This window comes from Drosophila serrata, unplaced genomic scaffold (genome assembly GCF_035046125.1).
Source record: "Drosophila serrata isolate PLE 108 unplaced genomic scaffold, ASM3504612v1 contig_334, whole genome shotgun sequence".
In the NCBI taxonomy this organism is placed as follows: Eukaryota; Metazoa; Arthropoda; class Insecta; order Diptera; family Drosophilidae; genus Drosophila; species Drosophila serrata.
The window spans coordinates 2,133,684-2,417,015 of NW_028257232.1; the positions used below are offsets into that span (position 1 = coordinate 2,133,684).

At 40.5% G+C, this 283,332-nt stretch overlaps 25 protein-coding genes and 1 long non-coding RNA gene across 82 annotated transcripts; 15 read left to right on the forward strand and 11 right to left on the reverse strand.

Moving 5' to 3' along the window:
* Positions 1-1,259: 1,259 nt before the first annotated feature.
* Positions 1,260-4,520, forward strand: LOC110180067 (ras-GEF domain-containing family member 1B-B). Of its 2 annotated transcripts, none has more exons than XM_020947689.2 (6): positions 1,260-1,583; positions 1,648-2,589; positions 2,655-3,377; positions 3,437-3,580; positions 3,631-3,836; positions 3,898-4,520. In XM_020947689.2, the coding sequence occupies exons 2-6, from the start codon at positions 1,786-1,788 to the stop codon at positions 4,148-4,150; spliced, it is 2,130 nt and encodes a 709-aa protein (XP_020803348.2). In that variant the 5' UTR covers positions 1,260-1,583; positions 1,648-1,785; the 3' UTR covers positions 4,151-4,520. The 2 variants fall into 2 exon arrangements, with proteins under 2 accessions (XP_020803348.2, XP_020803347.2); XM_020947688.2 differs by having other exon boundaries at positions 1,260-1,498.
* On the reverse strand, positions 4,427-5,295 carry APC10 (anaphase-promoting complex subunit 10). Its single transcript, XM_020947690.2, has 2 exons — positions 5,061-5,295; positions 4,427-5,007 (listed from the first exon to the last, which is right to left on the reverse strand). Exons 1-2 carry the CDS (start codon positions 5,206-5,208, stop codon positions 4,559-4,561), a joined length of 597 nt encoding a protein of 198 aa, XP_020803349.1. The 5' UTR covers positions 5,209-5,295; the 3' UTR covers positions 4,427-4,558.
* Positions 5,230-6,099, forward strand: LOC110180069 (U3 small nucleolar ribonucleoprotein IMP3). Its single transcript, XM_020947691.2, has 3 exons — positions 5,230-5,510; positions 5,571-5,782; positions 5,843-6,099. Exons 1-3 carry the CDS (start codon positions 5,374-5,376, stop codon positions 6,037-6,039), a joined length of 546 nt encoding a protein of 181 aa, XP_020803350.1. The 5' UTR covers positions 5,230-5,373; the 3' UTR covers positions 6,040-6,099.
* Patronin (calmodulin-regulated spectrin-associated protein patronin) lies at positions 6,085-24,641 on the reverse strand. 50 transcript variants are annotated; one of them, XM_086837635.1, is made up of 25 exons: positions 24,435-24,641; positions 23,514-23,786; positions 19,533-19,844; positions 19,371-19,459; positions 19,183-19,318; positions 18,873-19,123; positions 18,709-18,809; positions 17,689-17,841; positions 16,878-16,976; positions 16,367-16,594; positions 16,082-16,144; positions 15,717-15,863; positions 15,510-15,642; positions 15,073-15,448; positions 14,906-15,007; positions 14,519-14,665; positions 12,330-14,015; positions 11,813-12,049; positions 11,550-11,748; positions 11,206-11,280; positions 10,893-10,964; positions 10,115-10,222; positions 8,978-9,178; positions 7,780-8,062; positions 6,085-7,714 (listed from the first exon to the last, which is right to left on the reverse strand). In XM_086837635.1, the coding sequence occupies exons 2-25, from the start codon at positions 23,541-23,543 to the stop codon at positions 7,570-7,572; spliced, it is 5,373 nt and encodes a 1,790-aa protein (XP_086693761.1). In that variant the 5' UTR covers positions 23,544-23,786; positions 24,435-24,641; the 3' UTR covers positions 6,085-7,569. The 50 variants fall into 50 exon arrangements, with proteins under 50 accessions (XP_086693761.1, XP_086693755.1, XP_086693765.1 ...); XM_086837629.1 differs by having other exon boundaries at positions 12,330-14,114; XM_086837639.1 differs by having other exon boundaries at positions 9,104-9,172; positions 12,330-14,117.
* On the forward strand, positions 24,626-33,741 carry stau (double-stranded RNA-binding protein Staufen). The gene is made up of 6 exons (XM_020947677.2): positions 24,626-25,934; positions 26,495-26,745; positions 28,866-30,979; positions 31,043-31,240; positions 31,300-31,655; positions 31,715-33,741. Exons 2-6 carry the CDS (start codon positions 26,552-26,554, stop codon positions 31,895-31,897), a joined length of 3,045 nt encoding a protein of 1,014 aa, XP_020803336.2. The 5' UTR covers positions 24,626-25,934; positions 26,495-26,551; the 3' UTR covers positions 31,898-33,741.
* Positions 33,742-34,342: 601 nt separating this feature from the next.
* On the reverse strand, positions 34,343-35,184 carry LOC147642911 (uncharacterized). Its single transcript, XR_015272782.1, has 2 exons — positions 34,901-35,184; positions 34,343-34,752 (listed from the first exon to the last, which is right to left on the reverse strand). It is a non-coding gene; the product is annotated as an uncharacterized LOC147642911 (long non-coding RNA).
* A 436-nt stretch (positions 35,185-35,620) lies between these two features.
* On the reverse strand, positions 35,621-39,014 carry LOC110180072 (uncharacterized). Its single transcript, XM_086837679.1, has one exon. The coding sequence runs from the start codon at positions 37,789-37,791 to the stop codon at positions 37,564-37,566; it is 228 nt and encodes a 75-aa protein (XP_086693805.1). The 5' UTR covers positions 37,792-39,014; the 3' UTR covers positions 35,621-37,563.
* Positions 39,015-44,454: 5,440 nt separating this feature from the next.
* On the forward strand, positions 44,455-51,959 carry LOC110180071 (uncharacterized). 2 transcript variants are annotated; one of them, XM_020947694.2, is made up of 4 exons: positions 44,455-44,680; positions 44,739-45,691; positions 45,870-47,520; positions 49,399-51,959. In XM_020947694.2, the coding sequence occupies exons 1-4, from the start codon at positions 44,455-44,457 to the stop codon at positions 50,385-50,387; spliced, it is 3,819 nt and encodes a 1,272-aa protein (XP_020803353.2). In that variant the 3' UTR covers positions 50,388-51,959. The 2 variants fall into 2 exon arrangements, with proteins under 2 accessions (XP_020803353.2, XP_020803354.2); XM_020947695.2 differs by having other exon boundaries at positions 47,367-47,520.
* LOC110180052 (uncharacterized protein CG5098) lies at positions 50,732-56,762 on the reverse strand. 3 transcript variants are annotated; one of them, XM_020947673.2, is made up of 5 exons: positions 55,839-56,753; positions 55,579-55,749; positions 55,170-55,351; positions 54,653-55,107; positions 50,732-54,588 (listed from the first exon to the last, which is right to left on the reverse strand). In XM_020947673.2, exons 1-5 carry the CDS (start codon positions 55,911-55,913, stop codon positions 51,452-51,454), a joined length of 4,020 nt encoding a protein of 1,339 aa, XP_020803332.2. In that variant the 5' UTR covers positions 55,914-56,753; the 3' UTR covers positions 50,732-51,451. The 3 variants fall into 3 exon arrangements, with proteins under 3 accessions (XP_020803332.2, XP_086693806.1, XP_020803333.2); XM_086837680.1 differs by having other exon boundaries at positions 55,558-55,749; positions 55,839-56,016; XM_020947674.2 differs by lacking the exon at positions 55,579-55,749 and having other exon boundaries at positions 56,477-56,762.
* On the forward strand, positions 56,519-58,176 carry LOC110180054 (thymidylate kinase). 2 transcript variants are annotated; one of them, XR_015272783.1, is made up of 4 exons: positions 56,732-57,003; positions 57,060-57,426; positions 57,487-57,925; positions 58,012-58,176. XR_015272783.1 is itself a non-coding variant. In XM_020947676.2 (3 exons), exons 1-3 carry the CDS (start codon positions 56,922-56,924, stop codon positions 57,671-57,673), a joined length of 636 nt encoding a protein of 211 aa, XP_020803335.1. In that variant the 5' UTR covers positions 56,519-56,921; the 3' UTR covers positions 57,674-58,176. The 2 variants fall into 2 exon arrangements, 1 of the variants encoding a protein (XP_020803335.1); XM_020947676.2 differs by having other exon boundaries at positions 56,519-57,003; positions 57,487-58,176.
* LOC110180053 (uncharacterized) lies at positions 57,972-88,600 on the reverse strand. Of its 2 annotated transcripts, none has more exons than XM_020947675.2 (5): positions 88,315-88,600; positions 60,998-61,662; positions 58,833-59,091; positions 58,573-58,776; positions 57,972-58,503 (listed from the first exon to the last, which is right to left on the reverse strand). In XM_020947675.2, exons 1-5 carry the CDS (start codon positions 88,330-88,332, stop codon positions 58,162-58,164), a joined length of 1,488 nt encoding a protein of 495 aa, XP_020803334.2. In that variant the 5' UTR covers positions 88,333-88,600; the 3' UTR covers positions 57,972-58,161. The 2 variants fall into 2 exon arrangements, with proteins under 2 accessions (XP_020803334.2, XP_086693807.1); XM_086837681.1 differs by lacking the exon at positions 88,315-88,600 and adding an exon at positions 61,799-61,928.
* A 5,865-nt stretch (positions 88,601-94,465) lies between these two features.
* Positions 94,466-95,334, reverse strand: LOC110180064 (uncharacterized). Its single transcript, XM_020947686.2, has 2 exons — positions 94,918-95,334; positions 94,466-94,860 (listed from the first exon to the last, which is right to left on the reverse strand). The coding sequence occupies exons 1-2, from the start codon at positions 95,293-95,295 to the stop codon at positions 94,528-94,530; spliced, it is 711 nt and encodes a 236-aa protein (XP_020803345.2). The 5' UTR covers positions 95,296-95,334; the 3' UTR covers positions 94,466-94,527.
* Positions 95,335-97,258: 1,924 nt separating this feature from the next.
* Positions 97,259-97,984, forward strand: LOC147642912 (uncharacterized). The gene is made up of 2 exons (XM_086837682.1): positions 97,259-97,700; positions 97,757-97,984. Exons 1-2 carry the CDS (start codon positions 97,323-97,325, stop codon positions 97,967-97,969), a joined length of 591 nt encoding a protein of 196 aa, XP_086693808.1. The 5' UTR covers positions 97,259-97,322; the 3' UTR covers positions 97,970-97,984.
* Positions 97,985-98,662: 678 nt separating this feature from the next.
* On the forward strand, positions 98,663-99,628 carry LOC110180063 (uncharacterized). The gene is made up of 2 exons (XM_020947685.2): positions 98,663-99,080; positions 99,141-99,628. Exons 1-2 carry the CDS (start codon positions 98,703-98,705, stop codon positions 99,573-99,575), a joined length of 813 nt encoding a protein of 270 aa, XP_020803344.2. The 5' UTR covers positions 98,663-98,702; the 3' UTR covers positions 99,576-99,628.
* A 1,934-nt stretch (positions 99,629-101,562) lies between these two features.
* Positions 101,563-103,129, forward strand: LOC110180057 (uncharacterized). The gene is made up of 2 exons (XM_020947678.2): positions 101,563-102,045; positions 102,389-103,129. Exons 1-2 carry the CDS (start codon positions 101,662-101,664, stop codon positions 103,031-103,033), a joined length of 1,029 nt encoding a protein of 342 aa, XP_020803337.2. The 5' UTR covers positions 101,563-101,661; the 3' UTR covers positions 103,034-103,129.
* Positions 103,130-103,406: 277 nt separating this feature from the next.
* On the forward strand, positions 103,407-105,025 carry Muc55B (Mucin 55B). The gene is made up of 2 exons (XM_086837683.1): positions 103,407-104,120; positions 104,183-105,025. Exons 1-2 carry the CDS (start codon positions 103,734-103,736, stop codon positions 105,005-105,007), a joined length of 1,212 nt encoding a protein of 403 aa, XP_086693809.1. The 5' UTR covers positions 103,407-103,733; the 3' UTR covers positions 105,008-105,025.
* A 324-nt stretch (positions 105,026-105,349) lies between these two features.
* On the forward strand, positions 105,350-106,567 carry LOC110180070 (uncharacterized). The gene is made up of 2 exons (XM_020947693.2): positions 105,350-106,149; positions 106,213-106,567. The coding sequence occupies exons 1-2, from the start codon at positions 105,772-105,774 to the stop codon at positions 106,414-106,416; spliced, it is 582 nt and encodes a 193-aa protein (XP_020803352.2). The 5' UTR covers positions 105,350-105,771; the 3' UTR covers positions 106,417-106,567.
* Positions 106,568-107,043: 476 nt separating this feature from the next.
* On the reverse strand, positions 107,044-108,307 carry LOC110180060 (protein TsetseEP). The gene is made up of 3 exons (XM_020947682.2): positions 107,809-108,307; positions 107,436-107,753; positions 107,044-107,378 (listed from the first exon to the last, which is right to left on the reverse strand). Exons 1-3 carry the CDS (start codon positions 107,932-107,934, stop codon positions 107,181-107,183), a joined length of 642 nt encoding a protein of 213 aa, XP_020803341.2. The 5' UTR covers positions 107,935-108,307; the 3' UTR covers positions 107,044-107,180.
* A 164-nt stretch (positions 108,308-108,471) lies between these two features.
* Positions 108,472-109,503, forward strand: LOC110180059 (uncharacterized). The gene is made up of 3 exons (XM_020947681.2): positions 108,472-108,630; positions 108,695-109,021; positions 109,087-109,503. The coding sequence occupies exons 1-3, from the start codon at positions 108,577-108,579 to the stop codon at positions 109,447-109,449; spliced, it is 744 nt and encodes a 247-aa protein (XP_020803340.2). The 5' UTR covers positions 108,472-108,576; the 3' UTR covers positions 109,450-109,503.
* A 273-nt stretch (positions 109,504-109,776) lies between these two features.
* LOC110180061 (uncharacterized) lies at positions 109,777-110,778 on the forward strand. 2 transcript variants are annotated; one of them, XM_086837684.1, is made up of 2 exons: positions 109,777-109,862; positions 110,309-110,778. In XM_086837684.1, the coding sequence occupies exons 1-2, from the start codon at positions 109,791-109,793 to the stop codon at positions 110,696-110,698; spliced, it is 462 nt and encodes a 153-aa protein (XP_086693810.1). In that variant the 5' UTR covers positions 109,777-109,790; the 3' UTR covers positions 110,699-110,778. The 2 variants fall into 2 exon arrangements, with proteins under 2 accessions (XP_086693810.1, XP_020803342.2); XM_020947683.2 differs by lacking the exon at positions 109,777-109,862 and adding an exon at positions 109,924-110,179.
* Positions 110,779-110,805: 27 nt separating this feature from the next.
* On the forward strand, positions 110,806-112,209 carry LOC110180058 (actin, cytoplasmic type 5-like). The gene has a single exon (XM_020947679.2). It carries the CDS (start codon positions 110,916-110,918, stop codon positions 112,092-112,094), a length of 1,179 nt encoding a protein of 392 aa, XP_020803338.1. The 5' UTR covers positions 110,806-110,915; the 3' UTR covers positions 112,095-112,209.
* A 61,922-nt stretch (positions 112,210-174,131) lies between these two features.
* LOC110177902 (uncharacterized) lies at positions 174,132-176,574 on the reverse strand. The gene is made up of 3 exons (XM_020944870.2): positions 176,268-176,574; positions 175,894-176,199; positions 174,132-175,832 (listed from the first exon to the last, which is right to left on the reverse strand). Exons 1-3 carry the CDS (start codon positions 176,385-176,387, stop codon positions 174,237-174,239), a joined length of 2,022 nt encoding a protein of 673 aa, XP_020800529.2. The 5' UTR covers positions 176,388-176,574; the 3' UTR covers positions 174,132-174,236.
* A 366-nt stretch (positions 176,575-176,940) lies between these two features.
* On the reverse strand, positions 176,941-178,051 carry LOC110177920 (uncharacterized). Its single transcript, XM_086837939.1, has 3 exons — positions 178,006-178,051; positions 177,343-177,710; positions 176,941-177,280 (listed from the first exon to the last, which is right to left on the reverse strand). The coding sequence occupies exons 1-3, from the start codon at positions 178,049-178,051 to the stop codon at positions 176,969-176,971; spliced, it is 726 nt and encodes a 241-aa protein (XP_086694065.1). The 3' UTR covers positions 176,941-176,968.
* An 11,848-nt stretch (positions 178,052-189,899) lies between these two features.
* dpr13 (defective proboscis extension response 13) lies at positions 189,900-230,599 on the forward strand. The gene is made up of 7 exons (XM_020944882.2): positions 189,900-190,785; positions 210,835-211,406; positions 224,410-224,511; positions 225,197-225,305; positions 227,755-227,931; positions 228,001-228,114; positions 229,176-230,599. The coding sequence occupies exons 1-7, from the start codon at positions 190,575-190,577 to the stop codon at positions 229,313-229,315; spliced, it is 1,425 nt and encodes a 474-aa protein (XP_020800541.2). The 5' UTR covers positions 189,900-190,574; the 3' UTR covers positions 229,316-230,599.
* Positions 218,175-220,347, reverse strand: LOC110177909 (uncharacterized). The gene is made up of 2 exons (XM_020944880.2): positions 220,137-220,347; positions 218,175-220,075 (listed from the first exon to the last, which is right to left on the reverse strand). The coding sequence occupies exon 2, from the start codon at positions 220,008-220,010 to the stop codon at positions 218,274-218,276; it is 1,737 nt and encodes a 578-aa protein (XP_020800539.2). The 5' UTR covers positions 220,011-220,075; positions 220,137-220,347; the 3' UTR covers positions 218,175-218,273.
* A 23,626-nt stretch (positions 230,600-254,225) lies between the features above and the next one.
* PpY-55A (Protein phosphatase Y at 55A) lies at positions 254,226-255,401 on the forward strand. The gene has a single exon (XM_020944877.2). The coding sequence runs from the start codon at positions 254,394-254,396 to the stop codon at positions 255,294-255,296; it is 903 nt and encodes a 300-aa protein (XP_020800536.2). The 5' UTR covers positions 254,226-254,393; the 3' UTR covers positions 255,297-255,401.
* Positions 255,402-283,332: the final 27,931 nt, after the last annotated feature.

The window sequence follows — 283,332 nt, forward strand, 5'->3', positions numbered from 1 at the left end:
TTCCTATTCAAAATTAATGCAATTTTGGCTTAATTATGATGTTAGGAAAACTCAGATTATTTAAGAAAATTGTCTGTTTTTATACCTTTTCGCAGATTATAGCGTCAGTCCGAAGATTAAAACGCAGTGAAGGAGTCATTTCCGACCCTATAAACCATATATATTCTTGATCAGCATCAACAGCCCAATCGTTCTAGCCAGGTCCGGTCGAAAAATAAATTTTTGACATTTTTCCGAAAATTGAAAATTTCATAAGGGGTTACATCATTAAAATTACCAAAATTTGACAATAAATTGATTTTTTTAAATTTACAAACTGAGTATGCAGCTTTGTTAATCTGCTAAAAACTAGTATAGAACAGCTTTCCGAATTAAAATGAATGATTTTTTGGCTTAGTTATGAGTTTTTTAAACTATGATTTTTGGGAAAAATTGTCTGTTTTTATACCTTTTTTCGGGTTTTTATAATTTTAGTCAGAAACTTATAACAGCATCAACAAACTCAGTATGCAGATTTGTTAGTGCTATAAAAACTTGCGCAGAAAGGCCATTTATAATGTGAATTTTTGGACGATTTTTGCAAATTTTCATGATGTAACCCCTTTCCTTTTTTCCGAAAAATGGGAAATTTCTGGAAAATTTTTTTTTCGCCCGGATAAAGCTAGAAAGAAAGGCCTGTAGATGCTGATCAAGAATATATATGATTAATGGGGTCGGAAATGGCTCCTTCACTTTCTTTTAAGCTTCCGACTGAAGGTGCAATACCATTTTTTAATCTTTATTAACTATATTTTTACATGAAAATTTTTTCGAAAAATCTAAATTTAAAAAACTCATAACTAAGTCAAAACAGCATTAAATTCAATTCGGAAAGCGCTCGTATGTTAAATTTTAGCAGGTTAATAAAACTGCATACTCCATTTAAAATGTAAACTTTTGACCAATTTTTGGAAAATTAAAAAAAAAAATTGTTTCCCCGCAGATAGCTATAACGATTCGCCTGTTGTTGCTGATCAAGAATATATGTATATGATTTATGCGGTTGGAAATGCCCCTTAAATACATTGGAAACTTCCGACTTACATTATAAGATCCAGCAAGAGCTTAGTAATAGATTTACAGACAGTGAGGTATGTCTTTATAAATTTTCAATCTAAATGAATTAACGTATTTTCAGAGAGATTAAAAAACGAATTTAAATAATTTTAAAAAGCAGACTCCTCTCTTTGGTGTGACCAGCATCAACTATAGCCGAAGCTTATAGCTGCCATTCACAAATGATATTTCATGTGGAATTTTTCGCTCCAATCCACCTGGCCACACTCTGCGTACAACAAAAAATAGTCAATAAAAATAAATTAGATCAAATTGGCGAATTAAACTATATTAGGAGCGTCGCGACAGAGAAATCATCGTGGGGCGTTAAATAGTGATGCCGTGAGGAATGGCGGCAATGCGTCCCGTGGAAAAAGGCCGCTGCGCAACATTGTTCCTGCAGGTGTGTCTGCTATCACCAGCCACTTTTTGAGGGCGTTGTTGTTCACCTGCCCCCTGTCCCTGTCCCCTTGCCAGTCACTGTCCAAGTATGTGTGCTAATCGTGAGGCGGTCTCCACCTCTACCCGTTCCCTCCTTATGTTCCATTTCAGAAATGTGCGCCCTAGTGCATGTGCATTGCGACTAATCCAAAGAGTCCCACGGGTCTTAACGCATTTAACCACTAAATCAGCAGACAGATAGTTATCCGCGATCCCGTCCCATTCCCCCCTTCCCCCCACCCCCCAATCATGGACGAGGACATCCTGAACGCCGTGGAGTCAATGTTCGGCAAGGACGTCAAGATCGTGGACTGTGAGACGTCCACGTCACTGCAGCAAGAGGAGGTGCTACTGGTCAACGGTGTGCCTGTCAAGCTGGACGGCCTGCCGGCGGACGACGCCAGTGCAATTAAGGCGGCCCTGCTGGAGGGACAAATGCCCTCCGTGGAGCATCTGAACCAGCTTCTTTTCCGCGCCGGCCTTGCCCAACAGCCCATCGAGGTGGAGACCTCGCTGACCGTAAAGTCCTCGCTTACCACCACAGAGGAGGTGCTTGTGTCGCGCAATGGCCAGATCCTGGACGAGCGCACGGTGGAGACAAAAGAGAACTTCAACCATCAGTCGCACCAAAGGGAGATCTGGCATCCCGTCAGGCAGCCGCAGCAGTCTGCCCTGGCGCGGGCTACACCGGAGAATGCCTTGAAATACCGAACCACTTCGAATTCCACGTTCGCCTCGCAGGCCACACAGGACTCCGACGATCCTCGTCCGGCCGATCCGCTGGGACGCCAGTTGAACCAAACCTTCTCGAATGCTTCCCTCATGTCCAGCAGCTCGGCTATCACGGGGTCCGATCAGGTGATCGGCTCCGCCTCATCCACCACGATCGGGGACAAGAGCTCGAATATTAGTAGCTGCGACTCCGGCCACGATGGCCTCTTCCACAGCGTTTCAATGAGTGCCCCGTGGTCACATCCGCGAGACACCCTTACCGACTCGATGTGCTGCGACATTCCCAGCTCCGCAGACGAGGCGGATGCGGTTTCTATACTGGTGAGTGTTTGGCTCCAATTACTCTAGGGTCTCCAGCTTTCCTAACTGAAGTTTTCCTGTTTCAGAACACACATTTGCAGATCACAGAGCCAGCTGATTGCCTTCAGTCATCGCCAGTTTACGCCAAAGACATGCCCAAAAGCGGTAGCCTGGACTCACTAGTCAGCCTGCTAGTCGCTGGCAAGGACGAGGACGTGGCGTTTGCCCTATTCACCTGCTTCCGATTGTTTTTGCCATCGCAGGATTTGCTCGCCAGACTCGTTGACAAGTGCCAAGACAAGGAGGATGTCCTGATCCGCCTACTCAAGCACTGGCTCATCATCTGCCCCGCTGACTTTAGCCAGGAGTTAGTGCTGCAGGAGCTGCAGAAGAAGAGCGGGCTAAAAGCTTTTCTGGACAGTATTCCTCAATCTCAGACCCAAAGGGAGGCCAAGTCGCGTAATCAACTGCAGTATCTACTGGCCAAACAGTCGTCGGCCAGCTCCCTGGGCCGTCAGAGCAGTATTAAGTCACTAAAGCGATTCGCCGCCAACGTCTACAAGACAGACAATGTGGCCAACAGCTGTGGCAGTGCTTTCGAGTTGGCCCATCAACTGTATGCCATAGAGTACGCCTATCTTTCGCAGATATGCCTGGAGGAGTTTGTGGATATGCTGGGAAAGAACGAACTTAAGACATACCTCAGTCAGACCAAGGCAGGCACCTTGGGAACGAGTCAGGTAACCATCGACAGCTATGTGCAGTGGTTCAATCAACTCAGCAGCTTGACTGCCACGGAAATACTGAAGGTGAGTTGAAGAAATACAAAGTAATCCCACTCTAAATGTATAATGTCCTTATCTTCTAGCTTGGAAAGAAGTCGCAGCGGGCACAAATGATTGATTTCTGGGTGGAGACAGCCCTAGAGTGCTTCAACACGGGCAACTTCAACAGCTTGATGGCCATTCTGACGGCTCTAAACCTGACTGCCATAGCTAGACTCAAGAAGACAGTGAGTTAACTTGGTTTCAACTGGAAATTTCTTACATGACGTATTTTTAGTGGGGCAAGGTGCAGACGACCAAGTTTGAGGGGCTGGAACATCAAATGGACCCCAGCTCGAACTTTCTCAACTATCGCTCCACCATGAAGGCGGCTGTTTGGCGTTCGGAACGCGAGATGGCCAACAAAATTGAGCGTGCCATTATACCATTCTTCTCTTTGTTCCTCAAGGACTTGCATGCCATTAACGAGAGTCATGAGACAATGTGGGTGGTCACTCACTAATTATCCTTGAGATCATTCACTTATCAGCTTTGTATTTCGCAGACTCTCTAACGGCAAGCTAAACTTTGAGAAATGCAGTCTATTGGGCTCTCATTTGCGTAACTTTAGCCAGTGGCAGCGTCTGGAGTGTCCCTACGAGCAGGTGTCTAGTGTGGTGTCTTATCTCCTGAAGGCAGAGGTGCTATCTGAGGACCAGCTGATGAAGGCCTCCTACGAGTGCGAGCCGCCGGAAAACGGCGAGGAGAAGGATCACTACAAGACGCTGAAGTCAGCCAAAAAGTCTTCGAATGCATAAACGCGCAATCATAACGACAATCCTTGGGATAGTGCAAACCACAGAAATAATAATAATAATAAGCAATGCATTAGGCCTCGCACACACAGTTTCGTTGGCGTTATCCATAATCCACACATACATCTTGCATGAAAGCAATAACAATAATAACTCTTACACACCGCCACCAGTTGTGTTTGTTGATTTTTCTGTACTTAAGCTTATTATATATTTATTTGCAAACCGATTTATACATACCGACGAACGACGGGCATTTAATTAGAAACACCAAAAATATGCATACAATAATTACTAATTAGTAATCTTTTAAATGTTGTATTTTAGCAGTTAAATATCCCGAAAAAAATACAAATAAAACCTAAAGACTTTACATCTACCTTTAGTATATATACATACATATGTAGTCCCTTAGCGGATAGTGGCATACTTCTGGCAGTCCACCGTGGCGAACTTTCCAAACAGCTCCAAGGGATAGTGCTTGCCCTCTACAGGGGCATGGATTCGAATCTGCCGCATGTGTGTGTCCCTTCCATTCTGATGGTTGGAGATCACCGCGATCTGCAGCATGAAGGTGCGTATGGACTTGACATTACCGTCTTTAATGGGTATCTGCACCCAGCCAGTGGGTTCGGTGAGATCCATGACCTGTAGCTCTTGCAAATCATTGAAATTGGTTCCAGACCGTATGGAAATCCTTGAAGGAGTGTAGCTTTCGTCCAGCTTGTAGTCGGTGTAGATGTAAATCTGGCTGATGTTCGTCCGCTTGTGGAACTGGATATTCACCAGGTGTGGCAGCTGGCCGTCCGACTGCCAGTACGTATCCATGATGTTGTCTCGCAGGCGTTCCACACCAAAACCTAGGAAACATGGATAAGAACTTATTTCTGGACCGGCTTTAAGATCAGCTTACCCGGCTTGCAGGAGGAGAGACTCCAAACGGCCTGGGCGCCAACTTCGCGCACAAAGCCCAGGCGCTCCTCGGCCAATGGATCCTCTTCGGGGCTGGGCACAGGGTTAGCCGATATATCCTCATCCATCGAGGCAGCCATAGTAGGCATCGAATTTGCTTTTTAAATAATTGTGTTTGAGATTGAAATTGCTGAAGTGTGACCGTTTTAAATGGTCATAGAAATCCCAAATAGATTGAAGGCTGGTCACATTCATTCTCGAATGAAAACATCGCACATGTGCATCTACAACAATTAACAAAATAAATAATTAAAATGGTGCGTAAACTCAAATTTCATGAGCAGAAGCTGCTCAAGAAGGTGGACTTCATCACTTGGAAGGTGGACAACAGCGGAAAGGAGAACAAGATCCTCCGGCGCTACCACATACAGAAACGAGAGGATTACACCAAGTGAGTGGACTTAAACCACAATTTTCGGCATAATTAAACATATTTTTAAATGTTTTACAGATACAACAAGTTGTCCAGGGAAATTCGGGAACTTGCCGAGAAGATAGCCAAGCTGGAGGCCTCAGATCCGTTCAAGGTGGAGGCCACCACGATGCTGCTTAATAAAATCCATGCTATGGGCGTCTCAAATGATCAATTGACTCTGGAAACGGCAGCCAAGATCTCGGCCAGTCACTTCTGCCGACGACGGCTTCCTGTGATTATGGTTAAGCGTAGGTTTTATTATTGTAATTAAACTAAATACATTTTAACAAAAGGCTCCTCTATTACAGTACGTATGTCGGAGCATCTGAAGGGAGCCACAGACCTCATAGAGCACGGCCATGTACGCGTGGGTCCTGAAATGGTCAAGGATCCAGCTTTCCTGGTGTCCAGAAACCTCGAGGACTTTGTTACCTGGGTGGATGGCTCCAAGATCAAGGAGCATGTGATGCGCTACAATGATATGCGAGACGATTTCCAGATGTAAACAAGTACTTTTTAGATTTAAGTAGAATAACCAATAAAAAATAGATTTTTTGTTAAATAATCATTGTTCAATAACTTTATTACATTTTATATAATAATGTTTTTAGATCTCGTTAATATTCATTATTTGGGAGCTAGTTGCGCCAAGGGCACAACTGCCCCGACACGCACATGCATATACATATTACATAGATTTATTATTTAACCTGATCCCCCACCAAACTGCTGCCCCCTCTGCTCGGAACCGCTCCGAGATGGCTTCGTAGTTTGTAGTTGGATTATGCTCTATATTTTAGTTACGTTTCCCTCTCTTCCCTCCACCCTCACTTCGCTAACTAGAAATACAATGCACGAGTTACCTTTGCAAGGGATAAAATATCGTTTTGTGTGCCGGAAGCAGGTGTAAATCATAAGATACGAGCAGCTTGGGTTGATCGATCGCTTTATTTAAAATATATATAAAAAAACAGAATGAGTGTGTGTGGATTAAGTGCAGGCCAGGTGCATCGAACGGTTGAGCGGTCTAAAGAGCGATCTCGAACAGAGTTTAAAGTAAAGTCGATGGCAGTTACAAGTCAATTCTAGCCAGCAAGCCAGGCCTTAGATCGAGAAGCGAAGTGCCATCGAAATCGGATGCTAATTTGCAATGCAAATTGCGAAGTTTTTAGAGTCTGAATGCGGCAGCATGCTGACTTAACCAGGAGCTCCATTTCAGCAGTCAAAAGTCTTTCTTGTTTGTATCGAGATATAGAGATATCTTGCTTTAAATATTAGTTGTATTATTATTCCTTTTTAAATACGCATTAAAAAGTAAAAGTATTAATTAGTGTTAAAATAAATAGCTAGTTGGCATTAAAATTAGTGTCGACTTTGGCTGCGGCCCGGCCCGTTTACACAATTGATTTTCCATAGTATTATTTCCGCCACGAATTAATTTCACATGAATTATAACTTCGTAATAACAATATATATGTATAAAACAAATTAATAAAAAATGTGATTTCTTTCTACATTTGTTCTTCGATTCCCCCCATTCATTTCCCTCGGAAAAACTTCATGACATATTCTGGCTTTTGGCTTTTGCTCCTCTATTCATCCTCATCTCATGCGTGAACAATAAATTCTCATAGGCTGGATTATATGCATTTATATTCAAAATAAATATTCAATCGCATTGTATTAATCACTACAATATTCCGTATTTCGTAAATTCCAATTCTTGATCTGATTTTTGTTCCTCAAACATGTGCAAATAGTAATTAGCCATAAGTATGTACTATATACCCCGATGAACACCATTGCCCCGCGATCTACACAATAACTTTGTCTATAATTGTGTTATGCTTCCGTGGAGAGATGTCTTAATGCGCAGAACTTGTGTAGAATTATGTAGTTGTGGTGGATCCCGGCCAAAACAGCGCCAAGCGCCAGTTGTTGGCTCCGCCGCTAACGAATTGCTGTTTGCACAAACACAGTACATCCCCGGTTCTCCCTCCATGCTCCTCGTTACACTCTACCCGATACTAGCTGCTTAGATGACAAGCGCCATGTCCTTTTTGCTTGGCAAAGCCACTCGCTTGCCCTGCCACAGCGAGTTGTGTATTGTGAAGGCGTCGATGGTCACTGTCAGATGCTTCGTGTGCACTTGCGAGAAGCACTTGCCACCTGAGTTGTATCTGCAAAGAAGGAATATATTGAACGTTAGCGAGCATAGAGTATGTAAGGCCCCTTGTTAACTCACTTAAAGAACTTGTCGAACATCACTTCGTCGACTTGACTAGGCCCTGTGCCGTACAGCTTGGTCACCTGGTCCGTCTCGGGCACGTAGCTGTAGAGGGCGCGGAACTGACAGCCCGCATCGCGGAAGAGTACCAGGAAATGCTTCGCCTCCGAGCGTGCAATCTTCTCCAGCACTTTCTGTTTGGCCTCGCGGTTCACGACACCGGGAAAGACGCAGTATTCAACGGCGTTCAGGATGATGCCACGATTCGATTTGGCCGCTGGTTGTTTGTAGAGCTTCGGACCTGTCAATAGCATATCCAAAGAGGTTAAAATATTGAACGTATAAAAGGATATCTGTGGATATATTCTACTTTTTTGTTGGTGGCAAATGGCAAGCTTCTAGATTGTATAAATACTTTAAATTCTTCTAAGGCAGGCTACGTGCTAAGGCATAACTTTAAGCGAATCTACGGGATTCACTTGGTTTACATTTTTAAATAAAAATAAATCAAATAATAGAATTATAATCTCAACAATGAAATAATTAAACTGGCTTTATTTTCCTAAGCGTAAAATTAGTCGTTAAGTAAACAAAAATAAGAACGTTCATACAAATCAAACTTCAGTGCTTGCATATTTGCTTTAATTTTGTTTTAGTATTTCAAAGTGAAGCGGTTAGTCGGGCCAATCTGGTTCTTATTTTTCGGGCTTGGAAAGCTTTTTCTTGGGTGCTTTAAATCACTAGGAACACATTTCGTATGTCGGGTTAACGTTTGACCATCGAAAGTCGTGGATTTGACGGCGCTATATATATAGTAGGGAACGTAAGAAGTGGACGAACGAACGAACGAACCAAGTATCGGATTCTACAGACTGTCGCAGACCTCTAGAACTTGTATATCATCTATGTAGAACTCAAATATGTATGGCATGTTGAGTAAATAAATAAACGCAATCTGCACAACAGATGCCAATTCTTTTAAATGGATGGAACTTATGGAAATGATTAAACAGTATAAGAAATAAGAATGGAAATGAAACTATAAATATAGAAAATCATAATGCGACGTCCCATTTTGGGAGAACAAATGCAGATGCAGGTGATGATCGGTGGAGAGGGTGAACTATATAACTGAGGATTGTTTTGAAGAATGGGTTGACTGTTTTGTTGTTTGTTGAAGACGTGTGTGGGAGAGAGAGACAGAGGAGATACAAACCCGAATATTCCATGTTCAAATTCGGAGTTAATGAGAAATCGCTGGATCCATCATCAAATCCGCGACGTTTCGATATCAAACCTGGCGGCAAAGAGCCCGGTCCCGAGGGTGATGGCATATGCCTACCTGAAGCGCCCATTCCCATTCCAGGCGACGGAGCACGCCGCGGCGGTGTGGCGCGTCCCAGTCCCGAATCTGTGTCTAACCGGCAAGCAACAGATAGAGAGAGAGTGTGGTCGTCGTGGTCAATCATTCATTCAGCGGCGGGCGATGATGCACATGCACAAAACAGATCGGATCAGAGCGGGCGAGATCATCACCCAAGAGTCCATGCAGGCGGGTGTGGTACCAGTTGATGGATGCGTTGTTAGTCACGTGGATGGATGGCGATGAGTTCGTTTTATTTGGTTAATAATATCGGTTTTATTCATATTTGGTTTGTTTGTTAATTTCAAGTATCGTTTTTAGACAGGGTTCAGAGTTGAGTCGAAAGAAAGAGAAATAAAAGAAGAGAATGTGTGCACAAAATTTAGTTAAGCAATTTCGTAGATCTCTTAAAGCTAATCATGATCATGATCTGGTTTTAAATCGAACAAATGTACAGTGCACGAGTGTAAAAGTGAGAGTGAGAGTGAGTGTGTCTGTGCCAGAGTGTATCGTCGTCATCTTACAAGACGAAACCGGAACCGGAACCGGGATCCCAAAACCATATCTCTTATTTCGCTGAGACAAAACACAAAAAAAGCTTTGAGAGGGAACCAGGACCAACACCACCACCATAACCACCACCATTGTCGCATCATCATCATCATCATCATTGAAAGCAATTGGGAAGCCGAATCAGCGCAGTGAAGGGTTACAGATCAAAACCATATAGCAAATTATAGTATACTTCAAAGATATGTACAACAAATCAAGGATAAAGATAATATAGAGTACGGAAAGTAAGAAAGTATACAAGTACTGGACACCATCAAAGACCAAAGATACCGAAACCAAACTAAAGGATACAGGTTACATCCCGAAAATCAAAAGAAAGACGTAGCAGTAGTAGATACTTAAGGGGATACAGTAGAGAGTAAAGGTAGTAAACAGGCAGGCAGCTTAGCTTGTTGTGGTTGTGGAAACGCTTCTTACCGCACAGATTCATTAGCGAATTGGACTTTCGGCCCCGGAAATTAAGCGTGCTGCCCTTCGCAACGGAGATCCGCGACAGAGTGCGGCCCCTTTCAACGCCGGCTGGCTCTGAAAACAGGTCAAGTCGGGTCGGGGTCACGAGAGACGCGACCACGGAGCCCGGAGTGTGTGTGCATCAGTATACAGGTGGAAAATACTAGATATTCTTTCGCAATTCAATTAACACAAATGTATGGGTGGGTGGTTGGCACACAAAATGAGGCTTACAATGATGTCGTAAATCAAACTTATTGTCCCGCAACCTCAAAAAACCAAAGGAAATCAAATAAAAATATCCTCGAAACCTAAACCACGTCTTGTATCCATTTTTTAGCTCTCAGCTGTGGTGCTTTTTCTGGCAGTGCTTTTCTTTTTATGTTAGTATAGCAGCTTATCTTATAATTGATTTTTTTTAGTTTGGATTTAGCGTGACTTTCCTTAGCGATAAACCAGTAAATAAAAATCGTTGTTAATTCAAGACCAAACCATAAAAACTAGACAATTAAAAAGAACATTTTCAAAAGCGTGTTTGAATGCGAATTTTGTGGAATCGAAGGAAAATTATAAACTAGGGATGTATGTAGAAAGAAAATATATATAGGTCTCGATATCATAAGGAAAATATCGTAGTTTGATATAAGGTATATATCAAAATGTATATTTTCTCCCATCCCAAGTAAAAAACTAAAAATAAAAACTTGTTCAGCGTGTGTGTAAGTGTGTGTTACCCATCACCAACCTCTGGAAGTTTTGTACGATCCCCGTCGTCCAATCGGAGTTGAACTTGTACTGGGATAATCATCGGGTGACTCTGTGTGAACGAGATTAGTGGTTACATCTTATCAAATATCCATATATCCATATAGTTATAATAGTGAAAAGAGCTTACAGCCTACAATTTAGTTCAAGTGCAGCTAACCAGTAACCGAATCAACTTAGGCGATAATTAAACATGCTGGGCCTTAACTTAGATAATAACTAAATACGAATACAGATGAAATATATAGACAATGCAGAGTAATAATGAGGGTAAAATAAAAGCCAAAAATTACCTTTTACAGTGAGGGAGTCTTGCGAGCCCCTGTAGTAATCTCGTTTCATTGAATTTGAGCTTAGCTGACCGTAGCCTGTAGGTGCAGTTCAAATTCAAAACGAAAACAAACGAAAAAGGTCAGCAAATTAGCAATAAATTACGGGGAATAAACAAAATCAATGGCTAAATAAAAACAGGTCACATAAATTATAGGAAAAACATGAAAAAATTAACATAAAAAAAGTGTGATATCAATTGAAAACGATTTCGGTATACCAAAAGTGGACAGATTCCTCAAAGAAATCATATTATCTCTCAGATACACAAATCCTCTAAAGAAATCGTAAAAACCCTCAAGCTCACCAGTTAGATTCGAGCTGGAGCCTTTCTTGCCCCGACTAGAGATGCTCGAAGCCTCACTGATATCCACGCTGGCATCGTCCACATGGATGGTCTTGGGCCTGGGACGCGTGTTGCGCTGCTGTCTCAGCCGCGGAGTCGTTGAGGTGGATGACTGGGGTTGCAGTTTAACATGCAGATCGGGCCGATCCAGGGTTTTACCCTACAAAAAAATAAAACAAATATATATTAGTACTCAATGAATGGAAAACAGTTAACTTATTTACCTCTCGCTCGGCCTCTTCGATGGCTTTCTTGAGTCTGTGCTGTTCCAAAATGGCAGCTCGTCGCGCCATTTGCTCCTCCTTCTTGCGCGCTCGCTCCTCCTCCTTCTCGCGCTCCTTTTCTCGCTTCTGCGAAGACTCAATCTCCTTGCGCGCCTTGGCCTCCTCCTGTTGCTGTCGTCGTTGCAAGGACAGCAGCATAATCTTCTCCTTGCGCCGCTCCATCTCATCAACAGAGTCCTGGAAAAGCAAGAGTATATTGTTGTTAGTTCATGGGGTTTTAATTGGGAATTTCTCTTGAGTTTGTTTACTTCCAATAGCGTGAGCCACTTCATTTTCTTGGCGGTAAATAAATATAAAGAAATATATAAACGGTCTACAAAATTCTAAATTTTTCGCTTGGGTTCTTAGAAATAAATTTTACAAAATACGCAACGAATGCTTTGATGCAACCTTTGGTATGTTGAATGGAATATCTATTTACTGATCTTATTAATAATAGATGTTACATTGAACTTACCGGATCCAAGTTGGCGCTGTCCGCTCCTATGACCAACGCCTTATTCCTGGCCGCCTCCGCGTTGTTGCTGCTCTGCTGGAGCCGCGTGGGCGACATCGGCTGCTGGGGCAGTGGCGCCGGCTGGTTGGTCAGATCTTCCAGATACCGACGCTCATGGCCAGTGGGTGACACTGCTCCTGAGACAGCGGCTAGTTGCCGCAGTTGGATGGGCGGCTCGTCGGTGTACTTGTTGTAGGTGGCATTGCCGGGGGATTTGACACTGTTGGAGTGGCTGTTCAGGCCATGGATGCTGTGCCTGGTTGTTGCCGCCGGCTTGCTGCTGCTCTCATCTTCGCCACCGAACCCAATGTTATTGTTGTTGTTGTGCAGCTGACTCAGGGACTCGCGTTTGAGGGTCGCCTGGTGATCGACGTTGTCCCTGCTGCCCGGCAGCGCCTCCTTCTTGGGTGATCGCTTGGCCCGCAGCGGTGGCTTGGGTCGCTTGGGCTGTTCGTCGTCGAAGGAGATGTAGAAGCCCTTCTCTGGCGGCTCTCGATCATCACCACTGGATGCCGCCGCCGCTGCAGCTGCTGCTGCCAAGGCCCTGGGATCCTGGAAGCTGTTGGCCTGAATGGAGGGACGGGAGGGCGAGGGAATGCGGTAGGTGAGGTTGCCGCTGGTGATGTTCAGCTTGTTGGAGATCATCTCCCCGCTGTCGTAATCCTCCGAGCTGCTGCCTCGTCCGCTGTGGCCCTGCAACCGCATCTGCTGCTGGTTCTGGAGCTGCAACTGGTGTTGCTGCTGGGACTGGTGCACAAAGTCGGAGATGCGCGTGGACTGCATGGACTCGATGATGTTGCGCTCTAACTCATCCACATCCTCCTCGTCGCCGATGAAGCAGATGCTCTGCGGCGCCATCATGTCCTCGTGCTGCATCGGCATCCCCATCGGCATTGCCATGGGTTGCGGGGCCTTGGGCGAACGATTATCTCGCAGATTGGTCAGAGACTGCTGGCGCTGGACCCCGTTGGAGCCACCCACCGGTCGTTGGCCGTGCTGAGGTGAGGCCTGGACCTGGAAGAGATGCTGGAGCTCCCCTCCGCCGCCAGCGCCACCACCGCCTCCACCGTTTTGATGGAGGACAAAGCTGCCCGGGCTGGGTGCTCCCACACTCGACGGCGGCCTGTTCATCCAGGTCTGCTTCTGCTTCTGCTGCTGTTGCTGCTGCTGCTGCGTTTGCCAGGCATTCACGTCGACCAGTGGTTGCTGCATCTGCTGCTGCTGCTCGTAGGCGGCCGCTGCTGCAGAGTGCGCCCAAGTGCGACGCTGCTGGGGATGTCCTTGTTGCTGTTGCTGCGGCGAGGACTCGTGCAGGTAAAAGTGGTTGGTGGGCTGGCCGTAATCGTCGTACACCACGCTACTCCTGTACTGGGGCGGAGCTCCCCCAAAGGGAGAGTGGTTGCTGTGGTTGTAGCCCGCCCCATTGTCACTGTAGATGCTCTGCGGCTGCTGCGGTTGCTGCTGCTGCATATAATGGGCGGGCTGCGGCGGCGACATGTACTGGCCGTGCTCGTTGACATACTGCATTGGCTGGGGCATGGCCATGGGCTGCTGCTGCTGCTGTTGGTGCTGATGCTGCAACTGCTGCTGGTAGGGATCGCGACTGGGAGGACGGGAGCTGTACGCACTCACGGGGGCGTTGTAGGCCTGCGGAAGATGCGGCGATGAGCCAAAGCTTTGCTGCATGGTTCGCGACGGCTGGTAGTGGTGATCAGTGGCCAGGTGCTGCTGCGACCCATAGGTCTGCTGCTGTGGATGCGATTAGTGCGGATAACAGGTGGCGAGAGTTGCAGGACATGGCGGGTTGCAGGTTGCAGATAACAAAACGAGATCAGTAGAACAGAACTGGTTAGTTGACAACGAGCTTGGCATGTTTGGGTCTTGAGTCTTTCTCTAATTGGTAACAAATAATACAAGTTCATGGTTAGAAAGATATCGGTTGCTTTTGGATGAGATTTATTTGAAGGATAAGCTATGCAAGGAATATCCTTTTACAATCAGGACTCATCTAAAAGCAATCAATATCAAACAACCAAGAAGCTCAGACAAAACAAAAAACATTAAGCAAAAATCCACGTCCGTCGTTAATTAGCGAGGTAGTTGCTGCTGCGATGAGTTTGAGACGGGGAATGTGGTTGGATGGCGGTTACCTGGTTCAGCATGTTGGCTATCTGCTGGGCCTGCATCAGCTGCTGGGCCTGCAAGTGCTGCGCCTGCATCTGACTCTGCTGCGTGGCCAGGCGGTGAATATCCTGCTGGATATCCTGCAGGTTCATGTTCATGATGGCGATGCTTTGCTGCTCGTTCCATTGTTTTAATCGTATTAATTGTTCAGTGGGCGGTGGGTTAATGCGAGTGTTTGATTTGTTGTGTGTTTTGTTTTGTAGCGTGAGTATGTTTGTGTAAATGTTGAAGCAGGCACAGACACAAAATGGGGGGCAGAAGAGAGGAGACACAGGCGTTAGACATTAATTCTCTGGCACTCGGAGGATGGTTAGTGAGGGGTAAACATCATAGATAAAGAAAGCCACACCCACCTGGTACTTGTCCAAGTCAACGGGGTCCATGTCGGGCGTGCGCTTTGACTCGTTGCTCATGGTCTCCCACTTCATGACATCCGGGCAGGACTCCAGATCCTCCTGGGAATAGATCGAATTTGGCTATTAATCTCCACTCTGGAAGCGACTTATCAGTCAAGCACTACCTTCTCCTGGTGCCTCAGCAGCGCCATCTCAATCTTTCGCTTATCCTGCTCGATGCGACGTCGCTTCTCCTCCAGCTTCATCCGGATGGTGGACAGCTTGCTGGCATTCTCAAGGGATCGCATGTCCTCATCGCCCACATCCAACTGCCAGGCGGCGGGACTTGCCGGCATGCTGCTGGTCGATGACTTGCGCACGGGCGTGCTCTCCGGATCGTAGCCGCTGGTGGAACGCGCATCGTTGTATGGGTCCGTCATCATGCCGCCGCTGTTGTTGTGGTAGTCTTTGTCGATGGAATGTTGCTTGTGCCGGGCCATGGGCAACGGGCTGCCCGCATTCGAAAGATTGTGAGACGACACCGTGGGTACATTGTCGACGCTGTCGAGGAAAGAAAGGAATATTAATAACTGTCATATTTCTATTGCTTCCATTATCTCACCTGGCTTGCCGCCGCATCGAATACTTTTCCGTCTCGCGATCCTGCTTTTCAGAGCCCGAATCCGTATCATAGCCGAGCTGCAAGGTGCCCCGAGCATCGGCAATCGAGGACCGAACGGCCACAGCGGGTTCCACTGTAAAGAATTGATAAAAAATTGAGTAAATATTATTCACTAAAGCCTCCTAAGAAGGTCACTACTATACCCACCTACGCTGGTGTTGGACAACTTGCGTTCCCTTACATCCCGCTCGCGTTCGTATCTTCCCAGCGTATTCAGCTGATCCTGAGATCCGCCAAAGTTCTCAATGGTTAGCTGGGAGTCCTCGCTGGAGGAATTCCTTCGCGAGCGACGTCCTGAAAAGGGCAGAGGGGTGTCTCAATCAAAGGAACTTGAACTTGTAAAACAACGCCAAATGGGTTTCAGGAGAGAGAGATACTATTTGAAGGGCACAAAGAAAGCCAAAAATGAACCATAAAACGAAACAATATTGCATTCAAATCAACACAACACGCACAGAAATGGAATACTAATGTAAGCTACAACGATTCTGGGTCACTATGGTGGCTCATACCTGCAAAGCTTGGCCGGCGGCTCTGTTCCCAGTTACTTGGTCGACCCGCAGCGACAAAATCGCCTGAGAGGAGCACGAAAACAAAAGAAAAATACAAAAATAAATGAAATGAACAAGTAAATATAAGGAAATTATAAAGTAAACCAAGGCAAAAACTTGTATGTGGTGGCACATATATAAAGGTAATCTGTAGTCCTTGAGGATTGCAATATCCTATTGCTTCTATTGCCACATTCAAGTCTTTGGCTTAGAAATAAAAAGTAAAATGCTAGCTGCAAGGCAAACCTCTCTCGTCCGCCTTCGACTCCACATTGGTCTTTTCTTTAGCCTGACGCAAGCGAGCCGGAACCAGGGGCTCCTGCTGCTGCTGCTGCTGAAGCTGGAGCTGTGACTGCTGGTGGTGATACTGCGGCTGCTGCTGCTGCTGCTGTGCCTGCTGATGTAGCTGCTGCTGCTGCTGCGAGTGCATGGAGGCGAGGGTGGTGATGCCACGCGACTTGTGCACGACGAAGGCTGGAGCGGAGCGGAGCGGAGCGGTAGCAGGCAGCGGCGAGGCAGTTGCATGACGGTTGTGGTGGTTTGTGGTTGTCAAGCATGTGGTGTGGGTCGGGGGGTGGATTCAGAAAAGAAAAAATTGAACAAATTTAATTAAAAACCAATAAACATGTCGAGTATGTGTCTCTCTATGTCTCTGTGTGCTATGCAAAGGCAAACCGAAACACACACAAAACTAAAGGTAAAACATACATTAAATTAATTAAAGTAGGAATAATAAATAAGGAGATAAAGAAATTACCTTCGGCCTGATTACTCGAAACATCGAAATTCGCCTGGTATTCGTTGGGCGGAGTGGATCTTCGGTTTAGGCCGCCGCCAACTGAATTCGAGTGCGGAACTAAATTATAAACGAAACATTAACACAAAAAAAGAAAGAGAAATAAATAAAAAATAATCAATTTGTTCAGCTTGCAAGGTAGATGAACTTCAAAATATATATTTCGGTTGCATCGGAAGCATCGGGCAAAGGCAAGCAACACAAATCGAAAGCAGAAACATTCCGTGTATGGATGGGGTGCCAAGTAGTTCCCCATGAACTCGGTAATTATCCCACGGGGAGGTCCCTTTATAGAGTTACTTCCACTCTATCGAATGCATGGGTTTGTTTACAGGTTAATAGCTATTGTATATAGCTATTAATCCCCTTAAAGTCTTCGTTTAGTCAGGGTGCTTGGTACTAAGATGACAATATGCAGTTCTATTGCTTAAAGGTCCAAAAATGAGTGGGTGCTCTTATGACAAAGACATTATCGTGTTTCTGTGCAGACTTAAAACACTCGGTTTTACTTTGCTACTTAGGCTATATATTATAATGATTGTTATTATCAGACAGCTGTGATCACCAATCCATCCCTTGGGATATAAACATGAAGCAAACGAACATAGGAACGAACGAACAAACAAACTCAATGTGTGAGGGCAGAAGAACAAGCAAACAAACATCAAACAAATGGAAATGGAAACAACACATTCATGAACAAACGAAGGAGTTAAAATCGAGAGTTGTATTTTAAGGGGGAAACACGGATAGAAAATTTGAAGACAAAAACCTTGAAACGGCGGCCGATTCGAGGGCGAGCCAACGGGCGGCTGGTCGAGATCGCTGCGCAGATCGGGAATGGGCGTAACGGGCTGTACGGTAAGGCCCCGTCGATGGCAGATCCCGTGCTCATTGGCGCCCAAATTGCGCCGGGCGATGACATCTGGAGCGGATCACACACGTTGCGTTTTGGTTAAGTGTGGTTTTTGTGATGGGTGTTTGGTGTCAGTGGTGTGTGTGTGTGTGGTTAGGAGCCAAATTTCGATACGATTGCGGTTACAAGTGGGCAAGAGGAAGCGTTTGCACAAGAAACAAAGAAAGAGATCAGTACAGAATTGATTTAATTCGAATTTGATTTGGATTTAAGAATGTGGAGACTACGTTCGGTGTGGGAGCAGGTGAAGATGAGAGCTTTACATATGGATTCCATGTCAATTTCATTGGTGGATTCTGTGGTTATACCTCCAAAAAGGAAAACAAACCACAGTTCAAATACAACAAAACATAAATAAGGAATTTGCTAGATTTCTGTTGTGGTTTCTCTCGTCACCCAAATGGTGCTTTGCGGTTCTGCTTAAACTGAGAATTCTTTGTGGGCTAATTTACAGATTCTACGAGCTGTGAAGCGCTCTGAATTCCTATGTACTTGGTAAACTTTATGTGACTAATTGATGTGATGTGATAATACCTTTTAAATTGAGTCATTTCTTTGTTGTTTCTCTAGACCTAAAGTGAGTAATAATCCCCTTTTTTTTTCCTCTGTGTTGACCAATTGTTTTATTTTATTCCCAAATTAGGAGTAAAACTCAAGGCAAATCATACGTAAAACTATGACGAAAACAAATTGCAAACAAGGATACACTTTGGACAACAATGCATGCCCCGGGGACTGAGATATTTGGAACACAGACAGGCAGGCCAATCGTTTCACGAGGGGGGAATAGATCGATCAGGGTCTTTGGGGGGTATGGATGCGATGCGGTGCAGCGTTTGGGGAATGTTTAGACGATATAGAAAGGCGTACACTTACCCTGACCATCCATTCCAGGGTAGCAGACACACTTGGCCGGGTGTATCTCAAACAGATTGAACAGATCCGTGAGCAACAGGACCAGATTAAGTTTCATGGAGCTGCAAGAACAAACTTATTAGATATTTACTTCTATATATAGGAGGCTGCACATCAATAGCTACCCTCGCATATAGGTAACATCCTCAGGCGTCATGTGGAAGACGCCATATGGCAGATGCTTCTGGGAGAAATTCGCTACTAGCAGTATATTGTGTATGGAATCCTCGACGGCGGGCAGATAGTTGATCCTTACACTCGTCCACGGCACCACCTTGGGGCAATAGTACGAGATGAGCAAGGCCAAACAGATGCCGTCGCACAGATCCTGGAAGTCCCTGACAGGCGGTATGTCCGGCGTCTGCAAACGGGAGCCCTAAAAGCAAATCCATTAAATTAATAAACTGACTTTTAAAAAGGGGAATTATCTCTCACATTTTCATCGGGCATTCCTGTCTCCACCTCCATGATGATGCGTTTTTTAAGAGCCGCACATGCATGCGATATCCAGCCCAGAAGAGCTTGCTCATAGGACTGGCCTGGAGGCGCCTGGTAATTGCTGCCAGATATTCTGCAAGGAAACATTATAGCTCAGACTGTATAGTAAGGTAACTTCTCCTCACCTTCGAATGGCCGACATGACGCGGTCACCCGATGATATTTCCTTCGCATACAAGACCATCAGCGATTCTATCACAGACATGTGGGCGTTCTGGAAACGATTAAAAGGGGTCATAAATTATATCGAAGAACTCACAAATATATTCAAATCGTTTTCTACTCACAATTCGCAGGGGATTCGTTTGAATCAATACCGTTTCGGTAATGGGCATGTCCGAGGTTTCGGCAACGGGTACTCCCTTGCGCGCTAGCGTCTGTAATATTGACCAGTGGTTCATGCTTTGGTAGTTGGGATCTGAGTACAGGTTGGACAGTGTCTGGCAGTAGAGCGTGGCATTGCCCAGCTCCACGATGATCTGCGGCTTGAGGCGCTCCTGGTTCTCATGGTCGCGATAGAAGGGCTCCTTTAGGTTGTCCGGCACGCGATTGTTGAACGCCTTCGAGAGCAGCCACTTGACGGAAGCACGTTGACGAGCCTGCAATGGTTTTGAATGGGATTAAAGTGGTGATGATGTGAGGACGGGAATCCCTCCCAGAGAAGTTCAAGGCCACATTAAGCGTAGCTGCATCCTCTGAATGGGACTCTGATTTTTATCCCTTGGCAATTAACTAGCGCACTGCCAAGTGCCTTTCGTATCTGTATCTGTGTCCCCGCCCTGCCTCCCATCTGTTGCATCTGTATAGCTGTAGCAGTGGCTCCAGCTGTATCTGTATCTGTATCTGTGCTCGGAGTGAAGCCATGCGTACAATCTTCAATATGAGTTCGATAAACTCGCTCGTGTTTGGCTTGGCGTGCGCCGCCAGCCGCCTTCCATTGTTTGCCCCATCTCTTTTAATTTTTGTTGTGTTTTTTGGGAAGCAAAGGGAGTGGTGGTGTGGAGCGAAGTGAAGGGGTTGCCTGCTCGGCTGGACGATGGTCACTCAGCATGAAAGACTCCACTGGCACTCGCGGCTGGCTCTTTCCTGCTCCGATTTTAGAATCATCTCGAGTGCTGTGCCTTGTTTCGCCAGCCAACCCATTTCTTGCTGCACTCATAATCACAATTCCTACAGAGCCATGCACAGCCATGGCAGCCAGAAGCTTCTATTTAGGAATGGCCTCTTCTGGGTCTAATTGAAACTAGGGGGGGAAAAGCAATCAAAACAGAGTCTCAAGAGGGAAACTGTCGCGGAACCAGACGCGGATGTCGGAGCAATACGAAATATATTTTTCCATTTCTATTATCTCACCTCTAGAACAAATTTAAGACATGGTTCACAGATAGCAGAAGGTGTAAATAGATATAACATTGATTTTTTTTGGACTGCGGAACCTCCGTTTGCCAGCCTAAAATAACCAAGCAAAGTGCGAGGGATTATATTAATGAAGAAAGTAAACATGGAACAGCCCACCGCACAGTTCACAGTTGAGATTATTTCCTAGGAAAGATAACAGAGGAACTAAGAGACAGAGAGAGTGAGTGAGAGGAGGAATCCATCATTTTTCTCTATTCTCCACTCAATTTCGGCGCCTCTTTTTGGAGGTATTTGTTGCAACACCTCTCTGTTGTATCTTGTATCTTTATTATTTTGCTTTCATTCCATAAGTTTCAAACGGGTTTCTCCACAAAAAGATCGTTGCATGAAGTCATCAATAACTGTGTCAGCCGAGAACCAAATCGAACTCGTTCAATTCCAATTCTTTTGCCTAACAACAAAATGTTTCTTTTTGGCTTAAAAGCTTATTACAAAATGCCATTCCAGATCAAGGCGGGGTAACTGCAGAGGGGCAGAGTGGCGGAGGGGATTCAATATTGGCGTAGGTCGTAGACCGTCGTCCAACTATGCTCGTGCTATGCGAATTGGTCAACAGGTGGAGGGAAAACCTGTTTGCCAGTTGAGCAGCGCTTGCCTTCCACCCAAAAGAAAAACTGTCCGCCACATAATTTGAATGGTCAGGCAAACGGAAAAACTCTGGCTGCACTTTGCTTGCCATGCGGGGGAAACCCCTTAGCAAAGCGAAACCAAATGTCTGAAACTCAAATTTCAAAAGAGCGTGTAAACAATTCGAAGAAAAACAATAAATGAGTGCTGCTTCGGGACGCCCACAATGAATGGAACTAGAGATGGATAAATGGATTGAATGGATGGCATATTCCAGCATACAAAATGCAGAGAGAGAAAATGGAGTGATCTACTTGTGTCGTGTCAAGACATTAATAAAGATTAATACTTGCTGATTTTGCTGATGAAACTCTTTAATTTTAGAGCTATTATATATAGATTTCTGTGGATTTCTTTAAGCGGAGAGGGTATTAGGCCTACTAAGTGCAACTATATAATGGTTTCAAAACGTATGGTACTTGAGGGTTTTAACTCCTTTTCTCTAACTTTTGAATTCCTACAACATTTTCTTCATAATTTTCTAATTTAAAATTTAATTTCTCTGTACCCACCACATCGCCCGCATATGTTTGCCATAAAGTTGCTTGGCGTTCTTTTTAAATGTCACAAATGGAAATTGAAATTTGCGCGGCTTTATGATTTCATTATCTTGCCCGGACTGGCGTTTGCTTCTCTTTTTTTTTGGTGGCATTCCATTCCATTCCACGATAGCCGAGTCTAAATATACCAGAGTAAAATCGGAGGAAAGCGGCAAGGAGAGCGCCCTGCTTGAGTCAGCAACTTTGGGTGTTTGAATGGGTTTCTGGTGGGGTTTGCTGGCGCTCTCGTTTGTGTTTGCCGCGTTGTATTGCCAGCGATCACATAGCCGCGTCAAGAACAGCCAGCCCAAGCTCCCAAGCTCCAAGTTACAGCTCCAACTTTCTAGGGAGTTGTCCAAGGGGAAAAGTCAGCTCGCTCTGTGCACGCAAGGCAGCCCCAACCGAACTCCCTAGCCGAGTGTCAGAGTGCTGGCGTTTCTCCCTTTTCGTTCGACTTTCGCATGCGTAAGCCGTTTTTTTCTTCTTTATTTTTATTTAGCGATTAGGTCATGCAACAGCAGCTGCCGCCGAGGGGAGCGGAGAGCGGAGAGCGAGGAAAAACGATAACAAATGCTCGGCGCTTAATCGAAGGGGGGCCCAGAGCGTTTTTCATTTTCCGGCTTCGGTTTTCTGCTGCTGCAGTTTTTATGAATGGAATGGAAGTTGCAGCGCTATTACTTCCACAGCCCGAACCGCACCCCACGCCCTTCTGCTGGCCAACTAGCCGGTTGTTGTTTGCATTGGCCATCGAAACCAGTCGGAAGGTAAGTAGGTGTCGGTCGCATACTAACCGCTGAGCGCTAAGCCCAACCGAACTCAACTGAGCTGAGCGCTAAGCGTCAAGTGGCTGTACAGTGGGTACTCGCTTTAGACGATAATTGGGTTGCAAAAGAAGATATCTTAGTGGTAGTACCTTTCCCTTCATCTATGGGTAAGCAATGAGCTTATTTCATGTGACTTTAGATCAATATTTTTAAATGATTTCTTTTTTGGGATAATCACATTGTTTAAAATATCATAACTAAGCAAAAAATGCATTAATTTCAATTCGGAAAGCTGCCCCATGCAGGTTTTTGTTAGTTTAATAAATAATAATAAATAATAAATGAAGTATTCATTTAAAATGTAAAAAATTACGATTTTTGACAATTTTAACAATGTAACCCTTTATAAAATTTGAAAAAAAAATTGGTAACATTTTTTTTCTACCTGAGATGGCTAGATTGATGTGGCTGATCATGCTGATCAAGAATATATATGATTTATAGGGTCGGAAATGACTCCTTCACCAGAAAAAATAGTGAAAGATACAATGAGGAAACCAAATAACCTAAAGAAAAACAATTCTAAGCAATAATCTCGAAGAACTTCCCACCGTTACCCCTCTGCTTCTACGCTACGTTCACTCCACCGAGCTTCTACTGTAACTGCTTTGGCAGAGCGGATGGAACAGTGGGAGCGGCATTACCTCAGCGCACCATTTTGGCAAAGAGAGTAGGTGGTGGTGATGCCGTGCCGCTATCCCCGCTCGCTCTAGTCCCCTCCGTTTGCTTCTGCCAACGCTGGAATGTTAATGAGCGCGCTATTTAGCCGTGTTTTCTCAAGTATGAGCCGCATATTTACGTTCGCTAGTAGCCCTGCTGGCCATCTAAAAAAGCATAAAGAGCATACAGCTCTGCTCACCTGTCGTATTTCCTGTGTTTCGACATCCATGCTGGGGATTTTCCTGCGACGGATGGGTGACAACCACTACTACTCCGGACGACACTCCGGCTCTCCGACGCCCGACGCCACTTCGCTCCTAGCTTTCCGCACTTTTCCGCACTCTTCTTTTGCGTTTTCTGCACACACTGGCTTTTCTTGGCCTTTCCTTTTCGTTTTCCTTGCTTATTCCAAGTGAGTGAGTGCGAGTGTGTGTGACGACGCCTCTGCCTTTAGGGGGTTTTCACTTCGAGCCTGCGAAAAACAGCGGCAAAACACACGGGAGAAAAAACACGATTGGCACTTTTGCAAACAACTTTGGAAATCGAAAAGAATTAATTGCGCACACGCATGGGCAGCGTCAGCGGCAGCGTCTATTTTGGCCAGCAAAAAGAGAGGGGAAACGAGAGGAGGAAAAGCCTAAGGAAAATGTGAATCATTCATGTTGGGGGGCCATGGGCGGTGGGCGGGGGCGGGGCCTGCAGTCGACAATATCAGAGCACTTTACAGTTAGGTGCTGCTGCTGCTGGTGTTCACAGTTTTTTTGTCGATGCTGTGCTGCCATCAGCTGTTGCGATTTGTCCGTCTGGTCGATGCACAAACGCACTTTCGGCCCCCCCAACGGCGCCATCCGCCTGCCCGGTGCATAATTAGTTGACTTGCAGTCGGGAAAACACCGCAGTTTCTCAGCTTTTCCTTCGACAGCCGCGACTAATAAATGAAAACATTTTCCTTTTGCTGCTGTTCGCCCCACTGCTGTTTGCCTCTCTTTCTTGCACTATGCTGCTTGCCAGACACTGTTACTGTCGTGCTCTTCGCTCTCACGGGAGGGCGAGTGATGACCGAAAAAGCTGTGTGTATGTGTGGTGGTGCCCGAGTGTGTGTGAGTGTAAGCCTACGCACATTTGGGCTTGATTTCGCACTGATTTGCCGCACCGACACCGTTCGCATGCATTTCACACGGTTCGCGCTCGACTCCGCTGCATTTTTCCCAAAATTTAATACTACAAATTGGTTTTAAAACGAAGAAATCACGAACAACGATCTGCTCCAATCTTAAAATTTTTCGAGTGTGACCGTCGCGCGACTGTTGGAATAAACCCAAAATATGGAGACAGTCTGGCAACGCTGAACAAGCACACTAGCATGTCGCCTATCGATATATCGATGTTTTGGATTTTTGCACTATCGATTATTATTTTGGCTTGTAAACACCACACTCAGAGAAATACTTTCTAGATTTAAGAAATGTCGCCCTTATAAATAATAGCGCTTAAACTTACGTTAAATTTTCATAAATTTAGGGAAAGGCACCATAAAATCAAGACAAGCCACCATAAACACAATTTTTTAGGGTTTATTTACATTTTATTCCTAAATCTAGGGCTATTTTTCCTGATTTTGTTCGTTTAACTTCCTTTTTAATATACGGGCGATTTCCCCTATTTTTGCATGAGGTGCCAACTCTTAGATAAGTACAAGTACATATGTATGAACTATTATAGAAGTAGCTAGTGTCTACAGTCTAATTTAGGAAAATTACCCTTAAATTTAAAAAAAAAAAAAAACAATTAATTAAAAAATTTGTCAAACCAAAATTTTATATTTAAGATTATGCTATGGTCAAATACCCTTAAGAGGATGAACAAAATTCCCTTACTTTAATGGTTACTTGCCCTAAAGTAAATATATATTTTTATTAAATAAACAAAAAATGCCCTTGAGTTTAGAAAAAATGATCATTTTAATATCAAATAATAAAAAAACTAAGAAAAATCTTACTAATGTATGATAAATTTACCTTTAATTTTAGAAAAGTTTTTCCCATGTTTAGGGCAAGACGCCCTAAAAACAATGCATTTTATCTATGTACATCTCAGAAATATCGCTTTAGATTTGAGAAAGTTTCATTCCTGATTTTAGGGGAAATTTTTCTCATATTTGGGGCGACTTGCCTTTGGATACATTTTAATGGCAAATTTCTAAATTTACGGGCGAAAAGTTGCTTTTAAATGGTGATTTCAGGTTAAAATTTTTATGAGTGCACTCTATTTATCCATTTCTTCAACCGATTTTGTAATCGACTAGTTTGTTTGCCCAAGTTGGTATCGGTTATCGGTGTCTGCATCCCCGCTTCCCGCAGGCCCATAAGGCCATTATTTATCGAGTTTCATCCGCAGCCACAGTGCAAAATAGGTTTATCAGTTAAATTTAAGTGTAAAAATAGTTGTAAAGTGTTTTAAGTTGCGTCCGTGACCGTGGTACATGCACCCGCGACCGCCCCGCCCGGCTGTGCCCGCCGCTCCGCTGACCGTGTGAAGTTTTCCTCGTTCCGTTGGTGTGATTTTACCGTGTGTCTCGAGTCTCTTCTTCGCCGCGCGAGAAAAGAAAAAGAAGAGAAAGGTGAGTGCATGCAGAGATCGCGTTGTGCGTTGCGTGGTTATGCCACTCGGCGTGGTCTTGGATCTGTTCTGGCAGAGGCGTCGTGGCCGAGGGGCCTGCGAGTGTGTGCACACAGTCCGGGTCCTTGGACGGAGAGAGGACAAGAGGTTCAATGGACGGGAACTGCAGCTGCAGTTTATCGAATTTCAGTTGAAGAAGAGGCCCGACCGGACCTCAGACACGAATGGCAGCCAAAACAACCCGTAACGCGCAAGAAGAACCAGAAAAGTGCAACAAGGAGTGGCAGCGGTGGTTGCTACCGCTTCTCCTCTACCTCCTCAACTTCTCCTCGTTGCCCTTTCTGTGTGGTGCCTGCGCCTGTCACGATTTGATTTAGGCCCGTTGTTGTCGTCGCCTCCGTTGCATTTGCATGCGCCGCTGCATGCTGCAGTTGTTGCAAGTTGTTTATGCCGCTCCTCGCACAATCGCCGCCAGACAAAGAGACACCTCCAGGGCCTTTGTGCCGTCAAACGAAAACATTGCTTAACTCACTCGGCTCCCCCCTCTCACTCTTCTTTCAGCTCCTTGCAGCTGCAATTGAAGAATAAACGAGCATTAGGCACCAGGATTCCAGCGAAATGCAGCACAACGTTCATGCCGCCCGGCCAGCGCCTCACATCCGGGCTGCCCACCATCATAGCCACAGTCACAACCATGGCCACATGCAGATGCATCCGGGAATGGAGCAGCACCTCGGCCCTGGCCTGCAGCAGCAACAGCAGCCGCCGCCGCCGCAGCAACAGCCTCCACATCGGGAGCATCTTCATGCACGGTATGAATAAGGGTGAAATGGGTTCATAGTGCGATCTTTACGACTTTAAGGGTTAATCTCAATCTTAAAGAAAGTTAGAACAATCGTCTCTGGCTTTTACCTCAATAACTAGGATATTCCATATTATTTATTGTGTTTAGTTTCAAGGAGATACGTTTTCCAAGTTAGATTTAGCTTAATTCGAAAAGATTCCAACCTCCTTGTTTTCCGAAAAGGGCTTAAAGATCTGTGGAAAGTCTAAGATTATAATTTCTAGAATTCTTCGCCTTAGTTGGCTCTGAGTTGTGAGGTGAATGTATCCTCCTGCCTCAGTTTGAACTCTCAAAAGAGAGAGAAACCTTCCCCGGATGACACAGTTCCTTTGCAAAACGGAAACATTTTCCCGTCTTGGTAATAGGATACCTCCAAACGAAGAGCACTTGGTGTGCCTTGAAGGATAATCTCGTTAGGAGAATAGAAACATCAATTTGGATCTCAAGCATCGCACGCTCTCTCTCTCTCCTGGTGATCCAACGAAGATTCCTGGGATCTCAGAGAGAGAGATCGCCTTTGGGTCCGTCGCCAGCTTGTCTGCGCTTTATGCGTTGCGGCAATTATGTTAATTCCTGTCACTGACAATCGGTGTGAGACTCATCATCCCATTTTCTCAACTCATAAATTATAATTTCAGTGGCTCTTTGTTCTTTCGCGCTCAGCATGACTTCCGCTGGATAACGGGTTTGCCCCGGCTGCAATTATCCTTGACGTTCCTCGAGCGAGCCTTGCTCGATTTCAGGCTCCTCTCCATCATCATATGTTTTTGCGCGCAGTGAACTTTTCAACCCGCTCCGCCTTCAGTCGCTTCCTGCCTGCCACTCGCATCGGTTCGGTTCGTAAAGGGATCGCTTATGAGTTAAACTTGATCGCAGTTTTGTCTAACGTACTTTTACGTACGCATTTTCGTGACGATCATGAAATTCTATCATCAGTGCCAAGTGAGAGGTGAAATATGCTGGAGTTTGTAGCTTTAAATGGTTAGGAAGTGATGGGGAATAAAGGTTTTAAAGGGACTGCATCCTTCTGCTTCATGTATATCATTGGAAAATGGATAATATACCTGAAGGAATGGAGTTAGTAGTTCAGTTAATACACAAGAGAAATGATTATAGAACCACAGGAAAGGTATCTGGAATGTGATTTCAAGACTCACTGATTTCTTGGTTTGAGGTAATCCTGTTACGATCTTGGAAGAAAGTATAATATATGTATATATATATGCTTTAGATAATGTTTAGTGTAAAGTTTAAATATCTTTAATAGTTTGGGGAATAAACTAATAAGATTGTGATGTAAACAGAAGTGAAATAATGAAAAATTCAACTTAAAAACCATAAGAACATTTTACAACCGAATAGAAAGAGAGAACACTTATTAAAGAGTTTAACCCCTTTTATTAACAATCCACATTATCGAATTGATAAGAGAATCCCTGCCTTGGGTTAGGATATCTCTATCCCAATGCTTTCATATACTTCCTGCACAGATCCTAATCACAAATTGCCCGTATCAATGTTAATTTGAAGGCTCGTTGCCCGAACGAACGAACTGATTTGGCGATTATAAATTGCCGAAAATATTTCTTGGTCTTGTGAAATGCAGGACAAGGCGGAGGTAGCAGTGTATAGGTACTGAGTATGTGTTGTCCTACCCTCCAGGGAAGGGGCTGGGGTGTCGCAGTAGGTGCGTCTCAATTGAAACTGACAGTTGGCGAAAAATGACACGATGCGTAAGAGAATGCGGCTTTTGTGCTTTGTTGAGGATTTCGACCATTGTTCGTCCTCGCCGCTGTTGTCTGCGATTCCGCAGGCACAACATCTGAGGCAGAAGAGCGAGGGGAGGGAGGAATAGGGGTTGGGGTCGGGGTCGGGGTAGCGGTAGTGGCAGCGGTAGGGGAGGAGCTTCAGGAGAAGTTTTGTTTTTCCCAATGTACACTTTTGTCTCGCAGATTGAACATGGCCTCTATAATCCTCTTGGCGTGCATTGTTTGCTGATCTAACCGCAAAAGCCAGCGCATCCGCCCCGGGAGCTTATTCCATCGATTAACCAATTGGCCTGCTCTCTCATCCTCTCCTCTCCCGCAGCCTGAATCATCACCATCTCCACGCCCAACAGCAGCAGCAACAGCAGCAGACGCCGTCGAATCCCGCCGCCGTTGCTGCTGGAGCTGCCTATCACGGCAACAGCGCTAGCAACAGCAACCAGATGCAGAAGATCCGCCAGCAGCATCAGCACCTGAGCAGCAGCAACAGCCACCAGCATCAGGCGCCGCCTCCCGGGCCGCCGCCACAGGCCTACAGTCCGGCCGCCTTGGCCTACAACCAGCTCCCTCCGCATCCGCCGCCGCCGCATCACATGGCCGCCCATCTGGGCAGCTATGCCGCTCCCCCGCCTCACTACTACATGAGCCAGGCGAAGCCCTCGAAGTACAACCACTACAACAGCAATGGCAACAGTAACAGCAACAATAACAGCAGCAGCAACTACGCCCCGAAGGCAATACTGCAGAACACGTACAGGAACCAGAAGGTGGTGGCTCCAGCAGTGGTGCCAGCAGAAGTGGCCGAGGTTTCCGAGCAGCCACCACTGGCGACCAACACTAACAGCAACAGCAGCAGCAGTAGCAGCAACAACATAGTCAAAGCCAGCGAACCAGAGGATAGCTCTCAGGAGCAGGAGTCTACGATAGAGCCAGCTCCCTCCGTGGACGATTGCAACAGCAGCAGCGAGCACATCGATGCCGCTGGTACGCTGCCCAATGAGGACACCAGCAGCTCGGGTCGCGGCGGCGGCAAGGACAAGACTCCCATGTGTCTGGTCAATGAGCTGGCCAGGTACAACAAGATCACACATCAGTATCGGCTGACCGGTGAGCGAGGACCGGCCCACTGCAAAACCTTCACGGTCACCCTGAAGCTGGGCGAGGAGGAGTACTCGGCAGACGGGTTCAAGATCAAGAAGGCGCAGCATTTGGCCGCCAGCAAAGCCATCGAGGATACAAAGTACAAGCATCCGCCGCCAAAGATTCGGCGCAACGATGAGGGTGGGCCAATGCGCACGCACATTACGCCGACGGTGGAACTGAATGCCCTGGCCATGAAACTGGGACAGCGCACGTTCTACCTGCTGGATCCCACGCAGATTCCACCGGCGGAACCCATGCTGCCAGACTATGGCGGTGCTCCGATGCTAACGGCGCCCTCTGGTCCGGGAATGCCGCCTCAACCTCCGCCACCCGCGTATGCTTTGCGGCAAAGGCATGGCAATGGATTCGTTCCTATTCCTTCGCCGCCAATGCATCCGCATGGCTTCTATCATGGCCCCGGGCAGCGACCCTTTCCCCCGAAGTTCCCATCACGGTTTGCACTTCCTCCGCCGCTCGGACCGCATGTCATGCATGGACCCAATGGTCCCTACGCCTCTGTGCCAACGGCGCCCAGCAAGATCACCTTGTTTGTGGGCAAGCAGAAGTTTGTGGGCATCGGGCGAACCCTGCAACAGGCCAAGCATGATGCAGCGGCCAGAGCCTTGCAAGTTCTGAAGACCCAGGCCATTTCTGCCTCAGAGGAGGCTCTGGAGGACTCGATGGACGAGGGTGACAAGAAGTCGCCCATCTCACAGGTCCACGAGATCGGAATCAAGCGGAACATGACGGTACACTTCAAGGTGTTGCGCGAGGAGGGACCTGCTCACATGAAGAACTTCATTACGGCCTGCATCGTGGGCTCCATTGTCACCGAGGGCGAGGGCAACGGCAAGAAGGTATCGAAGAAGCGCGCCGCCGAAAAGATGCTCGTCGAGCTGCAGAAGCTGCCACCTCTCACGCCCACCAAACAGACGCCTCTGAAGCGGATCAAGGTGAAGACACCGGGTAAAAATGCAGGAGCAGCCCCGGGTGCAGCGGTTGTGCCAGGCGGCGACGGTGTTACACCTGCGGGCAAGCCAGAGAGACGTAAACGGGCCAATGTGACCGTGAAGGAGAAGATCATAGAGCCAGACGATGCCGAGAATCCCATCACGAAGCTTATCCAGCTGCAGCAAACGCGCAAGGAAAAGGAGCCCATCTTCGAACTGATAGCCAAGAATGGCAACGAGAGCGCCAGGCGGCGGGAATTTGTAATGGAGGTTTCCGCCAGCGGCAGCACGGCGCGCGGAACAGGCAACAGCAAGAAGCTGGCTAAGAGGAATGCGGCTCAGGGTAAGCTTCTAGGTTTTGATTTTAACATCCGGAAAGCTTTTAACATCAAATTGTAACCCTTAGCTCTCTTCGAACAACTGGAGGCCATAGACTTTACGCCCAGCAATGAAACGCAGGGATTGGGCGAAAGTAGCAGCTCAGCCACAGTCTCGGCAGTCTCAGCCCCCACAGTGGAGTCAACAACTGAGGGTGACGTGCCTATGGTGTCCACGCCAGTGGGTCCTATGCCGGGCATACTGATTCTTCGGCAAAACAAGAAACGTGAGTTACTGCCTTTATTAATCGTAATATATATGCTTACATATACATGTCTCTTACAGCGGCGAAAAAGCGGGATCAAGTGGTGGTTGTCAAGGCCAATGCGGAATCCAAAGAGGAGGAGGTACCTACGGATGCCCCAGTTGCAGCTGCAGCTGAGGAGGAGCATAAGAGCAGCAGTGGCAATACGGGCAACACCAGCAGCAGTAGCAGCGATACCCAATCCACGGAGGCGGCCAGTGAGAGTGCGCTGAACACCTCCAGTGGCAGTAACACAAGCGGAGTGAGCAGCAACAGTAGCAGCAGCAGCAGCAGCAGTAACAACAATAGCAACTCAAATAGCAATAGCAGCAGCCAAGGTGCAGGAGTGCACATGAAGGAGCAGCTGCTGTACCTTAGCAAACTGCTGGACTTTGAGGTGAGTTGAGAGAGAGGCTTACCAGATCTCCAGTTACTCTAACAAATTTTCCATTCCAGGTCAACTTCTCAGACTATCCGAAGGGCAATCACAATGAGTTCCTGACTATTGTGACTCTGTCCACGAATCCGCCACAGATCTGTCATGGCGTGGGCAAGAGCTCCGAGGAGTCGCAGAACGATGCCGCACGAAATGCACTGAAAATCCTCAGTGAACTGGGCCTCAACAATGCCAAGAAATAGGCGAGTTCAAACAGTTTTCTTTACAAATTACATACCCGTCCACAAAAAAGAAACCTTAAACAAAATCCAAAAAACCCCAAGCTAGGTGCAAATTCGAAAGGGAAAATGAGAAAAAGAGAAAAGGAAGTACGGTGAACAATGCAAGAAACAGTGAAATAGCAAATTATTAGTTAATACCTATTTATTTATTTATGTGCAAGTTGTGCCAACTGCTGGTGTTATTATTTTATTTATTTTTGTTGTTGAGAATTGGTTAACTAAGCGAACGAACTGAACTGCAACCGAAAATGAACACGAATACTGGACAGAGCCGGAGGAGTGGATGTTAGCCATGTTGAGAGAGGAGGAGAATCGAACAATAACTAGCCTTAAAGAGACCCCCAACACAAAACGATGCAAGACCTTGTACTAAACTAAACTTAAGATTAAAGTTGAAACCGAAGCTGCAGCTTCGCCACTTGAATTGAATTGATGAACAAATGACTATTGATACCTCTTAGCTGCGTAGGGGCAACGCTTTCAAAAATAAATACAAAATGCAGGACAAAATTTGTGGAGAGTAGGATTAGGAGAGGCAACGACAATTTTTGATTTATTTTTCAAAGCAACAGCGAAACCATTTACCATTGTGGTCACATATGCTTGATGAAACTCGTCGAATAATGAATATCTATTATAATATTAAGTGTTAGGCGTAAGCACCGTCGTATGCCCCATGCAGGGTCCCAGTTTCCTGAGCTTCCACTAAACCTTTCAATTTGCCAAATGCCGAACGCTGAAACCTTTCGCAAATTGAATGGACTGTTTTGTGTGGAACCCGGGACAGGACATGGCATGACAGGCGTTTACACATGTGGAAACCCCACAGTACATACATACATAATAAAATACAATTTACATAATCGTTATAATTATAATTATAAATGTTTAATAAGCCATTTTTGTAAATGTTCAGCTTTTGTGCTACGAACAAAGGAGAGTTAAAAGCTGAACATCCTTATGAATAATGAATCGTGTTGTTTATCTGCTTTATGTTTCGTCCCCATATATCTCGTTTTTTGCTTATTTGAATCCGTTTTACGTTTTACATTCTATGTCTTATTGTTAGCCACACTCACTCACTGCTATTCTTCAAAATTTCGATTACAATAGTTTTAAAGTCTTTTAGTCTTTTGCCCTTAAACAGCACCCGTTGATTAAGCGTTAAGTTGCGTTATGTAAAATGTATTTTGTCTAAGCAATCGCGTCGGCAACAATGTGCATGATCGCGCAATCTGCTTCCTATCCCTAGCCTAGCCTCTAAGCTCAAGCCCCCGTGGCAGTGGAAGTCATACCCAGTATTAAATGTATAGATAAGGGCAACTCCAACAGCAAGATATACCCTCTATCTCAATCGCCGATTGACTCACACAGACGGACACATCGTGCACATTGTTTGCGCCACACAAATCGTTCACTTTTGTCAGAAGACTTTGCACAGATCGTAATCGTAATCGTAATTGTAGTCGTGTGCGCGGAAGTAGAGTTGCAAAGTCTTTACAAAATTGATGGAAATTATTAATCTTAAACTGAGATATATATATAAATACGTATATATGTGACAGCGAAGCGTGAAGATCTGTTCATTAACACCAAATAAAGGCATAAGAAGTCAAAGTCAGGAGAGGAGATGAGGAGAGAACACATTTATTAGTCTTAAGCCTATCCCACACAATCACTTGGTTATTTGTCTATTCTGTAACGTGACCCATGAACATGTTATGTATCGTAAAAATGAAGAACAAACTATGAAACTATATATGTAAAATGTAACTATACAAATAAACAGTGAAATAAAGTTGAAAGTGATTGTGTTTTTTTTCTGGGGGAACATAGCCAAGACATTAAGTAAATCCTCACATCATGGTCTTTTCTAAGGACCCTCCTCGGGCGATACTCAACTTAAATATTCAAATATTCGACCAACACCTGAAAATCGTTAATCGTCATTAAAAACTATGATTTATGCGACTTTATGGCCATCATAAATTAATTTATTGAGCCAGCCTCTCGATGGCTCGGTTCCGTCCCTGCCCTGCCCTACGTTGAAAATATTTGTGGACAGGTGGTATCATATGTAATACGGCAGAAAACCCAAACAGATCCGTTACATAAAATGTCATAAAAATTAAGGGAAATTATCTATTTTCTAAATTCACGATCGGAGGGTGAGAGGGACAGGCCGGTCAGCCATAAACTTATAAATACATAAACGATTGTTAATTTGGCAAACTAAAAATCAAAACAGAAAACCCATTTCGCAATCCCGAATCACAAAACTGTAAAACGATTTAAATGCCCAAATCAGATTATGATGTGCCGACAGCTCGGTCTGACTAATCGATGACAAATCTCTATGCAAAATGCGGACTTTACGCAAATAGAGTGTTTCCTTTACATCAGTAATTAAAAGGTTTGAAAGAGATTTCTCAGTTTATTTGTCTTTTAAAATCTATTAATAGCACAAACAGAGATGTAGATTACTTAAGATTCATTTTAAATGTATATGAAACTACTTTAAGAATGGAATATTAAGTTCAGAGTTAGGTAACTGAAACGAAAAGAGATCTCTTAGCTGCAAGAACCATAACTAAAATCCTAATTTACATATTAATTAAAATTGTTTTACCCTGCTTCGATCACTTTTCCCTTGCATTAAAATTCTTCCATGGGAAAATGAGACGATTGACTGGCCTATTAAATCCGATCTTATATAGTGTGCCATGGGATAGGCCCATATCATCTCCAAGTGTGATGCATCGGAGCTCCTCCACTTTCTCCTCTGGCATTTGGCTAGTTTTTGTTGGGGCAATCGGCTGCGATTAAAACAAAAAGAAGGAAATGTATAAAAATGTATATAAAAAAATAAACGTGTGGCCGGCAAATGCATAATAAATACATAAAATAAAATTAATGCTACGCTTGCACATCACCCGGCCCCGGCCTGCGGCCTGCTTCCCTCACCCAAAGTATCCACCGTAGATTCCCCTGCTTTCCGGCAAAATCAAAGCGTTTCTTGGCCAATTTACATATGCATTTCACCTGGACCGGGGTTGGAGGTGGAGCTGGAGCTGGAGCTGGAGCTGGGATGAGACTGGGCTGAGGTGGAGATGCCCGACCAGCGCAATTTTCAGCTCCACTCACCTCTCACCTCTCTGCCTGCCTGATTAATTTATGGCGCTGATAATAATCCGGCAACGCATCGTTGCCGCGCTGTAGTAGCGTGTGATTATGAAATTTGGCTTGCCAAAAGAAATCAATAATACATATGAGAGGGCATAGAGAAATGGGGACGTTGAAATAGAAACAAGAAATCCGAGATGAGTGGAAATTAACATGTGTTTGTCAGACGCCGTTTGCCGGCTCCAGCTTCCATCTCCATCTGCATATTGTATATACACATATAGTATGCTGATGTGTGATGTAATAGGCGTTTGATTATTTTGATTTTGAATTTTGGTTTTCGGTGTTTTTGGGAATTTTTCTTGGGGCTACGGAAATGTAGCTTCATTGGGCAAATTAACCGAATCAATGCAAGTAATTTGATTTAGAAATGCCATCGGCAATCAGGAGGCTTCCCGCTTACATCACTTAAAAGTTTAAACTCCTAGACACTCAGTTTTATATAAAATTGAAAGCGATATTCCAAAGAAAGTGAAACCTGCTGCTGCTGCTGCCCCTTGGTGATGTGTTAATTTTGATTTATTCGAATAATTTGGAAAACATTTTGAGTAATGTGATGTTTGACATGCGTTTAGAAGCAACGCCCAATCAGTCTTCGCCTGGGTCTGGGTCTTGGTCTTGGGAATGGTTACTCCTCTCTCGGCTTATTTGCATGCTAAGCTCACTGTTTAGGCGGAAAACAAATGATTGAAGCCACCTAATGATGATTACCGCTCCACTGGGCCACCACTGGAGTAACTGGTCACTGGTCACCAGTGGTCACCACTTGCGTGCTCCCGCGAGTCGAAAATTTGTGTATGAATGCGAATGAATGCGGCTCGTAATCAAATTAAACTAGCGATGAATGAACGGATGGATTAGCTCTGATTGAAGCCTTCCTCTTGGGTCTTAATGCCAACGGATTTGCATATAATTAGCGTCGGATGGAAAGTTATAGATTCAGTGAATACAATATCTCTAAAAAGTGAAGACCATTTCTGAGGAAGTCAAGGATCCTTTTAAGGAGCATATGACATTTTAGGATTATGTTACTCTTGATCAAATATATCCTTCAGTTATTTTCTTTTCATGCCTAAAATTTAAAACTAAGACAAAGCTAACTTACTGAGTATCTTAAACTAATGAACCCCTGAAATTGAAACTATTTGTTGAAAAGTTTCCTCTGTCTTGGCGATGTTCTTGGCCATTTTGGGGTTGGCAAATTCGGTTTTAATAATAGTTTAGCCGGCAAATTTTTTCTTGACAGCCACGATAACCCGCAATTAAAGCCAGGCTAGAAAAAAACAAAAAAAAAAGATGATGATGCGAACTCAATAATTTACCAAGACACGTGCAGGAAGTATAGACGCGTCGTCTGAGCCCGCATAGGCCGCAGGTTAAATAGGAGTTTATATAGTAAGCCCCTTATAGTGGAGCAAGATGAATGGCTCTGCGATTGGATTACTTAATTTGTGAAAGAAAAAAAACTTGCCAGCACAGCAGCGGCACAAAGGAAACACACACTTTGGAGCGGGTCGGCAGACAAATTGTTTGGCTCATTTATTATTCGGAATAATTGAAATCGAAGTGGAGGAATTCGCCAGGTGATTACCATGATTGCCTCCCGCTCCGAGCTCCTCGAGAATCTATTCAAAACACCAGGCAGAGGCGAGTCAATCATCGACAATTGAATTCTAAAAGCCATTGCATAATGATGATCCGTGATGGACTCGTAGGTGGTAGTTTGCATAAAATCGAATGGGATTGTGCGTTGTCGGTGGAAGAATATACATTTGTATATAAATAAATATGATTAGTCAAATTGATCGATGTGTCCGGCGTTTGCCTTTATTCGCTTTTATTTGACTATTTGTTTGCTTTTTGTCTCTGTTTCAGCGGATTTGTCAAAAGTAACTAATTTGCCAATGAAAGAAAACATATAAAGTGTCATGTTTAGAGATAACACACAGTCAAAAGGCTTAGAAAAGATTGAAAAATTGAAGAGGGGTGTTAGGGGAGCACCGAGGTGAGATATACTCTAGGTGCGTTCCTTCTTTAAAGTATTTACGTATATAATTCAAACCCCTTGATCAGGATCATAAGAATCCCTCAAAACCCTTTAAAAATATTATTATTCCTTCCGAAATCCGTTGTCAAGGATATATATTTTATTGATTATTTTATAAACTATCTGAAAAATATACTTAAGAACTGTTCAAACAACCCCTGTGCAGGGTATACATCTTGGCCTAGGCAACCACACAAATATCTAATGGCCAAAAAGCCGGACAAAGCGGTAATGACGGGTGATATGGCCAAAACTGAAGCGTGCATAATTAAAACGTTGTCTCTGACCCCTCCACTTTGGACCTGCAGCATTCCCAATTCCCTTTCCCACTCCCATTAGCTGTCTTGTTAAACTTTTATTAATGCCTGCGAATCTTATGCAACGGTGGAAAGGTGGTCTAATCATTCCGGAAAAAGTCCTCTATAACCGATTGCGGCGCCCAGTCACCAAAGAGAGCATTGCCCATGTCGAGGAACGCCTTAAAGAAAGCCGTATAGTTGGTATTGGGTCTGTCCAGGTCCACATCGGGTTCGGATATGGCCACCGCACTGGAGGGCTCCTGCAGGATCATGGCAGCGATCAGAGCTGCAAAAATAAAGGTGACTGCTGTCGTAGCGGCAAGCATTTCCACTGGCTTTCAACTGATGTTGGGTTGCATCTCCAGTTGCACTTTTATATGGGAATGAGACTGGGATGTTACTGGCACTGAATGTTGCCTGACCCTATTACCAATGTTGCCACAGTTGTGCCTGAAAAGTGCGCCTTTATAGTGCTTATAAAAAAAACAATGAAAATTAAAAAAAAAAAAACATAAGCAGATCAGGGGCAAATACATACTGGGGTGACACGCAATGTTTCAGCTTATCCCCTTGTCATTGGATGGTCCTCAAAAATTCCAACTTCACTATCCTCTAGTCACCTTAGATTGCATTGTCCATGTCCACGAATGCCTTAACCCTTTAGCAAAAACAAAGATATATATGTCTTTTCACTATCAATAATTTGTTGTTGTTATAAAACGATATAAACTTCAAACCGTTTATTACAATTAATTTTATTTGCACTATTTTCAGTTTGAAATATATTTTTCTAAGTTTACCTTTTCCCAAATTTCAAACAGTTTTATGTAAGCGTTTAAAATTTTGGAGAATATAAAATTTATTGTGCTCTACCAAAAAAATCCCTTTTATGGCTGTAAAGAATTTTTATTCCAAGATAATAATATTCGCTTATTAAAATAAAACAGTTTACTATTGGTAAGAATAATTTTTTTTATTTTGTTAAGTAACTGCGAAAGACAGTAAGTAAGACGATACATTGTATATGTATAGCATGGGTGTCGTTGAGAGGCTTTATAGAATTCAATTGCATTCACGAAAATGCACATTATTGATATGTGCGTGGTTAATTCATGAAATAAGTCAGATCAAAATTTTAATTTTTCAGTGTCTATGCAAAAATGGAAAAATATAGAAGTGGAGATGCGATGACTAACTTTAGAAGAAATTTTTTCTACCAGTTTTTTGCAAGCTCTGAAAGCGCTAAATGTGGCTTAATTTGTTTCCCCCAAAATATACTCAACAATATAATGTTCAAATATATAATATTTTTACCTAAATAAATATGTACATATTCACATAAAATAAAATATTTCTTTATTTTCTCTATGCTCATGTACTAGAGTGTTATACAAAGCCGAGTAGGTGGTATTGGGTACGTCCAGGTTCACCTCTGGTTCATTTAGGATCGCCGAAATTGAGGGCTCCGGCAGGATCATGGCAGTGATCAGAGCTGCAAAAATAAAGGGGACTGATGTCGTAGCGGCAAGCATTTCCACTGGCTTTCAACTGATGTTGGGTTGCATCACCAGTTGCACTTTTATATATACAGGGATGAGGCACTTGCTGGTGCACTGAAAGTTGCCTGACCCAATTACCAATGTTGCCACAGTTGTGGCTGGAAAGTACACAAGTAAAACCACACAGAAAATAATTGGGATGATCCTTTGGAATATATTTTCTTTATTTTATTTTTAAATAAGATCGAGATTGAAGTTTCGCAGATTTTACAGGTACAGTTACCAAATTTTTTATAAATAATCCCACAAATCTTTCCCACTTGACTTTAGCTGCCTTACTTTTTACAAATATCAAAGGTAATTTTATAGAGGCTAGAATATATATATAAACACATAATATCAGGTGCAAAAAATGTTGTATGTTTTCTTTTTCTTGTGTGCATTCATGGCAAATATTTGGCCACTTGTTCGACACGTTTATCGGCAAATAAAAATATATACATATAAAAAAACATGGGAAAATAAAAAAACATTTAAGCGGATCAGGGGCAGATACACACTGTGGTGGAAAACAATATTTCAGCTTGTCCGCTTGTTGGATGGCGCTCAAAATAAAATTCCAATTTGTAGAACGCGCATGCGTGGATCCGCGCAGATTCACTCCACTCACATGACACCGCCAACGCCGTGGCCATCCATCAATCATCTGGGCAAAAGAGCCACCGGAGAGCCAAAACGCGCCTCAAGTGCAGCTGCTTAGCAGCGCTTAATGTTAATTGATCGAGCTTTTGTTTAATTAAAATTTTAGATTTGGGTCACACGATACTCAAACGCGGTCTTAGGTTCGAACTTTGTATGCGGAAGTCAGGCCCCTTCCTTCTTTACCACAATAATTATGTATATGGCGTCCCCTATATACCCATTAACCTCAGCAGCTTCGCCACATAAAGTCGGAATTATTCGATATAAATTATGGAAGGAATCTCAACCCGATTTGCCGCATTTTTTGTTGGGCCCGTGTGAAAACCGAGACTGAAACCGAATGAAAACGAAAGCGATTTTAGTTTTTTAACAGTGAAAGCCCCGAAAAGAAGAACTTTGGGGGATAGGGAAAAGACTGGTTTTATAATGGGGAACGGTCTTAATGTTAGAGCATCAGAAGCAAGGCCAATTTTATGGTAGATTATATGGTATTATGTAAGCTTTTAAATGCAGAAAAAATAGGAACCCATTTAAAAAGTGTGCCAACTAGAGATCAAGGTCTTTGTAAGTAGTATCAATAACTAATTAATCACAAAGTCAAGAAATTGTTTAACTAAGAGATATGAGATTGTTGATAATTAATTATACAGAGATGATAGTAGTTGGGAGTCAAGTTAAGTATTGTTTGTGTTTAATATTTACTTTAAAAGTACAGCCAAGATTATATCTAAGAACAGATTCTCCGCTTATTTCTTGTTACTACCTTTACCTTTTACTTACAATAATCTAATAATTATTCTTTCCTTCCAATAAATAATATATATTTTAAATATAAACTTAAATCTATACAAGATATTGCCTATTACCATTGAGTTTTCACTGTTGTCCAATTTCCCATCATCATACACGCCCTTTAGGAAGATAGTTGACAGTAGTAGGGTCTTTTGGGGCCCTTCTTTCGAAGTTTCTTTTGGTTTTTATGGACTCCAACTGTTACTGTTATGTATCTTAAGCAGCAGCAGGTTGTCACCGGTTTCCCAGCAGCAGCAGCATCATCATCAACATCATCATCATCATCATCTTCATCATACGCAATCGATGGGGCTTTTGTTGCTTCTTCAACGCATATTTCGGGGCTTTTGGCTTCAGAGTCGGAATGTCTGGCTCACTCTGGCTCTGCTGCTGCTGCTTGGGATGCTGCTTCTGCTGCTGGCCGAAATCATTTTTGGCCAAAATATTTCGATTACCTTTGGATAGCCGAAGTTCAGTTCAAGTTCGCGCCTCGAACGGTTCAGTTTGCCTTGGTCAGTCGCCTCGCACCCGGCTCCTTATTCGAGTGATCCTTTGCTAGGCAGGATAATGCTCTAGTGTGCTCTTGTGTTACCTAACTTATTGCTGTGTGTCCCACAAAAAGTTAAAAAAAAAGAGAGAAATAATACTAAAAAGGTGAAACGACAGAGAAACAAATTAATTTTCGGTCCAGTTAAATCATTAAATCGGAGATATATAAGGTAATAATGTGACTGCATGGCGAACAAAAACACACGGGAATAATAATCCGAAAAAATAAGAACAATATAAATATGTACTCATTAAAAAGCTGAGTATGACAAATGTCACACTCCCACACACAGAAGATGTGTGTGTGTGTTTTCCCAAAAATATATTTTAAGTTCTTCGAGATTAATCAGAATGTGGAAGCAAACGAAAAATTCAAATTGAAATGAAAAGAAATGAAGATAATATGGGAACGGTTTTAGTAATAAATATCTGTGATTTAATGGGAATTCAAGGATATTAAATTAAGATTTTAATCAAAATTATGGGAAATAAAGGTTTTTCAATATCTAAAATCTCTGATTAAAGGGGAATTTTTAAGAAATCTCAAAAACTAGAAATATATTTTAAAGTTATTCAATTGAAGGTTTAATGTTGTCCCTATGGGGTAATATTGCAAAAATGTAAAGGATAAATAATTGTTTATAATAAATTGGATTTCCCATATTTTTAATAAACAAAGTCAAAATCTAATCTTTAAAAATGATCCCTCTCATTAAATTTGATTGATCTTCTTAGCTGACAACGTTGTCTTTAGATTATATAAATAATTAATTGGCTACTTAGTGACACAATTAAATTAAACAATTTATTTGTAATATTTGCTTTAATCTTCTTTGTATTATTAATTATTTCAAATCATAATTCCTTGTGAAGCATATTTCTTATAACTCAACTCTTTACGGATGCAATAATAATGTTGGCAAATCCGTAAGTGATATGTTTACATAGCAATCTTCTGAGGCACTCGACTCGCAATTGCTATACGGATATAGAATCGGCAAATCATGGAAGATCTCCCCGAGAAGTCCGAGTAGACAGGCACAAGTGGCTCAACTCTCGGCTTGTTGGGTTACGCACTCGATTTACGTCATCTGACCATAAAAACCGAAACAGAAATTCCAAAAGATGCGGGCTCTACTTGAGAGCTGTCGGCAAACTGTTTGGCCGGAGATCGTGAGAAGAAGCCCCAGAGATCCGAGATGATCCTTCTAAAAATATACTGACATGCAGGCCCCCAGACCTACCCGAACCGACCCATCCCTGTGTGCCAATCATCAATCCCGCTGGATGACACTCGAGGCTCACGGGGATTGGTCGGCGCCAAAGCCAGAGATTCGCTATAATTAAATATCTAACCCGTTCTTGTGATATCTTTAGAAGATTTATGGTTCACTCCGTCTCGGAAACGTGCTGCCAATTAATTTGCACCGAGCTCTCGGTTCGGCGGTCATAAAAAGTAATGATCGAGGGAGGCATTGGAGTTACAGCAGAGACTACCTATAAATACAATAATTTTTGGTAAACCGCCGCCACCTCATTGAAAATGCCTCTTGATGGGTCGGTCTATGACTATCCATTCTCTTTTATTACTTTATTTTCAATGCAAAGCCCCTGCTAACTGAGTTTTCCTTCCCCATTCTTGTTGGCTTCTTCTTAATCATCATTTGTCTGCCCAGCATTGTTTTTCAATGTTTTGATGGATCATTGAGAAACAATGAGAAGTAAAACATATTTCCAAGCCAAGAATGTGCTTCCTCGTTGTCTGGTTGTTTTGATATGGATTTTCAGTTGATGCTGCTGATGCTCTGCTCTTGATATTGACCCTGAACGTGTCGAATTGTAAATGGTGGCTGTAATGCCAAGACTGGAGGCATCATCATCCACGATGAGTACTGCTTGTGAGGAGGTCATTTTCCCTTACCATTTTCCACAGAGCATTTGCATATTGTGGCATCTTGTGTGAAGTGCTGGCCAACGGCCAACTGCCAACGGCTTCTGGCCAAAGAAGAGATCATTAAAATTCAATTAGATGTCGCTTAGATAGTCATTATAGAACGGCGGCTTACAGTTTGTTGACTTGCGGGAAGGTTGTTGACTGTTTGTTGAGACTGCCAGGGAATGCAATTATTTTGAGATGTAATTATGATTGTTACATCACCTACATCGGTCTTATATAAACGATGATAACTCTATCATGACAATGGGCATATTTTTAGCAGCCGCTATTCGTTTTCTATTATATTTTGACACTAACATTGTCTGGTTACTTTTAATTGCTGTATTTTCTTCTTAACATGTGTGACCGTCCTATTTGTACTTATACTAAAAACCTTCAAGGAAAGCCATCTCCTATCTAGTGTCATAACACCATCAAGAGTGAATTGTTTTCATTGAACAGCCAAGTGCCCCAGTGTCTGAGTGCCTCTTTCGCTTTTCGCTTACTTCCTTACACAACAAATCGGCAATGCGAGCAATTAAAGGCAATAATTCAGGGTGAAGATGGACCGTGTCGAGAGTTCGTTGCCTAAGTCTTTCGTTTTAATTTGCATGAAATATGAAAATCAGTCTGTATCCGCCGAATCGGCCGCTGTCAGCACGTATCATTTGGAAAACATAATAGCGGCAAATGACCTCAGCAGCATCTCTCAGGCTGATAGGGGATCCGAGATCTGAGATCCATCGAGAATTGATTGCTCAAGTGTTTAACTGGAAGCTGTATCCATCCGAACACTTGATTTTCTGTTTGTGGTTTTTCTGTAGCTGGATTCGATTCGGAATTAGCCACATTCTAATAAGGCTCAAAGAGTGTGATTAATAATCGCTGCCCGCTGCTGCTGCTGCTGCTCATCAATTTTAAGACAAAGCCCAGTGATTAATGGTTGCTGGGGGCAATCAAACGCCATTATAAGGCACTTGGCATCGGAATCGATATTGATCGCAGATCTAGATCAAATATTTCAGGGTCACCTCCAAGAGAGCTGCCTCCTTTTATTACCATCAATAAGAAGTGCAAGAGATAAGCCCAATCGAATTTTTTAACTGCCATTTGATGGACACGCTCGGCCGTAAAAGGCCCGATCTGTCTACACACTCGACCCCACGCAAAAATATATCCGGAGTGGACAGTGGTGCAGAAAAGTCACCGTTCGCTGTAAAAGGCATTTGTTTGGGCCACATAAATCAGTGAGTCGTTTCGGTTACGTGAGAGAGCTGGGGCCACGCCTCGATACCACCGGAGAGAGATGTGTTTTATGCTAATTCCCAGCCCCTTACGTGTGTTTCCGCCGCATTTGTATGCAAATGGGCCAAAACTCACATTTTAATGAGTTCGGGTCGGAATTGCGGTTTATTAATCAGCCTAATGAATAAAGTATTGCCAAGCGCCGTTCGTTCACAAGATGTCACAATTAATACAGATATCTTTCACTCCCTCCCAGCAGCAGCAGCATGTGGCCACCCAGCTCCAGCCTGTGGCTGGTCCTCGTACTCCTGGCCGGCTTAGCCAAGGGTCAAAGCAACAGTCGCGAGCACTTTGAGGATGCGGACAAGTCCAGCGAGTATACGGATCAGCAGTTTGACCTACGGCACACCATACCCGGCGAGCCAGGCTTGGACTATCCCATCCTGAGTGCCCCCCCTAAGACCAGCTTTGTGTGCAAGGGAAGACATGAAGGTAAAGAATCTTGGGATAATAGGTTACCTAACTTTAGCCTAAATATATATCTCCTTAGGATACTATGCCGATGTGGAGAGTCGTTGCCAGGCCTTCCGCATATGCGCCCACACCGCTCGCTCCCCTCAGGGTTTTGGCTTCCTCTGCCCCAATGGCACTCTCTTCAGCCAGAAGAACTTTGTCTGCGATTGGTATCGCAATGTGAATTGCGATGAGTCCGAGAGATACTACGAAATGAACGAGGAGAAGATCGTGGGCAGCACCCACGAGATGATGGAGCGCGTGCGCCACATGATGGAATATCCCATGAAGACCATCTCCAAGGCCCTGCAGCAGAGTCAGTCCCAGTCACAGTCGCAGAATCCACATAACCATCGCAGTCTCAGCAAGGATCTGAGTGGAGCCAGTGGAGTACTGAGTGAGCCAGCGGCAGTGATTAAGACACAGGAAAGCACCGCTTCGGTGGGTCGTGGAGAAGCCGTCAAGAGCGAGCCTCTAGGTGCTGTCAAAGTGGAGAACAACGGGGATGAGGATGAGGGCGTCTATGTCAACAGCTTGGGCGAACTTTCCTCAGACCCGGGCATCCAGTTCGATCACACCAACGCCCATATAATAGCGGAGTACCCCAGGGAGTATCACTACCAAAAACAGAAGAACTTTGCGGAACGTGTGAATGCCGGATTGGATGTCCTGACCGATACGGACTCCACATCCTCCGGAGAGGTAATGGCTCCGGACTATATCAAGCACCAAGTACTAAGGAACACAAAGGACGAGGCCGTTCAACTAGATCTAGTATCGAATATCAATAACCTGCTGGACGAGGTATCCACCGATGTGGATCCCGCCGTTTCCGGTTACCAATCGATGGCTCCGCCCAAGGTCAAGCAGCCCTTCCGCTTCCTCAGTCGCGGATTTGCGATGCACGGTGAGAATGGCAAGGGCAGCAGCTCTGCCACGGGTTACGGCTATGTCAAACCCAAGCAGACGCCCAGCACTGTCAGATTTACGGTGAGTTCCTCCTCTTTTACTAAACGCCCATTCTTCAATCTTCTTCTATCCATTATCTTAACTCTTTGTATCTGTATCTATCTATCTTTCTATCTGTATCGCTACTCTATCAACTATCGCTTACACATGCCACAACAACCCACCACAACATTCCACACTCAAAAACACACTCACACAGCCCAATGAGATTCCCTCTGAGGCTCACAAGTCCATTGAGCATAAACACAAGTTCTCCAAACCAAGCAGCACCACGTCCACCACGGAAGCAGCCACCGAAGCAGTCGAGGCTCTGCTCATTGCACCCACCTTGCCACCAGCAGAGGATGAGGGGGTAACCAACACTCAGGCGCCAGAGATTGCCTCCAGCACTGTCGCGGCACCTCTTACCTTGCTGGCTCCCCCACCAGAACTGGATGTCACTGCGGAAGTACCGCCAATTGAGTCCATTGGACAGGCAGCTGCTCTGACCGCCAGTCTGCCCATCAGTGAGGACCTAGCCGTGGTCCAGGAGGAAGAACAGAGTCCTGAAACGGCTGAGAAGAACGATGTCCACCAGGAGGCGGCCAAGTTGCTGCTGGCTGGAGTTCAGCTCACTTCCCACGACGAAGAGAATGCCTTGCAAACCAATGAGTTGCTGGAAAGGAGCAGTAGCAGCAGCCCAGTTCCTACTACTAGTACTAGCACCACCCAGGCCATGATTACCTCGACGGAGACAGTCACAGAGATCAGCAGCACACAGGAGAGGATTCGTGGCTACCGGAAGAATCGCCCTTCGGCCATGTTGCGTCGGGCCAATGTTCGTCCTTTGCCAATAGTGCGAACCACAACGACGTCTACTACTCAGAGGAGCACCACGCCCACCAAGAGCTATCTGGAGCGTCTGGCGGCCAGCAGGCTGCGTCTTTCCAAACTCTCTCAGGCCACTAGGAGCACCACGAAGGCCACATCTGCAGCACCCAGCACTTCCACCACTCCGGCGGCTTCGATACCAACGACTACGGTGTCCTCCTTCTCGCAAGTTCGTAGCGGGGCAGAGCCCGGTCCCAACAAGAAACTGACAGTGCGCGACATCGATCGGGAGACCAAGGTTGCGCCGACCAGCAAGGCTAGCTGGGAGAGTGTCCACAGCAACCTGCAGCGTTTCCAGGTGCAGCGCGGCAATCGTGTGTACACGCCGGCAACCAGGGCCTCGGCCTCCACCAGCAATGGCAGCGTTAGGAGCACTGGCTACACTAGCTCCATCAGCACCAGTACCACTCCCAGAAGCTATGTGCCGGCCACTTCCCAGAGATCCACTGTTCCCGTGAATCGTGGCAAGAATCGCTACTCCAACTTCAAGACCCAAGCTCCGGTGCAGAGAACCCGAGGAACCACCACTCCTAGGAGTACCACCCAACGGACAACCGCCTCGCCATCGTCCTCTTCACTCTCAACGCTCAACCAACACATCTCGGCCCTGGCTTCGAACTACAACAGTGGCTACAGCTACAACCAGGCCCCGCAGATTAGCCGGCCCAGCCAGCCGTCACCGGCACTCGTCTATGCCTCCACCGCCTCTCAATCTCCACCTCCATCCCAAGCTCAGTCTCAGATCACATCCAGTCTTACACCTGCCTCTGCTTTCCTTTCCTTTGATAAGTTAACCCGTGCCATTGTTGACGAGTCCGTTTTGCAGAATTTCAAGAGTGCCCAGTCTCTGGGTTCCAATCAACAACATCATCATCATAATCCCCAGCATCAGCAGCGCCAGCAGCAGCAACACCAAGTGGCAAAGCAGCAACATCACGCGGTCAGCAGCAGCAGCTACGTGAAGCCAGCAGCAGCGCCAGGTAATGTCCTTTTTATACCCTTTACAGGGTATTATAATGTTAGTCAGATGCTGACAAAGCAGTGAAAGAATCGTTTCCGACCCTATAAATCATATATATTCTTGATCAGCATCAACAGGCGAATCTTTCTGGGCATGAAGGAAAGGAAATAATTTTTTGTAATTTTTTTCAATATTTTATAAGGGGTTACATCATTAAAATTGTCAAAAATGTTAATTTTTTCACATTTTAAACGAAGTATGCAGATTTATTAGCCTTGAAAAAACTAGCATGGGACTGTTTTCCGAATTAAAATTAATGCTTGTTTTGTTAAGTTATGAGATTTTAAAGCTTTGATATTTACAAAAAATTGTCATATAAAAATATAGATAAATATCGAATCAAATATGGTATTATAGTTTTAATCAGGAGCTTGTAACACAGTGAAGGAGTCATTTCCGACCCTATAAATCATATATATTCTTGATCAGCATCAACAGGCGAATCTTTCTGGGCATGAAGGAAAGGAAATAATTTGTTGTAATTTTTTTCAATATTTTATAAGGGGTTACATCATTAAAATTGTCAAAAATGTTAATTTTTTCACATTTTAAACGAAGTATGCAGATTTATTAGCCTTGAAAAAACTAGCATGGGACTGTTTTCCGAATTAAAATTAATGCTTGTTTTGCTAAGTTATGAGATTTTAAATCTTTGATATTTACAAAAAATTGTCATATAAAAATATAGATAAATATCGAATCAAATATGGTATTATAGTTTTAATCAGGAGCTTGTAACACAGTGAAGGAGTCATTTCCGACCCTATAAATCATATATATTCTTGATCAGCATCAACAGGCGAATCTTTCTGGGCATGAAGGAAAGGAAATAATTTTTTGTAATTTTTTTCAATATTTTATAAGGGGTTACATCATTAAAATTGTCAAAAATGTTAATTTTTTCACATTTTAAACGAAGTATGCAGATTTATTAGCCTTGAAAAAACTAGCATGGGACTGTTTTCCGAATTAAAATTAATGCTTGTTTTGCTAAGTTATGAGATTTTAAAGCTTTGATATTTACAAAAAATTGTCATATAAAAATATAGATAAATATCGAATCAAATATGGTATTATAGTTTTAATCAGGAGCTTGTAACACAGTGAAGGAGTCATTTCCGACCCTATAAATCATATATACTCTTGATCAGCATCAGAAGGGGAATCTTTCTAGACATGTAGGAAAGAAAATAATTTTTACCAATTTTTTTTTAAATTTTATAAGGGGTTACATCATTAAAATTGTTAAAAATTTTTATTTTTTCACATTTTAAACGAAGTATGCAGATTTATTAGTCTAGAAAAAACTAGCATGGGACTGCTTTCCGAATTAAAATTAATGCTTGTTTGGCTAAGTTATGAGATTTTAAAGCTTTGATATTTACAAAAAATTGTCATATAAAAATATAGATAAATATCGAATCAAATATGGTATTATAGTTTTAATCAGGAGCTTGTAACACAGTGAAGGAGTCATTTCCGACCCTATAAATCATATATATTCTTGATCAGCATCAACAGGCGAATCTTTCTGGGCATGAAGGAAAGGAAATAATTTTTTGTAATTTTTTTCAATATTTTATAAGGGGTTACATCATTAAAATTGTCAAAAATTGTAATTTTTCACATTTTAAACGAAGTATGCAGATTTATTAGCACAGAAAAAACTAGCATGGGACTCCTTTCCGAATTAAAATTAATGCTTGTTTGGCTTAATTATGATTAAACCCATGATCCTATGGCTAACGTCATGGGTATCCTAACTTTGGCTTCTCGTAGTTTACTTCATTTCTTGTTAAACATCTTTTTTAACCCTGTCGATATTTATTTACCGTAGCTATTTCCACCCTGACTGCTCCGCAACGTCCTCAACAGGCAGCTTCTCAGTTGCCCCAGCTGTCGGCGATTCCAGGCATATTGATTGCTCGAGCCGAGGGTCAGCGTATTAGTCCCAATCCCGCCAGTAACATCATATCGAACTTGGCTACCCAGGCCCCACCAGCAAGCAACCAGGGCAACTCCTATGTCTCCCTTAACGATTTCTTGAGCAACAAATTTGGCCAGCAACAACAACAGCAGCAGCAAAAGCAACAGAAGCAGCAGCAGCAGCAACAGCAGCAGCAGCAGCAGCAGCAACAGCAGCAGCAGCAAAAGCAGCAGCAACAGTACCAGCAGCAAAGGGTACAGAAGCAACCTGTACAGCAGCACCATGTTAATCAACAGCAGCAACTCAGCTACATTTCACAGCAATACCAACAACCTCAGCAGCAGACAATCTACCAGCAATATCAACAGCCTCAACAGCATCAGCAGCAACATCCATTCCAGCAGCAGCAGCAACAACATTCCTTCCAACAGCAGCAGCAACATGTCCAACACCAACACCAACAACAGCAGCAACGCCCCTCGATCCACAACAATCAGCAACCCTACCTCACGCCCAACATCTTTGTGCCCTACCAGCAGCAGCAGCAGCAGTTGCCTCAGTTCCCGCCGCTGGCTCCTCCCGTGGCCGTGTCCACCGGCAACATAGCCCAGGGACCAGTGATAGCCGGACGGCATGTAGATCACCTCAATGTGCAACTGCCCACCTTGGGGAATGGCCTGATACCCGGACTGCAGCTGGCCCAGAAACGTAGCGATGTCTCGGCCAGTCAGCTCCAATACACCGACACCATGGGCAAGGGTAGCTTCTCCGGATCCGGCAAGAGTAGGGAGCGTGCCTTCTATGCCGGACGCACATCCTATGACGTGCCGCAGAGCAGCGTCGGACGGCTGCCAAACGATGTAACGCAACAGCTTCGCCGAAGGCTACGTCGCTTCTAGGACCTAGAGACATCTTTAATTTGTAAATTAATTTAAATAAATTAATAAACTATTTATGCCTAAGCTAAGACGACATTTGTAATTACAGCTGTACGATGTAGAGAGAGATCAGTGTTCCCTAGTATGTGTGTGTATATTTTTGCATATTTATTAATAAATAAAACGAAAAATCCACAAAAGAGAGCCAATTTTCCGTATATATGCATATTCCATAAGATCAATTTTTCTTTAGCTAAAGATCAATATTTATGCGACTCCAGTTTGTATTTCGATCGTTACACGGAACAGCCTAAGAGCTTGGCAGTCCTTTTGCTCCCTGTTGTAGGGAGAGTAAGTTTGTGCTCTTGCTTGTGAGATTAAGTTTTTATTGTTTATACGCTTTAGAGTTTAAAATTATCAGCAAATACGTACAGACCTTACCGGATACGAATACAATACAAGGTTTCATTATGCTGGCATTAACTTTTACATTAGCACTTCTAATATTATTATTATAATTATAATTATAATTATTATATGCATATATATCATCATATATCTATATTGTTTTACAATATTCCATTTTGAATTGGGCTTCGAATGTTCGTTCTATTTATACGTAACGTTAGTGCAACTGCGCATCGTCTCCCGTGTCTGCTTCAGTTATGGTGATTACTCAGTGTTAGTTATCGCGGTATGGCATGGAGTATTCGTTTATACAGACAGAATTCAACTAAACCGAATTATCAATAGTCAATTGGTGATGCAGAGGGGGTGGGTGGGCATTAAAAATAACTACAACTAAAAGGTACTAATGCAAGGGCGATATAGAATAATTTAACTTTCGACTTAAACATAAACAACTAAGGATGCGGCGTGAGGGAGGAACCTAACTAAGTATAAAGCCTAAAATTGTACAGCGGATTTATACAAAAAACTTTGTATGGATTACGAAATGCCCACCAGTCGGAGACTTATGTACAAAGCTAAAGGGGGTGCAGCGAGCTGCTTGGGAATCTGCGGGATCGTGCCTTCAACGCTCAACGCTTGGCGACCAGGCGGCATTTCTGGACGCGCACGCGTACTCAGGGAAGCGAGTGAACGTTGAACGCAGGCGGCGGTGCAGGAGCGGGTCCTGGAATGGCCGTCGCAGCCGGCGTTAGGGGCTCCATTTTCACGGAACCAGCTTCTGCATTGTCGCAGTGCAGCTGGCAATAAACCTTGCGGTCCTCCTCTCTCAAGCTCCAATTGGCCGATCGCGCGCATGGCACATGGGCTGCCACCTTGCAGCTTCGCTGGAAACAGCACACGCTTGCTCCCGTTTGCTGGCAGAGAACGCAGTGGTACCGCGTGCTGTCCCACACCGCTGCGTCCAGTCCATTCACATGGGCGCCGATCAGCTGGATGTCGTTGCTCCACACAGCGCAGTCCTCGTGCAGCCACACTTCATAGCCGTGCTCTGAGGTTTTCCCCATTCCGCGGAATGTCTCTATAAACTTGGACTCGTGGCTGCAGTCCAGCGGGTCCACAGAGGAGCACAGTGAGCGCGAGTCGTTGGGGTCGTCGCTGTAGGACATGGTACTGTCGTGCGTCTGCTTTCGTTTTCTTACCATGCTTATTTTGGGTGCCTGCATTATTTGGCCAAGCGTAGCGGGCACCACAGGCAGATTTCTCTCCTGCGTCTTTACCATATCCTCGCGCCGCCGCTTGCTAACGAAGAGCCCATCCACGTCCTGGACACCAGGTGCCTGCAAGGCCGCTCGATACTCCTCGCAGTCGCTGGTCACCAAATACGGACCAAAGAGATCGCCCAGGCCCAGCTTGTGCGGTCCCCGCTTGCAGAACACACATATCCAGGTGGAGTCTGTGGTGTCCGCATCGTAGCGGTTACTCAGCGTGGAGCTGTGCATACCCCGCAGGTTTTTTCGCTCGTGCGGCGCCTTCTTTACCTTGGTCTGCTTCTCGTTGACGTCCTCGGCGCTGTGAGTGTTCTTAATGCTCACACTGCCGTCCGGTTTAATGAGAATGAAGGGTGACTTAAACCTCAACTCGGCGGAACCTGATGCACCGCCGCCGCCTCCGTTTGTGGGGGCCGGAGTACTGTCCTCGTCGGTGGTGATCGCTGGCTTCCGGCCAGGCTTCTTTCCATTCTGCTTGGCATTCTTCGCATTGGCCTTAGTCGCTGCTCCCTTTTTGCCTTTGCCCACGGCGTTTTTCTTCTTGGCTCCGCCTGTAGCCCTTCCCTTCGGCGCAGCTGCCGCCTCGCTTAGCTGGCGAGCCGCCAGTGCCGCTGCAGCTGCTGCCGAGGTGCTAGGCTTGTCATCGTCCTCTTCGTCGTCCAGCTCTGGCTGTGAAACGGCTTTCTTTTTGCGTCCTGGCTTCTTGGCCGGTGGCGACTCGTCGATCATAAAGCGCAGCAAGGAGGCGTCCATGCCCATCGATAGTCTTCGAGGTGGCAGCCTCCGGGATGAGGCCGCCTTGGTTGCAGGAGCAGCAGGAGTGTTGTCCTTACTCTCTTCAACCGCTGTCAGGGGCGTGGAGGTGGAGCTTCGGGCTTGTGGCGCGGGACTGTGCACGGGACTGGGCATCGTTGACTTCATCGCCGCCTTGGTTGCCATTGGCCTAATCTCAGGCGGAGCAGCTGCTGCTGTAGCTTCAATCTTTTCCGCTGGCGCCTCATCCGGTTTGGCGCTGTCCAGAGCCAGCTGTGCGCTTAAGTCATGGTTAACAGCCTCTTCCGCTGGCTTTTCGGGGCTGCAAATCGTTTCCGACTCCTCCTCGATGCCAGCAAACATTTCCTCGAGCTTATCCTCCACTTCCCCAAAGGGACAGGGCTCTGAGTTGGCTGCCGGCGACGCTTTCTTGGTCACATCCGGATCCGTGGGGGGAGGAGCAGACGATTCGGCTGGCGTTTCTTTGATCGGTTCCGCTGGTTCTTCCTCCTCATCGCACTCGTGCACACTCACCGCTGGCTTAGCGTCAATGTCCCCCTGTTCCACCAAAGCCGGTGATGCTGGAGTGTCTGTAGTGGTCTTGTTCTGGCCACCTCCTTCCGGCTTGGGCTCCTTCCGATTGTCATGACTCGCCTGGCTACTGCGGCTGCTGTGCGAGTTTGCACTGGAGCTACTCGAGCTACTGCTGCTGCTGTTGCTCTGCGGACTCGGTGGTGGCATGCTGGGCGGCGTGGGCTTCTTGGGCGGTTCGTCCTCCTGCTGCTGACGCTGCTGCTGCTGCTGTTCGGTGATATTACGCTGCAGCAGGGCCTGCCGCTGCTTCTTGGTCTTGGGGTTGTCGTTGTCATGATACAGTGTTGAGCTGTTGCTATTACTGCTGTTTTCCGCTGCCGTTGGTGAGCCACCGCCGCATCCGTTCTCCTGCGGCGCCTTATCGTTGACGGTCTGCGTCTGCAGGCTGAAAGGTTGAAAGTCACCACCTCCATTCTTGGGCGACCGTTTGGGACTACAGCTATTGCCCTGGTGGACCAGCGGTTGTTGTGGCTGCTGTTGTTGCTTCGTGTTTCCACCTTCTGGGGCGTTTTCGTTTGGCGTAACACGCATAACCATGCTGGACTTTCGTTTGCGACGCTTTCGACTATTGCTGCTGTTGCTGTTGGACTCCAGCGACTCCTCGTTCGAGGTGGTCAGGTAGGGCGACTCGGGAGCATCTGGCAATGAGTTGGCTGCCGGCTTATCTGCCTCGGCATTCCGGTAAGACAGGTCGGTAATGACAGGCGTCGACTCCTCTGTCTCTGGCTTGTGCTTGACTCCCAAGGAATCGAGATTCGTGTGGTGAGCATTGCGGGAATGATGCGTCTGCTGCTGCTGCTGGCTTGGAGGGGCCACCTGCAGGTGGGGCGGAGCATCTTGCGCTTGTTGGCCATGGAACTGGGCGCTGGCCAAGTGCGGTGGCAGGAGTGGAGGTGGCTGAGCTGTTGCCTGGCTGGCCACGTGCTGATTGTGGTAGTGCAAGTGCTGCGAGTGATCCGATTGCATGTGCTGGTAGCTGTTGCCGCTGCCATTGCCTCCACCCGAGCTGTTGAGCTGATGATGGTGCTGGTGCAAATGTAGCTGATTGTAGTCCATGGTAGGGGACTGCAACTGATGTGACGGCGGGGCAGCCAGCGGCGATTGAGGCGTGGGCGGCGTCTGTGGTCCATTGTATTTGGGTGTGAGGTTGTAGGGCGGCTGTTGCTGCTGCTGGTGATAGTTGCGAAGGGGTGAGGCTAATCAGGTGAAAACGGATTAGTTGTATGGAGACCTTGGATTTGGGTTAACGTTTGTGCTTACGTTTCTTATTGGCGTGTTGCTGCTGCTGAACATTGTGCGTGGGCAGTTTGCTGGGTGTTCCCGCTCCCGGGTATCCTGCGCAGTCCTTGTCCTTCTGCAGATTCTTCCCCGAGAGCAGTTCGTGGTCAAAGCTGCGTTTTAGTTGAGCCAGCTTGAAGTTCTCATCGCGAGAATGCATATACTGCGGGCTGGGTATGTTATTGTTGCTCCCACTGCCGCCACTGCTGCTGCTGCTATTACTCCCCGCGTGATTGCTGCTGTTCCCCGAGGCAGCACTTGTAGGCGGTGGTGGCGGCAGTAGTGACTCGCATACGCCTCCATTGCTCATGCTAGAGGAGCTACTCGACTGCAGCAGACTGGCATGTGCGGCAGCCATGGCCGCCAGGTGACCCTGTTGCTGTTGCTGCTGCTGCATCTGTGCGCTATTGGGCGAGGCGTTGGTCGTAAGATTTTGACTGCAAAGAGGGTAAGTTTCTTAGAATTTTTATCTTTAAAGGATCCATTGCTTAGCTCTTACATTGATGGATAATTGGGGGCATGCATCAGCGATTGCTGTTGCTGCTGCTGGCTCAGCGGCTGCTTGGTCAGCGGCTGGGCCGCACTGCGAGCGGACTGCAACGACAGGTCCATGGAGTCGAAAGGCAATGTTCCTGAGTAAGGCGGTGCCAGCAGGGGATTCATCTGATGATGGTGGTCCAGCTGTAGATGGGAAAAGCCACTTAACATGTTATTAAGAGCAAAAAATTGAACAATACAAATACAGGACTTGGACGGCAAGCGGCAAGAAAACAAAGCAAACTAAGAAACTAGGATAACGACAGGAAAAACGAGGCTAAGGAAGAGGCTTCTACGACAGACTAAAGGCGGAGCATGCTATGCAGGTTAACTAAAATCAGCTTCCTAACTTCCTCCAAGGGCCTTATTACGTTTTTATGATTGGCCGACATGAAATTGTAAATGGCTTCGGGAGGCGGTGGCGGCGGCGGCTGGGAGGATACGGAGCCGGAAACGTGCCACGCCAGCGGCGATCGCACCATGCCGGGCCGCTCGTTGGACATGTGCGCCAACTGCGGCTGTCGGGGAATGTAAGACGGTATCTGCGGAGGAGAACGAGAAGGGACGAAAGGAAGGGCGGGCAGTTAGTCAGCATTCCTTCGCTAGGGGCTCTCCAAAATCCTATACTCACTTGCAGCGGGTTCCAGGAGGGATTCTGCGCCGCCTGGCTAAGGTGCCCGGGATGCGGGTGATTGTTGTTGGCCATCTCGCAGGTGCTAACTCGAGGATGGTGTATGAAACGCCCGGGTCATGGGCCGTCGCCGTCTGTCGGTGCTGCGGTACCCAATACGCGGATTACTTGGCTGAGGAAGGGGCGGGGTGGGAAGGAGACGACGACCTAATCTTACGAACTGGGGATCCTGCACGGCACTTGCTAACTCCGGCCGGACAGCCGCTGCTCTTTTTCGCCCATAAACAAGACCGCACGCACTTTTTTCACACCACCCACAACACCACACACACACAGGCCGACCCACTCGGCGCTCGGAAAAGGCAAAACGGTTTTTCGCCGCTCTCGTGGTCCTTGCGCGATAGCGATAGCAGGGCAGCCGATAACACACAACCTATCGACAGATGACAGCGCGTTTGTTTTGCACGCTACGCCAAAACCACGCGGTCTTTGGCCCGGCCGAACGTCCTGCACACTTCAATTATCCGCCTCTGATCCATGGTCAGATGCTAGTGGCGTTGGAATTAGCGGCTACAGGGTGTCTTAAGCGGCGGCTTAGTGGGTTAGTTAGCGACAAGGCGGGTAAGCGGTTCGAATACCTCTCGATTTTCAGCGGCAGCGCATTGCGAATTCGTTGCGACGGCGTGCGAATTTTTCTTGTTTTGGGTCGCAGCACAGGCAAATCCGAAACGGACTCTGGGTGGCGTCAGCGGGCCCCGTTTTCCGGCTAACACATGTCGGCGGATGAGGTAGGACTCCGTGTTGCCAATTATACAAATGCCGCAACGTTGTTATTGTGTTTTTACGTGTATTTTCAATTGTTTAAAACAAAATGTAATTTATGAGTGCTGCAGTGTGACCGAAGTGTGTGTTACTAAAAATACCAGAGAAGAAAAATCAGCGGTATTGGGGGTGATAAAATACCAATTGATTTAAACTTATTGAAAATGTGGTATTTATCAATTATTGGCGCCAAAAAACGTTAATACTTTTGTGCAGCCCTGGCCGCTGCAAAATTTACAAAGCGCTTTTAATTTTGGAGAAATGAGCGTCGCAAAACGTGGAGCCTTTATCGTTTTTGAGGGATGCGATCGGAGCGGAAAGACCACACAGAGCCGGTTGCTGGGTGAGCTTAAGAAACTAACTAAATCCGCCACGTACTGATTCCTTGATCTTCTCCAGCTGAGTTCCTGAAGTCCAGAGGCATTGCCACCGTGTCAATGAACTTTCCGGAGCGGAGCTCCAGCATCGGCCAGGTGATAAATTCGTATCTAACCAACAGCAAAGATCTACCCGACGAGGTGATCCACCTAATGTTCTCCGCCAATCGCTGGGAGCACATGAACCAAATCAAGCAGCAACTGCTGGCGGGCACAACGCTGATTGTGGATCGATTTTCATACTCCGGCGTGGCCTACAGTGCGGCCAAGGGACTGGACTTTGACTGGTGCTATGCGCCGGAGAAGGGTCTCTTGAAACCAGATGCAGTTTTCTACCTAAAGACTTCAGTGGATTCCCTGACGAATCGAGGGCAGTACGGCGAGGAGCGGTGAGTAATTTGCCATTCGTTGTCTGCAATAACGGACTCATTACCTTAATCTCTTTACAGCTATGAGAAAGTAGAATTCCAGAGTCGTGTGGCCCAAGTTTTCGATCGCATTTGCTCTAGGGAAGCCTCCTACTGGCACCAGTTCGATGCAAGCCAGTCGGCAGAGGATCTGCACTCACGGATAGCCAGCATAGCGGAAAACCTACTGCAGAAGGTGGAATCCCAACCGCTGGATAAGTTATCATAGCAAAAAAACACATCGAATCGCCATTCATTAGAGAGGATTTACCTTGATTTATGCTATACATGCGCATTTTATAAATGCTTTTTAAATGGCGCTTAATTTTTAATTTACGATAAGGCCTCCGCCGCAGGCAATAAATCCCGACATCAATGCGATGGCCAAGGACAGGCGTCGCACACGTTAGGTGTTGAACGAAATGCATTTACCGAATTGCACACATCAAGTGGATTAAGTACTTAAGGCGCAGGATTTAATGTAAGTCCGCCCAGGTTGGCAAATGCAATTTTATTTCACGCAATCATTACTATTACCCTCTTTGTTTTGGGTTTGCTCCATTGTAGTTCGTTTATTTCACACACCACGACACCGAGGGCTCTGCTCTCTCTTGATTACTTACTATAGCTATCTCGAAAAATAATTTATGTGGATTTAAACTTAGTTGCTAAACCAATTAGGGGGGCTCCTTCTGGGCTCCTCGAAAAAATAAACTACTAGTTGAACTCATAGCTCTCGTAGCCCGAATCCTCGCGGCGGTTGCGCGGTCCCGGGGTCTTGGGGCTCCTTGTTCGCAGAGTCAACTGGCGGTAGCCAACGCCTGGCTTGTAGTCCACGTTGAGGGAGGGATGCGGCCTTAGCCCAAAGGCACCGCTACGCCTCTTCTGCGCCTGGTGGTAGGCGGCAATGTCCCCATAGCTGTGCTTTGGCCACATGCACTCGCAGCCAGAGGGCACGGTCCGCGTCTCGGATTCCCAGCAGCCGGAGGCGTCGTTTAGCCGGATCAGGTGGATGGTGCGGTTGAGCTGGATGCACGAGAAGCCCGTCGCCGAGCAGATCTAACGAGGAATACGAAAAGGGAGTTGTATTAACCTATGTTGACGAGAAATCTAGTAAAATCAAGTCACCTCTCGCTTCTCGCCGCGTTCGGAGAGCAGAGCTCGGAGCAGTTCATTGCCCCTGTAACCATACTCAAAGCTGTGGCTCCGGGATGGCAGTGGCGCGTAATTGTGGGCACAGGTCACCTCCACATAATGATTTGGACGGTATTCCCCGCTCTCCAACTTCACAGTTACCCGATTTGTGGGACACAGCGACTGATAGGTGACCACCTGCCAAAATAATAAGATAAATATGGCTTCATAAAGGACCTACAAGAACTACTCACCCCATCTGGATTAGGATTGGGACCCAGAAAGGGTGGAGGTGGCGGCATCACACTGCGCACTCGGCGCTTGCGCACATTCTGGATTCCATAGGGCAGCTGCGCACTTAACTCATTCGCATCCTCCTCTTGACCATCGGAGACGGCATAATCCTCTTCGCCTTCGACATCCACACCATTGTCGCGTTCTGCTGGCCACTCATTCTCATAAAACTCTGGTTGACCTGGTTCTCTGCCAGTTTCGGCCTCCTCCGCGGCTGCCCTGGAATTGTAAAATGCATATGGAAATTTGTTAGCTTTGGCCATGAATTAGTGCTGCTCTACGGCCCAATGGACCCACCGTTGCCACCACGGATGCCTGCTGTCTCCGCAGGCAAGCGGAAATGACTGCAAAAGCGGTTAGACACGGAGAGAAAATGTTTGAATCGTAAGTTTAACTAGCAAATTTATAGTAAAAGTATAAACAATACATTGAATTAATTGTTTATCGAAAGAAAGCCCCAAAAACATTTATCTACATCTACTTATCTTCAGATTTTGAGATTTAATCAGACCAATTACACCCATTTATTATTTTAAAAATTAGTACCTTTCCCTAATTTTTTCATATGTAATAATGCCCAGAAGCAGACTTGGCTAAAAAGTAAAAAATAAATTCATTTTTGACGTTTGTTATTTGCATGGCCGCCGCTTCTTTCAGCCATTTTTCCAGCTGGCCAACAAAAGCGCATCATTTTGCATTCAACTGCAGGCAAATGCCAATGAATTTTTTAGCTTTCGCTTTGGCGCGCGGCTTTGTCTGAGGATTGCAGCTGAAGCTGAAGCTGGAGCAGGAGCAGGAAGAAGAGAAGCAGGAAGAGGAGGAGGAGGTTCCCCTCACCCTGTCCCACTGTTGACGGCTATGGTGATGGCGTTGTCCTGAGCCTGTGGCGCGGCACAAAGCTCTCCGTTACGCGACTGTCGTTGCCTGCCAGCGGATTTCCCCTTTTGCGTTGTCGATGCTTTCAGTGGAGGAGCCCCCCGACTCATCCCCATCATCCACTACCCCCTGTTCTTCCTGGTCGCCGCCGCCGGCTTTGGCTTTCAGTTCCAGCGGCGTTGGCATTTCGGGGAAGCGCTCACTCTTTTAGGGCAAACAACGGCTTTGATAGTTTTGTCGCAAAGTTTGCGAAAATGTTTTGAAAATGAATGCAGATGGAATAGTTGAGGTGAGAGTGGTTGTTTAAATTAGCGCAGAAAAAAACACGGAGGTCTTAGCCATAATACTGTTTTGTGGCTCTGTGGCAGCGACGAGGGAATAGTTGTGGCTTTTTGTGCTGCAGTTTTTTGAGAACTGAAAATCGATTTTACATTATAGTTTTAGTTGGTTAAATCAGGTCTTTAAGAAGCTATGAATATGTCATATTCAAGCTAGAAGCTCCTCTTATATTCCAGGGTAACCTCCTCCTATCAAACAAAGACTACAAAGTTTCCGTTTCTTTTTTGCTTTCCAAGAGCCAATTGTCCTCTTTTCATATTTTGGTTTTCATCTCGCTTTGTGTCCAATTTTTGCTGAATGCAGCAAGCAGATTACGTAATCCCCGGCACAGAAATCACTTGATCCTTGCAGCTCCTCCTGATCTCCGACAAAGGGGATAGAGTTCAGTCGAGAGGAATCAGCTTAAGCGCTTACGTTTGTGCTTACGCTTACGTCATGGCATGATGGCATTGACATTTAGTTGATATGCAACCAACCAGTGAGCCCGAGACCCCTGGGATTAGTCTGGACTCTGCTGGACTCTGCAGGACTCTGCTGGAGGAGCAAGTGCAACGGCTTCATTCGCCTTGTCGGCTCCAATCATTGGCGGTCACATTTGCCGGGAATGTGAATGCAGTCGGACGGAGTAAAAGGATGGATGGAAAGGCTGGAAACGGTAGTAGGATCCTCCAATATGGGTAATTTTCCTCATTTTCGTTGGTATTCTGTTGTTATTGCCCAAATCGGTGACGCTGGCAGTGATGAGAAGAGCTAGGTGTACCTAAGGGTACTTTTTCGATCTCATAAAGTATATATTCTTAGTATAAATTTATCATTCATCATCATTATTTAAAATAAATATTATTTTGTATTTAAAAATATATACTAATTAAGTTAAATAATAATTTAAATTAAATATTACTGGTCTTACCTTCGTTTACTGTTGCTGCTGCTGCTGCGGCTGCGACGAGCCAGCAGGAGTTGCTCCTGTTCCCGTCGCCTCTTTGCCAGCTCCCGTGCGTCCACTTCATCCGATTCCTGCCAGTTGCTGGGACTGTCAGGGTCCTGGCCAACAACAAACCTGCCCACACCTGAAACTGGCGCATTTAAGTCGGACAATTGCAGACGGAAGTCATTGCGAGCATTCTCGGGATCATCATCAAACTGTTCCTGCAACTGTCCCTGTTGCTGCTGCTGCTGCTGCTGCAAGTCGTGTATGCTGTGGATGGGATTTCCGTAGAGTTTTTGCTTTTGCCATTTGGCCGGTGCTTTGTTGTAGTTATAGTTGTCATTGTCATTGTTGTCCTCGTTGTCCTCGTTGTCCTGGATGCTGCCACTGCTGCTTTCCGCAATGCCATCGACATTCTCGTGCCCATTCCCACCGTGCTCCCACTTGTAGTTGTAATCGCCGTAGTTGTTTCTGCTGCCCGTAGTCCTAAAGCTATATCTATTGTTCCCAGCGAGTGGAGGTGATGCCTCCTCCATCGATGATGATGCCGCCTCCATGGCCTCCGCTTCGTCGCAGGCCAGGACGAGCGTTCGTCTGGAAGAGCCGCTGCCAAAACAGCGAGCAGCAAGAATGGCGGCCAGGAGCAGCTGCAAAAACAAAAGGGATATAGAAACGATGAGAAGGGGGTTTCAAGGGGTTTTCAGCGGAGGAAAATGTCAAACAATTGTGCTGTGTGGCCAATAAACTGCCAAGTGTCAACAGTTGGGTGGGAATATATCCTACGTTGTTCCAAGGGGGTTTTCGCCATGCAAATACACTCATTCAAATGGCAAACAATGTACGTGGATTAATATTTATCAAACGAGATTAGATATTCCGCAAAACGAGGATTACAACGAGGGAGAAACTGAAGCTTAAAATAGGGAAAAGGAAATATTGTATTACCAATTTAAAGTGACTTTTTGCCTGGTATTTCGCTTACTACTATTATCTTATCTTATAGTTATTTAATTTAATTGTTATTGTTCATTATTGCACAACAATACCAATTGAATCTAGCCATAAATTCTATTTAAACAATTAAAGTATTGCTCGCCAAGATAAGCAGTTTTCAGTTTCTAGGAAAATTTTCAAGACCAAACGATCGAAACTTTATTAATGGAATTAAATTTATGGTAGTTCCCCCGAAAGTATCGATTTATTGCCCTACAGGTGACGTATTTGCTTTTGTCTTATCAAATTGGAGTAACTCAGGGAACACCTTGCATGTGCCAGGTGCACTATCAACTCAATTCCCTTATCAAGGGCTAGTAGTAGTTGCATCATCCGGCGGGGAAAGCGTATAAATTCCAACGAAATAAATAAGTATTTACTTTGTAGCTTAGTGTATTTTGCAAACCATCAAATCGACCACTAATTCAACTAAGAAACTCAACAAAATTTCGATTGACGAAGCCGAAAAACTTAAACAGCCGCCGTCGAGTTGCTGAAGGGAAAGTTCAATTCCCCGGCTGGATGTTGACAATCAATGGAATAACGGCGGTAACCGAAAAGCGTCCCAAACCGAACCCAAATAAGATGAAAAGTTTTCGAAGGGAGTCAGTCTCCTCCATCCTCCCATCCGGTAATCCTGCGATCCTGAAGTTCCCATCCCTCGGAGGCTGCGAAAAGTTTTTGTTTTGCGGCAGCAGGACTTTAGACATGTCTGGTGGTGGGGATGTGCGATGGCTCCTGATTATGTGGTCTGGTCCAAGGGTTTGCCCCGAGTGAAAATAGTTGGAAATAGGCGACCTTTGGCGATAATATGCGGCACGCGCATCCCCCATATATGGACGGAGATATTTGCCATATACGAGTATGGCTACATTCATTAGAGGCACCCACTATATATAGTACGTGACCGAATAGTTGGCGCCCGGAAATGCTCAAAAACTAAGATATGAACACACACAGTGGCAGCTCCACTTCCTGTTCTCCTTTTACTCTGTCGCTCTACAAGTTCTTTTGTTTCAATCTGGTTTTTAGTTGCACACGAAGAAATAGTCTGTTTAAAGGAAAGGTACTATAACCCAATTCTTGGGAAAAATGTATTTTATATTAAGATAGAATATTATTTTCACGGGATAACTTAGAAAATATGTATCAAATGTTTCTCATCTCTATTTTACCAGTGTACTATATGTGCTTGTATATGGCTATATGTGCAAGTATCTCGGATATATGCAAGTGTTGTTGCCGCTCTGGATTTATAAGATTTCTTTTATGCTCTTGCCGGGCCTACCACAAAACTTCTTTCATTTATCTCGCCCACTCTCCCCGGATCCCTTGCAGGATCCTTGCAGGAGCCGGCAGCAGGGCAAGGAGCAGGCCGAAGGGGCCAGGCCAGCAAGTTTGTCAAACTATTTGTATGGAATTCACAATTTGTGTTGATGAAGTTTCGTCCAAGTCGCTCCAAGTCGCAGCTTACGAAGGCGACCGCGTGATCTGCGTGAACTGTGTGAACAAGTGTTTATGGAATTGAATTATTTTGCCCTGTCCTTTTTCTTTCTATTTGGGGTTTTTTTCTTGCTGGCCTAGATTTTCCCAGTTTTTCTTTCGAGCTTCTTGGGAAAGCCAGGTGGCTGCCGGTAAGAGGATGGAATGTGTGCGTTATCTGTTTTTGGGAGCTTACAGGTGGCTTTGTCTTAGGCCTGGTCCATCGCCTTGTGATTTAAAGTTGCCCAATAAGCCGCTTTCTTGGGTCAGGCTGGCTAAGAGCAAAGAATATCTGGTAAGGAGCTTCTAATACAACCTTATTAATTATTTAGTTTAAGTGTAGCTACAAATGTTCTTAAGGTGGATTCTAAAGTTAATTACTTTTTCTTTTATCTAAAAACAAATACTTTTTTGACCTTCAACCGCTGAGAGTCTTGACCACTATCTCGTCTAGCTTTAAACAAACATATTTCATATTTCTTTTATTTGTAGAGCCAAGACAGCCTCGTTTTTTAAACAGATGATTATTTAACTATTAGAATTACTATCTTGAGCTACTAAATATTTTAGGGTCCTAATCCGGTCTATCTCTCACTTGATGATTACCTGGGCTACATTTTCAAGTCCTATAGTTGCATTTTAATTACGATAAAAATCACAAAACACTCTGCACTTTATGACCATCTCCTGGAAGCCGCTTAGCCTCAATTTATTTTGATATTTTTGTGAAATATGTTTCTTGTTTTTCAGCGCCACACAACTGGAAATAAAAACAATAAACAACAAACAAACAGGTGACCTGGGCTATTGAAAGTATAATTTCATAATTTATGGTGTTATATTTGTGCATAGTTTTTGGTCGCTTGGCAGCCTTATGCAAATTATTGTTTTCCTCCTTTATCATTTCATATATATTTTTTGCAACTAGTTTTTCTTCGTTTTTTGTTATGTTGCAACTAGTTTGGCGACTGATGCTGCTGCTGCTGCCATTCAATTACATTTTTGCAATCAAACTGCAATGTGGCCAGACAATGTTCAGCTGCTCACCTGGCCAGGACAGACAGACAGACAGACAAAATATCTCGCTCTATATAGTATATATGTATGGTGGGTGTATATATCTGGCATATGTGTGTGCTTATATATATTGCATAAATTTGTGACCTTTCAGTTTTCAATTCAATTTCCACAGCACGGCGGCAATTGTTCGAACAAAACTTGGTCCTTGCCAGAGCATCAGCCAGCAGGCAGAAAAACAACGAAAACTAAGCGGGCGAGAGAGAAGGAGGACCAATTTGCATGCTTGTCGTCGTGGTGTGTATCCTTTTTCGGGGGTTCCCAGTTGCTGCTGGTTTTTATATCCGCAAAAACAAGAGCCTGCAATTCTCCCCTCGATTTGTTTTAATTGTTGCGCTCGCTCCTTGTTTTCGTCCGCTTGTTATTGTTATTGTTATTTTACTTTTTTTGTTTTTTTTTCTTTTGGGTAGCTCTAGCGCTTTCTGTCTGGCGCTTATTGGCAATTGTCAAATATTGGTTTTTTCCTATTATTATTGTTTCATCAATGGCATGAAGCGATTTTAATTAATCGCCAAAAGTTTGCCAATTTCAAAGTTTTTCGGGTATTAATTTGATTGAGCCATGTTCTCGGAATGTTGACAACATGCATGCGTTGGGACAAATTTAAGTTTTGTTTCTGTCTTTTCAATTAAAAGGCATCACCGCAGGTTCTCCTCTTTGGGATACCCCATGTTACGCATACGCCATGTGTGCCAGCTAGAGTTGCCATGTTTGCACACAGAGACCGGTTTTAGATAGGAAAAACCTTGACAAGTAGCAGATTGGTTGCTCTGCTGCCTGCAAATCCTGTTAATCACCTCTATCACAGGTGAGGCATCTGCACGTAGCTCACTTTTTGCCGCTTTAAGTCCCCGCAGCAGCAGGAAATAGAAGGAGATGTGGCGTCAAAAGAGAGAGAGAGAGAGAGAGTGGAAATAGTTACAGAAACTGCTGGCATTTCTGCTATTTTCTAGCAATTGTGTTTTGGATATTTCAAGAGCTTGAAAAGAGCTTATTTCTCTAATTTATTATCCTTAAAATGCATGGCTTAAAGTGAAGTTTATTCAGCTATTTTTATGTATACATTTTTGTAGCAACATTAACCTTAGCATCTCTGGCCAAAGGTTAGCATATTCAGGTGGCGGGATGTGTTCTTTCAACTGAGACTTTGATCCTGTCTGATACCCAGAGCTCCATCGGTGCTTGGACGTAGCTTTAATGCTCCAATTAGTGGCTCTTTCGTTCGCTGGCTTATTTGTGGTCCTGCGTTTTATGAGTCGCATTTGTGCCGATTTAGGATGTGAGAGTGCATTACAGCATCTCCCTTGGCCCCTGACTCCCATCCTCCGCCAATGGACCGAACAATGAACTTGGTGCCGAACAATCCCTGCACTTGACTTATGCAAACAGATATAGATATATGCTATATAGGGAAACCTAGAGTGAAAGCAGCTTATTCCTATTGAATGTCGAAATGCCAATATCGGCACAAATACTCGCATAATTTTGGATCCTCAATTACATAGCTGCCCCTGTGGCTTTTGTTCCCTTTATGTTCGGATGTGGAGGTGGAAATTAAATCTGCCAAAGAGGCGATTAAGCCAAGCGATTTCATTTGCACAATGCGCTATGGATACCCTGCCAGGACTCATTGCTACGGAGCGAGTTTAATCACTGGCGAAAGGATGAATGGGGAAGATATTAACTATCACTGAGCGAATGCTAGTATACTGATTAAAATAAACTGATTAAAGCTGGAATATATATTCTCTTACTTTCCTTATAATTTATTCCCCCATTTGAGTCGCAGTTTGGCGTTGCTGATCAAATTCCTGTTTGTTTGCCTTTCCTTTGATTTCCATATTGATTTATATGAACCTTGTGTGTGTGCAAGTGTGTGTGAGTTAGTTGTGGCGTGCGAGCAAGGAATGCAACAAGTGCAACAATGCAATCAACGTAAATACACACACACACACACATATACACTCGCACATGCCGCACAACCCCCCATGTATTTAAATGCTGCCCGAAGCATGTGTTTGTGGCATCGTGTGGAATTCTTGCTGCCTTTATACGGAAATGGACGTGTATGTGTGTTTTGAAAGGGGGAGTTAGTGAGTGCACTGGAAAAAATAACACCTACTTTTGTAAGAGAAATATTTAAAGAATTTAATACCAACTTGCTTGGTTTATTGTTGCTACAGGTTGAGCTAGAGTAGAGTTTCTGTTAAAATTTGATAACCTTTTCTTAAACTATAGACAGAGAGACTCTTTTAATTTTATTTTAATGTATATATTTTAATACAATTTTTGGTAAAATTGTTAAAAATTTCTCTGCATGCTCATAGTGCCTCTACTTGGGAGTGGAGCATATTGAAATTGTTGCCATAGCGAGCGTAATCCCTGCCAGCGACGGGTTACACGCTCTGAAAAGGGCAGATCGCCTGCCTTTTCCCGATGCTGCTGATGCCAACAGAAAAAAATGTAATAAACGCCAAGCAAAATATTTGTCAAATCAATTTAGCTCACACCATAAAGGAGGAAGGAAAGGGGTTTGTGTGTGTGCGTGCGTGTGCTGGTTGAAAAGGAAAATATGCAGAGTTCACGTACACCCGCATTCACACATTCGGATGGAAAGTTTTTGGCCCAGTGAGATAAATGGCACTTGAACATATTATTCTCTCTCTCCTCTTGTGGGGCGGTGAGTGGGTTGTGTCTAGATGTATTCGCTGCTTACTCCTAATCGTCGGGGAATTAAGGTGAACCACAAACTTGAGAGAGAGAGCTATTCTTTTCAGAACTTTTGCCAGCGAGAGAGTACATTGCAATTTAGTTTTTCCTTGAAAGTTTGTTGATTTCGGCAGATAGATTCTTAAACTCTTTGAATGTCTCAATGAATTATATTTGAAATCCTCTTAATGTACTAAGCTGTTTACCGCGTAGCTAAGAGCCCACTTAAATATATTTATATCAATTTCGGTTTCGAAAGGATATCTTTGCGCCTGTCTTCCCTTTCGACCAATTCCTTGGATTTTTGTATTTTTTATGTTATTTTATTTTATTCCGTTTTATGCCTTTCTTATTTGCAATTTGGCCTTTTGTGCCGGAGACCGCCTAACGGGAATATAACATGACAGCGACCCAAGTCTAGCTGTCTGTCGTGTGTGTAAAAAATTATTGAAGACCCCGTTGAAAGGCCCAGCTCCTCCGGCCCAAATCCTGTATCCTGTCTCCTGTTCAGCTCTACTCAGTTGTATATATTTTTATTCTTTTTTCTTCTTTTCTTTCTGGATGGCACATGCTTTGATTGAGGTATGCCGCACCAACAATAACAGGCAGCGCCAGCAGAAATCTCCACTTATTTATTAAATTTACTGCGCTGCCTGTCGCCTGGGAGACGGCGCCAAAAAGTGGGCAACACTAAATTCGGCAAACCAGGATGGGAAAAGGAGAGGAAGTGGAAGTGGAAGCCAAGCCCCAAAGGCCTGCCTGGCACCGAAAAGGGCTGCAAATTAAAGTTGACCAACTGTCAGAGGACAGGGGACAGGGGACAGGGACTCAAGTGGCCAGAGTTTTTGCCCCATCCATTCAGCCTCGAGGCTGTTGTAAATTCGCATTAAAATATGTCAAAATGACAAAAGTCCTCGTCCCTCTTTCATAATTTCAATGGAGTTGTTTGGGGCCAAAGTAGTGATGGCCAGAATCTTAGGGACTGACGGTTGTAAAAAATAAATACCAAGCTGGAAACTCTTAATAATTCCTAATAATAGTAAGCTCAGACTTATTTAGGAGCATATAATGGATATAAAATTTAATATTGCTAAATGTCCCATATTTAAATCTCAATTTAATTTAATAAGTTCATTCATAAGTTATATATTTTCCAACATTTTCTTTACTTTACCCAGAGATACGGTTGTTGGAAAATATATAATAACCATCACTGACTGCCACTTTGATTGCTTTTACTCCCCAGAAACCGACGAAGCAATCCTTTGAGCCGATGTCGTCGCCTGACAAATTGATGCTTTGACATCCTTCGAGCAAAAGTTTAATCTCTCTCATTGACGAAGTTAAGGCGCTGTGAGCCATTCAAGTGTGCAAATATTTGCCAGCCTGTTCTTATTAAATCTTTTTTCGGGGCACTGCCTTTGGGGTTTTATGCATCAATTTATCACCCCGCCTGAGATTACGAAACGAAACAGATTACAAAAATAAAGGGAGGGCGAGCAGAAAAGAAGATGCTCTAAAAACATTTCAATCAGCTCAGGAAATGGACACAAACTTCCTGCACTTTGGCTGCAATGGCAGCTGTTCAAGAAAAACGCTCTGCAATTATTGTTACTGGATGGTCATTACGGGAAAACTGTTTGCTGCACTCGCTCAAAGAATTTCCCAAGTTTAGGCTGCAGGCGTTGCCAGTAATAAATGTCATGTGAGACCCACTTCCGTTGACAGGGCCGTCCGTGCCATCCTTCCTTCCCTGCTTCCTTCCGTTTGCTCTATTTATGTGGCAGCACTTAATGACAATCATGTCCTGATTCTGCTGCCGAAATTGCCTTTTGCAATTGCCATTCTTCTGTTTATTTGTGCAACCGAAAACTTTGGCTCGTTTGTCGATTGCACTCCCTCGGTTCTGATGAGTGCGGCCTCTGCTGGGTGTTGGGTGTTGCAAGGACGGATAGACGGATGGATGGATGGATGGATGGCACACAAAAGGACCCGTGCCCAATTTATGTTCAAAGTTTACCCACATAAATGTGACAAGCCTGAGCTGTGTATCCATGTGGTATTTGGTTTCGAGCAATGCCAAAGGCTCGGAATGCACTCCAAAAACATATCTATATCCTTGAGGTGCCATGCATCAAGCTGGGAAGCAAATTCGAAACTGTGCCTTTGATGTCAATGCTGTGAAATACCCAAAGAATTTCTTTAATACTGTTAATGATTTAAAGAGTACATTTGAAAGTAATTTCCTAACTAAGAAGATATTAAATAAAATTACAATAACCTCTTTCCTCTTGAGACTCTAAAGATTTCACATCAAAGTGTGGCATGCTTTTGTTTTCTAGTTGAAAGCATTCAGATCCGCTCCGATATATAAATACATAGCATACGAGTTTCTATGGCAGACATCCGACTCTCCGGCAACGACATGTTCTAAAACTTTTCAATATTTTCCAGTGAAAACTTTTGATTGTGCCGGCGCCACAGTCACCTGCCTGCCTACGTCTTTTTTCATACAAAAGCGACTTCCGATTTCCTTTTAGAAGTTGTGGAGTATTTGATAAGTTCGACCGAAGGACTGGCACTGCTCCTTTATATGACATTATCCCTGACCTGACCCTCGGTGCTGCTCCTAACATATATTTACATTGATTGAGGTTGAAGAGTAATTTTGCCAAGCACTGAAATTTGAACATGACTCAAGTATGTGTTGTTCGGGCGGCTTAGGGCCTGAGTTTGGGCTTTCGTGGACTTGATTGTATTTACTCTGTGCCCAAATCACGAAAGTTCAAACAGCCGAAGCGGATAATGCCAGTGGCAACCCTTTTCACAAAACTGAAAATTGTGTTACTCAAGAATTGCCAGCTAAGTAGCTACCAAGTAGTTGCAATCCATACGGGTTATGCCTTCATCCTCATATAATATACATATATGTATATAAATGTATATTCATATTGTGGCGGTGACATTTAGATGCGAATGCGAGATACTTGAAGAGCGGTCGCAGATGCAGATGCAGATGCAGATGCAAGTGCAAGATACAGAGGCGGATATACAAAGATACAAATACTGTTGAGGTAAGCCAGCCATTCGAGTGGCAATTTGTGCGTGCAGCCAACCGGAAAAGCCACTCAAGGCGAGTCGAGTCATATGTGTAGGTGCAGTTAGAGAAAAATCATAAGAAAATAATGTATACCAGCTCTGATATATAAATAAATAAATTAAATATGATCAAGTATTAATAAAAAGGTACTAGTAATTCTAGTACTAATAATTCTGACCAATCAAAATTTAAAAACTTCATAACTATGCCAAAAAGCCATTAATTTCAATTCGGAAGGCGGTCCCATGTTAGTTTTTATGAGGTTAACAAGTCTGCATACTCAGTTTAAAATCTAACAAAATTGATTTTTTTTGACAATTTTAACGATGTAACCCCTTTCCTTTTTTTGCAAAAATGGAACATTTTTGAAAAAAATTATTTTCTGCCGGAGATGTCTAGAAAGATTCGTCTGTTCGTGCAGATCAAGAATATATATGATATGTGGGGTCGGAAACGACTCCTTCTCTGTTTTGCAAGCTCCTGACTAAAACTATAATACCATATTTACCTACGTTTTTATATGACAATTTTTTGTACATATTAAAGCTTAAAAATCTCATAACTTAGCCAAACAAGTATTAATTTTAATTCGGAAAGCAGTCCCAAGTTAGTTTTTTCAAGGCTAAAAAATCTGCATACTTCATTTAAAATGTAAAAAATTTAACATTTTTCACAATTTTATTGATGTAACCCCTTATAAAACTTTGAAAAAATTTTCAAAAAATTATTTTCTTTTCTACATGCCCAGAAAGATCCGCCTGTTGATGCTGATCAAGAATATATATGATTTATAGGGTCGGAAATGACTCCTTCACTGTGTTACAAGCTCCTGACTAAAACTATAATACCATTTTTGATTCGATATTTATCTATATTTTTATATGACAATTTTTTGTAAATATCAAAGCTTTAAAATCTCATAACTTAGCCAAATAAGCATTAATTTTAATTCGGAAAGCAGTCCCATGCTAGTTTTTTCTAGGCTAATAAATCTGCATACTTCGTTTAAAATGTGAAAAAATTAAAAATTTTGACAATTTTAATGATGTAACCCCTTATAAAATATTGAAAAAAATTACAAAAAATTATTTCCTTTCCTTCATGCCCAGAAATATTCGCCTGTTGATGCTGATCAAGAATATATATGGTTTATAGGGCCGGAAACGACTCCTTCACAGTTTTTTAAACTTCTGACTAAAGCTAAAATTCCATTTTTTGGTCGATATTATTTATATTTTTATATGACAATTTGTTCAACAAATCGAAGTTTAAAAAACTCATAGCTTAAACAAAAATGCATCAATTTTAATTCAGAAAACAGCCCTATGCTAGTTTTTATTAGGGTAATAAATCTGCATACTCAAATGAAAATATAAAAAAATCAACATTTTTGCTAAATTTAATGATGTAACCCCTTATAAAATTTTGAAAAAATTGGCAAAAAATTATTTTCTTTCTTACATGTCTAGAAAGATTCCCCTTTTGATGCTGATAAAGAATATATATGATTTGTAGGGTCGGAAATAACTCCTTCACAGCATTATATGCTTCTGACTAAAGTTATAACATCCTGAAAGGGTATAAATATCCGTTTATTAAAAAGTGAAATATTTGAAACAACAGAAATGTTTTCATGTCCTCGTAGAATCAAATTATTGTGAGTCTAGTAAGACCTCTATACCTTTATTCTGATCTATCTCATAAATTCCGTGTTTATCCCCGATTTCCTTAATTTTCTCCTAGTGCCTTGGCCAAAAGTATGAATAGAAGAGTGCTGAGATTGCCGCAAATGTGAATGCAAAGAGGTCCTGTGTGTTTGTGGCGCTTCTAAATCAGCTGGCGAACTGCATGTCGGAGGCAATTTCAGTGGGCGAATGGCGATGCCAGAAGCCATAGGATAGGAGAGTCTGCTCGATAAAATAATCATGAGCTCGCGGTGGCCGGAAACAAATGCGCATTTAACATTCATGTTGGCCGCCGCATAGATGAAGGAGCCAAAAATCAAATGCACACATGCAAAAGCCCCCCGCAAGGACTTAATCCCTGTGCAGGCAGAGGTCCCCGCATTCCACGATAATCCTTTACCCATTCGCTCGCTCTCTCCGGACTCTCTGTCTGTCAGGGTTATGTAAAACCAGCCACAAAGTCATTTCACTGAGCGGATGTTTGCGGCCAAATGAAAGGAGAGAGAGCCCGGGAAATCGGCAAATGGGAAAATGGAGCGGGAAATCGTCCTGTGTGCCTGGGCCACGTTTAGCACGCGCACGGTCGTAAATTTTTTTGTTGCCCTGCCCAGCCCCTCGCGCTCGGACAGTTTAATTTCGATTTCCCTTTTATCCAATGGCTGCGAAAATCGCGCGTGCAGTTCCAAAAGAAGTCCGAGGAAAATCATGGTGAAAATCGAGGGAAAGTCGAGGAAACTGCTGCCGGATAGGCCATGGCGAATGGGGGAATGGCCGCGAATGGCGGAAACGAAAGCGACAACTGCAAGAAAGTCGCAAGTAATTCGTAATGCATAAATAAACGCAGAGAGAGCAGCAACATTAAGGACATGCTCCTTTTCTGGAGCAGCTTAAAATTGTCGGGCACGTTGACTTCAAAAAAAAAAACTGGCTCCTTTGCCTGTCAACGCTCCGCTGCCGTGACATTTAAATTAAGTTCGTGATTTGGCAAATTTATTTTGATTTATGCACATTTGCATACGAGTTCCGAATGAGGAAATATCTAGTTTTTACCATTTGCAAAGCGATTAATTGCCATGTCATGGCTGCGAAATTAATTTCTATTTTTGAGCGACAAAAATCGTTACAGAAACCTCTACATTTCTTTTTAGGTCACCAAAAGAAATGATCTAATAAAGGGGATTACATACATATGTTATATCCGGCAGAAGTCAAATAAATCAATCACAGGCAAAAACGGAAATTAACCTTTCATATCGAGTCACGAGACCATATATGATTTAATAATATAACAATAATACATTCATGAGGTACCAAAATAACCTAAATTTATCATCGTTTATACTATTTGTATCCTAATTTTTGCTTTCGTTAATATTAGATTTGCTTCTTGTTTTTTTACTTGTCAATCTGTATCCTATTTGTCGCTTAAATGTCATAATTATTAGTCGTCTTTTGTAGCCATTATATTCTCTTACTCGTTGTCCTTACTCGCCCTTCCGCTTTCCTGTCTTTTTGGCTTTCAATCTAGATTGTTTTGCATTCTTTGGCTTATTCATGGTTCAACGTAGTACTTGAGTCCACAAATCAAGTAATAGAGAGTTTTTGTAGTGCAATTTCAGTTCGTATTTCAATCACATCTCGTACATATTTAAGCCGACTTGCGGGATATAAACCTTTTACGTTCTGTTACCCCTAACTCGTTTAACGTCCTGCTTGTTCATAAAGATACAAGAGCCAAAAAAAAGGAGGAAAAGGACTGGGGAAGGACAGACAAGAATTGAAAAAGGTCAAGTGGCGGTAAATAAAAACAGTGTATGGCATAAAACTTTATATTACACATTTGCACACATGCAGGCCACTTAGTCATAAACGTCTGCCCCCGAATGTACTATATATGCCATACATATTTATATTGTATGTGTATAAATTTTTCAATATAATTTTATTCGCTCGCTGGCCGCTACTTCACAAATTTGGTTATCACTGAAACGTGTGTGCGCAGCGGATTATCCTCTCCGCAGTCCTTCACATTTACATTCCCTCTCGTCCCCATTGTCCTGTGTAGTCCTTTCGTGTGTTGACACTGTCCGTCACGAGATTTTTATTGCCGCAGCAGCGAGAGAGTCGCATTAAAAACAAATCAAAGATACAAAGCACATAAATACTTTTACGAGTTGAAAGCCGTTGCCTGTCGGCAGGGAAATGCGGATTGTTTCGATGGGATTCCCTTTCAGTTGGGCCAATTTTGTTATGATTTTTCACTCGGCTGAAAACTTGAGTCTGGTTTATTTAGTCCTAAATCGAGATCTAAGGAGAGTTGAATTGATTTGATTAGAGAGTTTCGATTTGTTTCGTTTTGTTTCATTTCGTTCGTTCGATTGCTGCAGAAACCATAGGCCGTGGCAATTCTTTTATTGAATTTTCACAAATTAAAAATAAATTATATTCGCTGGCCCCCAGCCCAGGCTGTAATTAACAAAAACTAATTACATTTTGTGGTGGCTTTCAGCAGAAGAACCACACTCATACACACACATATAGATTTAATAAACATATTTCCTATTTAACTTGCATATTGTTCGGAAATTATATCCATAAACCAAAAGGCAGAGTCAATAAATTAAAGTTAATTAAAGTATCCAAGGCAAGGACAAAGCAGAGATATATATTTGGAGAAATTCAATCATCATAAACACCAGGGCCGTCCTGGTTATATAGTATAAATCGTACCGACTTTCATGCTTTTTAATCAACTCGGAGGCTCATTAATTGGCGATTTCCCGCCACGAATCAATTTTTCCGAGTCAAATAAAATAAATAATCGCATGATTGATGTCCACTAATTAACTCGGATGTTCTTATTATTATTATTATGATTATTGGGTTTCCCCATTTGATGATGATGAACTCGAGCCGCGTACCTGTGAACGCGTAATAACACTCTAGAAAGCTTGTTAAGTCCGTATAATCAGCGTTACCCGCCGGTAATTATGTGCATATAAATTGCGCGTTGCAAGAACATGACGTGATTCTATACATATTTCTTACTACACTCCACCCCTGGCGCTTAAAGAGCTGACTTTAAGGCCTTGAAAACCGCAGGAATTCTGGCAATTAGTCAAAAAAAACTAAGGCTCAAATGGCCTGCGGTCCAGCCTTGTTGGTTAGGCGGCGAGCTATTTGCCGGAATGATTTGGTAAAAGTTTTTCGATTAACCTGAACGGGTCGCAAGGACAACTATTAGGAGGAGATGGTTGTGGTGTCCTTTGGCCTATTTTTATGAGCGAAGTTTTAATGATTTACGAGTTATAGTGCAACACATTCGTTGCCGCCAAGTTGGACAACTTGTTAAGGGGCCAAAGACTCAGCTGCTCCCTGATGTAAAGAACAGAGAAATTAAGTTTATTTAAACTTTCTAATAACATGTTTCTTGTAGTGTTTATTTATATCTAGAGAAGACTGAATTAATAATATTTTCTTAAGGTTCTTTATTAGAAATATATTTCTTAAAGGCTATTTCTTTTGGTGTCCTTCAATTAAATCCCTTCTGCACTGTTTATTGATTATCCTTCTACTCTTCCTCACAGATTTTCAAGCAAAATGGAAAGGAGAATGAATCGAAGGCAAGTGTGAGTATGAGTCGAGTGGATTCATTGATTGAAATTTACGATTTGCCAGCAGGAGAAGCTAACTCTCTCAGCCTGTTGTTCTCGCGCGCGTTTTGAAGCGAAGCGGAAATGTTGTCATTGGCAATTCGGGGCGCCATTCCGCCTTCTGGCCAAACGGCGCGTCACTTTCATGGCTAACGGAAGTCCTCGTGTTATTTATGGGCTCCTCCTCCAAGGGGAACCGAAGGAGGTGTCCTCAATTATGCTTTCCACCAAGTCTCTAGCTCTGCACACTCTCTCTCTATCTCTTTGTTTCCATTTAATAGCTTATTAGGACGCAAACGCAAACAAAGGGCCGATGTGAAAATCCAATTAAATGTGACATCTGCCCCAGAAAATCCACGAGTGAGGCGTGATTTTGATATATGGGTTAAGTCGAGTGTGAGGCCCATGGCCGAATAAACAATTGATGAAACTTTCATTCGATCAACGGCGCTAATTTATGAGGCTTTCCCCTTGATTCCGCCGATTCGTTCCTGATTCGAACCTGATTCGTATGCAATGGTAATTGACAATGGCCAAGTGACTGACTGTGGGCCTGGCCCGCAATTAGTTGGCCATAATGATGCATCATTATGGCCAGTAATTCATCAAGTGAGCAGCAAGCCTAGCTCTCGGCCTGATTTTCCCCATTCATAAATCACCAGCACTCCAGTCACACACTGCGTATGAGCAATTTGATAAATATTCAAGACAAGTGTATGCAAAACGAAATGCTGTGAGCTCCGAGATCTCTCACTCTTCACTCTATATTCCACAGAAGCTGGCCATATATATATTTTACCTACAGAGAGCGAAGAGCATTACTTAATCTCGTTTGCCAGGGACATTTTGTCAGAGGAAAAGGCGGGAAATGCGCGCTAATAAGTCTGCAACGTGACATTCGCCGTTTGGCAAACAAAGTTTTGCTCCTTGGACAGCCTGCGGCTGCAAATGAAGAAGATGACTTTATCGGTGGACCAGAGTACAGAGAACAGAGAAAAGCCAGCAAAAAAATGAAAATGACAGAAAGTGGAAACAAAAATGGCCCGCCATGTTGCCGTGGCGAATGTAAATAGCGAAACGTGATGGGCTCTCCTAGGATGGGAATGGCTTTTTAGGGTGGCTGCCAGAGTGACAATAAATGCCGGCGGTTATGTATAAATTGCTAAAGTGTGCGGAAAGATTTACGGGTCCAGCCAATGGACCAAAGTGCCGTCGCTGTTGCAGCCCTCCCCCCTTTTTAGAGACCTCTCCAGCCCGAAAACCCCTCCCTTGCTTCGCAAACAAATAAGCAAAGCTTAGAGCCTGGCCTGGCCAGGTGCTTTTAGCCTGATTGCCAGCTCAGAGCAGGTGAGTTGCTCGGTGGCTGCCTGACTGCCAAAGAGGCAGCCATCTACTCACAATGACAGTTTGGCCAGAGCTCTCAACACAAGGTGGCTTGTCGACCGGGTCGAGTGCCGTGCCCTGTCATGCCGGATGCCTGATGCCAGATGCCGGATGGAGAGATGGACCGAGTCCCAGGCTCAAGGAGCTGTTGTTGTCACACTTATAGGGTGACCTTTCGGGCCTAATCATCTGCATGGGGTCAGTCGATTGGCTGGCAAATTGATTTCAATTAGCATCGGTCGTCCCCACCCGGCAGAAAAGTCACCCCGGAAAAGTTATTAAAAATTTGTGGGCCAGACGGCGCACATCATTCACACATTTACGCATAATTTCAGCGACAGAGGAAATGACAGGGCCAAACATCATTATCCTGTGACTCCTCCTCTTCTATACCCTTACAATAACGAGAGTTTTGAAGTACATATGCAACAAGACATTTTATATATATATATATAAAATAACAGAATGCTTCAGTTTATGAATGTGAATTGATATTTATCAATATATTTATATGACAACTTTTGTGGAAAAGTCCAAGTTTAAAAAACTCATAACTAAGCCAAATGAGCATACATTTCAATTTGGAAAGTAGCAACATGTCAGTTTTTATTACGGTAATAAATCTGTATACTCAAATTAAAATGTAAAAAAATCAAAATTTTTGTCAATTTTAACGATGTAACCCTTATAAAATTTGAAAAAATCGACAAAATTTTTTTTTCTTTCCTTTATGTCTAGAAAGATTCGCCTGGTCGTCCTGATCAAGAATATATATGATTTATAGGGCCGGAAATGACTTCTTAACAGCTTCTGACTAAAATTATAATACCCTGAAAATGTATAAAAATAGTCCTTGATTTCAGATATATCTAGCATACATGGCGTATACTTAACGTGAAAACCCTTAAATTACGTATACGACATGTGGGTCTTAGGAATGAATAGTTTAACATAAATTGCTTCAGCTGAAAAGAAAGAAAACCAATTAAATTATAAGATCGAATCGGTACTCAATCATAACCAAGCTTTAAATAATCGATATTAATAAATATTTTTATATTAAAATTTTTCGACAAATCAATGTTTAAAAACCTCATAACTCATTAATTTGAACTCGGAAAGCAGCCCTATGCTAATTTTTATTAGGATTATAAATCTGCATACTTAATTTTTTATTATATATTATTTTATTAATTTTTTTTACAATTTTAACGAAGTAACCCTTTATAAAAATTTCAAAATTTAAAAAAAAAGGAATTTTTTTGAAACAAAGCTAGATTGATTCGGTTTTTAATGCTGATCAAGAATATATATGGTTTATAGGGTCGGAAATGACTCCTTCACCTTATTACAAGCTCTAGACTATAATTAAATTATCCTGCAAGGGTATAATATTTTAAACGACTTTAGTACCTATTACATTTTGTTTTACAGATCTTAAAGAGTTAACTCTATTTTTTCTGCACGTTTAAAGTGCTCTTAAATAAATGTTTTTTATTATTAATAAAAAAAACTTCCTCCATATAACAAATAGTAAATGCAAGGGTATAAAATCGCCTTCATGACTTCATTTTCCACTTTCCCTTCCATTTTTCGCTTAATGAGCTGGGGGAGGGCCACGCCCCAGCCCACTTCCGTTTTTCCCCCCTCGGCTCACACTTGAACCATTTGTCGCCATATTTATTTTAATGGTTGCTCAATTTAATCACTTCAACATCGGCGCCACACGCTGATGGACTCGAGTGCTCCGGAGAATGTTTTTTCGAGGAAAATTCGGAAAAGAAGGTGCTGGGGGGAATGTCAGTTAAGAAAGTGAGAGAGAGAGTGAGAAAGAGAGAGTGAGAGCAGGAGTGGGGGAGGAAAAGCCAAGGCAGCTTTTATTTTTGTGGTTGAAAATGTTTCAAGATTTCATTTTATGCGACATTTAATTAAGCGCGCCAACTTTTTTTTAAGTTTTAATGGAAGGCGTCGTCGCACACGCAGGCAGTACACACCCATCCATAAATGTATGGCCATGCCATGCATACATGTATGAGCAGCACACAAACACAAGCACACGCCTCCTGCTCTTCTCCGCGAACGCATTTTGTATTACTTTGGCACACTTTACTCAACCATTTTCAGCACTCTACGATTGTGATGGGGTATAATGGATATCAGGATAAAGTTGGATAAAGAAATACCCAATATTCTCTGCAAACCAATCATTTTAAGTCAGTTTTCCCCCTTTCAACCCCGCCAATTTCCTTAATAAAATATACAATACAAAAGTGAGGGTATATCCGCGTTTGTTGCCCCATCATCTATAGGTTTTTCAACATTGCCCGTGCACTTTGCTTAACAGTTTATTAAATTGACTTTCCGTCGCGAGGATGCAGTAAAATATTTTGCGAGAAAATATTTGAAAATTTATTAAATCAACCCCGGGCCATGCATCTTCATCCCGGCCTCTTCATCATCCAGCTTCCAGCTTGGATCCTCCTGGATCAGGGAGTGAGGGCGGATGGTGGTAGGATGAGGCAGGTCCTGGGCCTGTCTGCATTTTGTTGCTTGGCCGAGTGAAATGAGCAGCATCCGGAGGAGGCTATAGCAGCTGCAGGCGTTGCATTCTTAACGCCCCAGCACTCGCTTGCCCACATTCACATGTCCTGCAGCTGCCAGGCCACGGGCTACCGCTGCATCCTGCGCGCTGTGTGTGTGTGCCACGTAGGGTGTGTGTGTGTGCGTACTTTATTCCTTTTCCTGTGCGCTAGCGCATTTCCGCTCGGCAGACACTGGAAACTGATACCGAAACGACGGAGGCAGGCAACGAATTTTGATGCATTTCCCGGGGAATCCCGGCCACGTTTAATGGTGGAGCGCGCACGCGAAGAATTTATGTTCAATCTTAGGAAAATAATGATTATCTTTTATTTTATGGTTGAGCGAACGACGACATGCTACTCCCACTACCATCATACAAATATATATATTCCTGATCGCTGAAGCCTGAATTTCCTGGAATCCCGGTCATATTTTCCGGAAGCACCAACTAGGAGCAGTAGCAGCTATCTTGTCCTTGTGTGTTACAGGACAATTATCGGGCGACACAAATTGCAATTGCCCGAAGCTTGGGACAATTGATGGGCAGCCATTCATTATGTCCTGGCGAACAGGACAACAACTGGCACCGAAGCAACGCCCACAAAAACGATTTAAATTCTGATTGAGAAGGCGGCGTGCACTTCAATGGCTCTTCGTAAGGTTAATATCCTTGAGGGGCTTTGGCTGCTGACTCAGCTGGAGCATTGATAATGCGGTTGATTGGGAGACTGGACTTGCATTTGCACTTGAACACTTGCAAAGTGAAATCTGAGCTGGCAAGAGGATAAGCTTAATTACTTAGCTACTAAATATATATATGTTTCCCAAACTATATGAAAATAAAGCTTAACTTATTCCATTAGAAGTCCCCTAAGAAAATGCTAGTGTCCTGCTAAAGTAATTAGTTAAAAAGTAATTATAATATCTGCCCACAGAAATCTCCCTTTTACTTTAAAGATTCCCACATATTCACTGTAATTATTCTTTGCCCTTGGCACACAGAAACCTCCTCCTGCTTCACGCGTAAGAACTTTCCAAGGATAACGTCACTCAAGCCGAGAGATGTATTCAAGACCCGCAAATGATGTAACCTGCTGCCAGCTACCGGATAACTTAAAAGTGCCTGGCAGCAGCAGAGCAGCACCAGCACCACAGATCCATATAGACACACTTTATGGCTGACCATAAATTCCAATTAAAGTTGCCAGCAAAATGCGGCGAGTGTGTGCGCGAAGCAAGTGCTCCATTGTAGCGGTGGTTTTGATTAAGTATACGCCCCGTGGCAAGTGCAGCGGCAGCCAGGCAATGGCTGGTGCCACATGTGGTGCGTTTTGCTGCATTCAAATGGCAACTGGCAACTAGCAACTGGCATTTGGGCCCATCTGCATTCCCGGCTTTTCGATTCCCATTTCAATTCATCGGGGGCGGCCCAGGCAGAGGCGGAGGCAGAGTCAGGGGGCGTGGCCGGTCGAGTGGAGCGAACTTTTTTGGCTCGCCATGTTGACTTTGCGTTTAATTGTTTTATTGTCCGCCAAGTGTTGGCCATCACCACACACACACACACATAGTCGCTTTTGAAGTTTGCTCTCGGCCAGGCTCTGTCGTTGACCTCGTTGGCGAATTCCCGCCTCGGGATGACTACCAACGCTTTTCCTCTCTTTCATTTTCCGCTTTTCAGTTCGCTGAGTTGTCGAATTCAGAAGGAGCGGCAGAGGGTCCAGACCGTCGCCTGCTGTCTGATATACGAGCTTCTGGCGGCTGCACAAATTATGCCAAGTGCAATACTTGAGGCACTGGTCTGGGCAAGGGCGCGGAATGGGCGTGGCATTGCCTCAACTCAACCGGCAGATTGGCGGCTTTAATTAACTTGTGTGCAGGGAGTAAAAAATATGAAAATTCTCAAGCAAAGAAAAATTAAGTTGTTGAACTTTGTTGGGTCTTATAAGATAATATATTTTACAAGAATAAGAAACAATTTTTATTAAGGTTAAATAAAAGTTTGCCCTTCTTTTCTTTCAGTGCTTTAAAATCTCATTATTCTGTTCGTGTTGATTCTGCGTGATGAATTCATCCAGTTTCGCTTTAATTTCAATTTTTATTAACAAGCAACTTCATTACGGACTTCAACTGAAAGCAAACAAGGACACACAGCATCCACCTCCACACCGCTTGTCCTTGTAAACTGTGGCTTTATCCCGGTCTAAGCTGGCTTTAACAGGACATTAAGCCGACATATACACATAATAAACGCTGCTGCATGTGTTTGTCCTGCGGTCTCTGCAGACGTAACAAAAATATTTGGCTTTTTCGGCCACTGCAACAAACTGGCTTCCAGGTGGTCGTCGGTCGACAGCAGACAAAATCCAGACTAAAACCGAAACAATATACCAAAAGTAACAAAAATACAAAATGCCCAAGCAGCAGCAGCAGCAGCAGCATTACTTTAATGGCCATCCCACAAAACTCGGACTCGATTTTCTTGGCCAAGGTAAGCAATTGCGTGCCGGCCATCCATAAGTTATCCGTCCGTTGGCAATCCGGTCACATAGTCAGCCGGTCCGGCCAGGTCCAGCTCCTCCCCCACTTCCTTACTTCCGCCACGAATGCATACAACACAGTTGACTTGTCAGCCTGTTAATTTGCTAAATAATTTTCGAATCCGCCCCGCCCTTTTTCGAACAGTAACTCAAGTTGGCACGCCTCCTTCGAGGAGCGAACGTGCCAAATATTTGGCATGCGGATGTGTTTTGGCCAAGTTCAGGGAAACTCTTAATATTTGGGGTACTTTGATGGAAAAACAAAGTACTTAAGAACTCTATCAGATGCTGGTAATTCATTTTTATATTTTATACTAATAAATTATCTTTTCTAATTTAAGTTCAATTAATATTTACAATATTGTCATCCTTTTTATTTCTTAGGAATAATTGTTTACATCCTGGTACCCTTTCAAGCCAAACTGTACCTTGCCCATCTCTGACCAAATCCTGAGCTTTGCCTAATTCGGAAAGGATACATCCTTTGGACAAGGGGAGAAACTATTTATGATTTCCCAACACGATCCGTCCTACACCTTTACTACTCTTTCGTTTATTTGTTTGTCGTTTGCTGACTACGTGAGATGATTCGGTTTGGTTTAAAACAAAAATTCCATGAATCCCATGTCCGGAGCCCAATGTCCTTCACACACACACACACATGCCCACGTTCATCAATTAGCGTTGAAGATTTAATTGTGGCACGTGTGAACTTAATTAAATGGCATTAGTTTGTGTAATTGTAGTCACGATAGAAACGAGCCCAAGAGCCTGGCCCAGCCTTAATTATGGGGTCCTTCGTCCCCTCCCCCCAAAAAGTATGCAATTAAAGTGCAACTCTGGCAACTGCATTTGCATTCCAATTAATTTTTGAGCACACGCATGCGAAATGAAATTTTTTCGGTTTACTTTTGTTTGCCAGCGCCGAGGAAGGTGCCACAATATATAGTTGCGAAAAATTGAGGTTTCGTTATTATTATTTCAGCAAAAGTGCTTAGTTTACGCGGAGGGAGGGAAGAAAGGGGAAGGGGGCTGGGCTGGCCCAACTTTAGTTGCATTTAATTAGCATTATTGTCATGGCAACGGTAAAAACCATTTGCGGTGTAAATTAACTGGGCACCCATGCAAGAGAGAGGTAGAATGAGTTGATTACCTCCGAATATCCTTTGGAATTGAAACAATTTTAATTGTATTATGCACAGCAATTGTTATTAATTGTGCCAGCAAATTACGAAGCTGCCATTTGGGGTTTGTGCGTGGTTCATTTCATCAGGTCAACTCATTTGCTGGCCACATGTTTTCCCATTCCATTAAGGAAGGGATTTGTATCCTGTCCAGGAAGAGTCCAAGTTGAACGCATAATTGGTTAAATGTACTTATAAATGTACAACTGCTTCTAGCAGGCAATAAATTATTAAGGCTTCCTTTTCCATTTAGGAAAAATTGTCGGTTTTGTATAAATGGGGGTCTATGACACTGCATTCTCAAAGGTTTTATTATGTCAACTAACTTAAGAGCTTAAAAATCCTCTTGTCGACTTAGGAAATTATAAATTAACTATCAACTAACGTTATACTTAAATTTAATCAAAAAACTTTGGAAATTGTAGTGTTATAATACCAAAGGTAAATAATGGAGTTTATAAATCAATTAGGAAGCATTTAAAGTTTAGTTACAAAACTAATGAAAACCGTACAAGATCAATATCAAATTGCCTTAAAGCTAACAAGTACTTATTATGGTAATCGAACAAAACAAATATAAAAATTGAGTAAGGAAAATGCCAAACAAATGAACAATCAATTAGCTACAATTCCCCAAGAAACTCACAACATCTCTGACAAGGCAAGCCAGGACTCTTAATTAGTAAAACATACATTTTTGATTCCCAATGCATGTGGCCGCAAATGTTTTTCCTAAATCCGAAAAACATGAAAATTACAAGCCGAAACACGAACATTCATTTTAAGGATGGCTACTTTGCAGAGCTTACGGCTTATTGAATGGCAGGACGGCAGGATCTGCTCCGCAGTCTGCTGCAAATGCCAAAAACATGACCACTGAGAATGGATGCAGTTTTCCCCGAACTTATTTATTTAACTGACATGTTTTTTCGTTTCGTACAGCACGAGGAGGAGGAGGAGGAAACATGCGGCGAATGCTAATCGGCCAATTTGTGCGATATATATATATACATATATCCGATGTGGAGCCAGTTGTGTGTCCTGGCAAATACGTACGAATAGTTAATCCCCGTGCTCCGAGGAGGAGGAGGCTTTTGACCAAAGCCAGGTTGGGATATGGCACGGGGGTCAACTGCAAATTATTATGGCAGCAAGCACGGCTGATATAATAAACAATGAAAATGCTGCTCTAATTTCGGGTCATAATGCTCTAAAATTACCTGAAACGACAAACAACATTTTTCGGCCAGCCAAAATGAGGCAAAGAGCCGGCTTATTTAATTCCGTGTGAAAGCCATCTCATTGTTGTTTTGAGCCCCGAATTTTAGTGGAAACTCTTGTCACTGCACGTAAATAATGTAAATATAATTTGGCTGTTTGAACACATTTTATGCACGCTCATGTTTTTGGCCAGGCCAAAATGCGCTACTACTGCCCGCAGGGCTCTGTGACATGTTTGTGTTTATGCCCTTTTTTGGGCCACTCTGACTGCACTCAGGTGACAATGCAACTAATTACAGTCAACAATGCGGCGAGGTCCTATGGCTCTCTATACCCATTCCCCATTACCCATTCCCCATTACCATCGCCATGTTAAATAAATCAGAAAGTAATTAAAACAACATGAAATGCGACTGTGAGTCGCAGTCACCGCTTCGGCTGCCGTTTGAGTTTCTGTTTCAGTTTCAGCTACTACAGTCACTGTTGGCTTTTCCGCTTCTGATTTAGTTTCACAACCAGCTCCAGAGGAAGCAGCACTTGCCATCCTTGCATTGCGGTGCTACCCGTTTAGCAAATAGGAACAGAGGGAAAAATAAAGGGTAGCAGCAGCGAATGTATTAATACCCTAAAGGAATATAAGGGGAATTAAGGATGTAAACAATTCAATAGTAAGGCCTTGCAGAGTACTTTAAATTTAGTCAGAAGCCTAAAACGCTGTGAAGGAGTCATTTCCGACCCTATAAATCATATATATTCTTGATCAGCATTAAAAACTGATTCGATCTAGCTATGTTTGGCAAAAATTATTTTTTTTTAATTTTGAAAATTTTTTATAAGGGGTTACATCGTTAAAATTGTAAAAAAATTAGATTTTTTTAGATTTTAAACTGAATATGCAGAATTGATAAACTCATTGAAACTAACACGGGACAGCTTTCCGAATTGAAATTAATGACTTTTTGGCTGAGTTATGAAGTTTTTAAACTTATATTTTTCGACAAAAAATGTTAATATGCAAATATTTATTTATATCGAATATTTGAAGCTTTATTATGATCGATTTCTCCGATTCGGTATAATAATTTAATTGCTTAACTTTTCTTTTAACTGAAACTACTTGTGTTAAACTATTCTCCTTTATGACACACACGGCGTATACTTAATTTTAGGTTTTCACGTTAAGTATACGACATGTATGCAAGATATCTTTTAAATCGTTGACTATTTTTCTATCCTTTACAACGCAGTGAAGGAGTCATTTCCGACCCTATAAATCATATATATTATTGATCAGCATTAAAAACTGATTCGGTCTAGCTATATTTCAACGAGATTAATTTTTTTCAAAATTTTTAAAATTTTATAAGGGGTAACATCGTCAAAATTGTAAAAATTTGGCAAAAATGTAAAATTTTTAAGTTTCGCATTAAGTAAGCAGATTTATTAACCTAATAAAAACTAGCATAAAAAAGCTTTCCGATTTAAATTTAGTGCGTTTTTGGCTTAGTTTTGACTTTTTAAAATTTGATTTTTCGATACAAAAATTGTGATTTAGGAATATAAATTCAAGGGACTCCATTTCCGATTTATTTATCTTATTCTGTTTCCTGTAATCAAAATCACTTAAACTACTACACAAAAAACTTTCCAGATAACTTCAAATATTAATAAAATAAATTCACCCATCAATAATCTGTCAAATATAAAACATTATTTCCCATTTAAAATAGAAGTGCTTTCCCCTGTTATAATTTTTTCTTTAATAGTTTCTCAAAGTTTGTAGTAAAACTTATAATGTCCCTTCCAAGGGTATAGACAAAACAAGGACAACAATGCCAACCATCGGGAAGTAGGAAACGTAGCCACAATAACAAAACATACAACTGGGAATTCTATTCCTGGCAGGGAGTGGAAACGAGAGTTGGAGAGAAAAAAGTGGATGCAAAATAAACTTAATTTACGCTTATTTGCGCTGACAAATGTTTTCGAAGGAGTGCAACTTTTAATTGCAAAATTTATTCCATTTACTCAAGCGGAGCAATAACAATTGCCACAAACAGTTAGCCCGACTGGCGGACTAGCAAAATGTTAATTGAAACAAACTTCATTGTGTATCGGTTATCACCGGGAATCCCTTGATGATAGTTCCACATCACTGTCAGTTTTTTTGGTGGCGATAATTACGAGTAGCCTGGCACTTTGCCCGAGGCCGGCCATACGTCATGGAAAGCTGTCAATAGAGGGTACGATTTATGGCCCAGTTTAATCAGCATCCGGCCACCACCATTAAATGCGAAATCATTTTTGCCATGGCTAGCATAAAGTTCTTCAAAGTGCCGAAGCAAGAAATGTACATTAGTTGAGGGGATGGCAAAGTGTTCTCACACTTTTTGTGGGTCGTGTTATAATACACAGTATATTATGTGGGTAGAGAAGGGTATGTTGTATTCGTAGTAGAAAGGATTTCATAGTTTATACAAGTATTTAAGGGGTTTAAAAAAGTATAAAACCGTTCTAACAATAACAGAGAGACAATGGGGGTTCCTCCCTTTTTTTTGAGAGAGTTTTCAAAGAGTATGAAATATTTTGTACCTACTAAAAGCCCGGTACTCCATGTTCGGATCTCACTGGTTCCATTTAATTTTTTTTTTGCATGCTCTTATGCCGCAGGCGGAATTTTCATTAAAGCATTTCTGATGTCTAATTTGCATATTTTTGCAGCTGGCCGAGTTGCATGCCGACACTCTGAGGCAGGCAAGTGACACGTTAAGCATTCAAAAATGGGGGAAAGTGATGGGGGAAAGCGATGGGGGAAAGCGATGGGGGAAAAGCGAGGGTAAAGAGATAGGGTAGGAAAAGCTGAGCAAGGGGACGCTGTGTTGCACTCGAAAGAAAAGTGCAAGCCGGTTTTTGTTGCCGCCGACGCTTTTCTCGACGCTGATGGCCAGCTGTCAGTGGGGCGACGCCCCACATCCTTTTTTGGCTCAGATTTTTCGGGGGCCAGGACAAAGTGTCGAGTGGCAACACTAATTCGCATGCTGCCCGGGAACAACAGCAACAGCAACGGCTGTCAGTGAACATGCAAAGTGCACACACACACACACACACAGACATCCTGTCCTGTATCCTTTATCCTGTGTGTGTGTGTGTTTTTTGTTGGATTTTCAGCTAAATTTGTGCCGGCGCTTTTTGCGCTCGCTTTTTGTTAATTTCCAATTTTCAAACCATTTCTGGTGGCCAGAAGAGGGGGTGTGTGTATGTGTGTGTGTGCACAGCTGTGTGTGTGTTGTGTCTTCGGTCAACATTTCGTTTGGCTCATGGCATTAATTCAATTACTGTTTGCATATTGCCAGGGATCCCAGAGAGAGAGATAGCAGTAGGGAGTCGTGAGCTCATGTAAGTTTCATCATTCCGGCGCTTTTTGCTCCTGTTTAAACGGATGCAGTAGGGCACAGGATGAGCAGGATGCACAGGATGCACAGGATGCACAGGATGCAGGATACATGAGCTGCAAGCGCATTTCTCAGCAAGCAGAACCTTAAATTGTGGTTCAAATTAGACCGAAATCTGCACAAAATTCCGGAACAAAACGTTTAAACTCTCCAAATGAAAATATTTTGTATCCTGTATCCTTTTTCCGTTCAGCCCTTTCTTTTTGCTTCACTGTTGGAAATATATGCAGATGTACTCACCAAAGCCTTGGAACACATGACGGATGTGAGAGGGATTCAAGCCTAAATTAGTTCCTTCTGATTGCGTTTTTAAAGCCTATTTTGCTACGTAAATGTTTTTCCTTTCGCAGATCCTTATTGACATATTCCTTTAGGGACCAAAGACGGATTGCCATGCACGCGACACTGAAACAAATTTGGCAAAAACTCAAAAAACCCCAACCGTTCAGAGCGATCGCGACGCGTTTCTGTCGCTGCAGCCGTTGTTGCGAATGAGCCACCTTCCGCCAGATGCTTGGCCATTTATAATCTGGCCCAGAAGTCAGAAGTGGTATCTGGTAACTGGTAACTGGTAACTGGCTAAGCGCCATCGCCGGACGATGCTATTGTTAGATATGCCCACCTGTTGGCAGTCAGGTAAATGGCCATTGTCATTGGGAGCGGAAAAGCCAGCGGAACGCTCAAACTAATTACTCCACTATCACAGGGCTTGTAAATACAGTCAAGGGTAAAAAAATAGCAGTGATAATGGAATTTAATTGTTTTTTAATATACATTAACGTATTATATATTTAGATTCTTGCAGAGAGTATTGTTTGTTTTTCATCAAGTTAGTTTTTCTGTATCCTCTTTTCTCTGTTAATTATTATAGTTTTTAGGAGTTTTAATCTTAGAAAAAAGTTACAAAAAACTTCGTTATTACATACAAAATTAAATATTTTATATGTTATAAATTTGTTACAATTCCTATTGATGTAACCCCCCAATGTTAGCTTCCGAGTAAGAAGGATAAAGCTGAACGTCACCGTGGCCATCGTCATAGGCGGCATTATATACAGAGAATATATACAGCCCATATATTTGTATATTTAACATATATATAAATATATAGAAAACTGTGCAGCAGTGGCAGCCTGCTTATCGCCACTCGCCCAGCCGAGGGAGAGCGAGGGAGCGAGTCAGGAGGAGTCGACGTCTCCCACACTGCAGCGGAATATCCCGGCGCGACGATAACATTTGAATTTTGGGCTTGATTTATGGCCATAACATGGAACTAGCTCCCTGACATATCGGAACAAGCTACAACAAAAAGCGGGCACAACAAACGCTGACGCAGTCGATGGGATAGCACATCGGAATCGAGTCATTATTGGCATATGACTACTGGCTTTAAGTCTCAAAAATATATTTTCATAATTAGAAGCTATGCTTTTGTTTATTTGATTGGCCAAAAATGCAAACCATTTTCGGAACATTAGCAAATGGAGAGGAATGATACCGAATGGAAGTTTTCAATTAGATTCTTGTTCGCTATTCTCTGTCAAAATAAAGCAAATTCTATTGACAGAATTTCATTGTAGTTTTCCAATTTTCACAAACCGTTTTGCCTGCGTTTCCACCTTGGGTGCGGTGTATTTCATGTTAGCTTAACCATATTTATGGTCTTTCTTTGGGAGTTTCTGCTGGTTTAATACTCTTTCAAGGGTTAAGCTTAGTTACTTTTATTTCGAGTTTAGTTTCAATAGTTTTGATAACTTTATTTCAAACTGAAATTGAAGAGGTACTAGAAAATTCCACAAGCATAATTGAAAAAAATTAAATATGATAAGTTATTGATTACAAAATTATGCTATAATTAGCAGATAAAGTCAATGACCATTGTGTCCTTTTGATTAATTTCCAATTTGTCTTAGCTCTTTTCCCCCTATATATTGAGTTTATATTTATTTTCCAAGAGCATTCCCCCGCTGAAGTTCATCCCTTGCAGCTTTTCCTCATTTTCATTTCTCCTTTGGGGAGCAGGGAACATTTGTCATAGCTGGTCCACATATTTGCCAAGCGTTTGCTTTTGGGTTAAACGCTTTTATTGCATTCTGCAGATGCCAATGTGACGTTGTCGGTTCCATTATTGGCTCTGGCCCCGCCTCGATGCTCCGCTGCTCCGCTCCAAGCTCCTGCCCTCCACTTACGATCTAATAAACTTTACATTTGTTTGGTTTGCGTTTTTTTTTTTTTTGCTTCCACTCAGACTGCAGGCTGATATTGCACAGTCTGGGCTGGGTTCTTCCGTTTTTTATGTGCTCCGCCGAGTGGTAGAGCCCTCAGAGCTTCGCTCCATTGTTGACTTCTTTTAAATGTCCTGGTCCTAGTCCTGCTCCTGCACCAGCTTCTTGTGGCTTTTCAACTCTCTGTCGCTGCTCACTCATTTCATTTTCGGACATTTACTTAGTCCATCAGGACTTCACTTCGTCCTTTTCCGCCTCTCAGCTTTTCCGGCGACTTTGACATCTTAAAGTTTATCAAATAGTTGTGGCAACAACTTTTGTCTGTGTGTATGTTTATATTTTTTCTGCGGTCATGTTTTGTGGTTTTCTCCTCGTTTCTATTTACTTATGCAGATCTCGGTTTTTCCATAAACTTTCGTTTTGTTTTCTGTTTGAATATACAAAAAGGGTTATAGTTGAGGAGATTTTTGTATGTATGTAAATATTTTTGTTTTGTTTTTGGTAAGACAATTAAAAAGTATTACTTCGGCGAACAACAGGGCGTATACGTAATTTTCGTCTTCAGAAGGATCTTGGAATAGTTTAATTGGAGTGGACTTCTTTTTAGCTGTGTTATTAATTTAATTAAAATTGTAATGTAAATATCCCAATTATGAAATATTTATCTATTTATTTACTAATTAACTTGGAATTTATAGATAAAATGATTGGTAAATATTTGCAGTGCATAACCTGGCGTATGCGTTGTGGTAATATTTGAAGCTCCTATTCTAGAATATAAGGAATCCTGAGCTAATTCAAGTTCTTGATGAAAACATTGAAACAATGATTATGTTTCATAATGTGCAACCGGGCGTATGTGTAATATTTTAATTTTATAGAATTTTTAGGGGTTTTGAAAGCTCTCTCTTGGATAATTTAAATGGAAACCCTAGAGACTTATTATTGAAATATCCCTATTAATGTATCATTAACTTATTTTTAGAATAGCTTAGAATCTTTTATAGAACCAAACCGAACATTGATTGTTCGGGGAATATTTCTGTTCAGCTGAAGCTTTGCTTTAATTAATTTCCCGCTGCAGTTCGTCAGGTATTTGGATTACACCATCGATGCCGCCTGCCTCCCCCCCTAATCAGCGTATAATCTTTATGGGGGCGTGACGCACATTCACACATTCCCTGCCACAGTGGGAGCGGCATTCAGGGGCAATCAAACGCCCACCGGAATGCGAAGCGGTGCACATGCCTCGGCGGAGCATAAATCACACAAAACTATTCCCTGTTCCGACACTTACACGGACGCTTATCGGGGCTTTTGGGCGAATGATTGCCACTGCCATTGCTACCCGATGTCTATTTCGCTATATATGTTATATAGATATACAAATATCTATGGGAATGTCGGCTGTCCTTCAATTTTATTCAATAAGTCAGTTTATGGCTCCTATCCAGCCACACTCCTCCTCTATCTCTCGCCCCATTGTAACTAATATCGAACATGCGTTTTAATTGAATTTCACGCGCTCCTCATAAAGCTACAGCGTGTCCAGTGACCAGGATTTTATGGCTTCTCTGCCTGTGTGTGTGTGAGGATATATATATCTTCCTATATATATATATAGATATATAGAGTATAGCTCCGTTTCCTTTAATTGCTTCGCTTCTTGTTATGGCAAATCGTAAAATCCAGCTCTGTTATTGCAGTGTTCCTAGTTTATAATAATAATAATAGCACTAATAATGGACAGTGACATCGGGGCGTATACGTAATGTGCTATATTTGTGGCGAGAGCTTGTAAAATTAATCGAATAATGTATTACCCGGAATTGTTCATTAGCTTCTCTTTGCCCTCAGTTTGGTGCAAATATTAAAGGTCACATATACTACTATACCCTTTGTTTTGGGTGGAACTTGTTTGGTTTTTAATTACCAGCCAATAATTGCAATCAAAAAATGTGTTATCAACTTTCAGTTAGAGCAAAGGAGAACCTTCTTATCGGCATTTGATGACGTATTTCTGCGTTGGCGATAAGCGGAGTGTGAAATTGATGTCGTCAGTTTGTTGGTCAGTTTTTTTGCGAATTAAATATTGTAAAATCTTGAATGTTATTTTAAGAAGTGCTCAGGTGGTAGAGAGGGTTTTTTGGGGGATAAGAATAAATAGTTCTTAATACTTATACGGTGGTGTATCTAGGTTATAGTTCTGTATAGTTTAAAAATGATATAATAAGAACATCTAATCAGGTACCTGTACCTCCTCTCAAATATCATTTATAAGTTAATTTAAAGGTAATTTCTACGAACATCCGCTTCCTATTCTGACTCAATATATTATAATGGCAACTTCATCATTTAGGATTTTATGTAGTGTTTCCACCACTGATTTTTAGGGTACTCCAATTGGACTCGACCCCCTCTACTTATGTTATCAAGTTTCCTGGCCAATTTTTATTCGTTTATAACGCCATCATTATTGGCTAATTAGTCACTTAGCCATGTGCTTTCGATTCCTATCACTCAACAACAATACCTTCGGCTGACAGTGCTACAAGAAGTGGGTGCCGTAAATTAATTTATACTAGTACGAGTTCGAGTACCAGGTGATTTTTCTTTACTCAAGCCGAGTCAAGTGCAGGGAAGTGAGCGAAAAGTGAGTTGCCAGGCGGGAGAGTGACTGACAGCAGACGCGGCGGAGTGGCATTGAAAATTGTTTTACTACGGGGCCATTTACAAAACAATTACACTTATTTTTGCGCCATTTAACACCACTTTCCCCCGACTGACAATCCATCAGCGGCTGCTGCTCAGCGCCACGCGGACGGAGCTCAGACGGAGCTCCTCGACTTCATTTCGTCCTGACAGCTTTGAGTGGAAATAAACCTTGGGGCCAGGCCAGCACACGCTGAGAAAATATTCAAATACAATTTCCATTTCTCCGTTTTCCTAAGAAAGTTCTTATTATAGATTTTCCCCTTAAATATGTATCAAGTTATTTCTTTGAAAAATGCTTTCTTCTCTCTAAAATTTTACAAAAGCACGAGTTATTTATCAAAATTTTTATATAGTGTAGTTTTTTCGACAAATTAAAGTTTAAAAATCTCATAACTAAGGCAAAAAGCAATCAATTTTAATTTGGAATGTTTTCCTATATTAGTTTTTATGAGGTTAACAATTCTGCATACTTAGTTTAAAATCTAAAAAATCGACGTTTTTTGACACTTTTAACGATGTAACTCCTTATAAAATTTAAAAAAAAAATTAACAAAAATTTTTTTCCTTCAAAACACGGCTAGATTGATGCGGCTGTTGATGCTGATCAATAATATATATGATTTATAGGGTCGGAAAGAGATGCTTCATCAAGAAAAAATGTATTAAGGAGGCTTTAGATCCATATTTATAAATATTTTTTTCTTTGGGAAATCTCGCGAAAGAGTATAAATATAAATATTTGTATCCCCCAAATTATTTCAGTGCATCCTTTTGCAGTTGCAGAAACGTTGGCCGCCAAAGTCCTGCTTAGTATGCAGCTCAGGCAGGAGAAGAGGCAGCGACAGCTGAGGAATTGCAGACCTGCAATGGCAGGTAAACAAAATTAATCATACGCCCCGAAATACCATGGAGCTTAACAATTTTGGATAATTGAAAGGTTATCTCCGGTGTGAGTCCACTTTCAGTCATTCTTGTTAAACCGTTCAGCAGATAATCACAATCAAGTTGCGCAATTGTTTTATTTTTGAAAATTAGCAGAGAATCCGAACAAAATAGGTTAATAAACTTCCATATTTATCTATTTTTATACTTAGCAGGGTATTATTATTTTAAGTGAGACAGGGTGAAGGAGTCATTTCCGACCCCACATATCATATATATTCTTGATCAGCATTAAAAACTGAGTCGATATTGATATATTTTGACAAAATCAATTGTTTCCAAAAAAATTGAAAATTTTTTAAGGGGTTACATCGTTAAAATTGTCAAAAAAGTCAATTTTTTTTTATATTTTAAACTGAGTATGCAGAATTGTTAGCCTCATAAAAACTAATATGGGACCGCTTTCCGAATTGAAATAATTTTGGCTTAGTTATGAGATTTTTAAAGGTAGGAATTATTGCACATTTTCTAAATCTTTGGCAAATTATAATTCCAGCTTTAAGATTTAATTAAATGTTTCAACAATATACAGTTTATTTAAATAAAACATTGTGCATAAACCCCTCTTCTTCTAAGGATGATGCTTGAAGAGCCTTTCCAGTTTCTTGGCATATCCCTGCTTCTGGCTGCTCTTTTCCTCGCTGGCTAACTGCGGCACAGTCTTGGCCTTGAAACTGTTGAGATCTACGGGGGCCACGGTTGGCTCTGGCACTGCAGTTTTGCCATCCAGGCAACTCTGGAACTCCACATAGGACTTGCCGGAGCGGACCTCGTAGTTGTGAGTGCAATCGGTGATGCAGGCATTGCGGGCGAATTCGTAGAGGGAGATTTCCTGCATCAGAGCTCCGATGTAGACGGCGGCATCGTGCGAGATGTCACTGGCCACCTTAGAGTGATTAGTGCCCTGGAAATGAAAAACTTAGATAACTAAGAGAACTAAGGATTTAATTAGCAAAATTACCTGGGCGGAGTAGCAGTTGAGGGAGTCCAGACTGTTGTTAGCCTGGTCGCATTCGAGCAGGAACCTACAGGAGTCATACGTGGAGTTGCTCAGGGTCCAGACATAGGATTCGTAGCGCTCCATGGAATCCAGTTTGCCCGAGTCGAACTTGCTGGTGCACCCGTCGTACTCCACCTGGTAGCTCTTGTAGTCCTCGTCGAAGACGCCCTGGTAGTACCCGAAGCAGGCGGAGGCCAGGGCGGGATTGTTGCGCTGCATCTCACTGGTGGCACTCATGATCTCGAACATCTTCGAGGGTCCCGAGACCAGGCTGGGATTCGCGGCGGAGGAGCCAATGGCCACGGCGGCCAGCAGAATGGTGATGAATTGGACTTGCATGTTGCTTGCTCGACGGTTCGTTCGTAACTTGGTCAAAAGCGAGAAAATGGCCATTTTTATAGGCCGTATATCGCATTATTGAAACGCCATAAATTAGGGTAAGACTTTTCTTATATCTTGCCGGTGATAAGAAAAATAATTAATATAACTTCCACTTCTTGGGGGGGCACTGAAAAAAATTACTCATATTAAATGTATGCTGACCTGACTAAGTATAAAAAAATGGGCTTAAATTTTACAGACCTACAAAATAGTTCCTTTATGGAAGTTACAGGAAAAATTAGAAAATCAAGTCTTAATTAATTGTTTTTAGAAAATAACTTTAAATAAGTACAATAATATTTTTTCAATGACAAATTATAAATTGTTCAAATATTAACTTTAAATGGTTGAAATTTCTAAATAACATTTCACTGGCAATAATCGATATCTTTCTTCTTAGAACAAAAATAATTTATGACACGCTTTCGACAATCGTAAAGACATAAAATTGGTCAGGAAGTAGATAACCTAGTCTTATTAAAAACTTTATTACTATTTTTCGCATATCTTTTTCAGTAAATTTTTCTAAAAATACATTCTAAAATGATCGCATCAAGTGTAAAACCAATTGATTGCCCATTTGTTTACTAACCTCTTCTCGATATTACCCAAAGTCCGGTCTTATCTCGTCTGATTGATTGGTGGAACTACTTTTAGGATGAAAATAAGTTGAGGTAACTTACTGCTTATCGGAGCAACAATTATACGTCATGAAGTGCTGATAACAACTTTTCTCATCGCCCTTTGTCACACATGTCCTTAGCTCAAAGAAGCTGATAAAAACAATTAATTACGTCTCAAAGTTATTAAGAAAATAAAAATATATACAAATTACGCAGCATAATCTAATAATTTCTTAAGAGTACTAATTTGAATTAGCCTAAACTATTTGCATTTATATGAGAATGAGACTGATAAATAAAATAACTACTCCCCAGAAGTTAATGTTTAGTACGAAAATCTTTAACAACTTATCATGCGAAATGTACCTTGGGTACGGATGATTAAACTTAGACTGGTAAATACTAAAAAAAGGGGAACCCCATCCGTATGAGCCAAGGGAAATTGAATGACTTTTGTCTTTAAAGAAAAGGCTAAACTTTTCAACATTAAACTATGAGAAAGGAATGAAAATCAATCAATGATTTTAGTCAAAATATAAACACTCATGTAAATTCAGTGTTATTAAACTATTATTCGATATTCCAATTAAGTCTTTAATTTCATCAAAGGTTCGTTTCACTTTTTACAATACCTCTATCATGAATCATACATACATATATATTTCGAAATAGAACTTAGCTATTAGGTTGGTTGACTAAATAAAGATTCGTTGACATAATTTGATAATTTCCTTATCAAAATTCGATGAAAGATCTAATCGGAACTAACTTGGGTGGCATTAAATATTGAAAAAAAAACATTATTTTGCGGGGAAACCCTCTCTAAAAAAAAGTTAATTCGAAAAGGTGAAGTAGGTAGCAAATGTACGGAAATTTATGACTGACAAAATTGGGGTTTAACTTCCTTAAAGAAAGTAATGCAAACGGGAAGTACATTCGGTGTTTTCTTTTTTACTTTCCGATAAGAACCTTATGAAATTATAGGTGTCAACTTCTTATTTAATCAATCAACCTAGTAACATAGTTTCAACCATTTCCGTTCATTTATTTTTTTGGGACTCTCCCTTTGTCCATAAATTTAATTTCAGATATTAAAGGCGGAATGTTGGGTTAGTCACCTTTATAAAAGGTGCTTTGTTTTGGCCAGACTGCGGGGGTGTCTTGTGTCTACATAGTTATCATAGGATTATTGCATTAAGCACGTGTATATCTTTAAATATTTATTTTCAATCCATCATTAGCAAGATAATTTAAGTAAATATTGTTTAATTTTTTTTGTTGTGGAATCAGCATATTTTTGGGTCTATAAAAGCCTTGCCCAGTTGCGAATTTAATTTAGACAAAGTTTGAAAAAATAAATCAATGCATTCCTTTACCGTTGCCCTTCTTCTGGCCTCCTTGGCATTCAGCTACTCCCTCTCGGGTCCCAGGCTCTTTGAAGGACCCTCGAAGATGTTCCAGCTACTGAGTGCCGTCGGTGAGCTGCAGCAGCTTAATCCTGGCCTGACCGCCCCCTGTTTCGCCTACTACGAGGAGATCTTCAACAAGGAGTACGAGATTTACCGGACAGCGTACAACGAGTGCGTGAATAAGTTTAGCACTGGCAAGGAGGGAGTCCTGGAGCGGTACGATGGTGTTGTTTGGAGTCTAAGCAACTCCACTTACAAATCCTGCCAAGCCCTGATCAACTGCAACGCCAGAAATAACAGTCTGGACTCGCTGAACTGCTTCAGCAGTCAGGTAATCTACATCCTTTGGAATTTAATCAATTATTTGAAGGTTTTTCTGCTTTGCAGGGAAATGAAAACTCTCAGGAGGTGGCCAGCATTGCTTCTAATGCCTCCATTAGCGCCGGTTCCTTGACCCAGGAGATCTCTCAACTGGAGTACACCCGGGATCTGTGCACCAATACGACGGCTCGCAACTATGACATCAGCTACGATGCTTCCTACGAGGAGTTCCAGAGCTGCCTCTCGGGAGAGTCTTCAGTGCCGGTTTCTGTAGTGTAATCCAGTTTTTTAATCCTTTCTATATCCTTAATAAATTGGAGATACTTAAGCAAGTATATTATTAATACTATATTTTTAAAATAAATGTTCGAAGTTGCATAACTTAATCTCCAAAGAATTATTTACAGTTTGTAGTATCTTCATTTCTAGGAATCTTCTCTTTACTCACTTTATAAATTAATTACCTTTTGTTGAACAATTATCTTGATTTAAAAATAATAATGACCGATTCCTGGAAAGCGATCGAGTCTGTGATATAAAAATTAAAACGGAAATTTGGCGCAAGGTTTCCCTTTTTTTACGCTTTATTTGCAAACAGCAAAAAGGCCAAAATTGGGGTTTGTCAATTGCTTTTTTTAATACCCAAAAATTGAGGCAAGGGAGTGCCTTCAGATAGTTATCAGTAGAATTTTGGTATTACCAATTATGAGTTAAATCAATTTATTGCAAATCGTTGAGATGAGGGTAACGAGGGAATGACCTCCCAATGTCTGATATGCGTGATAATGATTTTACATTCCCAGATTTCACTTACCGGATGTTTACGCACTGTCTAAGGAAAGTAACCCAAGTTCAGTGGATTGCAATGCTGATAGAAACCTTATCAGCGACGACGTGATATCACAAAATCCCCGGCGATCAATGGCAGCTTTTGATAATTTTTGGTGGCCATAAAAACGTTAGCCGTTTGCCGGTTTAGACCAAGTTTCGAACGAACCGCGAAGCAAGCAACATGCATACCCATTTCATCGCCATTCTGCTGGCCGCCGTGGCCATTGGTTCCGCCGCCGCGAATCCTAGCCTGGTCTCGGGACCCTCGAAGATGTTCGAGATCATGAGTTCCACCAGCGAAGTGCAGCGCAACAATCCCGCCCTGGCCACTGCCTGCTTCACCTACTACCAGGGCGTCTTCGACGAGGACTACAAGGTCTACGAGGCTGAGTATGCGCAATGCGAGGACGAGTTCGGCGCCGGCAGGAACGGAGTCCTGGAGAAGTACAACAGCAATGTCAAGGAGCTGAGCGACTCCACGTATGCCTCCTGCAAGGCTCTGATCGATTGCGACCAGAGAAACAACAGCCTGGACTCCCTTAACTGCTACTCTGCTCAGGTAAATAGAATTCACTGGATATATATAATTCAAATATTTAATATACAATATTCTTTCCAGGGCACTGAAAACTCCAAGGAGGTGTACAGCGTAGCCACGAACGCCTCTATTGCCGCCGGAAGCCTGAACCAGGAGATCACCAACCTGGGTTACACCCGTGATGCCTGCACCAGTAACTCGGCCCGCAACTATGAGTCCCGCTCCGCCAAGTCCTACGAAAGCTTCCAGAGCTGCCTGGCTGGCAAAACTCCTGTTCCGGAACCCACTACCACCACTACCAGGCGGCCCACTACTACCCCTGAGCCCACCACTGAGTCCAGCACCAACGAGCCTACCACCACCCCCAGACCCACCGAAACTACCGATACTACGAGGTGGGAGGAACCTACGTATCCACCATCGACCCTTTCGCCTTTCAGTCATGGCCATGGCAGCGCTGAGGAGAAGAAGCAGTGGATGAACAAGTTGGACAACATTCTCAAGCATCTTCTGTAAGAGAGATGGTTTTCAAATAAATAATTGCATTAAAAGAGTATTTATTCAAAATATATATATGAGGTTTATAACATAACTTGCTATATATTAATTCTGGAAGTCATAGTGATTGATTAATGAACCTACAACTTGTATTGCTAATCTAATCAAAACCAAAAGTTAGTCATGTTTAGGTCTATAGGATAACAATTACCTTTAAAATTGCACACCAATTCCTCGATTTTTCTTTGCCAAATTGTAGGCAGGTACTTTTCCCAGTGACTTGTCAAGGTAATTGAAAGAAGGCGAAGGCTGTTTCTCACCAACAGATGGCATCCAGTGATGAAGTCAATCTGGAAACTCAAACGAGAAACTAAAACCCATTGCAACTTACTTAATTAAGGGTCCCTGGACCCGATCTCGGTGGTAAGCTGAGTAGGAAAAACCAACCTGATGCGATGCAAATAAAACTTTTTGCATTTGCCATCAGTCGTCGTCCTAGTCGTCGTCGTCCAAGTTTATCAAAGATCCGCAAGACACGATAGGGGGCACCAGGATGCGGATATAGAGAGGGCAAACATGTAAATCAGCTTGGGGAAACTTTTCGCCCCGAGGAGGACAAACAGCACAAACAAACAGGAGCCGGGGAGCACACTTTAAGGTACATAGAGGAGCTGCAGTTAAATAAACATGGGAGAGGCATTGCGTTTTATTCAAATTTAATTGCAGGTTCTGGGTATTGTTTGTGCAGCTTCCTGCCCGGCGGCCTTGTTGTCACTGCAATTAAAACAAATTAGAAGCCTCGCTGCCGGTAAGAGATTTCCACTCGTAGGAGGAGCCAATAACTTGGCAAGGGTATCCTGCAATCCCGTATCCTAGCATTCCTGCATTCCTACATTCCTGTATCCCTCCATCCCTATGCCTTCTCACACGCACAAAGAACACGCAATTAAGATATGCAAATTAGAAGTTGTCCTTGTCCTCCACTGAGCTTCGATAATTATGCAAAGGCAGGCGACGCATTGGCGCTATAAACTTGGCCGATTTGTATGAGTTTTTAAGCCAAAGTGAGTCATCGTGCTGGAGTATCTTTTTGGGTTTAAATGTAATTATTATGTCGCCTGTAAATGACCGACAAGTGACTCTCTGATAAAGCCCAAGTGGACATGGCCCGGCCATTGCTTATTAGTCATACATAATAATCAATCTTTAAACAAATATTGACTTGTAAATAAATAGATAAGAGCCAGGGAAATCCTTAGAAATAGTAAGGAATTTAACCTTGATAAATACACTGGAAGTAAGTGCTCTTAACCCTTTAAAAATTTCTTCTTTTTAAGGATTTTTGTGTTTAGGTTTCTATAACTAAATTATTTTTAGTAAAATGACGTTCTTCCCCAACTTTACAATGGCAATATGTTTTGGTTTTCATATCAATATTTATTTCTGGCCAATAACAGCTCGTCATGACGATAGAGAATCGATTCGGGACTTGAGTATTTCCTAGAAACCAAAGTGGAAAGCAGACATATAGACTTCACACGTGTGTGTCTTCCCCAGAATAAAGTACTCCAAATTGATTAGATTATAGATTCCATTGCCATAATACTTGCACTATCTGGACATTCGTGTGGTTTTCCTATGGGATAACTCAGAGAAAGTTGTTCCTTGCGGGATTTTAAAATATATACGCACTTTGTGCGATTCTGGGAAGTGTTGACATTGATGAAGAGTACAAAAATGTGACAGGTGAGGCTATGGAGGAGAACCCTTGAGCTGCTTTTGCGCAAATCCGATTCGCCGGGGCGGGTCCCCATGGAGTGGCGTTATAAAGCCGATAAGAATGATAACAACAACGCCCTGACTATTTGAGATAGCTTGTTTGATAGCCCAAATGCTAGGTAATAACATATACACGGCAATAACATGCCGTTTTTTACTGGAAAACTATAGGCAGGAACGCTTTTATGGACCACTTCACCCAAGTGCCTATAAATACTGCAGCGGGCAGGTGGATCCACCAAAAGCGAACTAATCGTCAGCGAAACGACAACGCGGATCTCTTCCAGTTAATTTAATAATAAATCACAAAGATTTCCTTCGAAAAATGCAGTTTAAACTGTACGCGGTCCTTTTGGCCATTGGCCTGAGCCAAGTCCTGGCTGTGCCGGCACCCTCGCTGGTGCTCACCCATCCGGATACGAACTTCATGCAGTTCCTGATGCAGTCCCGCGACATTTCCAATGATGGAGCCCATTCCCTGGAGTGTCTCAGCTACTACACCCCGCTTTTGAACGGGGCTGTGGAGAAGTACAATAACGACTTCAAGGCCTGCCTGGACGAGGCATCTCAGCAGGTGGCAGCCATCGATGATGACACCAAGGAGAACCGCGTCCTTATTGACAACTCCGCTACAGAGTCCTGCCAAGCTCTAGAGGCCTGCAGCAAGCTAACCGCCGCCGAGGAGTATTTCCAGTGCTACACCGGAGCGGTAAGTGTCGAAGGGAATTTGACATTCAATGGTTATTTTGTATAAATTAAAAGAAGGGTATTAGACAAATAATTGACTTACATAAAAGTTAAAGTTCCAAACTATTTGCCAAACATAAGTAAATTCTTGTTAGTATCATGTTCTTGTGCTTGAGATTAACAGCCTTTTTTCTAAGCAATCTGTTAGTTAGAAATCTGACAAAATCCATAGCCCACAGATACGATTTTGATATGCTCTAAATATATAATTTAATAGTTTTAAAAAATCATGCTGATATGTTGTAGATAGCACCGATTTTGTTAGCTAATTTCTAATTATAGCTCTTCGTCCTCATACTTTCCAGGGTGCCACCAATGCCAAGTCCATGTTCACCATCTCAGCCAATGCCTCGGAGCTGCTGGCTTACGTCCAGGAGAAGGTGCGTCTCATCCAGGTGAGCGAGTTCGCTTGCACCAACAAGACCCAAAGGACCTACGCCGAGGACACCGCCGACATCTACGAATCGTTGAACCTCTGTTTCGCTGGTGCTCCCATCCCGACGGAGACTAGCTCAACGGCTGCTCCCGAAACCTCGTCGTCTCTGGATCCGGAGTCCTCAACTGACTCCTCATCCTCCGAGCCGGAATCTTCTAGCACTGCTGAGCCAGAGTCTTCCAGCTCTACGGCTCCTGAATCCTCAACTGATTCTTCATCCGCTGAGCCAGAGTCCTCCAGCTCTGTAGCGCCTGAATCCTCCACTGATTCCTCGACGGCCGAGCCAGAGTCTTCAAGCTCCGCTGCTCCTGAACCCTCCACTGATTCTTCATCCGCTGAGCCAGAATCCTCCAGCTCTGTGGCTCCTGAATCCTCTACCGCCGACCCGGAGTCTTCAAGCTCCACTGCTCCCGACTCTCCCGAGGAGGACTTGAAGCAGATTTACACTGGCAACAGCAACCAGAACCTTCAGAACATTCTGAACAATCTGCAGAAATGGTTGAAAACCCAATAAGCCTAAAGTCTACTATTATGTACATATATAATTGAAGCAAAAATAAAAAATAAATATACACATCTAAGTTATTTATAAAAAAAAATAAGGAAAAGATCTATTTCAGTTTTGATAAGGGGATGAAAGTAATTATTTTTATTATTTTAATTAGGGATGGCAACTGCCAGTAATTATCCAACAAAATCTAGTTTAAGAATATTTACAGCTTAGGCTTCTTCAATCACAAAATAATAAACATATAAAAGTACCCAAAGTGATTCACAAGCCACTAAAGATACCTTCGGCAAGTGCGAAGTGCGCGTTATCGAATCTGCTAAGTACAGTAATAACCGGCACTTGAGCAACCCATCAAATGGCCAAGAAACAAACCAATTAAAAATGGACAGCAGATAAGTGGCCATAGAACTACTTTATATTGGCCATACTACCAATGCCAGATAACCGGGCTATTTTCAGAGGTTTAGTCACAAGAAAACTTATTAAAAGTTATACGAATCAGATCGAATCGAATCTCGGCGCCGATTTTGGGAACTAGATAGAAATTTAATTAGCTTTTAATCAGTATGTATTAATGGTCTGTCATTGAAGTCATTTTCGGGGTAGCTATAAAAATATGTGTCCAAGCCCAGTGGCCATCAGTTCGAACTCGTGATCCGTCGGTTAGCCAAGTCCGGAGTATTATTTTAAATCGCGAAAAGCCATGAAGTTCTCCGTTTCCCTGTGCCTCCTGCTGGCCACCAGTGCATTTGCTTTGATGCCAAAGCATCCTGCTGACCTGGCCAACATGCTGACCCGCCAGCAGTTCGCCATGCGCCACATGATGGCCGCTCCGGAGCCCCGGGACGATGCCTCGGTCAACAATTGCTTCAACAACTACCTGACGGAGCAGACCAATGTGATCATGAACTACAACAAGGAGTACACGGGATGCCTGAACACCGCCGATGAGGATCGCAACAAGCTCACCCAGGAGAGCGCTTCGGAGAGGGAGGATCTCATCGAGCGCACCAACAATATGTGCACCAGCCTCACCGCATGCGACACCCTGCGCGATGGTCTAGACTTCTTCGAGTGCTACCGCGATGCCGTAAGTGTAGCTAAAAATAATTAATACAAATTTATTTAAAGAATTTATCATTATATTTGTAGTCCACCGACAGCTACAAGACCATGTTCACACTGAACAGTGACTCCAATCTGGACTTCAATCGCATCAATGCCCAATACAGCGTCATCGAGACTGCTCTGACCACGTGCGTGGATGAGGCTCGCGTGACCTATGCCCACGATATGGATTCCTGCGATGAGAGCCTCACGGTTTGCCTGAACGGAGGCGAGGTTCCCACGGATGCTCCTAATACTCCCAGCACTGCTGCTCCAAGCACTGCTGCTCCTAGCACTGCTGCTCCTAGCACTGCTGCTCCAAGCACTGCTGCTCCAAGCACTGCTGCTCCAAGCACTGCTGCTCCTAGCACTGCTGCTCCTAGCACTGCTGCTCCAAGTACTGCTGCTCCTAGCACTGCTGCTCCAAGTACTGCTGCTCCAAGTACTGCTGCTCCAAGCACTGCTGCTCCTAGCACTGCTGCTCCTAGCACTGCTGCTCCAAGTACTGCTGCTCCTAGCACTGCTGCTCCAAGTACTGCTGCTCCAAGTACTGCTGCTCCAAGTACTGCTGCTCCAAGTACTGCTGCTCCAAGCACTGCTGCTCCAAGCACTGCTGCTCCAAGCACTGCTGCTCCAAGCACTGCTGCTCCAAGCACTGCTGCTCCTAGCACTGCTGCTCCTAGCACTGCTGCTCCAAGCACTGCTGCTCCAAGTACTGCTGCTCCTAGCACTGAGGCTCCTGCTGTGCCAACTGAGGCTCCGATCAGCACCGCTGTTCCCACCACAGAGCGTGCTCCCGAGGAGGATCTGGACAGGTCTCTGCCTCTGGCCCAGAAGGGAATCTGGAACCTGTTCAAGCGCTTTATCTAAATTCAAAACACCGATAACACGAACTAATTTATATTTATTGCGTTTACTATGATTTGTCACGTATATATGCTTACATATATATATATTTAATTAAAGTCCCAATAAATCATTTACTTAGAAAGCGTAGAATACTTTTGGGTTCAAAAGAAAACTGAATACTTGAAAGGGGTAAAAACAGGGGCAAATTAAATATATAATTAAATAAAAACCGATATTATACAAGAACAAGATCCCACTAATAATCCCCTAAACCCACGTCTCTGTATTAAATGAATGCCTTATCGGGGATTATTGATAGATTAGCTTCAAACTAAATATACAACAAACAGATTACAGCAAAACGAGTGATTTTCGAACCCCTTTAGAGACCTGCGTCGCTGCTCGAGAGGAAGTTCTTATCACTGATAAGTGATAGCTTAATGACATATCTCGCATATTGGAGGTGGACAAGCGCCAGTAGCTCTTGGTCTACTGGGCTTTTACGCTGTTTGCTGAGGAATAGTTTTCTATTTTCTGAGAGAGTGCAGGGCAGAGCGATCCGATCAGAGGGCTTCGAACCGACGGCGACATTTGCAATCAAGGTGCACCCAGGCAGATAAGTGGAACACCTGAACTTGTCGTAAATCGTTTGGCCTTCGGCTAGCCAATAAAATCAAGGGCTTTGCAAGAGAGAGCTATTAGGAAATGATCAATTAGCCGAGCGGCACTCTAGGCTAGCGTCGTCGTCGCTTGGTTTCGTCGAAGCATTCGAGATCTGTGGTCAAATGGAAAAGCCACGCCGAACCGCAAAGTCGGAGGAGACGCGCTGTCGCCTCGGTTGGCTGCTCGTCATATCGCTGCTTCATTGCCTTCATGTCGGCTCCTCGTTGGAGCTGGTGGAGTGGCCCACGGCCATGCCGGATCTGGGGATAGATGACTGCCACGATGAGTTCACGGTGGCCTGTGCCAATGCCTCTTCGGTGTACTCCGCCAGCCTGCAACTCTGCGAACTGCATGCCAACGAGACCATAGTCAACCTGGAGGTGGACGTGGAGCTGGAAAGAACGCAAATCGAACTGGGATCGAGTGCAGTCTGCGAGAATTTGCAGGTCTGTGAAGTCTTGGAGGATAATCTGGAGTACTTGAAGTGCATCAGCGAGAATGTGAGTTACTCAAATTAAGTGATATATCCATAAAGAGTATTCCCTAACTATCCCATTTTCCAGAGTAATCGCAACCTGGAAATATTGAACGAAATAAATTATAATGCCACCCATGCTTATACGCGAATGCGTCAGGATTATGATGCCTTGCATCGCACCTTCTTGCTGTGCGGCCTGGAAGCCCAAAAGGATTACATGGAGGACCTTAGGGAGGCACACAGGGAGCTCACCCAGTGTCGATTGGAAGTCGATGAGCTAATGGAGTAGATAAAGCTGCTCTGTTATCATGTAAGCAGGAAGTATAGGGGAATAAACACTATTTATATAAAACAAGAATTCTACGAATTTAGATAAGACGCCTTTATAGTTTTAAGACTTGAATTGATATCTCTCTCAATAAATGTAATCTAACTAATGATATTTTGATTAAGTCCTCTTTACATCATACATTTTACAAGGCATATATTAGTTAATCCAAAGTAAGCATCTTCCTAGTCATCCAGATGTGTTTCATTGGCCGTCATATTTTTAAAGTCGAAGGCTGATCACTTGCACTATCACTATTGATGTTAACACTAGGTACCCCTAGGACAGACTGAGGCGCGCGCGACCTCAGCGCCTCTATTTATAGTCCCCGAGCAGAGCAGAGAAGAGCAGAGCAGAGAAGAGCAGAGAAGAGCAGAGCAGAGAAGAGCAGAGAAAGTGAGTGTGAGTGCGTGGGAGAGAAGCAGTTGCCTTTAGAGATTAACAGAGAGTGAGAGGGGGAGAGGCAGAGAGGCAGAGAGGAGCAGCGAGCTGATATTTAATTTAACTATAAACAATAAGTAACTATGAGCAGTAAGTAACTCTGATCATTAAGTATCAATGAACATTAAGTACCTCTGACCAGTAAGTATCAATAAATATTAAGTAACTCTGATCAGTAAGTGCCTATGACCAGTAAGTATGTATGTTTAGTTACTAATTTTGAACACTAATAAACAATGACTTGCAACTTTTGTAACACAACACATATGTGAATCTTGTTTTGTTTAATGCGTAGCATTCTGTTGAAGACATTGATCCAATGACTGGAAGATTTTATCCGTTCCCTCTATGTAAGTATCTTCCGTTCGATTTGTGCACAAATAATGTTCCATTTCAATACTGCTCAAATGTTGATTTAGGATCAAACCCTGCTCCGAGGCATTAAATGATATATTGTAGACTTTAGTCAACTGCAATTTGGCCTGAAGAAATACAAGAAGTTTTATTTATAGTCATGAAAAACTCCACTTATTACTTACCATTTTGGCAAAGCAATCGAAAAATTCCTGGGCCTCCATCAGGGTCAAACACTGATCGATAAAGTCTGTTATGCTCAAGGCAGCTTCCCGTATATATTCCTGAGCTAAATTGGCCTTTAAAAGCACCGATTGCTGCTCAGTGGAGGCCTTCTTTTGGCAGCCACTGTAACCTTGTGACCAGGTGGCTCCCTCGCTCTCCAATTCTGGCAAATATTGAGCAAAACACTTTTTCGTGATCCCCATATTGGAGGCGGTTTCCTTGCTCAAATCCAGATAATGACACAAACTGTTGAGGGCACGGGGCTTATCAGCCAAGGTCTGTAAGATATATACAAGAATTAATGGTAATATACATGTAGTATTAAAATGTTACCCCTAGGGCCAGCAGGAGTATGATGGTTATAGCTGCCTTCATGTCCGACGACTGACCAAAAAGTCGACCCGATCGGAGCGAAATTTCCACGAAAATTGTCCCAAAGTTGGTAATGTAATCTGACATTGATGCATTGTTTGTTTATAGGTCTGCTGTTCCTTATCTCTGGGTTCCGTCTGCAAATATCGATTCAGTGGCTGTCAAACCGAAAGGGGCAGAAAATGCTGTATACTTTTGGCCAAAATATCCAAACTTTTCCCACCGTGAAAGTCGAGGGAGGCAAGTTTGTGCCGGTCCCCGTAATTAATTACCTCATATGATATGCCAGAGATAACGGGGGTTGTGCGAAGTTGTTACCGAATCGTTACAGCAATCGATTCCATTGGATCGTGAGCCCTTAAGCCATCTGGGGATTGCATTTGACAAGTTCAAAGGCCCGCTGGCAAAGCCACCTTCCGGTGGTGGGCCATCTTGGCCCTTATCGCAATCAGCTTTTAACCCTGACTACACGTGAATGGCATCGGGAATGGGAATGGGAATGCACATGCAAAGTAATTTGTGGGTCTGGGCATTACGCATACCGCCTTAATGCTACCTAATTGATCGCCGACGCCGTCGCCGTCGCGCGAAAAAATTCACCAAAAATTCACATTCACATTGCCCCCGAACGGATCAATCATTCGCCCCGTGGGCCGGAGTATATAAAGCAAATGGGCCAGTTCTCCGGCAGCGACAGTTAAGATCCAACCGCCAGCGAACGAAACGAACATGAAGCTTCTCTGCAGCGTGCTAATCCTGGCCAGCGTTCTGGCCGCCACCAATGTAAAGTCAACCTAACACACCATAGTCGCTCTTCCGGTTGTAACTACTTCCGTTTCCTTTTTAGGCGAAGCCCAACGGCCAGCTGCAGATTCAGAGCGCCCTGGACCAGTATATGGTGCATGCCCGTAACCTGGACACCATTGTCTCCCCGGACGTGACCACCCAGTGCTTCAACTTGTATCTGCCCATGCTGAACGAGGTGGCCGCCACCTTCTCGAGCTCCTACCAGGCCTGCATCAACACGGCCAATGCGGAGACAGCCAACCTGACCGCCCAGGCGGAGCAGCAGCAGAAGGTCTACCAGGGCGAGGTCTCCACCCTCTGCAGCGCCTTCTCCGCCTGCGATAGTGACAACGACACCACCACCTTCTTCAACTGCTACGCCAGTGCGGTGAGTCATCCAGAGAGTCGGACAAGTCGAAGATTACTAATTAAAATCCCTTGATCTGCTCTTAGGCTGAGGGCGATGTCTCTGTGATCTACGATATTGCCACCAATGCCGCCAGCTCGGCCAGCAGCCTGAGCATGGGCATCAAGGCCATCCAGGATACGGAGTACCAGTGCACCAACACCACGGAGAGCAACTATGTCCGGGATACGGCCGCCACCTATGATCTGCTGGATAGCTGCCTGAAGTACGGTGTGCCCACTACCTCAACGGCTGCCCCCTCCGCTTCTAGCCCCGTCGCTAGCACGAGCGGGGCTCCTTCCACTGATGCTACCACTGTTGTGGCGGCATCCTCCGCCGCCCCAGTGGATGTGACCACAGCTGCTCCAGCCACCACCACCGTTGCTCCTGCCACATCGGCTTCTTCCTAGGAAGGCAGCACTTGAGCAGTTCAATTTCAAGCAATAAATGAACATTGAAAATTATTTCGGAGAATTGTGTAATATTAGTTTGTGAGAAAATAATCACAAGAATGTGCTTGGTTAACTTTAAATTTGATATTCCTAAAGAAACAAGGATATTTATTTAGTTTCTACATATTCCAAGAACCATGAATAATGAAGAATTCTAAACGAAATTGAAAGTGGGGTGTATAAATATTTACACTTGATCTGTGAGTTAGTTCCACACTTATTGATTTTCTAAGGGAAATTAACATACCATGAATTTCCTTTTCTATATTTACTGTCTATATTAGTTTGAGAGAAATCAGATGGCCAACAGAATGCATTACCATCCAACCGAACATCTAGAGGACAGAAAGAATCTTTCATTTAATAATATGGTTCGGAAATTTGCCTTTAATCATCGCTGACCCAAGTTACACCTTTCGTCTGGTTGAAACAGAGAGCGGCATAGAGAGTATTTAATGGTTCTCACAATATATGTTAAACTCAATTCAAGGTGGCCTTATCGGCGATACATTCAATTATCGCAACGGCGGCTGTGTTGGCGCTTTAAAGTGTGTGCACACACACGGTGTTGTGCTCAGTCGTTGTCTGTTCTCGGACCATTAAGCACACGAACATGGAATCCCAACGCAAAGTCGTAGCAATATTTGCCGTTCTCCTCGCCGGACTCTGTGTGCTATCAGGATTGAATGTAGGGGAAAGGGGATGAGTTTAGAAGTTGGGATTTATTTTGTAATTAAAATCAAGCAACACTTAACAAAATGTGAAATTAAGCCAGATATCGGAAGTAACCTCAACGCTTTATTTATCCCCTATTCAGGCGGCGTCCATAAAATGCAATACAGGCAATGGCATACAAATCTCGGAGAATGGCCAACAAACGCAGACACAGTATGGACCTGGCTGTCAGTCGCAAAGCTCCGAGAACGGATCCCAGTCGCAGCAGCAAACGGGCAGTGGCACCCAAACTCAGACGCAGTGCAGCGGTTCAGATTGCGGCCAGTTCTCAACCTTTGCGCCTTTGTTCACCATGAAGCCCTTTGAGCCCTATCCTCCAATGGAGCCTTTTCAACCAATGACACCGTTTCCCCCAATGACACCGTTTCCCCCAATGACACCTTTTCCGCCTATGACACCTTTTCCGCCTATGCAGTGGAACCGTTTGTATCTGAGGAGCAAAGCCAATATTCAGGAGCAGGAGAAGAAATAGCAGTCTTAAGAAATTTTGAATAATTCCGGAAAGACATTTTCCGAACAAGAATAAATCAACAGTGTTGAATTTTCAATTTATATAAATATTTTAAAAGATTTTTCGAAGAGTAGTGAATACTTGTCCAATTAACTTTTATCCAAGCGTAAGTTTATCCAGAAAGTAGGCTCTAGACTCTTCCATCATCACTTGCCCGACCTTTTACCTCTCCGTTTGTATGGGAAACTTACTGAGAAACCCAATTCCAATTCCGAAAAGCAAAATGGGCGACGAAGAGAAGGCAGCTCTGGTCTTGGACAATGGATCCGGTCTGTGCAAGGCGGGCTTTGCCAACGATGATGCTCCGTGTGCCGTCTTTCCATCGATTGTCGGACGACCACGTCACCAGGGCGTCATGATTGGCATGGGCCTGAAGGAGTCGTATGTGGGCGACGAAGCCCAGACGAAGCGTGGCGTCCTCACCATCAAGTATCCCATCGAACATGGCGTGGTGACCAACTGGGATGACATGGAGATGATCTGGGAGCACACCTTCAACGATATGCTGCGCATTGCTCCCGACGAGCATCCGGTTTTGCTGACGGAGGCTCCGCTGAACCCGAAGGGCAATCGCGAGAAGATGACTCAACTCATGTTCGAGAGATTCAATGTTCCGGCCATGTACGTGGCCATCCAGGCTGTGCTCTCCCTGTACGCCTCCGGGCGAACCACTGGCATCATTCTGGACTCTGGCGATGGGGCCACGCACACAGTGCCCATCTATGAGGGCTTCTCCCTGCCCCATGCCATCCTGCGCATGAATCTGGCCGGCAGGGACTTGACCGAATACCTGATGAAGATCCTGACGGAGCGCGGTTACTCCTTGACGACCACCGCTGAACGTGAGATCGTGAGGGACATCAAGGAGAAGCTATGCTATGTGGCCCCGGACTTTGAGCAGGAACAAATCACCTCTGCCGAGGTAGCTTCTTCGCTAATGAAGACCTACGAACTGCCCGATGGCCAAGTCATATTGATCGAGAATGAGCGCTACCGCTGCCCCGAGGTACTTTTCAAGCCCTCGATTCTGGGCATGGATTCCAGTGGCATCCACGAAATCACCTACAATTCAGTCATGAAGTGCGATGTGGACATACGCAAGGATCTGTATGCAAACACGGTTCTCTCCGGCGGCACCACCATGTTCCCGGGCATGGCCGAGCGTTTGCATAAGGAGATCAGCGCCCTGGCTCCGTCCAACAGGAAGGTCAGGATTGTGGGGCCGCCGGAGCGCAAGTATTGCGTGTGGATCGGAGGAGCCATCCTGGCCTCGCTCTCCACCTTCCAGCAAATGTGGATCTCGAGGCAGGAATACGAGGAATTTGGACCCTCCATTGTGCATTGCAAGTGCTTCTGACTACTTGAAAGTTCTTAAATTGATTTCGTTTTTAATTTTACAAGAAGGTTATTGGAAATTTTTGTTTTTGTTTGGCATTAAAATTTAATAAATTCAAATCGAAATTTTGTTCACACTTCTATATATTAATTATTAAACTAATATAAGGTTCTAAACTTCATTCAAACAATACATAAAACAATGGAGTCTCACAGAAATAGGTGGTCTGTGAATCATCAAAGTTTCATGTAAATGTATACAAAATAAATATTTTGTTATGAATTGTATACATTATTAATTTCAAGTTAAATAACAACGTAAAAACAGTTTAGAATTCAAACTATAAGGTGACTCATTCATCTTGTTTTCCCCTGGTTATTTAAATATTTATTTTTATATACAGTAAGACTTTGGCAACGTGGTGTTAATATATAGCTGCCGATTAGGTTGCTGATCAGGCATTAATGTTTTGACAATGAGTGGTTGTGATTCAAGATAAGCACATTCAATTGTTAAAACGGGTTATCTACTCACTTCGAAGCCATGAATTGATAGGGAAAAGCAAACTAAGTAAATATATATAATTTTTAACCAGTTTATTTGAATACCCCTGAACAACCCCATCTTCGGCAAAACACAATAGCTTTTTGGCTTACTAATGAAATTTTTAAACTTCGATTGTCATATAAAAATAATTGCAAAAATTAGTCCCTTTCAGTATTATAGTTTTAGCAGAAGCTTGCAAAACAGTGAAGGAGTCGTTTCCGACCCCACATATCATATATATTCTTGATCTGCACGAACAGACGAATCTTTCTTGCCATCTCCGGAAGAAAATAATTTTTTTCAAAAATGTTCCATTTTTGCAAAAAAAGGAAAGGGGTTACATCATTAAAATTGTCAAAAAAGTTGTTTTCTTTTAGATTTTAAGCTGAGTACGCAGCATTGTTAACCTCATAAAAACTAACATGGGACAGCTTTCCGAATTGAAATTAATTACTTTTTGACTTAGTTATGAGATTTTTAATTGTTGATTATTGCAATTTGTATAAAAATATGGATTCCAAGAATGTGAATATTTGAAGCTTAGTTATGATGGATTTCCGATGCTATTCAATAAATAAATTCAATTCAATAATTCAATTGCAAACTGCAAGTTCTTCAAAATTTAATTATTTACTCCAAATTAAATGGAAACTCGATAATACACATACATATTTTAAGCAGTAGTTAGAACGAAGTACTTGCATTTGAGTTTACAAATTGGAATAAGAATCTGAAAATGTCTTCTACGATTTTCAGTATTCTTTCTGCTTCAACTCCCTGGGCTTATCACTTAAATCCCTTTAGATCTCAGCGCCAGAAATAATGATGAATGTTCGCCCAAGTCTCGTCTGTGGTTAATGCAATTTTTTGTTTTCCTGTCACTTTTGCCGCTGCTGTCGCTGCTGCAGATAAAACTTTTATAATGCGCCCAACTTTCGCCGAACTGTGTGTTACCTTCCGTGGCATTGTGCCGGATCCGGCTGGCAGGACTCGGGACGGGGCACACAGCCTTGGGCGACGTGTGCAAGTAATTGTGGCAAAAGGCAAAGGCGCCACAATAATCAACGGCAGCAGGATATCGTCAAGCGTTGACGCTGATGCCGCCGCTGCCGCCAGCTGGCTTTTAACTCATTTTCTGATTAAAATCAGGGCCATTAAGCGTGCCAGCCCGAATCGGACTAAACTTTTTTAATGGCCCTGACAATAGTTGCCAGCTCTGCCAGTTTCCTTTCTGGTCCTGCAATGCGGCCGCAAAAGGACGCGCGAAAATTGGCGCCTGCAACGAACGACGCTGGTCACGACACGACAGGGTGCAGGATTCGGTGTAAAATTAAATTAAAACTGCCAAGGGAGAACGAGTTGTGCACTTGGAGAAATTATCACCCCACTACACGGGGGTCTCTTATCATTGGGCTTAACATTCTCAGCATATCGCAAGCTGATAATTATAAGTATTATAAATATCAGTAAAGTAAAAGATACTAAGGTAACAACAAGCATGACCTGGGCTAAGTTTAAAAATATCCCCCGATAAGCTAATATGTGATTACTGTTTTCTATTTCGTTTTGTTGGGTAGTTAATTTACTCACGAAATGACAGCTAGCATGACCTGAGCTATATTTAAATATTACGCATTTTAATAGTATCACAAAGCACGGGTTTCTATATCAAAAATTTATCATTTCATCAGTGATAATGAATTCTCTATGTATTTATTATCTAAATGAGTTGGGGGTTTTAATAGAGACTGTATGTTATTAATAAGAAAAATATGCATGGGGCTATGACACTGTATTGCAGCTAGTTATATATTTTAATGTGGCCAAGGAGATTTGGAAAGTAATAATAATCCTTGAAATTTTAATTATTATCTATAAAAATAAGAAGGTACAATAAAACTATATGCTTAATTATCTGCCTGTGATACTAAATGTGGCATATATTAAAATCTAATATAATTTCCTGACTTTAATGAATAAAATTAGTATAAAAATCAATGAAATAGTAAGACATCTCCAAGTTTCTTGCCGTGTGGGGTAAAAAGCAAGTCGAAAACTGTGAAAATATTTGCGAGGCTTCAAGAACAAGCAGGACCAGATGGGCGATAGTGGGAATAACAGCAGGTTGGATGGGAATAAAGATCGGGCTGAAGATGGGAATCAGGAGCAGGAGCAGGAGCAGGAGGAGGAGCAGGAGGAGTGGGAGCTCCAGCTGGAGGATGGGCAGTAGATGGAGCCGGGGGAAGACTCTCAGCGGCAGCTGTCAGCGGCTGCCAGAGCAACGATGTCAATTAGTTTTTGAAACGATGCTGACCTCCTTGGGCTGACTTCGGCCTGCTGCCCCGCCCACTTGTTCGTCCTTGTCCTTTGGCCAAGTCAAGTTGGCTTTAAGTTAATTGCACAAGATTTCACTTTGCACTTGCAACGATGCTGCTGCTTCTGCTGCTGCCGCGGATGCTACTTCCGCTTCCCCTCCTCGGCTGCCATTTTTTAATCAAGTTAAAAGTTATTTTTAAATGGAGTGCGAGCGAAATATGCGAGCGCAATGCAAATATCACAAAGGGCCGCTGTCTGCGGCTGGAAAAAATATTTATGTACTGATTATTTCATGTGGCATTCGAGGCCAAATTGGTTTTGCCATTCGACTGGCCCCGCCTCATTAATGCAAGCAGGCGGGTGTGTATTTTTAACTGTTTTCGTCACATTTAATTTGTGCGAAATTCATATGCCAAGCGGTGTTTTCTTTTTTCCCCCGGTTTTTTTCTTTTTCCTTTTTTGCACTCGCATTCGATCGAATTAATTACGGACGGGTCGTCCTGTATTTATCTATCAATTCAATTTATTAAATGCAAAGTATTTGATATCCACATGCTTGGCCAGAGACTTTGCTGAGGTTTTTCAATTTGTTAATGAAAAATGATGAAGGTTTCCAAGGTTATACCATATTTGTAGTTAATTAGGGTAAGTATTTCAGGTTATAAAACATAAAATTTATAAGATATTTCAATATGTAATTTGATTTAAATATATTGAAGATGTGATGAGAATATTTTTCCTCAGTAGAAATTTATACAAATAATAGATTTGATTTTTATACCCTTGCAGGCTATTCTAATTTTAGTCAAAAGCTTAAAACCCCATGAATGAGTCATTTCCGACCCTATAAATCATATCTATTTTAGATCAGGATCAACAGGCAAATTTTTCTATGCATGTAGGAAAAAAAAATACATTTTTGTACATTTTTTCAAAATTTTATAAGGGGTTACATCGTTAAAATTGTCATAAATGGGCAAAAATTGGAATTTTTCCACATTTTAAATGAAGTATGCAGATTTATTGGCGTAACAAAAACTTGCATGGGACTGCTTTCGGAATTAAGATTAAATCTTTTTTGGCTAAGCCATGAGTTTTTTTTAACATTGATTTGCCAAAATAAATTGTCATAAAATGTCTTAAATTTAAGTACTTAATAGACTTTCCCCTTAAAAATATTTCAAGTAATCAAGTTTCCTAAAATATAACTATACAAATTATTTCATAAGAATTAAAGGGTACCTTATGCTTCTGAACATTTACTTAAGTATTCTGGAATCTCTATTATTTGGTTAAAAAATATTTATGTGCCTGTCTCTCCTCTCGCCTCGCCACAGTAATTCATTTGTCATTCGATTTGGTTCTTTTTCATTTTTTATAAATTATCTTTAACAGGTAAAATACCATCACCAATACCAACACCAACACCAACACCAACATAGCAGCAGCGTCAGTTATTCCGGGTGCTTTACACCTGCAAAAGCCTTTGATTGATGATACAGGTAATTGATAAGGCGCCTGGGAAGCCTCAGTAACTTTTTACCGGCTTCGCCCACACCTTGCCCATTCCCCCCGCTAATTGGCTCCTAAGTAGGTGATGTTTAAAAATATTTTAGCGAGGCATTTTCGTGCACGGCTCTCTTTGGCTAATTATGCACTCAAAGCTTAGTCAACGAGCTCGTTCCGGGATGGTTTGAGCTAATTAGAGCGTCCAACGTTAATTGCAATTTGCAGGGGTTTGGGTGGGGAGTAAAGGGGGATCCTAGTCTTTTTTTTGGGAAGGGAAAGAAGGGGGCGAGGGACAAAAATCCAGTCGAGATGTCGCTCAAGTTACTTCAGCTGTTGCTGTCGTTTTTGGCGGCGTTGTCACGTTCTCGGTGGCTGCGATTCAGTATGACTTCATTTCACAGCCACAGATGTTGCACTTGCCATGCGATTTGCACTTACGTGTGAAAGAGATGGAGAAGGGACACTGAAACAGATTACTAAAGTTATAAAAACAGATTACGATTAGGATTTTCTACACAGAATTGTTTCTAGTTAATTTCTTTAAATAAATTTAAGGCAAGAGCAGTACTGCTTAATATATGTATATATATTAATTTCTTGTTAAATGGCTGGTGAAATGATGAATTCTTTTCAGTGTCTCAACAGAGAAAGAGAGGGACAGCTTCCGTTGTAACCGAAAATCTTTGCCTGCCGCCTGCTCTGTCTGAGCCCGAGTTGAAAATTTTCTAATTTTCTACTGCAGTGATTTCGCATGCATAGAGAGTTGCATGTCCTGCCTCTCGATTTTCCCCAACAACTCTGCCCTCCCCGCCTGCTTTTCCACTATCTTCCTATGGTCCTTCCCCGGGGCAAGTTCCACTGATTTATGCGCATCAATAAGTTCCCTGAGTGCGATACTTATGCGAAATGTGCCGCAATGAGACGTGGACTTGCCCGGGGCACGTTCAGCCTGCAGTTGCTGCTGTCCAACTTCCACCGAATTTCCCTGCCCCACCCATTCCCCATTTTCCACCGCCTGCTGGTTTTCTGTTCCAGCTGCTAAAATAATGATTTGCATTTCGATTTGGGTTTCGATTTCGATTCGGATTTTAGTCGAGATATATGGGGCGGTGCTGGGACGGAGAAGAATGCTTCAGCTTGTCGATGGAGTCTAATGACAGTGCTGTGGCACTGAAAGAAATAGGTATTTAAATTAAAGATTCTAAGGAAAAAATAAATCATTCTCAGACTGCAGAATACTAATACATTTTTTGATAAATGAAACATGATTTTATAGGCAATAAGTAAAGGGAATTATTATCCATAACTATGAATATCAACTAGAAAACTATGAGATATTTTCCAGAAACCATACATATTTATTCGGGGTGCAGGCAGGGCTTTCCCATTTCCCCCTTAACAGCTTATCGCCTTGTGCACGCGGTGGGGGGGATGGAAAGCCAACTGGCCAGCCAAATAATTCATTTTCGTCGCTTTGTTTGTGGGCCACGTTTACGGCCTCCGCTTATCTTAATGGGTCAAAGGTTATGGGCAGCCTTGAGATGAGACAGTCCGAACTTCCGCCGAGACCGGAGACCAAAGGCCATAGACCAGGGACCGCCACAAACCGCAGCTTGGCACAGCACAGCACTCCCGCCAGAGACATCCTTTGCATTCAAACGGCGCACCACAGTGGGTGTCCAAGGAATCTGGCCAGAGATTAGGCGTGCTTATAGGCAGATTTATGGAACTTGGAACTCGGGCGGAGAAAACCTTTTAGGCCCCCCCGCTCGATTTGGTAATAAACACACGATAGGAGTTCCATAAGCGGCATTTAATTAATTCGAAAATTACGTTATTTTTCGACTTCGTAACCACTTGAGACTAGGGCCAGAGCTGCCTGCCTGCCTGGCAGCTCATTTGCTAAATCAAGCATGCACCACTTAAATTTTCATTAGACTCTTTTCCCAGCTCTCTCTGTGCTCTCGGCGCTTTCCACCTCAGACTCTAAGACTCAGCCGGAGTGCAGCAGGAAAAAGAACCGCAGAAATGTGCGCACTTTGTCTTAATGATGTTAAAGTGAATTTAAACTTACGTGATTCGTACGTGAGCTGCAGTAATTGCAGCTGCACTCTCCGCCGCCGAAAGGTGAATGAGCTCAAATGGGATATATGTATGTAGAAGGGTGTAGCGCCCTTCGTCTGAGTCATATTTCTGATATGGTCTCATCATTCAGCGATGCTCCACAGATTTGGCACATGTGCTCACGTCTGGGCCATAAATATTCCGGGTTAAAAGGCAGCTTGGCAATGGCATATTGGCAATGCCGGAGGAGCGCCAGATCAAACCATAAATTTGACACGTTTCACCATGTGCAATGTGCAATTGCCCCGAAGGGGGCGTATACGTAACGCATACGCATACGTATACGTAACGTCGCCAGTCGCTGTCACACATTTGAACCCTGAGCCTGGGTGCACGTTGTCATATGCGAAGCCACGCTCCCCAGTCGAGGCATTTAATTTGTTGAAACATTCCGCTTGCCGCTTGCCACCTGCTTCCCACCTGCACCCACAGGCCACGCTATTTAGCCAGTTAAACGCTGCCAGTTGGCCAAATCGAAGAGCCATGTGGTGTGTGTATGTGCGGGTTAGACCGCAGAACCAGAATCGAAAACCAGGTCTCCCGGCCATCGAGAAGCCTCCGTGGTCTGTCAGCGAGCTCGTGAGGAAATATTGCGAGCTGCACTTGGAAAAATGATATATATTTTGAAAGGAAAGTGTCATAATTTAAAGAATTTTAAGCTAGTTAAAGAAACTTCTCTCTTTAAGTACAAATCATTTCTAAAAATCATAATATTTTCTTTTCGTTTTAAACTCATTTCCCTTGGTTTTTTTTCTCACCGTGCAGCTGCGTTTCCTGTTGCTTCGGGGCTTGGGAAAGAGAAGGGTTCAAGGGGCTGATGGTTGGCCTCCAATTCGCTTAGTTCACTGCCATGCAAGTGTGTGCTTAATTCCGTTTCACTAGGGTTAAATACACACACACACACATGAGCATGGGGGAAGTGGGTTTAATCAGGGCGTCGCACTTTGGGTAGGGGGGTAGGTTTCCCGGCTTAAAATCGGATTTGCCACGCCCAAGCGACGCCCAACCAGGCTTATCGAATTGTTCACATTATCGCTTAGATTTTAGTGGGCCAAGGAAATTAATTTCGAGAGTGAGTAAAGGCACCTGACATGTAATTACTAAGCCCCCAGTAAGGCAGCCATAATCATCAGCGAGCTGGGAAAATATGGCTCCTCTGGAGCTGCTCCTCCTCTTAACTCGAAAAGCATTATACATACATATATAGCACTATGTGTAGGCCATATATTATGATTGTTTCATCGACAAACAAGAAGCTTTGTTAGTTACTTTAACCAAATATTGACATTATTATAACGAGTATTTGCGGGGACATTGGCAGTTCGATTATGGGAAACTTGACCGGGGACGAATCAAAACAAATTACCGCGATCAACAACAATTGTCATTTGTTATCCTATTAACGCAACCATATACCAAGGATACCCCGCCCGATGACAGCAGCCAGAATTTCCAAGTGATAAAGCAATAAATGCCGAAAAGGACGATACAAAAGTTTCCAGCAACTCGGCCACAAAATGTACTCCTAAATAGCCTTCTGTCTTGAGCCATAAGTTCCTCTTTGGGTGTGTACTCTGTGTGTGTGATAAATAAGGAAGCATAAATATCTGACAAATTTATATAAGTAGGAATTATGTGCAAGCAGAATGACAGTTGTGGAAACAGGGCTGTGATGATAATCACAAGCATCTGGCGGGGAAAGTTAATGCCAAGGGAGAAAGCTTGTTGAGTTGCATTACTAATAATAGCACACAATCTGCTTTCATTGGAATATATGTATGTTATCTATATATAATTATCTGCGGAGGAATACCAAAACTAATAACATAATTAAATTATTAAAATACTCCCTGGTCTTTATGCATCATTAAGCAGCATCACCTTGACTGGAGGCAGAATCAGAAGCCGGAGCAGGTGCAGCTATTGGTCATCGTCTGTGCGGTTTTCCCCATTGCGATTTTAATGGACTCTGCATAATGCCACAGATAAGTGTGGCATAGGAGAGCATAAAAGCAAACAAGCTGATTAACAAATAATGCACACACACTGAGAGGAGGATGTGCAAATGGCAAATATGGCTGGCGGAAGTATTATACCCGATGCTGGCAGCCACAACACCAACAGGACATGCATAACAGGATCGAAATGGGGATTCAGATCGAGTGCGAAGCCATCAAAATTGCATGGGAAAAGCTCTTGGGGAGGCAAGAGGGCGAGACCGAGCTGGATAATGCGATGTTGCACGTAGAAAAAACCACAATAACCTATTTTCTGTAACATAAACTGGATTATAATTCAGTGAATTGCAGTTAGGAATTTCTTGCCGTGTCCGCATTACGGATATTCACATTGAAGTGGACCCATAATTGCATCTCAATGGCACTTGAATACCAGAGCCGCTTGACTCACAGCTGATTAGAAAAGGACATTGAAGGGGAAGAAAAATCCTGGAGAGTTCGGGGGAGGGAGCAGGTGAAGCATGAATATTTGAACAAGCTGCCAGGACATATATACACTCGTATTTGATTGATTGTGCGTAAATCTGGAGTGTCCTCGTCGAGTAATGTATTCATTTCTGGGATGTCCCCCCGGGGCCAGGCTGCATCTTGATTTATGTCGTCTAGACTTTGGCTTTTGCTGGCCCAAAAATGTGTTTATAATTCGTTTTGGACGCTCTTTGTTTCGTGTTTAATGAATAACTGCATGGTTTCTGTATTTCTGTATTTGCTGTGCGAAAAATGCAGATTACTTGGGGATTTGTCAATGACCCAAAGCCCCTCGGGAGCAGAACGCAGTGAACCGAACCGGAGAAAGTATTTTAATTGGCAGAGGGAAAGGGTCAAGCGCTTCATAATAAACTAGCTGCTAATTCACTCGGTCCAACATCAAATGGAAAAGCCAAACAACACACACAGCCAGACACACAAACACACACAGGGAGCGCACAACCACCTGAAGTTATTTACCGACTCAACATCGAGGAGGGACTACGGAGATTCCGAGGGACTCTGTGACTCTGTGGCTCTCGGCGAGGTGCTAACCTTTGGCAATTTATGTGTTTCATTATTAAACTTTGCCACCTGCCGCATATTTAGCAACAATAACAAAAGCCAAAAGGCGGCCAGTACACACACACTTGGCGCAATTTATTGGCCAAACACCTCGGCCAGAGCACTCTACAAATGACTGCCGGGCTTGGCCAGAAACCAAAAAAAGAAAGAGAAAAACGGGCTAAGAGCTGAAAGAGAAACTGAAAATCAATTGAATTGTAGATGCGGGTTAAACATGAAAACAAACATGAGCACAAAACGACGATGACGACGACGGCGGGGATGCTGGCCCAAGTAAATAAAAACATCGTAAAGCCAAAGACCCGTACCTCCTGGTACTGGCCTCTTTACACACACGATTGAATGCGCAATTTATGCGGCGTAATTTATGAAAACATAACCGGAAACAATATTTCTGGTGCTGCTGCTGCTGCTGCTCCTCCATGCCGACTTGACCATTATCTTCTGTCTACACACGCCCCAGGCTCAAGTCGCAGTTATTTATGTGGATGCAACAGAACAATGGCGTCTCTGGCCGGAGGCAGATGAAAAAAACACTCCAAGGCGGCCCACGGGGCGTATGAGCATTTATTTGCCTTCACACTTTGCGTCGCTGCTGCAAAAAAGGGGCTGGGTTTTGGGTTACTTTAATTGCGGAATCTATTGCAGACAGCATTTGCATTGCTGATTGCTCTGGTTTGGAAATTCAGGGTTTCAGATATGGATACGGACACAGGGAGAAACATTTCAGGAAGCTGGTAATTAAGACTGACGTTGAGGCTTTGATTGTAGAGAGAGAGAGACGGAGAAAGGCAGGATTTCCGGTGGGGATTTAATTACCTTACGAAAAAAGGGGAGACGGTAAGCAGGGATTAGACTTGGTATTATAAATACAATTTGAGTAATACATTAAATGAAAATTATTAGGCTATAAAAGAAGTTAATACAAACTAAACTTTTAACCAAGCTCAAAAGGAAAACAATCCTTCTCTCTGTTTACTTTAGATTGCTGGAAACAAGGGGACTCTTGCTCATTGGGCGCCGGGCGCCGGGCGCTACAGCAAAACTACTCGCATAAACAATTTCCACAAATGGCGGCTAACAAAGTGATGCTTTAGGCCATGGCTATTGTGTGCTAGCCTTTCTCCCAAGACCCCCCACTTGCCCCTTTATAACCACCACATTCTCCCTGCTAAGTCGCTTTCCGCTTTCCGTTCGTGCCTTGGCCGTTTTCTTTTATTATTTTGCAGCCCTTTTAGCCCAGAGCCAGGGCCAGGGAAAGAAGCATAAAAATCACGCACTCACAAACAAATAAAATGCTGACAGCATATATTTCCGTTTCCGTTCCGGCTACAGTTTTCAGTTAAACAAATGCCCCGCATATGCGTCCTTTATCCTGGGTGTGCCTGTGTGTGCCAGAGCGGATGTATTACAATTTGGAAATGTCTGCGAAACGCACATTTATGACAAAAGGGATAACTTATCCCAGGCCGCCTTGGATCCCTTTGGGGCGGCTATTTGTTTAACAGAGTTCGCATTTTTATTTTAATGCTAATTCTGATGCGAGCCCCCCGATGGAAGTAGGGGAACTGCACTAAATTAGCAGCCCCGGAGATCGTATCGTAAAAAAATACGGGGGAAGGGAGAGCGGACACTAAATCGCACTTCCGCCGGAAGTGGCTGCTTGCCTTCCTTCCATTTTTACGACAGCTTCGATTTGATTGACGCAAAGTTCTAGGATAAACACACTTCACACTCTCTTTTGCTTTCTGGGATTTATATCACAAAATCCCCAAGGCCCATCGCCCATGCCACGTGTAATTTAATAGCTCGGTCTGCCGCAGCCTGGCTTTTTGGTAAATAAAGTTAATTAAATTTAAATATTTGTATTGTGCAGCCCTGGCTGGATATCTTTTCTGTCATTTTTATTTTTGCGTGAAAGAAAACCGCAGCTATGCCGCACACACCCCGTCCCGAAAGTCCACCAAACTTTTAACAGACTCAATGCGGCGTTAAATTTTTGTATGTGTGTGTGGGTGTGTGACACCCCCTGTGCTGCATAAACGAAAAAACAGTTTTTCGAAAATTTATTACGAAATAATTCATAAAAAACGCAGGCCGACGCGACGCGACGGAGCATTGTCAAGCGCGACACCCGCCGCTAAAGAGGCGTCCAGGTGAGCGCTGGGCGGTGACCTCGACCACCCAAACATCAACACCACCTTCTCCCTCCCCCCTAGGCAACACACACACACGGAAAAAACAAAAACAAATGGAGAAATGTCCCTGCTGTGGACAGTTAGCTTGTGTCAGGTGAGGCACAGCGAAAAAAATGAAGTGTGACACTCTGAATTGTTGATGAATAATTGAGTAATGCAGAGAGCTCTAAATAGTATTAAGCAATATAATAAATATTTACAAACACATTAAACAATATATACTTTAAATAAGCTAGCAGAGTGATAAGTTTTTTAGAACCCAAAAGGGAATAAGGTGTTGTGTAACTATTTGTTTAAGATGAATAATTAATAAGTGCTAAGAGCTTTATAAATACATTTTACAAACAATAATTTTCTTTAGAAGGATACAAATAATTAAGAACCATGACACTATAATTTACAGCTGATAAAATCTACTTGGCTCTAAATAGTAATAAACCATTTATATTGATATATTACAAATATTCTCCTTTGAATGATTCTGGTGAAGAGATACATTAATAGACCTCAAAATAGTGTTTTTAAAAAGTCTCTAATGGCTGTAAATAAAAACATACTATTATAATTTAAGTACGAAACTATTATTTATTCATTTATTTCCAACAGTGCACAATGTGTTGCCAGAAAACATAGTTGGTGCTAGGGAGGGGACTAAAAAGAAAAAGAGGAGAAAAATTGTTAAATTTATATTTATTTTTATGGCTTGGCTTTGTTTCAGACACAGGCGCAGACTGCCACGCCCTCGTGCGTGCTTGTCCGCCCTACATTTTCTTTTTTTTTGCCGTTTCTCCCCTGAAAGTTTACACTTTTTATTTCCATCATTCAACATTTTAGTGAGTTGGCAGCATTCCGGCTTCGACTCAGTTCCAGTCGCGGCTGGGCGCTTAAATGTTTGCACTTTTTGTTTGCCATTTCAAAAATATTTTCGGGCCCTTTGTTTGGGCTTTTTGTTTCATGTTTTTTTTTTCTGTTGTGTTTTTTTTTCTGCATTTCGCGTTTCACACACATTTATATGCAAATGCAAGGGGGTGTGCGTGTGTGTGTGCGGATTGGCACAGTTAAACTGTAGCCGGTATCCTTTATGCGATACACTCGTATGTATGTGTTTTTCCTGTGCCCTTTATGAGCACATTTTTTTCTGGTTTATTGGTCCGACCGTTTTTCACAACTCGAGTTTTCCTTTTGCGCTTTTGGCCCGTTTTGCGGGTCAGCAAATGTTTGCGGTTTTACTTGTCAATTTGAAGTGCATTAAATGGGCCACCCACCCACCGGAAGGCCATTGGGAAAAGGTGTCGGGTGGCAGTCTTTTTTTTCTCGCAGAATTTTCCGCAGCATTTTTTATCGGCCAGGGAACACCCGAAATGTTGAGCTGTGCGAATTTCCCAGGCTCAATAATTCAAACATTTTTTACTCCAAGCTTTTGTCGTTTTTCATTTACTTTTGTGACAATTAAAGTCATGTGAAAAAACGACACACTAAAAGTTAATGAATTTCTTTATTTAAAATCAATCAAATCAAGTTTAAAAAATACCTTACAGAGGAATCTTTTAAGAGATTTTCTTTAATGTTTTAAATAGAAGGCTTGTAGCACACATTTTGATTTCAAATGTATAATATTTTGTTAATAACTATAACCTATTTTCTCACTGTTTTTCTTCACATTTAAAAAAAATCTAAAATTAATGGTAAATTCAATTTAAAATGCAACAAAAGTTGGCTTGTCAAGCACACCGGAAACGCTTTATAATCTCGCCTCTCTCTCGTGTGAAAAACACAACCCATTCGATTAAAATTTTACCAAAGCAATCCCATATGTCATCCCCAATCCCGGCTGGCTGTAAAAGGAATTGTTTTCCAAATTGTTTGACGGTTGCCAGATCAATGCGAGCAGGAACTTGGTGCGAAAGTACTTACGGAACGCACTGTTTGAGCGGAGTTTTCCAGCTCCGCCCAGAGCACTCAAACATGATTGAAAAATTATACTGTTGCCGGCGGAGGAGGGGAGGAGCGAGTATATGTGTGTGTCCTGTTGGTTGAGTGGTTCGCGTGGGAGGTGGCGGCTTCTTGGCGGTTGGGTTTATTTAACACTTGCAAACGATTCACGCGGAACTGGCGGGAGCGAGGAAAGTACGCAAAAAAACGTGCCAAGATCCCCCAAGCTCGCTCCACTTCACTTTTTCATGTTCCGGCAACGAGCTTGTGCTGGCTGCCTGGCAGTAAGCAGCAAAAATTCAACACTTTGTTAAAATGTCAAATGAAACATGTCATTTATCATGGCCGCGCTGCTGTGTTCTGTTCCACTCGGCGACGGGGTTGCTGGGTAGCGATTGCCAGAGTCCTGGGACTCCGTGTATCTATGTGGCCTCCGTCGAGTGGATATATCCTGTGCGTCCTTATCTGTTCTAACAAGCGTTACGTTTTCAGCAAATACGCTTATGCCGGGCGACAACGAATCGTCTCAGCGACCCAGCAACTCAGCTTCTGCTTTCGCTCCAGCTATTTCTTGCTTCCTTCCGTTGACACGCGGCTGGGGATAGAGGAAGCCAAGGAGCACTGAGCGAAATTAGGGGAGTTCTATTAAAAGAAAATATATGCCATAGGTCCCAGAATGTTATATTGAAATGGGAAAGCGTAGAGGTAAATCCATATAACATTTTTCCCAAAAATCATAGTTTATAAAACTCATAACTAAGCAAAAACTCATTAATTTTAATTCGGAAAGCTGTTCTATGCTAGTTTTTAGTAGCATACTCAGTTTTCAAATTTAAAAAAATCAATTTGTTTTCCAATTTTGGCAATTTTAATGATTTTTTTCAATTTTCGGAAAAATGCCAAAAATTTATTTTTCGACCGGACATGGCTAGAACGATTGGGCTGTTGATGCTGATCAAGAATATATATGGTTTATAGGGTCGGAAATGACTCCTTCACTGCGTTTTAATCTTCTGACTGAAGCTATAATCTGCAAAAAGGTATAAAAACAGACAATTTTCTTAAATAATCTGAGTTTTCCAAACATCATAATTAAGCCAAAATAGCATTAATTTTGAATCGGAAAGCTTTTCTGCGCAAGTTTTTATAGCACTAACAAATCTGCATACTGCGTTTGTTGATGCTGTTATAGGTTTCTGACTAAAATTATAAAAACACGAAAAAAGTTATAAAAACAGACAATTTTTCCCAAAAATCATAGTTTAAAAAACTCATAACTAAGCCAAAAAATCATCAATTTTAATTCGGAAAGCTGTTCTATGCTAGTTTTTAGTAGATTAACAAAGCTGCATACTCAGTTTTCAAATTCTAAAAATTCAATTTTTTGTCAAATTTTGGCAATTTTAATGATGTAACCCCTTATGAAATTTTAAATTTTCGGAAAAATGCCAAAAATTTATTTTTCGACCGGACATGGCTAGAACGATTGGGCTGTTGATGCTGATCAAGAATATATATGGTTTATAGGGTCGGAAATGACTCCTTCACTGCGCTTTAATCTTCGGACTGAAGCTATAATCTGCAAAAAGGTATAAAAACAGACAATTTTCTTAAATAATCTGAGTTTTCCAAACATCATAATTAAGCCAAAATAGCATTAATTTTGAATCGGAAAGCTTTTCCGCGCAAGTTTTTATAGCACTAACAAATCTGCATACTGCGTTTGTTGATGCTGTTATAAGTTTCTGACTAAAATTATAAAAACCCGAAAAAAGGTATAAAAACAGACAATTTTTCCCAAAAATCATAGTTTAAAAAACTCATAACTAAGCCAAAAAATCATCAATTTTAATTCGGAAAGCTGTTCTATGCTAGTTTTTAGTAGATTAACAAAGCTGCATACTCAGTTTTCAAATTCTAAAAATTCAATTTTTTGTCAAATTTTGGCAATTTTAATGATGTAACCCCTTATGAAATTTTAAATTTTCGGAAAAATGCCAAAAATTTATTTTTCGACCGGACATGGCTAGAACGATTGGGCTGTTGATGCTGATCAAGAATATATATGGTTTATAGGGTCGGAAATGACTCCTTCACTGCATTTTAATCTTCGGACTGAAGCTATAATCTGCAAAAAGGTATAAAAACAGACAATTTTCTTAAATAATCTGTGTTTTCCAAACATCATAATTAAGCCAAAATAGCATTAATTTTGAATCGGAAAGCTTTTCAGCGCAAGTTTTTATAGCACTAACAAATCTGCATACTGCGTTTGTTGATGCTGTTATAAGTTTCTGACTAAAATTATAAAAACCCGAAAAAAGGTATAAAAACAGACAATTTTTCCCAAAAATCATAGTTTAAAAAACTCATAACTAATCCAAAAAATCATTAATTTTAATTCGAAAAGCTGTTCTATGCTAGTTTTTAGTAGATTAACAAAGCTGCATACTCCGTTTTCAAATTCTAAAAATTCAATTTTTTGTCAAATTTTGTCAATTTTAATGATGTAACCCCTTATGAAATTTTAAATTTTCGGAAAAATGCCAAAAATTTATTTTTCGACCGCACATGGCTAGAACGATTGGGCTGTTGATGCTGATCAAGAATATATATGGTTTATAGGGTCGGAAATGACTCCTTCACTGCGTTTTAATCTTCTGACTGAAGCTATAATCTGCAAAAAGGCATAAAAACAGACAATTTTCTTAAATAATCTGAGTTTTCCAAACATCATAATTAAGCCAAAATAGCATTAATTTTGAATCGGAAAGCTTTTCTGCGCAAGTTTTTATAGCACTAACAAATCTGCATACTGCGTTTGTTGATGCTGTTATAAGTTTCTGACTAAAATTATAAAAACCCGAAAAAAGGTATAAAAACAGACAATTTTTCCCAAAAATCATAGTTTAAAAAACTCATAACTAAGCCAAAAAATCATCAATTTTAATTCGGAAAGCTGTTCTATGCTAGTTTTTAGTAGATTAACAAAGCTGCATACTCAGTTTTCAAATTCTAAAAATTCAATTATTTGTCAAATTTTGGCAATTTTAATGATGTAACCCCTTATGAAATTTTAAATTTTCGGAAAAATGCCAAAAATTTATTTTTCGACCGGACATGGCTAGAACGATTGGGCTGTTGATGCTGATCAAGAATATATATGGTTTATAGGGTCGGAAATGACTCCTTCACTGCGTTTTAATCTTCTGACTGAAGGTATAATCTGCAAAAAGGTATAAAAACAGACAATTTTCTTAAATAATCTGAGTTTTCCAAACATCATAATTAAGCCAAAATAGCATTAATTTTGAATGGGAAAGCTTTTCTGCGCAAGTTTTTATAGCACTAACAAATCTGCATACTGCGTTTGTTGATGCTGTTATAAGTTTCTGACTAAAATTATAAAAACCCGAAAAAAGGTATAAAAACAGACAATTTTTCCCAAAAATCATAGTTTAAAAAACTCATAACTAATCCAAAAAATCATTAATTTTAATTCGGAAAGCTGTTCTATGCTAGTTTTTAGTAGATTAACAAAGCTGCATACTCCGTTTTCAAATTCTAAAAATTCAATTTTTTGTCAAATTTTGGCAATTTTAATGATGTAACCCCTTATGAAATTTTCAATTTTCGGAAAAATGCCAAAAATTTATTTTTCGACCGGACATGGCTAGAACGATTGGGCTGTTGATGCTGATCAAGAATATATATGGTTTATAGGGTCGGAAATGACTCCTTCACTGCGTTTTAATCTTCTGACTGAAGGTATAATCTGCAAAAAGGTATAAAAACAGACAATTTTCTTAAATAATCTGAGTTTTCCAAACATCATAATTAAGCCAAAATAGCATTAATTTTGAATGGGAAAGCTTTTCTGCGCAAGTTTTTATAGCACTAACAAATCTGCATACTGCGTTTGTTGATGCTGTTATAAGTTTCTGACTAAAATTATAAAAACCCGAAAAAAGGTATAAAAACAGACAATTTTTCCCAAAAATCATAGTTTAAAAAACTCATAACTAATCCAAAAAATCATTAATTTTAATTCGGAAAGCTGTTCTATGCTAGTTTTTAGTAGATTAACAAAGCTGCATACTCCGTTTTCAAATTCTAAAAATTCAATTTTTTGTCAAATTTTGGCAATTTTAATGATGTAACCCCTTATGAAATTTTAAATTTTCGGAAAAATGCCAAAAAATTTTTTTCGACCGGACATGGCTAGAACGATTGGGCTGTTGATGCTGATCAAGAATATATATGGTTTATAGGGTCGGAAATGACTCCTTCACTGCGCTTTAATCTTCTGACTGAAGCTATAATCTGCAAAAAGGTATAAAAACAGACAATTTTCTTAAATAATCTGAGTTTTCCAAACATCATAATTAAGCCAAAATAGCATTAATTTTGAATCGGAAAGCTTTTCTGCGCAAGTTTTTATAGCACTAACAAATCTGCATACTGCGTTTGTTGATGCTGTTATAAGTTTCTGACTAAAATTATAAAAACCCGAAAAACGGTATAAAAACAGACAATTTTTCCCAAAAATCATAGTTTAAAAAACTCATAACTAATCCAAAAAATCATTAATTTTAATTCGGAAAGCTGTTCTATGCTAGTTTTTAGTAGATTAACAAAGCTGCATACTCCGTTTTCGAATTCTAAAAATTCAATTTTTTGTCAAATTTTGGCAATTTTAATGATGTAACCCCTTATGAAATTTTCAATTTTCGGAAAAATGCCAAAAATTTATTTTTCGACCGGACATGGCTAGAACGATTGGGCTGTTGATGCTGATCAAGAATATATATGGTTTATAGGGTCGGAAATGACTCCTTCACTGCGCTTTAATCTTCTGACTGAAGCTATAATCTGCAAAAAGGTATAAAAACAGACAATTTTCTTAAATAATCTGAGTTTTCCAAACATCATAATTAAGCCAAAATAGCATTAATTTTGAATCGGAAAGCTTTTCTGCGCAAGTTTTTATAGCACTAACAAATCTGCATACTGCGTTTGTTGATGCTGTTATAAGTTTCTGACTAAAATTATAAAAACCCGAAAAAAGGAATAAAAACAGAAAATTTTTCCCAAAAATCATAGTTTAAAAAACTCATAACTAATCCAAAAAATCATCAATTTTAATTCGGAAAGCTGTTCTATGCTAGTTTTTAGTAGATTAACAAAGCTGCATACTCCGTTTTCAAATTTTAAAAATTCAATTTTTTGTCAAATTTTGGCAATTTTAATGATGTAACCCCTTATGAAATTTTCAATTTTCGGAAAAATGCCAAAAATTTATTTTTCGACCGGACATGGCTAGAACGATTGGGCTGTTGATGCTGATCAAGAATATATATGGTTTATAGGATCGGAAATGACTCCTTCACTGCGTTTTAATCTTCTGACTGAAGCTATAATCTGCAAAAAGGTATAAAAACAGACAATTTTCTTAAATAATCTGAGTTTTCCAAACATCATAATTAAGCCAAAATAGCATTAATTTTGAATCGGAAAGCTTTTCTGCGCAAGTTTTTATAGCACTAACAAATCTGCATACTGCGTTTGTTGATGCTGTTATAAGTTTCTGACTAAAATTATAAAAACCCGAAAAAAGGTATAAAAACAGAAAATTTTTCCCAAAAATCATAGTTTAAAAAACTCATAACTAAGCCAAAAAATCATCAATTTTAATTCGGAAAGCTGTTCTATGCTAGTTTTTAGTAGATTAACAAAGCTGCATACTCCGTTTTCAAATTCTAAAAATTCAATTTTTTGTCAAATTTTGGCAATTTTAATGATGTAACCCCTTATGAAATTTTCAATTTTCGGAAAAATGCCAAAAAATTATTTTTCGACCGGACATGGCTAGAACGATTGGGCTGTTGATGCTGATCAAGAATATATATGGTTTATAGGGTCGGAAATGACTCCTTCACTGCGTTTTAATCTTCTGACTGAAGCTATAATCTGCAAAAAGGTATAAAAACAGACAATTTTCTTAAATAATCTGAGTTTTCCAAACATCATAATTAAGCCAAAATAGCATTAATTTTGAATCGGAAAGCTTTTCTGCGCAAGTTTTTATAGCACTAACAAATCTGCATACTGCGTTTGTTGATGCTGTTATAAGTTTCTGACTAAAATTATAAAAACCCGAAAAAAGGTATAAAAACAGACAATTTTTCCCAAAAATCATAGTTTAAAAAACTCATAACTAATCCAAAAAATCATTAATTTTAATTCGAAAAGCTGTTCTATGCTAGTTTTTAGTAGATTAACAAAGCTGCATACTCCGTTTTCAAATTCTAAAAATTCAATTTTTTGTAAATTTTGGCAATTTTAATGATGTAACCCCTTATGAAATTTTCAATTTTCGGAAAAATGCCAAAAATTTATTTTTTGACCGGACATGGCTAGAACGATTGGGCTGTTGATGCTGATCAAGAATATATATGGTTTATAGGGTCGGAAATGACTCCTTCACTGCGTTTTAATCTTCTGACTGAAACTATAATCTGCAAAAAGGTATAAAAACAGACAATTTTCTTAAATAATCTGAGTTTTCCAAACATCATAATTAAGCCAAAATAGCATTAATTTTGAATCGGAAAGCTTTTCTGCGCAAGTTTTTATAGCACTAACAAATCTGCATACTGCGTTTGTTGATGCTGTTATAAGTTTCTGACTAAAATTATAAAAACCCGAAAAAAGGTATAAAAACAGACAATTTTTCCCAAAAATCATAGTTTAAAAAACTCATAACTAAGCCAAAAAATCATCAATTTTAATTCGGAAAGCTGTTCTATGCTAGTTTTTAGTAGATTAACAAAGCTGCATACTCCGTTTTCAAATTCTAAAAATTCAATTTTTTGTCAAATTTTGGCAATTTTAATGATGTAACCCCTTATGAAATTTTCAATTTTCGGAAAAATGCCAAAAATTTATTTTTCGACCGGACATGGCTAGATCGATTGGGCTGTTGATGCTGATCAAGAATATATATGGTTTATAGGGTCGGAAATGACTCCTTCACTGCGTTTTAATCTTCTGACTGAAGCTATAATCTGCAAAAAGGTATAAAAACAGACAATTTTCTTAAATAATCTGAGTTTTCCAAACATCATAATTAAGCCAAAATAGCATTAATTTTGAATCGGAAAGCTTTTCTGCGCGAGTTTTTATAGCACTAACAAATCTGCATACTGCGTTTGTTGATGCTGTTATAAGTTTCTGACTAAAATTATAAAAACCCGAAAAAAGGTATAAAAACAGACAATTTTTCCCAAAAATCAAAGTTTAAAAAACTCATAACTAAGCCAAAAATCATCAATTTTAATTCGGAAAGCTGTTCTATGCTAGTTTTTAGTAGATTAACAAAGCTGCATACTCCGTTTTAAAATTCTAAAAATTCAATTATTTGTCAAATTTTGGCAATTTTAATGATGTAACCCCTTATGAAATTTTCAATTTTCGGAAAAATGCCAAAAATTTATTTTTCGACCGGACATGGCTAGAACGATTGGGCTGTTGATGCTGATCAAGAATATATATGGTTTATAGGGTCGGAAATGACTCCTTCACTGCGTTTTAATCTTCTGACTGAAACTATAATCTGCAAAAAGGTATAAAAACAGACAATTTTCTTAAATAATCTGAGTTTTCCAAACATCATAATTAAGCCAAAATAGCATTAATTTTGAATCGGAAAGCTTTTCTGCGCAAGTTTTTATAGCACTAACAAATCTGCATACTGCGTTTGTTGATGTTGTTATAAGTTTCTGACTAAAATTATAAAAACCCGAAAAAAGGTATAAAAACAGACCATTTTTCCCAAAAATCATAGTTTAAAAAACTCATAACTAATCCAAAAAATCATTAATTTTAATTCGGAAAGCTGTTCTATGCTAGTTTTTAGTAGATTAACAAAGCTGCATACTCAGTTTTCAAATTCTAAAAATTCAATCATTTGTCAAATTTTGGCAATTTTAATGAAATTTTCAATTTTCGGAAAAATGCCAAAAATTTATTTTTCGACCGGACATGGCTAGAACGATTGGGCTGTTGATGCTGATCAAGAATATATATGGTTTATAGGGTCGGAAATGACTCCTTCACTGCGTTTTAATCTTCTGACTGAAACTATAATCTGCAAAAAGGTATAAAAACAGACAATTTTCTTAAATAATCTGAGTTTTCCAAACATCATAATTAAGCCAAAATAGCATTAATTTTGAATCGGAAAGCTTTTCTGCGCAAGTTTTTATAGCACTAACAAATCTGCATACTGCGTTTGTTGATGTTGTTATAAGTTTCTGACTAAAATTATAAAAACCCGAAAAAAGGTATAAAAACAGACCATTTTTCCCAAAAATCATAGTTTAAAAAACTCATAACTAATCCAAAAAATCATTAATTTTAATTCGGAAAGCTGTTCTATGCTAGTTTTTAGTAGATTAACAAAGCTGCATACTCAGTTTTCAAATTCTAAAAATTCAATCATTTGTCAAATTTTGGCAATTTTAATGATGTAACCCCTTATGAAATTTTCAATTTTCGGAAAAATGCCAAAAATTTATTTTTCGACCGGACATGGCTAGATCGATTGGGCTGTTGATGCTGATTAAGAATATATATGGTTTATAGGGTCGGAAATGACTCCTTCACTGCGTTTTAATCCTCTGACTGAAGCTATAATCTGCAAAAAGGTATAAAAACAGACAATTTTCTTAAGTAATCTGAGTTTTCCAAACATCATAATTAAGCCAAAATAGCATTAATTTTGAATCGGAAAGCTTTTCTGCGCGAGTTTTTATAGCACTAACAAATCTGCATACTGCGTTTGTTGATGCTGTTATAAGTTTCTGACTAAAATTATAAAAACCCGAAAAAAGGTATAAAAACAGACAATTTTTCCCAAAAATCAAAGTTTAAAAAACTCATAACTAAGCCAAAAAATCATCAATTTTAATTCAGAAAGCTGTTCTATGCTAGTTTTTAGTAGATTAACAAAGCTGCATACTCCGTTTTCAAATTCTAAAAATTCAATTTTTTGTCAAATTTTGGCAATTTTAATGATGTAACCCCTTATGAAATTTTCAATTTTCGGAAAAATGCCAAAAATTTATTTTTCGACCGGACATGGCTAGAACGATTGGGCTGTTGATGCTGATCAAGAATATATATGGTTTATAGGGTCGGAAATGACTCCTTCACTGCGTTTTAATCTTCTGACTGAAACTATAATCTGCAAAAAGGTATAAAAACAGACAATTTTCTTAAATAATCTGAGTTTTCCAAACATCATAATTAAGCCAAAATAGCATTAATTTTGAATCGGAAAGCTTTTCTGCGCAAGTTTTTATAGCACTAACAAATCTGCATACTGCGTTTGTTGATGTTGTTATAAGTTTCTGACTAAAATTATAAAAACCCGAAAAAAGGTATAAAAACAGACCATTTTTCCCAAAAATCATAGTTTAAAAAACTCATAACTAATCCAAAAAATCATTAATTTTAATTCGGAAAGCTGTTCTATGCTAGTTTTTAGTAGATTAACAAAGCTGCATACTCAGTTTTCAAATTCTAAAAATTCAATCATTTGTCAAATTTTGGCAATTTTAATGATGTAACCCCTTATGAAATTTTCAATTTTCGGAAAAATGCCAAAAATTTATTTTTCGACCGGACATGGCTAGATCGATTGGGCTGTTGATGCTGATTAAGAATATATATGGTTTATAGGGTCGGAAATGACTCCTTCACTGCGTTTTAATCTTCTGACTGAAGCTATAATCTGCAAAAAGGTATAAAAACAGACAATTTTCTTAAGTAATCTGAGTTTTCCAAACATCATAATTAAGCCAAAATAGCATTAATTTTGAATCGGAAAGCTTTTCTGCGCAAGTTTTTATAGCACTAACAAATCTGCATACTGCGTTTGTTGATGCTGTTATAAGTTTCTGACTAAAATTATAAAAACCCGAAAAAAGGTATAAAAACAGACAATTTTTCCCAAAAATCAAAGTTTAAAAAACTCATAACTAAGCCAAAAAATCATCAATTTTAATTCGGAAAGCTGTTCTATGCTAGTTTTTAGTAGATTAACAAAGCTGCATACTCCGTTTTCAAATTCTAAAAATTCAATTTTTTGTCAAATTTTGGCAATTTTAATGATGTAACCCCTTATGAAATTTTCAATTTTCGGAAAAATGCCAAAAATTTATTTTTCGACCGGACATGGCTAGAACGATTGGGCTGTTGATGCTGATCAAGAATATATATGGTTTATAGGGTCGGAAATGACTCCTTCACTGCGTTTTAATCCTCTGACTGAAGCTATAATCTGCAAAAAGGTATAAAAACAGACAATTTTCTTAAATAATCTGAGTTTTCCAAACATCATAATTAAGCCAAAATAGCATTAATTTTGAATCGGAAAGCTTTTCTGCGCAAGTTTTTATAGCACTAACAAATCTGCATACTGCGTTTGTTGATGCTGTTATAAGTTTCTGACTAAAATTATAAAAACCCGAAAAAAGGTATAAAAACAGACAATTTTTCCCAAAAATCATAGTTTAAAAAACTCATAACTAAGCCAAAAAATCATCAATTTTAATTCGGAAAGCTGTTCTATGCTAGTTTTTAGTAGATTAACAAAGCTGCATACTCCGTTTTAAAATTCTAAAAATTCAATTATTTGTCAAATTTTGGCAATTTTAATGATGTAACCCCTTATGAAATTTTCAATTTTCGGAAAAATGCCAAAAATTTATTTTTCGACCGGACATGGCTAGAACGATTGGGCTGTTGATGCTGATCAAGAATATATATGGTTTATAGGGTCGGAAATGACTCCTTCACTGCGTTTTAATCTTCTGACTGAAACTATAATCTGCAAAAAGGTATAAAAACAGACAATTTTCTTAAATAATCTGAGTTTTCCAAACATCATAATTAAGCCAAAATAGCATTAATTTTGAATCGGAAAGCTTTTCTGCGCAAGTTTTTATAGCACTAACAAATCTGCATACTGCGTTTGTTGATGTTGTTATAAGTTTCTGACTAAAATTATAAAAACCCGAAAAAAGGTATAAAAACAGACCATTTTTCCCAAAAATCATAGTTTAAAAAACTCATAACTAATCCAAAAAATCATTAATTTTAATTCGGAAAGCTGTTCTATGCTAGTTTTTAGTAGATTAACAAAGCTGCATACTCAGTTTTCAAATTCTAAAAATTCAATCATTTGTCAAATTTTGGCAATTTTAATGATGTAACCCCTTATGAAATTTTCAATTTTCGGAAAAATGCCAAAAATTTATTTTTCGACCGGACATGGCTAGATCGATTGGGCTGTTGATGCTGATCAAGAATATATATGGTTTATAGGGTCGGAAATGACTCCTTCACTGCGTTTTAATCCTCTGACTGAAGCTATAATATGCAAAAAGGTATAAAAACAGACAATTTTCTTAAATAATCTGAGTTTTCCAAACATCATAATTAAGCCAAAATAGCATTAATTTTGAATCGGAAAGCTTTTCTGCGCAAGTTTTTATAGCACTAAGAAATCTGCATACTGCGTTTGTTGATGCTGTTATAAGTTTCTGACTAAAATTATAAAAACCCGAAAAAAGGTATAAAAACAGACAATTTTTCCCAAAAATCAAAGTTTAAAAAACTCATAACTAAGCCAAAAAATCATCAATTTTAATTCAGAAAGCTGTTCTATGCTAGTTTTTAGTAGATTAACAAAGCTGCATACTCCGTTTTCAAATTCTAAAAATTCAATTTTTTGTCAAATTTTGGCAATTTTAATGATGTAACCCCTTATGAAATTTTCAATTTTCGGAAAAATGCCAAAAATTTATTTTTCGACCGGACATGGCTAGAACGATTGGGCTGTTGATGCTGATCAAGAATATATATGGTTTATAGGGTCGGAAATGACTCCTTCACTGCGTTTTAATCCTCTGACTGAAGCTATAATCTGCAAAAAGGTATAAAAACAGACAATTTTCTTAAATAATCTGAGTTTTCCAAACATCATAATTAAGCCAAAATAGCATTAATTTTGAATCGGAAAGCTTTTCTGCGCAAGTTTTTATAGCACTAACAAATCTGCATACTGCGTTTGTTGATGCTGTTATAAGTTTCTGACTAAAATTATAAAAACCCGAAAAAAGGTATAAAAACAGACAATTTTTCCCAAAAATCATAGTTTAAAAAACTCATAACAAATCCAAAAAATCATCAATTTTAATTCGGAAAGCTGTTCTATGCTAGTTTTTAGTAGATTAACAAAGCTGCATACTCCGTTTTAAAATTCTAAAAATTCAATTTTTTGTCAAATTTTGGCAATTTTAATGATGTAACCCCTTATGAAATTTTCAATTTTCGGAAAAATGCCAAAAATTTATTTTTCGACCGGACATGGCTAGAACGATTGGGCTGTTGATGCTGATCAAGAATATATATGGTTTATAGGGTCGGAAATGACTCCTTCACTGCGTTTTAATCTTCTGACTGAAGCTATAATCTGCAAAAAGGTATAAAAACAGACAATTTTCTTAAATAATCTGAGTTTTCCAAACATCATAATTAAGCCAAAATAGCATTAATTTTGAATCGGAAAGCTTTTCTGCGCAAGTTTTTATAGCACTAACAAATCTGCATACTGCGTTTGTTGATGCTGTTATAAGTTTCTGACTAAAATTATAAAAACCCGAAAAAAGGTATAAAAACAGACAATTTTTCCCAAAAATCATAGTTTAAAAAACTCATAACTAATCCAAAAAATCATTAATTTTAATTCGGAAAGCTGTTCTATGCTAGTTTTTAGTAGATTAACAAAGCTGCATACTCCGTTTTCAAATTCTAAAAATTCAATTTTTTGTCAAATTTTGGCAATTTTAATGATGTAACCCCTTATGAAATTTTCAATTTTCGGAAAAATGCCAAAAATTTATTTTTCGACCGGACATGGCTAGAACGATTGGGCTGTTGATGCTGATCAAGAATATATATGGTTTATAGGGTCGGAAATGACTCCTTCACTGCGTTTTAATCTTCTGACTGAAGCTATAATCTGCAAAAAGGTATAAAAACAGACAATTTTCTTAAATAATCTGAGTTTTCCAAACATCATAATTAAGCCAAAATAGCATTAATTTTGAATCGGAAAGCTTTTCTGCGCAAGTTTTTATAGCACTAACAAATCTGCATACTGCGTTTGTTGATGCTGTTATAAGTTTCTGACTAAAATTATAAAAACCCGAAAAAAGGTATAAAAACAGACAATTTTTCCCAAAAATCATAGTTTAAAAAACTCATAACTAAGCCAAAAAATCATCAATTTTAATTCGGAAAGCTGTTCTATGCTAGTTTTTAGTAGATTAACAAAGCTGCATACTCAGTTTTCAAATTTAAAAAATTCAATTTTTTGTCAAATTTTGGCAATTTTAATGATGTAACCCCTTATGAAATTTTCAATTTTCGGAAAAATGCCAAAAATTTATTTTTCGACCGGACATGGCTAGAACGATTGGGCTGTTGATGCTGATCAAGAATATATATGGTTTATAGGGTCGGAAATGACTCCTTCACTGCGTTTTAATCTTCTGACTGAAGCTATAATCTGCAAAAAGGTATAAAAACAGACAATTTTCTTAAATAATCTGAGTTTTCCAAACATCATAATTAAGCCAAAATAGCATTAATTTTGAATCGGAAAGCTTTTCTGCGCAAGTTTTTATAGCACTAACAAATCTGCATACTGAGTTTGTTGATGCTGTTATAAGTTTCTGACTAAAATTATAAAAACCCGAAAAAAGGTATAAAAACAGACAATTTTTCCCAAAAATCATAGTTTAAAAAACTCATAACTAAGCCAAAAAATCATCAATTTTAATTCGGAAAGCTGTTCTATGCTAGTTTTTAGTAGATTAACAAAGCTGCATACTCCGTTTTCAAATTCTAAAAATTCAATTTTTTGTCAAATTTTGGCAATTTTAATGATGTAACCCCTTATGAAATTTTCAATTTTCGGAAAAATGCCAAAAATTTATTTTTCGACCGGACATGGCTAGAACGATTGGGCTGTTGATGCTGATCAAGAATATATATGGTTTATAGGGTCGGAAATGACTCCTTCACTGCGCTTTAATCTTCTGACTGAAGCTATAATCTGCAAAAAGGTATAAAAACAGACAATTTTCTTAAATAATCTGAGTTTTCCAAACATCATAATTAAGCCAAAATAGCATTAATTTTGAATCGGAAAGCTTTTCTGCGCAAGTTTTTATAGCACTAACAAATCTGCATACTGCGTTTGTTGATGCTGTTATAAGTTTCTGACTAAAATTATAAAAACCCGAAAAAAGGTATAAAAACAGACAATTTTTCCCAAAAATCATAGTTTAAAAAACTCATAACTAAGCCAAAAAATCATTAATTTTAATTCGGAAAGCTGTTCTATGCTAGTTTTTAGTAGATTAACAAAGCTGCATACTCCGTTTTCAAATTTTAAAAATTCAATTTTTTGTCAAATTTTGGCAATTTTAATGATGTAACCCCTTATGAAATTTTCAATTTTCGGAAAAATGCCAAAAATTTATTTTTCGACCGGACATGGCTAGAACGATTGGGCTGTTGATGCTGATCAAGAATATATATGGTTTATAGGGTCGGAAATGACTCCTTCACTGCGTTTTAATCTTCTGACTGAAGCTATAATCTGCAAAAAGGTATAAAAACAGACAATTTTCTTAAATAATCTGAGTTTTCCAAACATCATAATTAAGCCAAAATAGCATTAATTTTGAATCGGAAAGCTTTTCTGCGCAAGTTTTTATAGCACTAACAAATCTGCATACTGAGTTTGTTGATGCTGTTATAAGTTTCTGACTAAAATTATAAAAACCCGAAAAAAGGTATAAAAACAGACAATTTTTCCCAAAAATCATAGTTTAAAAAACTCATAACTAAGCCAAAAAATCATCAATTTTAATTCGGAAAGCTGTTCTATGCTAGTTTTTAGTAGATTAACAAAGCTGCATACTCCGTTTTCAAATTCTAAAAATTCAATTTTTTGTCAAATTTTGGCAATTTTAATGATGTAACCCCTTATGAAATTTTCAATTTTCGGAAAAATGCCAAAAATTTATTTTTCGACCGGACATGGCTAGAACGATTGGGCTGTTGATGCTGATCAAGAATATATATGGTTTATAGGGTCGGAAATGACTCCTTCACTGCGCTTTAATCTTCTGACTGAAGCTATAATCTGCAAAAAGGTATAAAAACAGACAATTTTCTTAAATAATCTGAGTTTTCCAAACATCATAATTAAGCCAAAATAGCATTAATTTTGAATCGGAAAGCTTTTCTGCGCAAGTTTTTATAGCACTAACAAATCTGCATACTGCGTTTGTTGATGCTGTTATAAGTTTCTGACTAAAATTATAAAAACCCGAAAAAAGGTATAAAAACAGACAATTTTTCCCAAAAATCATAGTTTAAAAAACTCATAACTAAGCCAAAAAATCATCAATTTTAATTCGGAAAGCTGTTCTATGCTAGTTTTTAGTAGATTAACAAAGCTGCATACTCCGTTTTCAAAATCTAAAAATTCAATTTTTTGTCAAATTTTGGCAATTTTAATGATGTAACAACCCCTTATGAAATTTTCAATTTTCGGAAAAATGCCAAAAATTTATTTTTCGACCGGACATGGCTAGAACGATTGGGCTGTTGATGCTGATCAAGAATATATATGGTTTATAGGGTCGGAAATGACTCCTTCACTGCGTTTTAATCTTCTGACTGAAGGTATAATCTGCAAAAAGGTATAAAAACAGACAATTTTCTTAAATAATCTGAGTTTTCCAAACATCATAATTAAGCCAAAATAGCATTAATTTTGAATGGGAAAGCTTTTCTGCGCAAGTTTTTATACCACTAACAAATCTGCATACTGCGTTTGTTGATGCTGTTATAAGTTTCTGACTAAAATTATAAAAACCCGAAAAAAGGTATAAAAACAGACAATTTTTCCCAAAAATCATAGTTTAAAAAACTCATAACTAAGCAAAAAATTAATTTGAAAACGGAAAGCGTTTATGCAGTTTTGTTAATCTACTAAAAACTAGCATAGAACAGCTTTCCGAATTAAAATTGATGATTTTTTGGCTTAGTTATGAGTTTTTTAAACTATGATTTTTGGGAAAAATTGTCTGTTTTTATTCCTTTTTTCGGGTTTTTATAATTTTAGTCAGAAACTTATAACAGCATCAACAAACGCAGTATGCAGATTTGTTAGTGCTATAAAAACTTGCGCAGAAAAGCTTTCCGATTCAAAATTAATGCTATTTTGGCTTAATTATGATGTTTGGAAAACTCAGATTATTTAAGAAAATTGTCTGTTTTTATACCTTTTTGCAGATTATAGCTTCAGTCAGAAGATTAAAACGCAGTGAAGGAGTCATTTCCGACCCTATAAACCATATATATTCTTGATCAGCATCAACAGCCCAATCGTTCTAGCCATGTTCGGTCGAAAAATAAATTTTTGGCATTTTTCCGAAAATTGAAAATTTTATAAGGGGTTACATCATTAAAATTGCCAAAATTTGACAAAAAATTGAATTTTTAGAATTTGAAAACGGAGTATGCAGCTTTGTTAATCTACTAAAAACTAGCATAGAACAGCTTTCCGAATTAAAATTGATGATTTTTTGGCTTAGTTATGAGTTTTTTAAACTATGATTTTTGGGAAAAATTGTCTGTTTTTATACCTTTTTTCGGGTTTTTATAATTTTAGTCAGAAACTTATAACAGCATCAACAAACGCAGTATGCAGATTTGTTGGTGCTATAAAAACTTGCGCAGAAAAGCTTTCCGATTCAAAATTAATGCTATTTTGGCTTAATTATGATGTTTGGAAAACTCAGATTATTTAAGAAAATTGTCTGTTTTTATACCTTTTTGCAGATTATAGCTTCAGTCAGAAGATTAAAACGCAGTGAATGAGTCATTTCCGACCCTATAAGCCATATATATTCTTGATCAGCATCAACAGCCCAATCGTTCTAGCCATGTCCGGTCGAAAAATAAATTTTTGGCATTTTTCCGAAAATTGAAAATTTCATAAGGGGTTACATCATTAAAATTGCCAAAATTTGACAAAAAATTGAATTTTTAGAATTTGAAAACGGAGTATGCAGCTTTGTTAATCTACTAAAAACTAGCATAGAACAGCTTTCCGAATTAAAATTGATGATTTTTTGGCTTAGTTATGAGTTTTTTAAACTATGATTTTTGGGAAAAATTGTCTGTTTTTATACCTTTTTTCGGGTTTTTATAATTTTAGTCAGAAACTTATAACAGCATCAACAAACGCAGTATGCAGATTTGTAAGTGCTATAAAAACTTGCGCAGAAAAGCTTTCCGATTCAAAATTAATGCTATTTTGGCTTAATTATGATGTTTGGAAAACTCCGATTATTTAAGAAAATTGTCTGTTTTTATACCTTTTTGCAGATTATAGCTTCAGTCAGAAGATTAAAGCGCAGTGAAGGAGTCATTTCCGACCCTATAAACCATATATATTCTTGATCAGCATCAACAGCCCAATCGTTCTAGCCATGTCCGGCCAAAAAAAAATTTTTGGCATTTTTCCGAAAATTGACAATTTCATAAGGGGTTACATCATTAAAATTGCCAAAATTTGACAAAAAATTGAATTTTTAGAATTTGAAAACGAAGTATGCAGCTTTGTTAATCTACTAAAAACTAGCATAGAACAGCTTTCCGAATTAAAATTGATGATTTTTTGGCTTAGTTATGAGTTTTTTAAACTATGATTTTTGGGAAAAATTGTCTGTTTTTATACCTTTTTTCGGGTTTTTATAATTTTAGTCAGAAACTTATAACAGCATCAACAAACGCAGTATGCAGATTTGTTAGTGCTATAAAAACTTGCGCAGAAAAGCTTTCCGATTCAAAATTAATGCTATTTTGGCTTAATTATGATGTTTGGAAAACTCAGATTATTTAAGAAAATTGTCTGTTTTTATACCTTTTTGCAGATTATAGCTTCAGTCAGAAGATTAAAGCGCAGTGAAGGAGTCATTTCCGACCCTATAAACCATATATATTCTTGATCAGCATCAACAGCCCAATCGTTCTAGCCATGTCCGGTCGAAAAAAATTTTTTGGCATTTTTCCGAAAATTGAAAATTTCATAAGGGGTTACATCATTAAAATTGCCAAAATTTGACAAAAAATTGAATTTTTAGAATTTGAAAACGGAGTATGCAGCTTTGTTAATCTACTAAAAACTAGCATAGAACAGCTTTCCGAATTAAAATTGATGATTTTTTGGCTTAGTTATGAGTTTTTTAAACTATGATTTTTGGGAAAAATTGTCTGTTTTTATACCTTTTTTCGGGTTTTTATAATTTTAGTCAGAAACTTATAACAGCATCAACAAACGCAGTATGCAGATTTGTTAGTGCTATAAAAACTTGCGCAGAAAAGCTTTCCGATTCAAAATTAATGCTATTTTGGCTTAATTATGATGTTTGGAAAACTCAGATTATTTAAGAAAATTGTCTGTTTTTATACCTTTTTGCAGATTATAGCTTCAGTCAGAAGATTAAAGCGCAGTGAAGGAGTCATTTCCGACCCTATAAACCATATATATTCTTGATCAGCATCAACAGCCCAATCGTTCTAGCCATGTCCGGTCGAAAAATAAATTTTTGGCATTTTTCCGAAAATTGAAAATTTCATAAGGGGTTACATCATTAAAATTGCCAAAATTTGACAAAAAATTGAATTTTTAGAATTTGAAAACGGAGTATGCAGCTTTGTTAATCTACTAAAAACTAGCATAGAACAGCTTTCCGAATTAAAATTGATGATTTTTTGGCTTAGTTATGAGTTTTTTAAACTATGATTTTTGGGAAAAATTGTCTGTTTTTATACCTTTTTTCGGGTTTTTATAATTTTAGTCAGAAACTTATAACAGCATCAACAAACGCAGTATGCAGATTTGTTAGTGCTATAAAAACTTGCGCAGAAAAGCTTTCCGATTCAAAATTAATGCTATTTTGGCTTAATTATGATGTTTGGAAAACTCCGATTATTTAAGAAAATTGTCTGTTTTTATACCTTTTTGCAGATTATAGCTTCAGTCAGAAGATTAAAGCGCAGTGAAGGAGTCATTTCCGACCCTATAAACCATATATATTCTTGATCAGCATCAACAGCCCAATCGTTCTAGCCATGTCCGGCCAAAAAAAATTTTTTGGCATTTTTCCGAAAATTGAAAATTTCATAAGGGGTTACATCATTAAAATTGCCAAAATTTGACAAAAAATTGAATTTTTAGAATTTGAAAACGGAGTATGCAGCTTTGTTAATCTACTAAAAACTAGCATAGAACAGCTTTCCGAATTAAAATTGATGATTTTTTGGCTTAGTTATGAGTTTTTTAAACTATGATTTTTGGGAAAAGTTGTCTGTTTTTATACCTTTTTTCGGGTTTTTATAATTTTAGTCAGAAACTTATAACAGCATCAACAAACGCAGTATGCAGATTTGTTAGTGCTATAAAAACTTGCGCAGAAAAGCTTTCCGATTCAAAATTAATGCTATTTTGGCTTAATTATGATGTTTGGAAAACTCAGATTATTTAAGAAAATTGTCTGTTTTTATACCTTTTTGCAGATTATAGCTTCAGTCAGAAGATTAAAGCGCAGTGAAGGAGTCATTTCCGACCCTATAAACCATATATATTCTTGATCAGCATCAACAGCCCAATCGTTCTAGCCATGTCCGGTCGAAAAATAAATTTTTGGCATTTTTCCGAAAATTGAAAATTTCATAAGGGGTTACATCATTAAAATTGCCAAAATTTGACAAAAAATTGAATTTTTAGAATTTGAAAACGGAGTATGCAGCTTTGTTAATCTACTAAAAACTAGCATAGAACAGCTTTCCGAATTAAAATTGATGATTTTTTGGCTTAGTTATGAGTTTTTTAAACTATGATTTTTGGGAAAAATTGTCTGTTTTTATACCTTTTTTCGGGTTTTTATAATTTTAGTCAGAAACTTATAACAGCATCAACAAACGCAGTATGCAGATTTGTTAGTGCTATAAAAACTTGCGCAGAAAAGCTTTCCGATTCAAAATTAATGCTATTTTGGCTTAATTATGATGTTTGGAAAACTCAGATTATTTAAGAAAATTGTCTGTTTTTATACCTTTTTGCAGATTATAGCTTCAGTCAGAAGATTAAAGCGCAGTGAAGGAGTCATTTCCGACCCTATAAACCATATATATTCTTGATCAGCATCAACAGCCCAATCGTTCTAGCCATGTCCGGTCGAAAAATAAATTTTTGGCATTTTTCCGAAAATTGAAAATTTCATAAGGGGTTACATCATTAAAATTGCCAAAATTTGACAAAAAATTGAATTTTTAGAATTTGAAAACGGAGTATGCAGCTTTGTTAATCTACTAAAAACTAGCATAGAACAGCTTTCCGAATTAAAATTGATGATTTTTTGGCTTAGTTATGAGTTTTTTAAACTATGATTTTTGGGAAAAATTGTCTGTTTTTATACCTTTTTTCGGGTTTTTATAATTTTAGTCAGAAACTTATAACAGCATCAACAAACGCAGTATGCAGATTTGTTAGTGCTATAAAAACTTGCGCAGAAAAGCTTTCCGATTCAAAATTAATGCTATTTTGGCTTAATTATGATGTTTGGAAAACTCAGATTATTTAAGAAAATTGTCTGTTTTTATACCTTTTTGCAGATTATAGCTTCAGTCAGAAGATTAAAGCGCAGTGAAGGAGTCATTTCCGACCCTATAAACCATATATATTCTTGATCAGCATCAACAGCCCAATCGTTCTAGCCATGTCCGGCCAAAAAAAATTTTTTGGCATTTTTCCGAAAATTGAAAATTTCATAAGGGGTTACATCATTAAAATTGCCAAAATTTGACAAAAAATTGAATTTTTAGAATTTGAAAACGGAGTATGCAGCTTTGTTAATCTACTAAAAACTAGCATAGAACAGCTTTCCGAATTAAAATTGATGATTTTTTGGCTTAGTTATGAGTTTTTTAAACTATGATTTTTGGGAAAAATTGTCTGTTTTTATACCTTTTTTCGGGTTTTTATAATTTTAGTCAGAAACTTATAACAGCATCAACAAACGCAGTATGCAGATTTGTTAGTGCTATAAAAACTTGCGCAGAAAAGCTTTCCGATTCAAAATTAATGCTATTTTGGCTTAATTATGATGTTTGGAAAACTCAGATTATTTAAGAAAATTGTCTGTTTTTATACCTTTTTGCAGATTATAGCTTCAGTCAGAAGATTAAAGCGCAGTGAAGGAGTCATTTCCGACCCTATAAACCATATATATTCTTGATCAGCATCAACAGCCCAATCGTTCTAGCCATGTCCGGTCGAAAAATAAATTTTTGGCATTTTTCCGAAAATTGAAAATTTCATAAGGGGTTACATCATTAAAATTGCCAAAATTTGACAAAAAATTGAATTTTTAGAATTTGAAAACGGAGTATGCAGCTTTGTTAATCTACTAAAAACTAGCATAGAACAGCTTTCCGAATTAAAATTGATGATTTTTTGGCTTAGTTATGAGTTTTTTAAACTATGATTTTTGGGAAAAATTGTCTGTTTTTATACCTTTTTTCGGGTTTTTATAATTTTAGTCAGAAACTTATAACAGCATCAACAAACGCAGTATGCAGATTTGTTAGTGCTATAAAAACTTGCGCAGAAAAGCTTTCCGATTCAAAATTAATGCTATTTTGGCTTAATTATGATGTTTGGAAAACTCCGATTATTTAAGAAAATTGTCTGTTTTTATACCTTTTTGCAGATTATAGCTTCAGTCAGAAGATTAAAGCGCAGTGAAGGAGTCATTTCCGACCCTATAAACCATATATATTCTTGATCAGCATCAACAGCCCAATCGTTCTAGCCATGTCCGGTCGAAAAATAAATTTTTGGCATTTTTCCGAAAATTGAAAATTTCATAAGGGGTTACATCATTAAAATTGCCAAAATTTGACAAAAAATTGAATTTTTAGAATTTGAAAACGGAGTATGCAGCTTTGTTAATCTACTAAAAACTAGCATAGAACAGCTTTCCGAATTAAAATTGATGATTTTTTGGCTTAGTTATGAGTTTTTTAAACTATGATTTTTGGGAAAAATTGTCTGTTTTTATACCTTTTTTCGGGTTTTTATAATTTTAGTCAGAAACTTATAACAGCATCAACAAACGCAGTATGCAGATTTGTTAGTGCTATAAAAACTTGCGCAGAAAAGCTTTCCGATTCAAAATTAATGCTATTTTGGCTTAATTATGATGTTTGGAAAACTCAGATTATTTAAGAAAATTGTCTGTTTTTATACCTTTTTGCAGATTATAGCTTCAGTCAGAAGATTAAAGCGCAGTGAAGGAGTCATTTCCGACCCTATAAACCATATATATTCTTGATCAGCATCAACAGCCCAATCGTTCTAGCCATGTCCGGTCGAAAAATAAATTTTTGGCATTTTTCCGAAAATTGAAAATTTCATAAGGGGTTACATCATTAAAATTGCCAAAATTTGACAAAAAATTGAATTTTTAGAATTTGAAAACGGAGTATGCAGCTTTGTTAATCTACTAAAAACTAGCATAGAACAGCTTTCCGAATTAAAATTGATGATTTTTTGGCTTAGTTATGAGTTTTTTAAACTATGATTTTTGGGAAAAATTGTCTGTTTTTATACCTTTTTTCGGGTTTTTATAATTTTAGTCAGAAACTTATAACAGCATCAACAAACGCAGTATGCAGATTTGTTAGTGCTATAAAAACTTGCGCAGAAAAGCTTTCCGATTCAAAATTAATGCTATTTTGGCTTAATTATGATGTTTGGAAAACTCAGATTATTTAAGAAAATTGTCTGTTTTTATACCTTTTTGCAGATTATAGCTTCAGTCAGAAGATTAAAACGCAGTGAAGGAGTCATTTCCGACCCTATAAACCATATATATTCTTGATCAGCATCAACAGCCCAATCGTTCTAGCCATGTCCGGTCGAAAAATAAATTTTTGGCATTTTTCCGAAAATTGAAAATTTCATAAGGGGTTACATCATTAAAATTGCCAAAATTTGACAAAAAATTGAATTTTTAGAATTTGAAAACGGAGTATGCAGCTTTGTTAATCTACTAAAAACTAGCATAGAACAGCTTTCCGAATTAAAATTGATGATTTTTTGGCTTAGTTATGAGTTTTTTAAACTATGATTTTTGGGAAAAATTGTCTGTTTTTATACCTTTTTTCGGGTTTTTATAATTTTAGTCAGAAACTTATAACAGCATCAACAAACGCAGTATGCAGATTTGTTAGTGCTATAAAAACTTGCGCAGAAAAGCTTTCCGATTCAAAATTAATGCTATTTTGGCTTAATTATGATGTTTGGAAAACTCAGATTATTTAAGAAAATTGTCTGTTTTTATACCTTTTTGCAGATTATAGCTTCAGTCAGAAGATTAAAACGCAGTGAATGAGTCATTTCCGACCCTATAAGCCATATATATTCTTGATCAGCATCAACAGCCCAATCGTTCTAGCCATGTTCGGTCGAAAAATAAATTTTTGGCATTTGTCCGAAAATTGAAAATTTCATAAGGGGTTACATCATTAAAATTGCCAAAATTTGACAAAAAATTGAATTTTTAGAATTTGAAAACGGAGTATGCAGCTTTGTTAATCTACTAAAAACTAGCATAGAACAGCTTTCCGAATTAAAATTGATGATTTTTTGGCTTAGTTATGAGTTTTTTAAACTATGATTTTTGGTAAAAATTGTCTGTTTTTATACCTTTTTTCGGGTTTTTATAATTTTAGTCAGAAACTTATAACAGCATCAACAAACGCAGTATGCAGATTTGTTAGTGCTATAAAAACTTGCGCAGAAAAGCTTTCCGATTCAAAATTAATGCTATTTTGGCTTAATTATGATGTTTGGAAAACTCAGATTATTTAAGAAAATTGTCTGTTTTTATACCTTTTTGCAGATTATAGCTTCAGTCAGAAGATTAAAGCGCAGTGAAGGAGTCATTTCCGACCCTATAAACCATATATATTCTTGATCAGCATCAACAGCCCAATCGTTCTAGCCATGTCCGGTCGAAAAATAAATTTTTGGCATTTTTCCGAAAATTGAAAATTTCATAAGGGGTTACATCATTAAAATTGCCAAAATTTGACAAAAAATTGAATTTTTAGAATTTGAAAACGGAGTATGCAGCTTTGTTAATCTACTAAAAACTAGCATAGAACAGCTTTCCGAATTAAAATTGATGATTTTTTGGCTTAGTTATGAGTTTTTTAAACTATGATTTTTGGGAAAAATTGTCTGTTTTTATACCTTTTTTCGGGTTTTTATAATTTTAGTCAGAAACTTATAACAGCATCAACAAACGCAGTATGCAGATTTGTTAGTGCTATAAAAACTTGCGCAGAAAAGCTTTCCGATTCAAAATTAATGCTATTTTGGCTTAATTATGATGTTTGGAAAACTCAGATTATTTAAGAAAATTGTCTGTTTTTATACCTTTTTGCAGATTATAGCTTCAGTCAGAAGATTAAAACGCAGTGAAGGAGTCATTTCCGACCCTATAAACCATATATATTCTTGATCAGCATCAACAGCCCAATCGTTCTAGCCATGTCCGGTCGAAAAATAAATTTTTGGCATTTTTCCGAAAATTGAAAATTTCATAAGGGGTTACATCATTAAAATTGCCAAAATTTGACAAAAAATTGAATTTTTAGAATTTGAAAACGGAGTATGCAGCTTTGTTAATCTACTAAAAACTAGCATAGAACAGCTTTCCGAATTAAAATTGATGATTTTTTGGCTTAGTTATGAGTTTTTTAAACTATGATTTTTGGGAAAAATTGTCTGTTTTTATACCTTTTTTCGGGTTTTTATAATTTTAGTCAGAAACTTATAACAGCATCAACAAACGCAGTATGCAGATTTGTTAGTGCTATAAAAACTTGCGCAGAAAAGCTTTCCGATTCAAAATTAATGCTATTTTGGCTTAATTATGATGTTTGGAAAACTCAGATTATTTAAGAAAATTGTCTGTTTTTATACCTTTTTGCAGATTATAGCTTCAGTCAGAAGATTAAAACGCAGTGAAGGAGTCATTTCCGACCCTATAAGCCATATATATTCTTGATCAGCATCAACAGCCCAATCGTTCTAGCCATGTCCGGTCGAAAAATAAATTTTTGGCATTTTTCCGAAAATTGAAAATTTCATAAGGGGTTACATCATTAAAATTGCCAAAATTTGACAAAAAATTGAATTTTTAGAATTTGAAAACGGAGTATGCAGCTTTGTTAATCTACTAAAAACTAGCATAGAACAGCTTTCCGAATTAAAATTGATGATTTTTTGGCTTAGTTATGAGTTTTTTAAACTATGATTTTTGGGAAAAATTGTCTGTTTTTATACCTTTTTTCGGGTTTTTATAATTTTAGTCAGAAACTTATAACAGCATCAACAAACGCAGTATGCAGATTTGTAAGTGCTATAAAAACTTGCGCAGAAAAGCTTTCCGATTCAAAATTAATGCTATTTTGGCTTAATTATGATGTTTGGAAAACTCCGATTATTTAAGAAAATTGTCTGTTTTTATACCTTTTTGCAGATTATAGCTTCAGTCAGAAGATTAAAGCGCAGTGAAGGAGTCATTTCCGACCCTATAAACCATATATATTCTTGATCAGCATCAACAGCCCAATCGTTCTAGCCATGTCCGGCCAAAAAAAATTTTTTGGCATTTTTCCGAAAATTGACAATTTCATAAGGGGTTACATCATTAAAATTGCCAAAATTTGACAAAAAATTGAATTTTTAGAATTTGAAAACGGAGTATGCAGCTTTGTTAATCTACTAAAAACTAGCATAGAACAGCTTTCCGAATTAAAATTGATGATTTTTTGGCTTAGTTATGAGTTTTTTAAACTATGATTTTTGGGAAAAATTGTCTGTTTTTATACCTTTTTTCGGGTTTTTATAATTTTAGTCAGAAACTTATAACAGCATCAACAAACGCAGTATGCAGATTTGTTAGTGCTATAAAAACTTGCGCAGAAAAGCTTTCCGATTCAAAATTAATGCTATTTTGGCTTAATTATGATGTTTGGAAAACTCAGATTATTTAAGAAAATTGTCTGTTTTTATACCTTTTTGCAGATTATAGCTTCAGTCAGAAGATTAAAGCGCAGTGAAGGAGTCATTTCCGACCCTATAAACCATATATATTCTTGATCAGCATCAACAGCCCAATCGTTCTAGCCATGTCCGGTCGAAAAATAAATTTTTGGCATTTTTCCGAAAATTGAAAATTTCATAAGGGGTTACATCATTAAAATTGCCAAAATTTGACAAAAAATTGAATTTTTAGAATTTGAAAACGGAGTATGCAGCTTTGTTAATCTACTAAAAACTAGCATAGAACAGCTTTCCGAATTAAAATTGATGATTTTTTGGCTTAGTTATGAGTTTTTTAAACTATGATTTTTGGGAAAAATTGTCTGTTTTTATACCTTTTTTCGGGTTTTTATAATTTTAGTCAGAAACTTATAACAGCATCAACAAACGCAGTATGCAGATTTGTTAGTGCTATAAAAACTTGCGCAGAAAAGCTTTCCGATTCAAAATTAATGCTATTTTGGCTTAATTATGATGTTTGGAAAACTCAGATTATTTAAGAAAATTGTCTGTTTTTATACCTTTTTGCAGATTATAGCTTCAGTCAGAAGATTAAAGCGCAGTGAAGGAGTCATTTCCGACCCTATAAACCATATATATTCTTGATCAGCATCAACAGCCCAATCGTTCTAGCCATGTCCGGTCGAAAAATAAATTTTTGGCATTTTTCCGAAAATTGAAAATTTCATAAGGGGTTACATCATTAAAATTGCCAAAATTTGACAAAAAATTGAATTTTTAGAATTTGAAAACGGAGTATGCAGCTTTGTTAATCTACTAAAAACTAGCATAGAACAGCTTTCCGAATTAAAATTGATGATTTTTTGGCTTAGTTATGAGTTTTTTAAACTATGATTTTTGGGAAAAATTGTCTGTTTTTATACCTTTTTTCGGGTTTTTATAATTTTAGTCAGAAACTTATAACAGCATCAACAAACGCAGTATGCAGATTTGTTAGTGCTATAAAAACTTGCGCAGAAAAGCTTTCCGATTCAAAATTAATGCTATTTTGGCTTAATTATGATGTTTGGAAAACTCCGATTATTTAAGAAAATTGTCTGTTTTTATACCTTTTTGCAGATTATAGCTTCAGTCAGAAGATTAAAGCGCAGTGAAGGAGTCATTTCCGACCCTATAAACCATATATATTCTTGATCAGCATCAACAGCCCAATCGTTCTAGCCATGTCCGGTCGAAAAATAAATTTTTGGCATTTTTCCGAAAATTGAAAATTTCATAAGGGGTTACATCATTAAAATTGCCAAAATTTGACAAAAAATTGAATTTTTAGAATTTGAAAACGGAGTATGCAGCTTTGTTAATCTACTAAAAACTAGCATAGAACAGCTTTCCGAATTAAAATTGATGATTTTTTGGCTTAGTTATGAGTTTTTTAAACTATGATTTTTGGGAAAAATTGTCTGTTTTTATACCTTTTTTCGGGTTTTTATAATTTTAGTCAGAAACTTATAACAGCATCAACAAACGCAGTATGCAGATTTGTTAGTGCTATAAAAACTTGCGCAGAAAAGCTTTCCGATTCAAAATTAATGCTATTTTGGCTTAATTATGATGTTTGGAAAACTCAGATTATTTAAGAAAATTGTCTGTTTTTATACCTTTTTGCAGATTATAGCTTCAGTCAGAAGATTAAAGCGCAGTGAAGGAGTGATTTAATATCTCATAGCTACAAAAGAAGATAAAAAGAAGAAGAAGGACATTTCCGACCCTATAAACCATATATATTCTTGATCAGCATCAACAGCCCAATCGTTCTAGCCATGTCCGGTCGAAAAATAAATTTTTGGCATTTTTCCGAAAATTGAAAATTTCATAAGGGGTTACATCATTAAAATTGCCAAAATTTGACAAAAAATTGAATTTTTAGAATTTGAAAACGGAGTATGCAGCTTTGTTAATCTACTAAAAACTAGCATAGAACAGCTTTCCGAATTAAAATTGATGATTTTTTGGCTTAGTTATGAGTTTTTTAAACTATGATTTTTGGGAAAAATTGTCTGTTTTTATACCTTTTTTCGGGTTTTTATAATTTTAGTCAGAAACTTATAACAGCATCAACAAACGCAGTATGCAGATTTGTTAGTGCTATAAAAACTTGCGCAGAAAAGCTTTCCGATTCAAAATTAATGCTATTTTGGCTTAATTATGATGTTTGGAAAACTCAGATTATTTAAGAAAATTGTCTGTTTTTATACCTTTTTGCAGATTATAGCTTCAGTCAGAAGATTAAAGCGCAGTGAAGGAGTCATTTCCGACCCTATAAACCATATATATTCTTGATCAGCATCAACAGCCCAATCGTTCTAGCCATGTCCGGTCGAAAAATAAATTTTTGGCATTTTTCCGAAAATTGAAAATTTCATAAGGGGTTACATCATTAAAATTGCCAAAATTTGACAAAAAATTGAATTTTTAGAATTTGAAAACGGAGTATGCAGCTTTGTTAATCTACTAAAAACTAGCATAGAACAGCTTTCCGAATTAAAATTGATGATTTTTTGGCTTAGTTATGAGTTTTTTAAACTATGATTTTTGGGAAAAATTGTCTGTTTTTATACCTTTTTTCGGGTTTTTATAATTTTAGTCAGAAACTTATAACAGCATCAACAAACGCAGTATGCAGATTTGTTAGTGCTATAAAAACTTGCGCAGAAAAGCTTTCCGATTCAAAATTAATGCTATTTTGGCTTAATTATGATGTTTGGAAAACTCCGATTATTTAAGAAAATTGTCTGTTTTTATACCTTTTTGCAGATTATAGCTTCAGTCAGAAGATTAAAGCGCAGTGAAGGAGTCATTTCCGACCCTATAAACCATATATATTCTTGATCAGCATCAACAGCCCAATCGTTCTAGCCATGTCCGGTCGAAAAATAAATTTTTGGCATTTTTCCGAAAATTGAAAATTTCATAAGGGGTTACATCATTAAAATTGCCAAAATTTGACAAAAAATTGAATTTTTAGAATTTGAAAACGGAGTATGCAGCTTTGTTAATCTACTAAAAACTAGCATAGAACAGCTTTCCGAATTAAAATTGATGATTTTTTGGCTTAGTTATGAGTTTTTTAAACTATGATTTTTGGGAAAAATTGTCTGTTTTTATACCTTTTTTCGGGTTTTTATAATTTTAGTCAGAAACTTATAACAGCATCAACAAACGCAGTATGCAGATTTGTTAGTGCTATAAAAACTTGCGCAGAAAAGCTTTCCGATTCAAAATTAATGCTATTTTGGCTTAATTATGATGTTTGGAAAACTCAGATTATTTAAGAAAATTGTCTGTTTTTATACCTTTTTGCAGATTATAGCTTCAGTCAGAAGATTAAAGCGCAGTGAAGGAGTCATTTCCGACCCTATAAACCATATATATTCTTGATCAGCATCAACAGCCCAATCGTTCTAGCCATGTCCGGTCGAAAAATAAATTTTTGGCATTTTTCCGAAAATTGAAAATTTCATAAGGGGTTACATCATTAAAATTGCCAAAATTTGACAAAAAATTGAATTTTTAGAATTTGAAAACGGAGTATGCAGCTTTGTTAATCTACTAAAAACTAGCATAGAACAGCTTTCCGAATTAAAATTGATGATTTTTTGGCTTAGTTATGAGTTTTTTAAACTATGATTTTTGGGAAAAATTGTCTGTTTTTATACCTTTTTTCGGGTTTTTATAATTTTAGTCAGAAACTTATAACAGCATCAACAAACGCAGTATGCAGATTTGTTAGTGCTATAAAAACTTGCGCAGAAAAGCTTTCCGATTCAAAATTAATGCTATTTTGGCTTAATTATGATGTTTGGAAAACTCAGATTATTTAAGAAAATTGTCTGTTTTTATACCTTTTTGCAGATTATAGCTTCAGTCAGAAGATTAAAGCGCAGTGAAGGAGTCATTTCCGACCCTATAAACCATATATATTCTTGATCAGCATCAACAGCCCAATCGTTCTAGCCATGTCCGGTCGAAAAATAAATTTTTGGCATTTTTCCGAAAATTGAAAATTTCATAAGGGGTTACATCATTAAAATTGCCAAAATTTGACAAAAAATTGAATTTTTAGAATTTGAAAACGGAGTATGCAGCTTTGTTAATCTACTAAAAACTAGCATAGAACAGCTTTCCGAATTAAAATTGATGATTTTTTGGCTTAGTTATGAGTTTTTTAAACTATGATTTTTGGGAAAAATTGTCTGTTTTTATACCTTTTTTCGGGTTTTTATAATTTTAGTCAGAAACTTATAACAGCATCAACAAACGCAGTATGCAGATTTGTTAGTGCTATAAAAACTTGCGCAGAAAAGCTTTCCGATTCAAAATTAATGCTATTTTGGCTTAATTATGATGTTTGGAAAACTCAGATTATTTAAGAAAATTGTCTGTTTTTATACCTTTTTGCAGATTATAGCTTCAGTCAGAAGATTAAAGCGCAGTGAAGGAGTCATTTCCGACCCTATAAACCATATATATTCTTGATCAGCATCAACAGCCCAATCGTTCTAGCCATGTCCGGTCGAAAAATAAATTTTTGGCATTTTTCCGAAAATTGAAAATTTCATAAGGGGTTACATCATTAAAATTGCCAAAATTTGACAAAAAATTGAATTTTTAGAATTTGAAAACGGAGTATGCAGCTTTGTTAATCTACTAAAAACTAGCATAGAACAGCTTTCCGAATTAAAATTGATGATTTTTTGGCTTAGTTATGAGTTTTTTAAACTATGATTTTTGGGAAAAATTGTCTGTTTTTATACCTTTTTTCGGGTTTTTATAATTTTAGTCAGAAACTTATAACAGCATCAACAAACGCAGTATGCAGATTTGTTAGTGCTATAAAAACTTGCGCAGAAAAGCTTTCCGATTCAAAATTAATGCTATTTTGGCTTAATTATGATGTTTGGAAAACTCAGATTATTTAAGAAAATTGTCTGTTTTTATACCTTTTTGCAGATTATAGCTTCAGTCAGAAGATTAAAGCGCAGTGAAGGAGTCATTTCCGACCCTATAAACCATATATATTCTTGATCAGCATCAACAGCCCAATCGTTCTAGCCATGTCCGGTCGAAAAATAAATTTTTGGCATTTTTCCGAAAATTGAAAATTTCATAAGGGGTTACATCATTAAAATTGCCAAAATTTGACAAAAAATTGAATTTTTAGAATTTGAAAACGGAGTATGCAGCTTTGTTAATCTACTAAAAACTAGCATAGAACAGCTTTCCGAATTAAAATTGATGATTTTTTGGCTTAGTTATGAGTTTTTTAAACTATGATTTTTGGGAAAAATTGTCTGTTTTTATACCTTTTTTCGGGTTTTTATAATTTTAGTCAGAAACTTATAACAGCATCAACAAACGCAGTATGCAGATTTGTTAGTGCTATAAAAACTTGCGCAGAAAAGCTTTCCGATTCAAAATTAATGCTATTTTGGCTTAATTATGATGTTTGGAAAACTCCGATTATTTAAGAAAATTGTCTGTTTTTATACCTTTTTGCAGATTATAGCTTCAGTCAGAAGATTAAAGCGCAGTGAAGGAGTCATTTCCGACCCTATAAACCATATATATTCTTGATCAGCATCAACAGCCCAATCGTTCTAGCCATGTCCGGTCGAAAAATAAATTTTTGGCATTTTTCCGAAAATTGAAAATTTCATAAGGGGTTACATCATTAAAATTGCCAAAATTTGACAAAAAATTGAATTTTTAGAATTTGAAAACGGAGTATGCAGCTTTGTTAATCTACTAAAAACTAGCATAGAACAGCTTTCCGAATTAAAATTGATGATTTTTTGGCTTAGTTATGAGTTTTTTAAACTATGATTTTTGGGAAAAATTGTCTGTTTTTATACCTTTTTTCGGGTTTTTATAATTTTAGTCAGAAACTTATAACAGCATCAACAAACGCAGTATGCAGATTTGTTAGTGCTATAAAAACTTGCGCAGAAAAGCTTTCCGATTCAAAATTAATGCTATTTTGGCTTAATTATGATGTTTGGAAAACTCAGATTATTTAAGAAAATTGTCTGTTTTTATACCTTTTTGCAGATTATAGCTTCAGTCAGAAGATTAAAGCGCAGTGAAGGAGTCATTTCCGACCCTATAAACCATATATATTCTTGATCAGCATCAACAGCCCAATCGTTCTAGCCATGTCCGGTCGAAAAATAAATTTTTGGCATTTTTCCGAAAATTGAAAATTTCATAAGGGGTTACATCATTAAAATTGCCAAAATTTGACAAAAAATTGAATTTTTAGAATTTGAAAACGGAGTATGCAGCTTTGTTAATCTACTAAAAACTAGCATAGAACAGCTTTCCGAATTAAAATTGATGATTTTTTGGCTTAGTTATGAGTTTTTTAAACTATGATTTTTGGGAAAAATTGTCTGTTTTTATACCTTTTTTCGGGTTTTTATAATTTTAGTCAGAAACTTATAACAGCATCAACAAACGCAGTATGCAGATTTGTTAGTGCTATAAAAACTTGCGCAGAAAAGCTTTCCGATTCAAAATTAATGCTATTTTGGCTTAATTATGATGTTTGGAAAACTCAGATTATTTAAGAAAATTGTCTGTTTTTATACCTTTTTGCAGATTATAGCTTCAGTCAGAAGATTAAAGCGCAGTGAAGGAGTCATTTCCGACCCTATAAACCATATATATTCTTGATCAGCATCAACAGCCCAATCGTTCTAGCCATGTCCGGTCGAAAAATAAATTTTTGGCATTTTTCCGAAAATTGAAAATTTCATAAGGGGTTACATCATTAAAATTGCCAAAATTTGACAAAAAATTGAATTTTTAGAATTTGAAAACGGAGTATGCAGCTTTGTTAATCTACTAAAAACTAGCATAGAACAGCTTTCCGAATTAAAATTGATGATTTTTTGGCTTAGTTATGAGTTTTTTAAACTATGATTTTTGGGAAAAATTGTCTGTTTTTATACCTTTTTTCGGGTTTTTATAATTTTAGTCAGAAACTTATAACAGCATCAACAAACGCAGTATGCAGATTTGTTAGTGCTATAAAAACTTGCGCAGAAAAGCTTTCCGATTCAAAATTAATGCTATTTTGGCTTAATTATGATGTTTGGAAAACTCAGATTATTTAAGAAAATTGTCTGTTTTTATACCTTTTTGCAGATTATAGCTTCAGTCAGAAGATTAAAACGCAGTGAAGGAGTCATTTCCGACCCTATAAACCATATATATTCTTGATCAGCATCAACAGCCCAATCGTTCTAGCCATGTCCGGTCGAAAAATAAATTTTTGGCATTTTTCCGAAAATTGAAAATTTCATAAGGGGTTACATCATTAAAATTGCCAAAATTTGACAAAAAATTGAATTTTTAGAATTTGAAAACGGAGTATGCAGCTTTGTTAATCTACTAAAAACTAGCATAGAACAGCTTTCCGAATTAAAATTGATGATTTTTTGGCTTAGTTATGAGTTTTTTAAACTATGATTTTTGGGAAAAATTGTCTGTTTTTATACCTTTTTTCGGGTTTTTATAATTTTAGTCAGAAACTTATAACAGCATCAACAAACGCAGTATGCAGATTTGTTAGTGCTATAAAAACTTGCGCAGAAAAGCTTTCCGATTCAAAATTAATGCTATTTTGGCTTAATTATGATGTTTGGAAAACTCCGATTATTTAAGAAAATTGTCTGTTTTTATACCTTTTTGCAGATTATAGCTTCAGTCAGAAGATTAAAGCGCAGTGAAGGAGTCATTTCCGACCCTATAAACCATATATATTCTTGATCAGCATCAACAGCCCAATCGTTCTAGCCATGTCCGGTCGAAAAATAAATTTTTGGCATTTTTCCGAAAATTGAAAATTTCATAAGGGGTTACATCATTAAAATTGCCAAAATTTGACAAAAAATTGAATTTTTAGAATTTGAAAACGGAGTATGCAGCTTTGTTAATCTACTAAAAACTAGCATAGAACAGCTTTCCGAATTAAAATTGATGATTTTTTGGCTTAGTTATGAGTTTTTTAAACTATGATTTTTGGGAAAAATTGTCTGTTTTTATACCTTTTTTCGGGTTTTTATAATTTTAGTCAGAAACTTATAACAGCATCAACAAACGCAGTATGCAGATTTGTTAGTGCTATAAAAACTTGCGCAGAAAAGCTTTCCGATTCAAAATTAATGCTATTTTGGCTTAATTATGATGTTTGGAAAACTCAGATTATTTAAGAAAATTGTCTGTTTTTATACCTTTTTGCAGATTATAGCTTCAGTCAGAAGATTAAAGCGCAGTGAAGGAGTCATTTCCGACCCTATAAACCATATATATTCTTGATCAGCATCAACAGCCCAATCGTTCTAGCCATGTCCGGTCGAAAAATAAATTTTTGGCATTTTTCCGAAAATTGAAAATTTCATAAGGGGTTACATCATTAAAATTGCCAAAATTTGACAAAAAATTGAATTTTTAGAATTTGAAAACGGAGTATGCAGCTTTGTTAATCTACTAAAAACTAGCATAGAACAGCTTTCCGAATTAAAATTGATGATTTTTTGGCTTAGTTATGAGTTTTTTAAACTATGATTTTTGGGAAAAATTGTCTGTTTTTATACCTTTTTTCGGGTTTTTATAATTTTAGTCAGAAACTTATAACAGCATCAACAAACGCAGTATGCAGATTTGTTAGTGCTATAAAAACTTGCGCAGAAAAGCTTTCCGATTCAAAATTAATGCTATTTTGGCTTAATTATGATGTTTGGAAAACTCAGATTATTTAAGAAAATTGTCTGTTTTTATACCTTTTTGCAGATTATAGCTTCAGTCAGAAGATTAAAGCGCAGTGAAGGAGTCATTTCCGACCCTATAAACCATATATATTCTTGATCAGCATCAACAGCCCAATCGTTCTAGCCATGTCCGGTCGAAAAATAAATTTTTGGCATTTTTCCGAAAATTGAAAATTTCATAAGGGGTTACATCATTAAAATTGCCAAAATTTGACAAAAAATTGAATTTTTAGAATTTGAAAACGGAGTATGCAGCTTTGTTAATCTACTAAAAACTAGCATAGAACAGCTTTCCGAATTAAAATTGATGATTTTTTGGCTTAGTTATGAGTTTTTTAAACTATGATTTTTGGGAAAAATTGTCTGTTTTTATACCTTTTTTCGGGTTTTTATAATTTTAGTCAGAAACTTATAACAGCATCAACAAACGCAGTATGCAGATTTGTTAGTGCTATAAAAACTTGCGCAGAAAAGCTTTCCGATTCAAAATTAATGCTATTTTGGCTTAATTATGATGTTTGGAAAACTCAGATTATTTAAGAAAATTGTCTGTTTTTATACCTTTTTGCAGATTATAGCTTCAGTCAGAAGATTAAAGCGCAGTGAAGGAGTCATTTCCGACCCTATAAACCATATATATTCTTGATCAGCATCAACAGCCCAATCGTTCTAGCCATGTCCGGTCGAAAAATAAATTTTTGACATTTTTCCGAAAATTGAAAATTTCATAAGGGGTTACATCATTAAAATTGCCAAAATTTGACAAAAAATTGAATTTTTAGAATTTGAAAACGGAGTATGCAGTTTTGTTAATCTACTAAAAACTAGCATAGAACAGCTTTCCGAATTAAAATTGATGATTTTTTGGCTTAGTTATGAGTTTTTTAAACTATGATTTTTGGGAAAAATTGTCTGTTTTTATACCTTTTTTCGGGTTTTTATAATTTTAGTCAGAAACTTATAACAGCATCAACAAACGCAGTATGCAGATTTGTTAGTGCTATAAAAACTTGCGCAGAAAAGCTTTCCGATTCAAAATTAATGCTATTTTGGCTTAATTATGATGTTTGGAAAACTCAGATTATTTAAGAAAATTGTCTGTTTTTATACCTTTTTGCAGATTATAGCTTCAGTCAGAAGATTAAAGCGCAGTGAAGGAGTCATTTCCGACCCTATAAACCATATATATTCTTGATCAGCATCAACAGCCCAATCGTTCTAGCCATGTCCGGTCGAAAAATAAATTTTTGGCATTTTTCCGAAAATTGAAAATTTCATAAGGGGTTACATCATTAAAATTGCCAAAATTTGACAAAAAATTGAATTTTTAGAATTTGAAAACGGAGTATGCAGCTTTGTTAATCTACTAAAAACTAGCATAGAACAGCTTTCCGAATTAAAATTGATGATTTTTTGGCTTAGTTATGAGTTTTTTAAACTATGATTTTTGGGAAAAATTGTCTGTTTTTATACCTTTTTTCGGGTTTTTATAATTTTAGTCAGAAACTTATAACAGCATCAACAAACGCAGTATGCAGATTTGTTAGTGCTATAAAAACTTGCGCAGAAAAGCTTTCCGATTCAAAATTAATGCTATTTTGGCTTAATTATGATGTTTGGAAAACTCCGATTATTTAAGAAAATTGTCTGTTTTTATACCTTTTTGCAGATTATAGCTTCAGTCAGAAGATTAAAGCGCAGTGAAGGAGTCATTTCCGACCCTATAAACCATATATATTCTTGATCAGCATCAACAGCCCAATCGTTCTAGCCATGTCCGGTCGAAAAATAAATTTTTGGCATTTTTCCGAAAATTGAAAATTTCATAAGGGGTTACATCATTAAAATTGCCAAAATTTGACAAAAAATTGAATTTTTAGAATTTGAAAACGGAGTATGCAGCTTTGTTAATCTACTAAAAACTAGCATAGAACAGCTTTCCGAATTAAAATTGATGATTTTTTGGCTTAGTTATGAGTTTTTTAAACTATGATTTTTGGGAAAAATTGTCTGTTTTTATACCTTTTTTCGGGTTTTTATAATTTTAGTCAGAAACTTATAACAGCATCAACAAACGCAGTATGCAGATTTGTTAGTGCTATAAAAACTTGCGCAGAAAAGCTTTCCGATTCAAAATTAATGCTATTTTGGCTTAATTATGATGTTTGGAAAACTCCGATTATTTAAGAAAATTGTCTGTTTTTATACCTTTTTGCAGATTATAGCTTCAGTCAGAAGATTAAAGCGCAGTGAAGGAGTCATTTCCGACCCTATAAACCATATATATTCTTGATCAGCATCAACAGCCCAATCGTTCTAGCCATGTCCGGTCGAAAAATAAATTTTTGGCATTTTTCCGAAAATTGAAAATTTCATAAGGGGTTACATCATTAAAATTGCCAAAATTTGACAAAAAATTGAATTTTTAGAATTTGAAAACGGAGTATGCAGTTTTGTTAATCTACTAAAAACTAGCATAGAACAGCTTTCCGAATTAAAATTGATGATTTTTTGGCTTAGTTATGAGTTTTTTAAACTATGATTTTTGGGAAAAATTGTCTGTTTTTATACCTTTTTTCGGGTTTTTATAATTTTAGTCAGAAACTTATAACAGCATCAACAAACGCAGTATGCAGATTTGTTAGTGCTATAAAAACTTGCGCAGAAAAGCTTTCCGATTCAAAATTAATGCTATTTTGGCTTAATTATGATGTTTGGAACACTCCGATTATTTAAGAAAATTGTCTGTTTTTATACCTTTTTGCAGATTATAGCTTCAGTCAGAAGATTAAAGCGCAGTGAAGGAGTCATTTCCGACCCTATAAACCATATATATTCTTGATCAGCATCAACAGCCCAATCGTTCTAGCCATGTCCGGTCGAAAAATAAATTTTTGGCATTTTTCCGAAAATTGAAAATTTCATAAGGGGTTAGTTACATCATTAAAATTGCCAAAATTTGACAAATAATTGAATTTTTAGAATTTGAAAACTGAGTATGCAGCTTTGTTAATCTACTAAAAACTAGCATAGAACAGCTTTCCGAATTAAAATTGATGATTTTTTGGCTTAGTTATGAGTTTTTTAAACTATGATTTTTGGGAAAAATTGTCTGTTTTTATACCTTTTTTCGGGTTTTTATAATTTTAGTCAGAAACTTATAACAGCATCAACAAACGCAGTATGCAGATTTGTTAGTGCTATAAAAACTTGCGCAGAAAAGCTTTCCGATTCAAAATTAATGCTATTTTGGCTTAATTATGATGTTTGGAAAACTCAGATTATTTAAGAAAATTGTCTGTTTTTATACCTTTTTGCAGATTATAGCTTCAGTCAGAAGATTAAAACGCAGTGAAGGAGTCATTTCCGACCCTATAAACCATATATATTCTTGATCAGCATCAACAGCCTAATCGTTCTACCCATGTACGGTCGAAAAATAAATTTTTGGCATTTTTCCGAAAATTGAAAATTTCATAAGGGGTTACATCATTAAAATTGCCAAAATTTGACAAAAAATTGAATTTTTAGAATTTGAAAACGGAGTATGCAGCTTTGTTAATCTACTAAAAACTAGCATAGAACAGCTTTCCGAATTAAAATTGATGATTTTTTGGCTTAGTTATGAGTTTTTTAAACTATGATTTTTGGGAAAAATTGTCTGTTTTTATACCTTTTTTCGGGTTTTTATAATTTTAGTCAGAAACTTATAACAGCATCAACAAACGCAGTATGCAGATTTGTAAGTGCTATAAAAACTTGCGCTGAAAAGCTTTCCGATTCAAAATTAATGCTATTTTGGCTTAATTATGATGTTTGGAAAACTCAGATTAAGAAGGTTGCAAAGCATTGAAGGAGTCATTTCCGACCCCACATATCATATGTATTCTTGATCTGCATTATTTAGTCCCTTGCAGTCCGTTGCTTATTTATTTCCTTGGTGCTTTTCTAGAATTTTTTTGCAGTGAACTCTATGCACTGCCGTTGACATTGGTTAAGTGCGGGGCCAACCTTTTCGCACTCGACAGCGGCGCTGAAACATTCTCTGTGATAATTTTTGAGAGAGCGCTCAAACTGAAACTCAAACTGAAACTGAAATGCGCAACCAGCCAAGGGCACCACACACTCGCACTCACACAGTGCCCGCTAAAACTACATGCCACGCCCCAGCCCTCCTTTGCGAGGCATTTAAAATTGAAACAAATTGTGAATGATGCAGCAGGGGGAGCGAATGGGGTGGAATACTGACTAGGGGGTGTGTGTGTGTCCCAGATATATGTGTGTGGATGTGCTGGTGTGTTTGCCAAATGCTCCTCAAGCTGCGTTGGCAACCGTGTGTTTGCTCCCCTAACTCCATGGACTTCTCCATTCGAGAGTCCGGCTATGTTTGCCCTGACCAGCGCTGTTTGCCAGGGCTCTCTGGCGAGGTTCTAGGAGTTGTGGCTCCTGCGAGGAGCTGGGATAATAAACCATAACTAAATGTGCCGGATAGTTGGTGGTCCGGACCAAACTGTACACTCTCCAAACACATTGAGACTCTATTAGGGAGGGAGATGAATGAGTTGCCAAAGTGGCCAGAATTGCAGTACCTGAGACTTGCCTGCCACTTCAGTGCAAGAAGAACTGCTGACTCAGGTAAGTTGAGAAATTAAATTATGGACTGGCTGGGATTGATTTTTGAAAATATTTAGTTCACAAGTAGCGGGAGAAAATATTTGAATTCTAATTGAATTATTTACCTTAATATCAAACCTAATTTTAAGTAAATTTAGTCTTATTGAGACAACATTTTAGGCAAATAAAAGTCATCAGCAATTGTGAGTGCTTCGCTTTGGTAGTTTAAATATTTAATGTCCATAAATCACACATCTAATCAAATAAGCAACTTATCTGCTTTTCATTTCACAGAATAGTTGCCTTGCCTTGGCAGCTCATCCTCCCCCGAAGCGATCCTTTATGCTCATTTGATTTAATCTCTAAGCGTTTCATTTGCCATTCCTGCTGAAATCCTTTCCGCAACGCCGACAGCTGATTAAACTCTTTGGCTAAGCGAGTCGAGGCACTGGCGGCGTGTCGGAAATAAATCGAAAAACTTTATTAATCATAAGATGCTCGTGTGCCAGGCCGCAAGTTACTCATACGCCGTGTTGAGCATTTAAAATGCTCTTCGCTGCACGTCCCTGTGTGTCCCTGTGTGTTCCAGTGTGTATGAGTGTGCGAGTGCGTGCAACATAAAATTATGGCGCACATTTATCAACGTTTTAAACGCGCTGATGACAATCTGCTTGGCTGCAATTTAAATATGCAAATGACAGACATCACGGCACGGAAACAAGACGGGGATGCAAAGGGAGTAGTGTTGAAAGGGAGAAAGAGAGGAAGGCAGCGACAGAGAGAGACGGAGAGATAAAGAACAGATCAGGAAGCGGACTTCACATTGTTGGATTCAGACTCCTTTCCGCTGGGCCGCAATTCCCGCTGCTTCTCCTTCGGCTGTGTCTGAAGTATGCGCGTCAACGCATTTTAAACCATGGCACTGAGCGAAAATATAGCAAATTAAATTCTCCTAAATTTTATACAAATATCAAGAGATTTTATTCAGTTTAAATTGCTTGAATTTCGAATATTGTATAGTTTTTCAATGATCACAACTGAGACAAAAATGCATCAATTCGGAAAGCTTTTCTGTGCTAGTTTTTATTAGGTTATCAAATCTGCATACTGACTTTTAAAATTTACAAACCTAAATTTTTTTTGCCAAAAATATAACTTACACACTAAGATTACATTTAAAGATCATTGAAAAATGTTCCCCCTGTACTGGCGCACATATTTTAGAGCGCACTTAACTCGTTTGCTGTTGGTGGAGGTCCTTTGGCCTCCTCCCCTTCCCATTCCCATGCCCATTCCCATTCCCATTCCCATTCCCCTTTCCATTCCCATTCCCATTTCCTAGTTCCTTGCTCTCCTTGGCGCGCCTGAGTGTATGCAATAAAAATGGCTAGCGAGCAACAATGCGACTTGAAGGCTCTGACTCTGGCTGCGGTCGGTCCTTCATCGAATGTAGATGTTGAATGCCATGTTGACCTCGTGAACTTTAATTACAAAATGTGCTCTGTCTGATGCTGGAAACTCAAGCTCAAAACTTTGGGCGCTATGCCGGCAAAGCCGCATAGAAAATATGTAAATCATAATAAGCGGCGTGCTCGACTGACATCCGCAGAGCAGTCGGAGCGGTACTATACATATATATATGGTCGGGGTTATGGCTCCGCTTTAGTTTCAGCTTCGGATTCAGCTCCGGCAAACCGCAAATTAAAAATTTCTGCACGTCTCCACATAAAAAACTTTTTTGCTCTTCATATTTTTCTTCCTTTTTAGCTTTCTTTTTATATTTTTCCTCTTTCCTTTCTTTCACTTTCCTCTCTCTCTCTCTCTCTGTCGCTGTTTTCCTTTTTGTTCGTTTAGTTTGTGGAGCTGGCAGCGCTGTCGCCGGTTTATTTCCTTTTATATTGCTTTGCTTTATGCACACACCCATACACACACACACACGCAATGGCAGGATACACACGCACACTCCAACTATTACATATGCAATATGTGCCTGCCTGGCACTTCAAAGTTTAGCTTACATTTATTTGCGTATGTGTGTGCTTCACTTGAATTGTTATGTGAGTGCGTGTGGGCGGGGGATCCTTTCATTGCGAACCCTTACCCCCTTATCCTTTTTCGTCCTTCCCCCTTGCGTGCAACTGTCCTGACGCGTTGATTGTGTTTGCATATTATACACGCCCTTTTATGTCCTATGGCAATATGAAATTTATTGTCTCCTCCTTTAGCAGGGCTGCAGCAGGAGCAGCGGCAGAAGCCTCGACAGCCTCAACCTCAGCCTTCAGGACATCGAGAGACATCAGCCCTTCAGCCGTTCAGCCTTGAAGGATTGCACGCACGCAGGGTGGATGGCAGGGGGAGGCAGGGTGAAAGTCAGAGAGCGACACAGAACAGGACATTGATTTTAATCCCAGTCGGAAGTTGCCTGCCAGCGCAGAAAGGCAGAGAGCCTGCCGCCTGCCAGAGCACATTTTTAATTAAAACAAGAAGAAAAAACAAGAGAACAAGAACGTGGCAGGCCATGCGCTTTTCCAGCTGCCACAAAAAGGGTCACAAATTGTTGCTTAGAATGGGAAAAACTACAAGTAATGCTGCTGGGATTAAGATGAAAGCCAAATGAAGAAATCATAGATGGCTAAGCAACCTTTTGGCACATTTAATAAAAGGGAGAGTTGACTGAGTGAATGAAAAAGAGAATGGATATCTATAATCCACATTTCCTATTATTATTTTTCCTGAATTTTTAACACAGCTTCAAAAACAACCCAGCGTTGTCCCGGCTGACTTTCGGAAAATGTTCACAACAATAGAGAACCTGCTCAGGGAATGAATAACCACCAATTCGCGATTATCGGGAGCAAAGCCATGTGACATAATTCAGTCGTGATTCTCATAATGACCTTTTGCATTGCATTTGTTTCATAATGCGACCATTATGGCATCCGCTGAGCCAGCTCGAAAAATTTGGGGTTACAACGGGGGAACTGGGGGATACACCCAATCGGTGTCCGATTCGGATGCGAACTCCACTTCACAACAAATGCATTCAGCCGCATGCACATGGCAGCTCTCTCCAGTCTCGTGTGGCATGCAACCAAATAGAATGCCCGAGATGGGAGAATAAAAAATAGGGGGGAAAATTCGAGGAAAATGGGTATCAAGAGGGGGCAGAAATGGTAGAACAAAGCGTTACAGAGCCGCGATTACCCGAAAAACTAACATAACACGCTAATTTATGTGCACAATTGTTTACATTGAAACCCTCTCTGTCTCTCCCTTGGCCCGCTCGATTGTTGTTCAGCGATTCAATTGTTCAATCTTTGAATTGTTTAGGTGTGCAGTTTTCCAACTGATTGAATATACTATGTGGCCACAGGCTGTGTATATCCCTGTAATTATGGCCGGGGCCCCAGCTTTATGATAAATGCCCGCGCACACGGCGTATACGTAATTCAATCAGAGAACCATTAAATCGGGAAAAGTTTTTTGTTTTTCGCTCTGCGTTTTTCAATATTCGCGCGGGTATTAAGCTACAATTTATTTCAATCAGCGAGTGGCACAGCAGCCCCATAAAATTGCAGTAAATTCAACAATTGTAGAGTTCAATTACGCAGCCTCCGCCGATATATACTTCTTCGTTATTATTTTTTTTGGTTCGTTTCAATTTCATTTCACTCCTGGCTGTGGCTCGCTTTACAATTGACAATTTAATGGAGTCTTCCGCAGTTGCGGCTGAGACCGCGAGTCGGAGAAAAGCCATTGTCTCCGGTCTCCTGTCTCCGGCATGGGGTTTTCCTCGGGTTTTCCTTGGGCTTCCTCGCCGCTAGTGTTAACCGCTTACTTAGGCCATTATGCTCGAGCTCGAGCGCTGGCCAAGGAGGCGACATTGTATTAGCAGGCAAATTTATGGACGCGGCTTTTATGCTTTAAGGACTTTTTGGCCAGACTCTGGCGGCGTTAATGGGCGCACTTGTGAATTTATGGGCATGGCCTGCGGTAAAGATAAGGATGAACTTGCCTACGACTACGACTATTTCATAGTTAGCAGCTTCAGCTTCCGCTAAGCATGTGACTTCCTGCCGTGGAGTGTGAGCACAGGTATACATGGTTACCTGGTTACCTCGCACGTGGCATCCCTGCCGGCGATTTTATGGCTTTCACACCTCACTTACATATTTACTATACAAATTACACTTTTTATTGCATGTGATTTGGGTTCGTTCCTGGTTTTTATACCGCGTAAGAATACTGGATAGGAAGAGGGTATATTGAATACGGGATGTAGGGATATAAATGGATTAAGCCAAGGTCCTGCAGATACTATACAAGTCCCAGTTTGAATATCTTTATTTCCTATGAATTATTCGTGATATTAAATAAATAGAATATAAATATAAATATTACTCCTACAGATTATTCCGCAGTCGATCCCTTGAAAAATATCCTTTCTTTCCTTGGCTGGCACGTGGCAAAGGGTTCCACGTTTTCATAGAAAATTAATGGTTTATTTATATGATGTGTTGAAGCGTCGATGCAGTGGTATTATTTCTCCAATCTTGGGAGTTTTGCAATTGTTTTCTTGCCGTGTTGCGTGTGCCACAAATTGGGGCTGGAATTATGTGCTTGATTTTCGAGTTTTATGGCTGTTTTCCATACTTTTCCCCAAACTGTCTTTGTTAGCGGTTAATCGTACATTTCCATAACTATGCGCAAATTGCAGGGGAACACGAACACGAAGGTAATTTTATGATTAGTCTCTGCGTCCCCCCGAGCTGCATATTGCGTGTTTATGCTAATTTCCACTGCTGTTGCACTCGGTTATGCTGAGTGTTTTTATTCTCTGTTTCGGTTCGGTTAAATATGTATGACATGCAAATGGCGGCGACCTGACTTCAATTAACTTTGATCGATTTAACAAAATGGTTAGCATTTTCAGCTCAATTAATTTGCTTTGTTTCATTTTTTGTGCGGTCTCTATAATTGCATGCGTTTCCGTTTAGTTTGCCTAATGTATATGATTGGATAAGGGGTCTTTCGGCATTATCATAATGTTTAATTAAATCGTAGAGCATTAAAGTATTTGCGGATTTATTTATAAATTATTCTAGCTTAGTGCTGAATTTTCACAATACATTTTCTAGGTTGATTTTAGAATTTTATTCTAAGCTTTTCACAAATAAATTATTAGTGTGGTTAAACAGTAATAATCAAGATATCTAATTCTATAACAAAATTGAAAAATATATATCTCAACTTTCCAGGAATATCACTTTCAGCTGTTACAAGTAAATGTTAAAATTATTTTTGCCACTATTTATTTCCCGGCTTATTATTTTTCGTTGCGTTACAAAAAGCCGGCTTTTGGCTTCAGTTATCCGCAGGAGTTTTGCATAATTTCAGCATATAATATAATTCCTGGTAAAGTTTCAGTTTGCCTGCCGATGGCGTTAGTTAGAGAAATTGTTATAGTATATTCCCGCCCATTTGATATTTTTCCAACCGCAATAGCCAGCGACATGCATATGCAGATTTTCAAAAAATGAAATTAAAATAAATGGCAACAAAAAAAGGGAAAAGCAAAGAAGAAGTAGTATTTATTTATTTGCATTTTGTGCGAAAAATGTTGCCTGCTGCTTTATGTTTGTCATTAGGCAAATAGTTTTCGGGCTCTGGCTCTGTGAAATACGAGCATTTCGCAGCGTGTGTCCTGTGTGAGTGCGGAAAACGAAGTACGAATATACAAACAATTATGGGCAAAATCAGGGAATGTGTCAGCCAGCGATTTATTTGCATATATTCCCATTCCCACACACACACGCGCACATCAATTTCGGGTTACAATGTGGATGTGGCTGCCAAAATGGCAGCATAATTTCATGTGGCTGCTAAATTTAATGGGTTCATTAGAGGAGTGTTGCCTACTTTTCGGCGTCGCTGGCTGCTAAAAATTAATGCAAAACGTGAATTTGTTTTTAGCGCCCGATGTCTACGTCTGCGAGGGGATTTTTCTTCGTATTTGTATATATTTTCTTGGTTCATCAGAGCTGGCAAATTGTCGTTTTACTAAGAGGTTTCCACCTAGCAATAACCGCACCTCAGTAGAACTTCATCGGTTAAAGTACAGCCACTACATACTCAGTTTCAAATCTTGACTGATTTTCAAGCTTCTGACTAAAATTATAGTACCCTGCAGGGGTTTAAATATAGTAAAAACAATGAACCAATATCAATTTCAACTGATTTATAATATAAATTTCATATTATTTATACAAGCGGATGAAAATAGCTTCCAAAAACGCTGTCTAAAATTAAAAAATTCCCCGAAAAACGTTGCCCTTTAACTTGTTTGTAATTCTTTTCCCCTTTTTTAATGCTCGATCTTTGCTGTTTTTTAAATGGCTTGCTGGCAGCACTGCCGCTCATTATTCTTGTTGCTGCTTTCTTGTTGCCCGGAAAATTGTGCTACTGTTATTATAATACTTTTATGCTGTCGTTTACCCTCGCTGATGCTCCTGATGCGGCTGCTGTCGGTCCTGATGCCGCTGCTCCTGGTGGTGTTGACTTAGTCGAGAGCAATTAACATGCAAATAAGGCCTATTAGTTACCCAAACGTCAGCCTGTCAGCTGCTGTGTCTCCCACAACAGCCACGCCCCGTCGCACCTTTTGGGGTCTTTAAGGAGCGAAGGACTGTTGCTGCTGGCTGCTTGCTCCTTTTTTGCCTGGATGGACGCTCCCTTTAATGACTTACTAATTTCAAGTTTGCCGCTCGCCGGTCGCCGGGCATAGTATCGTTAAAAATCTTAATTGGCTATTTAGGAGGGAACCTAGAATGCAGGGCACCGGGAAGATCGTAACGCTCATCGTTGGGTTTAGTGTTATGTTTTGAAGGAGATGGTGGGGGAGGAAAGGATTTAAAACTTTTGATTTCCAAAGGGTCAATCCTTTGTCTTTAATCTAATCACCTAGGACTAGAACGACCCGACGTTTTTATGAAGTTTCCTGCCCTGTACTCGGCAATTAATGTTAATTGATCACTTAATTTCGAGCGTTTTCCATTAAAACTTTTCTCTCGGTTCTGGGGGGCCAAAAGTTAAAGCCAAAAACAGACAGAGAGAGAGAGATGGTTTCAGATTTGGTTTTGGCGAATTTCCCTCTCTTGCCTGAAATGTGCGCCTGCCTTGATTTACATTCCAGGAGTCCGAGACCGAGACCGAGAACGAGGACGAGTCCTGGGCACATCACACATTCGCACCGTGTGCCGCAGCCATGCAAGTTGAATTAACATGAAAAAATATTGACCCACACACTGGCACACTTACGCACACACACTGGCAAACACACGGGCGCGAAAGGTCCTGCTGCAATTTATAGCTGCAGTGTCCTGGTCAGTGTGAGAAAATGTTTGAGCACACACTCACACACAGGCGTTTGCAGGAGCCCATTGCCCACCGGCGAGAATGTTACTGGCAGCTTCGGAGAACACCAATGCAATCGTGGGCGGCTACACTGAAAGAAACTATGTGAAAATTCATTCTAAAGAGGTAAAGAACATAAGTATATAAATTCATTGACCTGAAAGAGCAAGAAAAGAAACCTTGAAACTCATAATTTAAATGGGATTTAATAAAATTCACTTATAATAATTTCTTTTTATAGTTATTTTCAATTTACAAAATGTACTTTTATTTCATTTTCAAAGCTTGATTTCTATTCATCTTAATTCAATATTGCAATTCCTGGAACTTTTGTGGCAGTGTAGATGTGTCTGGCGGGGATTTACCCTTCGCAGGACCAGCCAGCGCACACACAATGAAGGTGTGTGCTGACAACGAATGCTGTGGGTGATGATCCAGGTTGATTTATCTACTGGCGCCGAGGTTAAAAGTTTTGCGCATACTTCCATTGTTTAGGTCAGAGTCTCCCTTTGTGTGGCTGCCACAGTGGCAGCAAAGCAGGACCTGGACCCTCTCTCTCTGCCACCCTCGGCCCAGGACACTCTTCTCCATTGACAGCAGGCCGGCAGACTGGAGGCTATGCAAATGTCAGCCCCTTGCAATTATTCAACCTTTGGCCGGACTTTATATAGAGAGTTCTTCCCTGATTTTTGCCTCTCCAATAACGTTTATTTAATCCATGATTATTTTATTGGTTTAACTGAGAGCTCCGAGGACACAGGACAGCGGACAGCCAGGCAGCTCATTACGGAAGCCCCATTGGCAGATCCTGACTAATTATGGAGCCTAGCAGCTCGTTATGTATGCGGGTTTTTTGCCGAGGCGCCTACACCAACTACGCCCTACATTCGTCGGCCTACGTCCTACGTCCTTCGTCCAACGCCACTCCAGGGCTCAAGGCCATGCCCGGAGTATTGGCAATATTTTGCTGACGTCTCTCCGAAATCCATCATTTTCCCCAGCCGTCTGCGACACGTGGTCTCCGCAGCTGGCTAATAAATCTTAATCAGTCCGGTTTTCGGTCTCCAGGCTCCGAGATCCGAGCTCCGGGTGGCTGCGGTCTCCGCCTAATTTGCGGTTCTCCTCCTCGCCATTGGAGGCAACGGCTTATCAACTTATCAACCGACGGCCCCCATTGATTGGCTCTCGAGAATAATCGCAAAAGCTTTTCAATGCTAATAAGTTTACTTATTTATTTCCAGGGGAGAGCTTAAACTACTTTACTCTCTCTCCGGAGAGTGGGAAAATAGTTATCGTTGCTTTCCTCGCGTCTAGAACAGGTCTCCAAGCTCGTTCAGCAGATGGTTGAACCAGTTTCCGGTCTCAGTGGTCGTACGGACGGCGACGGTGGTGTAGTTCCAGCTGGGAGTCGTGGTGTTCCACCGGGGAGCCTCCGTCGTCGAGTTTCCTAGCCATGGACCGTGGGTGCTGTTGTAGCTGGGGCCTTGAGTGGAGTTCGTGGGCCACCAGGGGTTGTAGGTTGTATTTCCAGTCCAAGGTCCGGCGGTGGAGTTTGTCGGGAACCAGGGATTGTAGGTGGTGTTTCCACCTACAGTTTGGTTGGCTGGGAACCAAGGGTTGTATGTAGTGTTTCCTCCCCAAGGCGCTTCAGTGGAGTTCGTAGGCCACCAAGGATTGGCAGTAGTGTTTCCTTCCCAGGGTCCTTGAGTATAATTGGTAGTCCACCATGGATAGGTTGTATTTCTATCCCAAGGATTCTCAGTGGAGTTGGTTGGCCACCAAGGATTGGCAGTAGTGTTTCCTCCCCAGGGTCCTTCAGTAGAATTGGTAGTCCACCATGGATAGGTTGTATTTCTATCCCAAGGATTCTCAGTGGAGTTGGTTGGCCACCAAGGATTAGCAGTAGTATTTCCTCCCCAGGGTCCTTCAGTAGAATTGGTAGTCCACCATGGATAGGTTGTATTTCTATCCCAAGGATTCTCAGTGGAGTTGGTTGGCCACCAAGGATTGGCCGTAGTGTTTCCTTCCCAGGGTCCTTGAGTAGAATTGGTAGTCCACCATGGATAGGTTGTATTTCTATCCCAAGGATTCTCAGTGGAGTTGGTTGGCCACCAAGGATTGGCAGTAGTGTTTCCTCCCCAGGGTCCTTGAGTAGAATTGGTAGTCCACCATGGATAGGTTGTATTTCTATCCCAAGGATTCTCAGTGGAGTTGGTTGGCCACCAAGGATTAGCAGTAGTATTTCCTCCCCAGGGTCCTTCAGTAGAATTGGTAGTCCACCATGGATAGGTTGTATTTCTATCCCAAGGATTCTCAGTGGAGTTGGTTGGCCACCAAGGATTAGCAGTAGTATTTCCTCCCCAGGGTCCTTCAGTAGAATTGGTAGTCCACCATGGATAGGTTGTATTTCTATCCCAAGGACTTTCAGTGGAGTTGGTTGGCCACCAAGGATTGGCAGTAGTGTTTCCTCCCCAGGGTCCTTCAGTAGAATTGGTAGTCCACCATGGATAGGTTGTATTTCTATCCCAAGGATTCTCAGTGGAGTTGGTGGGCCACCAAGGATTGGCAGTAGTATTTCCTCCCCAGGGTCCTTCAGTAGAGTTCGTAGGAAACCAGGTGGTGTTGAGCGGAGAGATGGTGGTGGTATCAATGGTGGTAAAATTGGGAGTGGTGTTTGTGTTTGGCCACTGGGTGGAGTTCCATCCAGGCTCGCCGGCGGTGGTGTTCTGGGGAGGCAGCGTGGTGCTGTTCTGGGGCGGCTGTTGGGCCAGGCAGTTGGCCAGCTCGTCGGTAGCCTCGTCCAGCTTGACCACAGCCTTGGCCAGCTCACGGATGACGCAGGCCTTGCTGCGACGGTAGTCCTGGCGGGCTACTCGCACATTGTCCTGGCTGAACAGGTTGAGAACCTAGAAGGAAGAGCAGACTCGGCTGTAGATCTTTTTGAAAGTATTTGTTCTACGAACTTACCGCATCGGCGTAGCAGGAGAGGCTGTCGCTCTGCGAGTCCAGGACGGCACAGGCAATCATCTCGCCCTCGAAGAGTTCCCTCTGGCCATTGATGCCTCGCTCATTCACTTTGTAGCAACGATGAATCTTATAGCTGGCCGTCAATATGATTTCGATGTTGTCCACCGAGTAGAGGGCAGCGCAATCCTTCACGTTGTCGAGCTCGTCAGCCTGCTGCTCCTGCAGGCCTCCAGTGAGGGCATCGAAGAACAGGGAGTGCCAGATTTCCGCCTTGGCGCTCCTGGCTGGTCCAACTGCCGCGAACGCCTGAAGGAGCAGAAGGTGGGGATTACATAAAGTATAATAGCTTCTCCTCAAGCCATTTCTGTTCTCACCTGGGCGCTGACGAGCAGCGAGCAGACCGCTAATATTTTGCACAGAACCTTCATCTGGTCGGTTCGAGTCGCTTTTGAGCTGGAACCTCTGACAGGCGACCATTTTAAGGCGGTGCGCATTTGATTTTTAATATATTATTTCCATTCGGGCTTACTTAATTGCATTTATCTATAATTGTTCGTGCCCCGGCAGACACAATCAGGCGGGCAGGTGATAAGTCTTAAGCACTCTAATTGATGATAAGACTCCAAGTGGTCGCAGTGCCGTCACCATGATAAGAGCCAGCGAATATCTTAAAAGACGGAACTGGGTGTGAAGTGTCAGGAAACTTAGACAAACAGGTGACACATCGAGAGACTTGGGAAACTCCACCGATCGATAGGGCTTTAAAAACAAGGAAAAATTTCGGTTAGATTTCCCAGAAAAATGTAAAGAAATTTAATAAATAATGATTAAACAAATTGATAACCTTTAATTGTGTTATTATTGTGCAGATTTTGGTGCTATTTCTTGTCAAGATCTGTAGATTTCCCAGAAATAGGGAAAATCTATTGGTTTAAAAATTTATCACATCCAAATATCGGTTCAAAGATTGCGAATATTTTAAGCTTAGTTGTGATCGATTTCCTATTGCAATTTACACTCAGTTTATTGTTAAATAAAAACCTTTATTTTTTTTTTTATTTTGCATAGTTAAACCTTAGTTGGTCAGAGGCATATCCTCCAGCTCCTGCTGATGCTTCTCTGGAACCTGCTCCTTGGAAATCTGGGCAGGCAGGAAGGGCTGTGGCTTCTGCTCTACCTGAATCATATCCCTTTGCTCAGAAATCTTGGCCAGGCAGGTGTCGAAATCATTGGCGATTTGAATGGACTGAACCTTGGCCTCGCTAACGGCAGCACTGATGCAATTGGTCCTGGCGGTGCTCACCTGGGTTTCGTTGGAGTTGAACTGGGTCTGGGCGGTGTAGGCCTGCGAGTTGGATGTGTCCAGCAGCTGCAGGTTCCGGTCAAACTATTGGGACACAAGTAGGAATCAAGTTAGCAACTCAATAACAATGTTTTCACTTCACTCACTGTCGATACGGTGCAGTTGAGGAACCTGGCGGAGTCGGTCTCGTTGCGGCACAGCTGCAGGTTCTGCTCGAGGCTCAGGAGCTGGGCCCGGATCTGGTTGACGGTGGTGTTGCTGCTCTGGACATAGGCCACCTTAGTACGATTGGCTGCCTCCTCGCAGGCATTGGTGGAGTTGGCCAGAATGTCGCCGTTCTTCTGGGTGGCATTCAGATAGTTGTTGGCACAGGTCTGGGCGGCAGGGGTCAGAGCCCGGGGCTCCACCTCACCACCCAAAACCATGCGGAAAAGGGCGGTCTCCAGACCGGTACGAGGCACAGCAGAGACCTGGCAGGGAAAAGATGTTAAAGAGATTTTCAGTGTCTTGTCTACTGAGAAATTTAAATAAAATATTTATTAACAATTTCATTCTATTTTTAGTTAACTTTTCTAATCTGCCATTGTACTTTGTGCGCTTCACTATCATTTTAATATAGTATATTGCTTACTGGTCAAGTATACGGCTAATATATTTATACTATAACCAAAGATAGCACTAGACACGCGCCCAAGAAATTGATTTACTTGGAGTACACGTTTGCTTTTCAATCAGGTGATAGTTGATTACACTATACAAACTCTAGAGAGGCATCATTTCCATTAATATATCTATATAATAACTCACACTGAAGAGGGTCACGGCCAGCAGGATAACTTGTGTGTAGAGCTTCATTTTCGTTTTGGAACTGATCTCATTCAATTACTGCCAATTGACAATCTGCAGCCTCTTTTATACCACCTCAAAGTGAGAAGAAGACTGGTGCTTTTGGTGCTAAAATTAGGTGCCAGGTAACCTCATCTAATTGGCAATGCACTGGAGATAAGATAGAAAACCAAACAAGAAGACAAGACAAATGTACATCTAATTGGCTTTCTGCAGGGCTAAAACTCATCTCTCAAAACGAGGCTGAGAGATAAGCAGTTGCCAGGTTCACTCCCACTCCAATCAGAGGGTTCCATGTTGCCGGAATGATAACGCCATTGGGGTCTCTAGGGTCTCTGGGGTCTAGCAGTCTGCTGGCTTTATCTGGAATATATAAAAATATTGTGATATAAGACCCCATATTTGGCGGCCTTGCTGAATCACGAAATCTGAAGCTCTACGAATTTACTCTATCACTTTGGAGAGCCACTCGAGGCGATGATTCCAATCTAGCGATTACATGGCTATAATTCTCCCGGATTTAAGCGTATTCCAAGAACTCCTGACCAGTTCCCAGAATCAATAACTGATTGCACGAAACCCTGATAATTCATTTCGCTGTGGCTAAGGTCACTGAAAGTAGAAAACCAAATTTCCATGAATTCAGTTATCAACTTTGGGCCGCATTTGTGTATCGATCTAACACACCACTATCGACGATTGAAAATAACTTACTGGCAGGTGAACAAAAAACAAAAGTTTGCTGCCTCTTAATGAATAAATCGACTGCCATCTAATTAGCCTTTCACGCTCTAGAGTCGTGCCTAACCTGAATTCAGCTACATTTTCAACTCAATTGGGAGTCTTAGTCCCTGAGAGCCTGGGGCGGAGCCAAAAGGCTTCTTTTGGCACTTGTGTATTTATCAAAAACACACACTCATTCAACTCTAGGGGCTCTGAAGGAGACAAAGCTGGTGAACCTCCTCTCCGGATTCCACGTGTGCCGGCTCACATACATCTTGCGATAGACCAAACAAGATTTATAAGCTGAGATATTGTTCCTGGCACCTTCTTTGGAAAAGTCGTCGCAACTCGAACGATTTATCAAAAGCATAAACTGCAGGCGGAACGGGAAAGGTGGCTCAACAACAACTTTCGGCTGAAATGCACTGGAAATAATAGAACACATTATCCTGGGAATGTATATTAAAATCAATATATTTGTTTTTGACTTCAAGATTCGGTTAGATAATAATTTTCTGCGATAAGAAAGTATGAATGAATATACTTTCCTAGAATTTCTACCCAATCAATTAGCTCTGACAATTCAAAAATATTTGTTTACAATTGAAAAATCAATCAATCTGAAAGTAAGCTATTATAAAGAAGATATAACTCTTGACAAACTGATAAAGCAATGCTAGATTATTCTTTATCGAAATGTTTTTCTCTTTTTATTTTAAACTATATATATGTTTTCCCTCAGTGCACTGGCTGCCAGGCACATCTGGTCGCCCCGGAACTTCCCAGGAGCCAGATTTAACGGGGCGACAAGTGCTAATTTGAATGTGGGCAGCCGTTTTATTTGTCCTGACAGTCCCACCGAGCGGAGGTAAGCCACAAGTCACGGTTCCTCTTCGCTCCAAAATCAGATTGGGTTGTCGCTGCCGGTGTCATATCATTTTGTCTGATGGTCTCTCAGTCCCGCAGTCCCTCAGCCAATCCCCCATATTGTGGGTGGGAGTGACTCCTGTTCCTCCGCCGTATTCCTGGAGTGGTAAGTCATGTAATGCGCTTGAAGTGGCTTTACACTGCTGCTTCTGTTCCAGCCTGTTCCAGCTTCTGTTTCAGTTTCGGCCTCTGCCTCGGATCTGTTGAGATCTCGAGTGGCTGTTAAGGACTTTCATTACACAGGCCCGAAAAGCGCAATGATTTATGCGAGTTATGAGGGGAGACAGCTCAGCTCGAGTGTCGCTTTAAATACGAGCAGGGGGCACGCTGACTGCTGTCATTAAAAATGGAATGGCCAGGATGGGATATGGATATTGTTGCGCATTGTTTGCCACCGTTGTTGGTAATGCCTTTGCCGCTGTCACCTCCTTTGTTTGCTGCAACTCGACTGGCAAATAAATGCGCGGTCTAGACAGTCACGCACAATGGCAGTTTTAATTTTAAGAGTGCAGCCGGAAAAGAGCATGGCACAGGACACCGAGGCAGGAAGAAGGCGGGGGATGAATCCTTAAAGCAAACTCTTATTTCACAGATGAGTTTCTGTAGAAAAATTACTGCACTTTTAACAAAGAATTTAATGGGAATTGCAGGCTTTCCGACAATGGAAAATACAATCCTTGAGTCTACAATTTTAATTCAAATTCTTGTATAAGAACATTTAAAAGATATTATAGATACTCATAAAATAATTTAAAAAAACCCAAAGTATAACTCATTCCGCCTACAAATTATTATAAACATTGTTGAGTCAGCTTTGTAGTCACGATAAAATAGTGATAAATCAAACAAATGGCTGTGCTAACCCCGCTTTATCGTTCTCAACTCAAAAATAAACGCTATTTTTCAGTTTCCGAGACTTAGTGCCAGAGATAGTGACTGTATAGCATAGCCAGGTGAGTCAGGTATTTATAAGTTTTTAAGAGCGCTTGAAAACTGCATAAACATTCACTTAATACACTGAGATCAATTAAGTGTGTGCACTCCACTTAAATGGGGATTTTTTCCCACCAGGTACTGAAGAGCTCTCTCTTTCCTCCTCTCGCCCTGTCGCACAGCGAAAGCGAAATGCGTAATAAGTTTTTTATGCAAATTTCCCAGGGAAAACTTTTCCCACGTCAACACTTTATTCCATTGTAAATTATTTGCATTAATTTATTTTTAGTTTGCATTTCCCTCCCTTGCCTGCAAAATGAAATTATATAAATTTTATATATATATATTTTTTTTTTTGAAGCGCCATTTCGGAGAACATTAAAAATGTGTAACATGTAGCTCTGAGTTCTTGTTGTTTGCTGAACACACGGCAGCCTTTTTTGCTGTTGTTGTTCTGGTTTTTGTTGTGTTCTCTAAATGTTAATTCAATGCAACATTTTCGTGTTGCTCGGCATTTGCTGCCATGTTTTAAAATAAATACAAAAAAGCCAAAGGAGAGAGAGAGAGGTGAAAGCACACCCGCTGCGCCATATGTGTGTGTGTTTGGAGGGGAAAACTCAGCTGGAGGGCCTTGATTTCTGTGACAATATTTGTGCGGTCTAATGGCAAAATGGCATTTGAATTTTAGTCCAATGCTTATTGAGATTTAATCTGATTGTAAATGTGATTTACATTTTTCAAGGGGGGCGACAGCAGAATTTGCATTTCAAAGCGAGAGAGAAATGCCGGCTAAATCGGAAAGGCGCGTTGGACGGAAGTTTTTATGCGAGGACTCATGAAATTTATTAACGCTTTCATTGCACACCAGGGAATAGAGCCGGAGAAGGCCAAGAGGAGCAGGAGCAGGAGGCTGCGCGCTGTAACATTTCCTTTGTGTGTCGTAGATTTACTGGTTCGCCCCGGGTTTTTCCAGTTGATTTTACAGCGCTTGGATATTACGTTTTAGTGCTGCGCTCTGCTTTTGTTACCGCTTAGAAGTGCCTCAAAGTTGGCCCGAATGCGAGCTTTAATCAAGTTAAATGGCGCGCAAGGGCAGGTGCGGCATTTAGTGGGACTTTAGCTGCCTGGGCAGGCCACAACTGGCAACCCGGTGGCCTGGGTCGACTAACAGCAATTAAAGTGCATTAACCACATGATGCGTTTTGCACTTAAATCCACTCCACACGGACACACTCCCACTTCCACTCCCACTCCCACTCCCATTTCCATTTCCACTAGTGGGTCACTGCATCTGTTGCCACTGCCATTGCATTTTTCACTTGCAACAGTTGCACTTGCCGCGCTTGAACCTGAACAGGCACACGCACACGCACACGCATCCACATCCGTTTCCGCTTCCGGCGGCAGCCAAGCCACGAACAGGAAGCGACTGTTGCCGCTTTTGTTGCTGCTTCGGACACTGGCGAAAAAAATTGAATACAGTCAAGGACTTTATGCTATTAAGTTAATGAATAACAGAATTTAGTAAGCCCAAGGTCGTGTACTTTGATCATTCAAATCATAATAACATAGTAATATAACATTAATTTCAATTAAATAAATTTGTTGATTTCCGTTTTTGGGAAAACCAGAATTAATGAATATATCATAACTAAGCCAAAAATGTACTAAATTCAATTCGGAAAGTTGTTTTGTGCTACTTCTTATTAGATTAATAAGGCTCCATGCTCAATGTAGAATTTAAATAAATTCAAATTTTTATCAATTTATGACAATTTTAACGATGTAACACCTTGAGAATTTTTTAAATTTTTGAAAAAAAATTAATTTTGTTAAAACATAGTTAGATCGACTCGGAATTCGATGCTGATTAAGAATATATATGATTTATGGGGGAAGAAATGATTCCTTTACTGCGTTTTAAGCTTCTCACTGAAATTACAAATATAATTTTAAAAATGTATTACTCTGATTGAAATTACAAATGTGATTAAAAAAATGTATTCCTCTTTATTTGATCTTTTTTAGTTAAATTCCTCGCGACCCTTGGTACTTGTCTTTGCTCAGTGTAAATCCTAAAAAGTACAAGTGGGAGTCCGGAAAAGCCACCTGACCAGCGGGTGGATGGCAGGAACATGTGCATCCTAATAAAAACTAATTAGGGCTCTCCATCCACATTTACAGCCGCATCCCGGATCCCGCTCCCCTCACCCCTCTCCCCGCATCGGTGGTCAGCAAACTGTTGCTGCTGACTGTCGCCTGACATCAAAAGTTCTATTTTAGTTTATGTTGCGAGTGGTGGTGGTGGTGGTGGTGGTGCGTGGTGCTTCCCCCAGTCCCCACCACAGGGCCGGCATACATTCCGGGCCCCGGGGCTCTTTTGAGTCTGATTGTGACAGCCCATGGACGGGCTGCTGATTCCCCGCCAGAGCCCCAAAAAACCCCCGATACCTTCTATATGATACCCCGCATCCGATCCCCGGATGCCCCAGCACAACCACTGGAGGTTAAATGTTCCCTTGGCTGACACGAGGAATTTAATTTCGTTCCGGCAAAGACAAATACAAAGGCAGACGTCAAGTTATTAGCAATATAAACACACATGTGCCGACAGTTTACTTTCCATTTTCCATTTCCATTTCCATCTCCCCGGAGTCCGCCGGAGTCCCTTCCAAATGTTGTGCGTAGGTGTAAGTGTGTGTGGAGCTCATTTAAAAGTCCCGAAAAGAGCAAGCGAAATCAAACAGCAAAAAGTGTACATTAAATCGTAGGTACTGCCAAAATTCTCAGGAAATCAGTTCGTTTCAAGGGGAATCAATTAGTCGCTGGCTAAAATCAAACCCCATTCTTAATTTGAAAGATCTTAAAGGTAATAAGCCACTTATGTTCAGATAATAAATACGAAACTCGCTTAGAATGTACTTTTTTCTTTGTTGCCTTATCATCAAGCGAATAAAAAACCTTTGAAATTCTTAGGAAATCTCTTTAACGTCACTAGAAATTCTCACGAATTTCATTCGCGCAAAAAAAAGACAGGGTTAATGATTAGATTTCCTATATCTCAAGACCGATAATCACTGAACCGCTGACCAATCGGAGGGCATTTCCAGCCCAAGGGGGATATTTTTACGCCTCCATTCCCATCCTGAAGTGCATACTCCCGTCTCCGTATGGTTTCCTTGGGCTTAAGCGGATATAAACTGTTCCATAAGCTGCCGTTGGACTTTTAATTTAAAACTTTTGCCCCATATACACCCACCCACACACACAGAAAGAGACTGAGAGAAAGAGATCTACCGAAAGCCCCCGAGGACGTAATGCAATCAGCAAACAAAAGACAAAAGGCGGCGCTTTCGATTTTTGCCCCTTTTACATCGGATTTCTGGGCGGGATTTCATTTGGTCAGCGGTGGGGGAAGGCTACTTAAGCCAGGATTAAGTGGTAAGTTGCCGTATTTTGCACCTTGAGAGTCGGGGGGGAAAATCCTCGGAAATGGAGCGGCAGAATAGTTTTCATTTATTATGATATGTAGCTGAGAAGAATTTCATTAAAAGAAGTTTTTTATTAACCCAGAGAATTTAATTACCACAAAAGAGAAGATAAAACAATCATGTCAAGTAATTACTTATAGTTTGAGTTGAATACTTTTTAGGCAATAATGTTTAAAACTTCTTTAAATGCAAAATAATATTTATAACAACTGCAAAACATAACAATAAATTATTTTCAATTATGGAAAATCCATACTTAAATTCACTTCATTCTGCAACTGAAACCACACATCACTCAAACTTTTTTTGTATGGCAAATAAAAATAGTTTGAGGAGCTGCGCCATGGAGAAGGAAAAGTTTGCCAGCTGGAATATTTAAGAGCCAGTGAATTTCCCACATTATGCCAATCAAGCCGTAACCGGAGCCGAACGTCGGGGCAATTATTAATTGTGAAATATCAATCAGCAGAATATGATAAATGAGCTTTAACTTTTCGTTTTAGCCTCCGAGAAAGGAACCTCTCAACGGCTGCCATATATTTGTGGCCATAACGGGTGAGGGAATTTGTGCGAAATTCTGGCAACAATGAAAGGAGCCGTCACTTGGCAGATGGATTGCCGGATGACTGCTTCGGTTTCAGCCTTAAAGTGGTGTTTACACTTTGAAGGAATAGTGAGGCGAACATGACATGCAGTTGATGGAATCTCACCTTTGTTTTCTGCCACAAAAGTTAATTAACCATAAGTGGGCGATGGTTCGAATAGTTTCTCTCTAGGCCATAAATGCAAGATACACGAGGAATCTAGGCTGCATTGGCTAATTGCATTGTTTCCAGCCAAACAAAGCGGCCAGTTGGCCAACAAACTAAGCTAGTTGTGCCTTTGTCTCGCTCGCTAGATGGCCGTAATGAAATGGCTTAAGCGGATATAAGCCGGTCCGTAAGCTTTGGCCCAAGAGGCACTCGTTGGGGACAGAAGACAAAAGATGCTACTGGCCAGATTAAGTCGTAAATTGCCGCGTTTCGGACGGCCAAAAGGTGTCATTGTCAGGAGATACATATATTCCGTCCCCGATCCCCATCCCCCCGCAGTTAATCTACAGCCTTGGGCATAATTAACAAGATATGGCCGGGGACAAAGCCTTTTCGTTCACCATTTTTCGTTTTTGTCAGCCGGAAAGGCTCTGAAACACACACATCAGCATTTCATTCTTCTGTGACAGGTTTTTAAATTAAATCGCAGTATTATGGCGGATAATTGGCCGCTTGGCAGCTTGTTTCGTCACAAAAAATAATTAAGGACACGTCGAATGCAGGAGGGAGGCAGGGAGGGAAGCCATTTTTCTGAGAGCTGGCTGAATTTTTGCAGAAACAATCAATGCAAGGCAACATTTATGACTGGCCGGGAGAAGGTCCTTTGTTGCCACATCTGAAGGTGACTACTGCAGCTGGGAGTGAAGCACTTGAGGGCCCTTTAATTTGCGGCTCAAAGAGCTTAAAAGTCCATTACTATCTGGCGAACGGGGGGCAGGAAACTTTGTCCAGTAATTTCCCAAATGAAAACCCAATTTTCGGCCGTGGTGAAAGAGTTTTTCTCCCATCCCCCTCCGCGCAATTTATTGGACTTTAATCTTTTGCGTACTGATTCGGCAACTTATTACTTAAGTTCCCGCTAAATATTTCAATAAACTTTGGCCAAAGTTCGCCGGCCCCCAGCGAAATTCCAGGGGAAATCGATGGTGAGATGCCAACTGGTGGCGGATAATCTAATCTGGCAGCGACTAGGGATTCGAGTTACAATAAAAATCAATTTCCATATTCAATTTGCTTAAGTGGCAGGCCCTCCCGGAAAATGGTTGAAAAATGAAAATGAGCCTCGCCCTTCTGGAGGCTGTAAAACTATTGACTATCCCGAGTTGAGTCAGCGATTTGGTCCAGCCAATGATGGCGATGACGATGATGCTCTTGATTCCCGCTTTTGTGGCTCCAGAATAACTCCGCACGGAGCCAGAGAGAAAGTAGTCTGAGGTTCGAGGTTCGAGGTTCGAGGTCCGAGTCCCAAGTCCGAGACCCGGACATTGTGTGACACATTTCCATTTTGGGGAATTTCTTCATTTCTGCTTTGTTGCCTCGGCTTTTATTTACTGCGAACAACGGACAGGGAACAATGCACTGCAATGGCTGCCGCTGCCGCTGCCGCTGCTGCTGCTGGGAAATGCGAAAATGGGATGGAAAACAACGCTGGAAACAGTGGAAATTGTGAGCTATGTTTTCGGGAATAATGCTCTGGCAAGGTAGCAGTGAAAAATGCCAGCACGTTAAATTCAATTTAACGTGAAATGCAGTGAAACGAAATGAAATTTTCGCTGTCGCAGTGTCTAACAAGGAGTCGGGGGGGAAAAAACCAACAAGCTGGAGGAAAACAAAGGACGAGGGGGAAAATTGAAAATAAGCGAGGACAATTGCCGTCCGATAAGAAAAGCTGCCTGGATGGCTGGTCATTGGTGGCGGGAAACCGAAGATTACCAAACATAATACAAAAAACTATACAGGAGAGTATCCAGGCGAAAGCAGAAAGCAAATACTTCAATCGAGGCAAGATGAAACGAAACGAATCGAATCGAAACGGAGGCAAACGAAAGCGAATCGAATATTTATTGCCTTTATTAGCGAGTCGATTGAAAAATTTACTGCGCTCAAATTCTATCTTGAACGCTTCGCTTCACTCACTGCCAGCTGTTGGCTTTGGGTTTTCCGGGGGGTTTTTCCTGACGCAACCTTACCCCGGCTGCCTGCCAGCCTTTACTTGGGCATTGTGCGCGAGCAATTCATCTCGGCGTGGAAAAACTTTTCCATTTTCAGCTTGGAGCTGGCTGGCTACCTGCTGATGCTGGAGCCTGACGCTTCATCCGAAGGTGGCAGCATTTTTGAAATTTTCGCTGGCTGATGCAGCTTGTTTTTCACTTCCACTCCCACTCCCACATCCACTTCCACTTCCATTTGGTTTGAGATGTTTCCCTTGTTGAGCAGTCTCGCTTGTGTTGTCTATATCCTTTAGGTCCTGCCCATTTGTTTTCAATTTTCCAGCAGCAGATCTTTGTTTTCCATCAACACTCGCCGCCAAGCGTATGAGTAATTTTCCCTTTACTATTTTCCGGCACTTCGGCATAAATACGTACGTAAATAATTGTGAGTTTAAATAAAGGATATACTCACTATTAGTCACTATCTTTAATTAAATTATATTAGAAGCTAAAATAATTGCAATAGGACCTTTCATTTAAAAAAAGAAATGACTAATTTCCTTATTTATTTAAGTTAAATAAAATAAATATGGTTAGGCAATGTAAAAAGGCATCCCCTTAAGGAGAGACAATGCACATCCTGTGGAGTCCTGATGGCACAAAGCTTCCTGCAGACTGTCCCCCCCTGTGGCGGAGTGAACTTCTCGCATTACTGTGCCATAAAGGACACTCGCTTTTCCCCTCTCCCTTTCCCATCTGCATCTGTCAGCGTATTTCCGGCTCGTATGTGTGTCTGTCTCTTTGTCTATGGCAGTTTACCTAATTACATTCCGGAAATAAAACGTTGACTGATTGTGCCAATAAATGAAAATAATGACGCACCATTGACTGCAAACTGGAGCCGGCAAGCGGCAAGCGGCAAACGGCCAAAACTCTGGGCAAACTTTTTCCCCGAGTTTGCTTAGAGACAGAGAGGGACAGCCAGCAACAACAAAAAAAGAGCACACGAGCTGGAAAACTTCTTGCCTGTCTGGGCTCCTTCCTCTCGGGCTTTTCTTCTGCCCTTCAGAGTCTCCTTTCACTTTCTTTTTTTCCTATGTGTGTGTGCTTGCCGTGCCTGGGTCCTGACGAGTTTATTTGCTTGAGCAGCGCTAACTGATTGTCTGTGATTTTCTTGTTTTTAGATAATGAAAGCTGCAGCAATCTGCGGCTGCGGGTACATAGAACGAAGGCGAAAGTAAGGGTCTCAGTTTAGTTTGGGTTTGGGTTTGAGATGGAGCAAGTGTAACTTTTTATATGTCCCGGCAAAACAGGAATTGCCGGCAATTTATACAGATTCCGGGGTAGCGAAAGGGAAAAGGAAAGAAACTGAAACTGAAACTGAAGCTGAAAGTGAGATTGAGTGGGTCAGTGTGCCAGATATCACAGGACCTTTTGCTGGGCAAGGGAATTAACATACATTCCTAGATGCTTGATGGTCAGGTTTTCATTGTCAGATATATGGTTATTATTTTCCAGTGGTTAGCTTTGAAAGAGAAAGGGAAAAGCACAACAAATCTGGATAATCGGCTATCTTTCTTAACCATAAAATGAACTTTTAACTACTTAAATGGACAAGTATAAAGTTTATTTTAATGCTTAACATTTTATTTGATTAATTTATCCATTTATACTTAAAGAACCCTCTTAAAACTGAAACCATTATCCCGATAATTTCCCTTCCCAACCGATGAAGTCATGCAGAATTCGGAACCGTGCAGATAAGACAACCTACGCGAAAATGCTTTCAGTGCTGGACAAGGTCTGAACCGTGTTAGCCGTCTTTGGCTTGGATTTTCTCCCAAAAGTATGCAGAGCAGTCTGAGCTGGCCAAAAGCGGTGCGTGAGCTGGCCAAAAAGGAAAGTTGGCCCCAGCTGAGGTCCAGCCCGAAACCCGGTTGCAACTAATTTCAGCACAATAACCCAAATTGAAGCGGTTTGCTGGCGCTTTGTTTGCCCACGAAGCGCAGCGAGGCGCAACGAGATGCGTGACGAAGGCGATGGCGATGGCCACGGCGAAGTGACTTCGGCACTCGGCTGATGATGGCTGCACAAAGAGAGAGCGGAAGAGAAATTTCAGAGAGCCGAACTATGCGCACGAATGTGAAGGAAGAGAGAGCGGAAGAGAGCATGGGGGAGAGAGAGAGTCAGCCGGAAATAAATGTTTGCTATAAAAGTCCCCAACAGCTGTTCGCAGGAGAATTTCGAATATTAGACATAGTTTTAATAGAATTATTAATAGATGTTTGTTTAAAAATGAAATACAAAAATATAAAATTAGTAGATAAAAACAATAGATAAATAAAAGATTGCAAAAATCTGTAAACTGAAATCAGTAAAAATTTTAACAACTCTTTGAAAATAAAGTAAATAATTCTTATTAATTTGTATATTTTATATTAATATATTTTGTTAATATTTATAAAATCTCAAGGAGGAAGCAAAGTGAACTAAACATTATGTTAATTTAAAAGCTCACATCCATAAAAAAACCTTTTTAAAAGTAACTTGAAATGATTTATTTTTGTAATACACATATTAATACATATTCCTTTAAATACTTCCAATGTCAACGAAGACCCATTATTATTTACTATATAGTTAGAGTTAGTTATGCTTACAAACTCACTTTAGTTAAAAATTCCTTCTGTTTATTCCAATGACAGCTAGTAATTTGTTTCGATAACATTTAATTGCACATATAACTAAAACATTTAACAAGTTTTCTTCATATCGCTTTCCCTGTAAAGTCCCCCCTTTGATTCGATTCGTCAAAGAATAACAAACAAGCAGAAAGGGACTCTGCTCTTCCCTCCGCAAGGACCAATTAAGCAAACATTTCACACGAACCGGAGATGCTATAAAAATCACACACCGAAAGAGAGAGAGTGAAGAGCTCCTGCTCTTTGAGTTTCCCCTAAGCGGAAAATGAGAGAGAGAAAAACGAAACGAAGGTTGTGCAGACTTTGCCACGGATACGGCTGCTGCTGCTGCTGCTGGCTTTTCCTTGGGATCCTCGTGTCAGTCGCGTGCGAAAGCGTAAAGTAAACAGACAGGCGGCTGAGGCGCCAGCTGGAAAAGCGGAAAAGCAGGAAAAGCAGCAGCAGCAGCCAGTGTGTGCCAGCGCAGGCAAAACAACAACGTTGATGACGACGACAACGACGAAGAGGCGGCAGCTGCTCAGCTCAGTCATTTAGTTAAGCGTTGGCCGCAGCGGTAACGGGTTCCGTTCGGTCCAGTTTATACGCGGTCAACGGGTCGAATGCGCGATATATTAAGTATACGCAGCGTGGTTCTCGGTTGAAACGATGACATATGGCAGGCTTGTGCTTCTTCACGCCAAAATTGTGACAGTTAAATGTGGCTAAATGGATTACCAAATGAATCAAAAAAAGTTACAAAGCGAAAACAATTAAAAATCGGGCAACAAAAAACAGACAAAGTTAATTGGGAATGTCGCTTAAAACGTGCATAAATCAACGCAGAAATTGCATTTAATTAAGAAAAACAAACACAAAAAAAATATACATAGAGCTTCACAAAAAAATAAAATTAGAAAAGAAACAAACGAAAACAAAACGTTTTAATTACGGCAATGTCACAAACAAATTGAATTGAATTGCCAGTGCAGTGACAAATGAAATGAAATTAAAGCGTCTGATAAATTGATTTACAAATGCAAAACAATTGGCAGCCGCCGAAAAAGGGGGAAAACGAGCAAAATATCAACGTCAACAATTACAACTATTGGAACAACAACAGCAACAATAAAATGCCGGCATCAAGTGGATTATATCGCATCAAGCACGGCCGTGTCCTTGACGGGCTGCAAAAACCCGCGGCACTTATTTTTATTATAGCATACATTGCGGCATGCGGCATTTGCGGTAAATATCACACGCGCACAAACATCACTGACTTTTGACTAAAAACGAAACACACACACACAATCAGAAACACCCAAAAAATAATGGTGCATATAATTTATATATATATTATACACTTGTTTCCATTTGATATTCATGGCAATTTGCGGCGCATATTGCCTGTTCACCGAAACAAGGATAATTTAATTAGGTCTTCGTAATGCATGAAATATTGTGAAAAGGCATTCGCCGCTTATTTTTCACAAATATCAAATTAAATGCCGTCACAAAGGAGAGATCGAGAAATCGTGATATCGAGAGAAATCGTTAATTTGTTACATTCCATTGGCGCCGTCGAGTGCAGTGACAGGTCAGGCGATGAGCGCGGAAATCACCTGTGCATCACCTGTCAATGCCTGACACCGCAACAACAGCAATAAAGGCAACAACGAGAGCTGCCTTCCCCCTCCCCCCCAGGAACAACAAGAACACTTGTCTACAACTCTCCAGTCTGCTGCTGTTGCTATTTGCCCCGACTATTTCCCCGCTTTCCCGCTTTCCCATCTTCCATCTTCCATCGGCTTTCTGGCTGGCAATTTGTCAAGCAATCAACAAAGCCAGAAATTGCCTGGCAATAAGACAGAGAAGGGAACAGGGACAGACAGAGAGGGAATGTTGTCGGTTGGCCGAACCATGGCGGCAAATACTGAGTAGAAATGCGAATAAACCCATCGAACGGCGGATATAGGCTGCACTGGGGGAAATAAGTAGGCCTAAGATGGGTTTATTGAAAACAATTGGGACTTTGATTCCTTGTTGAAAATAAATTCAAAGATCTTTGTTTTTAAACAAGTAATTTTTCAGTTAGAAGCTTGTTTCGCTGGGAAGAAGTCATTTCCGACCCTATAAATCATATACATTCTTGATCAGAATGAAAAAGCGAATCCATTGAGCCATTTTAAATTTTTTACCATTTTGAAAATTTTTTAAGGGGTAACATCATAAAAATTATAAAAAATTCGACAAATTTTTAATCTTTAAAAATTTTAAATTGAGTATGCAGTTTTGTTAATCTAATAAAAAATAACTAAAATGTCCGAACTTCAATTAATGCATTTTTGGCTAAGTTATGATCGATCGCACATTCGAACCAAAGGGTTCAACGTATCTTGCTTTGTATAAGAAATTTTAGAGTTTCTTTTAAATTCAGTATTCCCTCAAGTAGTTTTTAATAACAAAATATAGACTTAATTTTGTAAGTAATTCTTGCTCTAAAAAATAATTTAATATCTTTAAGTCAAACAAGTAAATTAGTTTTTAGATAGTTCAATCATCAAGTGAAACCTTTCTAAATATTTCCCATCTCCCTACAAGAATTTAGACATTATTAGTCTTAATAAATATATTCAGCTTCCCTAAAAGGCCAAAGGCTTTCTACAATAACATTTTTCCAGTCTTAATAAATACATCTCAAGTCCATAGTAAATGCTCTTGACTTTGGATAGTACATTCTTCATCCCGAAAGTATTTGTTTCTAGTGTGTGCGGGACAACAGAGCAAAGGACAGCAATATGGAAAACTAGAACACAGCCAGTGGCTGTGCCACATTTGTGCGTGCCCCCGAGGGGCAACGTCGAAGGGGTGTTTGTAAAATCGTCACAATATAAAAAAGAAAGAAAAAACAGTGCCACGTCTTTGCCTCAGGGGCAGGGCACACACACACTGCACACTGGCGACTATCTAGCGCAGCCATTGTTGCATGCCACACACGGACACATGCCTTTTGGGGCACGGCACACACTCCAGCTACAGTCGCTGTCACTGTCAATGCTGTAATGAAAAATGCACAAACACCAAAACGAAATACGAAATACGAAATCCCAAAAAAAAGAACACTAAATATGAGCCTGAAAATAGAAATAAACAGGCAGAAAGGGAGCTTAGGGCAGAAAATGGAAAAAACAATTCAGTTGCGCCCTTCGCCTCATGCTCCTCCTCCTCCTCCTCCTGTCACACTTGTGTTTTTTTTTATTTAGAGCGCATTAATATTTAGCCAGCCGCATGCACGTTCCACATAGATATATAAATGCATATTCCTATAGTATAAATCAATATTTATATGCCCGCGGTGCATGTCTAGTCCCCGGTTCGGGGGATTTTGAAGGCCAGCGGGTCGTTGCACAAACAGCATCGCTAGCTGCACCCAAATCCGCGGCTCAATGGATCCCAGATATTTGCATAATGTAACCAAAAAAGATATATATACATACATATATACACTCGTAGGTATTTTGCTAAAATCTCCGCAGTGCTGGCAAGCGTTTTGAGGGCTGTCAAAAAGGAGTTTGAGTTCGAGACACGATCGAATGTTGCCTTATAAATAAACGAGAGAAATATGCAAATATTCACTTATTCAATTATGCATGCTGTTAAACAAACATTTTTTATGTCATCTATATTTAACGTTGGTCTTTAAACGAATAAACAACGTATTTTTTCGACTTTATACAGAGTGGTTGTTGTTTAAGAAAATAAAATATATTCATTTGGAGAGCATTTTCATTTATTATTATATATTCAGTCAGAAGCATGAAAAGCTGTGAAAAAGTAATTTCCGACAGTAAAAATCATATATATTCTTAATCTGCACGAGCAGACGAATCTTTCTAGTTATCTCCGGCAGAAAATAATTTTTTTCAAAAATGTTCCATTGAAAAAAAATTTAAATTTCTCAATTTCTTGTTAATTTTATTCTTGTTCATGTTGAAAATGATTCATTTCCTCTTAATATTCGTTAATCTCTAAATAAATAAAAATGAAAATTGATTAGTGAAGCATTTGTTCTTTCTATTTTAGCAGAATCTATCAATATTATAGTTCCTTTATTTATTTCTTAGTTTCTCTGGCAGATTTATTTTGTTAAATTTATTTTCCTTAAGTGCTCAAATGTAACAACAGATAACGACAAGTTTTAAATCATTTAATCCTATAATTTAAAAGGATGTACTCTGGTTTTTCATATTTCACGAGATGAAATAGTTTGGCTTTCCTAATCCTCTGGCTTAAATTGAAGTGCCTTTCCATCTCTTTAAACTGCATTTTTAATTTCCCTCAAACTTTGCACCTCCTCTCCCATTAGACAGATCGAATCAAAAGTTTTCGGCTTGGTTTCCCATTTAAACTGGCCCCTCCTAGTTTTCCAGTTTTTCCCAGCTGACGCCGCATTGTGTTTGTGAAAACCACGTGGCTGAAAATGCATGAAAATCAGTCGCATATTGACGGCTGCAGTGGCTCGCTCCCAGCTTTTCCAAGAGTTTCCCCAGTTCAGTTCAGTTAGGACAGTTACTAGAGCATGACAATTTCATGGCCCACACCCACGAACAGGTCCTGGGTGGCTCTCTTACTGTGTGTTCGTGTGTGTGTGTGCTCGAAATTGTGAAATTGCTGTGAAAGTCGGGCAAAAAAGTTAAAACCATTGATGCCTGGCCCCGGGATAAGTGGGCCACTTGCGGCCGAAGCGGGTTAATTGGGCTAACTATCGCAGGAGCGCCAGCCTCTGTTCTGTTTTGTATTTTTTTCTTCGCTGCGTTGGTTAATTGCCACAGACCCGATATCAGACCTTTTCCTTTTTTTTGTAACCCAAAATGGTAGAGAGGAGAGAGGAGAGCGGAGAGAAGGGACAAACCCACTACCAAATTAGTCGAATAAATTAATAGTTGACTGCTTCCCGAACCGGATGTGAAAGCCCATCATATACACATATATGGAGGTATCTCACTTTGAACAAGTCACGCACGTGTTAACTGAAGTATATTTTCCAGGAATTGTTTAAGCACTATACACATAAACTCCTTTTGATATTACTTATTGCTTAATTAAACACAGCAAGTTCTTAGACATTAATTAGTTTCCTTATTAAACTAATATATGTAATCTCTATTATCTAGTTTCTAATTCATTTCATTTCCAAGAAAAAGTAACTCCCTTTAGTTTACCCATTTCTTTTTGGATAAACAAACTCTTCTTTGTAATTTGAGCCGGATTTTGTGAGGGGAATAAGATAATCGATTCACAATGGCAGGTGACAAAGTGAAAGCCGCTTTCCAAGCACACAGACAGGCTCAGAGGGATAAAGGATGCATTTGTTAATGACGCGCGATGATTGACGAGCACAGGTGCAAAGGAGCCAAGAGGAGCCAAAGGGAGCCCAAGGAGCAAGCCTGGAAATCGTTTACCCATGCATCATAATTTTGAATAAACCAGACGCTGCACAAGGTGGGGAAAGAAAGCGAATCGGAGCGGGGCAATCAGACGTCGTGAACAGGATCCTCCATGTGCAAACTGAGCCCGGGTCAAGGCCTACACACACGGCAGGCACAACACATGGGGGCAAGGTGGCAGGCATTGAAAGCGCGTTGGCAAGCATAATTTAATACGAAACATGCTGGGGCACACACTCCCGCCCAGCCCAAGTTGAATGCAACGGTAACAGAGCCATAAAGCTCACCTGTTACAAATGCAACGCCACGTGGGCGTCCTTCCATTCCCTGACCTGATCCTGTAACTGCAGGCCTGTATCCTTTCGTGCCATCCGAGCTGCGGCAGCCATAATAATCAGCACAAAAACTAATGGTCCCTTCCACACACTCACACTGGCACACACACCACCATCTCACATAAAGGATACACACACTCGGGCACATGGCTGCACTTTAAGCGCTGAAAGCACGTAAATTCTACATAATTCAGAGGAGGCGCCGCCTTTTGGCAATGGCAAATGCGAAGACATGGACATGTGTGCCGCTTCACTGAGACAAAAATCGGTGTAGTTGAAGAGGGAATTCAGTTAGGGTCTTTGAAAGGAAATCTATGAAATTTTCTTCGATATTTTTAAAGGAAAAAAGGTTAAGAAATAACTTCTGGGAAAATTAAATAAAGAAGTATATGTTGTTATTCACAGTATATTTTGATAAATTAAATATATAATCAATTAAACAAGTATTTTTATTAAATAGTGCTTTAAGCTTGTATTTTTCAATTCCCTATTTCCTTGCCTAAATAATATTTATCTCTTTACATTGATTTCAATTTCATAAGTTCGTTTATAAATATTTCTTTTGACTGTATGTATAGAAATTTTAGGGCTTTAACTTTGACCTTCTTTTGGAAATGCACATAAAGCTTGGCCCAAAATGTGAAATACATTTATTCGTATTTCATACTTTATTTTCTGACCTTCGCTTTGGATTTCTTATTTATGATTACATTAAGGTGATAATATTTAAGGTCCTCAGCTTAAGTTACCAGGGAGGAATGTTATAGTTTTTGTGAAAAGAATCAATATTTATGTTCTTTAAATCTTAAGAATTTTTACCCAAGAAATATTTATAAAATGTAGGAAAAATTATTCTCCGTGTGACACATTTAGGCTAAACCCAAACTGCAGACACTTTTTAGCTGCACTTAGCCGTCCCGCCTGCCAGTGAGGTTTGAGACCTGATCTCCCTGCTCTTGGCAGCCTCTTCCTGCTTTTCCAATTTGCAACTTTTCACCTCGTCTCTGCTATATTTTTTCCTTTCGACAGCCGGCAATTTTCTTGAACCGCGGCACAGGATCCGCCGCGTCATGGCTGGCTATTAAAGACAGACCAGAGTCAACTTACCGGCATTACCTGTACCTTTCGTGGCTGACAGTGGATGCAAATGGTTTTGTGATTTACCTTTGTCTTCTTGGCTTTTTTTGCTTGCCACAAACTTTGACCCATCATCCCGTATCGAGAGCGCTAGAGACTGATTATGATCTGAAAGGGGTTTCCTTTTGGCTAACGAGCTGTTTTGTCCAATGGCCAAAAGGCAGGAAAAAAAAGCGCGACAAGTGCCCCGCTAACTGAGTGAGTGACTTGCCGCCCTTCGTTGGGCTTAATTACAACTTGGACTCGTTTTTGGGACTTGAGAAAAAGGTTAAAGTTGGGACAAGCAAGAAGGAGGAAAAACACAGAGGGAAAAGGATATACGCTGTAGCTAAGGATTATTGATTTTTTGGGGCTATATTTTCGTGTCTTAATGTACCTATAAACATTTATAATTTTTAAACATTTTCCAAATGAAAACTCTTCTGACTTCTTGGAGAAGAAAACCACTTTAAATTCCTCTAAAATTCCCCTGCTTTCTCTCTCTGCATTTATTTTTAAGGACTGAGAAACTGTTGTTGCAACAATTAATTTGGCTCAAGTGCGCGCTTGATTTCGTTTTGTGTTTTATGTCACTCTTGATGCCTTTCGAAACCCGCTGACACAATTTCATTAACCAAACTTTTTTCGCTCAACGAACGCTCTGCGCTCAGCTCAGACTCTGAGCTCGGGTTTTTGACTTTATTTCGTTTATTTCTTTCCCGCTCACTTCAGTGCCATTCTGTTCCGTTTTCCGTTTCTGCGTTTTCCCGCATTCAGCTTTCAGTTTTCAGTTTCCAGTTTTCTGTTTTTGGTCTGGCGCGTGGAGGATAAAGAGAATTTGCCTAACAACTTGCACACACACAGCCACACACAACCGACACACACTGCCAGAAATTGAAACTTTTCAAAAGCAATTGCTTGAATTTCAAGTGAAAACTTTCTTCGCGCGTCTGCTTCGCTCCCTTCTATGCTTCATTTTTCTTTTTTGGCCAAGAAAGTTGTAACTTTTGGCAGAAATATGCAAGCATACATTGAGATACAGATATATATAGGGTGTATATATATATTTCTAAGTAATTGCGCGACGAGGCAACTAGAGCAAACTGTCTGCCTTTTAAATGCCAGCGAGCGCATTGACGCCAAAGCCAGTGGAAAATGGCGTCGCTCCTTTCCAGCTGCCATTTTGAAACAAATGCGTAAGAGCCGCGGCAGCCATCGAGATTAAGTATCCGCCATGGTGCCCCAAAGTTACACCGAGATTCCCCGGCATCTGGCATATGGGAAATTGTTTCAGTGCAGCTAAGTCTCTCAGCTGATTACCGAACAGTCAGCGAACTGCTTTGTATGCGGATAATCAGACTTGAAAGTTCCATTGGAGTTCTCCTTCTGCGAATTTCCCAACCCCAACCACCCAACCACCCAACCCCCCATTCCCACATTCCCAAAGAAGTGTCAGAAAGTTCCGCGGAAAACTTTCTCGTTGTGTAGTATTATTGGACAATTTATATAATTAACCCATATGAATATTTATCTTTGGCTGAACTTAAATTTGCCGAAATTAAATCGAGTTGGCGTGTTGGCCTTAAAAACAGAGAGAAAGAGAGAGACAGGCGGCGTCTTTTTCCGGCCGTAATTCTCCGGCGTAAGCTTTCGAACCGGGGCTTAGCAGGAGGCGCGAGTCTTAGGCATAAAGCTGGATTATGGCTTTAAGTGTAATTACCATTTACATGGCTTCCATCCTGCCAGCTGACTGTATTAACATGCTCCTAAGTCCTTTTCCCTTGGCACATCCGTGAAATGCGAAAAATACGCAGGAACGAACACGGAACTCGGAGCTCGGAACTCGGAACTCGGAACACGAAACACGGCTGCAAATGTTATTAAAAACTTAAACATCAACGGGGCGAATAAAAAAAATTAATGGTGGGGTGAAAGGTGGCTCGTTTCACGGTCGTAATTAGAAACTTTTTAGTTGGCACACAACGCCAGCGCACACAAAAGTTGGACATGACTTTTGAGGCATTAGCCTAGCGCAGCCATTTTCGCGCCATGATGCGGTAATTAATTTTCCAATCCCCCCTCCCTCAGTCAGAGGGGAAGCCGAGGTCTGTAGGGGTTGGGGTGCCACAAATTGCTGGACACTCGCGGCTGGTTTAGTTGTCAAGGCCGCTCGACTTGGCTCGGTAGATGGGGTCAGTCAGATACGCGAGGGTCACTTTAATGGATTCCCAGAGACATTCCAATACGAGAAACCAGACAAAGAACATTAATCTAGAGCTAAATAGAAGAGTATTAAAGATTTGCAGCCCCCAATGTAATCCAAACTCATTTCTAATTAAATTTCCTTGCATTTTTATGACAGTTTCTTCAGGTTTTACATTTAATGATTCAAATTTCTTAGAAGATTTCATTAATTTACAATATTTATATTTAAACATGCGTATTTATCTCCCCATTAACCACTGAAACCACCCTCGCTCAGTGCCATTTCGACGGCATAATTATTTTTCTCGCCAAATTCGAATTCAAATTAAACTTTTGCTCGTAGATTTTCGGAAGAGTCTTGCGTTTGCGGTTGGTCTTTGTGGGTTTTCCATTAAATTATAAATTTATGGGCCACGCAAAGGCGGCCTAAAGCCAAATGAGAGTTGGTGTGGGCGTGCTAGCCATGTACGAGTCCTACTTAATTACCGTGATAATTTACACTTTCACTGGCATTGCGGCTTTAACCCTTGATTTTGCCACCCCGCAGAATATACACACATTGAAGTACGTGTGTCCTCCACATAAATTAAAGTTTAAAGCTCAGTAAATTCAGTGACATGGGGAGCAGGGAAAGGGTTACGTTGTACAGGGGTAATTCAATACTTATAACGCGTAAGTATTTTTTAAATTGTTTTGGTTTTGGGACTTTAAATTGTATATTAAAATTCCTACCAGATTTGCTGCTTTTATTTACTGCCTAATCTCTTTCGACAGTTAATTAACTCGAAGTTACTCAAAGGCACGTCCTACTGTAGTTGCATAAATAAGTATGTTTAAGTTTGGCGTTGCGTAACAATTTGGATTACAGTTCAAGTAGTTGACAGTTTTTCGGGGGGAGGGAGTCGGCAAGGACATCAGCGGGAGACATGGAGCCAAAGAAGAAGCGACAGGCTAATTTATGAAAATTGCCGTCGAAATTATTGGCAATGAACATTTGGCGAAGAGTGCGTGGGCGTTCGGTGGTTCGGTGGCTGAGTGGCTCAGGGGCTAAGGGCTCAGTGACGCAACATCGAGCATCGCCACGCTGCGGTCCCGCAGATCTGTGATTATGGACTGGAACGTATTGAAACTTGCTGTGGGCCCCGCCTCCTGGACAAAAAAGTATGCAAATATTTGTGTGCTCCGGCGAAAGTCGAAGCGAAAGTGCCTCTGCCGGGGTGCCACGAGTATAATTTATGACTGGGCTGCTTAAATTTCACTCGCAACGCCGGAATTATGAACATACAACGGCGGAGATAACATTTCGCCGGCTGCCAGCTAAGCAAAAATTAAGAAACAACAAGATGGTGTGGAAATACACGCTGGCAGGACGAGGGGCACGAGCAACCGGGTGTATTGACTAGGATGTGGTTGCCATTGTTGCCTTTAATCTTTGGGGCACAATTTACGCGATTCCGCACACAAACTCACGCAGCAGTCTTTGGCTTCAACCAGCTCAAGGACAAATGATAACGCTTAACACAGAGCCGCCAGCGACTGCCTAATGATACTGTTCCATCGAAGGGGGACACACAGTGGCAGGGGAGTGGTTGCCATTGCCATTTCCCCCCAAAAAACACAACAAGGAGCAGGGCAAGTATGATGATGACAGCAAGGACTGTGACTGGGACAACAAATTCTGTCATTAGATACTGTGTAAGAGAGAGAGTAACCAAGCAGCGAAATACCAACCGAAAATATGGACGAAGGGCTAGTTTTTGCAGACCGAAAGTGGGGATCCCCTAACACAGTTATAGCTACAACAGACAAACTTCTTGGAAATATTCACCAAAGAATGTCCATATCAGGCATGTCTTATTTGATTGTAAGCCACCTTAAAGGTGTTTGGGAATATGCAAGGCAACACTACAAGGGAGAGATTCCCAAGACGACCCTGAATAATATGAATTCCATTGGCAGTAGGCATTAAATTTTACAAGAAATCGATTAAATTTAGTAAAAATATAAATAGTTTTGTCTTATATTTGCTTTAGAGACTCAAAGGCTTACCCGAACCTTTGAGAGTATAAACTCTTTATAGATAAACTTTGAAAGGTTATGCAAGGTATTAAATATATATATTAGTTCTGAACTATTTGTATTTATTTAACCTTTGGCACCAACCTCTTACCAAAATCTTTGCAACCCTTACCAAAGTGTATAACAAACCCGCTCATTTGCCCTGCTTTGCATTTATTCAGTTGACTTTGCTTTAACAATGAGCTCGGAGTCAGATTCTGCGCTTACATGCCGCATAGATTGAATATTTCCTGCTGCTGCCGCAGATTTGCCAGGATGCCGAAAGCAAAGGAGCACAGGCAGCATCCGAATCAGAGTCACAGGCAGCAGGAGCAGCAGCGGCATGTGGAAATGTTTTGCCGTTCATAAATTTATGCCACGCGGCCAAGGCAGCAGCAACAAAAAATTGTTGCCTCTTGTTGAAATCTTGTCGTACATGGCCGGAGGTTGGTTGGTGGAGGGAGGTTAAAGAGAAAAGGGAAAGGGAAAGGCTAAGGGGGGCTGCCACGCAAATAGAATTTCAAAGAAGTAAATCTTGAAATGAAATTAATTTTCTCAATTTTCCAAGCTGCATCACGGCCGTCTCCCCGGGGTTCTATGGAGATTCCGGAGTCCGGAGTCCAGACAGACCAGAGTCCGGGCATTTGCATAGAAGTTGCTGTTGTGGGCGTGGCTGCAAAACAGGAAAGTGGAAAAGTTCTGGCCCAAGTGGGTTAAGAGCTCCGCCTCGCCAGATCGCAGCAGCAGCTGTTGTCCTTGGCCTACACACACACCCAGACAGAAGAGACATTTGCCGCATCCCTTTCCCTTTCGTTTCTGCCAGAATTAGCTCCCAAATCGATTGATTGATTAGCCAGGCTCACATTATTAATGCGAGACAGCGAGGCCCAGGACGAGGCATAATAAATGTGCATCGATTATAAATTATAAGTCATTATGCTGGCATAAGATTTATGGTTCGATGAAGTGAAATCCCCATAAATTCCCGTAATCCATTGATTTGTTAATTAAGCTGTCAGAAGTGCATTCAATCAGGGGTCTCTGCAATCAGGCAGCAGCCGCAAAAGCCCGCTTTCAGGTGCACCCGAGATGCCGCAACAAAACAAATTAAATAAGTCGCCGCCGAGCGAACGAGTGCAGTGAATGAAAGCAGCCACACAACACAATGGCCGCTGGTCTCGCAAACTTTCTCCTTTCTCAACAAACGGAATGCCTTTCCCCCATGTGATTGTGCTGTTGTGGCAAGCTGAACAATTGCCAATAGATTGCAACACACAACGAGAGATACACTGAGGGAAAGGGTACAAAGATGTTGCACTATGAATTTGAATTTGAAAATTGTAGTTAGATATTAAATGTATAAAAACTAACAAAGATCTTGAGGAAAAAAGCTCACTGCTAGTACCTACAGGAATACTTAATCAGTGAAGGAATCATTTCCGACCCTATAAATCATATATATTATTGATCAGCACAAAAAGCTGAATCGTTCTAGCTATGTTTGGAAACAATTTATATTTTTTGAAAATTTTTAAAATTTTATAAGGGGTTAAAATTGTTTAAATTGTCAAAAATTTATAAAAATTTTAAAGGTTTTAAATTGTCAAAGTTTATAAGCTTATTTTTTAGCCTTGTAAAAACTAACACAGAACAGCTTTCCGAATTGGAATTAATGCATTTTTGCCTTAGTTGTAATAATTGAAAAAGTGTATTTTTCCTAATTAAAATGTGATAAATAAATATTGATTTAAAGTCCCCACAATCGACATTTTTATGTATTCTAAATGAATGAGTCATTTCCGACCATATAATCCATATATATTATTGATCAGCAAAAAAAGCTGAATCGATCTAGCTATCTGTGGCTAAAATTGATTTTTTTCAAAAATTTACAAAATTTTTTAAGGGTTTATGTCGTTAAAATTGTCAAAAATTGGTTAAAAATTTTAAATTCTGTAAATACTTAATTAAATATGCACATTTGTTAGGCTAACGAAAACTAACACAAAACAGTTTTCCGAATAGAAATTAAAGCTTATTTGGCTTAGTTACACCCACTTAAAATCCATATTTCCACAGTCTTATTTCATCAATTTCAACAACTTTTCTTTTTCCACTTCCTAAGAGAAAATGTAGTTGTTGTGTTACAACTCCTTTCGATACTCATTTCCCATACAAAGTTTACCAATAAAATAAAATCCAAGTGGCTCATCCCCCTCAAAGTATTTTCCACTGTGCACTTTTCTGAATGAAACTTAAGCATGGGTTTTCCCATCAACATTTCATGTGCGCAACCACTGGAAGTTTCGTCTCAAGTTGAAATGATTGCGCAGCAGCAACTTCCGCACTCAACTGCAATTAGTTTATGTGGCACACGAACGGACTGGCAGGATTTCAACTGAAAGTCTCTATTCTACAGGGCACCTGTCAGTCGACGACCGGTTTTAATGGTCGGAAATCATGCAAAGTGCACGACGTCTGAAGCAGAATTAAAGTCAATTTGTTTAAATAATAGCTGAAAAGTACATATAAGCACATACACGCTCACAGTCGAAAACTTTAAGGTTATGGTCCGTAAACTCACATTACGTATACGCAGCGTGTGTGCGGTAAACTTTTCGGCCACTGCATCTGCTATTTGAGAAATTCACACACAAACACAGAGAGAGTGGTACATTTTATGTAGGAAAAAGATGCTTTGTGTGTGCTAACCAGATGTATCAGTGAATTATTTGTGAATTTTGCATACTGGCATCCCTGTGGATTTGCATGTTCTCGGCTCTTATTAGATTTCCATTAGCAGTAACAATTTAATCGAGCGTGTATTATGCAATGGGCAAACCTGCCTGCGTAATTTTCCAACAAATGCACTTGAGTCCTATAACTTCAGGTCTCGAATTACGTCCACTCGGAGTCTGTATTTGAAGCAAACATTTCAAACGGTTTGGCTTCGAGGAAAACCGTAACCGCAGGACTCAATCTGTGGTGGATAGGCTGCTTAATTGCCACAAAGTTGGAGCTCCTTGGGAGCTCACCTTGATGCCATTATGGCCACAAGCAAATCAAGCAAATACATTTTAAACTCAATACATCCGTTATGTCCTTCCATCCATCCATCCTTGCAGCAGGGACTGTAAGCCCCCGTTTTCTATTTGGGCTTAGTGGGAAATGTCAGCGGCATAAAACGGATAAGGGACAAATGTGACAGCTCACAGAAAAAAGCATTCGGATTCGGCTTTGGCATCGGCTTCGGGCTTGGAGTCGAAAAATGTAAAGGAGCAAACATAAAAGGCAGCGGACGGACCAGCGCCCAGATTTGCCCAATCTCGGCTAAGTCAACGACAGTGTCAACGCGGCGGATGGGTGATGTCGAGATGTCTGGCGCTGGGGGACAGAAAAAGGTCCTCCTGCAGGATACACGCTCGTGCGGCTTTACACTTCGCCGACAGCGGACATTTCCCAGGCATCGATCAATGGCATTCGCTTAGCCGCCTGGGCGCAAATAAATTGAACTTAAATAGACGACGTCAAGGGCATTAAATGTGACGTCGCTGTCAAGTTAAGTGCCGAAGGTGGTTGGGAAAGCGGTTACCTCGATGACGATGCTCGGCTTACAGGACAGCATGGGCTCTGACGAGTGTCCTTAATGCACAATTGAATATCCTGGAAGCTAAGTGAGAGAGACTAGTTGTAAGTTATTTGAAGGGATTCCCTACTATTATTTAATTTAAGAAATAGGTTAAGTCCTATAAAAACTATTTCCCTTTCGCCTTACTTTTAGTGTCCCCCAGCAATCACAAATCACTCTGAAAGTGAAACAATTTTTCCATAATTTGCAAGCCAAATTGAGAATAAAATCCCCCGAGATTTCGTTGACACACTTTACATGGTTTTTATTTATACATATATCTCATTCCCCTCCCAAGCATGGGCTCATAACATCCCCGTCCAAGGGGCCAGAGAGTAGAGGGTAGCTAAGCTCAATTCCGATTTTGATTACACTCGGTTTTGTGTGTTGTCCTGTGCCGTTCCTGTTCCGTTCTGTTCTGTTCTGTTCTGTTCTGTTCTGTTTTGTGCCTTTCTGTCCCTTGTAGTGCCACCAAATTTGCCACATCCGGCGCACAGGCAGCAGTTTATATTTCGACTCGGAGTCGCCGTCGCTTTGTGGAAAATGTCAAGTGTGTCTGGTCGCCCGAAATAAGTGGACTGCCAAAAAAGTTGCCTTCGTCCTGGACGCCTTCGCCTTCGGCCGCTTTGTCTCCGGTTGCCGAGCTCTGTGCTGTTGTGTCCTTTTGCTTTATTCTTCGTTTAATAATATTTTCACTTTGATGCCACTCTTCTTCTTGGGTCAGTCGAAGACTGCGGGATAAGAGAGTGGTTTTCTGTTTATGCCTCCACATTACGGAAGTTGACAATTTAATTTTATGTACTTGCCACATTCCCGTCGCCGGTGCCACAGCCGCAAGTGCTGGCGGCAGATACTAAACATTTATTGGGGGCCAAGGCCAAAAGGTTCGACTATTCAAAGTGCTCACCCAGCCGTGGATTCTGCTGGGCTCTTGGCCAGGCTCTAACCGCATTCCCATTCTAATTCGCACGTGCTTGCAATTTGGCAAAGCCCCCTAATGTCGTCGTCGGTGCTGCTCGGTATAAATCTTCATTATGCACAAAAACATTCCCAGGCACTCCCCCACTTAACTTATGCTCTTTTATATGAATTCTCCCTCGTTTGCCGCCTTTCCATTTGATTTCACTTGGCTTTGGATCAAGGATTTCGCAGATACTCATACAGAAAAAAAACACCCGATTTGTACCTTATTTATTTGGCTGCCATAATTTATGAATACATTTTGGGCTTACCGAAGCACTGAGAAAATAAGGAGAAGGGAAAATATACTCGGTTTTGGAATCTATACAATTTTACTTTAAAAATACCTAAAGTAATACCTAGATTTTTAAGAACAATATTTTAAAGGACACATTTTATTATCTGTACAAAAGGCAGAAAGAACTTTAAACAATATATTCCAATCAATATATTTCCTTAGTTTCAATATTGCTTTTTAGTTTCATAAATGTAAATATCCTTCTGTTGAGAATTATATACCATATATTTTCCCTCTGTACACATATCCTGTGTGTGTTCCCTTTGAAAGCTGATGACGATGACGTCCCATTTGAGCCATTATTTATTGAGGCATGAAGGGTGGCTAAAGTTGCGCCTAAAAATAGATATTCAGATATTTTGAGGGATTCATCGGCCCCTGACAACGGAAGAAGAACTTTTCACTCACAAGATTCGGCAATTAGCCACAATTTTACTACGGCTTCTGCCCCGGCTGCCAACTATTTAAAACTTGGCAAATTTATCGGGGTGAGCCCGAGGAGGAGCATATTGTGTCGAATGGAAAACCCCAAGTTGGGCACTTAGACACGAATTGAAATAAAATAAATAAAATTAGAATGCTGAGTCTCCCCCACAAAATGTTCGCATTTATTCCCATTTCATTCTTTTCTTTTCTATTCTATTTGGGGGAAAGCATCTGCCATTCCCTTAGCGCTTTCAAGACGCAGATAGAAAGCCAATTTTATGACTCAACTTAAATAGGCACTTTACTTTTGCCTCTTAATGCCTTTTTACGAGAGTTGGCGTTAGTGGTGCTCGCAGGGATCCGCGACATTAATGATGGCCACTCCCCCGCCGAGCAGGGAGAAGGAGGCTTTATTGGAAAATAAATGGGCGAATAGTCCGCGGCAAGTGTGTGGCGCACTTATCTGATTTTACACTTGCGCCCATCAAAATTATGACAGTCGCAAAGTGAATCGCTTTTGGCCGAAAAGGCACAACTTTTAGCCAAGTTGCAAAGTTGCGAGGGCAACAAAGCTACAAAGCAGGCATGCGTGGGCCATTTTGCAGAATTTCAATTAAATGGTGGCGTTGGAGGAAAACTTTTCGCCTCCTAGATCCTGGAACCAGGAAAGTCTGGAGAAGCCGAACCGAAATCCTCGAGGTCAGGGGACCGGGCCAGTTGACGCATTTACACACAAATTACCGCCAAGTGTCAAATGCAAACATTCCGTCGACGACAACAGCAAACGACGACTGTGGCAACAAACAATATTTGCCATAAAAACAGAGAGCGACGGGAAAAGTTTCGTAATGAAGCAAACTTCCGCCAGACTCCAGCCACTTCAAGTTTACTTTAAAAAATTTCAAGCGGACATTTTAGAAGCTGAGCTGAGCGTCTAATTGATAAATTTCAGCATTCGGCCATACATTTAATTAAAACTTTTCAATTTCAGTCAGCCAGCCAGCCAGCTAGCTAGTTGCAGGCCCTGCCAATGTTTTATGGTCATTTGTCCCCGTGCACTCTCGATGGCCCCCAAAAAGTTGGCCCTCGAATTTGTGTCAATTGTTGGTGCCTTAAATAACTGCCACCGCAAATTTAGTTGCAGCTCAAATGGAATAAATTATTCCAGCGAATCGGAAATGTACTCGCCATTTATTTGTGTTTTAATTAGAGAAATTTATGCGCACAATGTTCGTAACATTAAATATGAAATCAAATGAAATTAATGAGTTCAGCCAGAGCTTGGAGCACAGGATGTCGCTAGCCCGCACAATTATCATAATGATATTTGCCAAACGTTTTTTTTCTGTATTCTGCAGCCTTTAATTTAATTGATGACAACGAGAGGACATTGAAGCAATTAAATAAGTAAATTTGCGTATAAAAAAATACAGAAATCACACATTTAGATCTAATATGGTAACACAAAAAATAAAATCTTCATGGTTTATACAAAAAGTATATAAGATATTTCAAAAGTTATGTTAAATTAGAGTTGACCCTAATTTTATGTTTGCTTTACTTTATTTAATAATTTAAAGGTGTCGAAATACAATGGCGAATGGTTTAAGCTGTAAACTAATAAACTACGAACCTTCCTAATTTTTTTTATGCTTTATAAGATTTTTCAATAAATGTGCGGTGTGATTCCTCAATGACTCTAACATACTATTTATTAATTAAATACTTGTAAGGTGTACTAAATATCGGGCCGATGTTTAATTCTATCCCATTTTCAAGCAAGAGAAGTGAAAGTAATGATTTGCAGCAATTTAAATCCTCATTGATATTATTATCATACCTTTCTGGATTTCAAAAAAATCAATTATCATTATTCCCTTACCGAAATTAGAGATATATCGCAGCTTGTTCAGTCGACATTGCGTATACGCCATGTGTGGTTGTGCTAGCAAGCAAACTTAATTAATGTCAAGCCATGATGTCAGAGGCAACATAAATATTCCGCCAGTGCCAGTGGCACAGTGGGGCGTCGACACGAGCGCACATGAGAAATTATTGATATTAGTTGAGGAGCAGCAGCAGTACGGAGGGCGGGACGAGCGGATGAATCACGCAGCTTGCAGCGAACTTTTGATTAAAATGTCGTAGCAAACACTGCCAGGAAGGAGGAAGCTGAACGGGGGCTGTGGGGGCTGTGGGGGCGAGGGCGTGAAACTTTGGCGAATGCACACAAATTGCGAATGTTTCGCCAAACGAAAAGTTGGCAAATCCCACCGAAAATGTTGCTCTATCTGTATGGCTCTGAGCTGCAACATGTTTGTGGTTGCAGCAGGGTTTGGATTCAGGTTTTAGGATTGGGACCAGCTCTCGTTCTGGTTCTGGTTCTGGTTCTGGTTCTCGCTCTCACCCTTGGCGGTGTTGACAATGCCCAGCACCGACCGGCGGTTGCACAATGCAGAGCCGGTTACCGATTCCCAAGCCCAGACCGTGAGCCAACCGCCGGAAACGAGAAAAATTCGAACGGGAAGTGCGGACTCCGGACTCCACCAAACTCGCCGTGAAAAATTCAATTACAAAGTCGCACAAACCATCGAAAGAATGCAAATTTACACGCGGGCCAGGAGAAAGTGCAGTCGAACTGGTTCAGAAGCTGTTTTGCGGTCTGCCAGCGACCATTACGATTACGCTTACGTATGTAGCTGGGGACTGGGGGCCCGGAAAACTGGCAGGAAAAGCTGCATGTCGCAAGCATTCAGTCACGTGCGAACGTGACGAAAATGCCACGATTCAGTTTTGGCCAAGTTCTGCGTGCCAATGAGGAGTAGCAACAGCAACAGTGGCAGTGGCAACACCAACAGCAACACAGGCAGCAGCAGCAGCAACATCAGGAGTAACAGCAGCAACACCACAAGCAATCGCATTGTCCCGAGCTGGTTATTTGTTTGTTTTGTGCGTGCAAAGCGAGTTGTCCTGACAGCAAAGGCACTGAGAGAAAATCCAGACTCACTATTATATTAAATTTCTTGATAAAGGAAGGGAAGGGATATGTAACATGAAATCTTTCAAGAAATGTGTACAAGGAATGTGCTCCTATCCCATTAGGTATTTTTAAATTTTAAATTTGTAATTTCAACATAAATTCTTTACTCTATTATCCCGAAAGTTTTCTCTTCAAAGTCCTTGGAAATTACCCAACTATTTCTCTCTCTGTCTGCCAGTTCCTGGGTAGCTTCTTCGTATTCATAAGGCTGCAGCCGCAATACAATAGAAAAACCGCAGAGTGCGAAATGCCAAATACGAGGAGAAATCCTGACTGACCTCCAGGCAAAACGGAAGGAATAGCTCCTGGCTCCTGGCTCCTGGTCCTGATCCTGGGCTTCTGACTCCTGAAAGGCTGCAGTTGCAAATTGCTGTGGCAACGAAGTCTTCTCCACATGTCAATTGAAGGAGGGGACGATTTCTAAGGTGTCAATCAGAAGAAGCTGCATTGATTGACTCGATTGTTCGCTTGTGTCACAGCTGGGTAAATTGATTTTCAATCCCCTGGAGAAGCCAAGCAGAAGGCGAATTCCTCTTAAGTCTGGAAAGTCATAGAGAATTCCAGGGAAATGCCTATGGACCACCTCACGATTAATGGCAATATCCGGCCAACGTCTTGGCAACGTGCTAATTAAGTGCCATTCCACAAGAGCCTCTGCAAATAGGCCCCTGGCGAATTCCATAACTAATTAATTTTGCATTACTCAAAGTGCAAGGCGCCTTGGCCACTGGTCTTTTGGTCCGGCCTTCTGGTTTGGTCTGTAAATTCAATCATTGTCGGGACAACATAATAAATTTCACAATGATTGGCATGCAATATTTACGGCACGGCCACTGGACACTGGACACTGGACACAATTAGAGGTCCCCATGGACGTGGTCAAAATGAAAGCCAAACATCAACATTTTCTGCACATTTTGTGGCCAAGAAATCAAAATCAAAACCGATCCCAAAATGCATTGGGCATAATTGAATTTGCAGCCCGGCAAATTTGGCCTAATTGAGGCTGCTAAACAAAACCCAAGCATGTTTGCCAAAAGCAATTATCTTTAATTGTGAAATATTATTTTGTTGGACCAACGAATTTTACACAAATTACGCAGCGCAAATAAAAGCAGACTCAGGGCCAAATGGGTACGGACGGGTTTGGGTTCAGGTTTTGGTAATATGTAATGCGGTTGAGAGTCTGCGGGTGAATTTTCTGGCTATTTCATATGTGTCCGTGGGTCTGCACCACGGGAGCACGGTGAAAGGATGTCGGTCCAGAGGGGCGACCAGTGTCCAGATATGGATAAATAGTAACCCATGCATATATTATAAATAAATAAACGTTATAAATGATTTATATTTCCATTTAGGAACCTTGTTAAATTCAAGAACATTAAATGTAGACCAAAAATATAATACCTCCCAAGCTTTCTGTCTTAATTAATCATCAAATTCATAGAAATCCCTACCATAAATAAACCTGTTAATATTATACCTTCCCACTAGCTCCTTAGACTCCCAGTTTTAGCTTGGGGGAAATTCCGCGGAAAGCGTAACAAGGCCAGGAGACTTAATTAGTTCTGTCAGTTTATGCAGATTTCGTTGAGGGGGGCCTAGCTAATGAAAATCCCGCTGTAAAATATTACGTATACGCACGCGCCGGGCGCTCATTCAAATTAATTGACTTCACGCTGTTATTGTTTATCCGACAAACTGTTGCGGCGCCACCGGACAGCGCATATATTAACACATTTTATAATGTCACCGTCGCCCCTCTTCTCTCTCTCCTTTTGCAGACCACACGGCCTCGGCATCATCAGCATCGGCGCCGGAGGGTGGAAGTGGACCATCAGAAGCCTCCACATCCAGCGCACAGCCATCACTGCGGCATATAAATCAAAATTTAATTATGTCGCAGTCCAAGGAGGCTGAGCCAGAGCCAGTGCCCGTGCCGCAGCCTTACGCTGCCCAGAGTCCTGGCCCAGGATCCATAGCTGCCGTGGGAGGAGGAAGTAGCAGTGGCAGTGGCAGCAGCATCACCAGCTTCGACTCCACGAACGTGATCGATGACAAACGCCAGCCAACGCCCACACACCTGCAGGAGCCGCAGCAGCAGCAGCAGCACTCTCACTCCCATTCACGCATACAGGCGAAGGACACGGCAGGACCCTATCCCATACCCGTCCACCGGCCAGAGCCGCATCCAGGGGAGAATCATCTGGAGGCTGGAGGGAATGGCCTGGACGGAGGCCTGGACCTATTCGGCACGCCCATGTACTTTGGCACCGAGAACTCCACGGTGGTGACCACGCAGATCGGGGCCACCGCCCATGTACCCTGCACCGTTCATCACATCGGCGAGGGTGTGGTGAGTACTCCTCCCAGCATTGTTTTAATATTTTATCAAATGCGAATCCATCACTGGACGCTTTGTTTGCTTTTGATGATGACTTTTGTGCCAGTTTCTTCTGTCAAAGAACTGGATTTCACTGGGCTTTTCTCCATAATTGAAATGGAAATGCATTGAATGTTAATTGATGAGCGATTGATCAGAAACTGATTGTTTTAGTAAGGTTTTATTCCAGATTACTTTGACCTAATGAGCTTAGGGTATGGGAGTTCCTTAGACTTGGGTTTATTTGGTTGAGTGCTTGGGTTATGCGGGGTTTTAAGTTTTAAGGATTTAAGAAGTTAAGAAGTAGAAAAAAAACTTAATCTTTTTCATATTTTGTAGTTTATTAAAAAAGGTTTAAAAAGATTTTTAGATCTTTGAAAATTCGTAGAATTTAATCCCTTTAACAAATCAATTAATATCATGCAATATACTGCAGTTAAATCTTTTTATTTAGTTATTTTTGTTTGATATCGCGAATACCGCCCCATAAACGTCTTCGTTTGGTGCCCGATTCTGGCTTATTTGCTTTCCGCTGAGACCACCTTCCACATCTGGCCGGGAATTTAATTAAGTCCCTATGCTTATCGAGGGCACTTGTGTCTAAGTCTTCGTTGCGGCCCTGAGGGCAAACTCATATGGTAGTAAACACACAGATTTCGGACATTTCTGGCTGAGCAAAATGGCCAAAAACACACATGCGAACGAGGACAGACTGTCAGGACGAAAGGAGGAAAGAGAGAGCGAAGGAGACAAATTACACCTTTCGCTGTTTGGGTGTGTGGGTTCGCATTGACATGTCATGGCCTCAAGTGGTATTAATTTTCCGCTTGTCTAGAGTTATTACTCATACGCCGTGGTGTGCGTCACGTGCCGTGTATTTGTTTGAGCCCGAAGCCACGAAGGTGTTTATTACCACCACAATCCTCTCCGGGAGCTAACTGGAGCTGGTCAACCCGCCCTGAAAAACATACCGAAATGACCCCATGTCCATGTGCGTGTTTGCTGCGTGTCTGGTTTAAATTGACGATTTCATAATTGCGCCTTCAAGTGTGCGGAAGTTAATAAGCACTTAAGTCCTGTGAGTGTGTATGTGTGTGTGTGCTCTTCGGACGGCTGCGTGCTCAAGTGGGTATAGGTAGGCTTATGTGGGCCAGGAGTTTGGGGATCGTCTCGACCTAATAAGTTGGCAATTTGTATTATGGTAATTGTATACTGCACAGCCCTAGCCTTGCCTCATTGAGGTTAACAAAATATTATCATCGTGTCGTGGGGCCAGAGCTATTCTACTCCCAAGACTCAAAGCTCGGGGCATCGGGGCCTTTAATTGCATGGCTCTCAAAGCGATTCTGCTTAATTCGCCAGCTGCATTCATTAGGTTTCAGCCCTATTTACTATATAAATGCATATATACATATATATATATGTGCAAGGCTTCACGCACTCATTGCGTAATTGGCACACAGACAGAGAGAACGCTAGAGAAGGTCCCCAATGAGTCGGAAATTTCATTGGCAGCACAGGGAGAAATGTAGCCTGGCTCTTATTTCAAGGATATAGAATTTAATGTTGCTAAAATTTTTGTGTTTATATTTTCAAAGAACAAATTAAGTTTCTGCCTTATATTTGTCCATGTTATTACATCCTTTTAAACAGGAAAGTTGAACACTTTTGTGAGAGGATATATCTCAGTCGAGAGTTGGAATTTATCTCCTTAAACAAACTTCTTTCCCATTTCAAATATGTATATTCCCAGTTTTCTACAGTGCTCACCCTGAGTCATGCAAACTTTAAAGCTCTTTGAGAGGCTGCAACTCCTTGGTCTAAATGGGAAATGCACTTTTATTTCATTGCCCTCACCATGTGCGTGTGTGAGGCATTAAAATCTCCTGCAGGCATTATGCGAATGGCAATGGGGGGATGCGAGTGCCAGTTCAGTGGACAGGAAATATACAGCTCCAGTCTCAGGCAAATGATTTCCATATTCCGGTTCCAACTCCTCTGCACTGCGGCAGGATTCGCAATTGAAATGCCTTTGTCAGGTGTTCGTTTGCCTTTGTCTGATGTCGTGGGGGAAGGGGAAGAGGCTTTTCCTCCCCTTTTTCACTTAAAGAATACACACTAAACACTTCCGCGGATCCGATTTGGACTTTTTGTTTTTGTGCGGCGGCCTTCGTAGTCGTAAATTTGCTTTGGACGACAATAAAATGCAGGAAACATTAAATAAATGAATTGCTTCCTTGAGAGAGAGAGCGAGCGCGCCTTTGTTTCGGCATTTTGCTGCAATTTTCATTTTTGTCGCGCCATCATTTCGCAGTGGTTGGCTCTTAAGAGGAAAGGATGAATGGAAATGGGAGTGGAAATACCTTAAAGTTAAGCACACTTAATGCCTTCTTTGTAAGAACGCTGTTGACAACTTTCCATTAAAGTAATGCTATTAATTACGAGCTTTTTCCAGGCCCAAAGACAAATCTTCCTTACGCCTTGAAATGGAAATTTTCTGGCAAATTTAAAGCCCATAAATCAAATGACACAAGTAGCAAGAAGAGTCCTTGCACACACACACACATGCGAGGCAGGGGGGAAAAAGGATGTGGAAGAGCACTTCGAATTAAGAATTACGACACTCGAATGTGGCTGGGCGGACATTAAAATATGTCATTAGGGTATTAGTCGAGAGCAGCAGCTTAAATGGCATTTAAAATAAACTAAGCAAATACGTGCGTGTGTCCTGCGTCAGCCAGAGGACTCGGAGGACACCCAGCAGCATCAGCAGCAGCAGGAATCCTTTGGCGTTGCCGCCTGCACTTTCTGGCTCATATAAATTGAACTAAATCAGCACTCGAGCAGCAGCAAACAATCACTGCAAAATTTTTATGGTACGACCAGGACTAGGGTTAAGGGGTCCTTACATAAAGTAAAGGGATAAAATTGGTATGTGTGGGAAGGATATTAAATTGTTTAGAAGTAAAAATGCAATTTCTAATGCACATTATTAAACAGAACAATTGACCTAATAAATTAATAATACTTGAAAAAAAAATGTTTACTGACTACAAATTTAATTTGTATTTTGTACCGATAAATTCGAGGAATATTTATATTTTTTTTTTGTGTAGTTAAGTTGTAATTTAAGTTGAATATTTTCCGTTTCCCTACAGCAATCACTGTAACCTATATAATATCGCGTATATGTATAGATGTCTCTTGGTGACATTCAGTTGACTTGCTGCCACCCCTTTTTGGTGCCCTCTTGACCTGCCACCTCTGCCCCTCTGCCCCTCTGCGTTTAATTCCACTTGCTCGAGCGATGCCAATGCCAATTCCCATGTTTGTCCTGTTGCTCCTGCGCCCTGTCTGTGTGACTTGAGCACTTAATTACTTTTTAGATAAATTGTCGTTTTTAATGTCTAGACTCGCCTGCTGCTGTCCTGGGATATTTTCATAGAGAAAAGTAGCAGTAATTAAATGTGCTCACAGCATGCCAGGATTCGGAAGGATCCTGGATCCTGCATGGCGCCAGGGTACACTTCCGACAAAAGGAGAATGCGAAAAGCTTAAATGCTGAAAACTTGAAAATGCTCGCCGCCACTGAGGCATTTTGTCTCGCTCAGATAGAAGGTAATTTATTTATAATTCTCTGGAAAATGTTCACCAATGGAGATTAGAAAATATAATTGTAAGAGGGCTGGGGTAAGCGGACTCCTCTCTCTTCCTTGGCTTTTTGCCTGATAAAAATACCGATATTGGTATTTTATGAAAATTAACGCCGAAGGTCCTCGCCCTCCGGTTCGGATCAGTCGTTTAGATAAAAAAGGTTACGCAAATATTTAAGCAGAGCACTGGAGCATAGGTATATGTATGAGAGTATCTGCGTGTATATCCCCATATAATTTGCAAAGTTTAAAATCAGATAAAGGTGGAAATTGCCCTGGTCCGAGTGAGCCGAAACCCAAATCCGAACTGAAACCAGAAACCAAAGCCATTTAGTTTGCCTGCCAGCGCAGTGACTAAAAACAAACAAATATTTTAACTAGCAGCACACATTGATGAGGGTTGGCAAAAAGGATAATATACAGGATATGCCCGGTCTCGCTTAGCCGAGCTTAATCAAAACAAACACATAATTCCTGCACAATCATAATTTTTGCATAGTTTCACCTCGGCTGCTCCTCGCAAATTCGCTGTGCAAATTCTCCTCAAAATTTTTTGGCACAAAATGTGAGTGTTGTGTGTGTGTGAGTGAGTGTGTGCTTCTGCATGAGTTATATTCCTTTGTGGAATTGTTGGGCGAACAAAGTAATACACATTGTTGTTCGCCAGTTCCTCCTTCAGTTTCTCCATTTTTATGCGAACTCTATGTGTTTCTCATTTTTTATTGCCGCTGGTATATGTGTGTGAGTGTGTGAAGGGTAGGTCCTCGCATTCAAGTCGCACAACAGCAAACAAGAGGCAAGGACCTCAAACAAACACAGACCCACTCACGCTCACACAAGGATACCAGCAATGACACAGTGTTGTGGCGCTTAAAAAAACATAAAATATTATAAAATATTTTACTGCCAGGCCCAGTTATTGTTGCAATGACCTTCGGGCCCTAAATATATTATATCTTTCTCTGCTGCGCCCAGAATATCTGTATTTGTATCAGGAATTCTTGTTTGCTCAGCTGCCTTTTACCCACAGGAAACGTTGAACTCATCACTCTATATACACAATATTTTGAGGGTCCCGCAGGGTGACAGTTTTAATTTTCCATAATATTTGTGATACATTTTTGACTTGAAATACATTTAAATATGGAACTTTCAACTCCACCCCTACAACTAATAAATATATATTCTATTGCGCATCTGGAAAGTTATTTTCAGGACACTGGATCTTCTACAATATTCATATTCTATCAATCACTTTTCCAATCAAAATTTACATTTCATTTAAGAACAAGCTCAGGCCAGGCCATAAAAATGTCTACTTTGAGAATCCAATTTAATTAGAAATATCGTTGGGACTGTTGTCTAGCAAATATAAACATAGCAAGGACTAAGCTCATTATAAGACCAACAGAGCAAACTCAAATGGGATGAGGGCTGAGCTGACGCGACGGTCCGAGAAGTTAATGTGGCTCGAAAATTGCCATAAACCTTTTTGAATGAATACAAATCATTATCACTTTGTTGCTGGCAGCCTTAACCGTAATTAAACCAACTCAACTCAACTTAACTCAAGGGGACACGGACTGGCAGGACAATGGTCGTAGAGTTGTTTGCCAGCTAATAAGACATTCTGGTCGACAGCTTGATGAAGAAGGCCAGGCGGCCCCCAATGAGTGTCCTTTCTGAATGCCGGTGCACGGGAAAAAATTAGAAGTAATAAATGGAAAGTAGAGGTATATAGTTTTCTATATATTTCCTAACACTTAAGTATAAAAATATATTTCATGTAGAGGTTTCAATACATACACACATATTTCATTGAAAATTTCGGAGCTTTTACCAGAAATTTTGCTCGCTGTAATCCCCCTGCTCTTGCCTGTCACAATGTTTATTAAAACAAATGTCCCGAACAAAAGGCTAAATTTGACCCAGATTTTTTGTTTGAGCTCTCTGGCATCTTGTGAGTATGCTGAATGGCTTCATCATTTCTATAAACTTTTCTGGGGCCCCGTCCCAAGACAAAGGCGGTGAGAGGTCTGGCCCCAACCTTAAACAATTAAGTCAGCTGGCAGGACAGGCAGGGAGAAAAGGAGAGACGTGTGGAGGTCAGAGTTCAAGCTTTCGCCTGCACAAAAATCTTAATTATTTTAATTGCAATGCAATCATCAATGGCTGGGCCTCCTCAAATATAATGCCAGCCATTAAATTGTGAATGGGAATGCGAGCAAACAATCGCATTTCACGCAGAGCCGCCGTCGCCGTCGCCGCCGTCGCTCGTTGACAGCTGCTGAAAAGTAGGCTATGGTAATTTTCATTTCCACTTATTTTTCTTTGTTTGTCCTGCGGCTCTTATCAAAAATAATGGCTGATTGTTTGCTGTGTTTGCCTGCCTGGCTGAGCCCCAAGGCTGCGTAAATATGGCAAAATATTGGTGGAAAATATTTGCATAGACACCGGGCACAAGGTAATCCCCCCAAGGGTCCTTTGTTTGTGCTTATTAAATGAGTGGGCACCGGAATAAAATGAATGGTTAAAACTAAGCCTCAACGGAGCCCTGTGTCCTGCATCCTTAAATGCCCTGCCGCTGCTAATCCGATAATCCGCTTAGGACGAAGCAGAAGTTCTCGTCGTGACACATCACCTTTCAATTTGCATTTCAATTCATCTATTTCATCTGTTAGGTTTTGATTGCCCCGATTGATCGCCTCCAACTTAGTGTGAGTTGCAATTAGTGTTTTCAGAGTGACTGGTTAATTATGCAGTAATTGCACTTAATATGCATTTCCGCTGAATTGAGCTCGATTTGAGTTTCGATTGCCCTCAATTACGTATGCAATGGGGGCGAAGCATTCTGATGAATCGTGGAGGCAAGCCACATATCGCTGTGTGTGTTGACGGAAAAACTGAATTTAGTTGCAGGCAGCACAAAAAAGTTGCCAGCTCAAATATTTACTCGTATATGCATTTTTAAAAGACTTAAGTTGGGCTAACAGCACAACCGCTATAGAATATTTTCAGACAAAAAGAACTGAAATATTATATCTATCTAATATGTTGGAATAAACATATAAACAGCGAACAACAACTATTTACATTTTCTTTGCTTTGTATTCTGTATGCATATTTAATCATGAGAAAATAGCATATATAGTATAAATGCTGTATTTAAGTATACAAAATGGAATCTTCAATTTTCGATTCCTGTCTGACTCCCAGGGAGTTTAAAAACTGCTGCCTGTGGACGAGCATAGTCCAGGGTTAACTCTCCCAAAAGTTCGTATAGAGGACGGGCATGCATGGCTTCTAAAACCACTCTCAGAATATTGGTTAGTTTCGGCGGCATTGGAGTTAGCTCAAACGCATTGTCCACAAATCGCAAATTTTGACGCGCTCCCGGAAAGAGCTTTGCCATTGTACGGAGCTGACTGGGCAGCAGACTGATCGATGCGATATACTCGCGTCGATCGTCAAAGACATAGCACTCCATTCGAAAACGCCGAACTGGTGTTGGGGGCCAGCCAGGAAAATTGAACTCCCGTCGCACGTACATCTTAAATTCCAGGAACTGGGCCAACCGAAAGAAAAGCTGCAAGTGCTCATCTTCGGGACACAGTCGCTCATTAATTAGCTCCACCAATAGACCCAATTTCGAGAAAGCCTCTCTGACACTGGGATTGCGCATTCTCTGTGCCAAGTGACAAAAGGCGGCGACAGAAAAACTGGCAGGCAGCAGGGGAGGATCATCGAAATAGGTGAAGGAGGTGGAAGACTGGTCGGTTACGAAGTCAAAGTCCAGAGACGTGGATGATAATTCCAAGGGAACGTGGTCCAAGGACTCACGCAGCATTTGTGGTTGAAATAAGACTTTTAATCCACATGTGGGTTTGCTATTTTTGATTTTTTCCTTTCGACTTGAGTGTGGAATCCCGCTCGTTGGATATTTCTTGATTAGCGACGGGGTCTGTTGACGTTTGGCCATTTTCTGTAATTTAATCCATTGATGTTTACGTCGAAAGGTTTCAGCAATAACAACATTACGTTCAGTTTTGTCCTTTGGAATGGTGCACCTAGCATGCCGTCGCCTATATGCATAAGAAGGTAGAGTATTACGAACTCTTGGTTTAGAATTTTTCTTGTTCAGGTTCTGCTGACTGGAGTACTGAAATTCCCACAGAAGTTTTCGTCGCAGACGAAGCTTTCGTCCTTGCTTTAAGCCCTCGATATATGCCTCGCATGCCATGTGGCCCTGCATTTTCACTGGAATTTTTGGCTGCTCCAGAGATCGAATGCCATAGATATTTTGTTTCGGAGGAGAAACGCCCACCGGCTTCGATGTGGTGCACCGATACGAGAGCCTCACCCAATGTCCCTTGTACCAAGTCCTTCGCACTGCCTTAGATGCATCACGAACTATCTCGAATATCTGGGTCTGGATGGGTGTGTTCTTGACCGCGTCTTCAGACTCAATGTATCCTGTGCAGTACACAATTGAGTAGTTATCCGCTCCGTGATTGCGTTCGATTAGGCGAAGCTCCTCCTCGGTCACCGTGGTAACTCCCCGGTGACTGCGTTTGTCCAGTCGATAACAGTGCACTCTGTGGCAATATTTCTGTTCCTTGGACGACTCCACAGGTGTAATCAGCAGCAGTATTTTACGTAGATCCTTACAGCCGCTTCGTTCCCGAATTAAAGCTTCAACGTCTAACTGGGATTTAGTTTTCTCAATCTCTCCCAGTCGTACCTCAACGGGAAGGTTTGCAATCACTGTGGAACGACTCTGACCGCAAAAAAGACATTTGTCGATTAACTGGGTCCCGCTATCTTCTGAGCAAAAGTTTTCCCCACAGAAAAAATCCAGAGCCTGCGAAATATCGTCACAGAACTGCACCATGTTAGCCAAGTCGTCATATTCGGTTGACGACATGGCAATGGATTTTGAAATTGCCACGATTTTGTGGCTTACACAAAATTTTGTTGGAATAAAGAGGCCTTGGAAAAGAAATTTGTTAACAATTTTTTAAATCACAGATAATTTTCTGTATTTACTCACTTAAAATTTTCTGTCAAAATATTCCTGAATTACTAAAAATATATAATGGAAACAATACCGATTTTTTCACAGACTTTTGTAATAACTTACTACTGGTTCGTATGAAGTGTACTGATATAATGACCAAGTTTTCAATGATAGGTTATAATGAAAACTTCAAAAATATATGAACGACATAAACCCCAAATTTAAAAAAAAAAAAAAAAAAAAATCAATCAGGTTATTGTAATTTTAGTCGGGAACTTGAAACGCAGTGAAGGAAACATTTCCGACCCCATAAATTATATATATTCTTGATCAGGATCAACAGGCGAATCTTTCTAGGCATGTAGGAAAAAAAATATTTTTTTTTGCAAATTTTTTCAAAATTTTTTTACGTTTCAAATTGTCAAAAATGGCTGAAAATTTTTAATTTTTGAATTTGTATATTAATGTATACAGATTTATTAACCCAATGAAAACTAGCATGGTAAAGCTTTTCGACCCTAAATAAGTGCATTTTTGGCATAGTTATGAATATTTTAAACTTTGATTGGTTGTAAAAATTGTCACATAAAAGTTTGAATAAATATATTTCAAAGAATGTGAAATCTTTAAGTTTTGTTATGATCGATTTCCTATAATTTAGTTGCAAGCTGCATGGATATATATACTTCGGCTTCCCCAAGTGTGTTTCCTTTCTTGTTTGAAATAATACATACAGCTTAGCTAATAAATAAATAAATAGACATTCTGTCTTCAGAACTAATGTGTTTTATTCCCCAACTCCAGGTACATTTATATTTATATTTATATTGCTCTGTGAAAAACTTGCTCGACTGATAAACAATTTCATAAAATGTAAAGCTGATTTCCCCGTCAATACTCCCTTCGGGATCCTGAGAGTTCCACGAAAAAATAAACACACAAAGCCCGGGCAATCATTTGTTCCGTGCGGGACAAGTTGCAACCCAAATGGCTGCTGTTGCAACTACTGTAGTTTCTAAATAGAATTTTATTAAAATCGCTTGTTAAAAACTTTTGCACATTGAAAAAGTTCCAGCTATTTTCCTGTTTTGTTTTTTTGTATGTTTTTTTTTGCCTGTTCGTTGGCCGTTGGGATTGTGGCAGGGCGGAAATTGGTTGGACAGCGGCGCATAAAGCACACAAAAATGTGCGTCAATAACAGGCAACATGCAACGTGGGTCCACATCGGAACAAAAGCCAATCAAAAGTTTTTCGAGGGCGAAAAAAGTAAAGTAAATAGGAGCTTCGATGCAATCGGCTGTGCATAGATTTAGCCACCAAGCCCAGCAATTACCCAATCACCCTAAAACCCATCTAAATTCCCCCTCAGGAAGCAGCCGGAGGAGTTGGCCCTTTCCCACCTCGGCAAGGGGATGCACCTGTCAGAGATCGAGATACCGCGATAAGTCGACATATTGTGGGATGGGTTGGTATTAGAAAATACACAACTGAGGGCAACAAAATAGTGGCCATAAATAGAAGAAAACTTTGTGACTTTACAGAAAATTTTGAATGTGAAAAAGGAGTTTCTTTTAAACTCAAATATTAGGGAAAGAGCTATAATGTATTCCCGTAGAACTATACACACTTAAGGCTTATGGAAAGTAATGTTTATTACCTATTTATTTATCTGAAATAATTTAAAAAATTTTGTGTAAGACAGTTCAAGGGTTTTCTATTAATTTTAGATGAGTTTCCTTTCCATTTCAACCCAAAATATCTCCCTGAACTTATAAACATTTTTATAAAACTTGATTGGAATCCTTTTTACTACCAAATTGACGGGCAGTGCGGATGGGGGCGCCTGCCTACACACCTTTGGGGGAGCTGTTGGCGGTACAACGCGGCAGACAAGTAGTTAGCATAAATTTGCCATAAATTCGCTAAGAAGTGATTTGTGGTGTGTGCGCTGTAGCTTTTGGCCATAAATTAAGCCTCACTTTTTATTTTGCATACACTTGGCAGGGAAATCAGGGGGGAAAAAAAAGGTAAAATGTAAACAATTATCTGCGTGCCCGCAGCTGCAGCCGCAGGAGTCGCAGGATCCATTGGAGATGCCACACATGCGTTCAGAGGACATACGACGGTGGCGATGGCAACTGAGATTTATGCGATTCGCACACACCCCAACACACACATGCAGCCACATAAAAAGAGTCCTGCCAAAAAGAGAAAGGAATTCGCAGGCTTTTGATTAATTGCCGCCACATTTTACTCATCGCTGGTGCCTCACTTGGCACCACTTTCCACATTCCGCTCGAGAAAACCCTCTTCTACTCTCACACATTTTCTCCTTTTTCTCGAGCTTTGCCAGCTCGACTCTTGTGTTTTTCTTCTGGCCAGCTGCATGGTTTATTTGCAGACACGTAGCACTCGCAGTCGCAGTCCCTTTCGCCTTCATAAATATCATAAAAATCCTAAAAAAATATGGGAGAAAATATATATAGAGATGTGTATGCCGTCGGCGGCGGCGGCTGGCGTCGTCTAGGAGCTGCGGGCCAAACCGGAATTTATGCGCAATTTATGCCCCACACTCGGATTTTACTGTTACAGATTGTATTGAATAGATATATGTGGAAAGATTTCGCTGGCATATGGTGGGGCGAAATCTTGATAATAAACGACTGCTTGCCATTCAATTGCAAATTTCCCACCCGCCCGTTGAAATATTGTTTCTTTTTGTCCGAGAAAAACTGCAGGCCACGCGAGTACATATTGGTTGGGATATTCCCTAAACTGAAAGTTTCCGGGATTATGATGATATTTTGGAAGGAGAGAGTGCTCTGCCAGGGAAATCCCTCGACTCGCACCATTTTCCATCCTCAAGTGCCGCTGCCAGTGCTGCGCCACATTGCGTATACGCCGCATTAAACATTTAAGCACGGAGACTGTAATTCGTTTTTATTGGCAAACGCAGCTGATTTAACAATTTCGCCGCCGTTCAACTTAATTTCAAGTTGCCTCGTGTCTCGTGTCCTTTCCCGTGTCTCCTCGCATTTCGCATTTCGCATTTGTGGCACTTTCAGTTTGAGTTTTTCGGAGCTCGAGCGCGCGTGTGTCAATATTTGTGGGAAAGGAAAATGCTTTGGCAGGGCAACAAAGTTAAAAGTAAATGCCCTGGCTCTCCCCTGTGCTCTTCTTACTTCGTTATTCCGTTATTTTTTTTGTTGGCCAATAAATAAAATCCTTATCAATTGAAAATTGATTGATACACGCGCTTAGGTGCTTGGGCCTGATCCTACCAGGGAGTGCCGGCAGCAAAATCATCATCTTCGGCAGGCAATAACCCCATATGGACAGCTAATAGATGTGTTTTTTGCAAGGGAATGCACTGTGAAAATATCTCTAGGGATATGCGGATGCTAACGAATATTTATGAATTTTTTGGTAATATTCTAAACCTTTAAAATTACTCTATATATACGTAAATTAAACTTTTATCAAAGTAGAACGATTTGAAGTTAAAGATTAATTGTATATCAATTATTTGCATCATAATTTGCATAAGAATTCATCATAGTTTTCTTCTTACAAGGTTTTAACATTTTCTGCTGATCATTTTCCATCATATATTTTTCTCTCAGTGCACCTGTGTGCGTGCCTTCATCATCAACGGACAAAATAATACAAAAAAGTGTGCAAAAAGTAGATGACGAAATGATTAATGGTCATTTAAGATTAGCTAAAGTCACATCCAGACATACTCTTAGAGGAAAGCTTAGCGGAAAGTGAGGGAAAAATAGAAGAAGGAAAAAAAGGAAAAAGGACGACGCACACGCCCCCGATTTGTTCGAGGGGCGGTGGCCCTTTCCCGTTTTTAGGTGGCTGCCCCGCCCATTTGTTTGTTTGTTTGTCTATTTACAGTTAGGTAGCCAATTTGAACTTTGAACCTCGGATCAATCAATCTGCTATTATGTTTATTGTTGCTCTTGTAGTAATTCTTACACGTAATTGCTTTTTGATTTTTTTTTTTTTTGCCTTCGAATATCTGTGTATCTGAGTATCTGTGAGAGAGCCTTTTTTGAAAATTGCATCATCATCAAGTCGTTGTCATCGTCCTAGTCCCCCGTCTTGATGGATTGGCAAACATTTGAACAAGACAGAAGGGAGCCCGAACCGGACCCATCCTCGGGGTCCATCCATCGGCATATGTTAAATATTCGATAGGAAGTCCTTGAAGCGAATCCCCATTGTATTTGGCTAATGGCGCCGTCGCCCTATCTCAACCTGCCTATCTCTCATCCCACACACATTTCTCTATTTTTAGGTATCGTGGATACGCAAAAAGGATTATCATCTGCTTACGGTCGGCTTAACAACCTACAGCAGCGATGAGCGATTTAGTGCCACGCACTTGAAGCATTCCGAGGTGAGTCCTGCCAACTAATTTGCATTGCTGATGGCCAACCTACGGGGGGTTAGCGAGGTTTTAAGGCAAGAAGCCCAAGCTGATTGCATCGTATCAGAGACCTGCATACGAAATTATATGCCAAACACTTGGGGGAAAATTTATAGCTCAAGCCATTTAAGATTTTATTGAGATAAAATAGAAATTTTGCAAAAATTAAAGGAGAAATAATGTCTCTGAAAAATCTTTGGAGAGCCAAGTTAATCAGGTAAAACGTATTATTTAATACCTCTTCAGTTTTTTAATAATCTATAAGTCATATTAATTTTAAGTGATAGAAAACCCCTTCTTGATTTCTGATTTCTCCCAGTGCACTCTCCATCTTTGCTCTAGCCACCGCTCCCTGGTTGAATATTTGCTGCATTGTGAGCTTTTCGCCTCCGGTCGGCCTCGAATTGCCGAGACGTGACAAAAATTCAGTGCGGAATATTGCAAAATATTTTCGCAACTGCAGCGCAGCAAATTGACTTCCAGGCGGAATGGCAAATGTCATCTCTCCCCCCCTCGGTGGTCTTTAATTCTAGCATGTCCCCTATTTTCCTGGCCTATTTTTTGTCCGATTTCCCCATTTCGATTCACTGTTTCTGTTTCTGAATTTTGTGCTCTATGTTCACATGTTGTTTTTCTTTTTTTGTGTCACTTGCAGGATTGGACACTGCAAATCAAATTCGTGCAGCTACGTGATGCCGGCGTCTATGAGTGCCAGGTGTCCACCCATCCGCCCACCTCGATTTTCCTGCACCTGAGTGTCGTCGGTAAGTAGAGGCCGGAATTGCCTCGGTAACGGCTACGGTCTCGTTTTTCGGTTTTTCGATCTGTTTTCTATTTGTGATTCGGGCGAGCACCGGGTGATTTTCTATAATTTCACGCCTTGATAGCTTTTCTGTTTTTCTGGCCAGGCCGAAACGAAATAAACAAATGCCGGCCGAAAAGAGAGTCCACCGGAATGAGTCCTGAGCCAGCCACATTTTTGTGTTACGTTCTCGGTGCGCTCAAGCTGAAATTAGAAATGTCCATATGCCACAAGAAGGTGGAACGGGCCAGGAAGAGGAGCAGCACCAGGCTTCGGCAAAGGGTTCGAAAGGGGTGGGCTTGGGTTGGAGCCCAGCCTGACTGACTGCGTTCTCATGTTACCAACTCGGTTTCGGTTCGGGCCAAATGGCAACGACTCAGCAAGTTCTCAACTCATCGCGCTGTCCTTGGCTAACTGACGCACATTATTCTGAATTTAACAAACAATTTACTTTGAATGTGCTGCGCCTAATGGCCTTTTCTGCTTCTTGCCCAAGCTTCTTGCCGTTTTCCGCAAAAACAAAGCCACTTCGTTGGCCCACATACATGGAAACTGAAGTGACAGGCCGGGCTACACATTTTCCTCTGCTGCTGCTGGGCTGTCTGCCAGATGTATTTCATAAATTTTTGGGGGCACTTTCGGCGGCGCTCTGTGAGCCAAATTGATAACTGTCAGGGATGGATGCTAACCGATTTAGTCGCATGATAATAAAGGATTTGACTTTGACACGGTTTGACCCCAGGGAAGCTGAAAGCCAACCTTTGAACTGTATCTCAAAGGGAAACGAAAGGTCTAAGGTTAAAATAGCTACGCTTCGTTAATGCTAGACATATTTTTTCGGGGAAATAAAGGGGGAGTAATTCAGTTGGTTAAAAAAAGAAACCAAGTTTATGTATATTTTTTAAACAATATATAAATTGGTGGAGCTGTATAGGCAATGATTTAATGAGCTTTAGTTTTTAGATTCAAATAATATTCACTCAAATGCGCATAATTGAGAACTTTTATATTTTAAATATAAATATAAATATATGTTATTGATGTTCGTAGGCAAGAAAACCTAATATATTAAATATATATTTTAATATGCTAATTTTTTAGGTAAATCAATGTTTTTCAAACATCATAACTAAGCCAAAACTTCATTAATTTCAATTCGGAAAGCTGTCCCATGCTAGTTTTTGTTAGGCAAACAAATCAGCATATTTAATTTAACATTTCAGAAAATTCACAATTTTGATCAATTTTTGACAATTTTAAAGATGTGACCCCTTAAAAAATTTCGAAAATTTAAAAAAAAATTAAATTTTTGCCGGACATGCTTAGATCGATTCGCCTTTTCATGCTGATCAAGAATATATATGATCTATAGGGTCGGAAATGACTTCATCACTGTTTTGCAAGCTTCTGACTGAAATCATAATACCCTGCAAGAGTATAGTAATACACAAAGCAAAAGTTGTCGCCAAAGTCAGAGTTAGTTTTCAAACTATCATAAGGAAATTAATTAAGTTTGGCTGTTTACTTTGAAAATACATATACAAATTGTTGCATCACTATTAATTAAAACAATGTAATGGGTGCCATGGCAATAAGGGAATCCATTGAAAAATAAATGAATATAATATAGATGAATATAGATAATATAATTGTAATGGTTAAGACTTACCACAGTAGAGGACAAACTGTTGATCATTGCTTAATTCCTTCCTTCTTGGTGACTTCTATCAAGATTTCCGTAGTATCATCGAAGTTGTTCACATGTATTGCGCTGGTCAGTTGCACTGCTCAGGTGGCGATCACTAACACTTGCACTATCACAATCGATCTAACCACTGCGACGGCCGCGGACTGAATGAGGCCAGAGCGGCGGTAGTGCCCCTATTTATAGTCCGCGAGTAAAGAGAACAGAGAATGTGAGAGCGAGAGAGTAAGTGAGTGGAAGAGATGCACACAGAGTGTAAGTCATACAAGGAGAGGGAGAGAGGTAGAGATCGATTGATTTTGCATTCTCTTCTATATTCAACGATCGCTGGCAGCTAAACGATATAGCTATATAGCTATATATATATATATATATATTTATATGTATAATTTATATATATTTATTACGTGTCTTTTTTAATTTTAACTAAACACGAGGTTAGCTTGCTTCTAAGTTGTTACTTATGGATAAAATAAATATACATATATGCTTACAAATTAATTAGCATACAAAAAATAAGCTCTACGAAGCATACAAAATACTTCAAATATGCCCAATAGTTAAAACCTAGTAAACTTTAATTTCAATCAAAGTTTTTTTTTTTGGTGGGTCACAATTTTAAGTTTAACCTGCAAGCCAAACTAATCCTATAAATTCTCCTCTCTACCATATTTTCAAAAAAACCCCCTAAAAATCGATTGGTTAGAAGCGCGCGCCGAAATCTCCGGACCCCCCATACGATATTTAACGCCGGGCTCAACTCTGCGACTGCAATGCCGCGTCGTACAGAATACCGAGGCCTCCGAGTATATATTCTGGTATCACGACAACCGCATGATTAACTATGACATTGATCGGGGCATTAACGTGTCCACGGAGCCAGGTGAGTCCCGATACCGGCCTCTACCGTGCCAGGACCCCCTGACGCCTGATGTCCTTGTATTCATTGCAGACTTTCAATCATCCGAGCTTACCATCCAGCGAACACGGCGCGAGCACTCGGGAAATTTCACCTGCGTGGCCAGCAACACGCAGCCGGCCAGCGTTTTGGTTCACATCTTCAAAGGTAAGTTGTTAACCGAACAAAAATTTAAAATCAAAAATGCCATTCAGCTGCTACTACAATAAAAGACACAAAAAAAGACGATAGATGCCATATTCTCATAAAATAAAGAGGAAAAATAATTTAATTTGGCGTTTAAAAGAATTCAAAGGTTTTCTAAATAAATAAATAAACATGACTGAACCAATTTTTTGGGTCTGAATACTATATGAACAATAGTTTTGCATAATAAAAACCTGATTTAAGCATGCCACAAAATTCTTTTACATGCCAATAATAGGGATTATAGTTCCCCAGTATTTTCAACAAATTCCTCAATACAATGCATTACCTTTATATTCTCTCCATTAAATATACACATAAACTTGTTTTTGCCATTGCACAACCGAATTATGCTCCGTTCTCTCTTTCTCTGCCAGAAAAAATATCAATTATGTCCGCCCAATGAAATTAAAACTTTGTATAAACAAGATAACTGCTCATTTGCGAATTCATGATATTTTTACATCTGTATCTCGGCAGCTGTATCTGTATCTGTATCTGCATGCTGTATCCCTCTATATCCCTGTATCCGGTAGCTCTTTCGCAGTTCATATATCAGCCTGATGCTGGCTAAGAGCGAAAACAATAAAAGTAATTTATGAAAATTACACGGCCGCAAGCATGTGGATTAAAAATGCCCGAGCACGGTGTGTGCCAGGCAGAGCCATTTGGCAGGCAAAACTGCCATTAAAGCCGGGCCATAAACACGGCGACAGGGAAAAGAAAGAGAGGAAACACAAAAAAGGGAAAGAGAGAGCAGATACAGGAGACGGTAGAGACTGCGACTAAAACAAAGAGTGGCCCACGTAGTTAGTGCTTGTCATAATTTATAAGTTTCTGGCGCGATGAAGCGACGACGCTCATTAGCATTTTGTTGGTTAAGCTCACATTTCGCTCCTTCTCCTCCTTCCTTAGATGTGTGTGTGTTTGTTTAAGCTGTGTGTTTTTTTAATTAAATTTTTGTGCAAATTTCATTTTCATACTCACACCCTACCCCTGTTTCTTTTTGCTTCCTTCCGCAGGCGACCATCCGGCTGCCATGTATCACGGCCATGTGGGCGGCTCCACGAAGACAATGCAGTCCCAGCTGCATATGATTATGATAATCATTGCCAGCGGCTATCGGATATTCCACACGAGTGTATATATGAAGATCGTGTAAACGCTTAAAGGTGCCGCGCGATGGCGGAGGAGAGAGCATTTGTAACTATGTCATCGGCAGGAGCCGGAGGAGCAGGATCCCCTCCCCCATATGGAGGCCCCTGAAGGAAGACCTAATCTAACACTAATTTTAGTTATTTCTCTACTACTTACTAATGGCATCTCCCGACATACATACGTACTACCCTACACCTTAAGCAGGGATGCCCGGGCAGGGGGCATCGCTGACCTACAGTCTAAGCCAAAACTATCAGAATCAAACTTAAGAACTCAATCTCTCTACATATGTCTAAAGTCGACAGGTGTGCGTGTATACAGACAGCCCTTTAGTCCTTTAGTGCGTGTGTGCTTGTGTGTATGAGTGTTTTTGTTTCGTTAATGTATAAGTGTCGAACTTGGCCAAAAGGATGCAGCCTGTGCCGCAGATGTATTATATATAAAAAAAGGTAAACTTTGCAGACTACTAACGAAACTTAAGAGAGAGAGCGCGGGAGCGAGCACCAGGAGCTTTTATCCTTCAGATATTTTTCGTCAACTCAAGGATCCTTCGCGGAATCCTTGCGCGGCTTACACCAGCCCAGCTCAACGTTCAGAACTGACGTGCATTTCCAATCTAGAACTCATATTTTTACAAGTTAAGAACTTAGTTTCGGCAAGCGCAGCCACAAAGAGGGACAGACACTCAATCATTCGGATCTGATTTACGCAGCATTGTACAGACAACCACTTAACTGATTAAAATGGATTTAGCTAAAGGAATTTGGTTTTACCCGAAGAGGACCTTGAGAATTAAGCTGTAAATAAATTATTTGTTAAACTAAACTAAACTAAATTACATAAATAAACTACTGCGGTTAAGTGAGTGGTTATTTGCACTTGATGCAAAAAAATTAAGTTAAAAGCAGTTTGGCAAGAAGTTGTTAATCAAAAAAGAAAGGAAAACATGAGAAAACATAAGAAAAGGAAACGAAAACCAAACAAACATGAAGCGAACAGAGTAATCAAAATAAACTAATTGTCTAACTTAAGGGATATTTAGCAATTTTTAATTAGTGGACATAACTTTTAACTGTCTTAGCAATGGCGACTAACTAAAGGAGCATTCGGGGAGAGAAGGCTTCCATTGAGTGTGTGTGTAAATATCGCAGAAATGATTTCTAGCCCGTAAGTCTGTGTAGTTAAATGTAACGAAAATTAACAAAACCAAGACAGAGAAAACCATCAAACGAAAACTGAAACAAATAAAACATAATAAAATTATGCAAAATATAAAAGAAAAAAAAAACCAAGCAAGTCTTTAACTTTAAGGTGGCTTTCAGATTATTTCCCCGAGTATCCTGGGAGCAGCTCGATCCAATGCGTTGCCTGCTCCTTGAGCCAAGGATTCCCCATCTTGAGTTAATAAAACCAAAGTGTGTGGCGGCAAAATAGCGACGACGATGGCCCTGACGATGACGAAGATGAAGATGAAGTTGATGGCCTTCATCCGGGCGACACTTGATGCCTGTCCTTCGCCTCGGATTTCTGTTAGCTGAATCCTTGCTAGCTGGGTAATTAAGTTTTAAATTGCCCCACTTTCCACCGCAGAAACTTGCTCCGTTCAATGGAACTTTGATTTGTTGCTAATTCCATTTTTGTTGAATTGCGAAACCGAGTTTAATGAACTGCCCGGGCCATGACTCAGCCTCAAACTCAAACTTGGCTTAAACAACGGGTAAGAGTGGAATGTGCAGCTGCAATCCAATTTGATGGTTATGCTAACCGCATTTGAACGAGCAAACTCGGAACACAAAAGCAAACATGGACGCAGTAAAACCGAAAAGCAGATTGGGCCAACAGTGTTGGTTAGTGTGCCAATGGCCAAGAGGCAAAACAATAACAAAACCAAGTACAAAATTAAAAAAAAACACCAAGCAAAAACCAAAACAAAACAAAGGCAAGGCAAAGGCAGCAGCATCATCAAAAGTTGCCCACAAGAGGCAACAGTTTCTGCATACGACCATAAACACACCCTCAAATATATTGTTATTATGTGTTATATCAAAAGCCACTCCACTCCCTCACATGGGTGGGGGCGTGGCAGCCGCTGCAGGCGTCCAAATAGAAAAGTCAACTCAGCAAACATCTTTCCGTTGGGAGTTGTTGGAGCCAAGAGAATGAAGGACTGCCAGACATTCCACATCGCATTCATTTACTCCACAGAAAGTCATAGAGACCAACTCTGATTTAATAATATTAAGAGAAGAGTTTAACAAGGTGCTTTAGAAATAGAGGACAAATATTTTTGACAGCAAGAATAAGTACTAAAATTAAAATAAAGGCTTTAAAATTGGTTTAAATGGGTGAAATTTCAGTTTGTATATTGCATTGCTTATTTGGTTTATTATCTGTTCATTAATGTTTAATATGTTTAAATTTTTATGAAATTATGCTCTATACGGAGAACAGATAAAATAGTACACCTAATAATTCTTTATATTTTTACAGATTAAATAAGAACGGAAGATAACTTCGAAAAGCCGAAGTTTTTATACCCTCGAGTTAGTCATAGGGATAGCATGTTCAATCGATCATAACTTAGCCAAAAATTCACTAAATTCAATTCGGAAAGCTGTTCTGTGCTAGTTTTTGTAATGTAAACAAAACTGCATACTCTATTTAAGCTTTAAAAAATGTTAATTTTTTGCCAATTTTTTTTTTAGCTTTTATCTCTGTAACACCTTAAAAAATTTCGTAAATTTTGAAAAAAAAAAAAATTTTTTTCAGACATAGCTAGATCGATTCTGATTTTTACGCTGATCAAGAATATATATGATTTATAGAGTCGGAAATGACTTCTTCACATAGATTTTGGCTAAAATAAGAATACCCTGCAAGGTAATACAAGTAAAATTCTTATTAATTACTTCCTTACGGAATACATTCTTACTAATGCTTTCTAGACTCTTTCAGTCAAGCTTAAGTTATAAAACCAACTTCTCAGCCTTAAAATAACCTCCTTTCATCATAAATTCCCAACTATTCTTAGCTCTCTCTTATCAGCAATTATTCGAAAACCCAAAAAGTAAGCAATTTGGCACAACAGAATTCCTTGAAGAGTCCAAATCGATGAGTCAAAATCAAGGCAGCCTTTGTCTGCTACTAATTCCTTTTGACATTAAATATACATACATTGCCCTTTTGGATCGGGGGCAGGCATTAAGTCATTCTCGACTGTGAATGGACCAGTGAACAGTAAAGGCCAAGAGGGCCAACAGCAGCCGGCCAAGTGAGGCGTGAATTTCGGCCATGTTAACGCTCAACGCTGCGAAAGAGGCAACCGAAAACGGGGCCTGAGGGAAATTTAACAAATGCAAAACGCATTATAACTGTATTTATGTGCACAGAGTGTGTTGTGTGTGTCCAGGGAGGAGGGGAGGTGTGAGTGTGTAAGCTGTTGTCGGTCAAATGCGCACACACAATGCGCATACGCCCCGTAAGCCCGCTGGCTGGCCATGCCTGATGCCTGATGCCTGTCATAAAAATTCCAATTTAGTTTCCAATTGCTCGACTTAAAGTGCTCCGCCATTCATGCGAGTGTCCCTCCTTATATTGTGTGTGTGTGTGTGTGATGGCACTTCATAATAAACTTAACGACGCACAATTATGCTACAAGTTGGCAGTTTGGGAGTAGCAGAGACAACGACGCTGACGATGAATGCAGAGCCCAGCAATTTCGAAGGCAGCATTACGTTACTCATACGCCCCGTTGCCACTGCCGCTGCCAGTGTCTCTTGTCAGGGCCTCTCGCTTTTACATTTAGACGCGTCTTGTAATTCAAAATGACAGACACGTACAGCGGGAAAACGGCCTGTTGAAGCGCCCTGCCAATGGTTTTATTATCGCATACACCAGAGCCAGAAATCGATAGCCATTGTAAAAGTGGCAGACGAAGGACCTCTCAGAGCCATCACCATTCATTAGGGCATTAGTTTTGAGTGCATTGAGCACACTCCAAGCTCGGGACTTCTGACTCCTGACTCCTTAAGCTTGGCCCTCCTCCCTCCCCCTCAGCCGTAGACCAATTTAATTGAACTGCATCGAGTCGACCACAATTGAGAGTTTTTCACTTAGGTTATCCAAGCCACAAAATGTTGGCCAGCCTCACTGATTCTGAGATGTCAGAAAAATTTATGGAAATTGGTTTGGCAAAATTGGTAAATCATCAATTAAATTGTGGCTAGAACGTATCAAATTGCAATGCAATTACCTAAGCAGCACCTAGCCAAAGAGTAAAAGATTCAAACTGCACTAATGTTAAATATATAAGTATCGATATATAAAATTCCCTTAGCCTTGCTCTCCTGCTGCTTCACTCGGCAATCAAATCAACTCAAATCATGGATGGCTCCTGAAAGACTCTTAAAGCTGCTTACTGAATGCCCAATTACCGAAACTTTTACGGAAAAAGCACTTTAAGTTAACATCCCACAGCCATTAGCTCAAGGTCGTCCTCCTTTGTGTGCACATAATGGAAAGCAATTATTTGCCCAACTTCTTATACACGCACATCCCCTGGGAAGCAAACCGAAAACTCTGTCAGAATACAAAGTACACGCAGTTAGAGAGAGCGGCCGCAGATTAATCGAATGCGATTGAATATAGGTAGGCAAATACTCGTTGTACAACCATCACCTAGATCGAACAATTCCAGACTGGGGACCACTTCAAAACGAAATGGAAAAGTCACAGAAAGAAAGCTTGGAATATATCTTTATACATGTAAACAGGAAGAAATTTTGGTAACTTTTGGATTTAATAAGGTAAGAACAAAAAAAGTCCAAATACTTACACAGCTTGGAATCTTAAGGTTGAATGTAAACTTCTCTGTCGTCAGTATTAACTATGCTCAGTAATTATCTATGACCAGTAAGATCAGTTACTAATTTTGAACACTAATAAACAGTGACTTGCAACTTTTGTAACACAACCCATTCCTAAGACATGCCTGGCAGAAGTCATTTCGTTCCGGGGATATGATATGATGTTATGATAACTATGATCAGTAAGTATCTATGACTAGTAAGTAACTCTGAACAGAAAGTATCTATGACCAATGAGTAACTCTGAACAGTAAGTATCTATGACCAATAAGTGTGTATGTATGATCAGTTACTAACTTCGAACACTAATAAACAATGACTTGCAACTTTTGTAACACAACACATTTCTGATACTTGGCCGGCAGCAGTCACTTCGTTCCGGGGATGTTAGAACCAGTTGAGAATCATATGCATAGAGAGAGATGTGATTTGGAACAAATTTGAGAGCAAGCTATTTAAATGAAACTATGCAGTTATTCTTCTATATAATTTCACTAGTATATAAATCGGAGCATGACGAATCGGTGGACTATATATAAACATATATATATCTGAAATAGGAACAATCGGACGATTTATAAAACTATGATCAGTAATTAACCATGACCATTGATTAACTATGATCAGTGGGTTTCTATGAACATTAAGTAACTATGAGCAGTAAGTAACTCTGAACAGTGAGTATCTATGACCAGTAATTATCTTTGACTAGTAAGTATGTATTATCAGTTACTAACTTTGAACACTAATAAACAATGACTTGCAACTTTTGTAACACAACCCATTTTTGATACTTGGCCGGCAGCAGTCACTTCGTTCCGGGGATGTTAGAACCAGTTGGGAATCATATGCACAGAGAGAGATTTGTTTTGGAACAAATTTAAAAGCAAGCCATATGAATGAAACTTTGAAGTTATTATTTTATATAATTTTATTAGTATATAAATCGGAGCACGGGGAATCGGTGGACTATATATGTATATATATAAAATAATTTAAATTAATATAATTAATATATTAAATAATTTAAATTAATAAAAACGGTGAATGTAAAACTTCAATTAAAGTTTAGAAATCTGAAAACTAAATTTTTGACAATTTTAACGATTAAACCCCTTATACAATTTTGAAGAAATTGACAAAAAAAATATGTTTTCGTACTTGCCTAGAAAGATTCGCCAGTTAATCCTGATCAAGGCTATTTATATTATATATAGGGTCGGATATGACTCCATCATGGTGTTCCAAGCTTCTAACCAAAATTCGAACACTTTGCAAGGATATAAAAATAGTCTTCGACTTATGATAATTGTGGCATACATGGCGTATACTTAACGTGAAACCCCTTAAATTAAGTATACGCCATGGGTGTCTTACTGGAGACTAGTTTAAAAATTTATAAAAATTAGAAGTTCCATTTTAAAAGCAAGTTTAGCATTGAAATTATAAGATTGAATCGAAAATAGATATTTATAAACCTTTTTATATTCAAAATTGTTCGACAAATTAAAGCTTGAAAATCTCATAACTAAGCTAAAAAGGCATTAATTTTTATTCGGAAAGCTGCAAAATGTTTGTTTTTAATATGCTAACAAATCTGCATACTTAGTTTTAAAATTTAAAAAAATTTAAATTTTTATTAAATTTTTGACAATTTTTACGATAGGACCCCATAAAAAAATTTGAAAATTTTGAAAAAATTAAATTCTTGCCGGACATGTCTAGACCGACTCGGCTAACCATGCTGATCAAGAATATATATGAATTATAGGGTCGGAAATGACTCCTTTCGGCGTTATAAGCTTCTAAAGTCTCATAAACCCATAAAAGTATGCTATATAAATCTCAAAGTACTCCAGATGATTACCGTCTCAAAAATAAATATTTAAGGCATTTAACCTCTCATTATTCCTGGCCACTTTAACCTGAAATACTTAAAAGAAACCAAATTTAATGTAAATATATTTTCCAAGTGTATGTAGCAAAAGTTTAGGATGCTTCGTTTAGGACATCTCGAGTGTCCCTCGATGACCATCAGCAGATGTTAGGGGCGTGGCCATATTCGAACTCATTACCACCACACACAGATGAGTCTTATTTGCGCTTAGCATTCCCCACGCAGAACTCTTTGATGTAATGAGGGCCAATTAGGCCGGGCTTACAAGTGCAGGCGGCGGCCCAAACTGGCGTCAGAATGGGACTCGGGGCAAGGGAGTGGGTCTTTGTACGGGGCATCTGTTGCCGACATATTGAATTGTTATTGTTATGTTGCAGTTTTGTAGCCAATTACTTGAGCATGTCCTGTGCTCTTTACTCCTTCTATGCGCTGAAATCTGTTTACTTCTGCGTTTGTTTTCTGTGTCCCAACACGACGGGCCAATTATTGGGACAGGACATGGCCTGTTGCATGTTTTGGCCAGAAAAGAAGCCCAGAGAGCGTGCAATATTCATGTGTAGTAGCCAACAGCCAAACAGTGGAGAGAGATACACAGAGGAAAATAAATACATGAGTTGTTCACAAGGACCCTCTTACATTTCCCCAGTTAAATTTATATATATCCCTTTAGGATTCTATTACATCCTAACTTTATTGCCAGCTCTCAATTGAAATAATTTTATTTGCAATATTTTTTCCCGAGTGCGGATGAAAGTGTGTCACACAAATTTATTTTTATACTTCTGGATTCCTGCCGCTTTGTTTGCGGCCTATAAACAAGTTGTGCCGCCGGCAAGAGCAGTAGCAGAAAGCTTTAAAAATAAATTAAATGCCATAAAACAAAAGGATTAGCTCGCTGGCATATCCTGGCACCCAAAAAAAAAACCCACAGAGATAGAAAGGGAAGAGTAGGGCAAGGGGCGCCATAAACAAAGCGTGGCAATGACAAAACTTAACCCTAAGCAAAAGACAATAAAAACACTTAAAGCGGAGGGGGCTCACACACACACACACACAAAGGCAGATGCCACAAAGCAAAGAACAAAAAAGGAGGACGAGAAATGAAAGGGAAACAAGTGTAGCGCACATGAGAGATATGAACTAGAAATAAACAAATATTTCGCATACAACACCCCCCTGTTCATACCCGCTCCTGGTTGCTGTGAAATTAGTTGGCAATGATAAAGATAAGTAACGTGAAATATGCGGTCCTCGCAATGTGTTTTTCCACCCGGCAAAGGACCATTGAGTCTTCCTTTTCCTTTCTGTCGCCATATTTGCCCTGCCAAATAAAAAAAAAAATATATATAAGGAAGACAACATATAATTTTATGACACTGATTTCTGTCTCTCTTTGCCAGGCACAGATATTTGCATAGAAAGCACATAAAGGCCACTCGAAAAACTATGGAAATGCCCTCGACGAATTCTTCACATAATTTGGGTAACAAAAAGGCTGGTTTCGCCTTGTAAACAACATTTTAATTAAATTACCCCATTTGAAAAGCTTAAATTAAATATGAAATCAAGTGCAGATTGCACACACATTTGCCTCCCATCAATCAAACGTATTTCTAAATGCCTGGCAATTGTGCAGAAAACAAATATATGTATAAATTCATATGTAAAATTCTAGCAAAAAATAACCCTAAATAATTGAAATGCAATCAGGCTGAAGGGGATTTGTAAAATGTATCAACCTCGGAATACCCACTGATACCCTCCGTTCGATACAATGTAAATACATAAATATAAATGAATTTAGAAATCACAAATTCGGAGCCTTCTGTGTTGACACACCAAAGTTCGTGTAAAGTGTCACTAACTCGACTCAATTTAAGGCTCATCAAATATAAAAACTGTAAGCCAGGCTCGGCTCTCGGTGCCTTGGCTTGCCCATAAATAATTTAATAAGGCTCTCTGGCAACTCAATTGGATTAAATCCTGTGCATGCACGCAGTCGGACAGAGGCAGGGAGGGGGACAGAAACAGGACAGGGACATGACACTTGAATGCAATTCACAGGACTTTCTCCGCTTGCATCTTGACCCGGCTCAGTGTCTGGCAGTTGCCATTGCTAATTGGCCAACACTTCGGAGTCGCATCTCGTATCTCGGCATCGATTTTGCATAACGGCCATGGGAAATGCTGATGCGGTTTTCCGGCCATCAACAGATTTTCCATTTTGGGCTATTTGTCATGCACGGGCCACGTTATCAGGGCGTTGCTGTGGCTGTTGCCCGCTTGTCATCCTGATGTTCGAATTCGTATGCATACAGAGGACATTGCGTGGCGAGGACATTGTGGATTGTTTTGCATGCCACGCCCGGTGGCGTTGCACATTATGATTTGTGTGTAAGTTAAATTGCCATTACCAGCCGAATCGCATTCCCAGCTGTGGCAATAAATGCATATTCATATTCCCAGTACGTGTGTGCGTGTCGTGTGTGAGATCGTCACAGAGATGGCAATTTAGTGTTTTTTTATGATAATTATTTTCGGATGCTGAACTACATTGAGGAATTTTATGAATTTATTAAAAATACTCTACAAAACCGGACATTATTTTATGGGTAGATATTTATTCTTTGAACGGGTGTTTAAGATAATTTAATGCTAGTGCGAATGTTTGAGTAAATGAGTAAATTTACAAATAACTGCTTATCAACTCCCATGTGTATTAATCAAGTTAATACTTTGGTTTAAGGCTATGTATTTTATATATAATTTAAACTGCTAAAGTAAGTATTTACTTTTCCCTGAACTTTAAGCAAAAGCAAGTGAAATATTTCATTTATAATCCAAAAATAAACCCCAAAAAAGCCACATAAAGATATCCTGCTCCGGAGTTTTATTTTTAGAACATTCTCTGTCGTTGAAAGGTGTCACTGGCATCACTGACTTGTGATAAGCATAATCACTGTGGCCACTGGCCACGTTCAAGGTGTTTTGTTTGTTCGGTCGCACAAGGACACAAGGACGCACAGCAGGTGGTGCATTCTGTATAGTGTCATTAGGCAACCGTTGGCAGATATTAGAGGAGTAAATTATTCAGAACTTTAGCAGCTAAGACCTCAAGCCCTCGGCTGCCGGAATCAATTTTATAATAATAATTCCCTCGCGCTGGCAAAATCATAATGCAATTTTCCGATATTGACATTCCCAGATTTGCTGCTGACTGGCTGACTTTGTTTGCCTTCTGTTTGTGCTTGCTATTTGCAAAGGGAAACTCGAACTGTGGCCACACTTGAAATTCGGAAAATTTCGAAAATTCCACAAGCGCTGAGCAAACAACACACACACACACACACACACTTCGGATGACTTTGGAAGCGAGCAAGCGAGCAATCGAGTCCTGGCCGCAATGCAAATAATCAAATCTGAACTTGGCGCTATGCGAATGCAACACAAATTGAATTTCAAAGATGCTCAGAGGCATATTTACTTGTGGCTTTTTTCTGGTAAAACGCATGTCTTTTGATCTGCAAATTATGGGTGCAGCTTACTTGGCGTAAGCTGTGGCCAGAAAGAAACATTAAAAACAATCCCGAGCTCAGCTCAAAGTGAAACTTAAATAGAATCCTTCCCTCCAGCTCTCCGTTTCTCCCGTTTTTTGTTCATGTTTTTTTTCCAGTGGGTTGACAAACAGCGAAGAAGCTTCCCGGCGAGCTGGAGAGATATTCTGACAATTTCTGGAGCATACTTACGGGCGCACTAACAAGCATTGCGTGCCAGCAAACAAAAAGTAAAATTGCTCCCCACAACAAAGGACCAGAGTGTGTGTATGTGCCTGGGTGTGCTCCAAATAGCAGCTCAAGTATTTCCAGACACGCTGCACCCGCACACACTCCCTCTGGCAGGATATGAGGGATATGGAGCTCCTGTCCGCCGCCTCGGCTGCAAAATCCTGCGAGGCGAAACATAAGCACCAACATTGAGATGCTCCCGCAGATGTTGTTGGCCCGGCCAATATGGCTGGGGTGCCCTGGGTGTGTCAGCGGTTAAACTGCTAAACGCTTCTTGGCACCTTAACAAGGAAAACAGCTGCAGCAGCAGCAACAGCAGCAGCAGACAAACAAAATATTGTTACAAGAGAAATTGCCAGCAAATAGAAAGAAACGCATAAAAAAAAGGACAATAAAAAGTAAAGTTTTTGCCTCGTTCTCTCTGTGTTTTTGTTGCTTTTTATCTGTGGGCCCGGCCAAAATATGTTATTCGGGGGAAAGTGGTCGTAAAAAATTGGGAAAATGAACTGTAAGTGTGGCTTCATGAATTTTTTTTTTACCGAAAGATAGAAAATTTGGGTCGTAAAATAGAAAAAACAAAAACCAGGTTTAATTACATTTTTAATTGGAGCTCGCCTATTATTCTTTTCATAATTATGAAATTATATCTAACTAGCCTTTAATAGGCATTAAGGTAATGGAGTTTAATTAGAAGATTGCTCTACGCTTTCAAGTTCGAAGTAAAATGCTAAAGCATTAAATATGTGAACTCAAGTTTTGTTAAATTTTTTATGGATTTCCTTTCTTTATTCTTCTTTGGCTTTTCCAAAACAAATAAAAATACCTGCTCTCAGGCCAAAGACTTTTCTCCTTCGGGATTATTCCCCTTGGCAGGTTATATCCAAGTTTATCAGCCCATTCCACTGCATCTTTTACTTTGGTCTTTATTCCAACTTTCCGTCTCTCGACCAACTTTTATTTTTGGGAGACACGTGTTGTACCAATACAGTTCGTTCACCCTGGAAAAGGCAACGCATTAAATTTGCAAATTTTTCTTTAATTGTGCGTCAAGGCGTTAATGAGGGGATCATGCCGAAGGGGCCAGTGTCCAGGCAACGACCCATATTCGTGACCCAACGACTGACCACGCCGCTATCCGCAACTATCCACACCAAAAACCATGATTGATAACATCTCCAGGACACTCGCAAACACGTGGTCACTGTGCGTGAGTTTGGGGTCAGAAAAAGAAATATAAAAACATGGGGAAAAATCCAGAGGAAATTGATAAATCCTTTTAGTAATTAACAGCTTCATTAATTTATATTATTATGTTAATGTAAACAACGCTTTTTTGGCACTTTAAGATTTGTGGGGATTCTCAGAAAGAGTGCCAACCATTTGGTAATATTAAATACTTTACTTCTGTGTCAAATTACATATAGATATTATCTGGTATCTCTGGGATGTTTTTCATAATTTTCCCTTCAATAAATCTCCACTTTTTTCCTAAGTGCATCCGCCATTTGGTCAACGACTGTTGGCTCTGCCTGATGGCTGCCACCGTCGCTCGTTGGACATCGGTTTGGCTGCTGTCCCCTTATCGCTGCACTTAAATTTGCACTGCCATGTGTCAGGGACCAGTCCAAACCGAAAACCAGGCCCTGATTCTGGCCAGAACCGACACGTGTAACTGCCTGGTCATATCAGGAAGCCCAGAGAGTGCATTGTGTGGGTGTGTGGAGTGTGCGGCTTTAGCATTCTGTCACCTCTTTCGGGGGGCAGTAAAGCAGCTGAGCGGTGATTATTATTGCATGTAGGACCTGCTGTTGGCAGATATACATATATTCATATTTAATATTTTGACCGCCACCGCAGCTTAAAGCAATCACCGGCAATGTCGCTCAAGTCGAGGACTCAAAGGACCGAAAGGGACATCATAGCGAAAACAAAACAAAACATTTCATGCAATTTGCACTTTCGAGTGGCGTGAAAAATCTGTGTAGGAGAAAAGGAGCAGCTCGAGGGAAAGTCGGGGAGTCGCATTCCTGCTGGTCCGTGCAGGAGGAAATGAGCCTGAAGCTCACTGGGGATTTCAGCTTGGACTACCGCCTGCACTGGAGCATAAAAAACAATGCTGAGGCTGAAGTGTAATAAAAACTAAGTAGCTTACAGGCTCATTGCTTTGCCTTTCCACCCCCACTGCACTGCAAGAAAATCAAGCTAAAGCAGCACAAGCTAATTGTGGAAGTATCTGAGAACTAGAATCGTAATATCCTTGCTTAAATATAAATTATTAAGAACAAGTATCTCTAAGGGTGTATATCCTTCGAACAATCCTTTCTCATTTCTCCTCTAGAATTCAACATAATAAAACAGCTTCCTTTAAGCTCAGTGCACCCACCTTCCCTTGGCCTCAAGTCAGGACTTTTTGGGCTGTGAGGAGGCATTATGCAAAATTCAGGCCCCGCCGTCTGTCTTTTTGTCTAACCGTGTTGTTGTTGGTGTTGCTGTGTCTTGGTCCTGGAGCTGCTTACTTAACGTTTGTGTGGGCGTGATTGTTTTACATGCTGCAACATGGCCGTGTCGCCAGGACCTACCCCTACCGCCACGCTCACGCTCCTTTTCCTCCGGTGAGAATGTGTCTCTAATAACCTAACGTGCTGCTCGCATTAAATATGCTAATTTTTACAGTGAACACATTCCCGGGCAGTGGCGACAGGAAGGCCTCGCCTCGACTGACACCTCTCACCTGCTCGTCCTGCGACATCCTGCTGCGGAGCAGTTATAGTTCTCCTCCATGGCCATCATCATCAGGCGTATTATTTGCCACAACAGGCAGCCGCACGCATTTTAAATGCGAGATGATGTTGTACCTTGCCATGTTGCTCCCGTTGACATTTAGCGTTAACAGGCGGTATGAGGTCCTGGGTCCTTGAAGCGGCGGTGAGCCAAAGCTGGCATCGCCATCCCCCCACATTTGAAATTGAGAGAAATTACGCTGCAAATTCCACGAGAAAAATTATGAACAATTTTTTGTCAACTGTTTTTGTTTTTTGTTCTGTTCTCTGACAAGATTTTTGCTTACGCTCATTTGTTGGTGCTGTCCCCCGTGGCCAAAACCCTCTAATGGTAACGTTAACTTTGCTAGCGAATTTGTGGTAAAAAAAATAATGCTTGGAATACAGTTTTCTATTCTCTTTAATCTTGATCAGGGAGGGTGAAGGTTTTTCGGGAAGTTTATTTGGCTTTTTGAGGCCAGTTTTTGTAAAGTCTTACATTGAGTTTGGAAATTATGAATTAATTTAGTATTAAACATGACAATTTCTGACTTTTGAGAGAAATTTAAGCACAATTTCTTTATTTTAAATTATATAAATAAACTAAAACAAAAAGCCAAGTTCCTTTCTTTAATAATTCACCTTTAAGAACTCTCATTCTTAACTCCCTAATTTTCGTGCGATATAAGAACTGTAATCAACATAACTGCCTGGCATACATAATGCTCTTTGGCAAAAATAAACATAATATTAAATCCCGGCCAATTCGTGGCAAATTGCAGGGTATGTGGAGCCCCGCAATGTCATCCTTGTGGTCCTTGTTTTTGGCTGCCGCGGCTGCTGCTCCTGCTCTTGCTCCTTTTGGCTGCCATCGTTGAAGTTGTTGTTTGTTGATTTTGTTTTGCGCGCTTGTTTTTATGCCCGAAATATTCAAATTATGCCAAGGGGGGAGAGTAGAGGGAGCCACGCCCCCGCCCGGTGGCTGACATCATTGTCAGTGAATTAAAAACGTCATAGGGGCTTATTTAAATAAATTATAAGCACATGCAGCAGGGACAGGTGCCATGGAGCAGCCGAGCAGCAAAGGCGGCGCTTTCAATAAAGGTAAATAATTCATCACATAAGTGGGGCTTATTAGCCAAAACTCGCTCTTAAGACATTAGAAAGCCATGTGGGAAGCAACAGCCGGCATTGCTGGAATTCTTGAGCTTGGCCTTTGGAATTCCTAAAGGAAATTAACAGCGAAGCTCCCCAACTGCTACTTTCTTTCTTCTTTCTACATCGAACAAATATATATATACTATATATACTTTGTGTATATATGAAGCATAAGGGAGAGTGTATCTCCTGGCCCTGGGCGCTTGTCAAACTTTCGAGAAACAAAATTACCCCGTACCTGCCAGGACCCACCTCAATTGAAATGGAATAAGAATACGAATACGAATACGAATTCGAATCAGTATAAGAATAACAAATGCTGACTGGGTTACTCCAACATTCGTGCTCGTTTTGGCCTGGCTTTTATTTCAATTGCTGCGGCGGCGGTTCAGTCGGGCGGAGTTAACATTTAAAGTGCCAATAATCGCAACCGAAAATGCAAACGAAATGCAGAACGTGCCTCCGTCGGGGTCTGCAGGTGTCTGCGTGCTTATCGCCCAGGACTTGTAGCCATCCTGCCCTGCCCTGGCCTGGCCCAAGCCTGTTGAGCCATTTACAAGGATGCACCAGAGGCAGCAGGGAAATTTCAGGGAAAACACAGTGAAGGCAGTCTTACACAGCGAGAAGTTAAGGTAATAGAAATAGTTTTGCTTTCTTTTGGTATCAAATTTACTTCAGAGTGTTAGACGTATCTCTACTTCTCTAAGTATTTCCTCTTAATTTTGTTCATTTAATTATAATATTCCTAGCTCCTTGGGTTTTTTTTCTTAGTGTTTCTAGTAAGTGCAGGCAAAATATGCAATGCAGCTGGCGCCAAACAATGGAGAAAGTGAAAGTAACGCTCCATTGTTATCCATCCGATGGCAGGATGAGCCTGGCATAGACAGCTCCGAGTCCTGCTCCTGCTCCTACTCCTGCTCCTGCTCCTTCATCCTTTTTTTGCTCCTGCTCCTGCCACTGCCACTGCTTCTTTCGCTGCCTGCACAATTGCAAAAAGATAAAGTTGGCAAAGGACTTGTAGGAGCCTGAGGAGCAGAAAGCCAAGCGGAAAGCGGATGGGGAACGCCTCTTCAGCTGTTGTTGGTGAAAGGCAAATCTCACAACAATTTGGGTCAAACAAGCAAATTGCATTCTGTTTAGTGGCTCCTTCTTGCCCCCATTTTTCCCCACTTTCTAACCCGCTTTTTTTTTTCTTTTTTTCTGCATTTGTGGGTGCAATTGGTTCCGAGTCCTTTGAGGTTGCAACTCTCGCATTGGGAGCAGCAAATATTTGCCAAAAAAATGAAGAAAAAGAGAAGCCAGAAAGGAAACCCGAGAAAAATGGGTTTAACTGCCGCTTAAGATTTATACGCAGATGCTCATTAAATTGCAGAACGCAGAAAGGCGAGGAAAAGCGAGGCGGAAAACGCCGCCAGACGACAGCTGGCAACTTATGCAAATTTCCTATGCAATTGAGACGACGCCCTCGCGAACTTTCCCGGGTACGCACCCTGTCCCTGAGTCACTGTATGTGTCTGTGTAATGTAGTGGTAATGCAGTTGCCAAAGGACCCTAAACGACAAGAGCAAAGGATGAAAGTCAGATCGAATGTAAATTGCTTTTAAAGCTCAAGGAGGAGAGTCGTGAATAAGAAATGCTTAAATAACGAACTTGATGCAAATTCAAGACAGCATATGGGACTGATGAGATTTGGATCGATCGAACATTATTGGAGGCGGCTTTAAATTGAAAGGAGAACTATTCAATTTCAAGGTTTATGTGTTCAAGGAAGTTTCTCCCTATCTTTGGCTTTTGAAATCACCAAAAAAGAGAGAGCTTAAATAAGTAATATTTAGAAAATATTAAGGATAGCAAAGAGATATGACAATTTAATAAATGTTATAAGTGATAAGGAAATAAAGTAATAATGATCTATCTAATCCTATTAAATATGTTTTAAAATAACTTATAAATGTGTAAGCAATTATTTTAACACTTCTTTTTAAATTACTTACTTCACATATTACTAATCTAAATACTTGTTAAACATTTTCCAAGATTCTTAAAGATTCACCAGAAAACCCACCATTTATTAAACTTAATTCTGACATCAGAGTTAGGCTTTTTCCGTAACCCATTCAGTCATGTAAGACAAATATTTAGACTCAATTTCGTTCACATCCTTTTACCCGCTATTTATATAGTCGAAATGGCCCCGAAATGGATGCCAGCAAATTGTTACTGAGGCGTTCTCTGGCAAATTCTGTAATCAGGTGAAATTGCGAACCGCTCTACGCACTCTGCAACATATTTGTATCTGTATCTGTATCTGTACCTGTATGTGGCACCAAATCAAACTATATCACCTTGTCAAAGCGCTGCGCAGCCGAGCATTTAATCTTTTCAAAATATACGACACACGATGCCATGTAATAAGATATCCTTACTCGCGCACAGGACTGTGAAGCGAAGGTTTCTTTCGAAAATTTAATCAACGCACTTGGCGACAAAACAGGACAAACAAAGGCAACAATGAAAGGCAACTTATGTGGCACTCACACACTCACCGGCACATTCGCAGGTGGATCCATTTAAAAATGCTTAGCAAACAGACACCCACACACATTGCCACAAAAGGGGGCAGGACACTCACATACACACATCCTGCGAGGACGAAGACGACGACGACGGCGATGAAGCCGAGTCAAAGTCATTTGATATTTTTTAGCATTAAGGTTGTTTTCTCTTCGTTTTCTGTGCGCTTTTCAATAACATGAAAGTTCTCCTCTCTGTTTGATGGAAAATTGTAACGACGCACATACATGAACTTGGTAATAACAGAGGGAAAAAATATAGTGAAGCTATGATGAAAATTTAAAAGGAAATATGTTCAATTTCGTTAGCATTAGAGATTTGAAATCTGTAAAGATTTTGTAAGCCTAAAATTAAATGTGAAAGGGAATATATACTCAAGTATTGGTATTCCTCTTAATACATTCTTTTAATAACTTGTACCTTACTTTTACAAGTATTAAATTATTCCCTAGATAGATTTGACTTTTAAATATTTTATTTATTAACCACATATTACCCATTTTAACCCCGATTGTATCGACACCTACATATCAACCAGTAACAACAATTTTCTTGTTAACTCTGCATCCCAACACCTGCGATGTCAATGTCGCTGATGTGGTAAGCACCTTACAAGGTGAACCCCCCTGCGACCGCAGAATCAGCAATGACATCAAACGTGATAGCGAACTGAGGGTAAAGGGAAATAAAAAGGGAAAACGGGAAAACGGAAAAACGGAATAAAGGGGGAAAACCTCATGTGGTGGAAATTTTATGTGCCTTGGCAATCGGGAATCGAAATGGCAGCGAGTGCCATTTCCACGGCGGCAAGCTGAGCGGGGAATTCTATTGGAAATTTAGACAAATCTGCCAAAGAGCTTAATGATGTCAATGACATGCTCAGCCGAAAACAAGGATGGCCAAAGGATGTGGTGGCAGGAGGTGGCAGGATGCGGCAGGATGGGGCGTCGATAGGTGTCGGTGAGTTGTGTGTTCGGGTAACCTGCCATGTGAGTCACGTACATAATTAGCCGCGCGCGGCACGTGGCCAATGTGGAACTACCTGTGGCACAGAAACGATGCAAGGATGGGCGATACCCCCTCCCCAAGCCCCCCTCCTGACTGTTCGCGAACATGATTATCCAAGCGGCGGCAGCAAAAACAGCAAACTGCAGCAGCAACAGCAGCAGCAGCAGCAACAACTGTTGCATCACCGCGGCAACATGAAACTCTCGCTTGATTGACTGTGCTTCCTGGAATTGCGAGTCAGAATTTAATGGGCAGGCACTACATAAGGTCAGTTAATCTGTGAGAAAAAATTGTGATTAATAAATGTTACCACCCAACTTAAATAAAAAATAAAGAGAGCTTAAGGGGTTCCCTTATAAAACACAACTCAATGTTCTCTACAAAAAAAACCCTTTGGTCTGGTAACAATCATAAATCACATAGCCAACATTTTCCACCTCATTTGGTTAATAATTATTTCCCACAGTGTCCCTCCCCTTTAAGCGGATGATTGGCCCTGCCACACTCCCCGCTGAGTGGCGGCTCAGTGGCTGTCATAGGCAGCTCTCCTGCAGGACCTCATCCTCCCACTTAAGACTCTGCTTTTCCTCCCCCCCTTTTGGACTCGGTTGCGTTCAACATGCTAATTACTTAAGGCGACAGTTGTGAGTGGGGGCAAAAAAAGGACGAGGCGAGGCGAGGACCTCGCCAAATGCAGAGCAGACAAAATGGCGATGGGGATAAGCCTCGCAGGAGGGCTCCAGACTTGCGAGTCAACTGCACAGCTTGACTGCAAGGCACCGCGCCACGAAGGGGAGCGCACACAATACCCGCATAAAGTCGACTTGAGATGTGCAGATTATCCTATGTAGGCACTTAACATGACGCAGGCGAGGGCCAGACAACTCCCAGTACCCAAAGACCAGTGGCATCTCCAGTGCCACTCCCAGTCCCAGACCAAAATGGGCCAAGTCAAGTGAGTTGGCATAAGGGCAGACGAGTCAGGCGAGTAAAGCCAACTTGCGGCATGTGGCAAGACAAGATGCACAGGGGGAAAAGAACACTCTATACTTGAAGAATATTAAGGAAAAGCTTGAAGCTTTATCCCCAAACAAAAGTATGAGAATTTACACCAATTTTGGTTTGTTTTTCATCTTCCTTGCAAGCTGCATATCCTCTTTTTTTCTCTGCGTGTATCATAATGGAACACTCTGTGCCTTCTTTGCACCACAGGATGGCGGAAGCATAATAAATAAGCAAGTGTGCAAGCGGAAATATTAAGCAGTGGTCGGGGATGCAGTTTGCCCACACACACAACACACACACACACTCAACCGCTGTGCCACAATGCGCAGAAAGAAACTCATTTCCCCTGTCACGACTTTGGCCCCCGACATTTGGCCAAAACGCAGTCAGAAAATGCAAAGATCTGCAAAAATCTTCAAAATGCACACGCCGATGGCAATTCCAAGGCCAGGGGAAGTCCCCTTGGAGTGAGGAAAGCGAGGGAGGGACCAGCGGAAGTGCCTATTGTTGCACTGCCAATGGCCTAAGTCAGAGCTGTTATATACATTATACTATATATGTTACAGTACACGCCGTAACACTCATAATTCACCGGCCGCCTGACGCAATGTCAACATCAAGCTTCCGTCGTGGGAGGACAGGAAAAAATAGGAATAAGAATGGAAATAAGAATACCTCACTTCCTTGAAAATTAAATACTCTTTCTCAGGAGTATACAGTGAGTAAAATATGTGCTTTTTAGTTATATATGCTCATTAAACAGTAAGAAAGTAATACAAAACAATTATAGTTAAAGAAAATATCTTAGCCAAGATTAAGCCTATATTCAGATAAGTAATATTTATGTTGACAATTTTTTTACCCTCAAAAAGTATTATAATTTTGATCAGAAGTTAGTAACGACGTGAAGGAATCATTTCTGACCCTATAAATCATATATATTCTTGATCAGCATGAACAGACGATCCTTTCTAGCTATCTTCGGCAAAAAATTTTTTTTTTTAAATTTTTGTTTTTTTTTACATCGTTAAAATTGTCAAAAAAGTCGATTTTTTTAGATTTTAAACTGAGTATGCAAAATTGTTAGCCTCATAAAAACCAACATGGGACCACTTTCCGAATTTAAATTGATGACTTTTTGGCTTAGTTATGACATTTTTAAACTTCATCTAAAATTAAGTGCATAAATTAATACTTATTTTTAGACCCTTGCAGTATTATAGTTTTAGACAAAAGCTTTCGAAACAGTGAAGGAGTCATTTCCGACCCTATAAATCATATATATTCTTGATCTGCATGAACAGACGCGTCGTTCTAGGCATGTCCAACAAAATTTTAATTTTTTCCAAATTTTTAAGTTTTTCTAAGAGGTTAAATCATTAAAACTGTCCAAAATTTTATAAAAATTTCAATTTTTTTTAAATTTTAAAACTCATTATGCAATTTTGTTATTCTTATAAATTCTAGCATAGAACAGTTTTCAGAATTAAAATAAATACATTTTTGGCTTAGTTATGATATTTTGAAATTTGCGATTTTCACAAAAAAATTATTATATTAAAATACTAATCCTGAGACCCTTCAATAAACATATTTTAAGTATTCTGAATGAAGGAGCCATTTCTCACCCTATAAACCATATATATTCTTGATCAGAATCTTAAGCCGAATCGATCTAGCCGTGTTTTGCGGGGAAATTTTTTTCTTCAGTTTTTTCATAATTTTATAAGGACTTAAAATTGTCAAAAAAAATTTTTATAATTTTTTAAACTAGTCTCCCTTACGACACCCATGGCGTATTCTTAATTTAAGGGGTTTCACGTTAAGTATACGCCATGTATGCTACATTTCTCTTAAATCGAAGACAATTTTTTATACTCTTAAATTGCAAACTGAAAGGGTATATAAACATCAACTAACTGAAATTATTCTTCTATCTTGTTTCAGTATATTTCAATATTATTAATAAGAAGATCCCTAAGAAGATGAATTCGTATTCCAATTTCAGCTGGAAATATAATTTGTTCAAAGAACCTTCTTTCACACAACCCCAGCCTGCGCATAGTCATGCTAATTTTTATTCAAATTCCACAATAAGGGTATTCCCAAACCAACTCAAAGAAAATAAGATAATAGAAATGCCTCGGCATTTGTTGCTGGTACTTTATGCTCCAATTAGTTGCTTCCGACAACGTCTCAGACTTTGGATTCGGATTCGGACACCGATAAGGGTACTGGTGTCAGGAAGGCAAAGAGTGAAGAGTGCTGCGGGGATGGCCCTTCTTTTGTGGCATTTTGTGAAAACGGAAATCAAATAATATTTTCATACTGATTTATGAATCTATTTGCACAGGCACAACGGGCCACCGGCCACCGTTCACCGGCCACCATCCCTGCCCATTTGCATGTGATTCATGCTCTGAAAACCATGAATGATTATATTTGCCAGTCTCGGCTGAGAAGTCCAAGAATTGGGGGAGTCTGGGGATTCTGGGGAGGACCCCCCTAAAATATAAATGACTTTGGTTTGGTCCGGCTGAGAGTTTATAACTAGCATCAGATTATGAGGCCGACTTCAAGGGGAAGTCCTCGAAAGGGGAAGTTTGTCCCCTTTTACAGTCCGCCCCCTGGGACCACGAAATCCTTTTTCGGTTTCAATATTTATTTGTGGCCTCAGCTGGCATTTCTCAGGCCATGCAAATTGTTTTCTAGCCCCCGACATTAAGTTGTCAAGCCCCGGACTGGCCGAGATTGTGTCGAGCTCTCAAAGTTTACTTACAGATTGCATTTATTGATGTTTCCCCGACCACCACTCCTTGCTCCTTTTTCTATTGACAGGCTTTAAGTGCATTAGTCGGCAGTCTGGAATTTATATTTTTCTTTAATTTAAATACTGTTTACCTTGTCCAAACTTATATACTTTATGGCTCTGTTGAAATGTTTAACTGTGGCTGCAGACTTTGAGATATTAAAACTTAATTTAACCTTAAGCTGTTGGAAATTAGTTGAAAGTTAAATGGGTTTGGGGTGAACCATTTAAAAATATAGAAGATTGGTACTGTAAAAGAATTTATTTAAGGAAACCTTTTTTTACTTTTAAGACTGTTAAAAAACCCTTCTACATAGAAGATAGTTCCTTTTCCGAGGTTCATTCACAAGCAAATCAGACAAGTTTCAAGTGAATAACTATTTGCAAATATTTATGTGAATGCACGCCCAGGGAAATGTCAGCGACACGTGTAGAAAAGTGCAGATTCCGAATTCGAATCAGAAGGACGACGACGACGACGTCGAGAAGGAAAAAGTGCAAAACGGCGCGGGTCAGGGGGCAAACGGCAGTGAAAAGTGAAATGTTAAACCAAAAGAGAGTGTCTGAGGATGAAGGGAATGAGAAAAAACATCGAGTGAAATACAACTGCATTCCGCACACTAACTGTCGCCATTTGTTATTGCTTTTTAGAAGCAGGTCCAGGTCCTTGGGAAGACGAAGTGAGTCAAGTGGCAAGTGGACACGAGACATCACAGTGCACTGGAAAATCAGTTGGGATTAGCTTAAAGTTAGCATATATCTGTTTATATGTTTAAGAAATAAGTACTTCCTTAATCATACCTTTATAAGAAACCTTTACTTCATGGCAAACATTTAAAGTGCTTTAGGAAATCAACTGAACGGTTAGGTAACCTTTAAAGTATACAATTTTCTTCTTTAAATTATTTAAATTTGATTTGTTTGTTCATAATTTTTTTCCCTGTGTATAATACCACGCACATTGCATCAAAAACAGTATAGCAAGGAAGTAAAGGCAAGAGCTCCAGCACGTGTCGGGACTTAGGAGCAACCTTTGCACCACCCTTCCGGTGTCCTGCAGCCATGGCAACTCTCTCTCCTCTCAATTGTTGTCCGGTTCATGTTTGCTCCAGTGCCTCTTCATCCCCCCCTCTCAGCCCAGCATAAACAATCGCATTTATGTGAATTTTATTTTGATTCTGTATGCGCCACACAGCCAGCAGACCAAAATAGCTAATAGAAAGTTTCAAGAATCGACAGTAAATTCATGTAAAAGAGCTTGCCGAGAGCAGAGATTTTAATTTTAATTTGAAAACTTGCAGCAAAATAGTTTATATTGTAGGGAAAATAAGAGAGAGAGAGAGAGTATCAGGTAAATATAAATTGAGTCGCTTTTTGATAACATCAACTACAAAGGTAGATGGGCTTAAAATAACTTCAAATAAATGTAGCTTATATATAGAAAGGTGTTTTTATATAGAAGATCCCTCAAACCAGTACAAATTATATTAAACTCAAAAGGGTTATATATAAAACATCGTTATATGTCAGATAAAAAGACCACATTTCTATAATCATTCGTGGTATCTCTTGCATAAGTTTTATAGCTGTCACTTAGATCTTCTTTCGGGGCCAGCTGATGAAGATATATACCAAACGAATTCTTTATCATTTAGAATGCGATTTTGGTCAGGACCAAGAACGGAGGACAGCGGACAGGACAATAAATACTAATAGCCAAAATAGCCGGGCAACACATAAACCATAGCCGAGGAAAGTAATTCCACAGCAGAAGGACGAGTAATAATCAACATCAAATTGCCTCGTTTCGAGTTCCACTTCCAATTTGGGGTTTTCTTTTCTCTTTTTTTATATATAAATTTTTTCTGGACCCGGGGTTCAGTTTCAGTTTCTCTGGTTCAGTTTTGGTTCGGGTTTCGGTTTCGGTTTCATTTTCATTTTCGGTTCCAGTGCAAAGACTCACTCAAGTTCATTTATTTTTATTGTTTTCGGAGCTTTTCGGCGACAATTTATGGCCAGCGGAAAAAAAAGAGATATTTATGTTGGTAGGTCTTTTTTGGTACGAATAAAATGGCGAAACTTATGTATATACAATGCGCAACCAGAAACTTTATTTTTATTTATATTTTACTTGTATATATATATTTTTGAATGAAAAGGAAAGCGAAAAGCGATGGTGGAAAAATCTACGTAGGACGAAGAACGAATAATTTACTTTCCTTTCGCCGGCTAAGCATCCAGCATTCTATCTTATTTTGCACTAAATTTTAACAGGATTTAGCCCCGTCGCTCTTTGCTGTCAGCTGCTAACAAGCGGCAAAGACGTCCACGCTTTCTGACCAGCCGAGCGATTCAAGCCAAGTCCACCTAGTGCAGGAGGAGGAGAAGGAGGAGGAGGTGGAGGGGGTGATGGAGCAGGAGCAGGAACAGCAGCAGGAGGACATAGTGGGTGTGGGCATCGTGTCCATGGCGAATGAGTTTTGTCGCAAATCCGCTTACGTCCACACCGCCGCAACGAAAATTGTGATGGCGCTTCTGACGGAGACGATGTCGGGCTACGATGATGATGATGATAATGATGACAGCGATGATGACGATGCCGGGCATCCGAGAATGGCCAACGGCCTTCAGCCCTGACCAGAATACCAGTAACTCCCTCAAACCAATCCCCTGCCCCCCACGTTGTAGTCATTTTAACTGGCACATAAATAAATTCCATAAATCTTTTGCACTTTAACGCTTCTGCTTTGAGCCGAGTCAAGTCTGGGCCCAGATCTGATACGAACTGGTACGTTGGCCAGCCAAAATGAGGCTTATCCCTACCATATAGTCGTGCTTAGTAACAAAAAAGAAAATGTTTTAAAGCCCTAACACATTTTACAACGCAAACATAAAGAAAACCATGGATTTAGTTATATATAAACTAAATATAGGAAATCATTTGTAACCAAAACTGAAAATTACATTACCCATAATAAAAAAATAAAGCAATATCTATCAAATTAATAAGATTAACTCTTAATTAACATATATAAATATTCTCAGTGTAGTAGTAAGTCAGGAAATTCCCTTCAATTTAACCTTACTCTGGAAGACATTTATCCACACAAAAAGAAGAACTTATAATTCCTTACATTTTGTATAATCTTTAAATTCTCGTATCCCTTATAGAAATACCAAATTTAGCTAGATATAAATACATTACCCTAACTACCAACGAAAATGATCGACTTTAGTAACCTGGAGTTGGATCGTCTCATTAAGGAACTCATCTCCCAAAAGGATGACTGCACCTGCAACGAGGTGTCCATCCAGCGACTGATCCAACAGGCACGCGATGTAATCTCCAAGCAACCAATGCTCCTGGAACTGGACAGTCCCGTGAACATAGTCGGCGATATACACGGTCAGTTCACGGATCTGCTGCGCATCTTCAAGGCCTGTGGATTTCCCCCAAAGACTAACTATTTGTTCCTCGGCGACTACGTGGATCGGGGCAAGCAGTCGCTGGAAACCATCTGCCTGCTGTTCGCCTACAAGATTCGATATCCGGAGAACTTCTTCCTGCTGAGAGGTAACCACGAGTGTGCCAGCATCAATAGGATCTACGGTTTCTTTGACGAGGTGAAGCGCCGGCACTCGGTTCGCTTGTGGCGGAGTTTCACGAACTGTTTCGACTGGCTTCCGGTGGCGGCAGTCGTCGGAAATCGCATCTTTTGCTGTCATGGAGGATTGGGTCCTACACTCCACAATTTGAAGCAGATAAAAAATCTGCAACGACCCACAGATGTGCCAGACGAGGGCTTACTCTGCGACCTTCTCTGGGCGGATCTCAATCACACTACAGACGGATGGGGTCGGAATGAACGTGGTGTGAGCTTCACCTTTAGCAAGTCCATTATCCTAGACTTCCTGAAGTCTCACAATCTTGATCTAATGGTTCGAGCCCATGAGGTGGTCGAGGATGGCTACGAACTATTCGCCAATCGCCATCTGATCACCATTTTCTCGGCTCCCAACTACTGTGGCGAGATGAACAATGCCGCCAGTGTGATGCGTGTCAGCGCGGATCTCTTGTGCTCCTTTGTCATCCTGAAGCCGCTGTACAAATACAGCGACCCTTAGGTGTCCCTGAACAATGATTCAAAGTGATTTCTAGAACTTAATAAGCTTTTATCCGAGGCAGATCTTGAGTAATCAAATATTTGATGAAGAACTTCTTAGTATTAAGGCTTTGCTTGTAACCTTTTTCTCGACCTTTAGCTGGTATTTATCCTCAAACCAATAACCACTCGAAACACATGTCCTTATGCCTCAAGTGTTGACTTCTTGAAAGGTCAATGGCGACTCCTCCTAGACTACGCATCCTTGCCAACTGTTGTCCCACTGTCAGTGTCACCAGGTGGACAGGTGACTTCAACACGCTTGTTCTGCCATTTCATTTGCAGCTCGTTGCTGCCAGCCAAGTCAGTCAAATGAATTTTACATGGCGCTTAACTTGGCCAGATTGTGATGTTGCTGGCTCTCAGTAGCTGGAGCAGGAGCTAGGGCCAGAGCCGGAGCTGATTTGCTGATGAGCAGGCATACAGAAGCTTAACCTCCTGGAATCGCCATCTCGTCCTCGTGTGGCGCAACATTTATTTGATCTGAGTCGGAGTTGGACTTGGTCTTGGATGTCTGCTCAGTGTTGCATACGAAAGTATCTCCGTCTGGCAGGAGCACGCTCGAATAATTTAATACAGCCTCGGCATCAGACCCAAACTCGCAGCTTCCCGTTCGCATGTCCTGCAGGATCCTTGGCATTTCGAATGCACACAGCGTGCCATTTGACTGCAATTTAATGCTCTCTCTCTCGAACAGTTTATCCAAAACTGTCTCTGTCTCTCTGCTCCAACTGCTGCTGCCATTTCATGTTTTGCGAGAGATGACAAATCACATTTATTTATTTTGTGTATCTGCCAGGCGACCGTGTAAGCCATCTAAGCTTTAATGTGTCCTGTGTCCTGGGTCCTGTGACAGTTTGATTCAGTCGGAGGACTCACTGCTGGATGCAGACGAAGTCGGAGTGTGGCAACAATCTGAAGGGTTAATGCTCAGGCATAATCGAATCTGGGAAAAGTATTTTGGCTTTCTAAAGGGGATAAAACCCCACTGAGTAATTGGCTCAAGGATCTGCAAGTATCTATGGGATACGTTTCACAGCTGGAAAACAATACTAAAGTGGATTTCAGATGGCATGAGAGGAATATTTTTCGAGTAAATAGTTATGTCAAAAGGGGACCCCCCTCCATTTGTGGTCATTAAAGATGCTATTTTAAGAGGAATAATAACAAAACTCTACTACGAGTAAATTTCAACCTTATTGGTAAGACAGAAGGAGAGGAGTCTCTGTCTCTGTACCTGGAAACGGAAGTAGGTCAACCCCTTGGGGGCTGACTCCTAGATGAGCTCTCCCTGACAGGACCACAATCTTGGCATTGGCAGTGAGACTCGTGACTCTGGGACTTGGCTTAATTAGCAAAACAACCGCTGGACTGCAGCCGATGACAAATGACTGGAAAGATAGCGACAGCAAGAAGACACCCTTTAATGACTGATTGAGGGCCGGGCTGGGCTGGGCCCGGAGGCACAAAGTTTAATTAAGGAAATGCCCACTAATGACGACTAATGGCCGTGGACACTATGCCGAAAGCGTTGCCAAACGCCGATCGCATCACCTCACAGAAATCCGTAGAAATATTAGTTGTAAACATGGAAAGGACACCGGGCCATGATCAATTTTCATTTGCCGGAGGTTCCTCTGCCAAAAAGTGAGGGAAAAGTAAGGGAAATGGACGGAAAAAAAAAACAAAAAGGAAAACAAAGCTCACTTACAGCTCTCGACTCAATCAAGTTAATGGCGGCCAAATGGGTTTTTGATGCGCTGGCCGCGCAGCTCCATAAAAAATGATTGCCAGGAGGCCTCGCCTGGCCTTACCAGCTCTGTCCTGGCCTTCGTGTTCCGTTTCGCCAAAAGTTGGCTTAATGAAAACGCGTGGACATTGCCGTTAAATGCGTTCACCGTAGTGTGTATGAGTTTGTGTGTGTAACTGAGGTGGCATAAAACGCTGCCAAGTTGGCTTAGCCAGACAGATAGCCCTCAGAGTGGGCGTGCCAACTTTCTTATTGACAATTTGAGCATTTGAGCGTTAAATTCTTATGAGGCATAAGTTGAGGCCATAGTTAATAACGGCACTTCATAAGGACACGAGGTGTGTCCACGTGAATTCCCGCAAGGTTGAGGGGCGGAAAGGGAGCAGTTATGGTCGGCGCTTTTCCACTTTTCCGCCATCCGGCATATTCTTATGTTTTTACCCAGTGTTTGTTATAGCCCTTGTTTTTATTCTTTATTCCTTTTTTCCCTACCCTGTACTGTTTTTTTCGCCCTTTGCGTGATGCCCTGGGAAAGGGTTTCCCCATTTTCTGGAAATATTTGGTGGAAAGTGAGGGAAAACTTTTTTAATAGATCTGAGAATGTTTTTATCTATTTTTATTTGTTTGTTGGAATAAATATTAAGGAGTTTGTGATGGGGATTGATGTGGGATTTTCAATGTGTTTATTAATTCTATGGCCTATTCTTTCCCTTAAAATATCTTTACCTACAATTTCTAAAAATATTCAATATGTTTACTTTATAAAATATATCCTATAACCTATTTATATTTCAATAATAATTCATTTTGTTGGGCATCTCTAGCTTCGACTCTTCCTTATCTCTCATACGCATTTCCCACTTTTCCCTGGCGTTGATCCGTCAGAAACTCTAATCAAATTAATGGAATAACTGAACGCTTATGTGTGCTTTTCCGCCATACCATTTTTCCCCCCTTTTTTCGGTTGTTTCCTCTTCTGTTTTTTTCGGCGGAAGGCCAATCTCTAATAAACATGACTTCCGGTAGGGAAATAGCCTGGCCAAGTCCCCGAATGGCCTGATATCCACCGAATATTGCTAATTTCACATTCCGATTCAGCATCTTTCTCGCGTTTCAATTCAATTACAAGGCTTTCTTGGGAAAGGAAGGAACGAAGGGGAAGGAGGGAAACTGAAGTCCCTTCGGCTTGGCTTTTGGCTTAAACCGCAAGCGAAGAGATTTTAATTAATTGCATAATCACTCAAATAAACCGCATGGCCCCCGCCACACACCCGCCGTACCCCCGACTGAGTTTTCCCATTGGGGGAAACTGTGGAAAACTTGTAAATGAAACGCAAAGAAACAATCAAAATTCCAAAAGTCACCAAGGCTCCCTCACTGCCTTCCTCTGGCTTTGCCATTTCCCTCGCGAGTGTACAAGTGTTTTTAATATTTAATTGCTTTTTAAATGAGTCCAAGTATTTTATTGTATTTCATTTGATGATGTAAACGCTACTAACAGCACGTCCAAAACTCAAGAGCCGGACTGCCAGAGAGCGGGGGCGGAAAAGCAGCAACCACAGCAGTTTCCTCCCCTTTGGTCGCAACTTTTGCAAATTATTCAAAGCGAAAAGCAGGGGGGATGGAAAATGGGGGGCTGGATGGAAGGCAACGCCTGGAGCCACAGCACAGCGACAAGTAATGGCCCAAGTGGCAATTTATCAATTAAAATTCTGCTTAACTACCAGGATGCCCAGGAAACGAACTGAAACTGGCAGTCGAAAAAAAAGGAAGGAGAGGACTCTGACCAGCTTCTAAGCCCCTCGAAGTCGCAATCCCAACCCCTCAGTGCACTCTCAGTGTCATTTGCCGCGTGTTTATTTCCCTGCCAACGAACCGTTCCATCTGCCAACAAGTGGAGTGCTAATTAAAGTCCCATGGTCCTGGACACAGTAAATAAATCTTTGAACTGAATTAGATATAAATTGCAGTCCTACAAGGACTCTGTGCCTGTGCCAGCAAAAGGAGCTTAATTAAATCGAGGCGAGGGCGACAAACGGCTGGGGATTACGCATCGTCTAATTGAATTCCATTCGAACAGCTGCCAATTTCAATCCCCAGGATCCGATGCGATCCTGTTTATGCAGCACACGTGCTCAATAATATTTACCAAACAGGGACATTCGTACCAAATAATTTGGAAATACCAGGAAACCAAGCATAGATAACGAGATATTTCCTACAAGATATTGAAATAAAATCCATAATACAAGGCAACAACCATTGATGTGAAATTAGTCAACACAAACTAGCTTTCTTTGATCAATGTTGTAATAAAAGGTGAAACTGGTGAAACTTTCAGGCCGGAATTGGTTTACCCTTTCAGGCTATTCGAATTTTAATCAGAAGCTTTTAACACCATGAAGGAGTCATTTCCGACCCTATAAAACCTATATATTCTTGATCAGCACCAAAATCCGAATCTATCTAGCTATGTTTGGAAAAAACTTATTCTTTTCATAATTTTAACAATTTTATAAGGGGCTAAATCGTTGTCAAAAATTTATAAAAAATGTTAATTTTTGTAAATGTTTATTGAAGTATCCTGCTTTACTAATCTAATAAAATCTAAGACACGAAAGCTTTCCGAATTAAAATTAATCCCTTTTTGACTTAGTTATAAGTGTTTTAAATTTTGATTTGTTCAAAAAGTTGTCATAAAAAATTATTTTCGAATTCCGTTTCGAAGATAGTTTACTTTCTTATTTAAATTTTTATTTTAAAGATGTAATACTTAGTTTTCCCATTCCTTTTTCCCTAAATAGAGTGTCATGACGGCATTAAAATCACCTGTTCTCCTGAAGTAGTGCAGTGTTATTTATTTGCATTACAACCTGACCTGTATTTGATACCTCCATTGTCCACGAGAGGCTTAACTTCGGTTCCCTGAATTTTGTAATTATTTTCAAGAGAGAGCTAGTCAATATACTTTGCCGCCCATCCCGACACACACAAAAAGGACCCTCGAAAGCGGCTCTCGGCCAGGCTGGTATTTAAGTTTGCTCTTTAAGCTTGTGCATGTAATTAACACTTTGAATAAAGTTTCGTCGCTGATGGCTGCCTTCTGTTTCAATATTTGTGTTTTCATTGGGTAGTTTGGTCAAATTTTTTATTCGAAAGTTGCGGTCGGAGGGAGAGGCTTCATCCTTTTTTCTCGCCGCCAGTGTAAGCCTTGGGTTGGGTTGGGATGAGAAAATATGGAAATTTTATTGCTCGCTTATGTTTGAGTTAATTTGGCAACAATTTTGTTGAATTTTAATGAGTGTGCGAGGAGCTGCTCCGCACATCCCTTGGGGACTGATTTAAGCCGTTGACAGAGCGACAGACTGCTGACAAAGGGATGGAATATGGTAAATGGTAAATGGTAAATGGTAAATCCGCGGAACTTGCATTCCGCCAAAGACGAGTTTCTAATTAAGCCGAAAGCCCATGACAGACGCCGTCAATCTGACGGCCGCAAAATTATGCGAAATCTGACAGCTATTTACAAATTACCAAAATCAACAGCAGACTCTCTGTCATGAATCTAAAATGGAAATGTAAGTCTTCGATGGAGAGTACAGTGCACTGTTGATTCTTGTGCTAATTGTTGTGTGGCAAATTCAATTAATTTAAATGCCGCGCCGCACAATATGCGACTCATTTGGCCAGAGTCCTGGCATGGCCTGGCCTGGTCTAAACGTCTGATGAATTAATTAAAAACGCCTCATTTGCCGAAGCAATCAAGCGCAAAGCGAGAGACTCAATCTGGGTTCAGGCCTTCAAAAGTGGAAATTATGCGCCACTTTTGGCATTTTCATAATTTTGCTTATGAAACGTGACTTTCGATCGGGGGGAACTCAGTCACTGCCATTCCCATTTTCCCATTTCCCATTTCCCACTGTCCACTCTCTCCATTCCCGATTCCGCTGCGTGTCAGCTTTTGTTTCGTTATTCCGGCGGTCGGGGTGGGGCAGGCGAATTTTAATTTTAAACTGATTTTTTTTTTTGTTTCGGCCCTGGCCACGCATTGTTTGTCAACTTTTCGGCCATGGCTTACCCTTATCCGAGGAGGGTTCGCTCTTGGCCCGCCTCCGAAATGGGTTTTTCGGTAGGGGAGGAGGGTCGAAAAGCGCGTGCTATAAATTTTGTGTAAATATTTGTTAGTCCCGGACAGGACAGAGTTTCCACCAAAACACAGCTACCCGCTGGAGCTTCATTATCCCCGGAGTTTCACTGAGAACATCATCAAAGTGGGTCAGTGATTTGGAGCATTTCCATGTCAAAATGAAAACTATCTGAGACATGGCTGGCAGATAATTTGCTTTCATTTAAATTAATGAAGAAGCTTTTGTTTTAGCTAGAGTAAAAAAACACATTGCTGTTGTATTTTGTAGACTGAATAATGTGAAGAAGTAGTATTTATTTTTTAGAGGAGATATTAAATTACGTAGAACTGAAACTATCCGAATGTTGATTTTCTTTTAATTAAATAGAAAAAGTGTTAAGGGGTTGCATAAAAGTATGCTATACTTTTTGCTTAGTTTGGAGATACTGTTTTAAAAGTTTTTGAAGACTTAAGATTTAAAATATATAAATATATTCATTTAGTCCCCTAAAAAAATCTACTTTTATTTCTTGATTTTTTAAATAAAAAAATTACATTTTTGAACCATAAAATTTCTGTATTTTATTTACGATTAACATGTAAAGAGGTAACCTAAAAATTGACAATTAATTTCACCTTGTTTTTCTCCCTGTGCAATTGACTTAACTTTTTCAACTTTTAACACATACACGCTGCTTTTTTACGACTTTGATTGTTCGCACACAAATTGTAATTTGTAATTTTGGCCAAAAAAGGTAATTAAGCCGCCGAAATCCAATTAAGTGTGACGGAATCTCAAATTGAAATCAGTTGCTTGTGTCTGGCGCCCCATTTGCACATCATTGTGTAAATCATTATAAAAGTGAGGCATAAAATTTTTAATAGTCCGAAACACCAACTGTTTATGGGAATGGCCATAAAAGTTTTAGTTTCCAGCGGCTCGACAAACGGAATATAAAGCAGTTAAATACGCATAAATACATGTACAACAAATATATATATATTCAACTGTATAATTGCAGCACTTAAATGTTAAACGTTTCGCCAGTCCTGTCGCCTGGAATGTCTCTCTCTCTGTGAGTGTGCTGTGTGTGTGTGAGGGAAAATTGAAAATTTGATGTACATGCAAGGAGAGGGGAAGGTGGGGGTGGGAAAATGGCATGAGAGTTGTCTCGCATTTCCAATTTGGACTGCCACGTAATGGACCTGACAAAAGGCATGCACACGAAAACAGTATTAATGCCCTGCACGATGCCAGCAAGCATATTGGGACTCCATCTAAATAATATATATCCACAAAATGATGATGATGATGTCCTGACAAACAAAGCAGACCTGATATATTAGGGATATTTAATATTATTGTGTTGCAGAGTCTCTGAAATTAAATTTCAAACTAATCCTGAACTGGAAATCTGTATTTTCTCAGCTAGAAATCCAAATAAACACACACACACAATCGAAGAGGAGCTTAATTAATCATCCTGCAAATTATTCGAGCTTAATACCAGAAGGCAGAAGGCAAAGTTTTGCCCAGAAATTCAACTAATGTTACCCTGAAACTTCAAAAGGCAACTGCAATTGGCAATTGGCTTAAATGCACATATCTGCTGACCCAATCTCGGAAGAGTTTTCAAGGATGAATTGTGATACCCTTCTTATTATCCTTTGAACAAGTAAATATCTCAATCTAAGCATTAAAAATGTAGAGAAACTATTGGTTAGAAAGAAAAGATTTTAATTACAAAGTAATAAGATGTTTAGGCATCTAAAGAAAAATGAAATATGAAATTTATATTTATGATATATTTCTTTCACAAGTTTTCTTGTTTTCTTAAGAAACATATGTAATACACCACATTTACCCCATTTTAGTATCATTTTCCAGGGCATTAGTCAGTCGCTTACCCATCATATTTAGCTGCATGATTTTTTTGAGTATTTTTTCCGTTTGTTTGATTCATTTTTGGCTCTTTTGTTTTTGCCTCCTTTTGCACTGCATTCAATGTTGTGCACTCAATTACTTTATGTGAATGTTGCGGAGCCAAAATTGAATGCAAAGCGAATGCCCTTAACGTGAAAAAGCGAATGCGAAAATAACACACAAAAAAAATAATAAATGAAGGAGAAAAAAAAACGCCAGCATGAAACGGAAAACAGCAACGTTTTCTGCCAACTCTGCGCTTTCCATAATGGGCGAAAATGCTGCCGAAATGAGGCGGGGCGGAAAATCGTGGGGGAAAAACTGTTGCCACCCGAAGCGCGGATGAAGCGCATAAATTGTTAACGCATGATTAGGTTTTGATTTCACTAATTAGATTTATTCCGCATTAAAATCTGAGCAGTTATCCATCCTCCCCCACCTCTCCGGCTCAATGTTATTGAATGGAAATTAAAAACTTCAGCTTGACTGGATATTCTGACTTTTCATTTACAGAGAGAGAGAGAGAGAGGAGGAGGGAGGTTCAGGAGATCACACGTAAATATCTTTGATTGGCAACGTTTTGCCCGGCGATTTGCCAACATTTGTTAGCCCAGACACTCGACCAGGCCAAAACCGAGACTGAATCCGTCACTGGGTCGTGTGATGAACTGGCAATGTGTCAGGACTGCGTCCATTTCGGAGTACCGAGTACCGGACTCCAGAGTCCTGAGTTCTGAGTCCTGAGTCCTGAGTCGGACCCGGCAGGCTAATGGCCCTCAAACGACCGGCAATCTGTTGTTTATCTCACTGGGCCACCTCGGGGGTATGGTTGTGGGTGGGCATGGCTATGGCCATGGCTTTCCAAGGAGTCGACAGGACACGGCAGCGGGTGGAGCAGCCTGCAGCAGGAGCAGCAGCAGCTGCGAGGGGGCTGACGCATGCATCAAAGTGACGCTCAAACTGAAATTGAAGTTGTTGCCCGTTCAAGAAGAGATAACTTGGCCCAAAGCAGGCCAAGGCAGCACTGAGAAAAATGGTAGGGGATGCTTGAAAATATAGATTAATGAATGATTGAACTATATAAAAACAATATCGTAGCCTTTGTAAAATATTCCCCTAAGCAATTATGAAGATAGCATATAAGAAAAGTTATCTAGAATTTATCTAAGTGCTATCTTTTAGATAACTTAATATATCATATCTGCATAAAGAGGATATAAGTCGTATTTCCATATATTTACAGAATTTCCATATAGTTTTTAGCTCCCAAAAATCTTTTCTCTACGTGTAATGGTGCCACTATGTTGGCCAAGTGTGCGAGAAAGTCATTTATTATTGCATAAAGAATGACTTTCAATTACTTGCAAGTGAACAAACTTGCTTCCAGCACATTGACATTGCCAATAAACTTGTGCTTAGTTTGTTGGGGCAAGGAGGCGACCGAAGCAGCTGGAATCCGCATTAATTATGCCATTTTAAGTCGGTCTTAGAGATGGGGGCAAGAACAGGCGGAAGGCAATCCCCGGGTTCGCCTTCTTCTAACTCGCTGCTTGTCTGCATTCAAATTGAATTTTGTTGGGCGCGACAGAGACAAATGAAGTGTTAACTGACATTTGTTTTATGGAGATGCAACCCTTAGTTGCAGCAACCACCCAACCACCCAACCCAACCCCACATCGCTGCTGCCCCATAAATCACGCCATTCGACGGCGTTAAGCGTGCAAGTCGCGTTCGTGAGATAAAAGTGCAAATTGTTCGATTTGCATCGTAAAAAATCCCACAACTGCAAAAGTGCCAACTGCAATCAACGGCGACTGCAAAAGGGCGGCACCAACTATTTGCTGCGGTCTGCGGGCAATATAAACTGAACAACAGCTTTATTTGCCACACTTTCTCGATGCGAACGGAGAATTCGCTGAAATCTGTAAAAAGGAGTAACAAAATAAAACTGATCAACTGCTTCCAATTTGGTTTTATTCAATTGAAAACTTGTACCAAACATTTACGCTATTAATTTTGTTATAGTTTTATATTGAGAGGATTTAATATGTACTAAACTTTTCATTTCTGTAAAGTAAATGAATGGTTTCTTAAACAGAATAATGCTGTGCGATGCAAACTATTTATAAACATAATTTATTCATGAAATGATGAAAAAATTAATTCTATTTATCAAAAATACATAATTCCTTTGGGAATTTATTACTCATAAATTATACAATGACCACTTCTGCCTTCTAATTTTATGTATATTCATAGTAGTTTAATATATGGAAAATTAATTTCAATCTTTCAGAGTTCTCCTGGCCCTGCCAGGCAACAGGATTAATTGATTAAATATGTCAGGCAGCAGACTCTTTTTTTTCTCCATTCACCATAAAAATCAAAGGCAACACATAATAAAAACAATGTCGCTGATGGTGAGCCGCACATCAATTTACATAGCTAATGCGCCATTATTACGCGCATTTAAATATTTACAACATTAATGCGCATTTCATATTGCATAAATAATCCGCAATTTAATTAAGACTCTGCCAGTTTCATTCATTCCCATAACTCGATTAATACATATGAGGCTTGTGCACTGCGATCGTGTGTCTCCTTTACCCACTTGCATAAGCATTTATTTCGGTCCAGTAAATCCGCTCTGGCAGCCGGAGTCCTGGTTAATTGACACCCTGCCTCCCGGCATCCCCGCATCCTGGTTCGAAATCGGTTTGGCATTTTAATTTGATTGTGATACCGAATCGAATGCCGGTAATAAGCCCGGCTCGTGCCGGACTGCCTGGCGATAAGAATGCGCAGGGATTTCAAAATTAAGCGCCATAAAATTGCATTTTGCCCCCCGGAATCGCTCCACCGGCGCGGCGATCAGCGAAAGCCATAAAAAATATATAGGCCCGAGAGTCCTGGGGATGAGGATGATTCCCTGGTCAAAGCCAAAACAAAAAATCATAAATAAAATCACGTGAAAAATGGTGTATTTCAGGATGCAACACGATAGGTATCCAGTGGTGGAGATTAAAGGATATTCAATAAATAAATGGATGAAGAACTAAATATAATAACAAATTAACTTCAATTGGTTTGATTTCCTGCTTAGAAAATAGCCAATTTTCCATATCCTTGTGCCCTCAAGTACATCAAACTCCTCCATATACCCTAGACAGGATAAAAATCCTGTGCTACCCTCCAGCCTCTCTTCCTTATCAGCAGGAGACCATTTTGAACACGGATATGGACTTTGGACCATGGACCGAAAAGGTGAACCATGCCGGACACCCAAAAAAAAGTGTAACAAATTTCACTGTTGCAAGTTTATTATTTATTATTTATTTTGGCGCGAAGTTTACGAGCTTACGGCTCAGTAGCGAGCCTTCAGCCAATATATTTTATGACAGCCCAGGCCAGCTTAGGCGGTGGTCGAGCAGCGAACAAAGGGAAAAATTAAATTTATTTTTTCACGCACCAATAATCACAAAGCGCCGCGTAATCAAATTTATTGAAAAATGAAAGCCATAAAAAAATACGTGAAAATACGTGGCGGTCGAAAGGAAAGCCGCTCCAGTCTAGCCGGATGCCAGGTTGAGGCCCATCAGACAAGAGTCAATTTTTGTGGAAAATAGAAGAGTGGTCTATGCAAATATTAGCCTCGATTTTGTGCAATATATATTTCAATATACAGACATTGCTGGTGGTGTGTGTGGTGTGCGGATCATATGTCAGCGGGCGGGGTATCATCACAGTTGTGTTTAGATAAGGACCGTCGCATTAATGAATTTGATTTGAAATTTGAACGAGCACACAATAATCGTATTGATTCAGCTTAATTAATTTGATTGCTTTTGCAGTGTTTAATTAGGCAGAGTGCATTTCACAAAATGCTTAATTTAAACATAAATAATATGAAAACGATGAGTGACAAGAGGGGAGAGAGAATCATGTCGAATTTCGGAAGCCAACCGCAAATATTGCTTGTTGAATTTAGTTTTTATGGTTACATATTTTGCGGAAAACATTCATTTTTCAGTAGAGAACTTTGGCAATATGCTGCTTTCTTTCTGGTTTTAATATTTCCCTTATATTTGCCAACTCAAGAGAGTTTTTAGCCCCTAATCCCTGGAAAGTCTAAGTCCCCAACCTCAAACTGCATTCGTGCAATGTGAGCTTAGTTGCTCCAACTTGGCCCTGGACTAAGTAATACCTTCTCTTGCTCTATGCTTCGCTCTGCTTGGCCATTAAAGTGCGCATCATAAAAATATTTATGCTTAGTGGCTCGTCGCTTTTGGACCAACTTTCTGCTAAACACCATAAAACGAAGAACTTTTCACACATAACTTTAGAACATTTTGTGTTTTTGTTTTCACAGTCGCCATCCTGTGTGTTGTTTTGTTGTCTGTTGCCTTGGCAGCATTTTGTATAATTGCTGACGCTTTGCTTTCTTTTCGGCTTTCACCTTTCGCGATATTGTACAGAGTTGGAGTTCGCCTTTAATGGTATTCTTTTGTGGCTCTTAATATTTTCCCTGCCCCAGAGGCAACCAACCACTGACCCATGACCCCCAGCCACACCGCACCGTTTCCTTTTCAAAGTGAATATAAGCAAAGATTTAGCACTTTTATTATTACGCTCGAGTTAAGTAGCAAACTATGTTGGAAGTTTTCCACGCTGCACATTATCAGCAGCAGCGTGCCGCGAACATTTTGGGTGGCTCCGCTCGGTGGTTGGGGTGGCCGGCAATCGGTGTGGTTGGGCGATCCGCCAGTGGTGCTGTGCATGGCTGCTTGCGGTGGTTTGTGTATAAAAAAAACTCGTCAAGGGAATACGCAACAAACAGGGAGACACTGGCAGAAAAATATATGTGAAACTAAGAAATACAGAGAAACATAGCAGGCGCAGCCTCAAGGAAATCCGACATTGAAAGGACCACTTTAAACAGTGAAGTAAACATTTCTGACCCCATAAGCCATATAAATTCTTGATCATGATGAGCAGCCGATTCAATCTAGCCATGTCCGGCAAAACTTTATTTTTTTCAATATTTTCAAAATATTTATAAAAGATTAAATCGTTAAATTTGTCACAAATTTATAAAAAAGAAAATTAATTTTTTTTAATTTTAAATAAAGCATGTAGATTTGTTAACATATTCAAAACAAACATTAAACCGCTTTCCGAATTAAAATTAAAGCCTTTTTAGCTTATTTATGACAATCTTAAACTTTGATTTCTCGAAAAATTTACAATATAAAAATTTTTATAAAAATCTATTTCCGATTTAATTGTATAATTTATTGGGAAAACTTGCTTTTAAAATGCAACTACTTATTTTTATACATTTTTAAACTAGTCTCCCTGAAGACACCCATGGCGTATACTTAATTTAAGGGGTTGCACGTTAAGTATACGCCATGTATGCCACATACGAATGTCTTCAATTGAAGACTATTTTTATTCCCTTAAAGGGTAGTCATAAGCTTATAATGCTGTGAAAGAGTCATTTCCGACCCAATAAATCATATATATTCTTGATCAGCATTGAAAACCGAGTCGATCTAGCCATGTTTGGAAGAAAACAGATTTTGTTCAATTTTTTCTAATTTTTTTAAGAGGTTTATTCGTTAAAATTATTAAAAAATTTTGAAAAAATTAAAAATTGTTTTAATTTTAAAAGGGAATATGCAGATTTATTAAGCTAATAAAAACTTAAATGGGAAAGCTTTCTGAATTGAAATTAATGCTTTTTTGGCTTACATATTATATTTTAAAAACTGTGAATTTCACAAAAAAATATCATATAAAAATACTGATCTATATTTCCTTTAAGTGACATTTTTTAAATGTTCTTGATGAAATTTGGTGAACGAGTCATTTCCGACCCTATATATCATATATATTCTTGATCAGCATTGAAAACCGAGTCGATCTAGCCATGTTTGGAAGAAAACAGATTTTGTTCAATTTTTTCTAATTTTTTTAAGGGGTTTCATCGTTAAAATTGTCAAAAAAATTTGAAAAAATGTAAAATTGTTTTAATTTTAAAAGGGAATATGCAGATTTATTAACCTAATAAAAACTAACATGGGAAAGCTTTCCGAATTGAAATTAATGCTTTTTTGGCTTCCATATGATATTTTAAAAACTGTGAATTTCACAAAAAATGATCATATAAAAATTCTGATCTATACTTCCTATAAGTGACATTTTTTAAAGGTTCTTGATTAAATTTGGTGAACGAGTCATTTCCGACCCTATATGTCATATATATTCTTAATCAGCATTAAAAACCGAGTCGATCTAGCCATGTTTGGAAGAAAACAGATTTTGTTAAATTTTTTCTAATTTTTTTAAGGGGTTTCATCGTTAAAATTGTCAAAAATTTTGAAAAAAAATTAATATTTTTAAATATTCAAAACGTGTATGCAGATTTATTAGCCTAATAAAAACTAACATTGGAAAGTTTACCGAACTGAAATTAAAGATTTTTTGGCCAAGTTATAAGCGATTTTCTATTCGATTATTTTAATAAATATTTCCATTAATTTCTTGCAGTGCACTAACTTACACTCCTTCTCACGTCGCAGCTTCTTTCTTTTTTCATTATTGCTTTTGTTGGAGTTTAACGTTGTTCCCGCTGCAGTTGTTGTTATTGTTGCCGCTGTCGGCGACGTTGTTGATGTTGTTGCTGTTGCTGTTGCTGTTGATGTTGCTACTGTTGCTGCTGTCGCCATCATCATAGTCGTCGTCGTCGTCGTCCATGCTGCCGTGTTTGTTACTTATAGAGCAGCATATACACTCCCTCTGCCTTTGTTGCTGCAGTTTGTTTAGTTTTGTGCAAAAGTTTTCAGCTGCGCTTGGTTGGCTTCATAAATTTTTAAATAATCAGCAAACGGATACCACGTACGGTACGTTGGAGTGGCTGTGGAAAGGAATGGGTAGAAAGTAGGGAGGTCCTATGGCTCTGGCTTATGGTTCTGGCTCTGGTTAGTGGCTACCCCTTAAGGGCGCTTTAAAAGTCAACAGGATGGTCAACAAGTCTGCTGCTAAAGAATTCAATATGGCTTTTGATTTGCTTGTCAACCACAGAAACCACAACAACAATGATTGCTATTTGTATTAGTCGACGTAATTTAACGAAACAACATTGTTTGTTGTTAAAGGTATTCGACTCGTTCGCTCTCACTCGCTTTCCCAATAAACAAACGGCCAGCGAATGCTTGACGCCAAGATAATCACATATCACGTATACGCCGTGGATGCTCTTGGGAAGGCAGGGCACTTTGAACAAAAAGGTGCAAACGGAAATTCAAAATAAATATATCTTAGGAACGAATATTGCTGTAAGCAAAGCAAACATTAATGAATCAATATATATATTTTTTTATAATTTTATAATATATATATTTTTTCTACTAAACCTTACACATTTCTCTCAGTATAGAAAGAGAGAAATACCAGCGTTTTGTTTGCCAGAAGGCAATAAAAGCACACGTAACAAAATGATAATAAAAATCCAACGAATGTGAGTATCTGCGTGACATAAGACAACACCCGAAAACGAAAACCGAATTGTAATTTTTTCCAGCAACTGCGCCATTTTGTTGTCGCAGGATCCCGAAAGTCCTGTGACTTTCTCTCTCTCTCTATATATATACCATAAATGCCAGCCATATGTTGTTTGCCTCCCGGCTAGGTGACGCATCGTTGGCCAAACACACAATCTCGACTCACGGCGACATTTTAGCCGTGTGTTCGTAGCCAGTCTCCTCTATCCTCTGTCTGGCCATAAATTTTGTTTGTGGCCACGTCTGTGGCAAATGAGAATCGAACGCTAATTGATATTGGTTAGCATAGCTTTTGGATCAGGCCGTGAGATATGCCGCAACAAGGCAAAGACCAAGGCAATCTTTACGGAGAAGTCTAGGAGATTATCCCCTGGTCTTAAAAAACATATTATTTAATTGCAATTTACTCAAACCACTTAAATATTCCCACTGCTTTGATGCTGATTAATTTAATCAGCAAAAGAATAACTAATAATAATCATAAATTAACCGAGCCTTAATAAATTTATCTCTCACAGATACTATCGAACATTAAATCAATTTTGATGTTTTGACCCCGAAGCCAATTTTACATTTCAAATGCCGCAGAAAAAAACAAAAAAAAAAAATAGATTAAATCCGGCTGTTCGCATAAATAAAACGCTTAAATGCCACGCTGACAAGGCATAAAGCATTGTTTAAATAAATGTTAAATGTGACAAAAAAAAAAATAGTGGAGGATGCCTGTGTGGATTTTAATTCACAAGTGTGTCAACATAAGTCAAATAAACAAACGACAGAAAAAGAGAGGCAGCAAAAAACATTGGCCAACAATTGTCAGCACATTAACCCCATGGCAAAGAGTCAGGTGGAAGCTGGACGACAGCCAGGTGTGTGTATAAGCCATTCCTTAATTAAAGTGCAATGCCCGGGCGGCAGGTAAACATTAAACCAGAGAGTGCAAAGGCAAAAAGGGAACGCGTAGAAACAACTTTCCCCCGAAGCCAAAGTTGGCTCAAAGAGTTCTTCATATTTTGCTCATTAGTGTCACAGTTGGAGACAAGGAAGCATTAGCAGCTCACTTGAAGGGAATTTCACAAAAATTGCACAAAAAGGGGGCACTGAGGCGATGACCCTAGACCGCTAGAGAGGGATTTCTAAATGGGTGCTTTAATCTTTTATTTGTTTAGTGTTTTTTCAAATTCTAGGGGCATCTTCAAGAAGGAGAACTTCTAGCTAAGAAATATTTATATTTTCCTATGGAAAAACTAAAGTAAATATTATAAAATAGCTTTCTACCAGCTCTCCCTGTTATGAGTTTCTGCAATTACACCTAAAGACACATTCCAATTAGCACAACAACTGGCTGTGGTCAAGATTGGCCTCCGAAGGACGAGTAAATTGAATTGACCATGAACTAGGCTGCAGTCCAGCTGGAGAGGTCACCTAAGGACGAAATGCGTTGAAATCACAATTAGGCAATTTCTCACCTGTTTGGCACAGACACCGCAGGCATTCGCAGCTCGAGAGCCGGAACAATGGCTAATGACTTAATGAACGTCAGACAAGGAGCATAGCTGTCCTCCCGCCCACAACCTCCTCCTCCTCACACACAGAGACATCCCTCCTCCCCTTCCCAATGTAAGTCCGGATCCGAGTCCCAATGTAAAGACAAGTCTGGTTTTGCGGCCGGAGTGGAAATGTCAGGGATGTCAAGGATGTCTGTGTCCCAGTCCAGGCCGCAGCATTAACTTAATGCCTAACCAAAGACATGACAAGCCAAGCCAGCTCCGGCTACGGCTCCAGCTTCGCTCTCTCTCTTCGCCTGGCGATCTTGCGGTGGACAAGGCCGAACTACTAAAAGCACTTTGGCCCAGTCACACGGAGCCACCCGTCGCACCACCCACCTTCCTTGGGAACAACACCCGCCGCTAAACAAAAGCAAACAGCAGCCACAACTACAGCAAACTACGGCAGCTAAAACAATGGAACAATGGGCTTTTAGAGGCAACCACAGGACATAAAGGTGAGTCATAAAGCAAGGCGAAAAAAAAGAGCTCGAAAGGAAAAGTCTCAAACCGTTCGAGGACCGAAGACACAGCACACTTGCAGGTCAGTTTGTGACAAGAAAATGACATTTGTTAATTTCAAATTAATTGTAAATGTCTTCCCAATGATCTTTATTAGCTAAGTAAGCGGTCTTGTAAAGGCAACAAATATAATATATAATAAATCAAATGAATATTAGTATTAGTACTTTATTTTCCTTACTTTTAAATATATCTCTTTTATTATCCTGGCAAACTCTTCCTTACACTTAAAGTACCCTTCCCTTACCTTATTTTAATCACCAACAACAACGACAAACCGAAGCCTGGACCTTCGACCTGCAAGATCCTAGAAATGCTAATGTCCTGCCCACTCCCACTCTCCATTATATGGAACAACTTCGGTTGTCCTGGCCTGGCCTGGCCAGCAGTAACAATAACAAAAGCGCGCGTGTAATGAGCATGTCCTTGAAACACAATATGTCTGCATAAATTACCGTTATGCGGTCGCGCATTAGTGTTGGAGTGTCGCACACACACACACACACAGCAACTGTCACCTGCCCTTTCCGCCAGTGAAAGCGGCAGGAATTTCCACTTCAAGAGGTTAGCACCGCTCAGGTGACAAAGTGATAAAGCCAAGGACCGATGCCCAACTCGGTTTAATGTAAAATTTAAATGTAAATGGAAAGGGATATCTCCCAGCCTGACCACAATAAATCAGAGCGAGAGAAAGAGAAAGATAGATTGGAAATCCAGAAAGCCAGGATTACTTAGGAAAACAAAAAAACCAAAAGGAACTTATATTTAGAACATGCGAATACCCCAAGAGAGATTCTGAGAAGGCTGAGCTTTTTAAAGGGGCCAGAAAAACAGATATCGTAAATCATTCACCAGCCAAAACTTCCACTCTCTGTGTGTGTGTGAGTTTTCCCCAGACAAACGGGGGAATTCCCGGTCTGAAAGAAAGAAAAGATTTAGCGCTTTATTCTAGTAAAAGGTCATGAGCGCGTAAGTCAAATATGAAGATGCCGAGCCATACAGAAAGTTTACTTAATAGGTAAACTTTCCAAAGAAAATCACAGTTTAGGAATTTTGTCAATCTCAGAATTCGTGAATTTATTATTTAAAGAGTTTTGAATTTTATTCAGAGATTTTGAAGTGTTTTAATACACAAATATAATGAAAATAACGTCCTTGAACTAACATTTTATACAATTACACTCTGCAAATGAAGTCCCTCTTTTATATATAAATTATTATATTTCGACCATACATAATCTTATTATTTTCGAGAAAGAAAATCAAGTTGATTTCCATCAATTTTCCCTGTTAATTTTCCGCTCATTCCCTCAGCACTCCAATTTGGTGAGTGGAAAGAAGTGAAATAATTTTTCAGTGATTCCTTTGTGTTATTGACAAGCCGCTGAGAAGCCTTAAAAATTGATTCCTTTTTCTTTCCAAGCATCTCTGATATTTTTTCTCTTCCTATTTTCTTGCTTATTCAAACTTCTTTTTTCTTGGCACAACTTCAAGTTTTCTCCCTCGGGGTTTTTCCTATTTTTTTTTTTGCGCTCCGACGGCTCATTGAAATGGGTGATAATTCACCATTGATTGCACTTTGTCGCCAAAGTTTTGTGTGCCGCTGACAAGTTTGGCCAACTGCAGTTTGGCCTTTCGTTCACCTCGTTCTTTCACTGAAATTTTGACTATTTTCATATTGTATTTTTTTGGCCTCTGGCTTGGGCCATTTCCTGTTTTCCTCTTTTGAGGCTGAGGCCTTTGGCTGCTGGCTGGAAAAGCAATTAGTTGAGATTTGCCCACTTGCCCGGGCCAAGATTGGACAAGCAGATTGCATGAAAAGATTGAGGAATCGCCTTAAAGGTCTTGGTCTTGGTCCTGGTACCCGGGTTCCTTGTTGTCACTTGCACTTGGCAACTTCATCAATTTCCCCTAAGCCCTGCCAAACTTAATGATAACGCCAAAAGCCACCCTCTCCCTCTCGATTGGCATGAAAGTCGTTTACTTGAGCGTTCAACACTGCGTATACGTAACTTCGAAGGAGGGTCGAACGAGGGAATGTTACGTATACGCCGGGTTGAACGCAGGCAAAGTTTTCGGTGTATGAAAAATGCTTGTTTGTTGCCATTATTTGACCCGCTTGCATACAATTTGAAACACACAACACACACACACCACACACACACACACTTGGCCTCAAGACAGGCAACCGTGCATGGCGGCCACTTGAATTGCAATGCACCAATTACGAGGGCCTGCCGGATTGCCGGCTTTCCAGGCTTTCCAGCTTTCCCCTCGTGACTTGCTGGCTTGCAGCTTCTTGGCACCGAAGCATAACTAATCTTTTGAGATTTCCAATTAAAAGTAAAACAAGCAGCGACCTCAGCGACGTCAGGCTCAGCTGGGAAATGGAAATCGCAGGACGACCCGCTAAGAAGGCTGTAACGCAAGCCGAGGCCGGCTGGCGGGAGAAAGGATAAGGAGAAGGATACGGAGGCGTAGACGGGGGCGAAGACGTTGGCGGACGAAAGAAAGTGTTTCATACATTTTACGTGCAAAGTGTCTGAATTAACAAGGACGACAAAGTCGTGGGTTTTGGCGTGGAGGAAGATGCAGGCAACTTTATAATTATGTTAAGCATGTTGCAGCAATCTCACAATGTTGCAGCTTATTTCCAGAAAGCCTTGCCAGGAGGAGGCCATAGGGCCATAGACCATAGGGCCATAAGGCACGTCAAAGAAGCAGCGACGTCTGCTGTGGCAGCGTAGTCCATTTAATAGGCAGCGCGCCTGATGTCCTGGGACAGGAGCCTAGAAAACGCAAGTACTGTGAAGATTGGAGCTCGGGGAATTAATCTTTATTTTTTAAGATCAATTCCTAAGAAAGTGCGTCATTTATTCAGTGTATTTTTTATCCCTTTTTTTATCCCTTTTAGTATTTCCTAAAATAATTATGCTACTTAAACACCATCAATATGTAGCGTTCATAAGGCTAAAGTAGTTAACTGCTTTTAATTAAATTTCTCTTTCCTAGCGAAAGTTTTAATAGAAAACAAATTTGTTGTATGAACAAAATATGCAAATGATGCAATTTAGTAGCCACTAAAACTGAAATTGCTTTTTATTAAATATCTTTTCTAATACCAAACATGAAAACAATCTGAATTTTAATTTATTTTTAAGTAAATTAAGCACGAAATAAATATGTTTAGCACAGAGACTGCTGACTGTACCCCTCGCTGAGCTGGTAATTTGGCTTTGGTGCTTTAAGTTTTTTAGGGGTTTTCGCTTTCACAGCCAGCAGGAAAGGAAAACGACTCGACTCTGGCTACCACCACCACCAACACCACCACTTGCCTTTTATGAAAATTACTTTCACGTCAGTCATATGCACTCGGGCAGGGCACCCGGTGCGTATAAGTAACTTAATTAGAAAACTTTGCCATAGTCGATTGGCACACACACCACACACATTCGCTTCCTGGATGCCCTGCCTGTAAGAGTATGAGTGCAAGGCTGCAACGCTTGCAGGATATGAGAAACTGCATCGGGCAGCTATTTATGCCCAGAATCGTCCTTTGTGCCGCTCAGCAAGCGATAGTCCTAGTCCCTGAGTCCCGAGGCCTGAGTCCCTTTGAGGCTAAATTACTTTTGAACTCCTACTTCGATGGTAATCGCTTTCGAAAGGACCTAGGCTTAGGCTATCAGGAATGCAGGCCTGCTGCTCACTTCTGGGCGACAGCCAGTGAAAATTCACTTTATCGATTCCAATGAAACAGTAGAAAGGTAGGCCTAGCGATGCTATAAGGCTTAAGGTGTATGAATTATGTTTAAATGGGAAATACAATACCAAAATAAATACCCAAAATAACAGAAAAATAACCTATTGCTTCCTCTCAATCCACCTATTACCTCGACCTGATCGGAATCCCAAAACGTATGCTGGCCATTTGTTAATTTGCCGTCCCCCGCAATCGTTCCGGGCTTAATAGCCCGCCTGGTGAAAAGTGACTCAAATTTGTAAGCTCTTCCCATGGCCCGTATCCTTTCCCATATCCATGGACCCAACAAATCCCGAGCAATCACTCAGAACTCGGACACACACAAACAGAGTGTCACACACTCCATGTGTGTATATATATTGTATACAGATATACAGATATAGTTGCTATATGGCATTTGGTATAGTATAAAATCAGTCATGCCAAAAGGGCGAACGTTTTGCGCCATGCTCCGTGAAATGCCAAAACAAATAAATAAACAAACGCCAGAAACAATAACAAATACCGACAATAAGGATAACAACAACAAGAGTGGCAGGAGCAGCATCAGCAGGGGGGGATCTAGTGCTCGAAGAACGTTTAACTCAAATCGATTTCGGGGCTTTAAACCAAAAAAAATATATATATACATGTGGCAGCGACCAGAGATGAAAGGAGGAAAAGGTCCCTAAAAACTAGAAATCGAAAAAAGAGCGAAAAATAAAAAAAACACAAATCCAATGAACAAACAAATGTGGAATCAAGCAAAACATTGGCGTTGGTCGCCACACCCACACACAGCTACACACACACACATACTCCTCTCCTTTCGCACACACATGTGGCCTGGAACTGGACAGTTGAAAAGCTTTTACAGTTACAGCTGTGCGCACGCTGCGTTCATTTTTTATTAGAAACAAACATCGGTTGACGCTATTGGAAAATGGTGAACATATTTGTCCCTGGACGGCAATTATTGTTATCGTTATTGGCATCGCTCCGAAAAGGTCCTGGTCCTCGTCCTGCTCCTGTCCGAGATACTCCAGAGAGGGGTGAAGCAACAGCAGCAGTCGAAATTTATTTGGGTTCCAATCCGAGTCCGGTTCGGAGTGCAGCGTCCGAAAGGACGAGATGCCTGCTCGGTCAGCTACCTTCCTAAACTCATTTGCCAGCTGTCCAGCGGTGGGGAAGAGAGAGGAGCAGCCGTTGGAGGACCCAAAAGCTGCAATTTAAAATGGCCAAAAATGGTGGCAGTGCAAGGGGAAATGACCGGACAGCTACATCTTCATAGGCCCAAAAAATCAGCAAAAACAAAAAAGGAAAAACAAACGGAACCGGAGAGTGCACTGAGGAAAAATATGCCAAATATAAATTTACCAAGAAATAATTATTAAGGAACTAGAAAACACTTTTCTAAAGGCAGCATAAATAAGCTTTAAAAATATAAACAACAAGCAAGGAAAGAAACTTTGAAAAGACAAAGTTACCCAAAGGATCATGGGTTCGAAAGAGCAACCGTTTATAAATAAACTAAAAACATTAATCTCCATTTAAAATTTATAATTTTATATGTTATTTTTTGGGAAAATCAAAGTTTTTTAATTATCATAGCCAAGCCAAAAAACCATTAATTTTAGTTCGGAAACATTTTCTGAGTTAGTTTCATTAAGGTTAACAAATCTGCATATTTTGTTTTGAAATTTTAAAAACTTAATTTTTTTTTGTTGAATTTTGGTCAAATTTAAACAAAACCCCTTATAAAATTAAAAAAAAAAAATAAAAAATTTTATCATCTCAAAAACTAACCTAGTTCGATTCGGCTTTTTAAACTGATCAAGAATATATATGATTTATAGGGTCGGAAACGACTCCTTTCCTGCGTTGCAAGCTTCTGACTGAAATTATAACACCTTGCTAGAGTATAGTAATGAAACAAAAGTTTACTTCAAATTATAGACTTCATTAAAGAGTCAAATTTAAAATTATAGTAATGGGTAAAAAATAAATATTCGTAAGTAATTAATAATAATAAAATAAGACTTTTAATTTAAAAAAATACAAATACAAATTGATGTGTCACTTTAAAATAAAATTAGGTAGTAAAAACAATTGCATAGGCCTAGGCCTGATCCCCCATATATAGGATCTAAATAATTGATATACTTGTAATGTTCAAGACTTACCGCATTAGAAGACACACCTCCAGAGTCGACTTATATTCTTTGCTGACTTCCATTAGGCTTCTAATGATTTCATCGATGTGATCATCTTCTTGTTTATCCACATGTCTTGCACTGCTCAGGTGGCGATCACTAACACTTGCACTATCACAATCGATCTAAACACTTCGAAAGCCGCGGACTGAATGAGGCCAGAGCGGCGGTAGTGCCCCTATTTATAGTCCGCGAGTAAAGAGAACAGAGAATGTGAGAGCGAGAGAATAAGTGAGTGGTAGAGATGCACACAGAGTGTAAGTCATACAAGGAGAGGGAGAGAGGTAGAGATCGATTGATTTTGCATTCTCTTCTATATTCAACGATCGCTGGCAGCTATACGATATAGCTATATATGTATATATATATATATATATATATATATATATATATCAAGATTTTCGTAGTATCATCGAAATTATCCACATGTATTGCGCTGGTCACTTGCACTATCACAATCGATCTAAACACTTCGAAAGCCGCGGACTGAATGAGGCCAGAGCGGCGGTAGTGCCCCTATTTATAGTCCCCGAGTAAAGAGAACAGAGAATGTGAGAGCGAGAGAGCAAGAGCCACCTCTAGAGGTATGTAGGGAGACTAAGAGAAAGAGACACACATAGAGAGTGAGGCATACCAAAGATTATAGATATGATGAGTGGGAGTGAGTGAGAGAGGGAGAGCTGTTGATGCTGATAAGGAATTTGTAAATGATTTCTTCACAGCGTCTTGAGCTTCTGATTAAAATCATAATAATAAACATATTAATAAAGATTTTTGTTGACTAGTTTCAGGTGGCAAAAAATATCCCTAAAGGCCTCAAGGACTTGCATTTTAATATGTATTTACAAAATACTTTTTCTATATTTAAGTCTCTACATTTTAAACTTGTGAGAAACATTTTTCTCAGTGTGCGTATAACCGCATATACATAGTTCCACAGCTTCCTTTTGTGGGTTTTTCTGACTTTGGTTTTTACCTTTTTTCGGTCAGGGCCTCTCGTAGAATATTTAAGGTGTCGCTGACTAACTCGATTAGAGTCCACCGTAAAGACTTTCTGTCTGAGGACGAAGCCCCTCGCATTACGCAGCGTGTTTCGGCTTCGATTTTCAATACCAAGGTTCCGGGCGGAACGCCACACCCCCCAAAACCCACCTCTTAGAGAAGCCCCTTTTGTTTTGTGTTTAGTTTCCCTTTTTTTCCGACTACTGTTGGTTTTTTGTGTGTGGGTTGTGTCCATTGTGGCCATTGTTGTTCCTGCAAATTGTGCGGTCTGTTGTTTTTGTTGGCCTGGCCAAGATAGCAGAGATGCCGTGGAGGAGATACCAGCTACAGGATACCGGACACAAGTCGGAAATCCAGATGAGGGCGTAGGCAAAACAAAGGCTAGTGTGTTTGCTTCGGTTGCCCAGATTTTCTAATCAGTTTTGTAATTGTTTCAGCCCGTCTTTTTTGGGCCCCATTTCTTGGTGTTCTTATGGCGAAAGTTCTCTTCAGCGACTGTTTCTGGGGGTCAACTGGGGGCACGCCTGCTTAACCCGAAAGCTGCCAGTGGCAGGTCCTGGCGAGCCGGGAGCTCCGAGCACCATTCCCCATTGTCCTGTTCCATCGTTTATTATTCCGGGCTGCTCCGCTAATTTGCCAGCTCTTTGTGGCAGCGAGTTTTCATTTTCCATCGAGGGAAAGTGTTTTCCCATCACAAAGAGCGAGTGTAGTTGCAACTACATACAAACCACTTTATGCCAATGAATATTTCAGCGTTCGCTGAAAAATGCTGAACAATTGAATTATTAAAGCTTTTTTTTTTTCCTTTTGCGTGTTTTTAGAAATGAAAATAAACTTAGTTAAAAAAAAACAAGGGGGAAAATTAAATAAATTTAAATAGAGGTATAACAATTTTATTTGAATTGTTCTGAATACTTACAATAAATAGTTATAGTCACATTAAGTTATAATTTTAAAGTATAAGGAATATTTCTCTTTAAATTTCTGATATAAAATAATGCAAAAACGTTTTGCAATTACTAAATATAAACAATAGACTTCTAAAAGCCAATTAAATGCCATAAAAACAAAGAGTACTCTTTTAAATATATTTACATTGAGTTGTCAATATTCAGCAGTTAAAAAGCCAGGACATAAGCAAAACAACAATTTATTTTACATTAAATTATTCGTGTGTTTAAGCCCTCATGGCTCTTAAACACAATATTTGGTAATACAATTAAATGCGAATTATTGCACATTTCAGAGGTGATTTTAGGAAGCACTCTTTAAATCAAATAAAATAAAATTATGTTACATTAAAGCTGATAAGTTTCGGCAATTGTAAGCGACTGTATCACTAATTAAGTTTAAGCCCTCTCATGGCTGCTCTCTGAATTATTTGAGTACTTAATTTAATTCTAGGAAAACCATCTCCCAGCTAGCAATTGGAATTAATTTAATTCCCTTTCCTTTTATCCTTTTTTATTTTTGCTTTTTTTTCAAGAGTCACGCGAGCTCCTCAAAGCCAGCAGAAAGGAATGAAAGAATTCATTAGTTGGCAATTAGACAGCTCGCATTGCGCAGACGGCTTTAATGAAGGGCCTCGGCTTGCCAAATATTTATTTATGTTTTATTTTTCGAACTTGAACAAGAAAAAAACCCTGTAGTTCTGCGAAAACAGAGGACTTGCTAAGACTATGGCATACTTGTTATTTATTTTTATTATTAGCTAAGTAAACATAGACTTTATTTATGATTATTTGTACAGACACAACACAGTTGATTGAATGCAGGGTCAAGGTCCAGAGATTTTCCGAGGTTGCAAGGCATTTTCATCAGGTGTGTAATAATAATTAAAAGATTTTTTCTATTACAATTAATAGGAGAAAAGAAAGCAGCTTGCAATTGAATAAATTAAATCGATCATATTTGATTCAATATGTATCCATATTTTTATATGACAATTTCTTCGACAAATCCAAATTTAAAAATCGCATAAAATATAATTTTTTTATATTACAATTTTTGACATTTTTAATGATGGAAAAATAATGACAAAAATTTTGAAAAAAAATTATTTTAAAAAATTTCTTTCCGGAGATGACTAGAAAGATTCGTCTGTTCATGCTGATCAAGAATATATATAATTTATAGGGTTGGAAATGACTCCTTCACTTTCTTTTAAGCTTCTGAATGAAGGTGAAATACCATTTTTTAATCGATATTAACTATATTTTTACATGCAAATTTTTTCAACAAATCAAATCTTAAAAAACTCATAACTTATCCAAAAAACCATTAATTTTAATTCGGAAAGTTTTCCTATGCTAGTTTTTATTAGCTTAATAAATTTGCATACTCAATGTGCATTTTTTTTAATTTAAAATTTTTGACAATTTTCGACATTTTTAATGATGGAAAAATAATGACGAAATTATGAAAAAAAAATTGTTAAAAAAATTTTCTTCCGGAGATGCCCAAATCAACTCGGCTTTTCATGCTGATCAAGAATATATATGATTTATAGGGTCGGAAATGGCTCCTTCACTGCGTTTCATGCTTCTAACTAAAATAAGAATACATTGCAAAGGTATAATAATTACACTCAAATAATGATTTCTTCATTGTAGGTTTTAAAAGCATAAAAATAACATTAGATAGAGAAGTTGTTGTTCTATTTTACAAACCAAATATACCCTCAAAAATATTAACAAACAATAGGTAACCCAAATCCGCTGCACCAAAATCTGTAAATAAAAAAAAAAAATGCTGAAAACAAGAAAAATTGAAGCGGGCAATATGCGTCTTTAATTAAGGTCGGCGAACAGACCCCGCTTTTCATCTGTCTTTGAGATAAATTGCCCGAAGGGAAAAGCGGGGACTGTTGGTGGGTAAAAAGCAGGCCGATTTGATAAATAAGTGGGGGCTGGCACTTGTTTTTTCTTGCCACTTTCCACTGCCATTGCATATTGGCTTTTGTCCCAGTCCCACGGTTTGGGCCCTGGAGGCGTATCTGTCGGCCGGTTGCCTTTTTGCCGACGTTCGTTAATTGCCGAAGGACGAGCGTATAATTGCGCCAATCCTGGTCGGAGCCGCCAAAATGGAAAAAAATACAAACGGAAAATAAATAAATTTAATTTCGCGATGCAGGCAAAGGTCATTGGGGTGAAGCAGAAACAGCAGCAACAGCAGCTTTCAATACCGAAGGTCGATCTCATTTTTATTGCATGCTGATGACTCGGCCAAAGGATTCCAAAAGGATCTGTGCCGGATTTAAAATGTTTGTACATTGTACACTTTCATGGCAATGAATTTTTACGCCCCGTTCGTGCCGGAAACCCCTTTGCCCTTTGCACATTAAAAATTACATCGCATTACGAAAATTAACCTCAGACTTAGCAACGCCCTTTTTATTGCCACGACAACATGTAAATGCTGCTGTTTGGCTCTCAGTTTTTTCTTTCTTTTTTATTTGCAATTTTATAATTCGTGTTGGTGCCGCCCCCATAACCTTTTTGATGTGGCCAAAGCCTTGAATGTTAATGCGACAACAGTCGCGATTTTTAATTCTTTTATATCGCCGCCAGTTTTCCAGCACTTCCTTCATAATTTATGCCGCCCCAGC

Bases quoted from the DNA above. Each gene is read 5' to 3' on its own strand.
- LOC110180067 (XM_020947689.2), top strand. From the start codon at position 1,786: ATGGACGAGGACATCCTGAACGCCGTGGAGTCAATGTTCGGCAAGGAC. The intron at 3,581-3,630 runs GTGAGTTAACTT...ACGTATTTTTAG, and splicing joins TAGCTAGACTCAAGAAGACA to TGGGGCAAGGTGCAGACGAC. The intron at 3,837-3,897 runs GTGGGTGGTCAC...TGTATTTCGCAG, and splicing joins AACGAGAGTCATGAGACAAT to ACTCTCTAACGGCAAGCTAA.
- APC10 (XM_020947690.2), bottom strand. From the start codon at position 5,208: ATGCCTACTATGGCTGCCTCGATGGATGAGGATATATCGGCTAACCCT. The intron at 5,008-5,060 runs GTAAGCTGATCT...CATGTTTCCTAG, and splicing joins TCTCTCCTCCTGCAAGCCGG to GTTTTGGTGTGGAACGCCTG.
- LOC110180069 (XM_020947691.2), top strand. From the start codon at position 5,374: ATGGTGCGTAAACTCAAATTTCATGAGCAGAAGCTGCTCAAGAAGGTG. The intron at 5,511-5,570 runs GTGAGTGGACTT...AATGTTTTACAG, and splicing joins AAACGAGAGGATTACACCAA to ATACAACAAGTTGTCCAGGG. The intron at 5,783-5,842 runs GTAGGTTTTATT...CCTCTATTACAG, and splicing joins TCCTGTGATTATGGTTAAGC to TACGTATGTCGGAGCATCTG.
- Patronin (XM_086837628.1), bottom strand. From the start codon at position 23,543: ATGGATGTCGAAACACAGGAAATACGACAG. The intron at 17,842-18,708 runs GTAAGTGTACGC...GATCCGCTCCAG, and splicing joins CCCTGGAATGGATGGTCAGG to ATGTCATCGCCCGGCGCAAT. The intron at 15,449-15,509 runs GTGAGATAATGG...TTTCCTCGACAG, and splicing joins TCGATGCGGCGGCAAGCCAG to CGTCGACAATGTACCCACGG.
- stau (XM_020947677.2), top strand. From the start codon at position 26,552: ATGCAGCACAACGTTCATGCCGCCCGGCCAGCGCCTCACATCCGGGCT. The intron at 31,241-31,299 runs GTGAGTTACTGC...TGTCTCTTACAG, and splicing joins TCTTCGGCAAAACAAGAAAC to CGGCGAAAAAGCGGGATCAA. The intron at 31,656-31,714 runs GTGAGTTGAGAG...TTTCCATTCCAG, and splicing joins GCAAACTGCTGGACTTTGAG to GTCAACTTCTCAGACTATCC.
- LOC110180072 (XM_086837679.1), bottom strand. From the start codon at position 37,791: ATGCTTGCCGCTACGACAGCAGTCACCTTTATTTTTGCAGCTCTGATC.
- LOC110180071 (XM_020947694.2), top strand. From the start codon at position 44,455: ATGTGGCCACCCAGCTCCAGCCTGTGGCTGGTCCTCGTACTCCTGGCC. The intron at 44,681-44,738 runs GTAAAGAATCTT...ATATCTCCTTAG, and splicing joins GTGCAAGGGAAGACATGAAG to GATACTATGCCGATGTGGAG. The intron at 47,521-49,398 runs GTAATGTCCTTT...TATTTACCGTAG, and splicing joins GAAGCCAGCAGCAGCGCCAG to CTATTTCCACCCTGACTGCT.
- LOC110180052 (XM_086837680.1), bottom strand. From the start codon at position 55,913: ATGGCCAACAACAATCACCCGCATCCCGGGCACCTTAGCCAGGCGGCG. The intron at 55,750-55,838 runs GTGAGTATAGGA...TCTCCTCCGCAG, and splicing joins CCTCCTGGAACCCGCTGCAA to ATACCGTCTTACATTCCCCG. The intron at 54,589-54,652 runs GTAAGCACAAAC...TCACCTGATTAG, and splicing joins GCAACACGCCAATAAGAAAC to CCTCACCCCTTCGCAACTAT.
- LOC110180054 (XM_020947676.2), top strand. From the start codon at position 56,922: ATGAGCGTCGCAAAACGTGGAGCCTTTATCGTTTTTGAGGGATGCGAT. The intron at 57,004-57,059 runs GTGAGCTTAAGA...GATCTTCTCCAG, and splicing joins CACACAGAGCCGGTTGCTGG to CTGAGTTCCTGAAGTCCAGA. The intron at 57,427-57,486 runs GTGAGTAATTTG...ATCTCTTTACAG, and splicing joins GGGCAGTACGGCGAGGAGCG to CTATGAGAAAGTAGAATTCC.
- LOC110180053 (XM_086837681.1), bottom strand. From the start codon at position 61,837: ATGAGTGTATTTGCATGGCGAAAACCCCCTTGGAACAAC. The intron at 59,092-60,997 runs GTAAGACCAGTA...TTACAATTCCAG, and splicing joins AGCAGCAACAGTAAACGAAG to GGCAGCCGCGGAGGAGGCCG. The intron at 58,504-58,572 runs GTGACTTGATTT...ATTCCTCGTTAG, and splicing joins AACGCGGCGAGAAGCGAGAG to ATCTGCTCGGCGACGGGCTT.
- LOC110180064 (XM_020947686.2), bottom strand. From the start codon at position 95,295: ATGCAAGTCCAATTCATCACCATTCTGCTGGCCGCCGTGGCCATTGGC. The intron at 94,861-94,917 runs GTAATTTTGCTA...TTTCATTTCCAG, and splicing joins TCAACTGCTACTCCGCCCAG to GGCACTAATCACTCTAAGGT.
- LOC147642912 (XM_086837682.1), top strand. From the start codon at position 97,323: ATGCATTCCTTTACCGTTGCCCTTCTTCTGGCCTCCTTGGCATTCAGC. The intron at 97,701-97,756 runs GTAATCTACATC...TCTGCTTTGCAG, and splicing joins TGAACTGCTTCAGCAGTCAG to GGAAATGAAAACTCTCAGGA.
- LOC110180063 (XM_020947685.2), top strand. From the start codon at position 98,703: ATGCATACCCATTTCATCGCCATTCTGCTGGCCGCCGTGGCCATTGGT. The intron at 99,081-99,140 runs GTAAATAGAATT...TATTCTTTCCAG, and splicing joins TTAACTGCTACTCTGCTCAG to GGCACTGAAAACTCCAAGGA.
- LOC110180057 (XM_020947678.2), top strand. From the start codon at position 101,662: ATGCAGTTTAAACTGTACGCGGTCCTTTTGGCCATTGGCCTGAGCCAA. The intron at 102,046-102,388 runs GTAAGTGTCGAA...CATACTTTCCAG, and splicing joins TCCAGTGCTACACCGGAGCG to GGTGCCACCAATGCCAAGTC.
- Muc55B (XM_086837683.1), top strand. From the start codon at position 103,734: ATGAAGTTCTCCGTTTCCCTGTGCCTCCTGCTGGCCACCAGTGCATTT. The intron at 104,121-104,182 runs GTAAGTGTAGCT...TTATATTTGTAG, and splicing joins TCGAGTGCTACCGCGATGCC to TCCACCGACAGCTACAAGAC.
- LOC110180070 (XM_020947693.2), top strand. From the start codon at position 105,772: ATGGAAAAGCCACGCCGAACCGCAAAGTCGGAGGAGACGCGCTGTCGC. The intron at 106,150-106,212 runs GTGAGTTACTCA...CCCATTTTCCAG, and splicing joins TGAAGTGCATCAGCGAGAAT to AGTAATCGCAACCTGGAAAT.
- LOC110180060 (XM_020947682.2), bottom strand. From the start codon at position 107,934: ATGTCAGATTACATTACCAACTTTGGGACAATTTTCGTGGAAATTTCG. The intron at 107,754-107,808 runs GTAACATTTTAA...TATATCTTACAG, and splicing joins TACTCCTGCTGGCCCTAGGG to ACCTTGGCTGATAAGCCCCG. The intron at 107,379-107,435 runs GTAAGTAATAAG...GTATTTCTTCAG, and splicing joins TCGATTGCTTTGCCAAAATG to GCCAAATTGCAGTTGACTAA.
- LOC110180059 (XM_020947681.2), top strand. From the start codon at position 108,577: ATGAAGCTTCTCTGCAGCGTGCTAATCCTGGCCAGCGTTCTGGCCGCC. The intron at 108,631-108,694 runs GTAAAGTCAACC...TTTCCTTTTTAG, and splicing joins GCGTTCTGGCCGCCACCAAT to GCGAAGCCCAACGGCCAGCT. The intron at 109,022-109,086 runs GTGAGTCATCCA...ATCTGCTCTTAG, and splicing joins TCAACTGCTACGCCAGTGCG to GCTGAGGGCGATGTCTCTGT.
- LOC110180061 (XM_020947683.2), top strand. From the start codon at position 110,105: ATGGAATCCCAACGCAAAGTCGTAGCAATATTTGCCGTTCTCCTCGCC. The intron at 110,180-110,308 runs GTAGGGGAAAGG...TCCCCTATTCAG, and splicing joins GTGTGCTATCAGGATTGAAT to GCGGCGTCCATAAAATGCAA.
- LOC110180058 (XM_020947679.2), top strand. From the start codon at position 110,916: ATGGGAAACTTACTGAGAAACCCAATTCCAATTCCGAAAAGCAAAATG.
- LOC110177902 (XM_020944870.2), bottom strand. From the start codon at position 176,387: ATGCGCACCGCCTTAAAATGGTCGCCTGTCAGAGGTTCCAGCTCAAAA. The intron at 176,200-176,267 runs GTGAGAACAGAA...CTGCTCCTTCAG, and splicing joins CGCTGCTCGTCAGCGCCCAG to GCGTTCGCGGCAGTTGGACC. The intron at 175,833-175,893 runs GTAAGTTCGTAG...TCTTCCTTCTAG, and splicing joins TCTCCTGCTACGCCGATGCG to GTTCTCAACCTGTTCAGCCA.
- LOC110177920 (XM_086837939.1), bottom strand. From the start codon at position 178,051: ATGAAGCTCTACACACAAGTTATCCTGCTGGCCGTGACCCTCTTCA. The intron at 177,711-178,005 runs GTGTGAGTTATT...TAAATTTCTCAG, and splicing joins GCTGGCCGTGACCCTCTTCA to TAGACAAGACACTGAAAATC. The intron at 177,281-177,342 runs GTGAGTGAAGTG...GTGTCCCAATAG, and splicing joins TCAACTGCACCGTATCGACA to TTTGACCGGAACCTGCAGCT.
- dpr13 (XM_020944882.2), top strand. From the start codon at position 190,575: ATGCAAAACAATTGGCAGCCGCCGAAAAAGGGGGAAAACGAGCAAAAT. The intron at 224,512-225,196 runs GTGAGTCCTGCC...TGTCACTTGCAG, and splicing joins CGCACTTGAAGCATTCCGAG to GATTGGACACTGCAAATCAA. The intron at 227,932-228,000 runs GTGAGTCCCGAT...TATTCATTGCAG, and splicing joins TAACGTGTCCACGGAGCCAG to ACTTTCAATCATCCGAGCTT.
- LOC110177909 (XM_020944880.2), bottom strand. From the start codon at position 220,010: ATGTCGTCAACCGAATATGACGACTTGGCTAACATGGTGCAGTTCTGT.
- PpY-55A (XM_020944877.2), top strand. From the start codon at position 254,394: ATGATCGACTTTAGTAACCTGGAGTTGGATCGTCTCATTAAGGAACTC.